Source organism: Panthera onca, chromosome B4 (assembly GCF_046562875.1).
Source record: "Panthera onca isolate mPanOnc1 chromosome B4, mPanOnc1 haplotype 2, whole genome shotgun sequence".
In the NCBI taxonomy this organism is placed as follows: Eukaryota; Metazoa; Chordata; class Mammalia; order Carnivora; family Felidae; genus Panthera; species Panthera onca.
Genome location: NC_138345.1, coordinates 44,686,827 through 44,935,968, shown reverse-complemented (window position 1 = coordinate 44,935,968; position 249,142 = coordinate 44,686,827). Strand labels below are relative to the sequence as shown.

At 38.0% G+C, this 249,142-nt stretch overlaps 4 protein-coding genes and 1 long non-coding RNA gene across 15 annotated transcripts; 4 read left to right on the top strand and 1 right to left on the bottom strand.

The window, feature by feature from the left end:
• Positions 1-53,927: 53,927 nt before the first annotated feature.
• LOC132694720 (C-type lectin domain family 7 member A-like) lies at positions 53,928-134,588 on the top strand. 6 transcript variants are annotated; one of them, XM_060658384.2, is made up of 7 exons: positions 54,143-54,256; positions 56,059-56,158; positions 56,430-56,513; positions 91,887-91,994; positions 94,250-94,407; positions 97,874-97,983; positions 100,360-100,671. In XM_060658384.2, the coding sequence occupies exons 2-7, from the start codon at positions 56,125-56,127 to the stop codon at positions 100,484-100,486; spliced, it is 621 nt and encodes a 206-aa protein (XP_060514367.2). In that variant the 5' UTR covers positions 54,143-54,256; positions 56,059-56,124; the 3' UTR covers positions 100,487-100,671. The 6 variants fall into 6 exon arrangements, with proteins under 6 accessions (XP_078306215.1, XP_078306217.1, XP_060514367.2 ...); XM_060658383.2 differs by having other exon boundaries at positions 54,154-54,256; positions 56,018-56,158; XM_078450089.1 differs by lacking the exons at positions 56,059-56,158; positions 56,430-56,513 and adding an exon at positions 87,175-87,258 and having other exon boundaries at positions 53,928-54,256.
• On the bottom strand, positions 117,530-221,604 carry LOC132694724 (C-type lectin domain family 1 member B-like). Of its 3 annotated transcripts, XR_013556866.2 has the most exons (8): positions 221,460-221,604; positions 219,499-219,590; positions 217,453-217,548; positions 207,420-207,533; positions 206,626-206,777; positions 203,491-203,597; positions 202,293-203,087; positions 117,530-117,705 (listed from the first exon to the last, which is right to left on the bottom strand). XR_013556866.2 is itself a non-coding variant. In XM_060658392.2 (7 exons), exons 2-7 carry the CDS (start codon positions 219,563-219,565, stop codon positions 202,955-202,957), a joined length of 669 nt encoding a protein of 222 aa, XP_060514375.1. In that variant the 5' UTR covers positions 219,566-219,590; positions 221,460-221,604; the 3' UTR covers positions 200,782-202,954. The 3 variants fall into 3 exon arrangements, 2 of the variants coding, with proteins under 2 accessions (XP_060514375.1, XP_060514376.1); XM_060658392.2 differs by lacking the exon at positions 117,530-117,705 and having other exon boundaries at positions 200,782-203,087; XM_060658393.2 differs by lacking the exons at positions 117,530-117,705; positions 202,293-203,087; positions 203,491-203,597 and adding an exon at positions 204,165-204,766.
• Positions 146,439-164,075, top strand: LOC144616942 (T-cell surface glycoprotein YE1/48-like). 3 transcript variants are annotated; one of them, XR_013556865.2, is made up of 6 exons: positions 148,393-148,512; positions 148,786-148,869; positions 153,927-154,034; positions 156,362-156,519; positions 161,407-161,516; positions 163,953-164,075. XR_013556865.2 is itself a non-coding variant. In XM_078450087.1 (4 exons), the coding sequence occupies exons 1-4, from the start codon at positions 146,466-146,468 to the stop codon at positions 161,449-161,451; spliced, it is 474 nt and encodes a 157-aa protein (XP_078306213.1). In that variant the 5' UTR covers positions 146,439-146,465; the 3' UTR covers positions 161,452-161,782. The 3 variants fall into 3 exon arrangements, 1 of the variants encoding a protein (XP_078306213.1); XR_013556863.2 differs by lacking the exons at positions 148,393-148,512; positions 148,786-148,869 and adding an exon at positions 146,439-146,628; XM_078450087.1 differs by lacking the exons at positions 148,393-148,512; positions 148,786-148,869; positions 163,953-164,075 and adding an exon at positions 146,439-146,628 and having other exon boundaries at positions 161,407-161,782.
• On the top strand, positions 179,914-185,825 carry LOC144616823 (uncharacterized). The gene is made up of 3 exons (XR_013556560.2): positions 179,914-180,101; positions 181,844-181,967; positions 182,248-185,825. It is a non-coding gene; the product is annotated as an uncharacterized LOC144616823 (long non-coding RNA).
• A 13,079-nt stretch (positions 221,605-234,683) lies between the features above and the next one.
• LOC132694723 (C-type lectin domain family 9 member A-like) lies at positions 234,684-246,010 on the top strand. 2 transcript variants are annotated; one of them, XM_060658390.2, is made up of 8 exons: positions 234,684-234,828; positions 235,391-235,498; positions 237,601-237,699; positions 238,543-238,662; positions 239,759-239,845; positions 240,672-240,823; positions 242,793-242,899; positions 245,623-246,010. In XM_060658390.2, exons 1-8 carry the CDS (start codon positions 234,795-234,797, stop codon positions 245,741-245,743), a joined length of 828 nt encoding a protein of 275 aa, XP_060514373.1. In that variant the 5' UTR covers positions 234,684-234,794; the 3' UTR covers positions 245,744-246,010. The 2 variants fall into 2 exon arrangements, with proteins under 2 accessions (XP_060514373.1, XP_060514374.1); XM_060658391.2 differs by lacking the exon at positions 237,601-237,699.
• The last annotated feature ends 3,132 nt before the right edge of the window (positions 246,011-249,142 follow it).

Below are 249,142 nucleotides of genomic sequence, written 5' to 3'. Positions count from 1 at the left end.
TAGAAATAAAATTGGGTGTTTTTTAGACTGAGTTTATATTATCCTATCACTTTGCTAAATTTACTTATCTCCAGTAGGATTTCTTTCTTTCTCTTCTTTTTTTTCCTTTATTATGAACTCTTATGGTTTTTCTTTTCTGTATACACAACCACGTCTTACAAAAATATAGAAAGGTTTACTTTTTCCTTTCCTTCATTTTTTTCTCTTGCTTAATTGTACTAGTTAGGACCTCTGGTACAATGTTGAAGAGAATGATGATAGTAGACTTCCTTGTCTTGTTCCCTATCTTACAAAAAAAAAATTAGTTTTTCACCCTATGTGTGAGGTCTGCTTTTGGTTTTTCGGAGATCCTCCTTATTATGTTGAGGAAATTCCCTTCTATTCGTGTTGATTGATACTTTTATCATGAATGGGAGTTGAATATTGTTATATAATTCTTTTATATCTCTTGAGATGCTTATATAGATTTTCTCTTATAGTCACAATGTGGTAAATTGCATTAATTGATTTTTCGATGTTAAACGAAACTTGTACTTCTTGGATAATTCCAACATGGTAATGCTATATTTATTATTCTTTTTTATATATTGCTAGATTTGCTTGGGTAATATACTGTTAAAAGTGTACTTTGTGTACTTATATTCATGAAGAATATTAGTCTGTTATTTTATTTTTTAAATCTCTTTTTTTGTTTATGGTATTGGAGAATTACTGGTCTTATATACTCATTTGGGATGTTTCTGAATATCCACCAATTTGGGGGCATAGGATTTGTATTTTCATTCTGTAAATGTTATTCAAATTTACTAGAGAAATAATCTGTTTCTGAAGCTTTCTTTGGGAGATGATATTTAATTGGGAATATAATTTCTTTAATAGAGGATTTTTAGACATTCTGATTCTTGTTAATTTTGATAATCTTTATCTTTCAAGAAATTTGTCCTTTTTGTCTAAATTGTCAAACGTATTATCTTATGGTTTTTCATGGTTGTATTAATTTCCTGGGGCTGTAGTAACAAAGTATGACAAATTTGCCAGCTTGAAACAATCAAAATTTATTTTTTCATTGTTCTGGAAGACAGAAGTTCAAAACCAAGGTATCAGTATGTTTTCTCTGAGACTTGAAGTGAAACCTTTCCTTGCTTCTTCTGGCTTTTGGTGGTGGCCATTGAGTCTTGGCATTACTTGTTTTGCAGCTGCATTTCTCATTTTCTGCCTCTGTTATCACATGGCATTCTTCCTGTGTGTCTCTGTCCTTACATATAGTTTCTTCTTCGTAGAAGGACACCGGCCATATTGGATTAGAGCTCACTGTAATGACCTCATCTCAACTTGACTACACTTACAGAGACCTTATTTCCAAATAAGGTCATATTAATAGGTGCAGGGGTTAAGACAAGCATATCTTTTGGAGGACACAATTCCACCCATAGCAATAATATTCCCTTATTATCTGTCTACTGTTTGTAAGATCTATAATCCTGTAATTTCTTCTTGGATATTGTTTGTGTTTCTGATATTGCATTTGTGTTTTTCTCTCTTAATCAGTCTAGCTGAAGATTTACATGAATTTTGTTGATCTTACTGATGAACCAGATTTTTGTTTCAATGACTTGTTTATGTTTGTCCACTTTCCATCTTATTCATTTCATCTTTTATCTTTATTATCTTCTCTCTTCTACATATTTTGAGCTGGACTGCTTTTATTTTCCTGGCTTCTTAAGTGAAAACTTTTATATCCTGTCATCAAACGTAGATCTTTACCTATATGAAGTCAAACGTAAACCTAAAAAGTTTTTAAAGACTTGAATAAAAGGTTCAAACATGCATCACTGGGCAGTGTGCTGGACTTGGTTTATGTTCTCAGCCGTCTTACTCACCTGGATGCTCGCCCAGCTTCCCAGTAAGCACAGCCTCAATTCTCTACCCATGGTTATAAAACTGGATCATCATAACCTGTATAGTAACTAGACTTTGGCATGGCCTCCATCGTGTCCATCTTGGCATGATCTAAAGCAGATCCAATGCCCAGATTGACCAGATCCCTCAGAGGCTATGGGTATCCAGAAGTTGTCCAAAGGGTTCAGTTAACACAATCCAGAAATGCAAGAATATAAGATCTTATATGACAAATTTCCACAGAAAAAGACAGGAGACAGGAAAGAAGCAGCTGATGAATTGCTAGCCTCTTCCACCCAATGTGAAGGACTGTTTAGAGATGCAATGTTTGTGTAAGGGCTCTTCAGAGATGTTCCATGTGCATGAGTAAAAACCTGTTTTTTTTTTGTTTTTTTTTTCCTGTGGAGCTATGGCCAGTCTGAAAGTGTACCATCGTATGATTCCATTTTCCTTTTTCCCTGACTCATTTCTCTTTCCTTTTGCCTCTCAGTCTTGCTTTCTTTGGATTTCACCCCTTCCTCCATTAGGTGTTTTCACATAATGCTTGCCTCAGGCTCTGTTTTCCAACAACCCTGGGCTAATGAAAGGCACGGTTGTAGCCATCCAGGGGAGTTCGCAATGAGGATTTGGTTCACACAAAATAAGCCTTCTCTAAATAAGTAAATATATCATTAGCCAGTGAGAAAGGCTATCATGTTTACAATGTAAGAGAGAGGAGAATTCTATATTATCTTTGATCCTTTCATTAGGATCCAAACCATACTTAGAGAGGAGATACAGGAACAGCTGGCTTCATGTTGTCTTATACCTGCTTTGGAAATGAGAATTCCAATCCCTTCCCCACAAAATTTTTAGTTGTTTGTACTGCTACCATTGAGTTATCAGGTGATTTAGGAGGGTTAATTTTAATCATGAATGATTGAAAATTAGGTACGAAAAACCTATAGAATGCAGAAATACAAAGAATATGTTGTGGGGAATAAGTTGAGGAATTCCCTGAGCTTGCACCAATGGGTTCACAAAGGCTTAGGATGAAAGCGTCCAAGATTAGGTAAACAGGGCAAAAGCACCTCCCGTATAGAACAAAGGCACAGGAATAGGAAGCCACAGGATGAAAACATCCAAGATTAGATAAGTAAGGTGGAAGTGTCCCCAACATAGTAGGAAAACAGAAAGCTGCTTTCAGAGGAAGGAAGGTCCAGAATAGGGAAACAAGTAAACAGGGTTATAGACCTCCGCAGCAGGGTGAAATTGCCCGGGGCAGAGCAATTAGCAAAAGAAAGGTGCCTTGTGGACCCTGAGGTAGCATGCTCTATCTGTCTTATCCCCTAGGCAAGCTAAGATAATCAGATGGGGCACCTGCTTGATGCTGCGATTTTGTTTTGTATTGACCCAAACCCCTAACACCGCATATCTTTGAAACCCCCTTTCTCTCACACACATGAATTAATGTTCACCATTTCATTGTCTCTTGTTGCACATCGATCATGTTTGAAAGCCTTTGGATCCTAATAAAAATGGAGCAAAGGCTCCTACAAACAGGGCTCTTGTCTCCTCCTGGACATTAGCTTCTCTCACATTTAATTCTGCCTCTGCTCTCTTGTTGGACAAGAGAGAACTCCAGACTCAAAGGCTGAGACAATATGTGATGTAGAAAATGTTGGGGTTTGGAGCCGACAGCCAAGAAGGAATTCTTGAGACGTCTTCAGTGCAAAAAGGTGGCTTAATTAAAGCAGGGGTACAGGACCATCAGCAGAAAGAGCTGCACTGAGATTGAGAGGAGGGACTGATTATATACTTGGGAGTTGGGGGCAGTAAAGATAAGGGGAAGTTTCCAAAAGGACTTTCATTTGTTAAATAAGACTCACTGGATCCTGGAGTCCTAGCTGTTGTCAAGCTAAGGTTGTTTTTACTTCTGGCAAAGCATTATCATTAAGACAGTTGGGAGTTCCTGGAAGAATGTCACACTCTGCCTGCCTCAAGTATTTGTCAGTGGGCTGCAGGATATAAGGAGATTTAATTTTATCTACATCTCTCTCTGCCTTTGCTCCCTATATCATTCTCCCTGAACAGTTTTGACCCTTAAATCTTTAGGGTTGCTGAGGGTGGAAGGTCTTCTGTAAATTCTTTCTACTGAATAGGGGTGTAGAGATGTCCCTCCTTATGAGTCAACATTGGTCAATTGGGGAACTTTATATATAGGATTTACCAAAGGCAGAGACATCCAGCCCAAGGTAGACAACATATATGAACCTCCTGGGGTAGAAAGGATCGTTTGTCAGCTGGAAGTTATGGCAGTGGAGTCTTGGCACCAGAAAATCAGACATCAGAAAAGACAACAAAGTAAGCTTAATGTTATTATGAGAAAGAGAGGTCTGAATAAAAGACCTTTGATAGATGACCAAAATTTTCCTCCCGTCCAGGCATGTAACCAATGTAACCAACCATGTAACCAACTAAAGGAAAGAGAGATCATTTAAAGTGCAGATGAGAATATTTATATCTTTTAGCAATCCTGCTACTGTTTTGTGTTATCTGCACTATATCTCCAACATTCTGTTTTTATGCTAGTGTGTTTCACCTTGTGCAGCCGTTAAAACATTGCATGCCATTTTGAGAGACATTCAAGGCCTTAATTAAATAACAAGTGGTGTTAGCTACAATATATTCTGTTTGGTTTAGCAACCAATCAGGTAATTAAGAAGAGGCACATTTATGGAAGCAAAAGAAAAATCTAGGCTAATGGTTGGAGCAAATTAGAAACCCGGTGTCTTAAGTCTCAAGTGCTTAAATCTTACCTACAAAGATGTGTCCTTGAAACATAATTTTCTCTATCATAAGCCTCATTTCTAAAGATAGCCAATCAAGATTAATTCGTTTGTAAAACAAGTCCAGTATTAACAGACTTGGCCTAATTATTTTCATAAACTCAGAAACAATAGTGACTGTTTATATAGATCTTTAAAAATTTGCTTTGCTGGAACTTTTTATAAGGAATCTTGATTGAAATTTTAGAAGTTTCTCCAGGCCAGAAGCCAAGTGCTTGCCATCAGATATGCCTGCAATACCTGTAGTTTGGGGTGAATTCCTCTTCTCAACATCCCCCAAATATCCTGAGGCTCTTGCCACCTGCCGGGAATTGACATTCTTTATTCATCTGATAAGGCTGCTGGGAACTCTGTAAGCAAGGTATCAGGCCAACATTTCCAAGGGGCTTTATTGGCTTCCTGCTTCATAAAGTCAACCTTAGTTTCTTAACACTGTCTGGGTCATATCTGTGTCTATACATATCTCTCTCAGATATGACATTCTAGTCAGAGGCTTGGTAAGATAACTGGTGTTTCCAATGGTGTCCTATTACAAGGAGAGTGGAATCTTTTTATTTTTTAAATAATTTTTTAAGTTTATTTATTTTTGAGAGAGAGAGAGACAGAGAGAGAGAGAGAGAGAGAGCACAAGCAGGGGAGGGGCAGAGAGAGACAGGGAGACAGAATCTGAAGCAGACTCCAGGCTCTGAGCTGTCAGCACGGAGCCCGACGTAGGGCTCAAACCCGTAAACCTGACCTGAGCTGAAGTTGGACACTTAACTGACTGAGCTTCCCAGGCGCCCCTAAGGAGAATGGAATCTTACTGGATTTATGCAAATAACTATGATTGTCATGGAAGAAAGAATACTTTGAGAGTTTCTGAATTTCAGAGGGTTCAGGTAGAGAGAAAAGTCAAATGCTTCAATTTGTTCACAAAGGAGTATTTTATCTTACTTCTGTATATCATGGATATCTTAAAGTTTTTTTAATCTGGAAAAGCAAACATTAGAGAACCAGCAGTATTTCAAGCAAGAGTTCCAAAAACTATAATCATCTTCAGTTCATTTAGTCCCATGTTGCTAATTTTGTTCGGTTTGTGAGGAATAAGCCCATCAACCCAATGAAAGGAGGGATGCAGAGACTTGTAGCACAGTGAAGCGAGGCTGTAATTAAAATTCTTGTAAGAGCGGGTGTCTGATGGACAGGCACACTTGGGGCAGTTACAGCAGACAATTTAGTTTCTAGCATGCAAGTCCCTCCCCTGGTTCCTCATTGGCTGAGTACTACAGAGGTTATAGCCTTACCTGGATACTGCCTATGCCCATGTAAGGCAAAAAGTAGTCTGACTGGAGCAAATGTACATTCCCTGAGGTGACCCAGAGACTTTCAGTCCCTCTTCCCCCTGTTCTTCGGTGCATGCTCATTGCAAAGCCCAGGAAAATAAGCCCGAGAAATGGAGAGGGGAAGAAGAATCAGGAAGTGAAGTGTCTGAGGGTTTGGGACTCCATTGTGGTGGGGAGTTCATACATATTTCCAATAGGTTGTAAATATACTGTTAACTAGACAGCACAGCTTTTGTTTGGTACTTCTGAAAATGAATCATCTCCCTTACTTCTCAAGAGTTTGAAAATAGCTTTTTAGTGAGTTCTGAAAATTTTTACCCATTTCAGTTTTATGATCTTAAAGATATAGTACCTGTATTTGTTCTAAATGTCCTTCTTGTAAATCTTGAAGATGAAATTCGTTTTGTAAGAGAATAAGAACAATTAGTATAAATAACAAAAGACTCAAAAGTGGACATGGTTAAAGATCTGATGAGGTTTCATTATAATGTAGCTGGCAAGGAAAATCTGGTTATTTCTGTGACACACAACACTTCAATAATCAGAATATCAAGTGATGACCTTATACCAGAACATATTAAAATGTTAGGAATTGCATAGCATATCCTTAGAATAGTTATACCATTTATCCAAATGTAAGCCTTATTATTTGTTTAACAGAGCTTCCAGAGTAATTAAAAAAAATATTTTTGAATATTTATTTTTGAGAGAGACAGAGAGAGAGCACAAGTTGGGGAGGGGCAGAGAGAGAGGGAGACACAGAATCTGAAGCTGATTCAGATCTCAGAATCTGAGCTGTCAGCACTGAGCCTGACCTGGGACTTGAACACATGAACTCTGAGATCATGACCTGAGCCAAAGTTGGATGCTTAACTGACTGAGCCACCCAGATGCCCCACCAGAGTAACTTAACATACCAAACAAACAAGCCTAATTGGTCAAAAAGATTTCATCTACAATTTAAATCTTGAGAAGTTTGTTTAAAAATCTCAGAAAGTTATAAAACACATGTCTAAATAGGATTACAGATCATTATAAAACTTAATTATTTATTTAACCAAGGTAGCAATAAGAGATTCCCAAGGTAAACATGTAAGGTTATATAGTTGTTAGCAAAACTTAGTTCCTTTAATATTGAGAAGTGTTAATTAAGTAATTAAAAACCTGATAAAGACAAAGCATAAGCTTTGGTTTTCTAGGTAGATAAAAGAGAAAAAAAAAACTTTGTTCATATTTTCTTATCAAGAACATACCAACAATTTAAGAAAACCTTTATTTTTTAAACAGAAAGAAAAGCAGAATTTCAATCTTATATCAGTATGCTTTAAAAATCCATTCATTTCAACTTTAGTCTGCCTGACCACATATAAAATTCCTTTCCAAAGATTTCCCTTCATAAACCTTCTGCAACAACTTAAAAATTTTTTAAAGCTTATTTATTTATTGAGAGAAAGAGAGAGAGAGAGAGAGAAGGGGGAGGGGCAGAGAGAGAGGGAGAAAGAGAATCCCAAGAAGCCTCCGTGCTGTCAGTGCAGAGCCTGATGTCAGGCTGGATCCCATGAATCTCGAGATCATGACCTGAGCCAAAATCAAGAGTTGAATGCTTCACAGACTGAGCCAACCAGGTGCCCCTGCAACAACTTTTTAAATTCAGCATTTCTTCTCTTATATCCATTAGTCTTAATTACATTTAGCAGAATTTTAACTCTTAGAAACCTTAGTCTCCAGTGAAAACTAAGTAGTAGCCAATTGTAAAATGTTACCCCAGAATTCTTTAGATGGTAAATTCATGTATCAGTTAAGTACAAAACATGTGCTCCAATAGACCCAAGTATTCTTAGTTTCTCTGCACTAAGAAGTCAAAGCACAAACCCACATTGAGCAATCAATTCATTAGTATTTTATCTCAGTTGAGAAAGGCTTATATGTCCAATGGATTCAATCCCATTTATCATGCAAGCAAAACTTTAAAGTTCCAGGTTACCAAAGTGAACGCTATCTTAACAGTTACCCATGAAAAGGTCGAGACAGACAAAATTAACCATCATTTTAAGTCATCTTTTGGCTGCTAAATGACAGCAGAGAGAACATGAGCTTATCTGACCTTCAGCAAACCTAGATAGAATACAAGTTTCATATTTAATGCTGATAACTCTAGAGGCGTGTCTATCTTAATTAAACCAACAAACTAACAGGGCGCTCTTTGCTTCTTGACAGCGAAGGTAGGAGGAGGACCCCATGATGCTGGAGACGCTGAGGATGGTGTATACAGGCTGCGCTCAAAGTGGCACAGAAACAGAAGGAGAGGCAGGTGGAGGCAGAAGAGGTGAGGTCCTATTGGAAGGCAGAGAAAGAAAGTTCCTGGTTCTTTTTTTAATTTTTTTTTTTTTTACCGTTTTTATTTATTTTTGAGACAGAGAGAGACAGAGCATGAACAGGGGAGGGGCAGAGAGAGAGGGAGACACAGAATCGGAAGCAGGCTCCAGGCTCTGAGCCATCAGCCCAGAGCCCGACGCAGGGCTCGAACTCACGGACCGCGAGATCGTGACCTGAGCCGAAGTCGGCCGCTTAACCGACTGAGCCACCCAGGCGCCCTGAAAGTTCCTCGTTCTAAACCTCATCAGCTGGGCTGATGAGCAGCCACCATGTTTTTGTTTTTGTTTTTGTTTTTGTTTTTGTTTTCCCCACCAAAGTGGAAATACGCAGTCTGTGTTGGGCCGGAGAAGATAGGGAATTTCCCTGAAACAAAGGGAGTTTTGGCAGCTGCTTGGGAATATTCTTTAAAGTCCCCATCCTGAGATAGATTAACCATAGTTAACTCCAATTTTAGCCATTAATCCAGGAAATGAATGAGAGAGAAACTCCCACATCTATGAGAAGAAGGAACAGTGAGAGTCAGTGTCCCCTTCATTAGGGATGGCCTATTTTTCCTATTTGTTAATAGGCTGCAGGTCATAAGGACATTTAATTTTATCTACATTATTTTCTGCCTTTGTTTCCCACATCAATATATAACCATCAGATGAACATAGAAAGCAGATCCTCTCTACTGTGAATAGACACTGGATGTCTAGAAGATGTAAACGACAATGTTTTTTATATAAGGGAAAGAGATAAAGTCAAGGTCAGGTCAAGAAGCCTGGTCACTGTTGTCTGAAGCTAAGGGGCTAAGTCTCACAAATAACCTCCTAAACTAAATCGTGAAGAAGGCATAAGATGGAGGAGTTGCACAGAGACGGGGCATCTGTGATGGGGATGTTCCTCAGTGCAGCTGAGTCCTAAATCCCTAGAGTATCTGCTATGGCAGGATTAGTTAATGGGTAATTTTATTAGTGCAATAACCCAGAGAGTCCAAGGTAAAGGAGGACATAATGGAGACAGTCCAATCAAATAAAACTTGTATGTAGAATAGGAGAGGAAGAGTTGAGAGGGGCCATTACACTAGATAAAGAATCCCAACTAGTTGAGGCATTAGCCTCATAAGGAAAATGAATGAGTGGTGGGGGTAGAAAGTGGTAACTATCAACTATGGCTTCATGACCTATTACAGAAATGAGGATGTTGGTAGCTATTTTTGTCATGCCTATGTGATAAGCAATTGTATGTTTCTTTCCTTTCCACTGCCATTTTGTATAGGAAGTGTTGATAGAATTTATCAATGGAACTCAGATTTCTGAATTATGAGGGGCCACATCTAGAGCTGATGGGGAGGACTGCATGTCATTTGGAGACACGATGTTTGAGGTGGACGCGATGTCTAATGGGGTTTTGTGTCTCTAGGGAGACTAGGGAGAGGGTGAGAGGCTCTTTATTGGCATAGCAGAGAGTCACCTCATCTTAGGTTGAAGCATGAAGTTGTTAAATAAGATTTAAATATGAATATAATGATGGCAATGACTTCTGGGCCTGTTTGCACTCAGATCTACTCTTTGCCTCTCTCCTATCAGTTTTGCACTGCAGGGGAACTAACCCCTCTGGGCTGCACGTCCCAGTGTCTTAACCAAGCAAAGCCTGGGGCAAAATTTCAGTGCTCCACTGCTTTACAGGAAATGTAAATGTAGTGGAATGTAGTGGAAATGTAGGGAAAAGAGAAGTGGGGAGAGAGAGAGGATGGGAATCATGTACAAGGGGACACTCACTGAGCTGGCCACAGTTTCATGAAGAAACAAAGCTGGCCACTTGACCATGGGGAACGCGGCTGCACAGAACATCGTATGTGTAAACAGTCCATGGAAGGGAGGAGTGGAGAGAGTATTTATGTGTCAGTTCCTTTCCATCTCATCTATCATTGATTGTAGTTCATCCCAAGCAAAAACAAGCAACCTGCACTCGTGGTACATACAGCTGCTGGTGAAGCCAGCTCTTAGATCTTGTGGTGTGGTGCTTATCAGAGCCTGGAAATGGCATTCAGAGCTAGACAGTTCAGTTGTTGACCTCAGACAGTGGAGACCTATAGGCCTCACTTATAGGTGATCATTGCAGGGGCAACCGTGTAAAAGTAGGGGCTAAGACCCTGAGAGACGTCCGAAGCTGAGGCTGAGAATCTGAGAAGGTACGTAAGATGCGCTTTGTACAACCAGGCTCCAGGATTCAAGGTGGGGTTTGTCAAGAGGGCATGTTGATAGGAACTTGGGGGATAGGAGAAAGGGAGGAGGCAGGGTGGTTTTAAGCCTTCTCTCCTTGAAGTTGCACCTCTAGCCACAGCTACATTACATTTATGTTTTTCTACCTCTGGTTGGACACCTCGTCTGTGCTGCTCGCTTCCGCCAAGTGACCCAGCCACCGCCTTCTTTTGTCCCTAGTTTACCGGTGGTAGTGGCTTCCAGGTAGTGTTAAACTCTGAGTTTCTTTATTGATTGATGGCTCGTTTCTGAGCATCTTCGCCACTGTCTCAATTCCCTGAATGAAATTACCTTCGCTTTCGATACTCAGAGATGTTTCTGTTTCCTTTGCTAACTCTTGCGGACCCACTTATATTTTCTCATTTTACCATTGTAATAATCCTGTGTCTTATTGTATTATTGTATTATTGTATTACTGTATTATTATAAAATAATACCCATTTTATAGATGGGGAAACTGAAGATTAGGAAGATTCGTCAATTAATTAATAGTTGGAATTGGGTCTTTGAACCCTGGCTGCTTGCTTCCACTCTGACAATGATATAGCTCTGATCTTCATCTTTAGCTTGGATATCTTTGCATTATCTTAATAGGCTGAGAATAATGATTGATAAAAATAATTAATGATAATAATGGATATTTTCTTGGGTACAAAGGCAGATGTGTATGTTCTCATTGGCATTTAAAAATGGTAGGTGCAATGCTTTCAGGCAAGTTATTATGCCAATTATTTAAAATAGGCCTTTCAGTGGGAATGCAAGCTGGTGCAGCCACTCTGGAAAACAGTATGGAGGTTCCTCAAAAAACTAAAAATAGAACTACCCTATGACCCAGGAATTGCACTACTAGGCATTTATCCAAGGGATACAGGTGTGCTGTTTCGAAGGGACACATGCACCCCAATGTTTATAGCAGCACTATCAACAATAGCCAAAGTATGGAAAGAGCCCAAATGTCCATCAATGGATGAATGGATAAAGAAGATGTGGTATATATATATATATATATATACACACACAATGGAGTATTATTCGGTAATCAAAAAGAATGAAATCTTGCCATTTGTAACTATGTGGATGGAACTGGAGGGTATTATGCTAAGTGAAATTAGTCAGTCAGAGAAAGACAAAAATCATATGACTTCACTCATATGAGGACTTTAAGATACGAAACATAAGGGAAGGGAAAGAAAAATAATATAAAAACAGGGAGGAGGACAAAACAGAAGAGACTCTTGAATATGGAGAACAAACAGAGGGTTACTGAAGGGGTTGTGGGGCGGTGGTGGGCTAAATGGGCAAGGGGCATTGAGGAATCTACTCCTGAAATCATTGTTGCACTGTATGCTAACTAATTTGGATGTAAATTTAACAAAATAAAAAAATAAAAAATAAATAAATAAAATAGGCCTTTCAGTCTGTGACAGTAACAGTAAGACCAAGTATAGATACAAATTGGATCTGATAAAAGAAAACAAAACAAAACATAAAAAACAAAACAAAAACAACAGTTGAACGTGATACTAAGTTCCCTTGGTAGATGCTGACTCATGATGTAAAGAGAAGAATATAGGAAATCAAGTGTGGAATAGAGCTGTTTTCAATTTTTTCCTTCTTTGATTTTATCTGCCATGTGTTTGCTAGCATCTCAAAGTAGAATCTAGATATTCTACACCAAAATCCCTAAGGTAATTCAGGTATCTTAAGTGGTTCTTGTTCTTTGTCTTTTTTTTTCCTTTTTCTTTTCTCTTTTCTTTTCTTGTCTTGTCTTCTCTTGTCTTTTCTTGTCTTTTTTTGTCTTTTCTTGTCTTTTCTTTTGAGAGTGAGAGCTGGGGAGGGGCAGAAGGTGAGGGAGAAGAAGAGAGAGATCCCAAGCAGACTTCAAGCCCAATGTGGAGCCCGATGCAGGGCTCAATCCCACAAACGGTGAGAACATGACCTAAGCCAAAATCAAGAGTTGGCTGTCCAACCGACTGAGCCACCCAGGTAGGTGCCCCTCAAGTGGTTATTGTACTTTGAATTCTCTATGCTTAATCCTGGTCGTAACACCCCTATTCGCTCTGGGCTTGAGTTTCATTTGGCCTCGTGTGCTTGTTCCCTTCCCAGTTTTCTCTCAGGAATCAGCTCAGATGGGACCTTTGTACAGTTGCTCACGTTCCAGCGCAGTCAGAATTAACTGCCACTTTTCTGCTCTAGGAAACTCTTGTCTTCTATGATGTCATTTCGGATTACATTGAGTAAATGTTCATAATTGCGTTGGGAAGGATTTTTTTTAACGTTTTGTGATTTCTATTAATTTAATCTGATTTAATTTTTAATGTTTATTTATTTCATTATTTTTTTATGTTTATTTTTTGAGAGAGACCGAGCGAAAGTGGGGGAGGGGCAGAGAGAGAGAGGGAGACACAGAATCCGAAGCAGGCTCCAGGCTCTGAGCTGTCAGCACAGAGCCCGACGCAGGGCTGGAACTCGTTGACCTCGAGATCATGACCTGAGCCGAAGTGGGAGGCTTAACCGACTAAGCCACCCAGCCGCCCCCTCTGTTAATTTTAAACAAGTTTCTTTCCTCACTTAGTAGCAGTTTGCTTTTGTCATGAAAGCAATACAAAAAACACATCAGTGGCTTTCCTAGAGATATCTTAAAAGAGAAGCAAGCATTTAAAAGAAAAGGAGAAGAAATTTCTTTGGTTGAATATGAAGAAAACTATTTTCCAGTGGCCGAAAGTATAAGCTGAGTAGTGGTATAGCTCTAACACCTCGTTTGAAAAATCTCTCACAATATTTATCATGGTAACACTGTCGGGAGAGATAAGGCTCTGGAGGACAGTGTGTACTTTAAGGGTCCAACAGGCAAAATGCACTTCAAAGCTAAATAATAAGGACGTGTTTAGAGTTCAGTTTCAGTCGAGAAATGTTAATTAAGCAAATACTGTGTATAGAAAACTGTGGTCAGTACTAGATATTCAAAGTGCATACGGGCATGGCCATTGCCTAACATCTAGGCCGATGGCAAAGTGATTATTAATTAAAAGACAAGTATCTATGGCAGAAAATAATTTATTAATGAGAAACAAATATTGTAACTAGGGAAAGATTCAGACGATAAATAACATATATTAAGTACAGGGGTGCTAAAGCCTGGGAATATAGATACTATCTGCTCTTACGTTTCCCACATTAACCCACTTGATTCCTTACGGGGTTTGCTAACGGGCAGGTGTATACACTGAGAATCAGAGGCAACTCTTCACAGAAACATGTTTAGGGACTGATGCCAACGTTACATTAATGTGCTGCACTGATTCCCATTTTGCATAATACATTGCTGACAAGGAACCGCACAGTGAACATATCAAGTAGTGTCATATTTGTGCTAGAAGCACAAATATATAACTTTGCTTATGTTTCCACACGTGGTGGTAACATATGTATAATATACGTTATATGTGTATATGTATAATATAATGTATATGTATATATATGTATAATATATATGTATAATATAATACATACCTTATAATATAATTTAAATATTTGACCATTATTCTTTTATTCTTTCCTTGGAAGAAAAGAAGGTTGTGCTGTTTTCTAGCCAACAGTTTAACAAAGTAAAACATAAGAGAAATTAGACAATGACAATATTTCATTATTTGTAATCTTTCCTCTGGCTAATTAAGAGATCACTTTTCTTCTCTCCCATTTTCCCACAGCTTGAATTTGTAGTATTTTTCTAAGCGGAGAATTCTCTTGTGTATTTTCTTCTTTTGCTCTGTCTGCCCCGATGTGGGAGGTGCTATCAGACAGAACATTCTGTATCCTCTCTTAGTTCTTTTTGGATTTCCTCTGCCATCATGCAAACATCAGGGAAAGATGAGAGCCCTGTATGGAAACTACATGCAAAATGATTACAGAGATTTAGCTAACTAGCTCACAATTTTGACCAAATTATTTCCCATTTCCCTCTCTTTTCTTTTTTTTCCCTCTCTCTCCATTCCTTCCTCCCTTCCTTTCTTTCATTAGTCATCTATGTTATTATTTTGTCCTCCACTCATCGGTCAAAAATACTTTGCAGATACTTGTTTTGGGCTCCCTCCCCTGGGTGATGAGAGGAGCAAATGTCTTTCAAGAAAAATGCAAACATATGTAAGAATTATGACCAGAACAGAAACTTTCAGAATGTGTCTGAAAGGTCAAGATCCCTTCTTCTAGTTCTGGGAATATTTTCACTTGTTCTGCCCATCAGGTCTTTTCTTTCTGTTCAGCCTGTGTTAGGGAAGGTGATCCCCTGTCACCTCTCTATCTGACCAAGCTGTAAATGGCACATTCCAGTAAGGTCAAAGATGTTATCGGCTACTGTTTCTAGATATTGTGTTAATATCCTTAATTCTGTCTGATGGAGATTGATATTTGAAATTCAAAAACAACGGGAGAATAAACTCACAACAATAAAACTTTGGGGAAGGGGGGGAGTACACCTCCTGGATTTTCAGGTAGAATTGTATTAAATTAAAAGAAGATTATTGAGTAGAAAAATTGGTATTCTGGTAACGGAACAGTGCTGGGTCCTCCAGAGTTTCTTTTGGAAGTGAATTTCAAAGACTGAGAAAAGGGGCACCTGGGTGGCTCAGTCGGTTGAGCGGCCGACTTCGGCTCAGGTCACGATCTCGCGGTCCGTGAGTTTGAGCCCCGCCTCCAGCTCTGTGCAGACAGCTCAGAGCCTGGAGCCTGTTTCGGATTCTGTGTCTCCCTCTCTCTGACCCTCCCCTGTTCATGCTCTGTCTCTCTCTGTCTCAAAAATAAATAAACGTTAAAAAAAAAAAATGAAAAAAAAAAAACAAAGACTGAGAAAAGTGAAGATAGAAGTTTACTTTCCTCCTTCTTTAGAAATACTATTTTTGTAAATTTTTTTAAATCATCTTTTTTAGTTAGCCTTAATTCTTAGTTATAAACGATAATCCAGATAGGGCATGTTGTGTTCTCTGGAGGCATGTAGACAACTATATGAGATTTCTTTTTTCCTTATACATTGAAAACTTTTTGGATATGAGCCCTTTGCGTTTTAATTGAAACAAACCCATTTGAGAGCATCAAATTATTCTTTCTTAGATACCAGAAAACAGAACCAACAGCTCCTTCTTTTTAGATTTGTTTATAATTGTCTCTCCTAAAATGGCATTCATTTGTTCCTTTATTCACTTGTTTCAAAAATTGGGGGGCACCTGGGTGGCTCAGCCGGTTAGGCATCCGACTTCGGCTCAGGTCATGATCTCACGGTTCGAGCCCCGCGTCGGGCTCTGAACTGACAGCTCAGAGCCTGGAGCCTGCTTCAGATTCTGTGTCTCCCTCTCTCTCTGACCCTCCCCCATTCATGCTCTGTCTCTGTCTCAAAAATAAACATTAAAAAAAATTTAAAAAAAATTTGACTTTTTTTTTAAATAGAGAGCGAGTGCACATGCGCACATGCGTGCAAGAAGGATAGGGCAGAGGGAGGGAGGGAGAGAGAGAGAGAGAGAGAGAGAGAGAGAATCTCAAGAAGGCACCATGCCCAGCTCAGAGTCTGAGTCAGGACCTGATCTGAGGACCATGAGATCATGACTCTAGCTGAAATCAAGAGTCGGGAGGCTTGACTTAGCCACCCCGGCACCCCCAAAAGTTGTTTAACACTGACTATGTGTAAGGCATTGTCCTTAATACTGAAATAATAATGGTAATTAAATCACAGACCTTCCCCTTAGAGTGCTGAGACCTCCTCAGGGAGAAGTCTCCACAAATAATTGAAACTCAATGTGGAAGCATGAGTAATTGGGTCATAATTAAGGTGCTCTGAGAACTCATCGGGAGGATAGAATTAACTCTGCTCAGGCACAGAGAGGACTTCTTCAAAGAAATCCATTCAATTGTTTTTACAAGGCAACTATGTATTTTGCCAGGTGGACAAGACAGGAGAATGGCATTTCACTCAGAATGATTTACAGGCCAAATGCACAGCTTTCCATGACTGTTGAACTGCTGAAAGGTAGGATATAGGACACTGCTGGAGAGAAGCTGTGAATTGGGACAAACCGGTATGGTGTTCAGCCAGAGCAGGCAAATAAGGGGCAGCTATTTATGGATGTGAGAAGGACTATTAAAGAGACATCGAAAAGTGTCTGAAGATTCCTGCTGAGGCCCAAACTGTTTCTCTTTTCTTCTTTGATGCAGGTCCCAGAAACTCATCTCTCTTTCCTTTGCATTAAAGGTTTCACTACCTATGGTATTTAGTATCACCACCAACTTGGACACATACTTCGGGGGGAAGGTTTCTAAGTCTATTGTGTTGATTTCCTCAAAGGCAATTCTTTAGATTCCTTTGCTTTTAAGATTTGTTTATTCATTCCCTTATCAGTTTGCTTATTTTCACTGATGATTTCTACAGAGAAACTAGCAGAGGATAACAATACCAAACAAGTAACACAGTACAAGATTTTTTTTTACTCACTGTAGTCTGTGGTATCTAGTTCCCGGTTCTTTTTTCTGAGAAGTAAAAATGCCCTCGTGGCTGCATTACTTCTACATTTATTTGGGGGTATAAGTAGTAACTCCTCAAAAATTTGTTGATATCTGGTTAAATCTTGTGTTAGCCTTAGCCTAGGGTGACAGAGACTGTTGGCCAACCCATGAGACATTCCAAATCACCTTTTCCCCTGCTAGTCCCACAAGTTACTCACTTTCCTGGCTCCCCATGCAGTGAGAGTGGCCATGCAGCTCACATTTGGCCATTAAAACTTAAGGCAAATTTCGCTAGAAGATTTCTGGAATGGCTTGCATTGCCTCTGTTCTCTTTTGTTTGCCAGAACACTGACAGTTACCTGGAGCCGTGGCAGCTATATTGTAGCAATGAGGCTGTCAACAAATGCAAAGACAGATTAGAAAGATTTTGAGAGCCGGTGGCATTGATGATGTTGTTGAGCTGTTGGACCAGTGCTCAGTCACTTGATCTCTAGATTTCTTTGTTATATGTGTCCAGATGTATGTCTAAGAACCACCTGTCCACGGTTGTCAATTTCAGTTGGTTCCTCATCACACAGGAGAGGGAACTCACGCTGAATTACAAATATAAACAGATGGTTTGACAAATGGGGAAAACAAGATGGAGGAATCAGAACGATTCTGTATTTGTTATTACTGTAGCAATAAGCTGTGTTCTTATCATCTGATATTACAGCACACATAGGATGTGCTGTGCTATCAAACAAGATGGTTTAAGATTAAAAACAAAACAAGGCGAAGCACATGGAAACTCCTTGTGATTCGTGGTTTAAAAATCGAAGGGCCTTATGGGGGCACCGGGGTGGCTCAGTCGGTTAAGCCTCTGACTTTAGCTCAGGTCGTGATCTCAGGGTTTGTGGGTTCGAGCCCCGCGTCGGGTTCAGTGCTGACAGCTTGGAGCCTGGAGCCTGCTTCGGTTTCTGTGTCTCCCTCTCTCTCTGCCCCTCCCCTGCTTGCACTCTGTCTCTCAAAAAAATAAACATTAAAAAAAGTTTTTGAAAATAAAAGGACCTTAATTCTCACAGGCAGTCCAAGCTGCCTTTTCTCTGACAGCTCTGCTTTTATGTATGTTATTCCCTGACCTGTTATTTTATTTTATTTTTCTGATTATAGTAAGAAGGGAGCCTCTTCAAAATGTCTTAACACCTGATAGTTTTGCCCCCCTCAGATTTAACAGTTTCTCCGTCCTTCATTCACACAGCAGCATCTCTCAAACTACAGAAGATCACAAATGGGAAAACCCAAGATAAGCTTTATTTAGAAATGCAAAGTTCAAAGGAATAGTCATAAAAAGGAAGAAAAGCTACTCATATATTATTTTTTTTGTTTATTTATTTATCTGGAGAGAGAGAGAGAGAGAGAGAAGGGGAGAGAGGGAGAGACACAGAGAGAGAGAGAGAGAGAGAGACAGAGACAGAGAATGAATCCCAAGCAGGCTCTGCACTGTCTGCACAGAGCTCAATGTGGGATTCAAACACACTACCCTGGGATCATGACCTGAGCCAAAATCAAAAGTCGGATGCTCAACGGACTGAGCCACCCAGGTGCCCCCTCATATATTATTTTTTTACTGACAACTAAATCCCATATGTCATATGGGATGTATGAATTGTACGTAACGACTTTTTTTTCTTGAACCAGGAGGATATTTACATAATGTGAAATCTCCTGACAATAGGTTTCTCTCCTCCCAGAAATGACCGAGGGGGATATTTACATAATGTGAAATCTCATGGCAAAAGGAAGAAAATACAACCTAGAACTTCTGACAGGAAATATGATTCTAGTGAGCATTTATTTTTAACAGAATCATAAAGTTTGAACAGGGTTTTTACGTCTAAAAGTCCCTGCTAAGTGGTGATCTACCATGTTCAAACACCTCCGGGGAAATCTAACTCCTTTTTCCCCAAGAGTCAATCACAGACTTTAACCGCTCCTAGAAAATTCAGGAAAGATTATCTTCTTTTATTTGACATTGGGTCAGCATATGTTTGCTATTTAAGGGTTTTTTTTTTTTAATCATTTAGGGAGATGAATACTAATATCAGAGATTTGAGTTCCAGTGAAAGGAAAAGTTAACTTACACAGCAAACTTCATTGTCTTAGTTTGAGAAGTTGCCACGGCCACCCCAGCCTTCAGCAACCACCACCCTGGTCAGTCAGCAATCATCAACATCGGGGTGAGACCCTCCACCAGCAAAAAGATGATGACTCATTGAAAGCTCACATAATGATTAACACTGTTTAGCAAGCAACAAAGTATTTTTTTTAATGTTTATTCATTTTCTTTTGAGAGAGAGAGCGCGTGCAAGCAGGGGAGGGGCAGAGAGAGAGGGAGACACAGAATCTGACGCAGGTTCCAGTCTCCGAGCTGTGAGCACAGAGCCCCACACAGGGCTTGAACTGACCTGTGAGATCATGACCTGAGCTGAAGTTGGATGCTTAACCAACTGAGCCACCCAGGCGCCCCAGCAACAAGCTATTTTTAAATTAAAGTATGCACTTTATAGGGGCACCTGGGTGGCTCAGTGGGTTAAGTGTCTGACTCTTGATTTGTGTCAGGTCACGATCTCGAGTTTCATGAGTTCTAGCCCTGTGTCAGGCTCTGCAGTGACAGTGTGGAGCCTGCCTGGGATTCTCTTTTTCCCCCTCTCTCTGCCCCTCCCTCTCTCTCTCCCTCTCTCAAAATAAGCAAATAAAATTTATTAAAAAAAAAAGTATGCACATTTTTTTTTTAAAGACATGATGCTATTAGACACTTAATAGGTTACAGTATAGTTTAAACATAACTTTTCTATGTGCTGGGAAACCAAAATATTCATTTACTTGCTTTCTTATGATCTTTACTTTCTTGAGGTGGTCTGCAACCGCACCCACAATATCTCTGAGGTATGCCTGGACATAGTGTTACACATACTATCAATAATAATATCATCATATCATATCATATCATATCATAATATCAAGGAAATGTTGGCTAAATGAGACATGAAACTTATATCATTGATAGTAAAGATTTTATAACACAGGTTGTAAAAATCCAAAACCCGTGTGAAAGGTAAGAAATTAAAATGTGCTGTTTTTGTAACACATGACGTTTATCTCTAAAACAAGAAGTAACTTAACGGTCTGTAGTTTCAGTTAGATCACAGTGGGAAAAGGAAACAGGTCCCAAACTCTGGCTAAAAATCAGTTATTTGATAAAACATTTCCTGAAATACTTTGGCTTTTATGATCTAGGGAGATTACCGTAAGACCAGGAAGGTATCAGAGGACATAGTAATGCACCTACTGGAAAGTACAATCATAGCCTTGGAAAATTAAAAAAAAATTAAAGGAATAATAAGCAAAATGAATCTTTAAAACTACTGCTATGTTTCAGGTTGAGTTTAAGAATAAGAAGAACAATAGATTTTGAAACAGTCTTATTTGAGTACGTTTGCTACGTAAGGCATTTCAGGTGTTCAGAAAGTTCGACTCTTTGCTTATTTTTATTATTTATTTATTTATTTTTTTAGAGTTAGATTCTTTAACTGCATTTTACATTTTGTATAGGACTTCAGTAACTAAATTGAAATTAATGTTTAAATGTTGAGACAGGTTTCAAATTCCCTCCATTAGTGAATTAGGTATTTCTGTATAATACATCACCCTACAACTGATCTCCCAGTTCTCCTGCACCAGCAGCGAGGCCTGGCTCACAAAGCTACCCCCAGGGTGTGGGCCACAGTGGGGGTCTCAACTGGAGGCATGATTAGGAAGGATCCTTTTCTGAGCTCATGGACATGGCTGTTGGCTGGCCTCCTTCGGACCTTCCTGGCTATTGCCTGGAGACCCCAATTTCTTGCTCCATGGGTCCCTCCGTAGGGCTACTCACAGGATAGCAGTTTGCCCTTGTGGAGGTGGGGAGGAGATGGGGGGAGAGTTATGGAAACCAGCTCACACTCCTGAGGAAAGGATTAGGCAATAGGGTGAGTACTAGGAGGTAGGGGAGGTGATTTGGAGGCCATTTTATACAATTCAAAGTATAAATATTACCTTCTGTCTGCAAATGCCTAGGATCAAGTTTGTAATGGTCAGTTTGCTTTCACGTATCCTGATTAAACTGTAAACTCTTCGAGGTCATGCATTGTGACTCATGTCTTCTTTAGCACTTGATAGAGTAGCCACCTTGTGAGCGGTGCCGCAGGCATTCAGGCTGAATTAAGGAGTATCATTTGAAACAGTTGGTAAGCTTTATTTTACTTTCTGTTTTTTTAAAATTTTTATTTAATTTAGTTTTTCGTTTACATCTACATTAATTAGCATGTAGGGCAACAACGATTTCAGGAGTTGATTCCTCAATGCCCCTTACCCGTTTAGCCCACCTCCCCTCCCACACCCCCTCCAGTAACCCTCTGTTTGTTCTCCATATTTAAGAGTCTCTTATGTTTTGTCCCCCTCCCTGTTTTTATATTATTTTTGCTTCCCTTCCCTTATGTTTTGTCTCTTAAAGTTCTCATATGAGTGAAGTCATATGATATTTGTCTTTCTCTAATTTCGTGTAAGCTTTATTTTAGATGGTTACTGATTATTTTTAAAAATCCAAATGGCAAGAATTCTTTTTGAAAACTTGTAAGACCTGTACTGTCTGCCGCCACTTTATAAATTCGATTCTGCTTGCTACAGTTTTTAAACGATCTTTTTCATTTCTGATTTTGTAATTTTGCACGATCACCACCAGATGGCATCACCACACCGACGAAGCTCTAAAATCAAGGCTCCTAAATTTGGATCTTGCTCTTAAGAATGAAGTAATGTGTATTCTCATAAACTGCTATTGGGAATGTTAGGAAACCACTACTGCAAGTAAACTGAGCAAAATATATTTGAGTGTTATAACTGGTAGTACTTTTTGACCTCGTGACTCAACTTGCAGAACTCCGTCTGCTACAAACGGCCGCACGCTTAGATTTTTTTACCTCAGCGCTATTTGAATTGCCAAATTCCAGGGAAGATCTCATGTCCGACAATAGTGGGAAGGTCGAATATATATGATGCAACCATCCAGTTGAAAGCTATGCAAACTTTAAAATGATTTTGATGAAATATTCCATGATATGATAAATACTTCTGACATAATGTTAATTGAAAACAATTGGATTGTAAAATAATGTGAGGTCCGTATCGTGTACAAGATAGAGAATGTGGAACGGAAATATATTGACATAATTTTATAAGGCAATTTTAAGGTTTTTTCCTTCATATTTTCCTTATTGCTCTGCTTTTTAACAATGACTAGCTAGAAATAGCATTGTATGTCATTAAAAAGTCAGTATGACAACAAAGCAATGGAATAGAAGTTTTTTGTATTTATCACAATTTAAGATTCTTTGTCCTCTACTATGTTAAGCCATAAACAATTCATTTATTTGGGGCACCTGAGTGGCTCAGTCAGCTAAGCCTCCGACTTTGGCTCAGGTCATGATCTTGTGGTTTGTGAGTTCGAGCCCCGCGTGGGGCTCTGGGCTGGAGCCAGGTCCGGATTCTGTGCCTCCCTCATTCTCTTTCCCTCCCCCACTCACACGCTGTCTCTTTCTGTTTCTCAAAAATGAATCAATGTTTAAAAATCTTAAAAGGTTCATTTACTCAATAATTATCTAGTGTTTTTTTATATGCCAAATATTGCACTGTGTGTAAGACACAATATCTGCCCTTAGTGAACACGTGGTCGAGAGAGAGAGAGAGAGAGAAGCAGATATTCTGAAAGCTATGTGATAGATGCAGTGTTAAAGACTAATAATGGGTTTTCTTTATCTCATCTTATAGTCCCAATTCTCTGAATTTGAACTGTCAAATATTCAATTTATGAGTGTGACATACTGAACTTTGTATAAAGTTTTCATTGTTCAAAGGTTTCCAAGAGCAGACAGGATGCATGAGTAAATAATCTTTGCAAGTATTTACCTACTGGAAGAGATATTATCTGCCTGTGAGAAATACATTATTGATACTGTCCCTCAGGTAGATTACAACATAGAACACTGTTACTTAAAAGTCTTGGTTGTTTGAGTTTACCAACATTTGGATTGTGAGACTGAAGTTAGGTTTTCTAATACAGATTTCTACAAGATTTTCCCTCTTCTCTGGAACTCGGTGTTTTAACACAACATAGTATATGTGTAAGTATTAGCTGAGGTGATTTATGCAGAACTGAAATAATAACACAAATCTCCCTAAACCTAAAAAAAAAAATGGCTGGCACAAAAATTACCTAAAAGTTCATTTTCTTCAGCTGGTAAACAATGAAATATAGATGGCAGCACACAGAATTAGCTCATTCTTACTCATGTTTGAAGAGGAACAAAAAATACCGGAACAGCAACAACAACAACAACAAGGAAAAAGCAACTTCTAGGACCAAACACTACAATTTCAAGCAGTAGCCACGTTAGTACAATATCAGATTCTCATGTGAAAGTTCGTTACAGACCATACCGGAAGGATCCATACTGAAGAGGCTAAATTTAAACCAAGCCAAGATTTCAAATGTAAATTTTGGATCAATGTTATTTTAAAAATCTACCTTTTACCTTGTTTCTAGACCTTGTATGAAAATGAGGGAAGATAGGAGGCCCTTGTTGGGGTCACCTTGTCTCACACAGTGAAATGTTCCTGCATAGCGCTTTGAGGTACACAGTGAGCTCCTTGAGTTTGAGACTTCCTGTGTGGTTTTAGCTCCAGTTGCTGGGCTAGATATGTTGGTAACCTCTCAGGAAGTGTCTGAGTCTATTTTTATGTTTTATTTTCATAGAGTATTTTATAGTATCTTTGATAATGGACTTTCAGCTATCTTCATGATGATGGATGGTGGAGTTGGCATAGAAAAGTAGGTGATCTAACACGCATTTATGTGTCACTTAACTATATTTTATATTTTACTATTGGTTTGGATACACTTTGGCAAAGCAATATCAAATGATGATATTTTCTGAGCTTTAACCAACCGGTAATTAGTGAAGGTGGATTAAGAAGGTGAGGTGCTGGTAGGAAGCTAGGTGAGCATGAAAAAACACAAGTGTAAATCCACTAAGTGGAGAAGTCTTTGAGATGTAACACTGAAAGTTGAGTTCAGAGCTATATATCTCTGTGTAGGTTTGAATTGAACCCCTGTGTGTGTGTGTGTGTATATATATATATATATTTCATTTTCTTTATCCATTCATCAGTTGATTGGCATTTGCTCTCTTTCTGTAACTCGGCTATTGTTGATAATGCTATAAACATTGGGATGCGTGTGTTCCTTCAAATCAGTATTGTATCCTTTGGGTAAACACCTAGTAGTGCACTTGCTGGGTCTTAGGGTAGTTCTAGTTTTAAGTTTTGGAGCAACCTCCAGAGTGGCTGCACAACTTTGCATTCCCACGAACAGTGTAAGAGGGCTCCTCTTTCTCTACATCCTCACAAACATCTGTTATTTCCTGTGTTGTTCATTTTAGCCATGCAGACAGGTGTGAGGTGGTATTTCCTTGTGGTTTTGATTTGTATTTCCCTGCTGATGATTGATGTGGATCATCTGTTCATGTGTCTGTCAGATCATCTGGATATCTTCTTTGGGAAAAATGCCTATTCATGTCTTCTGCCCATTTCTTAACTGGATTATTTAGGTTTTGGGTGTTGAGTTTGGTAAGTTCTTTATTGATTTTGGAAACAAACCCTTCATCAGATATGTCATTTACAAATAACTTCTCCCATTCCATAGGCTGCTTTTTAGTTTTGTTGATTGTTTCCTTCACTGTGCAGAAGCGTTTCACCTTGATGGAGTCCCAATAGTTCATTTTTTGCTTTTGTTGTCCTCGTGTCTGGAGATGTGTTTAGTAAGAAGTTGCTCTGGGTAAGGTCAGAGAGGTTGCTGCCTGTTTTCTCCTCTAAGATTTTGACGATGTCCTGTCTCACATTTAGGTCTTGCATTATTTCGGATTTAGTTTTATGTATGGTGTAAGAAAGTGGTCAGTTTCATTCTTCTGCATGTCGTTGTCCAGTTTTCCCAACACCATTTGTTGAAAAGGCTGTCTGGTTTCTATTGTATATTCTTTCCTGCTTTGTTGAAGATGAGTTGACTATATAGTTGTGGTACATTTCTGGGTTCTCTGTTCTGTTCCATTGGTGTATGTGTCTGTTTTTGTGCCAATACCATATTATCTTGATGACTACAGCATTACCTTGATTCCAAAATGAGAGAAAGACCCCACTAAAAAGAATTATAGGCCAATGGCCCAGATGAACATGGATGCAAAAATTCTCAATAAGATACTAGCAAATTGAATCCGACAGTACTTTAAAAGAATTATTCACCACAATCAAGTGGGCTGTAGGGGTGGTTTAATATCTGTAAATCAATCAGCGTGATACACCACATTAATAAAAGAAAGGATAAGAGCCATATGATCTTCTAAATAGATGCCGAAAAAGCATTTGGCAAAATACGGCATCCATTCTCGATAATAACCCTCAACAAAATAAGGGTAGAGGGAACATAACTCAATATCATAAAGGCCATATAAGAAATACCCACAGCTAATATCATCCTCAGTGGGGAAAAGCTGAGAGCTTTCCCCCTAAGGTCGGGAACACGACAGGGATGTCCACTCTCACCACTGTTGTTCAACATAGTACTGGAAGTCCTAGCCTCAGCATTCAGACAACAAAAAGAAATAAAAGGCGTACAAATTGGCAAGGACAAAGTCAAACTGTCACTATATGCAGGCGACAAGGTTCTCTGTGTAGGAAACCTGAAAGACTCCACCAAAATATTGCTAGAACTGAAACATGAATTCAGCAAAGTCACAGGATATAAAATCAACACATGGACAGCTTTTCCATATGTTGCATGTCCATACACCATTAATGAAGCAGCAGAAAGAGAAATTAAGGAGTTGATCCCATTTACAATTGCACCAAAACCATAAGATACCCAGGAATAAATCTAACCAATGAAGCAAAAAATCCGTCCTCTGAAAACTATAAAACACTTATGAAAGAAATTGAAGAAGACACAAAGAAATGGAAAAACATTTCACGCTCATGGATTGAAAGAACAAATAATGTTAAAATGTTTATACTACTCAAAGCAATCTACACATTTAATGCAACTCCTATCAAAATACCATTAGCATTTTTCACAAAGCTGGAACAAGAAATCATAGATTTTTTTATGGAACCACAAAAAATCCCTGAATAACCAAAGCAATCTTGACAAAGAAAAGCAAATCTGGAGGCATGATATTCCAGATTTCAAGCTATATCCCAAGAATGCGTTTTAAATAGTTCTCAGGTAATGCTTATGCTCTGGGTCCCAGGACCACACTTCCAGACCTTCTGATCTTGTTTATTTTTCATCATTTCACAATGAAAGCATTTATTATGTTTCCTAATACCATATGCTGAATCAGAATTTCTTCCTTGAAATTGCTTTCTCTGACAAGATAAACTGCTATTGATTTCTTCAAACATTCTCAATTAGCATTGCCATTTCAGAGCCATATTTTCTGCTTAAATGTTATCTCCCCAATAGAATCTGCTCTCAGAATGAAGGTTTACATTTTTACCTTGTTAAGGTTCACTCCTCCTTTCTGTAGCAGAAGATCTCTGCTTTGCTTGTTCTTAAGGGAATCCCATTTATGAATAAGTTCAGTTCAGTTTTATTTTGGTCAGCGGCCAAGATTATCCCTTTGTGGTTCCAACCCCCCTACCCCCACCCTCAATAGAACGTTCAAGTTTCCTACCTTCTGTTGAGGAGAGCTTGAAAGTGTCCAGAACTGTTCAGATAGTAAATCACCCAAAGATGACAGAGAGGTGGTAGAAAATGCATGATCCAGGACAACTGGGTTATTTCTTGCTTTCTGTCCCATTATGTTCAAAAGTTCTCTTGTTGGCGTCCATCTCCCCGTCATCTTGTGCTATTCTTTCTGCCTTTCCCTTCCCAAGTGCCTGTGGGAAAACATCAGGTTCAACAAGTGCACTTCTTCCTTCTCTTAGAGTACTGTCTTTGTAAATTAGTTTCAACTTTGTCCCAGGCTGGGTGAGAAAGAGTGGCTTTCAGGGTATGAGTGACAGGGAGGGAAAAACTCAGAGAACAAGAAAACAGCTAGGGGAATAGCCTTGTAATTCTGTCTGTCTGTATTTATATATTCATTCATGTATACATTAGTTCAGTCATATATTTTTTCTTCGTTCAGCAAATATGAGTTCTGTGTGACTTCACTTAATGCTAACCACCACTTTTTAAGACATTAATTCCCCTCCCCATATGTCATTTTCTAATTAATTAAAATGGCATAAATTTAAAAAATGTTAAGCATGTATATACAAATGAAACATATATTTAAATGTACACCATTTTAATATATGTCTATCAAGTGTGTTTAAAATATATGTGTCATAGACTTTATTTTTAAGCTATAATCAAATATGATACAGAATTGGTGATCTTTGGGACACATGTACAGTTCTTGTTTACCTCCTAATCATCAAGAGTTAAAATATATATATTTTTGCTATACTTAATGACTACATTTCTGTAGCTTCTTGATATTTTCCAGCTTTTGTAAATGTTTCCCTGTTGTGTCTACATGATCACAAATATGACATGTGAAATTAAAAAATTTGGCCCAACATTCTTAAATACAGGAAATTATGCAGCTAAAACATCTGGGAGGACAGAGTTAAAAGTTTTTAGAAATTGGTATACTGCATAAAATTACAAAGGAAAAATTTCACCATCAATAATCACTCAAAATTTGTTTAAACTCCCTTCTAGTCATTGTTTGTTTTCTTGTGTGGTCAACTCATAATAGTTTAATAGTTCTTTATATATATATTCTTTACTGCTGGTTTGCAGCCCTCTCTGGAATTTTCCTGGTGTGATCTGAAATTGGCACCTGTACTCAGAGGTCAGAGTGAGATCGAAGAAAGAAGCAGGCCACTCCAGATTGGTAGGTGGCAGGTTTAATAAGCAAAGGGAACTTATGAGGCTTGTCTTGGGCAGCAGCAAAGTGGATGCATTCCTGCACCCACCTGCTAAATCTTAAAAGTTTAAAAAGAGGCCTTAACTGGTATAGGTGTTCTCAATATCACATCACTAGCTCAAAGCTCAAAGCTCAAAGCTGTGGCCTTGGCACAGCCCCTGGGAGCAGGAAAGGCAAGCAGAACCCACATTCCAAGGACAAGGAATGGGGGGAAGAGCCTCTGAGTGCTTGGGTCCATCTCATGAGCCAGTGAAGTCAGGGCACATCTTTTCGTTATTCCCCAATATTCACAGACGCTTAAAATTTCACATAAGTACAAAGAAGAACGTCTTAAAAAATACAAAAATATTTTATATCACCTAGAATAATCATTGTGCGTATACACTTTGTAAACATATAACAGTAGGATATATAGGTAGATAAGTGGGTAGATGCATAGAACATACAACTGTTTTTAGTAAAATAAGATCACTCTACTTGCTTGAATTTTAAAACAGTATTACATTTTATTTTAGCAAGATCTCAGAAAATAACAGATTGAAAATTAAACTAAAGAAGTACTACTTCAAATGAATACTTCCTCAAAATAAGACATTATTTCCTAGATTTTATCTGTTATGGTTAAGAGAAAACATTATTTTAAAAGTGTGTTGAAATTGTTAGACTTTTACCCTTTTAAGGGTGTTTTAATTTATTTTAACTTTTTAAAAAATATGTCTCAGCTTTATTCAATATAACTGACAAAATTTTATATATTTAAAATGTATAATGTGATGATTTTACAGACATATAAATTGTGAAATAGTTAATTAACACATCCATTATGTCACATAGTTACTTTTTTGGCAGGCGGAGGAGGTGAGAAGGCTTAAGATGTATTCTGTTAGCAAATTTCAAATATACAATCCAGTATTAGTGTTATTTGCTGTAGCCACCACGCTCTACATTAGATGCTCAGAATGTATTCATCGTGAAACTGAAAGTTTGTACCCTTTGACCAACATCCTTATTTCCCCTACCTCCCCCAACCTATGGCAACCAGCATTGTACTTTCTGTTTCTATAAGTTTGGCTATTTTATTTATTTATTTATTTATTTATTCATTCATTCATTCATTCATCTAAAGATTCTACATGTAGGTGATACCAAATAGCATTTGTCTTTCTCTGTTTCTTATTTCTTGCCTTTTTGATGATAGCCATAATAACACATGTGAAGTGATATCTCATGGTTTTGACTGGCATTTCCAAGATGATAAATGATGACCATATTTGCAGGTACCTGTGGGTCATTTGAATATCTTCTTTTGAAAAATGTCTATTCAAGTCCTTTGCTCATGTTTGAATGGGATTATTATAATTATTATATTGACGTTGAGTTATATGAATTCCTATATATTTTGGATATTAACCCCTTAAAAGATATATGGTTTTCAATTACTTTCTCCCATTCTTAGGTTTCCTTTTCATTTTGTTGTTTCTTTTCTTTTTTTTAGCTACAAAGCTAAAGCTTTGTAGTGTGAGGTGCATTGCTTATTTTAGTTTCCTTTTTTCCCCCTGTGCTTTGTTGTCATATCTAAAAACAAACCATTGTCAAGATAATGTCATGGAGCTTTCCTCTATGTTGTCTTTGAGGAATTTTATGATTTCAGATCTTACATTTAAGTCTTTCATCCATTTCTTATTATTTAATTTCATTTACTTTATTTTGATAGAGAGAGCGTGAGTCGGGTAGGGTCAGAGAGAGAGGGAGAGAGAATCCCAAGCAGAATCCACCCTTAGAGAAGAGCCTGATGCAGGGTTGGATCTCATGACTGTGCGATTATGACCTCAACGAAAATCAAGAGTCAGATGTTTAACCGATTGAGTCACCCAGGCACCCCAAGTCTTCCACCCCTTTCAAATTAGTTTTTGTGAGTTTTGTGTGTAAGATAGGGGTTCAATTTTGTTCTTTTGCATGTGGATATCAGTTTCCCCAGCACCATTTGTTGAAGAGACTATGATTTCCCTTCTGTGTGTTTTCAGTGACTTTTCAGATTAATTGATTATATATGTGTGAGTTCGTTTCTGGGCTCTCTGTTCTCTTCCATTGATCTATGTATCTGTTTTTATGCCAACACCACACTGTTTTGATTACTACAGTTGTGTAATGTGGTTTGAAATCAGAAAGTGTGTTGCTTCCAGCTTTTTTTCTTTCCCAGGATTTCTCTGACTCTTTAGGGTCTTTTGTGGCTCTTTAAATGTTTTAAGATTGTTTATCCTATTTCTGTGAAGAGTATCATTGGAACCCTGATAGGAATTTAATTTAATCTAAATATGGATTTGGATGGGATTGGGAGTTAAGACGGTGCAGTTGTAGGAGGACCGTATGCTTGCCTCATCCCTCAAACAAAGCTAAATAATTATCAAATCATTCTGAACATCCAGAAAATTGATCTAAGGATTGAGAGAACAAACTGCACAACTAGGGGGAGAAAAGAGGCCACGTTGTGGAAGGTAGGAGGTGTGGAGACGTGATTTGGGGGGAGAAAAGAATTGCCAGTGCTGCAGAGGGGAGTGAGCCTTGATCAAGGAGAGAGAGAGAGAGAGAGAGCAGGGCACAGGGCATTGCATAAGAAAAAACACTTCTCCAAAACCATTGACAGGGAAAATGAGAGGGGCTGATAATAACAAGTTTTTACAAGCAGCAGAACGGAATGTCTGAAGTTTAGAAGTTGATGTCATCACTGGATTGCAGCATCGTGGGCATAGAGGTGCTCCTGTGGAGAAGAGGGCAGAGGCCCAGGAGCAGACAGCGTGTTCTGAGGATCCCCTGGGTCCCACTGAAGGAGACAGAGAGACAGTTGAACTGCCCTGTTCATTAGCATAAAGTAGAGACACCGGCTAAGGGCAGCTAACCTGGGTGCTGGCTTTTGGCCGCACTTCACCATAAACTCCAAGCTCCTGCATGTTGGTGCCCTTCTGGGACAAACCTGCGCCGGCCCCGACACAGCGAGACCATCCCCCAGCGTATCAGGGCAGGTCTGTGTCATGCTGGGTCCCTAAAATTTGGAGTCCTGAAACCCATCCAGTTCACCTGAAATAAAACACAGGAGCGTTGCACCGCCAGGTGGGCAGACGGCTGGGACACAGACAAGGTGAAGGCAGGGATCTGAGGGAAGCCTGAGACAAACAAAAGGAGATTGATTGTTCGCTCTTCTGTGAAGGCTTCCTGAATAGCAGTGGGCTTGAACTCCCCTCTCTGGGGATGAAAGAGCCAGATGACACCATTTTTACCCCTCCTCATCAGCACAGACAGACATCAGTGAACAAAACGGGGCCCAGAGTGGAGGCTTGCGCCACTTACGCCAAGTTCTGCCCCACTGTGTACTGCAGGTGCTTTTTTACTAGGGCAAGTGTGCCTGAGAGTCAGGGTAGAAGCAGGCCCCTCTCCCAGAAGGACCAGCACAAACCCTCCCATGCACCAAGTCCACTGACCACAGAGGGCAGCAAAGCTTCAGCTCAAGCAGATATAGGATCTAGCTTCTTCTAGCAAGCAGGTCAAAGCACATTTAGTTAAAACTCTCCACACAATAGACTAAGTCCCAACACTCCCCACCACAGGCAAGGAGAGACTCTGCAAAGGACTGATCTGAGGAAAAGAGCAGACAAAACAAAACAGCAGAGTGCACACAGGTTAGACCAGAAACACTTGCCGAAGTGCCAGGCCCTGGACGGTATATGAGTTCTTCTTAATATAACCATTACTCTCAGGAGCAGGATACATAACAGTATTCCCTAACACAGAGAAGACAGAGACCTAGACAAAATGTCAAGATGGAGGAGTTCATCTCAAAATAAGTTCATGGTTGGATATAAGTAGTATGCCTGGACCAGAATTTAAAACAACAATCATAAGGATACTAGTTGGGCCTGAGAAAAGCATAGATGATCCCCGAGAGTCCCTTACCACAGAGATAAAAGACCTAAAAACTAGTCAGGCAGAAATAAAAAGAAAAAAATGCTATAGCTGGGAAGCCAAACTGACTGAATTTACATAATGATTACAAGGATGGAAGAAACAGAGGAATGAATAAGCAATTTATAAGATAAAATTGTGGAAAATAAGGAGCTGAAAAGTAGAGGGAAAGAAAAATATTGAATCATGAATGTAGACTTGGGGAACTCAGCAGCCCATAAAGTATGATAACATTCATATTATAGGAGTATCAGAAGAAGAGAGAGGAAAAAGGGACAGAAGGTTTATTTATTTTTTGAGGTATTTAAAATAATTTTTTTTCTTTCTTCCTTCTTTTCTCTCTTTCTTTCTTTCTTTCTTTATATTTCCTTCCTTCCTTCCTTTTTCTTTATTTCTTTCTTTCTTTCTTTCCCTCTTCCTTAATTTTTAAAAAAATATAATTTATTGTCAAGTTAGCTAACATACAGTGTATACAGTGAGCTCTTGGTTTTGGGGGCAGATTCCCACAATTTATTGCTTACATACAATATCCAGCACTCATCCCAAGAAGTGTCCTCTTCAATGCCCATTACCCATTTTCCCCACTCCCCCAATCCCACACTCCCAACAGCCTTCAGCTTGTTCTCTGTACTTAAGAGTCTATTATGGGTTTGCCTCCCTCTCTGAAACTATTTTTTTCTCTTTCCTTTCCCCCATGGTCTTCTGTTAAGTTTCTCAAGTTTCACATATGAGTGAAAACATGTGATATCTGTCTTTCTCTGACTGAATTATTTCACTTAGCAAAATACCCTTAGTTCCATCCATGTTGTTGCAAACTATGGATTTCATTCTTTCTCATTGTTAAGTAGTATTCCACTGTATAACATACATATAAACCACATCTTCTTTATCCATTCATCATTTGATGGATATTTGGGGTCTTTCCATAATTTGGCTATTGTTGAAAGTGCTGCTATAAACATTGGGGTACAAGTGCACTTATGAATCAGCACTCCTGTATCCTTTATCCTTTGGATAAATTCCTAGTAGTGCTATTGCTGGGTAATAGGGTAGTTCTATTTTAAAATTTTTTGAGGAACTTTCACACTGTTTTCCAGAGCAGCTGCACCAGTTTGCATTCCCACCAACAGTGCAAGAAGGTTCCCCTTTCTCCATATTCTCACCAACATTTGTTGTTTCTTGAGTTGTTAATTTTAACCACTCTGGTGTGAGGTGGTATCTCAGTGTGGTTTTGATTTGTATTTCCCTGACGATGAGTGATGTTGAGCATCTTTTCATGTGTCTGTTGGCCAGCTGGATGTCTTCTTTGGAAAAGTGTCTATTCATGTCTTCTGCCCATTTCTTCACTGGATTATTTGTTTTTCAGGTGTTGAGTTTGGTCAGTTCTTTATAGATTTTGGATACTAACCCTTTATCAAGTATGTCATTTGCAAATAACTTCTCCCATCCCATAGGTTGCCTTTTAGTTTTGTTGATTGTTTCTTTTGCACTGCAGAAGCTTTTTATCTTGATGAGGTCCCAATAGTTTTGTTTTGTTTTGTTTTGCTTTCATTTCCCTTGCCCCTAGGGACATGTCTAGTAAGAAGTTCCTGTGGGTGAGGTCAAAGAGGTTGTTGCCTGTTCTCCTCTAGGGTTTTGATGGTTTCCTGTCTCACATTCAGGTCTTTCATCCATTTTGAGTTTATTTTTGTGTATGGTGGAAGAAAGTGGTCCAGTTTCCTTCTGCATGTTGCTGTACAGTTCTCCCAGCATCATTTGCTAAAGAGCCTGCCTTTTTTCTTTCCTGCCTTGTCAAAGATTAGTTGGCCATACATTTTTGGGTCCAGTTCTGGGTTCTCTATTCTATTCCATTAGTCTGTGTGTCTGTTTTTGTGCCAATACCATACTGTCCTGATGATTACAGCTTTTTAGTAGAGGCTAAAGTCCGGGATTGTGATGCCTCTCACTTTGGTTTTCTTTTTCAACATTACTTTGGCTATTCGGAGTCTTTTATGGTTCCATACAAATTTTAGGATTGTTTGTTCTAGCTTTGAGAAGAATGCTAGTGCAATTTTGACTGGGATTGCATTGAACATATAGATCACTTTGGGAAGTATTGACATTTTAACAATAATTGTTCTTCCAATCCATGAGCCTGGGATGTTTTTCCATTTCTTTGTGTCTTCTTCAATTTCTTTCATAAGTTTTCTCTAGTTTTCAGTATACAGATATTTTACACCTTAGGCTAGGTTTATTCCTAGGTATTTTATGGTTTTTGGTATTTGGGATCAATTTCTCGATTTCTCTTTCTGTTGCGTCATTATTTGTGTATACAACTGCAACCAATTTCTGTACATTGGTTTTGTATCCTGCAATTTTGCTGAATTTATGTATGAGTTCTAGCAGCTTTTTGGTGGAGTATTTTGGGTTTTCATGTAGAGTATCAGGTCATCTGCAAAAAATGAAAATTTGACTTCCTCTTTGCCAATTTGGATGTCTTTTATTTCATTTTGTTGTCTGATTGCTGAGACTAGTACTTCCAACACTATGTTAAACAACAGTGGTCATCCCTGTCCCTGTCAGGACACCTCTTGATCTCAGGGGGAAAGCTCTCAGTTTTCCCCCATTGAGGATATAATAGCTGTGGGCTTTTCATATGTGGCTTTTATGATGGTAAGGTATGTTCCTTCTATCCTGACTTTCTTGAGGGTTTTTATTAAGAAAAGATGCTGTATTTTGTCACATGCTTTTCCTGCTTCTATTGACAGGATCAAATGGTTCTTATCCTTTCTTCCATTAACGTGATGTATCATAGTGATTGATTTAGAAATATTAAACCATCCCTGAAGCCCAGGAATGAATCCCACTTGATCATGGTGAATAATTCTTTTAATATACTGTTGAATTTAATCTGCTAGTATCTTGAGAATTTTTGCATCCATGTTTATCAGAGATATTGGCCTATAATTCTTTTTTGTGGGGTCTCTGTCTGGTTTGGGAATCAAGGTAATGTTGCCTTCATAGAATGAGCCTGGAAGTTTTCCTTCCGTTTCAATTTTTTGGAACAGCTTGAGAAAGATAGGTATTAACTCTGCCTTAAATGTCTGATAGAATTTGGCCCAGGACTCTTATTTTTTTCTAGATATTTGATAACTGATTCAATTTCTTCGCTGGTTGTGGGTCTGTTATTCCTGTTTCAATTTTGGTAGTGTATGGGTGTCTAGGAATTTGTCCATTTCTTCTAGGTTGCCAAGTTTGTTGGCACATAATTTTTCATATCTCTCCCTTTTCTTTTTGAGACATCTGACTAAGTGTTTATGAGTTGTGTTAATTTTTTTTTAAAGAAAACCAGCTCTTAGATTCATTGATCTGTTCTACTTGCTTTTTTTTTTTTTTATTCTATATTGTATATTTATGCTTTAATCTTTATTATTTCTCTTCTGCTGGCTTTAGGATTTCTTTGCTGTTCGGATTCTAGTTCCTTTAGGGGTGCAATTAGGTTTTGAGTTTGGGATTTTTCTTGTTTCTGGAGATAGGCCTGGATTGCAATGTATTTTCCTCTTAGAACTGCCTTTGCTGCATCCCAAAGGGTTTGGACTGTCATGTTTTCATTTTCCTTTGCTTCCATATATTTTCTATTTCACTTAATCTCCCCTCTGCCTTCTCCATCCTTGCTGTCACTACACCTAGTTTATTTTGCACCTCATTTACAACATTTCTTAATTCATTGTTACTATTTCTTAGTTCCTTGATCTCTGCAGCAATAGATTCTCTCCTGTCTTCTCTGCTTTTTTCAAGCCCAGCTATTAATCTTATGACTATTATCCCAAATTCGTGTTCCGTTATATTGCTGTTATCTGTTTTGAGCAATTCTCTAGCTGTCATTTCTTCTTGGAATTTATTTTGAGGAGAATTCTTCCATTTCATCATTTTGGCTAATTTTGTGTTCCTTATGTGTTTTAATAGCTTATTATGGGTCCTGCACCTGTGAGCACTGTTATATTAAAAGGGGGTCATACACTGTCCAGGGTATGGACCTTCAGGAAGTGTTTTTGGCATGTGTTGTGTGGTCTCTGGTTGTTGTGACTCTGGTTGCTTTATTTCCTTACTCGTATTGGTGGTTTGGGCCTTCCACCAGGTGTGCTTTGATTGTTCATTGACGTAATCCTGGAAAAATTTTAAAAAAGGGGTGGTGGTGGTGGAAGAAGCCTTATCCCCTACAAAGAGAGACATGACAGGCATGAGGAAAAAGAAATGAAAAAAAATGACCAAGCAGAGAATCAGAGAAACGATATGGTTTAATCCAGACAGAGAGGAAAATGAAGACAAGGGAGATACAGAAGAGGTGTAAAAAGAATGGATTAAAAATGTCTGCTTAAACAAACCAACAACCAGGATAGCCAGAATAGAGAAGGGAAGGAATAAGCAGAAGAAAAGGAAGAAAGAAGAAGAAGAAGAAGAAGAAGAAGAAGAAGAAATATACATATATTTAATAAATATATATATTTATTAAATATATATATATTTAATAAGAATTGATGAAGAATCAAGTCAGAAAATGTAAAACTGTTGGACTGATATCTGATGGTGCTTTGGAACTGGTGGTTGTCCTGGTCTGGAGGAGGGGCTGTCTGGTTCTGCCAGTGTCTGGTAGATATGCAGATACCAAGTGTGGAGGGTCCTGGTTTGGTGTAGGCGGGTCCCGCCTCCACTCTGGGCCCGTTGACTGTTCCCTGAAGTCCCACCATGTTGGTGATGGGGAGAAAAATGGCAACACCCCAGTCTCTCCCATCCAGACCAGGTATCCCAAACCACTCTGGTCAAGCCATGCTCACAGTGCCCTGCACAATGCGAGTGCGCTGGTTTGTTTGGTTCCACAGTCCCCTGCACCTTCCAGGCTCTAGGCTGGGAGTCAAACCCTGATGTCTTAAAGGGTCCCCCTCTGTGTGCCACAGTTCTGGGGAAGTGCCACTCTGCCCAACTAGCTGACAAAGGGTCTCTGGTTCCTCACAGTGCCAAGAGGACATGAGAGGCTGGTGTGTTGGATGTCTTAAAGGATCCCACTCAGCACACCCTGGTTTTGATTCCAGGGAAGTGTCACTCCACCCAGTCAGCCAACAAAGGCCCTCTGGCTTGTCACAGTGCTGCATGGGCATGAGTGTGCTGATTTGTCCCACTCCACAGTCTTCCATGCCACCCCAATCCTTAAAGGATCCTGCTTCACATGTCTCAGTTCCGGGGTAGAATGACTCCACCAGCTAGTGGACAAAGGGCCTCTGGCTGGCAGGCGCCTGCAAAGTCTTTTGTCCTTGGAAACTATTTTTCTTCTTCCCACAGCACTCAAAGGAGAGGATTTCTCATTCTGACTGCACTTCTGAGCTGGCTACCGAGCCAGGCGCTGGCTCCCCTCCTCTCCCGGTGTGCACACAGGGAAGCCCCAGTTCAGAGAAAGCTGTACAATCCTAGAATGAGGAAGAAATTAGTTCTTTCTCCGTTTTTTTCTGTTCCCTGGTCCATGGCTTTTCTCTTGTCCAAATTCTATCCTACACTTCCACAGCCTCTCTTTCTCTTCCTTTTGTCTCTCAACAGAAGGGGATCCCCCCCTCATGCCTATGCCACCTGTTTTATTTCTCCCAGTTGACAGCCATGTACCTATGGCCTGCCAAGTTGTTCCTGTGGGCCCCTGGAGATATTTCTGTCACTCTGTAACCAAGATTCTTGGAATTCCAAGTCTTCTGGCCTCAATACTTCTGTGTTTGAGGGACAAAGGAACTTCTTGTCCCCTTATTTCTCCACCATGTTGACTCCACCCCCAGCAGAAAGTTTATTTAAGCAAATTATAGCTGTGAACATCTCTAATATTTGGAAGGAAACAGACATCCAAATCCAGGAGGCACAGAGAACTCCCATCAAAATCTACACAAACAGGCCAATACCAAGCCATATTGTAGTAAAACTTGCAAAGTACAGAGATAAAGAAAGAATCCTGGCAAGCAGCAAGGGAAAAAAGTCCTTAACCTAGGATGGAAGATAGATCAGGTTTGCAGCAGATCTGTCCACAGAAAATTGGCAGGCCAGAAGGGAGGGGCAGGATGTATTCAACATGCTGAATGGCAAAAAATATTCAGCCAAGAATCCTTTATCCAACAAGGCTGTCATTCAGAATAAAGGAGAGATGAAGAGTTTCCCAAAAAAACAAAAACTAAAGGAGTTTGTGACCACTAAACCAGCCCAGCAAGAAATATTAAAAGGGGCTTTTTGGGTGGGAAAGAAGGATCAAAGCAACAAAGACTAGACAGGAACAGAGAAAATCTCCAGAAACACCAACTTTACAGGTAATACAATGGCACTACATTCATATATATCAATAATCACTCTGGATGTAAATGGACCAGATTCTCCAATCAAAAGATATAGGATATCAGAATGGATTAAAAAAAAAAGTCCCATCTATATGCTTCCTACAAGAGACTCATTTTAGACCTAAAGACACCAGCAGATTGAAAGTGAAGGGATGGAGAACCATATATCATTCTAACAGAGGTCAAAAGAAAGAGAAGCCATACTTATATCAGACAAACTAGATTTTAAGCCAAAGACTGTAACAAGAAATGAAGAAAAGCACTATATCATACTAAAGAGGTCTATCTAACAAGAAGACATAACAAATGTAAATATTTATGCCCCCAACTTTAAAGAATCCAAACATATAAATCAATTAAAAACAAACATAAAGAAATTCATTGATAACAATACAATACTAGTAAAAGACTTTAAAACCCCACTTATGGCAATGGACAGACCATCTAAGCAGAAAGTCAACAAGAAAACAATGGTTTTGAATGACACAGTGGACCAGATAGACTTAACAAATATATTGAGAACATTTGAACCTAAATCAGGAGAATATACATTATTTTCAAGTGCACAGGGAACAGTCTCCAAAATAGATCACATACTGGGTTACAAATCAGCCCTCAACAAGTACAAAAAGACTGAGATCATATCGTTCGTATTTTCTGACCACATTGCTACGAAACCTGAAGTAAACCACAAGAAAAAATTTGGAAAGACCGCAACTACACAGAGGTTAAAGAACATTCTACTAAGAATGCCTGAATTAACCTGGAAATTAGAGAAGAAATTTAAAAAAATACATGGAAGCAAACGAAAATGAAAACATGATAGTCCAAGACTTTGGGATGCAGCAAAAGAAATTCTAAGAGGAAACTATATAGTAATACAGGTCTACAATAACAAGCAAGAAAAGTCTCAAATACTAACCTAACCTTATACCTAAAAGAACTAAACAAACAAACAAAAAAACAACAACAAAAACAACAACAAAAACCAGCCAATAAAACCCAAAGCCAGCAGAGGAAGGGAAATAATAAATATTTGAAGGGAAATATATGATATAGAAACAAACCAAAAACCCAGTATATCAATGAAATTAAGAACTGGTTCTTTGAAAGAATTAATAAAATTGATAAATTCCTAGCCAGACATATAAAAGAGAGAGAGAGAGAGAACAAAAATAAATAAAACCAGTAATAAAAGAGGATAGATCATAACCAATACTGCAGAAATACAAACAATTATAAGAGAATATTAAGAAAAATTTTATGTCAACAAATTGGGCTATCTGGAAGAAATGGGTAAGTTCCTAGAAACATATAAACTACCAAAACTAAAATAGGAAGAAATAGAAAATTTGAACTGACCCATAACTAGCAAAGAAACTGAATCAGTGGTCAAAATCTTCCAACAAACAAAAGTCCAGGGCCAGATGGCTTCCCAGGGGAATTCTACCAAACATTCAAATAGTTAATACATATTCTCAAAATGTTCCAAAAAATAGAAATGGAAGGAGAACTTTCAAACTCATTCTGAGGCTAGCATTACTTTGATTCCAAAACAAGCCAGAGTACACTAAAAAGGAGAATTACAGGCCAATATCCCCAATGAACATGGATGCAAAAATTGTCAACGAGATACTAGTAAATCGAATCCAACAGTACATTGAATTATTCACCATGATAAAGTGAGATTTATTCATGTGCTACAGGGCTGGTTCAATATCCACAAATCAAACAATGTGATACGCTACATTAATAAAAGAAAGGATAAGAACGTATGATTTTCTGAATAGATGCAGAATAAGCATTTGACAAAATACAGCATCTATTCTTGATAAAAACCCTCAATAAAGTAAGGATAGAGGGAACATACCTCAATTTCAAAAGTCCACATATGAAAGACCCACAGCTAATATTATCCTCACTGCAGAAAAACTGAGAGCTTTTCCTCTAAGGTCAGGAATAAGACAGAGATGTCCACTCTCATCATTGTTACTTAACATAGTACTGGAAGTCCTGGCCTCAGCAATCAGACAACAAAAAGAAATAAAAGACAAAAAAATTGACAAGGAAGAAGTTAAGCTTTCACTATTTGCAGACATGATACTCTATGTAGAAAACCCAAAAGACTCAACCAAAAAAAATTGCTGTAACTGAAATATGAGTTCGGCAAAGTTGTAAATATAAAATCAACATACAGAAAGATGTTGCATTTCTACACACCAATAATGAAACAGCAGAAAAAGAAATCAAGGAGTTGATCCCATTTACAATTGTACCAAAACCATAAGATACCTAGGAATAAACCTAATCAAAGAAGTAAAATTCTGTTCTCTGAAAAATATAAAACACTTATGGATGAAGTGAATATGCCACAAAGAAATGGAAAAACATTCCATGTTCATAGATTTAAATAACAAATATAGTTAAAATGTCTATCCTACCCAAAGGAATCTACACATCTAATGCAATCCCTATCAAAATACTACTAGCATTTTTCACAGAGCTATAACAAACCATCCTAACTCTGTATGGAACCACAAAAGACACTCAATAGCCAAAGCAATCCTGAAAAACAAATAAAACAGTAAAGCTGGAGGTATCACAATTCTAGACTTCAAGCTACATTACAAATCTGTAGTCATCAAGATAGTATGGTACTGGCACAAAAACAGTCACATAGACAAACTGGACAGATAGAAAACCCAGAAATGGACCCATGACTATACGGTAAACTCATCTTCAACAAAGCCAGAAAGAATATGCAATGGAAAACAGTCTTCAGCAGATGGTGTTGGGAAAACTGGACAGTGATATGCAGAACAATGAACCTGGACCACTTTGTTATACCATACATAAAAATAAATTAAAAATGGGTAAAAGAACTAAATGTTAGACAGGAAACCATCAAAATCCTAGAGGAGAAAACAGGAAGCAACCTCTCTGACTTTAGCCACAGCAACTTCTTACTACATACATTTCCAGATACAAGGGCAATAAAAGCAAAAGGAACTATTGGGACTTCATCAAGGTGAAAATCTTCCTCACAGTGAAGGAAACAACCAATAAAACTAAAAGGCAGCCCATGGAATGGGAGAAGATAATCGTAAATGACTTATCTGATAAGGGGTTTGTATCGAAAATCTATAAAAAATTTATCAAACTCAACACCAAGAAATAAATAATCCAGTTAAGAAATGGGCAGAAAACATGAACAGACATTTTCCTAAAGATATCCAAATAGCTAATAGACACATGAAAAGATGCTCAACATCACTTATATCAGGGAAATATAAACCAAAACTGCAATGAGATACCACCTCACGACTGTCTGAATGGCTAAAATGAACCACATAGGACACAACAGATGTTGGTGATGATGCAGAGAAAGGGGAACCCTTTTACACTATTGGTGGGAATGCAAACTAGTACAGCCATTGTGGAGAATAGTATGGAGGTTCCTCAAAAAGTTAAAAATAGAACTACTCTATGACCCAGCAATTGCACTAGTAGGTATTTACCCATAAGATACAAAAATACTGACTTGAAGGAAACATGCACCCCAATGTTTAAAGCAGCATTATCAACAATAGTCAAATTACAGAGATTCCAAACCATCAACTAATAAGCGGATAAAGAAAATATAGATAGATAGATAGATAGATAGACGATATCTATAGATAGTTAGATCTATAGATATATATAGACAGAAGATCTTTATATGTCATAGACTCTGGGTCTGGAGTCCTTGTCCAGCAAGAAAGAGAGACATGGGATTAAAAATGAGAGAGAGGCTAATGTCCAGGAGGAGATAAGAGCCCCGAGTAAGAGTCCTTGTTCTGTTTTTACTAGGATCAGAAGGCTTACAAATGTGATAGATGTGCACAAAGAGATGATGAAATCATGAATGTTAACTCATGGGCATGAGGGAAAGGGGGTTTTGAAGATATACGGTGTTAGGGGTTTGGGTCAATACAGAACAAAATCCTGGAACCGGGAAGAAGGTTGTTTACAGCGGACGTGAGGCACCACCTCTGTTTACCTAAACTGGTCTAGGGGACAAGAAAGACAGAGCATGCTACCTCAGGGTCAACAAGGCACCTTTCTTTTGCTAATCAGCTCTGCTCTGGGCAACTTCACCCTGCTTCAGTCTACAGCCCTATTTACCTTTCTACCTAATTTGGTTCTTCCTTCCTGTGAAAGCAGCTTTCTGCTATTGTACTAAGTTGGGGGGGGGGGCATTTCCGCCCCAAATACCCAATCTTGTTTACCTCATCTTGGATATTTTCATCCACAGATTCCCCTATTCCTACACCTTTGTCCTATACTGGGGGTCTTTGCCCCCTTTACCTAATCTTATTTACCTAATCTTGTTTACCCAAACTTGGGTATGTACATCCTGTGGCTTTCTAATTCTTTATGCCTTGTTAACCCATTGGTGCAAGCTCAGGGAATTCCTAAACTTATTCCCCACATCTATATATGGGGGATATCCATATTTAGGATGACCAAAAGACCCCAAATAAGTTGAACCTGAAAAAGGCTACACCAAGACACATTGTAATTAAATTGTCAAAAGTCAAAGATAAAGAGAGAATTTTGAAAGAAGCAAGAAAAACCAACACATCGCATATAAAGAACACCGCTTCCCCCAATAAGACTATAGGCAGATTTCTCAACAGAAACATTACAGGCCAGGAAAGAGCGGGACGATAGATTCAAAATATTGAACAAAACCCCTCAGTCCACCAAGAATACTATGCATGGCAAAGTCATCTTACAGAAATTGAGGAGAGATAAAGACAGTCTTGGACAAAGAGAAGATTAAAGACTAGCTCTGCCTTACAAGAAATGCTAAAAGGCATCTTCCAAGGGAAATAAAAAGACGCTAATTAGTATCCCAAAGATATATGAATGTATGTGTAAAACTCACTGGTAATGACTGTAACGTCAAAGTCAGTTTTCTAAAAAGCTAGTAATGGTAATTCATAATTCACTTATGACTCTAGGTTGAAGTTAAAAAACAAACGTATTAAAAATAACCATAACTCTAATAATTTTTAAATGGATAAAAGCTGTAACATCAGTAACCTAAAATGTGATGGGTGGGGAAAAATAAAAGTGCAAATTTTCTGTATGCTGTTGAAATTAAGTTGTTATCAGCCTAAAGTAGGATGTTATAAATAAATTTTATCTAAGAATAGTGGTAATTACAAAGGGAAAACCTTTAGTAGATACGCAAAAGATTATGATAAAAAAAGTCAAAGCATATCACTCTACAAAGTTATCAAATCACAAATGAGACAGTAAGATAATCTAGTAACTAAGGACCTACAAAATAGTCAGAAAACAGTGAACAAATGGCAACATTAAGCCCTTCCCTATGAATAATTGCTACAAATGTAAGTGGATGGAATTCTCCAGTCAAAAGACATAGCTTGGGTGAGTGGATGAAAAACAATTTCCAACAATATGCTGTCTACAAGAGACTCACTTTAGGTTTAAAGATACACATACACTGAGTAAAAGGATGAAAAAGTTTATTTCAAGCATATTGGAACTAAAAACCCGAAAAGTAGACATACATTTTTCAAACTAAATAGACTTTAAGTTAAGAATGGCCAAAACAGATAAAGAAGATCTTATAATGAGAAATGGGCCAACCCATCAAGATGATACAATTGTATATATTTGTGCACTCAATATTAGAACACATAACTATATAATGCAAATACTAACAGAACTAAAAGGGTAAATAATCAGCAATACAATTAAAATTGGATTCCTTAATGCCCCACTGTTAACAATTGATAGGTCGTCTCTGAAGAGAATCAATAAAGGGGTGCCCAGGTGACTCAGTTGGTTAAGTGACCAACTCCTGATTTTGGCTCAGGTCATGATCTCACGGTTTGTGAGTTCGAGTCTTGTATCAGGCTCTGTGCTGACAGTGTGGAGCTTGCTTGGGATTCTCTCTCTCTGCCCCTCCCATCGTTTCTCTCTCAAAATAAATAAATAAACTATAAAAAAAGGAAACTAGATTTGACAATATCATAGACCAAACGGACCTAATAAATATATACAAAGCATTCCGTCCAACATCATGATACACATTTCTCTCAAATGCACATAGAAAAATTTCTAGGATAGATCATATGGTAGGCCACAAACAGTTCTTAGGAAATTTGAAAAAGCTTGAAATCATACCAATTATCTTCTGACAACCATGGTAAAAAAGTGCAAACCAAAAACAGGAGGTTAACTGGAAAATCAATAAGGAAAGATATGTAGAAATCAAATATCACACTGATGAACAATCAATGGAACACAAAATCAAAAAGGAACTAAAAAAATGTATAATACAAACAAAAATGGAAATACAAAATCCTGAAAGTTACATGATACAGCAAAAGCATTTGTAAGAGGGAGGTTCATAGTGATGAAAGCATAGATCAAGAAAAACGATAGTTCCCAAATAAACAACCTGACTTTAGACCTCAAGGAACTAGAAGAGAAATAAAAAATAAGACAAAGTTAGCAGAAGGAAGGAAATAATAAAGATTAGAGCAGAAACAAATGAAATAGAGAACTGGTAAACAATAGAAAAATTAACAAAATTAAAAGTTGGTTATTTGAAAAGAGATAAAATTGACAAACCTTTAGTTAGACCAACCATGAAAGAGAGAACCCAATAAAAATATTAAAAATAAAAATGGAGACATTGCAAGTGATGTCACAGAAATACAATGGACATGAGAATACTATGAACAAGTACATGCCAACAAACTGAATGACCTAGAGAAATGGACACATTTTTTGAAATATAAAACCTACCAAGATTGAACTATAAAGAAAAAGAAATTTGAACAGACCAATAACATGTAAGGAAATCGAATCAGTGATCAAAATGAAGAAAAGTCCAGGACCAGGTGATTTCATTGGTGAATCCTGTCAAAGATTTAAAGAATTAACGTATATCCTCAAATCTTCCAAAAAAACGAAGAGGAAGAAACACTCTGAAGCTAATTTTACAAGGCCAGCATAACCCCATTACCAAAGCCACATAAAGATCCCACAAGAAAGGAAAACTACAGGTCAATATCCATGACAAATACAGATGGGAAAATTCTCCACAAAACATTAGCAAAGCAAATTCAATAGCACCTAAAAATATTATATCCCACAATCAAATGTGAGTTATATTCAAGATGTAAGGATGAGCCAACATACACAAGTCAATAAACGTGTTCATCACATGAATACGGTGAAAGGTAAAAATCACATGATCATCATAAAGATGCAAAAAAAGCATTTAATAACATACAACATTCTTTTACAGTAAAAACTCACAACATACTGGATACAGAAGGAACATATTGGAACATAATCAAGACCATATATTTACAAGCACTAGCCACCAGCATCTCAAGATAAAAGATTGAGAGGTTTTCCTCTAAGATCAGAAAGAAGACAAGAGTGTCCACTTTCACCACTCCTCATTCAACAGAATACTGGTAGCCCTAGCCAGATCAATCAGGCAAGAAAAAGAAATAACATCAGAATTGAAAAAGAAGTACTGTCTCTGTTGATTACATGGTCTTATATATGGAAAATCCTAATGAATCCACACACAAAAAACCTATGTTAGATGTAATCAACAGTTAAAGAACCGGTGGTATTTAGAAAAGAGGGCCATTGCTCAAGTGATGAAATAGTATCTGGTACAGTATTTACAATTGTAGTTACCACCCAATTAAATGTACAATAATTCTTTCCAGTCTCCAAGATCCACCCATCTTCTGCACAGGCCAAGTAAGCAAGTTGAATGAGGATGTGGTGGGAATCATCACCTCTGTATCCTTCAAGTCCTTGATGGTGGCGTTAACCTTTGCAATTCTTCCAGGGATGTAGTACTGTTTTTGTTTTACTATTTTCTTAGGTAGAGGTAGTTTTAGTGGTTTTCACTTGGTCTTTCCCACCATAGTACCCCTCACTGTATAGTTCAAGGAACCAATATGGCAATTCTACTGATGAGTGTATCTATTCCAATCATACATTCTGAAGCTGATGGGTTGAGGGGCCTTCTGGGCTCACATTGAGACAAACCTTAGCTAAAACTGTATTGATCACATGACCTCTATAAAGGCCCTAGTCTGACTTCTGGACCATCATGATATTTGGGTTCTTCTAAAATTTAAGTGTCAGTTCAGAACCAATGTCCAGTAGTTCCCAAAAGGTGTGATTATTTTCTTTTCCTCAATGCAGTTTCCCTCCTAAAAGGTGGTGTTCCAGGGTAATTCCTCAAGAGGATTTGGTCTCTTCTTTATTCAGGGACTTGGGTCTATAAACTGGCTCAAATCTGGGAATTGATTGAGCAGCCATAAGTGTCTGTTTTTATTATTCAGGTTAGACACTTGTTCACTTGACCTAGAGCTTTTCTATTTATACAAATCAAGTAAGAATGTTTTAGGCTTCCCCTCTATTTCACTTCTAGGAACACCCTAGGTCTACCAGCCAATGCCATAGATCTGCACAAGCCAGATTATTCTGACTGCTGCTTTGACTCTGCTCTCCATTATGGAAACTGCACCCACCTTGCATTTGGCCACTGATGGCCACCACTTGTCCCTTGCACCTTGGGATCCAATTACTTTCATTGCATCTAGGTTTCACAATTCAATGTCTATAGTGCCCATTGTAAGGTCTGGCCTACAAAGAACAGTTATCACAGAAGTCTGCAAGAATGCTTGGGCTCATCTCATAAATTTATTTCTCAAAGTAGTGGTAAAAGGTGTGTCTTTTCTACCCTGTCTGTGTGTTTGAGTATGTCTTCAATGACAAATCCACTCTAACATTCCAATTTCCATAGGCCTTTGAATCTCTTCCTCCACATTAAATCAAGGCAGTTGTAGCATGTCTAATCTCACTATGGGCCACCTTTTGGCTCATGCTTCAGCCAACCAACTAATCAAATTGTTAGCATTACTCCTAACTCCCTGATCAGTAACATTAAGTGAAGAATGACACTTAATTGTGATATTCTTTGTGAGCTCCTATCATTATGCAGATGGTCCCTAACTCAGAAAACTTGACTTTTGATTTTTCCACTCTGCAATGGTGCAAAAACAATGCATATTCAGTAGAAACCATACTTTAAATTTTGAACTTTGATCTTTTTCTGGGCTAATGCTTTGTGACATGATAATCTCTCAAGATGCCAGGTAGTGGCAGTGAGCTATAGGTCCCAGTGAGCCACACAATCACAAGGGTAAACAACCAATATACTTAGAGAAATCTTCTGTACCCATAAAACTACTCAGTTTTTCACTTTCAGTGCAGGGTCATCACATTACATGAAATAGCCAGCATTTATATAAAACAGGTTTTGTGTTAGATGATTTTGCGCAAGTGTAGGCTAATGAAAAGTTCTGAGCATTTTTAAATTAGGCTAGGTAAAAGGATTTGGGGGAGGTTAGGTGTATTAAATGCATTTTGGACTTGAGATATTTTCAACTTACAACGGGTTTATCAGAACATACCCCCATTATGAGTTGAAGAAGGTTTGTAATCCGCCTCATCCAACTTTATATTCCTTCCACCATTGTTCCACAATCTTAATATCCATTCTTACATACGTTTTCCGGATTTCTGTGTATACACATTTGTGTGCATATAAATACTCAGGTATTCTTTTGGAGTACAGGCTTTCTTGTCTTAATTACACCTTGAAGGGCCCACTGGGACATGAGTATAGTTATAGATGTGGAAGCAAAGGGGGGTTTTGGGGATGTGTCCTGAGGGGAATCAATCTTGTCTTGCATGGCTACTGCTTCAGGGTAGGCCATTATATTATACTGAGGTAGCACAGGGTTGATCCTCTCAGACAGGGATGGACAAGCTGTTATCAGTGAAAGTGGAGAAGGTACTACCGCGGGATCAGAGAGGACACTTCTGGAGAGGGGACGCTTCATCAGGATTTCTGTGTTCAGTGTCTTCAGCTTCATAGGGTTCTTCCTGTATGTTTCCACTCCACTCCATTCCAACCCACAGGATCTCATTCTCTTCTAATCAATGCCCTCACTTTAACACTAGATATCTCATGAGGTGGAGGGTTCAATTTGCCTTGTGACCAACTAGAAGCAGGATGAGATTCTGCATTTGGTTTTCAGCAATCTTGGTCTTGTGACTGCAGGATATTAGGGTCTCCTTCTGGGAACACAGAGACTGTCAGGTTATTTATGACCTGCATAAATAATAAAATAGCTGCACCATTACACATTTCCATCAGTAGTGCACAAAAAATGCAAATTCTTCACCTCCTTGCAAACATTTATTATTTTGTGTAGTAGGCATCCTACTGGGTACAAGGAGTGTCATTTTATTTTTATTTTATTATTTTTTTAAATGTTTATTTATTTTTGAGACAGAGAGAGACAGAGCATGAGCAGGGAGGGGGCAGAGAGAGAGGGAGACACAGAATGTGAAGCAGGCTCCAGGCTCTGAGCTGTCAACACAGAGCCCGACGCAGGCTCGACGCGGGGCTCGACGCGGGGCTCAAACTCAGAACTGTGAGATCATGACCTGAGCCGAAGTCGGACGCTCAACCGACTGAGCCACCCAGGCACCCCATGTCATTTTATTTTTTAATAGTGTTTTACTGTGGTTTTTTTTTTCAGGTTACTGATTTTTTTTTTTAAGTTTTTTTTAAATTAAATTCTAGTTAGTTAACACACAGCATAGTATTAGTTTCAGGTATACAAAATAGTGACTCAACATTTCCATACATCACCCTGTGCTCATCACAAGTGCTTTCCTTAATCCCATCACTTATATAACTCATCCTCCCTGCTCCCACCTCCCATCTGAGGTTATTGATTATTCTTAAGTCATAGAATGAATTGAGAAATGTTTTCTTTATTTTAAAATTTTCTGGAAGACTGTGTAGAACTAGTAATGTTTCTTCTTTTAATGTTTAGTAGAATTCTCTGGTGAATCTGTCTAGTCTTAGAGTGTATGTGTGTGTGTGTATGTGTGTGTGTGTGAGTGTATGTAAGAGTTTTTAAGTAGAATATCATATTTTTAAATAGACATAGAGATTATTTAGTTTATCTACTTTTTTTTGATTGACCTTTGGTGGTTTGTGACTTCTAAAGATTTTTGCCTATTTCACTTAATTGGTGAAATTTATTGGTATCAAATGGTTCATAATATTCTCTTATCTTTTAATATTGTAGAATCATTAATGAGGTAATTTCATTCTTGATTTGATAATTTGTGTCTTTTCTTTTTTTTCATATCAGTCTAGCTAAGTGTTTGTCAATATTATTGATCTTCTCAAAGATCCATTTTACCAACAGCTCTTTTAAGCCTACTTTGACAGCCAGATCTAGTTAATATTATCTTCTTATATAAATTCCATTTATATATATATATTCCATATATATATTTTTTCCATATATATATATACACTATAACCATTTATCTTATTCTTACAAAATAGGTTCAAAGAGAGTTTTCCATTCTATGTAATAAAATTTTGTACATTATGAATGGAAAATACCATTAGTGTGGATGTTCCTTCCACAAGATTTTAAACTATGGCGATCTTACTTCTGTTTAAAATCTCAAGTGATAATGAACTCAGTATCTTTCACACTTTTGGGCAACTCAAATTTTAGAAAGGTTTGTTTTGCATTGTTGCCTGTACCAAAATGGCATTAAAGATAAGTGACTTAGAAAACAAGAGAGTCTATCTTGACATTTCTATAAAAACACAATTCAACTGAATATTATTTCATAATTTCTGCTTGAGATAGGGTATATAATGGGGAAACAAGAAAAATGGAAAGCATGAGAGGAAACAACTCTTATTTTATGGTAGTTCTGTTTCTGCTCACAGATTTAGTGAATGCTGAAGTCTTTAATGAAGAGCTTTAATGACTCTTTTTGAAACTAAGGTAAGAAGAATGCAAGAGAAGTTGTGACTGGAGAGGGCAAATCAAGGCCTAAATCTTTAGCTACTAAAGGCAAAAGTGTAACAGAAATGCTCCAAATAATGTGAGATTTAATGTACCAATGTATGTTATTGAACAAAAATTACACGTGGAAATAGTCTAAGGATCACAAATAAAGCAAACTGTCTCCCTTCATCATTTTCATTCCTGTTCACATAAGCTATTTGTTTTCGAGATAAATCACATGTCCTTATTCCTCGCCTGGTAACATTACCAAGAATTTTGGACTCATAATTTCTTCACACTCACTTAACTTTTATCATTTTTATTATAAAAACAAAGAAGTGGAAAGAATATATAAGAAAAATAATATAAAAAATGAAAACCTATTTTCTAAGGACCTTTGCTTTTGGAATATTGTCACCAAATTTTATGCAGTCTGCCTGCTTTATTATGAAGTTCACAGAAATTTAGTTATAGACCCTGCTACTATTCTGCTTTGTTCTGTCCTACTATGTTATCAGGAAGATCTCTCTTTCTTATTGTATTTATTTATGATTTCATCTTGGGTATTTTTTTTAACATTTATTTATTTATTTAGAGAGACAGAGACAGAGCATGAGTGGAGGAGGGGCAGAGAGAGGGGGAGACACAGAATCCAAAGCAGGCTCCAGGCTCTGAGCTGTCAGCACAGAGCCAGACGCGGGGCTCAAACTCACAAACTGAGATCATGACCTGAGCTGAAGTCGGTTACTTAACCAACTGAGCCACCTAGGCACCCCTCATCTTGGTATTAAATCTTGGTTTCTACTACCTTATCATTCTTTTCACCTAATATCATTAGAGTTTTTACTTTTCTTTGAAACAGGCGAGACTTGGTGAATGTAAAAATAGTGAACATGAGTAATATTTTACTGGAACCTTACAGGATAGATAATGATGAAGTAGAAAAGAGGTACAGGAAATATTTTAAAAAGCACGAAAAATACATTGTTATTGGGGTACAAAAGTGTGTGAAGGTTTTAAGGACAGAGAGATCTTTGTGGATAATGTCTTTATAGTTGGCTAATTAATGATAGCTTCATTCCTCAAATAGTTAGAAAAATTAAAAGTAAATCCTAAAAAATAGTCATACACCCATAGTCTGACAATAATACTTTACATTTTTATTTATTGTAAATATTGTTGATAAAATATTAAAGCTATATAGTTTGATAGCTTTTCTAGAACCTATTTTATCTATTTTAGTTATGATAAATCTGGGATCTTATTTAAGGCCCTAAGAACTAAAATTGCTGAGGTATCTGGGTGGCTCAGTTGGTTAAGCATCTGACTTTGGCTCAGGTCATGATCTCACAGTTTGAGAGTTTGAGCCCCACTTGAGATTCTCTCTCTCTCTACCTTCCTTATGTACTCTCTCTCTCAAAATACATAAACAGACTTAAAAAAAAAGAAAGAAAGTAACAAAGAAACAAAGAAAAAAAATAAAGAAATAATAATTGCTTTCATTGGTTGTTTGCCTCAAATTTTTAGAAATACATATGTATCAATTGATCTGTTAATATTAAACAATGATAAGTAATCTATACAACTTTTAAAAACGACAGATTAATGTGGTTGATATGAAAAAACAAAACAAAATTGCTTTTGTTTCTGACTAACACTTAACTTCTAGGTCAAATAGGGCATAGAGCGGCTTACTGAATTAAACAAATAATATAGTTTTTAAAAAGATTAAAAAACAGGCAATGCATTCCTATAAACTTATGATAACTTAAACCTTAAAAAATTTTTTTTAATGTTTATTTATTTTTGAGAGAGGGAGAGAGACAGCATGAGAGGCGGAGGAGCAGAGAGAGAGGGAGACACAGAATCCCAAGCAGGCTCCAGGCTCTGAGCTAACAGCACAGAGCCAAAGGCAGGGCCGGAACCCACAAACCATGAGTCCATGACCGTGAGCCGAAGTTGGGTGCTTATGTGTCAGTCACCCAGGCACCCCCAACCTATGCTAACTTTTAGAGTCCATTTTCCACTTGGTTCCTTATATACACAAATGTTAGTCAATACTGCCTAATAAAGCCCAATCTCTTCATTTGCACTGAAGATATTCTAGATGCTGCTGAAGAGGATGGGACTTCCAAAGTCAGTCACTTCACTCAGCTGCTGCTTCAGAAGCACAAGGGGAATAAACTGCAGCGGGTCTTATCACCCCACAACCCGGAAGACAGCGCTGCCCTGAGAGTTTAGAGGTCGTACTCTTCACCCTCTAAAATACACGTCCAAAGTCCATGTGCTGGCTTAATCATTCCTTACCAGTGAGGTATATAATAGTTGGTAGCAAAAGAAACAATGAAATACATTTCTGTTAAACGACGTCGTTTGGCACTGGGGAATTTGACATAAGGCATAGATAGAGATGTCTGGCTGCTGTGCAGAGGAATTACACCCCGGGGCCTGGCAGATCACAGTCCATAGGCATGCTTGAAAACCGTGTTTGCCTTTAAGAGAGAGCCCTTTTGCATGGGAAATTTGTAGAATGCTTTCTTCATTATCTCTATTCCTGTCAGAAACCTACTTCCTGAAAGCAATGAGCTAGATCTTAAAAAGAAACAGCGTGAGCCAACGGCAAACCAGAAAAAAGAAAGCTAGAGACTTCACATGTGTTCCCACCAGTATTTACAAGAGGATGAGGCAGTTGTGCTTTGGGAGTGATGGAAAAGGGAGCTCCAACCAGGAGAAAGTGCTTTTGAAAAGACTTCCCCTGGTGTGGCTGGCATCGAGGTGGATTTATTGTTATTACTGCACATTTCTAAGAAGACGCTTGAAGCTTCACAGCATTGGGGGCCCTTCAGATGGACAGATCAATGTGGTTGATATGAAAAAACCGTACCATATGGTTCCTGCTTTTGTTCCTGCCTAACACTTACTTGTAGGGGTAAAAAGGGCATAGAGCTGCTCACTGAATTAAACACATAGTTTTAAAAATGCTTTGATAGTTTTTGCTACAAGAGGTTGAATAGATGAATTTAAAAGGAGCACAGTCAAACCTATTTAGTGTTTTAAACATGTCTCTTTCTTTCTGTCCTAATTTTTATTATGTAAAGACTCTGTTTCTTCAGGCAGTTTAAAAAGGACACAACAAGTAAGTAGTGCTATTATTCAAATAAGTATGTGCTATATTCAAATCATTTATCTCAATTTTTATGTATTTAGATTTACTATAATGTATTAAGCAATATGGCTATCCTTAGGATGTTTGTTAAAAACAGAGTCCAAAATGTATACACAATTTATAATATTTATTTATATATATAAATAGTAAAAATAAAGTAGTTGGTAATTTACCTTCATTTTGTAAAAAGAAAAAAAATCATGTCAAGTTGAATGTGGATATTTCCCTTTCTATTTTTATAAATTTTTACATTTATTGTTAAGCATTTCCTAACCTCATGAGATTTTGAGAATGCCTTTTTGTTTTTTTATGCTTCAAGGTAACTGCTGAAGCTCAGGTTTGTACCGATCCACAGAATGTCTGCAAACTTCAGCATTTGAGGTCTCTAGGACTCCTGTCTGACACAGAGTGCAGGAGTAAAGGAGACCCTGAGGCCAGTGGAAACCATGCGGGGGAGTATCTAATGTCACATGGCCATCGGCTATCTTTCTCCTGACACGGTCTCTCTGAGAGTCAGTCAAGCACGTCAACTAGTACCTTCTGGAGTCGAAGCAGAGGTGAAAGGCCCCCAGAGCCAGCACATCATCGTAGCTGTGATCCTGACCAAGCTCTTTTCCGGCTGTGAAATCCCAGGTACGATGAGGTATTGCAGCCAGTGAGGTTGGGTGACCCGTGCCTGTGCTGTCACATTGTCCAGCAGAGAGGGATGAAGAAGCATTTGCTATGGGAAAGCTGTGGACAAAGTTGGGAGGGCTTTGGACTGTTGCCCCAAGAACTGACTCCTGGATCCATGTTAATCCATATTGAATGTTAACTTTATTCTGCAAATGAGGAAAGGAGTGGATCAGAATATTTCTGATGCAGAATATGATTTTTTTTAATCCTGAGGTGTTTTAAGGAGTATGTGATTCTTTTTTAGACAGTATAAATCTGTGATTTTTCCCCTGTTACCTCTATGGGTGCTACCTAACCGGTTAGCAATGAACTATCCAAAAGTTAAATTCTCTCTTCTTTCAGTTAAGTGTAATAAAAAAGTTTGATGCTTTGACAATAGGAGTATTTTTCTAGCAAAATAAATCCAGCTTTATATTTCCAATTTAGTTTCTTATTATTTTGTTATACAGGCAGTCAATTAAAATACAACTAAATAAAAACCGGTTAGCTAGGAATACACGACCTTAAGACAAGATATATAATTTGGCACTTTTGTAGAGGGAATATTTATTGAAAAACAAATGACAGTGTGTATATACATTTTATCATTATTTGATGATTGTTCAAGTTTTCTGACACTATAATGTAATTAAATGGTGAAATATTAAGATCTTTTAAAAAACCAAAAACCATATCTATTGAGGAAAAACAGTTATCTGATTCTTTCTATAGTTACCAAAAATATTCTTTTGGGGAAAATGTCTTCTCCTCTTTAATCACTGTGTATTTTATTTCTAGGGGAGAGAGATTATTATGTATTTTTTTGTGAAAATATTTTCTATAAGCCAAGTGTAGGTGAAGGATCATATTTTTGGATAAACATAAATAAGCTATTTTTATGACATGTATACTTGAACTGAGTATATATTTCCCTTTTAAATATAACATAATATTTTGACATATATTTACTTGAACTAGACTATCATTTAATATATTTTACGCATGTTTATTTATATATATTTATAATATAAGTTTATTTTAACTAAAGAGTATCATTTACAGTCTGACATTGGGAATACTATATATATTCCTTTAAGCTCAGTTTTCCTCATCCACAAACAGAAAAGAAATCAATCACCACTGTTAGAATTATAAGTCATGCTTCCCTCATTTAATGTTACTTCCTAAACTCCCTTTCCTTGAATCTCATGATTTTCATATTTTCCTCATACTTTAAAAAGGAGTCATGATCCACTGACTCTAAAGTTCAAGGGATAATATGAATGAATGAGCAGGGTCTGACATAAGCAATGTAGCAGGCGCAGTGTTGGTCAAATTGGTGTGTGTGTGTCCTTAGTAAGAAGGGCTTACTCTATTTGGTGTCAATATAATTGCCATTTGGGCATAACACAGGCACTAAGTGATCAAACGTAATTTTCAAAAGATGATATAAGCCTAGAGTTTTAGGTGAGTATGGAATATATCAATTATTAAATTTTGGCCATGAATTCAATGATTTTGAAAGAAGTGAATGCTTAACATAACATGCCCACAAAATGGTCATGGACCATTATTTAATTGTGTAGAATCTCTGTTGTAAGGCATTACAAAGATGAAAAAAAATTTTCCCTAATATTCCCAGATATTTGCTTTAACCTGTTTATTTCAGATGATCATGCTTATCATTCATTTAGCTGTCCCTGTTACGTAATGAGAAATATTGCCATTTTAATGCCTCAGGCCACATTGCACAGGATTCGAACTGTGTTCTTTGCCTCCAGTCCTCAAAAATGAGCGAGTAGAGAGCGACGTGCACGAATCTGATATCACCCTATTCAAGGAGACAGATGGACGAAAGATGTTCAATGGATGAAAGGAGAGGTAAAGTTTTTTGTTTGCTTTATTTTGTGAAAATATGATTTCAAGTAAGAAGTGAAATCATGATAATTGGGTTTCTGTATATTTGACGTTATTTGTCCGGTTCTTCATAGATCAAGGGGTATATGTAAATGTAAAATTCAAGGATATTTGTAATCACAGTAAAAAGGGATATTCATTTTCAATTCCAGAATGAATTCCATTTTGTTCCAACTCTGAGGGCTTTCCTAAGCTCAATGCTTACTGTATATTTTTGCTTTCTGAATTTGTACAGAATTTCCACGGCGTAAGGTTGCATTAACCCTGGGAGTTACATGTTTTTTCCTCCTGCTGGCAAACACAGGCTTGAGATATATGCGTGAGTATCGGGCACACACACATTTTTTTTTTTTATGAGAACAATGAGCTAGAGTGAAAAATGAGATACCATAACTGAACTTCTGCTGAGCCTTTGTAAACTATAGAGTCCTATAGAAATGTTAGTAATCATGATGGTGTTTATAATATCGATGACGATGATTTTGCTATTTTGCCATCACTTAGCTTTTACACCACACAAAATAGTGTATGTCATGGCTGTAATGGCACAAAATTTTGCTGAAATGTAGTGAGGTTTACATATATATTCATCTTTATATTTTGTGAAGGAGGAAGTTTTCCATATGACCAGAGAATTGGAAAAATCTTTCTTTGAGTAGTACACTTCTTATCATACTGCAATACTGCTTAAATCACAGAGGAATATAAGGTTGATTTATTTTTATATCACTTTTTATATTTTTCATATCAATTGTTAAAAATTTATATACAATGCTTTTTAAATATCTTCTTCCTGATTTTTTAATCCTTTGGCTCATGAATTCAGCAACAATTTCGAGGATCTTTCTGGGTCAGGGCCTTTATATGATAGATACTAAAGGTACAGGACTTTTAAAAAATCAGCACTTAATGACCTCAGTTTAAAGGGGAAGATTTTTTTTAAATGAAACAGTTATATATTTTTTAAAGATGAGGTTAATTAATTAATTAATTAATTTATTTATTTGAAAGCGAGAGGGAGCACGCAAATGGGAGAGGGGCAGAGAGAGATGGGGAGAGAGAAAATCCCAAGCAGGCTCCTCACCACCAGTGCAAAACCCGGTGCTGAGCTCAAACTCATCAACCGTGAGATCGTGACCTGAGCAGAAGTCATATGCTTAACTGACTGAGCCACCGAGGCACTCCTATTTATTTTTAATGTTTTATTATTTTTGAGAGAGAGAGAGAGCGAGAGCATGAGCTGGGGTCAGGGGCAGAAAGAGAAGGCAGAAGATCCTAAGTGGGCTCTGTGCTGACAGCAGGGAGCCTGATGAGCAGCTGGAAATCATGAACCCTAAGATCAAGACCTGAGCCGAAGTCAGACACTCAACTGACAGCCATCCAGGTGCCCGTAAACAAAGCAGTTTTTAAAATAAAATATTATTAGTGCTGGGGTAATGGCTTCAAGATATCAGCTGAATAGAATATTTCATGCTGAGGTCCAGAAAACTTTCCTCCAGGAGATAATAATTGATATGCTATAAAGGACAGGTAGGACTTAATCAGGAAGCTTGGGGTAGAGAGACTACTTATCCAGGCATAGAAAACAAGAATCAAAGAACTGGATGTTTTAGGAGAATTAAGAAGTAGCTGTAAATAAGTTTGCCTAGGTATGCACGTTTTGATAATTTTAATATCTTAAGAAATTCTAGATCTGTTCTAAAAACAAAAGAAACCACTGAAAGGTTTTATGTGAGGGAAAAACATGACTCCTGTCCCATGAGGCGATAGGGATTTGGGAAAGGTCAATCTCAACAGATCGGCAAGTAGGTGGAGGGAGAAGATAACAGGATGTTTCAGGAATCAGGGTTAGTTAGAATGACTGAATTAGTGTTACGAAGAAGTAATGAAGGATAGGCACCATATATGAGAAATCTTCAATGAGAAGAATTGCTAGAATATGAGTGCGTGAAGGAGACAATTGAATCAGTGATACCACTTGACATGAGGCTTACACACCTTGGTGGATGTCTTCCAAATATTAAATATTACTAAATTTTAATTACTAAAATTAAATATTACTAAATATTACTAAATAATACTAAATATTACAGAGAACACAAGAAGAACACTAAGTACGGTTTGGTGTTTGCGTAGGTGTGCTAATAATGGTAAGGAGTGAGGTGCTTTTATATATCAGTGGAGATGACCAGAAAGAATGAGATTGGTCTGTGTCTGTTAGAGTGGGTTTTAACAGCAGACACAGACCATCAGCACGTACACGGTGGTATTAAAAGTCTGGAGATCAAGGAAGATGCCTGGATGAAAGATACTGGAAGATATCATAGAGGAAAGCAGAAGCTGGACCATGCTCTACCTTGTGAAACCAGGGAGAGTAGATTAGGCTAGAAGAACAAGGGTGAGGCGGGGGATCTTAGGATAAATCAACATTTAGCTGGAGGTAAAAGATGAGTAAAAACAGTGAAAAACCATGATGCTTGGTTAAACAAGTAAGTGGGAGTCCAAAACATTATGCTATCATGGAGAGAAGGCAAAGATAGTCAAGGGTTCCAAATAGTACAGGAGGATCAGGTATTATAATGGCTAGAAGTAAGCTTATTAAATTTGGCAAGAGAGAGGCCGAAATATTTTCTAGAGTAGCTCCAGTGGGATAGTGGGTATGGTCAAAGCCTGACTGTAACGGCTAAAACTCATTCACACATTAGGAAGCAGAGACAGTGAATACAGAAAAGTATTTTTTCAATTATGACTAAGTGAAACATTTACCAAGCCTTGTAAATAAGTGGATCTATACAATCTCGAACATTGTTAAAGGGAGTATAACCTGATACAAGCCCGTTGTCAGTTTGGTACTATCTTCTAAAACTCAACATGATTCAGTAATTCTCACCCTAAGTGTATATCCAACAGATATACTTGCACATACACAGAAATGAACATCTACAGAACAGTTTGTAGCAGTGCCATTCACAACATCGAACATCTCACAACCACTCAAAAGATCACTAATGGGAGAGTAAATGAGATCTCTGCAATTGATTTACCAATGGAATTTATGTGACAATCAAAACAACGACAATGTTATCCATCAATATGCATGAATTTTAGCAAAAGCATATGAAATGGAAAAAAAAGGCAAGAGCACAAACATATGTGTATGTCCTGATACATTTTTATCAGCTGAAATAGTTAAAAATGAATCAATACATAAAGAAGGAATAATACTGTATGTAAAACGTATGAAGGGAGTAATTGAAATGTGCATTAGTTACAGCATGTGAGAGAAGTAGGGAGATGAGATGAAATGACTACCAAACGAAATAAATGTAATGCTTAAGGTCCTGGCTACAATTTAGGGTAGCTAACAACTTGCTAACTAAGGAAGAAAAACCAGTTCTGACAGCAATGTGGTAAGTGTCTCATGAATGGAGGAATGTGAATAATCTTATGCTAACACCCAATCTGACAGTAAAGAAAAGAACTCTGTTACAAAAAATATGAAAAAGAAAGGACAGGAACTTTGTGGGAAAGCTGACTTGAGATGATCATATGCAAGAGAAGGGAACCATGAGAAGGAAACTGTGGAGGGTTCAAGAGAGAAAATGACAGTAGGAGATCAAGATCACCAAAGATTCGATACGGGATGAAATCCAGAGCAGGGGTGAGAGTTTCACACTTGTTCAATGCAATGCACATTTTTTTCTGGGGTAGAGTGAGAGATACCTGTGTATCTGTAGGAGGAGGTGCAGGAAGGTGAGGAGAAAGTATCCTTGCTGGTGACTGTTTCCATGCAAAGGAGCAGATGAGGCCATATTCTGAGAGGAAGGGGCAAGGAGGTGCACCAGATAATTTAGACAAAGTATAAATACTTGAAATAGCTGTTGAATTGAGAAAAGAGTGTGACTCAGTAACTATACTGAGTAATATTGAGTGGTGAAATGGTGAAGAAAATCTAAGCGTTGGTCAGCATTAGTTTGTATGTGTACAGTTTTGTGATTTTTTGTCATTTGAGTTGCAGAAACTTGTGTTTCAAAATTGGCCATTTCTGTATATTTAAAATTTTTGTTTTTATTTTTCAAGGAGACCCCACACCCATCCCCATGACCCTGAGATCAAGAGTGGCTTGCTCTATGGACTGAGCCAGCCAGGAGCCCCAGTGAAGTTGACTATTTTTAGAGGCGCATAAATACCATGTTGCAATCTTCTTAGAGGTCCTGCCAAAATTAGTTCTATACCATGTGTCCTTGGATAGACAAAAAGGAAAGGACAAGGGAATTGGTTAGTCACAAGAAATGGTAGTATTTAGGTTCTTGAGGTCTTAATCTCTCTCTTTCTCTCTTTTTGTTTTTTGTTTTTTTTGAATGTCTTTATTTTTGAGAGAGAGATAGAGAGAACACAGGAGAGTGGGGGTGGGCAGAAGGAGGGGGGGGGCAAGAGGATCCAAAGAAGGCTTCGGGCTGTCAGCACAGAGCCCGATGTGGGGCTCAAACTCATGGATCGTGAGATCATGACCTGAGCCAAAGTTGGACACTTAACCGACTAAGCCACCCAGGTGCCCCATTGACACTTCAACATATTTTAACCTAACATTTTCTCTGGTTGTACTTTCATTTAATCAGCAACATTCACTATGCCATTTAGAATTAGAGTGATTATAATAAAGTGATCTATTACAAGCATTCAAGACCTTAATTTTATAATATGAATTGAAGTTTTTCATAGGTATTCTGGTGCCACCAGGCAAGATATGAAAAAAACAGAAGAAAAAAATGCTTCCTTAGCAGAAGTTGGAGATCACTCAATTCACTGTAATCAATTCAGTACAGGTATGTACTGAATAATTACACTAGTAGTTTACAGATTTTTTTTCCATGGAATGACCCCATATGTCAAAATGATCCCATTTTGATATATAACTTTAAAACTTTACATTGAACTTAGTTAGGCTCTTTAATTTTGCTGACCTTTTTAAAAAATCAAATCCATTTTCTTTATTATAGCTAATTGAACTGTTGCCTTTCACGAAGTCATTTTGATTTGATTGAGTGATTTATGCCTGTGATGAATTTTCTCCAATATAGATCCCTTGGAATTAATACCATTCTCTTATATTCACTTTGGTGGATTTCTTCTGAAGGGAGAACTGCTTCGTATTGGAGCAGTGTATCTGTAGTTGGGAAGTCATGATTTCTCAGTGTAATCCGAGCAATGGTCTGAGGTCTGAGACATGATCTCTGGCCCCACAGTTTGGCCAAAACTATTCCCAACAGACTTTTGGGATACAGGAAAACCACCTATTTTTTTCATCATTCAGTGTGAAGTAAGGAAGAAATACAGGGAAAGGAAAGGTCTCTAAGTTGTCTCATGGTTGAGGATCATGCGGCTTTTGTTTCAAGATAAAGACCATGACGCATTCGGTTATTTTTTCTTTTTTCTTTTATTTAAATCCAAGCTAGTTAACATACAGTGTAGTAATGGTTTCAGGAACAGAATTTAGTGATTCATCATGTACATATGTAACACCCAGTGCACATCCTAAGTGCCCTCCTTAATGCCATTCACCAATTTAGCCCATCTCCCCACCCAAACCCCTCCAGTGACCCTCAGTTTGTTCTCTGCATTGAAATATCTCTTATGGTTTGCCTCCCTCTCTGTTTTTTATCTTATTTTTCTTCTCTCCCCCTATGTTCATCTGTTGTGTTTCTTAAATTCCATATTGAGTGAAATCATATGATACTTGTCTTTGATTGACTTATTTTGCTTAGCATAATACACTCTAGTTCCATCCACATTGCTGCAAATAGCAAGATTTAATTCTTTTTGATGGCTAATATTTCATTATATATGTGTGTGTGTGTATATATATGTATATATATACACACACACACACACATATCTTTACACCACATCTTTATCCATTCATCGATGGACATTTGGTCCATTTCCACAGTTTGGCTATTGTTGATAGTGCTGCTATAAACATTGGGTGCACGTTCCCCTTCAGCATTTTTGTGTCCTTCGGATAAACACCTAGTAGTGCAGTTGCAGTAGTGCAGAACTGCATAGGGTCATAGGGTAGTTCTATTTTTAATTTTTTTGAGGAACCTCCATTCTGTTCTCCAGTGGCTGCCCCAGTGTGCATTCCCACCAGCAGTGCAAAAGGGTTCCCCTTTTTCCACATTATTGCCAACATCTGTTGTTGCCTGAATTGCTCATTTTAGCCATTCTGACAGGTGTGAGGTGGTATTTCATTGTGGTTTTGATTTGTATTTCCCTGATGATGAGTGATGTGGAGCATCTTTTCATGTGACTGTCAGTCATCTGATGTCTTCTTTGGAAAAGTGTGTGTTCATATCTTTTGTCCATTTCTTCACTGGATTATTTGTTTTTTTGGGTGTTGAGTTTGATAAGTTCTTTATAGACTTTGGATACTAGCCCTTTATCTGATATGTCATTTGCCAATATCTTCTCCCATTCTGTCGGTTGCCTTTTCGTTTTGTGGATGCTTTCCTTCACTGTGCAGAATCTTTTTACCTTGATGAGGTCCCAATAGTGCATTTTTGCTTTTATTTCCCTTGCTTCTGGAGACATGTCTAGTAAGAAGTTTCTATGGCCGAAGTCCGAGAGGTTGTTGCCTGTTTTCTCCTCGAGGATTTTGATGGTTTCCTGCCTTACGCATCTCATCCATTTGAGTACATTTTTATGTATGGTGTCAAAAAGTGGTCCAGGTTCATTTGCATGTCACTGTCCAGTTTTCCCAACACCATTTGCTGATGAGACTGTCTTTTTCCACTGTAGTGTCTATGCCTGCTTTGTCCAAGATGAGTTGGTCATACATTTGTGGGTCCATTTCTGGGTTCTCTGTTCTGTTCCATGATCTATGTGTCTGTTTTTGTGTCAGTACCGTACTGTTTGATGAAAACAACTTTGTAATACAGCATGAAGTCTGGAATTATGATGCCTCCAGCTTTGGTTTTCTTTTTAAATATTCCTTTGACTATTCTGGGTCTTTTCGGGTTCCATACAAATGTTAGGATTGTTTGTTCTCTCTCTGTGAAGAATGCTGGTGTTATTTTGATAGGGATTGCATTGAATATGTAGATTGCTTTGGGTAGTATCGGCATTTTAACAATATTGTTTTCTAACCCATGATTATGGAATGAAGACAATGACACATTTCAAGGAAAATGGTACTGTTGTCGAAAAAGCTGTTACCACTTTTCAAAAGAAGAGGAAACTTGGGAGAGGAGCAAGGTGGCATGCCAGGATCTGCAGTCTAGTCTCGTGAAGATTGATACTAAAGAGGAGCAAGTACGTCTACTCTACTAAACCTGAGTAAATGCTTTCTGGGAAATTTGTATGTCTTGAGCTAGGATAATTGTTAGAATTGCCTCCGGTATAATTTGGCCACTTTGTTTGGAAGCACTTGTTAACTGGTGCAGATGTCTCTGCCGAGGAGGAGACACAGAGACCTGGTGTAACAGAGACCTGGAAGAACCATTGTTTTCAGCCAGGGAAATGGTGGACGTGAGATGTTTTTCAGTCTTTTTAGTCTAGGTGTTGCATCTTGCCATTTTAGTATACATCAGATAGTTCAGTATTTAGCTTCTCAAGGCTCATACAGGGTGAAAGAAAAAGCAGCCTGAAGGAGACAATTTCGTATTGTACTCGGTTCTGTTCCTTCATCAGTATTTGGGACTGATCACACTTCTTTTTTTTTTTTTTAAGCTTATTTATTTTGAGTGAGAGACGGTGTGAGTGGGGGAGGGGCAGAGAGAGAGAATCCCAAGCAAGCTGTCAGCGTCGGTGCAGAGCCCAAGGGGCTCAAACTCACAAGTGTGAGATTATAACCTGAGCTGAAGTCGGCTTAACCGATTGAGCCACCCAGGAGCCTTGGGACTGATCACACTTCTTAAACTTTTTTTAATGTTTATTTTTAAGAGGGGGGAGAGGGGCAGAGACAGGGACACACAGAACTTGAAGCAGGCTCCAGGCTCTGCACTGTCAGCACAGAGCCAGACGCGGGCTCGAACTCACAAAGTGAGAGAACATGACCTGAGCTGAAGTTGGACGCTAACCGATTGAGCCACCCAGGCACAGCAAGATGAGACTTTTAAGGCAAGATAAGACTCATTTTCATAGCCATGAGAAAAAAGGATGAAAAATAAAGAGACTGAATGTGGTTGCAATGATTGTTTAAAAACGTATTTTGGGGGGGGGGGGTGCTTGGATGGCTCAGTTGGTTAAGTGGCCAACTTTGGCTCAGGTCTTGATCCCACAGTTCATGAGTTCAAGCCTCACATCGGGCTCTGTGCTGACAGCTCAGAGCCTGGAGCTTGCTTCTTATTCTGTCTCCCTCATTCTCTGTTCCATCCCCCACTCACACTCCATTTCTCTCTCAAAAATAAATAAATATTTAAAAAATATATAAAAAGAAAGAAATGAGGTCAAAATTCCTGCTGTATGGATTTATTCCTAAGAATAATAATAATGGGGGAATGACTAGTCTTTACCATGGTGCAGAGTTATGCTTGGAAAGAAACCATGTCCAAGGTGCATTTCTCAGGTGCTGATAATATGGAGTGTAATAATCTGGGTGCTGGTTACAGGGTGTTGTAGTGATTCCTTGGGCTGCCATGACAACTACCACAACCTGGGTGTCTTTGAACAACGTGCATTTAGTTTTTCATTGTTGTGGAGGTGAGAAGTTTAGAATTGCAGTGGCAGGGCCAAGCTCCATTTGAGACTATTTTACTCCATTGGAGTAAATTCTTCCTCTCCTCTTCCCAGCTTTTGGTGGTTGTGGGTGATCCTTGGTGTTTCTTGGTTTGTCTCTGTGTCACCCCATCTTTCCCTTGTCATCACAGGGCATTCTTCTTCTCTGTCACTGTTCACATGTCCTCCTCCTTATAAGGAGACTCACCATATTTGATTCGCCCCCTCCCTAATGACCTCATTTTAACTTGATTACATCTCTAAAGACCTTATTTCCAAATAAGGTCATACAGGTAGTGGGAACTAGAATTTCAGCATATTTATTTTTACTTTTGTTTCTTGTGCTTTTGGTGTCCTATCTAAAAAAGTCATTACCATGACCAAGGCCAGGAGCTTTTACTATAGGTTTTCTCCATGCAGTTTTATGGTGTCATGTCTTATGTTTTGGCCTTTAATTCATTTTGAGTCAATTTTGAGTTTAAGATAGGGGTCCAGTTTCAGTGTTCTACATGTTTGTCCAGTTTTCCCAACACCATTTACTGAAGAGATTATCCTTTCCCCACTGAGTTTTCTTGGCTTACTTGTAAATATCAGTAGGGTCTATATGCATGGGTTTGTTTTGGGGCCCTTGATTCTGTTCCATTAGTCTATTTTTACGCCAGTACCATGCTATTTTGATTATTATTGCTTTGTAGTATAGTTTAAAATCAGGAATTGGGATGCCTCCAGTTTTGTTCTTCATCTCAGGAATGCTTTGTCTACTGAAGTTCTTTTGTTGTTTCAAATAAATTTTAGGATTGTCTTCTCTTTGTGAATATGCCATTAGAAATTCGATAGGGATTACACTGAATGTGTGCATGGCTTTTTGAGGTTGTTGTTGTATGTTTCCTTTGTCATAGACAAAGGTTAAGCCTCTGTCTCTTGGTATCTGCTCAGGTCATGATCTCAAGGTTTGTGGGTTCAAGCCCACCAGGCTCTGTGCTGACAGTGTGAAGTCTGCTTGGAATTCTCTCTCTCTCCCTCTTTCTCCTCTCTCTCCCACTTGTGATCTCTCACTCTAGCAAAGTAAATAAATCAACTTAAAAAAATAAAAAAAAAAAGAAATGAGACAGAGAGATAGACTTCCCCATACAAACAAAACTTAAGGGAGTTCTTCACTACTAGACTTGGCTTGCAGAGAAATCAGACAGAAGATCAGTAAAGAAAACAGAAGTCTTGAAAAACACTTCGATCCAACACACCTAGGAGTCTTGTAGACAACAGTCTACTCACAACAGAATCCATATTTTTCTCAAGTGCACATGGAACTTCTCTAAGGTAACATACAGAATATGTATGACCATCAGTAGTCAAAACAATCTTGGAAAAGAAGACAAAGGATACACATAAACTTCAGGAGCAGGTTTTCCCTATAGAAGTAGGGAAATGGGCTTGGGAAGGAGTTCAAGGACCTTCCCACTAGATCTGAATCTAAAGTACATGGAAAAATACCAGTATCTATTCCACGTTTAAAGTTTTTAAAGTTAGTACCTGTGTTTGTTATATGGCTTTTTATACCTTCTCTGTGTTAGAAATAGTTTGAAGTAACAAAATATAACCTTTATAGAATTAAAAGGAAAAATAGACACATCTATGATTATAGCTGGACACTATAATTAAAAATTAAATTTATTTTTTAAATTTTTTCAATGTTTAGTATTTTTTTTTTTTTTTTTTTTTTTGAGAGAGAGAGACAGACAGAGCTCAAGCAGAGGATGGGCAGGGAGAGAGCGACACACAGAATCCAAAGAAGCCTCCTGGCTCTGAGCTGTTAGCACAGAGCCCTATGTGGGGCAAACTCAAGAAGCAGGAGATCATGACCGGAGCCAAAGTCAGATGCTTAACCGACGGAGCCACCTAGGCGCCCCAAGACTCCTTTCTTAATACTCAATAATTACATTCACAAAACCAGTAAGGATAGTGAGGACTTGGATAGTGTTATCTACCAAACTGACCTGAATGGCATTTATGGAATTCTCCAGTCAACAGTAGAAGAATGCACATTCTGTTGAAAGCACATAGAGCATTAAAATATTTTTAAACCACGGTTAGTCCTTAATAGTAGTCTCAACAAATTAAAAAAAAAAATGAAGTCACACAGATTAGAGATCACTCAGTGGATTCATTCTAGAACCAATAACAGGAAAATATTTGAAAAGTCTCACAATGTTTGACAATTAAACAATACCTTTGGAAATAATGCATAGGTCAGACAAAATCATGAAGAAAATTTAAACAATATCTTTTCTGTTTGTTTTAGAGGAAAAATTTTGAATAGTTTGAATTGGATGAAAAGAAATCAACAAGATAGTAAAATATGTGGGATGCAGTGAAATCAATGTTTACAGGGAAATGTATAACATTCAATGCTTACATTTGAAGTAATTTTTCTAATCAATCAATAATTGCAACTTCTTTTAATTTTTACTGAGATGCTTTTATTTTATTTTCAAGATATAATTTATTGTCAAGTTGGCTAATATATAGTGTATATAGTGTGCTCTTGGTTTTGGGGGTAGATGCCCATGATTCATCCCTTGCATTCAAGACCCAGTGCTCATCCCACAAGTGCCCTCCTCAATGCCCATCACCCATTTTCTCCTCTCCTCTGCCCCTCCCATCAACACTCAGTTTGTTCTCTGGATTTAAGAGTCATTCATGGTTTTCCTCCCTCCCTCTGTTTTTAACTATTTTTTCCCCCTTCCCTTCCCCCATGGTCTTCTGTTAAGTCCCTCAAGTTCCACATATAAGTGAAAACATATATCTGTCTTTCTCTGACTGACTTATTTCACTTAGCATAATACCCTCCAGTTCCATCCTCATTGCTGCAAATATAATCACAACTTCTATGGGGCACCTGGGTGGTTCAGTGGGTTGAGCGTCCCACTTTAGCTCAGGTCTTGATCTTGTGGTTCGCAGGTTTGGGCCCCGCATCGGGCTCTGTGCTGACAGCTCAGAGCCTGGAGCCTGCTTCAGATTCTGCATCTCCCTCTCTCTGCCCCTCCCCTGCTCATGCTCTGTCTCTCAAGAATAAATAAACATTAAAAATAAATAATTGCAACTTCTGCCTTGAAAACCTAGAATAAGAAAAGGAAATAAAACCCAAATCAAGTGAAGGGAAGAAGTCATAAAATGAAGAGCAGGAATCAGTGAAGTCGGAAATAAAAGAAATAATAAAAGAAATGTACAGTAAGCTTTGAAAAGGCCCACAACATTGATAAACCCATAGCCAGGCTGATCAAGAGAAAGAACAGGCATAAATCACCAATACGAGGAATAAGAGTGACATTATTACAGACATTGAAGGATTCACCGACAATTATAGGGGAATATTATGCAGAAGTTTTTGCCAATAAATTCTAAAACCTAAAAGACATTGATTTCTTGAAAAAATTGATGTTTCAAAACACACTCAAGAAGAATTTGATAATCTGGATGTCATTTTATATCTAAAATGAGCTAGCTATTCAATTTGTAGTTAAAACATTCCAGAAAGAACCCCAGATGGCTTCTGGGTGGATTCCAGGAAATACGGAATAAAAATAAAATTTAAAAAGAAAAAAAAAAACTCTTCCAGGAAACAGACAAAATTAGAAAATATTCCAACTCATTCTGTGAGGCCAGTGTTCCTTGGATAGTGAAACCCAATAGACAAGAATCCACAGCCTGTATGCACAAAATATAGGCAAAAATCCTTAACAAATAGTTCATTGAATCTCATAGAGCAATTTATTGAAAAGATTACGCATCGTGATGGAGTCGGATTTACTCCGCATATGCAAGATTAACGAATTGGGGTGATTTACCTGATTGATAGGCTAAGGAAGGAAAACTACAGGATAACCTTAGAAGATGCAGGTAAAGCACCACAAATTCACCATCATTTCATGATACATCATCTCAGTAAACTAGGAATAAGTGAGATTTTCCTCAACATGATAATGACATTTAAGAAAACAAACCCTCCAGGTAATATTATACTTAGCAGTGAAAGATTAAGTACTTTCCTTTAACACTGGTAATGAGGCAAAGATATCTGCACTCACCACCCCTCTTCACCATCCGAAGGGAGGCCATTTCAGTTCAAAGCAAGAAATAAAAAAGGGATACAGATTGGAATGCAAAAGGACATAATTGCCAACATAGAAAACCTTAAAGTTTTGCCCATATCCCCCTAAAACTAATAAGTGGGTTTAGTCCAGTTTCAGATCAAGGACAGTATGTAAAATCAGTTTGTTTCCATAGGCTAAAATTAAGCTATTGGAAATTGAAATAAACAAAAATACCATTTACAATAGTATTGTCATATGCTAGACCCCAAGATCTGACCTTTACTGCCCATCAGCTTATACTCCCCGACCTTTGTCCCACAATTCCCCTAAGCAAATCTTCTTTCCAGTTTCTCTCTTAACTCTGGCAGGTGGAAAGCAATACCACCCCCAAGCAATAGCGACTGTCTTCACAAAACCTTCAGTCTGCCTAGATCATCTGGACCAGTTTGAGTGTAACCCGACTCACACCCGCTCAGACAGATCATGGAGTGACGTCTAGAATGATTGATAATATCTGTACCTCATAATACGAAAATCTTCCCCCAAGGAGGAGCACAAACCTTATTTACGTAACACACAGTGTGTGTGGAGGCCTGTTTTCTTAAGGTGCATGTGTGACCCCATGTGCTTCTCTACTTTTGTGTATATTAGTCTACTTTAGTGTATTCATTTTTTCAAATTCTCAAACGATTTCCTTTTTTTTTTTTGCTCTTCCCCCTTCTTTTTTTGTTTTTGTTTTGGTTTGTTTGTTTCTCTAATCTGTCAAACCAGTTTCTACACCCAGGCCAAAACAGACCTAGGATCTAGCATCATCTATTCGATTTTTGTGTGTGTCTTTTTAATTTTTAATTTTAATATTTTTTAAATTTTAATTTCTTTAATTTCAAATTTTCTACCTCACTAATTCCTTTTCTCCCTTCAAAATGACAAAATAAAGGAATTCACCCCAAAAGAAAGAACACAAAAAAATGACTGCCAGGGATTTAACCAACACAGACACAAGCAAGATGTCTGAACCAGAATTTAGAATCACGATAATAAGAATACTAGGTGGAGTCGAAAATAGATTAGAATCCCTTTCTGCAGATATAAAAGAAGTAAAAAATAGCCAGAATGAATTTAAAGATGCTACAACTGAGCTGCAATCACAGATGGATGCAGCGGCGGCAAGGATGGATGAGGCAGAACAGAGAATCAGCGATACAGAGTACAAACTTATAAGAATAACGAAGCAGAAAAAAAAGAAGGAGATTGAGGCAAAAGAACACGATTTAAGAATTAGAGAAATCAGTGACTCATTAAAAAGGAACAACATCAGAATCATAGGGGTCCCAGAGGAGGAAGAGAGAGAAATAGGGGTAGAAGGTTATGTGAGCAAATCATAGCAGAAAACTTTCCTAACCTGGGGAGAGACACAGACAAAAAATCCAGAAAGCACAGAGGACTCCCATTAGATTCAACAAAAAACTGACCATCAACAAGGCATATCATAGTCAAAATCACAAAATACTCAGCCAAGGAAAGAATCATGAAAGCAGCAAGGAAAAAAAGTCCCTAACCTACAAGGGAAGAGAAATCAGGTTAGCAGCAGACCTATCCACAGGAACTTGGCAGGCCAGAAAGGAGTGGCAGGATATATTCAATGTGCTGAATCAGAAAAATATGCAACCAAGAATTCTTTATCCAGCAAGGCTATCATTCAAAATAGAAGGAGAGATAAAAAGTTTCCCAGACAAACAAAAATTAAAGGATTTTGTGACTGCTAAACCAGCCCTGAAAGAAATTTTAAGGGGAAATCTCTTAGGGGAGAAAAGATGAAAAAAATATATATATGTATATACCAAAAGCCACAAAAGATTAGGAGGGTCCAGAGAACACCACCAGAAACTCCAACTCTACAAGCATCATAATGGCAATGAATTCATATCTTTCAGTACTCATTCTAAACATCAATGGACTCAATGCTCCAATCAAAAGACATAGGGTAACAGAATGGATAAGAAAAGAAGACCCATCTATATGCTGTTTACAAGAGACCCACTTTAGACCTAAAGACACCTACAGATTGAAAATAAGGGGATGGAGAACCATCTATCATGGTAATGGTCAACAAAAGAAAGCCAGAGTAGCCATACTTTTATCAGAGAATCTAGACTTTAAAATAAAGACTGTATCAAGAGATGCAGAAGGGAATTATATCATAATCAAGGGGTCTAGAGACCAAGAAGACCTAACAATTGTAAACATTTATGCGCCAAATGTGGCAGCACCCAAATATATAAATCAATTAATCACAAACATAAAGAAACTCATCGATAGTAATACCATAATAGTAGGAGACTTCAACACCCAACTCACAACAATGGACAGATCATCTAATCAAAAACTCAACAAGGAAACAATGGCTTTGAACAACACACTGGACCAGATGGACTTAACAGATATATTCAGAACATGTCATCCTAAAGCAGCAGAATATATATTCTTCTCTAGTGCACATGGAACGTTTTCCAGAATAGACCATATACTGGGACACAAATCAGCCCTAAGTACAAAAATGTTGAGATCATACCATGCATATTTTCAGACCACAACGCTATGAAACTTGAAATCAACCACAAGAAAAAATATTGGAAAGGTAACAAATACTTGGAGACTGAAAAACATCCTACTAAAGAATGAATGGGCTAACCAAGCAGTTAAAGGAGAAATTAAAAAGTATATGGAAGTCAATGAAAATGATCACACCACATCCCAAAACCTCTGGGATGCAGCAAAGGCAGTCATAAGAGGAAAGACAAATAGCAATCCAGGCCTTCATAAAGAAGGAAGAAAGATCTCAGATACACCACCTAACCTTACACCTTAAGGAGCTGGAAAAGGAACAGAAATAAAACCCACAACCTGCAGAAGACAGGAAATAATAAAGATTAGAGCAGAAATTAATGCTATAGAAACCAAAAAAAAAAAAAGAAAACAACAGTAGAACAGATCAATGAAACCAGAAGGTGGTTCTTTGAAAGAATTAACAAAATTGATAAACCACTAGCCAGTTTGATCAAGAAGAAAAAGGAAAGGACCCAAATAAGCAAATCAAGAATGAAAGAAGAGAAATTACAACCAACACAACAGAAATAAAAACAATAATAAGAGAATATTATGAGCAATTATATGTCAATAAAATGGGCAATGTGGAAGAAATAGACAAATTCCTCAAAACATTTACACTACCAAAACTGAAACAGGAAGAAATAGAAAATTTGAACAGACCCATAACCAGTAAGGAAATCGAATTATAATCAAAAATCTGCCAAAATACAAGAGTCCAGGGCCAGATGGCTTTCCAGGGGGAATTCTACCAAACATTTAAGGAAGAGTTAACACCTATTCTCTTGAAACTGTTCCAAAAAATAGAAATGGAAGGAAAACTTCCAAACTCTTTCTATGAAGCCAGCATTACGTTGATTCCAAAACCAGACAGAGACCCCACTAAAAAGGAGAACTATAGACCAATTTCCCTGATGTACATGGATGCAAAAATCCTCAACAAGATATTAGCCAACCGACTCCAACAATACATTAAAAAAATTATTCACCACGACCAAGTGGGATTTATACCTGGGATGCAGGGTGGTTCTATATCTACAAAATAATTAACGTGATTCATCACATCAATAAAAGAAAGGACACGAATCATATGATCCTCTCAATAGATGCAGAGAAAGCACTTGACAAAATACAGCATCCTTTCTTGATACAATCCCTCAAGAAAGTAAGGATAGAAGGATCATACCTCAGGATGATAAAAGCCATATACGAGCGACCCAATGCTAATATCATCCTCAATGGGGAAAAACGGAGAGCTCTATCCCTAAGGTAAGGAACAAGACAGGGATGTCCACTCTCACCACTGTTATTCACCATAGTATTGGAAGTCTTAGCCTCTGCAATCAGACAACACAAAGAAATAAAAGGCATCCAAATTGGCCAGGAGGAGGTCAACCTTTCACTCTTCACAGATGACATGATACTGTATATGGAAAACCCAGAAGATCCCACCAAAAAACTTCTAGAACTGATTCATGAATTCAGCAAAGTTGCAGGATATAAAATCAATATATTTTGATTGAATATATATTTGATTCAATATATATTTGATTGAAATTGGTTGCATTCCTATACACCAACAATGAAGCAACAGAAGGAGAAATGATGGAATTGATCCCATTTACAGTTGCACCAAAACCCATAAAATACCTAGGAATAAATCTAACCAAAGAGGTGCAGAATCTATACACTGAAAACTATAGAAAGCTTATGAAAGAAATTGAAGAAGACACAGAGAAATGGAAAAAGATTCCATGCTCCTGGACAGGAAGAACAAATATTGTTAAAATGTCCATACTACCCAAAGCAATCTACATATTCAATGCAATCCCTATCAAAGTAACACCTACATTCTTCACAGAGCTAGGACAAATAATCCTAAAATTTGTACAGAACCAGAAAAGACCTCGAATAGCCAAAGCAATCTAGAAAAAGAAAACCAAAGCAGGAGGCATCACAATCCCAGACTTCAAGCTATACTACAAAGCTGTAATCATCAAGACAGTATGGTACTGGCATAAGAACAGACACTCAGATCAGTGGAATAGAATAGAGAACCCAGAAATGGACCCACAAACGTATGGCCAACTAATGTTTGACAAAGCAGGAAAGAATATCCAAGGGAATAAAGACAGTCTCTTAAGCAAGTGGTACTGTGAAAACTGGACAGTGACACAAAGAAGAATGAACATGGACCACTTTCTTACACCATACACAAAAATAAACTCAAAGTGGATGAAAGAGCTCAATGTAAGACAGGAAGCCATCAAAATCCCTGAGGAGAAAGCAGGCAAAAACCTCTTTGATCTTGGCTGCAGCAACTTCTTACTCAACACATCTCCAGACGCAAGGGAAACAAAAGCAAAAATGAATTACTGGGACCTCATCAAAATAAAAACTGCACAGCGAAGGAAACAATCAGCAAAACTAAAAGGCAACCGACAGAATGGGAGAAGATATTTGCAAATGAGATATCATAAAGGGCTAGTATCCAAAGTCTACAAAGAACTTATCAAACTCAACACCCAAAAAACAAATAATCCAGTGAAGAAATGGGCAAAAGACATGAATATACACTTCTCCAAAGAAGACATCCAGATGGCCAACTGACATGAAAAAATGCCCCACATCACTCATTATCAGGGAAATACAAACCAAAACCACAATGACACAATTCACACCTGTCAGAATGGCAAACATTGACATCTCAGGCAACAACAGATGTTGGCGAAGATGAGGAGAAAGAAGATCTCTTTTGCATTGTTGGTGGGAATGAAAATTGGTGCAGCCACCCTGGAAAACAGTATGGAGGTTCCTCACAAAACTAAAATAGCACTACCCTACGACTCAGCAATTGCACTACTAGGCATTTATCCAAGGGATACAAGTGTGCTGTTTTGAAGGGACACCCGCACTCCCATGTTTATAGCAGCACTATCAGCAATAGCCAAAGTATGGAAAGAGCCCAAATGTCCATCAACTGATGAATGGATAAAGAAGATGTGGTATACACACACACACACACACACACACACACACACACACACAATGGAGTATTAGTCGGCAATCAAAAAGAATGAAATCTTGCCATTTGCAACTAAGTGGATGGAACCGGAGGGTATTATGCTAAGCGAAATTAGTCGGAGAAAGACAAATATCATATGACTTCACTCATGTGAGGACTTTAAGAGACAAAACAGATAAACATAAGGGAAGGGAAACAAAAATAATAAAAAAACAGGGAAGGGGACAAAACATAAGAGACTCTTAAATATGGAGAACAAACAGAGGGTTAGTGGAGGGGTTGTGGGAGGGGGGATGGGCTAAATGGGTAAGGGGCATTAAGGAATCTACTCTTAAAATCATTGTTTCACTGTATGCTAACTAATTTGGATGTAAATTTTAAAAAATAAAAAATAAAATTAAAAAAAATACCAACAGCATTTTTTACAGAGTTAGCTAGAAGAAACAATCCTAAAATTTGTATACAGCCATGAAACACTCCAAAGCAACTTTGGAAAAGAAAAGAAGAACTGGAGGTATCACTATTCTAGACTTCAACTTATATCACAAAGTTGAAGTAATTAAAACAGTGTGGTAACTGGCACCAAAATAGACACATCGATCAATGGAACAGCATTGATAACTCAAGAAATGATCTCAAAAAGTATGTGGTCAATGAATCTTCGACAAAGCAGGAAAGAATATCCAATGGTAAGAAGAATGTCTCTTCAATAAATGGTATTTTTTGCAAAAGAATGAAACTGGATCACTTTTTTCACACCATACAAAACAATTTCAAGATTGATTAGACTTAAATGTAAGACAGGAAACCAACAAAATCCTAGAAGAGAACACAGGTAGTAACTTCTTTGACATTGGCTATAACAACTTCTTACTAGACATGTCTCCAGAGGCAAGGAAAACAAAAGCAAAAGTGAACTATTGCGACCTCATCAAAGTAAAAGGCTTCTACACAGTGAAGGAAACCCTCAAAAAAACTAAATGGCAACATTTGGAACGGGAGGACATATTTGCAAATGACATATCTTCTAAGGGTTAGTATTAAAAATATTTAAAGAACTTATAAAATTGAACACCCAGAAAGTGAATAATCCAATCAAAAATGGGCAGGAGACATGAATAGACATTGTTCATAGAAGTCATAGATGGCCAACAGACACATGAAAGATGCTCAACATCATTCATCATCAGGGAAATACAAATCAAAACTACAGTTAGATATCACGTCCCGCCTGTCAGAATGGCTAAAATCATCAACACAAGATACAACCGGTGTCAGCGAAGATGCAGAGAAAGGGGATCTGATTTGCACTGTTGGTGTGAATGCAAACTGGTCCAGCCATCTGGAAAACAGTATGGAGGTTCCTCACAAAGTTAATAGTAGAACTCTCCTGTGATGCAGCACAAATGTCTATCAACTGATGAATTAATAAAGAAGTGGTATATATACATATAATGAGATATTACTCAGCTATAAAAAGAATGAAACCTTGCCATTTGCAATGACAAGGAGTTAGAGCATATTACACTAAGTAAAAGAAATCAGCCAGAGAAAGACAGACACTGTATGATTTCACTCCTAGTGAAATTTAGGAAGCAAAACAAGTAAACGCCGTGACAAAAAAGAGAGGCAAGCCAAGAAACAGACTCTTAGCGATAGAGAACCAACTGAAGGTTACCAGAAAAAAGGTGGCGGGGGGATGGGTCAGATAGGTGATGGGCATTGAGGAGGACACTTGTGATGAGCACTGGGTGTTGTACGTACGTGATGAATCACAAAATTGTGCTACTGAAACTAAAATTACACTATATGTTAACAGCTGGTATTTAGATAAAAACTTGAAAGGAAAACAACAACTAAGTAACTAAATAAGTAAATAAGAACTAAATAAAACAAACCTTCACATGAAAATCATCTCCCAGAGCCCGGGAAGAGAGAATAATGAAAAAAAGTATGACCTGGAAATTCTTCCAGGTGCTCATTAATTAATAGGGAATAAAACACTTGGATTACAGCATTGTGAGGCACTCTGATTATGTAACTTGAATCATCCTAAAGTTATTCCTCAACTTCCTCTGTTTGAGGTTAGACAATTGAGCTCACACAATTATAGCACAATTTCTTGTCTCACATTGCTGTGATTTGCCAGATGCAGGATTGAGAGGTAAGCTATAGTTGAATCTAGAAAAGACTAGATAAGCATCCATGATGTGTAAGATTCAGATTCCCAGAAAGTGTCATGGCTAGCGAATGTAGAGGTTTTCACCTCGAAAGACTATATTAAAATGCACATAATAGGAGTCTTCCTTGCAGAATCGTGACATAATAATCTCTGTAGAACTGCTCCTCAGTAAAACAATCATAACTAAAGAAAACCACTATTATAAAAAAAAATCAACCATTTAGAGTCTTTGGAGCTTGTCTTAAGAGCATATCTTAAATATATACTTAAGGAAATGTATTAGATCTTGATAAGCACAGTGAGAGTCTATAGCCCTTGAGCCATGGCTCTTGAGCTTATAATTATTTGGTTGGAATCAGATTATGATTCATGAAAACAGATATAAGTAGTGGAACTTTACCTTAATGCAGGAAAGAAGGCAGAACCGTTAACGGTTTCTTGGCATTTGGCCACATGATCAGAGATATATTTGCAGAAGTTGAGTTCAATTCAAATAGGAGTTTGAAAGTCTGTTGACTTCGGGACATGATTGAAATAGTACAGGAGAAAAATTATTGGTGATTGTATTAAATATTTCTGAGAATGAACGATTTAAAAACCTCATATGAGCTGCAGAATGAAGACATGGAGGTACACCCAAGAGGACAGGACAATTTATTGAAAGGAGGTGTCAGAGAACGGAGAGAAATTTACTCTGTACCCAGCATGATTGACTGTCTACAAAACCTCAAATACATCCTTTCCTGGTCCAATACATTGGACCATCCAAAACCTCAAATATGATCCTGGCTTTGTACGTAAAGGAGACATCACAAACGTCTGAGGAATTTTGTAAATGGCCAGGTAATTACATTAGTGGTGAAGGTGGCATGGTTTCCTGGGTAGAACTAGAGATCATAGCTATGGAACTAGCAGAAGAGGAAGACTAGTGAAAACAGTAATCCCTAAAGAGGGAGATATTTGTTTCAGGGCAGCTGTTAAGGAGAAAGAAAACAGAAGATTCCAAGAATCACTACAGTGAAACACCAGGCAAATGGCACTGAAAACCCTGCCCAGGGAGAAAATGAGACACGGAAGAGGTCAGCAGAGAAAACACTGAATTAAAGAGCAGAGTTTTGGGACACCTGGGTGGCTCAGTCAGTTAAGCCTCCTCCAACTCTTGGTTTTGGTTCAGGTCATGACCTCAGTGTTTGTGGGTTTGAGCCCTATGTGGTGCTCTGCACTCACCGTGTGCCTGCCTAGGATTCTCTCTGCCCCTCTCCCTCTCTTTCTCTCTCTCAAAATAAATGAATAAACTTAAAAAAAAAAGAGCCATAAAAAAATAGAGCAGTGTTTTGACCGGGACTATCCCATAAATTCAAGACGCTAACTCTTAAATGTCTTCAAACTGGGAATTATAAATTGAGAAGTACATTGATCAGTTGGAAACAACAGTGAACCCAGAGTTACATGCCTGGGTTTGACTACCTTGTCTGTTACCACGTCTTACTCTACTTACACAAAAAAATTGCTTGATTTATCTCAATAACTTAGGAATTCAAAGTGGAATATTAGATATATGGAATTGGTTTTACGAACGTAAACACGCTTCGAAAATGTATCTGTTCAAATCACTTTTCTTGACCGGCCGTCAGAAGGTATTTATTAGTTTGCAACATCACATGGTTTCATACATGGACAGACATCCACAGTTTTCTCACTGGAACCTCACTATGATTTCCGCATTAGGATAGGCACAGCTATTACACAAAAGAAATTATAACCCCAAACATGTATCAAATAATGTCAATCAAGTGTTATTCCTGGAAGCGTCACAGAATGAGTCAGTTGTACATCTGGAGGCATCCTGTTTCCGAACCAATTGAGAAGAACCGATTTCTATACTTGAATCAGTTACGAAAGTATGACGATAGCATCCAAACGACTTCAATTCTCTGGAGTATACTTACCACGGGCATTTGGATTTTAACACTGCTTTTTGTGTAGATCAAGCAACCTCACGAAACTGACTGTCTCAGTTTGGAGCCAGTGGCTTCTGTTTTAGTTACTTGACTCACGTACACACAGGGTATCCGAGGGGAGAACGGGTGACCTAGGTCCTCTATGTGAACTTCACCTTCTTCTTTAGATGATTCTGTTTTTTTGTTATCTTTGTCGGGTTGGAGGGTGCAGTGTAAGTTTTCGCTTCTGAGGAAAATGGCTGCTCTTTTGTCTCTGAGGATGACACCAGAGATGTGGTTACCGTGTCATATTCATATTGTCCTGGGAAAGCACATAAGCTATAAATATGCATGAAGAGGTTTCCCTATGGGGCAGCACTGCGGAGGCACAGGGTGTGGGGTTTGGTGTCAGGAGGTCAGCCAGCCAGCGTCACTGCTCTGCTGTTCACTGCAGGGGCTTCCCTGCTTGGGCTGAGGGGCAGGTGGATCATGGCCACCAGCTCCCCTGTCCCCAGAGAGGGGTCTCTGTGCTTGCTGCTCTCAGAGAGGCACTATAAGAAGACTGAATAATCCCCACCCCGGGGCAAGACAGTTTCAAGCTGTGTGCCTCGAGGATGTTTGCCTGTCTTTCTCTCCAGGAACAGCGCAGTGCCCTCCCGGCCCTATCCCAGCTGAGACTGCTGACTTAAAACTCTGCGCCTTAGGGACCTGGTGTGGGCAGGTGCCCAGGGTGTTCTTCAGAAGGGCAGTGGCACCAGAGCATAGTGGGGTGGGGCTAGGAGCCATCTGGCTGGGCAGTGTCTGGGTTGACTGCCTTCATCAGGTGTCTCGGCGACTGTGCTGAGGGGAACAGGAGGGAGATTGCACCTGGCTGCCCCTTTGTCCCTGGAGAGGCGACTCTGCCCATGTCACCTCTCACAGATGTGCTTCAAGAAGAGCGAACTGTCTTTCTCCGGGTGCTCCAGGAGATCCCCAGATCATGCCACCTGTGGTGGGCAGTGTCCTCTGGGCTGTATCGCAGCCAAGCCCAGTGACCTCTAGAAGTCCAGGCTTCAGGCCCCACTGGTTCCAAAGAGTCAGGAAAATCAGTCCCTCTCCTCTTCCCAGGTAATGGCTTTGGGGGAGTGTCTCCTGTGCGTTCCCCTGTGTGCTTCTCTCTTTAGCCTCTCTCTGTGCCCGGGGTACCTCCCCTCCACAGCATCCATGACTGGCTTCTGCCCCAAACCACATTTCTGCACTTCCTACCTCCGTTGATGTGGCTTCTCCTCTCCCTCTAGTGGTGGAGGGTGTTCTGTGAGTTGTCAGGTCAATTTCTTGGGAATTCAGAATGACTTTATAGTCCTCTAGTGTTTTCCAGGGACCAGACAAGCCTAGAGTCCTGGCACTGTGCTGCCATCTTTGCTCCCCTCTGGCCCCCTATCTTACTTCTGGTTAAAAATCTCAAGTGATAATGAACTCAGCCCCTCTCACATTTTTAGGTAACTCAAATTCTTAGAGAGGTCTGGTTTGCATTGCTGCCTCTACTAAAATGGCACTAAAGATAGGTGACTAGTAAACAGGGAGTTTACTTTGACCTTTCCTGTAAAAAACATAACGTAATACTATTTCATAATTGTTGGAAATAGGCTATATGACAGGAAACAGCAAAATTGGGAAGAATGAGAGTGAAACAAAGGCAGGGGTAATACAGTCGAAATTAAATTTCCTTCCAGCTAGCAGCCCATGGATAGACGCCTGAGACATGCAGAATGTGACCTTCCTTGAGGAACTCATGGCTGCCTTCCTTCATGTTTTTGTTTTTTTAAAAACTAAAACTAACCTTATCTTAACTGTGGCTAGCTCCTCATGGCCCTGAAAACCTTGCTTCCAAATTCCTCAGAGGCTTACGCTCTCCTTAATCCCCACTAACTAAAAAATATATAATCAGTCACTTCTCCCAATCCCAGGATAGCTCTCTCTGCCCACAGGTCCTGTCCCTGTGTTTAATAAAATCACCTTTTTGCATCACAGGTGTCTCAAGAATTCCTTCTTTGCCCATTGCTCCTAAACCCCATTAAGCGGAAATCATGCTTTTTTAAAATGATAATTCTGTTTCTATTGACGGTTTACTGAACTAGAGACTGTACTTGAAACTAAGGTAAGAAAAAATTTCAAGAGAAGCAGTGACTGGAGAAGGAAAAATCTTTAGCTACTAAAGGCACAAGTTTAAAAGAAATGCTCCCAAATAATTTGAGATTTAATGCACTAATGTGTGTTATTGAAAAACAATTACACATGGAAATACTCTAAGCTCAGAAATAAAGCAAACTGTCTCCCTTCATGCCTTTCATTTCTGTTCACACAAACTCCTATGCCTCTTGCCTTTACCAATTTTACTATACAAGAAGAAATAAGTGAGAATAGTATATAAGAAGTACATACTTTGAAAAATAAAAATGGAAACCTGTTTCCTCTTGCACCTTTGCTCTTGGAATATTATTTCAAAAAAAATTTTTAAATTTTTATTTATTTATTTTTGAGACAGAGAGAGACAGAGCATGAGCAGGGGAGGGGCAGAGAGAGGTGGGGACACAGAATCTGAAGCGAGCTCCAGGCTCTGAGCTGTCAGCACAGAGCCCGACGTGGGGCTCGAACTCATGGAGTGTGAGATCATGACCTGAGCTGAAGACGGACACTCAACCGACTGAGCCACCCAGGCGCCCCAAATTATTTTAAAGTTTCATGGAATCTGCCTGCTTTATCATAAATTTCACAGTAATTTAGATTCTGCTACCACACTGCTTGTTCTCTTGACTTAAGTTATCATCATCCTTTCTCTCTCTCTCTCCCTCTCATTTTACTTACTTATTATTTCATCTTGCAGTTAAATCGTGGTTTCTACTACCTTATTCTTTTTTGCTCAATGCCACTATTGTATGTACTTTTCTTTGATGCAGGCAAGGCTTGCTGACTGTAAAGACAGTGAGCATGAGTGATGTTTCAGTGAAACCTTACAGGAAAAATAAAAGTCGAAGTAGAAAAGAGGCATAAGAAACATTTTAAGAAGCACTAAAAATACTCTGACATTGGGGTAAAAAATTGTGTGGGTGTTTTAAAGACAGAAAGGCCTTTGGGGATAATGTCTTTATAATGAGGTTATTAAAAATAGCCTCATCCCTCAAAATAGAAAATTAAAATGTCAATCCTAAAAATACAGTAATATACGTATATTCTGACCATAATACTTTATCTTTTTACTTGCTGTAATATTGATAAAATATTTAAAGCTATATGGTTTGAAAGGTATTCTAGAACCTATTCTATTTTAGGTATGATAAAGCTGGCATCTTATTTAAAAAGCCCTAGGAGCTGAGGCGCCTGGGTGGCTCTGTCAGTTAAGTGACCGACTTTGGCTCAGGTCATGATCTCACTGTTTGTGGGTTCGAGCCCCATGTCGGGCTCTGTGCTGAACATTTGCATGAAGCCTGGAGCCTGCTTCAGATTCTGTGTCTCGTCTTCTGCCCCTCCCCCAATTGTGCTCTGTCTCACTCTGTCTCTCAAAAATAAATAAATGAATGAAAAAAATATATTTAAAAAAAGCCCTAAGAACAAAAATTGCTAATAATTGCTTCTCATTGGATGTTTGTTCCAAATTTTTAGGGATATAGATGTATCAGATGATTTAATATGAAACAAAAATAAATGCCATCTCTACAACTTTGTAAAAGATCAGAGGCAACACATTCCTGTAACCTGTGCTAACTTTTAGAGTCCATTTTCTGCTTGGTTCCTGACATATACACCTGTTATTCAATACCACCTAATAGATTCTGATCCTGAAGCCCAATCTCCCAGCAGACTCATTTGCATAGAAGGTCTGCTGGATGCTGCTAAAGAGCATGGGACTTCCAAAGTCAGTCACTTCACTCAGCTGCTGCTTCGGAAGCACAAGGGGAGTAAACTGCAGCGGGTCTTATCACCCCACAACCCGAAAGCCAGCGTTGCCCTGAGAGTTTAAAGTGCAAAAATAAACGTGCAAAGTCCACCCTCTAAAATAACGTGCAAAGTCCATGTGCTGGCTTAAGCATTCCTTACCAGCGAGGTATATAATAGTTGGTAGCAAAAGAAATGATGAAATAAATTTCTGTTAAATGACGTCGTTTGGCACTGGGGAATTTGACACAAGGCATAGATAGAGATGTCTGGCTGCCGTGCAGAGGAATTACACCCCGGGGCCTGGCAGATCACAGTCCATGGGCATGCTTGAAAACCGTGTCTGCCTTTAAGAGAGAGCCCTGTCGCATGGGAAATTTGTAGAAGGCTTTCTTCATTATCTCTATTCCTGTCAGAAACCTACTTCCTGAAAGCAATGAGCTAGACCTTAAAAAGAAACAGCGTGAGCCAAAGGCAAACCAGAAAAAAGAAAGCTAGAGACTTCACATGTGTTTCCACCAGTATTTACAAGAGGATGAGACAGTTGTGCTTTGGGAGTGATGGAAAAGGGAGCTCCAACCAGGAGGAAGTGCTTTTGAAAAGGCTTCTCTTGGTGTGGCTGGCATTAAGGTGGATTTATTGTTATTAGTGCACATTTCTAAGAAGACGCTTGAAGCTTCACAGCATTGGGGGCCCTTCAGATGGACCGATCAATGTGGTTGATATGACAAAACCATATCATATGGTTCCTGCTTTTGTTCCTGCCTAACACTTACTTGTAGGGTTAAACAGGGCATAGAACTGCTCAATGCATGGAAAAAATAATGTATTTTACTGTTTATTTGTTTTTGAGAGAGAGAGAGAGAGCAAGTACGGGAAGAGCAGAGAGAGAGAGAGACAGAATCTGAAGTAGGATCCAGGCTCTGAGCTGTCAGCCCAGAGCCCGATGTGCGGTTTGAACTCAGAAACTGTAAGATCATGACCTGAGCCGAAGTCAGACGCTTTACCGACTGAGCCACCCAGGCACCCCACAAATAATGTATTTTAAAACATGCTTTCAGAGAGTTTATTTTTTTCTCTAGATTCTAAATGGCTGCTTTGAGCTGCCTTCAGGCAAACAGGCTAACTCACACTGCGTAAAATATCTGCATTTTGTGTGTAACAGCATAAACAGATTATACAATCCAACAGGGATAATACAAGGTAATCCACGTTATAAAATTTAAATTACATACAATTTTTCATATATAAAACCTATTTTATAATATGCATAAATATGTACTTTTATATTATAACCATATATTTTTATATTTAAGAAACAAAATAAAAGCATTTCATAAACTATCCTGAAAAACAGCTCATTGCTCAGCTTTAGGGTATATGTCTGTGTGTGTATATTTTCCTTTATACTTAAAAATCATATAAATGTAACAAAAGGTAGATATTGCCACTGTCTTACAAGTGTTTAAGTTCGACAACATTCTTAATGTTAATCTTGTCAATTCTACCTTTATACAATAAATATAATTGCTTACACTCATTATTTAAAAAAACAAACATGCTCTGATAATATTTGCTACAAATAGTGGAACAGATGAATTTGGCTTTGATGCTTTCAAAGGAGTATGGTCAAATGTATTCAATATTGTAATCATTTGTCTTTGTTTTGTCCTAAGTTTTTTTTTTATGTAGTCTGCTTCTTCAAGCAATTTAAAGAGAACACAGAAATAAGTAGAAATGTGATATTTTTCAAATCATTCATCTCAATTTTTAGGTATTTAGGATTTGTAATATATTAAGCAATCTGGATATCCTTAGGATTCTGTTAAAAAAAAACAGGCTAACATTTATGCACACTTTGCTATTTATCTACTTTTGCCATATATATATATTTATAATTGGGAACTTATCTTCATTCTATAAAAAGAAGATGTATAAATCATGCCAGGTAGAATATGGATATTTCCCTTTTATTTTTATATTCTTTAAATTTTATTGTTAAGCATTTCCTAACCTCATGAAATTTTGAGAATGCCTTTTTGTTTTTATGCCTCAAGGTAACTGCTGAAGCTCAGGTTTGTACTGATCCACAGAATGTATGAAACTTCAGCATTTGAGGTCTCTAGGACTCCTGTCTGACACAGAGTGCAGGAATAAAGGAGACCCTGAGGCCAGTGGAAACCATGCGGGGGAGTGTCTAATGTCACATGGCCATCGGCTATCTTTCTCCTGACACGGTCTCTCTGAGAGTCAGTCAAGCACAACTAGTACCTTGTGGAGTCGAAGCAGAGGTAAAGGCCCCCAGAGCCAGCACATCATCGTAGCTGTGATCCTGACCAAGCTCTTTTCCAGTTTTGAAATTCCAGGTACGATGAGGTATTGCAGCCAGTGAGGTTGGGTGACCCGTGCCTGTGCTGTCACATTGTCCATCAGAGAGGGATAAAGTAGCATCTGCTATGGGAAAGCTGTGGACAAAGTTGGGAGGGCTTTGGACTGTTGCCCCAAGAACTGACTCCTGGATCCGTGTTAATCCATATCGAACGTTAACTTTATTCTGCAAGTGAGAAAAGGAGTGGATCAGAATGCGTTGGGTCACAATATTTCCTATGCTGATATGAATTTTTTAATCCTTAGATGTTTTAAAGAATATTTAATCCTTTTTTAGACAATATAAATCTGTGGGTTTTTTTCTCATCTCCCAAACTGATTGGCAAGTCCCTCTTCTTTCATTAAGTGTCATAAAAAAGTTTAATGCTTTGACAATATGATTATTTTTCTATCAAAATAAACCCAGATTTATATTTATAAATTTATTTTCTTGTTACTTTATTATACAGATATTTAATTAAAATATAATTAAACAAAAGTTTGTTAGCTTGGAAAATGACATTATGACAACATTTACCTTATAATTTGCCACTTTGGTAGAGAGAATGTTTTTCTGAAAAACTAATGACAATATGTTTAGACATTTTATCATTATTTGGTGATTGTTCAGGTTCACTGATATTTGAAAGTAATTAAATGGGGAAATATTAAGATATTTTCAAAACCCAAGAGTCAGATCTATTTAGGAAGAACAGTTATCTGGTTGTTTATACATGTATCAAAATATTCTTTTGGGAAAAACGCTTTCTCATAAATATTTTTCTAGGAGAAATAGATTATTAGGTATTTTTAGAAAGTATTATTTATATAAGCAAAGGGTAAGTGAAGGATCATATTTTGGGTCCATATAAATAAGTTCCATGTAATATAGATACTTGAACTAAATATATATTTATTGTATAGTTACATATAATGTATAATATGTTATTATATTTATATCTATATTTGATCTAGACTACATTTAATATATTGTATATATATTTACTTATATATATTTATTTTAACTCAAGAGTACCATTTACCATCCTTCTGACCTTGAGAATACTGTTTATGCTCCCAGAGCCTCAGTTTTCCACATCTACAAATAAGAGCATCACTGTGCAGCAATGTTGTTAGAAGGACAAGTTACGCCTCCCTCATTTAATGTAGTCCTAACCTCCCTTTCCTTGCATCTCATGGTCTCCGCATTTTCCTTACACTGTAAAAAGGAGTCAAGAACCACCGATTATGAAGTTCAAGGGATAATGTGAATGAATGAGCAGACTCGGACATAAGCAAGGTGGCAGGCACGGTTTTTGTCCAATTGTTGTGTGTGTGTCCTTACTAAGCAGTGGCTTAGTCTATTTGGTGTCAATATATTTGCCATTTGGGCATAACCCAGACACTAAGTGGTGAAAGATGAATTTTCAAATGATGATATAAATGTAGATTTTTAGGTGAAGCTGGAATATATCCTTTTTAAAAATTGGCAATGGATTCAATTATTTTAAATAGAGCAAACGCTTAACGTAACAAGCTTGTAAGCATAGTGGACTATTATTAACCATCTGTTAAAAGGTAGTACCAAGAAAAACTGAAATAAAGTTTTTCCTAATATTCGCAGATAAACATTTACTTTGTTTATGTCAGATGAACATGCTTACCATTCATGTAACTGTCCCTGTTACTTCATGATGAATACTGTCATTTTTTGTGCCTCATGGACTATTGCGTAGGAATCGAGCTGTGTTGTTTGACTGCAGCCCTCAGAAATAAGCGAGGAGAGAGCAACATACACAGAACTGAAATCAGTCCATTCAAGGCAACAGGACAAAAGGGGTCCAATGGTTAAAAGGAGAGGTAAAGGTTTTTAGTTTGTTTTCCTGATATCTGAAAACACTACGATGTCAAGTAAAAACTAGTGAAATCATGATAATGGTGTCTGTACATATTTGATACTCTCTGTCTGGTGCTCAATATGTCAATGGGTGTATTTAAATGTAATAAGCGATGAGATTTGTGACCACCCTAAATAGTGCTATTCATTTTAAATTCCAGAATGCGATTCCATTTTGTTCTAATTCCGAGGACCTTGCTGTGCTCAATGCTTACTGTATATTTTGCTCTCTGATTTTGGACAGGATTTCCATGGCATATCGTTGCATTAACCCTGGGATTTCTATGTTTGTTCCTCCTGCTGGGATTCACAGCCTTAGGATATATGTGTGAGTATCAGGCACATACATTTCACAAGAACAATGAGCCAGACTGATAAAGGATATGCTGTAACTACTGAAACTCTACGGAAACTTTAGAAACTATGGAGCCCTATAGAAATGGTAGTAATCATGATGCTGTTGATGATAATATTGGCGATGTGATTTTATTATTTTGCTATCACTTAACCTTTCTACCATGCAAACTAGTGTATGTCACAACTGTGTTGGCACAAAATTTTGTGCTTTGAGCCCACATATGTCATATATATTTTCTTCCTTATATTTTGTATAGGGGGAGTTTTTCCATGTGAACAGAGAATTGGAAAAATCTTGATTTGAATTTTATATTCCTTACCATAGTGCAACACTGCTTAAAATATAGAGGAATAAAAAGCTTATTAGTTTTCTCTATCAGATTTTATATATTACGTGTCAACTTTTAAAACAAATGTGTATGCAACACTTGTTTTTAATATCAGTTTCCTGATGGTTATTATTCTTTGTTTCATTCTGTGAGCAACAATTTTGAGTATCTTCTCTGGCGCAAGAAACAGGGATTTTAAAAAGTCAGCTCTTAATAAGCTCAGTTTAAAGGGGACATTTTTTTTACAAGAAGCAGTTTTAAAATGAAATATTATTAGTGCTGGGATACTGTCATTTTTTATACCTCATGGACTATTGCCATCAGGTGGATGGCATATTCTATGCTGAGGTCAAGAAAGATTTCCTCTAGAGATAATTGATATGAGATAAAGGATAGGTGGAGTTTACACAGGACACTCAAGGTAGAGAAGACTCATCCAGGCAGAAAACAACATGAACCACAGAACATATTGATGTCCCCGGGAATTACAGCTTCCGGACAAATAAAAGAAGTAGCTCAATCCCATTTCTAACTACTTCTTTTATTTGTCCGGAAGCTGTATAATGTTAATATGTTAAGATATATTAGATTTGTTCTCAAAACAAAAGAAACTTGGAAGATTTGGGATTTGGGAAAGGTCAATTTGAATCGACTGGAAAGTGCATGGGGGGACAAAATAGGAGAATGTTTCAGGATTAAGGGTTAGTTAGAATGACTGAATTAGTGCCATGAAAGAAGTAAAGAAGGATTAGGGACCATACATGAGAAATATTTAAAATGTAGAATTGCTAAAATGTACATTTGTTTGAGGGAGTGTGGGAAAAAAGTGAATCAGTGATACCATTTGACATGATGTTCATACATCTTGGCAAATATATGCCATTAAATGTTATAGAAAAATACAAGAACAGAAGGCTGTGATTTGGGATGTGTATGTGTGTGTGTGTGTGTGCATGCAAATAATGGTGAAGAGTGAGGTGCTTGTGACATATCAGTGGAGATGACCAGAAAAAATGAGATTGGTCAGTGTCTGTTAGAGTGAGCTTTGGCGGAAGACACAGATCATCAGCATGTACAGGGTAGAATTAAAGGTCTGGAGATCAAGAGAGACGCCTAGATTAGAGACATGAATTGTGGATTCACCGATTAATGTAAAAGTCTGGGAAAAGATAGCAGAGGAAAGCAGAAGCTATACCACGCTCTATCTTGTGAAACCAGGGAGAGTAGATTATGCTAGAATAACAAGGGTGAGGTGGGGGATCTCCGGGTAAATCAACATTTAGAAGTAGGTAGAAGATGAGTCAACAGTGGCAAGGAATGATGCTTAGTTAAACAAGTAGGAGGGGATCCAAAACATTATGGTATCATGGAGAGAAGGCAAAGGTAGCCAAGGGTTCCAACTAGTACTGGAGGATCAGGTATTAATGTCTAGAGATATGCTTATTAAATTTGGCAAGAGAGAGGCCGAAATGATATTTTCTAGAGTACCTCCAGTGGGATAGTGGGTATGGTCAAAGCCTGACTGTAATGGCTAAAACTCATTCAAACATTAGGAAGCAGAGACAGAGAATACAGTGAATACAGATCAGTGAATTCAGAGATCAGTGAATACAGAAAAGTATTTATTTTCATTGCGGCTAAGGGAAACATTTACCAAGCCTTGAAAGTATGTGGATCTATATGATCTCGAGCGTTGTTAAAGGCAGTATAACCTGATACAAACACTTAGCGAGTTTGGTACTGTCTTCTACAGCTCAACATGATTCAGTAATTCTCACCCTAAGTGTATATCCAACAGATATACTTGCACATACACAGAAATGAACTTCTACAGGACAGTTTGTAGCAGTGCCATTCACAATGTCGAACATGTCAGAACTACTCAAAAGATCATTAATGGGAGAGTAAATGAGATCTCTGCAATTGATTTGCCAATGGAATTTATGTAACAGTGAAGACAATGACAATGGTATCCAACAATATGCATGAATTTTAGCAAGAGCATATGAAATGGAAAAACAAAGCAAGAGCACAAAAGTTTGTGCGTGTCACGATACACTTTTATAAGATGAAACAGTGCAAAAAAATACAATAAATAGTAATATTTCAGGAAATACACAAAGAGGCAATAACACTATATATAAAATGTACGAAGTGAGTAATTGAAATGTGCATTAGTTTCAGCATGTGAGAGAAGTAGGGAGATGAGATGAAATGTCTACCAAAGTAAATAAATGTAATGTTGAAGGTCCTGGCTACAATTTGGGGTAGCTAACAACTTGCTAAGGAAGAACAGCCAGTTCTGAGAGCCATGTTGTGTCTCATGAATGTGAACAATCTTATGTTAGCACCCAATCTAAGAGTAAAGAAAAGAACTCTGTTACAAATAATATGTAAAGAAAAGACAGGAACTTTGTGGGAAAGCTGACTTGAGATGATCATATGCAAGAGAAGGGAACCATGAGAAGGAAACTTCGGAGGGTTCAAGAGAGAAAATGACAGTAGGAGATGAAGACCACCAAAAATTTAATAGGGGATGAAATCCAGACCAGAGGTGAGAGTTTCACACTTGTTCGATGCGAAGCACATTTTTTTTTCTGGGGTAGAGTGAGAGGTACTGTGTATCTATAGGAGGAGGTGCAGGAAGGTGAGGAGAAGGTATCCTTGCTGGTGACTGTTTCCATGTGAAGGAGCAGATGAGCCCATCTGGTCAGAGAGAGGGATAGTCAAGGAGGTGCTCCAGATAATTTAGGCAAAGTATAAATACTTGAAAGAGCTGTTGAATTGAGAAAAGAGTGTGATTCAAGAACTATACTGTGTTATAATAGGTGAAATGGTGAAGAAAGTCTAAGCGTTGTCAGCATTAGTTTGTATGTGTATAATTTTGTGATTTTTTTGTCATTTGAGTTTCAGAACCTTGAGGGAGATGAGATGGTGAATGTCAAGTGTGTTCCAAAATTGGCTATTTTATGTATTAAAAAAATATTTTTTAAAAAATTTTTCGAGGAGTCTCCCCACTCAATTTGGGCCTGACTTCATAACCCTGAGATCAAGAGTGGCTTGCTCAATGCATTGTTAGCCAAGAGCCCCAGTGAAGCTGGCTATTTTTAGATGTGCATAAAGACTATGCTGCAAGCTTCTTGGAGGTCCTGCGAAAATTAGTTCTGTACTACGTGTCCTTGGATTGACAAAAAGGGAAGGACAAGGGAATTGATTGGTCCCAAGAAATTGTAGTATTTAGGTACAGGAGGTCTTAATGTGGGAGGCGGGGAGGGTTAAATGGTTTTTATTTATGGTTGAGAGAAAGAGATAGAGAGAGCACAAGAGAGGTGGGGGGTGGACCCAGGGAGAGGGGGACAGAGGATCTGAAGTGGCCTCTGTGCCAACAACAGTGAGCCAGACACGGGGCCGAACTCATGAACTGTGAGATCATGACTTGAGCCCAGGTCAGATGCTTAACCACCTGAGCCTTCCCAGGGGGCCCTTAAGGTGTCTTTTCAATTCAGATCCAGTATATGAACTCTGGAATGGATGACTGAGTTGCACAGGGGTTATATTTATTGCAATGGAGTACATCAGGAGACTGTGCAATTGATGGAGTTTTACAAGTAGACGTTGCATTTCTTCAATGATGGGTGGTAGAGAGCTGGAAATGATGAATCCTAGCTGCCTAACAAATCCTTAAGGGACATTTTTTTTCGTGTTTGTACACTTAAAGAGCCATACACTGCGTGATTTTACACTTTTTTATTTGTGAGTTTGGAGAAGATACTGCCAATTTGCTCAGAGATTTTTCACTTACTTTTTGCATGTTAGAAGTCGCCATGTGTGCTCTTCCTCTATGTATATTCAGTGAATTAATTATAAGCTTGTACTAGAGGAGAGTCAAATCCTTGGTGTTTAGCTTCCTGTGCAAATACTACATGCTAAATAAAATACTGGCTACTAATTTCACTAACTTTGTAATCATTATTTGAAGAGTAGGTGGTATAGAAACCAAAAGTATATTTCATTTCCTATTTACATTTCTGTTTTATAAAAGTTGATTCCTCTCACATACTTCCAAAATAATGTATAGCAAGTTATCATTTTATTTAAAAATCTGTTTTATGTTCTGACACTTCAACATATTGTAACCTGGCATTTTCTCTGATCGTACTTTCATTTAGTCAGCACCACTCACTGTGCCATTTAGAATTAGAGTAAGTGATTATAATAAAATGATCTATTGCAAGCATTCAAGAACTTAATTTTGTAATATGAATTGAAGTTTCTCACAGGTGTTCTGGAGAAATCGGGCAAGATATGAAAGAACCAGAAGACAAGAATGTTTCCTTAGCAGAGGTTGAAGATCGCTTAATTTTACTACCCACTACAGGTATGTACTGAATGATTATACTGAGAGTTTACGGTTGTTTCCTCCATGAAATTATCTCATTCTGTTCCATTTTAATATATCATTTTAAAACTTTACATTGTATTTTGTCAAGTCCTTTAATTTTTCTCACTTTTAAAAATTAAATCCATTTTCTTTCTTCTAACTAATTGAACTCTTGACTTTCACAAAGTCATGTTGATTTGATTGAGTAATTTCTGCTTGTGGATGAATTTTCTCCAGTCTAGATCTCTTGGAATTAATACCACCCTCTTACATTCACTGAGGTGAATTTCTCCCGAAGGGAGAACTGCTTCCTATTGGAGCAGTGTATCTGTACTTGGGAAGTCAGGATTTCTCAGTGTCATGTTAATGATGGTCTGACGTCTGTCAGTTTCTGGCTCCACAATTTGACCCCAAAGCTATTCTCAACATGAGACTTTTGGGACACAGGAAAACCACCCATTTTTTAGTCATCCAGTCTGATGTAAGGAAGATATGTAGAGAGAAAGCGTTGGTCTCTAAGCGTTGTTGTGGTTGAGGATCATGTGGCTTTTGTTTTCAAGAAAAAGATCATGACACATTACTTTTTCAAAACAAATTATTAAATCCCAGCTGGTTAACATATAGTCTGGTAATTCATTCAGGAGTAGAATTTAGGAATTCATCACTTACATACAACACCAGTGCTCATCCCAACAAGTGCCCTCCTTAATGCCCATCACCCATTTGGCCCTCCCCTTGCCCAACACCCCTCCAAGAACCCTCAGTTTGTTCTCTATATTGAAGAGTCTCCTATGGTGCGTCCCTTTATGTTTTTAGCTTATTTTTCCTTATCTTCCCCTGTTTATCTGTTTGGTTTCTTAAATTCCACATATGAATGAAATCTTATATTTCTCTTTCTCTGACTGACTGATTTTGCTTAGCACGATACACTCTACTTGCACCCACATTGTTACAAATGCAAGACTTCATTCCTTCTGATGGCTGAGTGATATTCCATTGTAGAATATACCTTTACCCATTCATCGGTGATGGCCATTTGGGCTCTTTCCATGATTTAGCTATTATTGAAACTGGTGCAAAACATTGGGGTGCATGTGACACTTCATATTAGCATTTGTGTGTCCTTTGGCCAAATACCTAGTAGTGCCATTATTGTTTCTAATTATAGGGTAGCTCTATGTTTCATTTTTTGAGAAATAGCCATGTTATTTTCCAGAGTGACTCCACCAGCTTGCAATCCCACCAGCAGTGCAAAAATGTTCCCTTTTTCCACATCCTTGCCAACATCTGTTCTTGCCTGAATTGTTCACTTTAGCCATTCTGGCAGGTGTGAGGTGGTATCTCACTGTGGTTTTGATTTATTTCCCTGATGATGAGTGATGTGGAGCATCTTTTCATGTGTCTGTAAGCCATGTGGATGTCTCCTTTGGAAAAGTGTCTGTTCATGTCTTTTGTCCCTTTCTTCATTGGATTATTTGCCTTTTGAGTGTTGAGTTCCATAAGTTCTTTATAGATTTTGGATACTAATCCTTTATCTGATATGTCATTTGCAAATATTTTCTTCCATTCTGTCGGTTACATTTTAGTTTTGCTGATGGTTTCCTTCGCGGTGCAGAAGCTTTTTATCTTGATGAGGTCCCAATAGTTCGTTTTTGCTTTTGTTTCTCTTGCCCCTGAAGACATGTCTTCATTTAAGTAAGAAGTTCCTGTGGATGAGGGCCAAGAGATGCTGTCTGTTTTCTACTCTAGGATTTAGATGGTTTTGACATTTAGATCTGTCATCCATTTTGAGTTGTTTTTGTGTATGGCATAAGAATGTGGTCCAGGTTCATTCTTCTACATGTTGCTGTCCAGTTTTCCCAACACCATTTGCTGAAGAGACTGTCTTCTTTCCATTGGATATTGTTTCCTGCTTGGTCAAAGATTAGCTGGCTGTACATTTGTGGGTCCATTTCTGGGTTCTCTGTTCTGTTCCCTTGATCTATGTGTCTACTTTTGTGCCAGTACCATACTGTTTTGGTGAAAACAGCTTTGTAAAACAGCTTGATCCAGGATTGTAATGTGTCCAGCTTTGGTTTTCTTTTTTAACATTCATTTGGCTATTCAGTGTCTTTTGTGGTTCCGTACAAATTTTGGGTTTGTTTTAGCTCTTTGAAGAATGCTGGTGTTATTTTGATAGAAATTGCATCGAATGTGTAGATTGCTTTGGGTAGTGTCAGGATTTTAACAATGTTTGTTTTCCAATCCATGAGCATGGAATGAAGACGATGACGCATTTCAAGGAAACTGGTACTGCCGTGGAAAAAGCTGTTACCACTTTTCAAAAGAGGAGAAACCTTGGGAGAGGAGCATGGTGTCATGCCAAGATCTGCAGTCTAGTCTCCTGAAGATTGATACTAAAGAAGAGCAAGTATGTCTACTTTCCTAAACCTGATGTAAATGATTTGAGTATGCAAAACATGTCTGGGGTTCAGATAATTGTTTCAACTTCCTCCAATATTATTTGGCATGTTGTTTTGAAGCACTTTGTTAACTGGCGCAGATTTCTCTGTGGAAGAGATATAGGTGTAACAGTGAACACGAAGAACCATTGACTTAAATCAAGAAGAACAGCTCTTCTGGGCATGCCATGGAATGATTTTCAGTCTTTAGTATTGTATATATTGCATCTTAACACTTAGTATGCTTCAGACAGCTCAGCATTATCTTCTCAGGGCTAATACACAGCAAAAGAACAACTGCTTCAAGGGTATGAGCTCATTGTACTGAGTCCTATTGTTCCTTCATCAGTATATGGGAGGGATTCAACTTCAAAGGAAAGATGAGTCTCTCCCTTCATGGCCATGGGAAAAGAGGTTGAAAAATGAAGAGGTTGAATGTAGCTAGAATGATTCTTTTTTTTTTTTTATTTTTTTTAACATTTATTCACTTTAAGAGACAGAGAGAGACAGAGTGCGAGTGGGATTGGGGCAGAGAGAGAGGAAGACAGAATCTGAAGCAGGCTCCAGGCTCTTACCTGTCCGCACAGAGCCCGATGTGGGGCTCAAACTCACATACCGTGTGATCATGACCTGAGCCAAAATCAGACACTCAACCTATGGAGTCACCCAGGCACCCTGGAATGATTCTTTGGAAATGATTTTTTTCCTTTTGCTTATAATCCAGAATGACAAAGAAAGCCTCTCTTTTTTTAGAAGAGAAAATGTAGATCACATTTGCCATTACTTTTAATGTTTGGCAATATGAAGTCAGTAGAATGGATTCTGTGGGGTTCCTTCTAATGATTCCATAAATAGTCCATGTAGGCACTGAGTTCTAGTTAAACGATCTAGTTCTAGCAGTGATATTTCTATTAGTGTCTTCTGAAGGATGAGTTAAAAGCCCTATGTTTTCAAAAAACAAAACAAAATAAAACCCAAACCAGGCCAATACTCAGGGGCATGTGGTTGGCCCAGTTGTTGGGCCATGTGCCTCTTGCTCTGTGAGTTCAATCCCACGTTGCATGTAAAGTTTATCTAAAAAAAAAAAAACAAAAACAAAGAAACAAACAAACAAAAAGAGCCCTGTGTTTCTTGTTTATAAAATTCTTATTAAAATAATGATATGAATATGAATGATTCACTCATAAGTATGAGAAACAAATGAAGTACACATTATCACATTGGTTCAAGCAAATTTTAAAAATCAAGGACCAATAATCCAGGACCTAATAATCCAGGACCTAAAAAGTACCTAGATTAATTTCAACCTCAGCTGTTATCAATCAACTTCCAAATGGTTGGAGTTTTCTTCTTTCACACATTAAGTTTATTTTTAATCCGTATTTCCCCTGTCATTTCCAATTCAGTGTTCTTCAGTTTCAGTCCTGCCATTGAAGTTTATGGACTTCAGAGTTTCAATGAACCTTCTTATACTTATCCCTGTTTTTCCAGGAACTATCTAGAGCCTTTGACGTTCCCTGAGACTTTTGCCATTGTTTAGAGCAAAATCTGAGTTTCATAGTCTAGCACCTCATTTGATGAGAGCTTGGCTGTCAGTATCTGAACTGGGCTGTTGATACACTCTCTGAACTGGAGATCAGCTTTGCTACAGAACAGCATTACTCTTACACTGATGGTTTAGGATTTCCCATGTTTTGCTGCTTTACCAACCCAGGAGTGTAATGACAGCAGGGGCTTAAGTCCATTGGTACTGAAAACTAAAATTGGCTTTGATACCTATGCATACCCCTAGCATCTAGCAAAATTATGTGAGTGAAAGAATCAAGGACATTTAACATCAGTGTTGATTTGGAGACTTAGAAATGATGACATCTATTTGGGCGCAATTCTATAATTCCCATTCGTTTTCCTTAGGCACTAACTATACGCTCCTCAAATTTTTCTGATACAATGTAATTACTGTGAAGAGATATTGATGCATGTGTGTGTTTTTGGGTGCCTTTGTGTTAGAGAGAGAGAGAGAGGCTGAGAGAGATTCAATTACATTGCTTATAGCAAAGGATATTAACTTACTTTCCATTCATTATGCCAATTGGAATAATGATTACAAAGAACTTACAGAATTTTTATGGTAGAGATACTTTAGACACTGCATGCATTATTCAGTGCCCACAATGTTAACACAGACTGTATGATATCCACTGCATACAGAAGGAAAATTCTCATGGAAGTTTTATTTCCTTAGGTGTGTAGAGCAAATTAATGGGATACAGAGTTTGACCGCTTGTAGCTATAGTCTCTTCATTTTCACTGCTGTATAATATTCCCCAGTGTGGCTAAGAATCTCTAGAAGATGGAAGTTTGGGTTGTTTCCACCTTTTGTGGCTAGGAAGAGTCCTTCATGAATCATTCTTAGACGTGTCTCAGTGCAAAACTCTCTTGTGTGTCCTCACTTCTCTTGATCACAAATCATCGTAGGAGTGAAATCATTGGGGACAAGGTTCCTAAAGTTCCATTTTCATGCGATAATTTAAAATTACATTTCAAAATGATTTTAGCAACATTTTGAAAGATGGATTTGATATCAACCATCCCACAAACTTGGTGCTGTTATTTTTAATTTCTGCCAATTCAATACTAGTAAAATATACCCTGGTGGCTTTGATTTGAATTTTCATGATCTCTAGTGAGCTTGGCATCTTTATTTCTTGGCTATACTCCCCATTTATTTGAAATATGTTCTCGTTTGTTGTGCCTTTTTTTCTTATTGTGTAATCTTTTCCCTTGTTTATTTCTAAAAATAAGTATTTGTTCTGCAAATTATTGCATATATCTCCAGACGAGGCTTGTCTTTTCACATGCTTTTTTTTTTTTCTTAATTTTTTTAACGTTTATTTATTTTTGAGACAGAGCGAGACAGAGCATGAACGGGGGAGCGGCAGAGAGAGAGGGAGACACACAATCGGAAGCAGGCTCCAGGCTCGGAGCCATCAGCCCAGAGCCCGACGCGGGGCTCGAACTCACGGAGCGCCAGATCGTGACCTGAGCTGAAGTCGGACGCTTAACCGACTGAGCCACCCAGGCGCCCTGTCTTTTCACATGCTTTAAGGTGTCTTAGGATGAGGAAAAGTTGTTGATTTTGCCATCATATTTATCTATCTACTTTATCGTATGGGAAGATTTGTTTTTTTCTAAGTCCATCCTTCCTCTTTGCTGATATCTTGGATCCAGTCACAGAGACTTGAGTGATTCCTTCATTGAAGCATTTCCAATCCTGTGTCTTCTCTACCCCATGGAGAAATGAGCCTGCCACTTCCATTTATCATAAAAGTGTTTGAAGATAAAAGTGCCCAGTATTTTATTGATGAGTCCTCTGTGGGTAAGATGTTTTCACTGATGCTGTGAATAATACTAATAATTCCAATTTTCTCACAGGTCCTTATTCAATCAAAAATAAAACACAATCATTGGATTGGATTAAGTAGGGTTCAAGAAGGCAGGTATCCCTGGCAATGGCTGGATGGCTCACCCCTATCTCAGAAGCTGTAATTTTTCATTTCATGGCCTTTCTCCCTTTTCTGCTCAGTAACGGAGTGGTAGGTTATTGGTGAAGAAGAGGAACAGATCCTTGGGGACTTAGGGAATATCGTTCATTCCATTTGATCTCGCTTCTTAGATCGGCAACCGAATGCAAATCTGAGACCTCAAGAGACCCAAAGAGCATGGTGTATTCCATTTTCTTTAATGGAAAGTCCTGCCAAACCTAGTGAAATGGCATTTTGTTTTTGTATCTTGTATGTCCTATGATACAAGCATGTCCACAGATATGGTTGCAGGAAATGGTAAAAAGGTAATGAGGAGAGGAAAGTGGCTACAGCCAGCCTCCTCTGTACATGAAATATGTACCTGTTTGCTTGATATCATTCGAGAACACAACAACAAAAGAGCTTTTTCCAAAGGAGTCATTTAGTAATCTTGCAACAATTCCCCAAGAATTATTGCTAGCCCTGTTTCATTAATAAATCACATGGATTTGTCATTTGATGCTACGAAAGTAGTTTAGAAAATGAAGAAAAGTGATCCGTTGTAAATAAATCCAGATAACTGGCGGACAGTATGGGAAACATGGGGTATTTAACATGCTGTTTATTGATGGCCCACAATGTTCCAGGCACCCTTCTAGGCACTGAAGCTATAGTGGTGAATGAAACACACTACAGTCTTCTGCCGTTGTGGATAGTACATTCCCATGCAGGCTTGATGGAGCTCTTGGAGATGAGCGACGACAATCTCAACGTGCCAAGTGAATTACATGGCTCATTAGGGGGTGATATATGCTATGGAGTGATGTGAAATCTTTCCTTTTTGCTACAGTGCAAAGTGTCATTTGTGTATGAAGGTAAGAGGGAGAGATTTCACTGCTTTCAGTGGAGTGGTCAGGACAGACTCCATGAGAAATGAAGTTCGTACAGCATGTTGAATGAGCAGGGCATGTGGATTAGCTGATACAAATGCATCCCAGCAGTAGGAGTGTCCTTAGCATCCCTGAGGAAATAGCAAGAGGGCCTGGGACTGGAGCAAGGGGAACGAGGTGGGAGAAAAGTAGGTCAGAGAGGGAATGACGGTGAGAGCATGTGGGGATTAGAAAAATGTAAGAGGTTCATGAGGGTCATGAGAAGATATTAGAGGGCTTTAAGTGGAGGAGGGACAAAGTCTGGGTCCTGCTTTGGAGATGCACTCTGGACAGTCTGTTGAGCTGAGATGGCCAAGTGGCCAGATTCTACACTTGTTCCAAAGATGTGTGTGAGACAGACAAGTCAGGGATGGTGTCAGGTTTTTGGTCCAGGAGTGGTAAGAATGACGTTCCCATTAACGTTAATAGGGCATATTTGGAATTCAGTTTTAGATACAATGGTAGTAAAACTGTTAAGCATTTAGGTATGAACGTGGGTGTCACATGGGCCTTGTGATAGATAATCATGCCGATCAGGTGAGAGGTCTGTGCCTGGGATGCAAATGTTGTGTGCAGCAGTGGATAGACAGTGTGACAAGTGCGAGGCTGGGATGATTCTCGGGAATCTAAGGGCTGAACCCTCGGACGCCCTCATGTGGAAGGTCATGTGAAGATAAGTGGACAAGAGGATAACCAGAAAATATCACCGAAAAAAGTGCTTCAAGAGACAGGAGGAAATCCATGAAGGGGCAGGGAAGGCAATGGAACCCCCTACAAAGAAGTTCTACTGAAATAACAGCTGAATGTAAAAAGTTGGGGACACCCCCATTTTATTTCTTGAAATGGTTACTTCCCATCAGATTCCTGAGGATTTGGGTGAAAATTAAAACTAAGAAACATTTTTTTTCTGGACAGTGTAGCCCAGCCTTCACATTTAAAATCCAGGTACCTCATTCTCATTGCCCAATTTCACCGAAGTCTAATGCTTCGTTTGGTGTGGAAGACATTAGGCTCAGTGGAGAAAAAGTGCACTCTATTTTAAGTGCAAATCAGCACCTTTTTTGCTCAAAGTGAGGCTAGCAGTGGAATTGCTTGCTCTGGGCACATCAGTCTCAATTACAGGCACTTGGAAATATGTTTATATGTAATTTCAGTGTATCACTTCCTACACATTCTTTATTTGATCACTTCCCAGACGTGTCAGGAGTCTTAGGAGCATATTTCAAGTGTATATGTATAAATTCCTAGACCTCCCAGTCTACACTACCCTTTGTACTTCTTCACTAGTTCCAGTGGTCCATTGGTAACATTTCATTAGGTTTAGATACAATTACGCTTCCTAATCTTATCGCTCTATGACCCTCTCAATATTTTTAAGGACTTTGAAGTAAGTGCACATATGTTTTCAATTTGTGATAAATTTTGCCTGAGAAATATCTTTCTAAAATAAATTTATTTTCTGGTGCAGGAATCTCCAACAGAGTTTATCTCCTGTGAAATGTGGACACATGAGACCATCGACAATTTATACTCCTGCCTGTAGTAACCGTTTCCGTTACATATGTGAAAAGGAGTTCTCTGGCCCTGATAATTAAAGAAGTGCTGTGATCAAATATTCACTATTTTCATTCTTTAACAGTTGTCAGGAAAAATACAGGGTATTCGCTCAAATTAGTCAACTATGCATGGCATATGAAGGATTATGATCTTTCAAACATGCCTCAGGATGGATAAAAGAGTAAGTTTTAGAGTAAAATCATCCATCCAAAAATGAAGCTTTTTTTTTGAAATTTCAAGAACCATTCCACTGGAGAATGTGAAAAAGTTTGAGTGTAAGATTTTACATTTAAAATATAACTAAATGTTCTTGATTTAAATAGGTAGTGAATACATTTGCAGGGTTCACAGTATAAGAGGTCCTAAACGATGAACACATGCTCCCAACCACCTTGTCCTCTATTCATCTAGTTGCCACCTCAGAGGCACACATGTAACTGGTTTATATAGTATTCCCGAGGTATTCTAGTAAAGTACAAGTACACACAGGCCGTCTGCTAAACAAAATGGTATGTGGCTAAAAACGACAGTAACGATCCTTTATGTTTCTGTTGAAAATGTACCATGTGTGTGTTCCATATCAGTACATAGGTAGCTGCATTACTTTGTATAAATTTCTGCAAATGTCACACTGATAAATGTTTTATTTCCAGTGGATGTTTAGGTTTCTCCCAGAATTTTAGAATTGTGTGAATGAAAGCACTTAGTACTGTATTACTTGCCATAGAGCATATACATAGGGTGTCTAGCAGTGTCATTTCTATGTCAAAATGTGTCCACATGAAATTTGCATAGACGTTTAATTTACAATAGATGCTCTACCTCTCTATCTGCAGTCAGCAGCATTCAATTCCTGCTTCCTCACTTGGTTACCACCGCAACGTGTTATCAGTCTGTTTGATTTTGCCAATAAAGTCTTCACCACTTAAAAAAAAATGTTTATTTGATTCACTTCAATTTACTATGTCCTGTTATTTGTGTCTCTGAGCATGTGTTTATGGTATTTCTTCTCATTTAAAGTGTCTGTCTTGTCTTTGTGGATTAATATCACAAACGTCAGTTTGAGCAAAGAAAACCCAGACACAAAATCGCTCCTCCTGTAACGTTCCAGTTATTTATAAGGTTCTACACCAGGTAAGTCTAACCTATGCTATTAGAAATGAGGACAAAAATTCCTGCCGTAGGGATTTATTCCTAAAACGAATAATAATGGGAAATGACTAGTCTTTACCATGGTGCAACGTTATGCTTGGAAAGAAACCACGTCCAAGGTGCATTTCTCAGGTGCTGATAATAGGGAGTTTAATAATCTGGGTGCCGGTTACAAGGTGTTGTAGTGATCCCTTGGGCTGCCATGACAACTACCACAACCTGGGTGTCTTTGAACAACATACATTTATTTTTTCATTATTTTGGAGGCGAGAAGTTTAAACGTGAGGTGGCAAGGTCAAGCTCCATTTGAAACTCTTTAGTTTACTCTGTTGGACTAAATTCTTCCTCGCCTCAAAGTCATGAAGAAAAATTAAAAAAATGTTTTTGCCATTGTTTGTTTTTTAACGCTTATTTATTTTTGAGACAGAGAGAGACAGAGCATGAACGGGGGAGGGTCAGAGAGAGTGGGAGACACAGAATGTGAAACAGGTTCCAGGCTCTGAGCAGTCAGCACAGAGCCCTACGCGGGGCTCGAACTCACAGACCGCAAGATCGTGACCTGAGCCGAAGTCGGACGCTCAACCGACTGAGCCACCCAGGTGTCCCTGCAGTTGTTTGTTTTAAAGGATAAATTTGGCATAGTTTGAACTGGATGAAAGCAAATCACCAAGAGTTCCAAGTATGTGGAGGCAGTTCAATCAGCGTTTACAGGGAGAATGCTTACATAGGAAGCACCTTTTCAATCAAGAATCACCACTTCTGCCTTGAGAAAGTAGAATGAGGAAAAGAAATAAAACCCAAATCAAATAAAGGTGGAAAATCATAAAATGAAGAGCAGAAATCAATGAAGTTGGAAATATAAGAAATAATAAAATAAATGTAACAGTGAGTTTTGAAAAGGCTGACAACAGTGATAAACCCCCAGCTGGACCGATCAAGAATAGGCCTAAATGACCAATTTGAAGCATGAATGAGCAGGATTATTACAGACATTGAAGGATTTACTGATGATTATAAGGGAACATGAAGAATTTTTTGCCAATGAATTCTAAAACCTGAAAGACATTGATTTCTTGAAAGAATTGATCTTTCAAAACACACTTAAGAAGAATTTGATACCTTGAACTCGTTGTATATGTAAAATGAGTTATTCAATTTGTAGTTCAAATCCTCCCAAGAGAACCCCAGATGGGTTCGCTGGTGAATTCTGGTAAATATTTACTGAATAAATAGTCAAATTTAAAAGGGAAAAAACGTGATCCAGGAAACAGAAGAAAATTGAAAATGTTCCAACTTATTCTGTGAGGCCAGTGTTACTTGGATAGTGAAAACAGATAGCCAAGAATCCACAGCCCATGTGCACAAAACAAGCAAAAAATCCTAACAATTATTTGCACATTGAATTGCATGGAGCAATTTATTGAGAAGAGTATACATCACGATAGAGTGGGTTTATTCCACATGTGCAAGATTAATGAATTGGGGTGATATACTTGATTGATAGGCTGAGGAAGGAAAGCCGCATGATAGCCTTAGTAGATGCAGATAAATCACCTCAAAGTCGCCATCTTTTCATGATAAACCGTCTCTGTAAACTAGGAATAAGTAGGAATAAGTGAGATTTTCCTCCATATGATAATGAAGGAAATAACAATAAAAAATGGAGAAAATAACAATAAACAAATCCTCCAGTTAGTAATCTACTGAGCATCGAAAGATTGAGTGCTTTCCCTTAACACCGGTAAAGAAGCAAAGATATCTGGACTCATCACCCCTCTTCCCCATCCCAAGGGAGGCCATTTCAGTTCAATAAGCAAGAAATAAAAAAGGGATACAGATTGGAATGCAAAAAGGAACGACACCCATTTGCAAAGGACATAATTGCCAACATAGAAATCTCAGCGTTTTCCCTCATTCCTCCTAACACTAATATGTGAGTTTATTTTAGTTCCAGATATAAGACAGTATGTGAAATTCAGTAATGTGTCTATGTGCTAAAAATAAGCTATTGGAAATTGAATTAAACAAAAATACCATTTACGTTAGTATTGTCACTTGCTAGACCCCAAGATTTGACCTTTACTGCCCACCAGCTTATACTCACCCACCTTTGTCCCACATTTTTCTTTAGGCAAATCCTCTTACCAGTGTCTCTCTTAACTCTGGCAAGTGGAAAGCAATACCAACCCTCAAACAATAGTGACTCTCTTGACAAAATCTTCAGCCTGCCCAGATCCCCCGGGGACAGTTTGAGTGTCATCCTGACTCACACCTGCTCAGATGGACCATGGAGTGAGCTCTAGAGTGATTGATGATACCTTTCCCTCATTATAATCCTAAAATCTCTACCCAAGGAGGAACACGCGCCTTGTCACAAGACTTATTTACACAACACACGGTGTGCGTGGAGGCCTGTTTCCTTGAGGTGCATGTGTGACCTCATGCCCTCCTCTACCTATGGTGACGTGGATCCTCTTTTTCATCCTAATTCAAAACAAAAGGAGGGGCTCCCGGGTGGCTCAGTCTGTTGAGCGACCCACTTCGGCTCCGGTCATGATCTCATGGTTTGTGAGTTCGATCTCCAAGTCGGGATCTCTGCTGACAGCTCGGAGCCTAGAGCCCGCTTTGAGTTCTGTGTCTCCCTCTCTCTCTGCCCCTCCCGCCCCTGCTCACACTCTCCTTTCTCTCTCTCTCAAAATAAATAATATTAAAAATTTTTTTTCACATGAAAAAAAGAACCTATTTACCGTTGCTTCGGGAGTCATGACTTTGGAAGTTACTCCCCACGATCTCCTCATTTGCTGCAAATAAAGTTTCCTTTTTGTGACAACTCACATGGTGTAGTTCCTTTCTGTGACTCACCAAGGAGCAAACTCATGTTGATTTGTTTACAGTATCACAGTAAGTTAATAGTGTATATGTGCCAAAATATATGTACCATCTGTGTGCTGAAAATTATGAAATACTCATAAGAGAAATTAAGACAAGTAAGTTGATAACTCTACTATGGTCCTAGATGGGAAGCTTCAAAATGGTTATGATTTCTCCAAGTTGATCTAAGATTAAGTCAATTCAAACCCGAAACCAAGTAAGATTTTTTCTTTTTGGTCGTCACCTACATGCTTTTACTTTTTTAAATACAGGTTATTTTTAGGACAATTTTAAATGTACAGAAAGAAAATGCAAAGATAGTACAGAGTTCCCAAATACACTGTACTCTTATATCAACATGCTATCTTAATAGTGTATATTTGTTACAATTCAGAAACGAAAGTGATATATCTTTTTATGATTTAATATGCATAATTTACTCAGATTTTCTATTCCAGGATCCCATCCGTATTACCAAGCACAGTTAGCTGTCACATGTTCTTAATTTCCCCCTGGGTGTTACAGATTTTCCTTGTTCTTGATGATGTGGGTAGTTTTGAGGAGGACTTTCTAGGTACTTAAAAAATATATCCTTCAGTTGAGATTGGTCTGATATTTTTCTCATGCGTAGGCCGGGGTTATAAATTTGGGGAGGAAGCCCACAGAGGCCCAGAGTCACCTTTATCACATAATATCAAGAGGGCATGCTATGAATATGGCCTGTCACTGTTGATGATAACTTTCTTCAGTCCGGTACTATTTGCCAGGTGTTCCATTGTAAAGTTATTCTTTGTTTTCCCTTCCATATGATTCTGTAATGAGGTTTTGGAAGGAAATCATTATGTGCAGTGCGTACTTAGCGAGGAGTTATACCCGTCTCCTTGAAGCAGGAGTAGAATGATACCTGGAGCTGTATTTGGAATTCTGCATGCAAATTTTGTCTCATTGCCCCCATGTATTTATTTGATCAATTCTTTTATCCTGGTATGGACTTATGGATATTTATTTTTTATTTTGGTTTACAGTACAATGGTATTTATTTTTTTTGCTATTTATTTTGTTGCTTAAATTGCTGTTGCTTTAGCCATTGGGAATTCGTTCATCTGGTCTCTCGATCTGTTTGACCACCCCACATTATGTTAAGTAGTCACCTCTTTTCTAGCAGTACACATGTTCCAGGCTCACCTTGCATGTGTCCTACCTCTGACTTATAATCAACAATTTCTGCAAGGAGTCCAGATTCCTTTAACTGGGTATTCTAATTCTAATAAAAATATGGCAACTACCTGAAATTTTCTTTTAAAAAAAATTGTCAATGGAAATTCAGAAAGAACAAAGTAGGAGAACACAAATTACCATACTTGAAGACTAGCACAAGGACACAATAATCAAGTTATTTGTAGTACACCTGGGTAGCTCAGTGGGTTAAGTGTCTGACTCTTGATCTCAGCTCAGGTCATATCTCAGGTTCATGAGTTCAAGCCCCACACTTGGCTCCACGCTGAGCATGAACCCTACTTAAGATAAAAGATACTGATGAAAGAAAATAGTTACTCAGATCAATGGAACAAGATAGAGAGTTTAGAAATAGATTCACAAATAAATGGTCAATTGACTTTTGGCAAAAGCGCCAATGATATTTCAATAGGATAATGTTGCTTTCGGCAAGTGATACGGGAATCATTAGACACTTATATGCAAAAACTTAAAGGAAGGAATTCAAGCCATCTAAAAAAGATTAACTTGCCTTGGAGTGTAGAATTCAATGTAAACTTACAGGTTTTAGAAGAATGCATGGGAGAAAAAAACTCAACCTCAGGTTAATTAAGAGTTTCTTAGGACAGAAGATGGCAGAACAGCATCGAAGTTTTTTGTGTGTCTCGTGTCCATGAAATACAGCCAGACCAACACTGAACCATCCCACACACCTAGAAAACTGACTGGAGGATTAACACAACAATCTGCACAACCTGCACCCAGAATTCAGCAGGTACATGGCATAGAGAGGTGAACTTGGGGAGTGAGAAGCCATGGGAAGGGAGGTGTTTTGTGGGTGGAGAGAGGACAGAGACGGGGCGGGGGGTGGGGAGTAAAATACAGGAAAAGCACTCCTCCCCCAAAGCAGCTGGAGAGAAAGTGGAAAATTGGAAACAGCCTCAGGGACTAAACTAAAAAAAGAGAAAGGAGAGGGTTTAAATTCCATTAAGACTGTAAACAAGGGAAGCACAAAGTCTGCAACTCTGCAGCTCCATACCTGGTGGTGCTCTGATGGGAAAAGCGAATCCCCAGGAGCAGAGTGGGGTCTGGAAGGTCCACGTGCCACATGGGGAAAAGCAATTCCACTGCTGGAAGGACATTTGGTAGAGACTGTTGAAGCCACCTGGTCCCAGCAGACCCCAGAAGGCAGCCACGTTCACTGGTAGTGGCGCAAGGTCGTTGAGGACGAAGCCTGGTGCCAGATGTGTTGTGATTTTCCATAATCCCTGAAAATCTGCTGAAACACTATCTCGATAACTTTTTATTATTATCTTTTTTAATATGAAATTTATTGTCAAACTGGTTTCCATACAATACCCAGTGCTTATCCCAAGAGGTTCTCTCCTCAATACCCATCACCCACTCTCCCCTCCCTGCCACCCCCCATCAAACTTCAGTTTTTTGTTCTCAGTTTTTAAGAGTCTCACATGATTTGCCTCATTCCCTGTCTGTAACCTTTTTTCCCCCCTCCCTTCCCCCATGGTCTTCTGTTAAGTTTCTCAATATCCATATAAGAGTGAAAACATATGGTATCTGCCTTTCTATGACTTATTTCACTTAGCATCACACTCTCCATTTCCATCCACGTTGCTACAAAAGGCCGTATTTCATCCTTTCTCATTGTCACGTAGTATTCCATTGTGTATATAAACCACAATAGCTTTAACCTTTCAACAGTTGATGGAGGTTTAGGGTCTTTCCATAATTTGGCTATTGTTGAAAGTGTTGTTATAAACATTGGGGTACAAGTGCCCCTATGCATCAGCACTCCCGTATCCCTTGGGTAAATTCCTAGCGGTGCTATTGCTTGGTCATAGCGTAATTCTATTTTTAATTTTCTGAGGAACCTCCACACTGTTTTCCAGAGCGGCTACACCAGTTTGCATTCCCCCCAGCAGTGCAAGGGGTTCCTGTTTCTCCACACCCTCGCCAGCATCTATAGTCTCCTGATTTGTTCATTTTAGCCACTCTGACTGGCGTGAGGTCATATCTGAGTGTGGTTTTGATTTGAATTTCCATGATGAGGAGCGACGTTGAGCATCTTTTCACGTGCCAGTTGGCCACCTGGATGTCTTCTTTAGAGAAGTGTTTATTCATGCTTTCTGTCCATTTCTTCATTGGATTATTTGTTGTTTGGGTGTGGAGTTTGGTGAGCTCTTTATAGATTTTGGATACTAGCCCTTTGTCCAATATGTCATTTGCCAATCTCTTTTCCCATTCCGTTGGTTGCCTTTAAGTTTGGTTGATTGTTTCCTTGGCAGTGCAGAAGCTTTTTATCTTCATGAGTTCCCAATAGTTCTTTTTTGCTTTTAATTCCCTTGCCTTTGGCGATGTGTCAAGTAAAAAATTGCTGTGGCTGAGGTCAGAGAGGTTTTTTCCTGCATTCTCCTCTAGGGTTTTGATGGTTTCCTGTCTCACATTCAGGTCCTTTATCCATTTTGAGTTTGTTCTTGTGAATGGTGTAAGAAAGTGGTTTAGTTTCATCTTTCTACATGTTGCTGTCCAGTTCTCCCAGCACCATTTGTTAATGACACTCTCTTTTTTACTTTGGATATTCTTTCTTGCTTTGTCAAAGATGAGTTGGCCATCCTTTTGTGGGTCTAATTCTGGGGTTCTATTCTAATCCTTTGGTCTATGGGTCTGTTTTTGTGCCAGTACCATGCAGTCATGATGATTACAGCTTTGTAGTAGAGGCTAAAGTCTGGGATTGTGATGCCTCCCGCTTTGGTCTTCTTCTTAAAAATTACTTTGGCTATTCGGTGTCTTTTGTGGGTCCATACAAATTTTAGGATTGGTTGTTGCAGCTTCGAGAAGAATGCTGGTGCAATTTTGACTGGGGTTGTATGGAATGTGTACATAGCTTTGGGTAGTATTAACATTTTAACAATATTTATTCTTCCAATCCATGAGCATGGAATGTTTTTCAATGTCTTTATGTCTTCAATGTCCTTCAGAAGGTATAGATTTCAGCAAACACATCTTTTACATCTTTGGTTAGATTTATTCCTAGGTATTTTATGCTTCTTGGTGCAATTGTGAATGGGATCAGTTTCTTTATTTGTCTTTCTGTTGTTTCATTATTAGTGTATAAGAATGCAACTGATGTCTGTACATTGATTTTGTATCCTGCGACTTTGCTGAATTCATGTATCACTTCTAGCATACTTTTGGTGGAGTCTATTGGGTTTTCCACCTATATCATGTCATCTGCAAAAAGTGAATGCTTGACATCATTGCCAATTTTGATGCCTTTGATTTCCTTTTGTTGTCTGATTGCTGATGCTAGCACTTACAACAGTATGTTACAGAGCAGTGAGGAGAGTGGACGTCCCTGTCGTGTTCCTGGTCTCAGGGGAAAGCTCTCAGTTTTACCCTATTGAGGATGATATTAGCTGTGGGCTTTTCATAAATGGCTTTGATGATCTTTAAGTATGTTCCTTCTGTCCCAACTTTCTCGAGGGTTTTTATTAAGAAAGTCTGCTGAATTTTGTCGAATACTTTTTCTCCATCGATAGACAGGATCATATGGTTGTTATCTTTTCTGTTATTAATGAGATGTATCACATTGATTGATTTGAGAATGTTGAACCAGCCCTGCAGTCCAAGAATGAATCCCACTTGATCATGGTGTATAATCCTTTTTATTTGCTGTTGAAATCGGTTTGCTAGTATCTTATTGAGGATTTTTGCATCCATATTCATCAGGGATATTGGCCTGTAGGGTTTTTTTTGTTTTTTTTTGGTTTTTTTTTTTTTTTGGCTGGGCCTCTGTCTGGTTTAGGAATCAAAGTAATGCTGGCTTCATAGAATGAGTCTGGAAGTTTTCCTTACCTTTCAATTATTTTGGAACAGCTTGAGAAGGATTGGCATTATTTCTGCTTTAAATGTCTGGTACAGTTCCCCTGGGAAGCCATCTGGTCCTGGACTCTTAGTTTTTGGGAGATGTTTGTTAACTGATTCAATTTCATCGCTGGTTATGTGTCTGTTCAAGCTTTCTATTTCTTCCTGGTTGAGTTTTGGAAGTGTGTGGGTGTTTAGGAATTTGTCTATTTCTTCCAGGTTGTCCAGTTTTTTAGCATATAAGGCTTCATAGTATTCCCTGATAATTGCTTGTATTTCTGAGGGATTTTTTGCAATAATTCCACTTTCATTCATGATTTTATCTATTTGGTCATCTCCCTTTTCTTTTTGAAAAGCCTGGCTAGAGGTTTATCAGTGTATTCAGAACATTTCATCCTAAAGCAGCAGAATATACATTCTTCGCCAGTGTACATGGAACATTCTCCAGAATAGACCAAATACTGGGACACAAATCAGCCCTCAACAAGTGCAAAAAGATGGAGATCATACCAAGCATATTTTCAGACCACAACGTTATGAAACTTGAAATCAACCATAGAAATGAATTTGGAAAGGTAACAAATACTTGAAACCTAAAGTACATCCTATTAATGAATGAATGGGCTAAACAAGAGCTTAAAGAAGAAATTAAAAAGTGTATGGAAGTAAATGAAAATGATAGCACCACATCCCAAAGGCTCTGAGACACAGCAAAGGCAGTCATAAGAAGAAAATATATAGCAATCCAGGCATTCCTAAAGAAGGAAGAAAAATCTCAGGTACACAACTTTACGACTAAGAAGCTGGGAAAAGAACAGCAAATAACATCCCAAACCAGCAGAAGACAGGAAGTAATACAGATTAGAGCAGAAATTAACAAAATTGATAAACTACTAGCCAGTTTGATCAAGAAGAAAAAGGAAAGGACCCAAACAAGTAAAATCAAGAATGAAAGAGGAGAGGTCACAACCAACACAACAGAAATAAAATCAATCATAAGAGAATATTCTGAGCAATTATTTGTCAATAAAATGGGAAATCTGGAAGAAATGGGCAAATTCCTCGAAACCTATACCCTACCAAAACTGACACAGGAAGAAATAGAAAATTTGAACAGACCCATAACCAGCAAGGAAATCGAATTAGTAATCAAAAATCTGCCAAAAAACAAGAGTCCAGGGCCAGATGGCTTTCCAGGGGAATTCTACCAACATTTAAGGAAGAGTCAACACCCATTCTCTTGAAACTGTTCCAAAAAATAGAAATGGAAGGAAAACTTCCAAACGCTTTCTATGAAGCCAGCATTACGTGGATTCCAAAACCAGACAGAGACCCCACTGAAAAGAATTATAGACCAATTTCCCTGATGTACATGGATGTAAAAATCCTCAATAAGATATTAGCCAACCGGCTCCAACAATACATTAAAAAAATTATTCACCACGACCGAGTGGGGTTTATACCTGGGATATAGGGATGGTTCAATATCTGCCAAACAATAAATATCATTCATCACATCAATAAAAGAAAGGACAAGAACCATAAGATCCTCTCAATAGATGCAGAGAAAGCATTTGACAATATACAGCATCCTTTCTTGAGAAAAACCCTCAAGAAAGTAGGGATAGAAGGATCAAACCACAAGATTAAAAAGCCATATGTGAATGACCCAAGGCTAATATCCTCAATGGGGAAAAACGGAGAGCTTTCCCTCTAAGGTCAGGAACAAGACAGGGATGTCCACTCTCACCACTGCTATTCAACATAGTATTGGAAGAGTTAACCTCAGCAATCAGATAACACAAAGAAATAAAAGCATGAAAATTGGCCAGGAGGAGGTCAAACTTTTACTCTTCGCAGATGACATGATACTCCTTACGGAAAACCCAAATGGTTCCACCAAAAAACTGCTAGGTGTGATTCATGAATTCAGCAAAGTTGCAGGAGAGAAAAGCAATGCACAGAAATAGGTTGCATTCCTATAAACCAACAATGAAGCGACAGAAAGGGAAATCAAGGAATCAATCCCATTTACAGTTGCACCAAAACCCATAAAATTCCTAGGAATAAATCTAACCAAAGAGGTGCAGAATCTATACACTGAAAACTATAGAAAGCTTATGAAAGAAATTGAAGAAGACACAAAAAAATAGAAAAAGATTCCATGCTCCTGGATAGGAAGAAGAAATATTGTTAAAATGATACTACCCAAAGAAATCTACATATTCAATGCAATCTCTATCAAAATAACAACAGCATTCTCACAGAGCTAGAACAAATAATCCTAAAATTTGTATGGAAACAGGAAAGACCCCAAAGAGTCAAAGAAATCTTGAAAAAGAACACCAAAGCAGGAGGCATCACAATCCCAGACTTCAAGCTATACTACAAGGCAGTATGGCACAAAAACAGTACTGGCACAAGAACAGACGCTCAGATCAATGGAACAGAATAGAGAAACCAGAAATGGACCCATAAGTGGATGGTCAAATAATCTTTGACAGAGCAGGAAGGAATATCCAATGGAATAAAGACAATCTCTTCAGCAAGTGGTGCTGGGAAAACTGGAGAGCGACATGCAGGAGAATGAACTGGACCACTTTCTTACACCATCCACAAAAATAAACTCAAAGTGGATGAAAGACCTCAACGTAAGACAGGAAGCCATCAAAATCCTCGAGGAGAAAGCAGGCAGAAACCTCTTTGATCTTGGCCGCAGCAACGTCTTACTCAACACGTCTCTGGAGGCAAGGGAAACAAAAGCAAAAATGAATTACTGGGACCTCATCAAAATAAAAAACTTCTGGACAGAGAAGGAAACAATCACCAAAACTAAAAGGCAACCGACAGAATGGGAGAACATATTTGCAAATGACATATCAGACAAAGTGTTAGTATCCAAAATCTATAAAGAACTTATCTAACTCTACACCCAGAAAACAAATAATCCAGTGAAGAAATGGGAAAGACACATGAATAGACACTCCTCCAAAGAAGACATCCAGATGGCCAACCGACATATGAAAAGATGCTCCTCATCACTCATCATCAGAATACAAACCCAAACCACGATGAGAAACCACCTCACACCTGTCAGAATGGCAAATATTAACATCTCAGGCAACAACAGATGTTGGCGAGGATGAGGAGAAAGAGGATCTCTTTTGCACTGCTGGTGGGAATGCAAAGTGGTGCAGTCACTCTGGAATATAGTAATGGAGGTTCCTCAAAAAATTAAAAATAGAACTACCCTATGACCCAGGAATTGCACTATTAGGTATTAATCCAAGGGATGCAGGTGTGCTGTTTTGAAAGGACACATGCACCCCAATGTTTATAGCAGCACTATCAACAATAGCCAAAGTGTGGAAAGAGCCCAAATTTCCTTTGATGGATGAATGGATCAAGAAGATGTGTTACACACACACATACACACACACACACACACACACAATGGAGTATTACTCGGCAATCCAAAAGAATGAACTCTTGGCAAGTGCAACTATGTGGATGGAGCCAGATAATATTGTCCAAAGCAAAATTAATCCGTCGGAGGAAGGCAAATATCATATGACTTCACTCATATGAAGACTTTAAGACACAGAACCGATGAACAGAAGGGAAGGGAAGCAAAATAGAAAAAGACGGCGGGGGACAAAACTTAAGAGACTCTTGAATATGGAGAACAAACAGAGGGTTACTGGAGGGGTTGTGGAAGGGGTTTGGGCTAAATGGCTAAGGGGCATTAAGGAATCTACTCCTGAAATCAGTGTTGCACCATATGCTAATTTAGATGTAAATAAAATAAAATAAAATAAAATAACTACAGATAACCTTATCTTAAGTGTGGCTAGCTCCTCATGGCCCTGAAAACCTTGCTTCCAAATTCCTTAGAGGTTTAAGCTGTCCTTAATCCCCACTAACTAAACAGTAATCAGTCACTTCTTACAATCCCAGGATAGCTCTCTCTGTCCACAGCTCCTGTCCCCGTGCTTTAAAAAAAATCACCTTTTTGCACCAAAGATGTCTCAAGAGTTCTTTCTTAGCCCTGTGCTCACAAACCCCATTAAGAGGAAACGATCCTTTGTGTTTTAAACGATAGTGCTGTTTCTACTGACTGCTTTACAGAACTAAAGACTGTTCTTGAAACTAAGGTAAGAAAAAATTTCAAGAGAAGCAGTGATTGCAGAAGGAAAAATCTTTACTAAAGGCACAAGTATAAAAGAAGTGCTCCAAATAATTTGAGATGTCATGCACTAATGTGTGTTTTTGACAATTACACATGGAAAGACTCTAAGTTCAGAAATAAAGCACACTCATTCATGACTTTCATTTCTTTTCGCACAAGCTCCTGTTTATTTTCAAAGTACATCACTTGTCCCAATTTTTTGCCTTGTAGCATTGCCAAGAATTCAGCAGTCATGGTTTCTTCATACCCTCTCACCTTTTCCCAATTTTAGTAGACAAGAAGAAATTCGTGAGCATAGTAGATAAGAAATACATAATATGAAAAATTCAAACGAAAACCTATTTCCTCTGGCAACTTTGCCCTTGGAATATTATTTCAAAATTTTATGCAGTCTGCCTGCTTTGTTGTAAAGGTCACATGAATTTAGTTCGATTCTGCTACGACACTGCTTGTTCTCTTGGCTTATCATCATCCGTTCTCTCTCTCCCCCTCTCACGTTACTTACTGATTATTTCATCTTGGGGTTAAATCGTGGTTTCCACCACCTTATGCTTTTATGCTCGATGTCATGATTGTACGTACTTTTCTTCGATGCAGACGAGGCTTGGAGAATGTTAAGACAGTGAGCGAGTGATGTTTCAGTGAAACCTTATAGGATAAATAAAAGTTGAAGTAGAAAAAAGGTATAAGAATCATTTTAAGAAGCACTAAAAATACATTGATATCGGGGTAAAAAAGTGTGTGGGTGTTTTAAAGACACAGAGGTCTTTGGGGATAACGTTTTTATCATAAACTAATTAAAAGTAACCTCATTCATCAAAATAGAAAATTTAACAAGTCAATCTTAAAAGTATTGTAATATGTGTATATTCTAACCATAATACTCTATCTTTTTTTACTTGCTGTAAATACTATCGAGAAAATATTTAAAGCTATATAGTTTGAAAGGTTTTCTAGAACCTATTCTATTTTAGGTATGATAAAGACGGCATCTTATTTAAAGAGCCCCAAGGATGAAATTGCTAATAATTCCTTTTCATTGGTGGTTTGTTCCAAATTTGTGGGGATAGATATGTATCAGATGATTTGTTAGTATTAAACAAACAAACAAACAGCTTTGTAAAAGATCAGAGGCAACACATTCCTGGAACCTGGGCTAACTTTTAGAGTCCATTTTCTGCTTGGTTCCTGACATACACACCTGTTTTTCAATACCACCTAATAGCTTCTGATCCTGAAGCCCAATCTCCCAGCAGACTCATTTGCATAGAAGGTCTGCTGGATGCTGCTGAAGAGCATGGGACTTCCAAATCAGTCACTTCACTCAGCTGCTGCTGCGGAAGCACAAGGGGAGTAAACTGCAGCGGGTCTTATCACCCATAACCCGGAAGACAGCCCTGCCTTGAGAGTTTAGAGGTCGTACTCTTCACCCTCTAAAATACACGTCCAAAGTCCATGTGCTGGCTTAATCTTTCCTTACCAGTGAGGTATATAATAGTTGGTAGCAAAAGAAATGATGAAATACATTTCTTTTAAATGATATCGTTTGGCACTGGGGAATTTGACATAAGGCATAGATAGACATGTCTGGCTGCCGTGCAGAAGAATTACACCCCGGGGCCTGGCAGATCACAGTCCATAGGCATGCTTGAAAACCATGTTTGCCTTTAAGAGAGAGCCCTGTCGCATGGGAAATTTGTAGAAGGCTTTCTTATCTCTATTTATGTCAAAAACCTACTTCCTGAAAGCGATGAGCTAGATCTTAAAAAGAAACAGCATGAGCCAAAGGCAAAAGAGAAAAAAGAAAGCTAGAGGCTTGACATGTCTTCAGAAGAGGATACTTGACCAGTATTTAGAAGAGGATGAGACCTTTGTGGTTTGGGAGTGATGGAAAAGGGAGCTCCAACCAGGAGGAAGTGCTTTTGAAAAGACTTCCCCTGGTGTGGCTGGCATCGAGGTGGATTTATTGTTATTAGTGCACATTTCTAAGAAGACGCTTGAAGCTTCACAGCATTGGGGGCCTTTCAGATGGACAGATCAATATGGTTGATATGACAAAACCATATCATATGGTTCCTGCTTTTGTTCCTGCCTAACACTTACTTGTAGGGTTAAACAGGGCATAGAGCTGCTCACTGCATTGAACAAATAATGTCTTTTACTGTTTATTTTTGAGAGAGAGAGAGAGAGATCAAGTAGGGGTAGAGCAGAGAGAGAGAGAGAGAGAGACAGAATGTGAAGTAGGATCCAGGCTCTGAGCTGTCAGCCCAGAGCGCGACGTACGGTTTAAACTCAGAAACTGTGAGATCATGACCTGAGCCGAAGTCAGACGCTTTACCGACTGAGCCACCCAGGCACCCCACAATGTATTTTAAAAAATGCTTTCAGAGAGTTTATTTTTTTCTCTAGATTCTAAATGGCTGCTTTGAGCTGCCTCAAGCAAACAGGCTAAATCACACTGGGTAAAATATCTGCATTTCGTGTGTAACAGCATAAACAGATTATACAATCCAACAGGGATAATACAAGGTAATCCACGTTATAAAATTTAAATTACATATAATTTTTCATATATAAAACCTATTTTATTATATGCCTAAGTATGTACTTTTATATTATAACAATATATTTTTATATTTAAGAAACAAAATAAAAGCATTTCATAAACTATCCTGAAAACAGCTCATTGCTCAGCTTTAGGGCATGTCTGTGTGTGTATATTTACTTTTGTACTTAAAAATCATATAAATGTAACAAAAGGTAGATATTGCCACTGTCTTACAAGTGTTTAAGTTCGACAACGTTCTTAATGTTAATCTTGTCAAGTCTACCTTTATACAATAAATATAATTGCTTACACTCATTATTTAAAAAAACAAACATGCTCTGATAATATTTGCAACAAATAGTGGAACAGATGAAATTGGCTTTGATGCTTTCAAAGGAGTACGGTCAAATGTATTCAATATTGTAATCATGTGTCTTTGTTTTGTCCTAAGTTTTTTTTTTTATGTAAAGAGTCTGCTTCTTCAAGCAATTTAAAGAGAACACAGAAATAAGTAGAAATGTGATATTTTTCAAATCATTGATCTCAAATTTAGGTACTTAGGGTTTGTAATATATTAAGCAATCTGGATATCCTTAGGATTTTGTTAAAAAAAAAGGCTAACATTTATGCACACTTTGCTATTTATCTACTTTTGCCGTATATACATATGTATATATATGTATATAATATATATGTATATATATATTTATAATTGGAACTTATCTTCATTCTATAAAAAGAAGACGTATAAATCATGCCAGGTAGAATATGGATATTTCCCTTTCATTTTTAATAATGTTTAAATTTTATTGTTAAGCATTACCTAACCTCATGAGATTTTAGAATGACTTTTTGTTTTTATGCTTCAAGGTAACTGCTAAAGCTCAGGTTTGTACTGATCCACAGAATGTCTGAAAACTTCAGCATTTGAGGTCTCTAGGACTCCTGTCTGACACAGAGTGCAGGAATAAAGGAGACCCTGAGGCCAGTGGAAACCATGCGGGGGAGTATCTAATGTCACATGGCCATCGGCTTTCTCCTGACACGGTCTCTCTGAGAGTCAGTCAAGCACATCAACTAGTACCTTGTGGAGTCGAAGCAGAGGTGAAAGGCCCCCAGAGCCAGCACATCATCGTAGCTGTGATCCTGACCAAGCTCTTTTCCAGTTTTCTCAAAGTTTTTTTTTTTTTTTTTTTTTTTATTTTTGGGACAGAGAGAGACAGAGCATGAACGGGGGAGGGGCAGAGAGAGAGGGAGACACAGAATCGGAAACAGGCTCCAGGCTCCGAGCCATCAGCCCAGAGCCTGACGCGGGACTCGAACTCACCGACCGGACCGCGAGATCGTGACCTGGCTGAAGTCGGACGCTTAACCGACTGCACCACCCAGGCGCCCCAGCTCTTTTCCAGTTTTGAAATCCCAGGTACGATGAGGTATTGCAGCCAGTGAGGTTGGGTGACCCGTTCCTGTGCTGTCACATTATCCATCAGAGAGGGATAAAGTAGCATCTGCTATGGGAAAGCTGTGGACAAAGTTGGGAGGGCTTTGGACTGTTGCCCCAAGAACTGACTCCTGGATCCGTGTTAATCCATATTGAACGTTAACTTTATTCTGCAAGTGAGAAAAGGAGTGGATCAGAATGCGTTGGGTCAAAATATTTCCTATGCTGATATGTATTTTTTAATCCTTAGATGTTTTAAAGAATATTTAATCCTTTTTTAGACAATATAAATCTGTGGGTTTTTTTCTCCTCTCCCAAACTGATTGGCAAGTCCCTCTTCTTTCATTAAGTGTCGTAAAAAAGTTTAATGCTTGGACAGTATGATTACTTTTCTATCAAATTAAACCCAGGTTTCTACTTATAAATTTTTTTTATTATTTTATTATACAGATATTTAATTAAAATACAATTAAACAAAAGTTTGTTAGCTTGGAAAACGACCTTATGACAGGATTTACCTTATAATTTTCCACTTTGGTCGAGAGAATCTTTTTCTGAAAAACTAATGACAATATGTTTACACATTTTATCATTATTGATGATTGTTCAGGTTTACTGACATCTGAAAGTAATTAAATGGGGAAATAAGATATTTTCAAAACCCGAGTCAGATCTACTTAGGAAGAACAGTTATAAACAGTTGTTTATACATATATCAAAATATTCTTTTGGGAAAAACGCTTTCTCACTTGTAATCCCTATGTATATAATTTTCTAGGAGAAAGAGATTATTAGGTATTTTTTAGAAAGTATTAGTTATATAAACAAAGGTTAAGTGAAGGATCATACTTTGGGTCCATATAAATAAGTTACATGTAATATAGATACTTGAACTAAATATATATTTTTGTATAGTTAAATATAACGTATATGTTATATTTTTATCTATATTTGATCTAGACTACATTTAATATATTGTATATGTATTTACTTACATATATTTATTTTAACTCAAGAGTACCTTTTACTAGCCTTCTGACCTTGAGAATACTGTTTATGCTCCCAGAGCCTCAGTTTTCCGCACCTACAAATAAGAGCGTCACTGGGCAACACTGTTGTTAGAAGGACAAGTTATGCCTCCCTCATTTAATGTAGTCCTAACCTCCTTTTCCTTGAATCTTATGGTCTTTGCCTTTTCCTTACACTGTAAAAAGGAGTCAAGAACCACCAATTATGAAATTCAAGATTTAATGTGAATGAATGAGCAGACTCGGACAGAAGCAAGGTGGCAGGCATGGTTTTTGCCCAATTGGTGTTTTTGTGTCCTTACTAAGCAGTGGCTTAGTCTGTATTTGCCATTTGGTCATAACCCAGACACTAAGTGGTGAAACATGAATTTTCAAATGATGATATAAATGTAGATTTTTAGGTGAGGCTGGAATATATCCTTTTTAAAAATTTGGCAATGAATTCAGTTATTTTAAACACAGCAAGAGCTTAACATAACATGCTTGTAAGCATAGTGGACCATTATTAACCATCTGTTAAAAGGTAGTACAAAGAAAAACTGAAATAAATTTTTCCTAATATTCGAAGATAATCATTTACGTTGCTTATGTCAGATGAACATGCTTACCATTCATGTAGCTGTCCCTGTCACTTCATGAATACTGTCATTTTTTGTGCCTCATGAACTATTGCGTAGGAATCGAGCCGTGTTGTTTGACTGCAGCCCTCAGAAATGAGTGAGGAGAGAGTAACATACACAGAGCTGCAATCAGTGCATTCAAGGCAACAGGACAAAAGACGTCCAATGGTTAAAAGGAGAGGTAAAGGTTTTTAGTTTGTTTTCCTGATATCTGAAAACACCACGATGTCAAGTAAAAACTAGTGAAATCGTGATAATGGTGTCTGTACATATTTGATGCTCTCTGTCTGGTGCTCAATATGTCAATGGGTGTATTTAAATGTAATAGCTATGAGATTTGTGACCACCGTAAATCGCTCTATTCATTTTAAATTCCAGAATGCGATTCCATTTTGTTCTAATTCCGAGGACCTTGCTGTGCTCAATGCTTACTGTATATTTTGCTCTCTGATTTTGGACAGGGTTTCCATGGCATATCGTTGCAGTAACCCTAGGATTTCTATGTTTATGCCTCCTGCTGGCAATCACAGGCTTAGGATATATATGTGAGTATCAAGCACACACATTTTACAAGAACAATGAGCCAGACTGATAAAGGAAATGCTGTAACTACTGAAACTCTACGGAAACTTTAGAAACTATGGAGCCCTATAGAAATGGTAGTAATCATGATGCTGTTGATGATAATATTGGTGATGTGATTTTATTATTTTGCTATCACTTAACCTTTCTACCACGCAAACTGGTGTATGTCATAGCTGTGTTGGCACAAAATTTTGTACTTTGAAGCCTACATATGTTATATGTATTTTCCTCCTTATATTTTGTGTAGGGGGAGCTTTTCCATGCGAACAGAGAATTGGAAAAATCTTAATTGGAATTTTATATTCCTTATCGTATTACAACACTGCTTAAAATATAGAGGAATAAAAAGCTGATTAGTTTTCTCTATCAGTTTTTATATATTCCATGTCAAATTTGTATGCAACACTTGTTTTTAATATCAGTTTCCTGATGGTTATTATTCTTTGTTTCATTCTGTGAGCAACAATTTTGAGTATCTTCTCTGGTGCAAAAAACAGGGATTTTAAAAAGTCAGCTCTTTATAAGCTCAGTTAAAAGGGGACCTTTTTTTTATAAGAAGCAGTTTTAAAATGAAATATTATTAGTGCTGGGATACTGGCGTGAAGGTATCAGGTGGATGGCATATTCTATGCTGAGGTCAAGAAAGCTTTCCTGTAGGAGATAATAATTGATATGAGGTAAAGGATAGGTGGAGTTTAAACAGGACACTCAGACTGATGCATAGGGGCACCTGTACCCCAATGTTTATAGCGGCACTCTCAACAATAGCCAAATTATGGAAAGAGCCTAAATGTCCATCAACTGATGAATGGATAAAGAAATTGTGGTTTACATACACAATGGAATACTACGTGGCAATGAGAAAAAATGAAATATGGCCTTTTGTAGCAACATGGATGGAACTGGAGAGTGTGATGCTAAGTGAAATAAGCCATACAGAGAAAGACAGATACCATATGGTTTCACTCTTATGTGGATCCTGAGAAACATAACAGAAACCCATGGGGGAGGGGAAGGAAAAAAAAAAAAAAAAGAGGTTAGAGTGGGAGAGAGCCAAAGCATTAGAGACTGTTAAAAACTGAGAACAAACTGAGGGTTGGTGGGGGGTGGGAGGGAGGGCAGGGTGGGTGATGGGTATTGAGGAGGGCACCTTTTGGGATGAGCACTGGGTGTTGTATGGAAACCAATTTGACAGTAAATTTCATATATTAAAAAAGAAAAAAAACAAAAAAAAAAATAAAAGATATATACTGAAAAAAAAAAATAAAATAAACAGGACACTCAGGGTAGAGAAGTCTCATCCAGGCAGAACACAACATGAACCACAGAACATATGGATGTCCCAGGGAATTACAGCTTCCGGACAAATAAAAGAAGTAGCTCAAACCCATTTCTAACTACTTCTTTTATTTGTCCGGAAGCTGTATAATGTTAATATGTTAAGATATATTAGATTTGTTCTCAAAACAAAAGAAACTTGGAAGATTTGGGATTTGGGAAAGGTCAATCTGAATCTACTGGAAAGTGCATGGACGGACAAAATAGGAGAATATTTCAGGATTAAGGGTTAGTTAGAATGACTGAATTAGTGTTATGAAAGAAGTAATGAAGGGTTAGGGACCACACTTGAGAAATATTTAAAATGTAGAATTGCTAAGATGTACATTTTATTGAGTGTGTGAGGAAACAAGTGAATAAGTGATTCCTTTGAAATGAAGTTTATACATCTAGGCAAATATATTCCATTAAATGTTATAGAAAAACACAAGAACAGAAGGCTGTGATTTGGGATGTGTATGCGTGTGTGTGTGTGTGGGTGCGCGTGTGACTGTGTGGGTGTGTGTGTGTGTGAATAATGAAGAGTGAGGTGCTTGTGACATATCAGTGGAGATGACCAGAAAGAATGAGATTGGTCAGTGTCTGCTAGAGTGAGCTTTGGCGGAAGACACAGATCATCAGCATGTACAGGGTAGAATTAAAGGTCTGGAGATCAAGAGAGACGCCTAGATTAGAGACATGAATTGTGGATTCACCGATTAATGTAAAAGTCTGGGAAAAGATAGCAGAGGAAAGCAGAAGCTATACCACGCTCTACCTTGTGAAACCAGGGAGAGTAGATTATGCTAGAATAACAAGGGTGAGGTGGGGGATCTCAGGGTAAATCAACATTTACAAGTAGGTAGAAGATGAGTCAACTGTGGCAAGGAATGATGCTTAGTTAAACAAGTAGGAGGGGATCCAAAACATTATGGTATCATGGAGAGACGGCAAAGGTAGTCAAGGGTTCCAACTAGTACTGGAGGATCAGGTATTATAATGGCTAGAGATATGCTTATTAAATTTGGCAAGAGAGAGGCCGAAATGATATTTTCTAGTGTAGCTCCAGTGGGATAGTGGGTATGGTCAAAGCCTGACTGTAATGGCTAAAACTCTTTCAAACATTAGGAAGCAGAGAGAGAGAATACAGTGAATACAGATCAGTGAATTCAGAGATCAGTGAATACAGAAAAGTATTTTCATTGCGGCTAAGCGAAACATTTACCAAGACTTGAAAGTATGTGGATCTATATGATCTCGAGCGTTGTTAAAGGCAGTATAACCTGATACAAACCCTTAGCGAGTTTGGTACTGTCTTCTACAGCTCAACATGATTCAGTAATTCTCACCCTAAGTGTATATCCAACAGATATACTTGCACATACACAGAAATGAACTTCTACAGGACAGTTTGTAGCAGTGCCATTCACAATGTCGAAAGTCTCACAACTACTCAAAAGATCATTAATGGGAGAGTAAATGAGATCTCTGCAATTGATTTGCCAATGGAATTTATGTGACAGTCAAAACAATGACAATGGTATCCAACAATATGCGTGAATTTTAGCAAGAGTGTATGAAATGGAAAAACAAAGCAAGAGCACAAAAGTTTGTGCATGACACGATACACTGTTATAAGATGACACCGTGCAAAACCGTGCAATTTGGGGTAGCTAACAACTTGCTAACTAAGGAAGACAAACCAGTTCTGAGAGCAATGTGGTAAGTGTCTCATGAATGAAAGAATGTGTACAATCTTATGTTAGCACCCAATCTGAGAGTAAAGAAAAGAACTCTGTTACAAACAATATGTAAAGAAAAGAGAGGAACTTTGTGGGAAAGCTGACGTGAGATGATCATGACGTGAGATGCAAGAGAAGGGAACCATGAGAAGGAAACTGTGGAGGGTTCAAGAGAGAAAATGACAGTAGGAGATGAAGACCACCAAAAATTTAATAGGGGATGAAATCCAGACCAGGGGTGAGAGTTTCACACTTGTTCGATGCGAAGCACATTTTTTTCTGGGGTAGAGTGACAGGTACCTGTGTATCTATAGGAGGAGGTGCAGGAAGGTCTCCTTGCTGGTGACTGTTTCCATGTGAAGGAACAGATGAGGCCATCTGGTCAGAGAGACGGAGAGTCAAGGAGGTGCTCCAGATAATTTAGGCAAAGTATAAATACTTGAAAGAGCTGTTGGATTGAGAAAAGAGTGTGATTCAAGAACTATACTGTGTTATAATAGTTGAAATGGTGAAGAAAGTCTAAGCGTTGGTCAGCATTAGTTTGTATGTGTACAATTTTGTGATTTTTTTTGTCATTTGAGTTTCAGAACCTTGAGGGAGATGAGATGGTGAATGTCAAGTGTGCTCCAAAATTGGCTATTTTATGTATTAAAAAAATATTTTTTAAAAAATTTTTCGAGGAGTCTCCCCACCCAATTTGGGCCTGACCTCATAACCCTGAGAACAAGAGTGGCTTGCTCAATGCAGTGTTAGCCAAGAGCTCCAGTGAAAGCTGGCTATTTTTAGATGTGCATAAAGACTGTGCTGCAAGCTTCTTGGAGGTCCTGCCAAAATTGGTTCTGTACTACGTGTCCTTGGATTGACAAAAAGGGAAGGACAAGGGAATTGATTGGTCCCAAGAAATTGTAGTATTTAGGTATAGGAGGTCTTAATGTGGGAGGTGGGGGGGTTAAATGGTTTTTATTTATGGTTGAGAGAAAGAGATAGAGAGAGCACAGGAGAGGTGGGGGGGTGGACACAGGGAGAGGGGGACAGAGGATCTGAAGTGGCCTCTGTGCCGACAACAGTGTGCCAGACACGGGGCCGAACTCATGATCTGTGAGATCATGACTTGAGCCCAGGTCAGATGCTTAACCACCTGAGCCATCCAGGGGCCCCTTAAGGTGTCATTTCAATTCAGATCCAGTATATGAAGACTGGAATGGATGACTGAGTTGAACAGGGGTTATATTTATTGCCATGGAGTACATCAGGAGACTGTACAATTGATGTTGGAGTTTTACAAGTAGACGTTGCATTTGGTTCAGTGATGGGTGGTAGAGAGCTGGAAATGATTCCTAGCTGCCTAACAAATTCTTTTTTTTTTTTTTTTTTTTATATATGAAATTTACTGTCAAACTGGTTTCCATACAACACCCAGTGCTCATCCCAAAAGGTGCCCTCCTCAATACCCAGCACCCACACTGCCCTCCCTCCCACCCTGCCCTCCCTAACAAATTCTTAAGAGACCTTTCTTTTCGTCTTGTACACTTAAAGAGCCATATACTGCGTGATTTTACACCTTTTTATGTGTGAGTTTGGAGAAGATACTGCCAATTTGCTCAGAGATTTTTCACTTACTTTTTGCATGTTAGAAGTCGCCATGTGTGCTCTTCCTCTATGTATATTCAGTGTATTAATTATAAGCTTGTACTAGAGGAGAGTCAAATCCCCGGTGTTTAGCTTCCTGTGCAAATACTACATGCTAAATAAAATACTGGCTACTTCATTTCACCAACTTTGTAATCATTATTTGAAGAGTAAGTGGCGTAGAACCCAAAAGTATATTTCACTTCCTGTTTACATTTCTGTTTTATAGAAGTTGATTCCTCTCTCACGTACTTCCAAAATAATGTATAGCAAGTTATCATTTTATTTAAAAATCTGTTTTATGTTCTGACACTTCAACATATTGTAAACTGGCATTTTCTCTGATCCTACTTTCATTTAGTCAGTGCCACTCACTGTGCCATTTAGAATTAGAGTAAGAGATTATAATAAAATTATCTCTTGCAAGCATTCAAGACCTTAATTTTATAAAATGAATTGAAGTTTTTCACAGGTGTTCTGGAGAAATCAGGCAAGATATGAAAGAACCAGAAGACAAGAATGCTTCCTTAGCAGAAGTTGAAGATCACTTAATTTTACTACCCACTACAGGTATGTACTGAATGATTATACTGATAGTTTAAAGTTTTTTCCTCCATGGGATTATCTCATTTTGTTCAATTTTAATGTATCAATTTAAAACTTCACACTGTATTTTGTCAAGTCCTTTAATTTTTCTCACTTTTTAAAATTAAATCCATTTTCTTTCTTCTAGCTAATTGAATTTCTGACTTTCACAAACACATGTTGATTTGATTGAGTAATTTCTGCTTGTGGATGAATTTTCTCCAGTCTAGATCTCTTGGAATTAATACCACCCTCTTATATTCACTGAGGTGAATTTCTCCCGAAGGGAGAACTGCTTCCTATTGGAGCAGTGTATCTGTACTTGGGAAGTCAGGATTTCTCAGTGTCATCTTAACAATGGTCTGACATCTATCAGTCTCTGGCTCCACAATTTGACTCCAAAGCTATTCTCAACGTGAGGCTTTAGGGGTACAGGAAAACCACCTATTTTTCAGTCATTCAGTCTGATGTAAGCAAGATGTATGCATACATGTATGTATATATATAGATATCTATATCTATATCTACATATATCTATATATATATGTATACATAAAGAAAGCATAGGTCTCTAAGTGGTCTTGTGGTTGAGGACCATGTGGCTTTGTTTTCAAGATAAAGACCATGACACATTACTTTTTCAAAACAAATTATTTAACTTCCAGCTGGGTAACATAGAGTCGGGTAATTCATTCAGGAGTAGAATTTAGGAATTCATCACTTACATACAACACCCAGTGCTCATCCCAACAAGAGCCCTCCTTAATGCCCATCACCCATTTGGCCCTCACCTTGCCCAACACCCCTCCAGGAACCCACAGTTTGTTCTCTGTATTGCAGAGTCTCTTAGGGTTTGCCTCCCTTTATGTTTTTAAATTATTTTTCCTTACCTTCCCCTATGTTTATCTATTTTGTTTCTTAAATTCCACATATGAGTGAAATCTTGTATTTCTCTTTCTCTGACTGACTGACTTTGCTTACCACGATACACTCTACTTGCACCCACATTGTTGCAAATGCAAGATTTCATTCCTTTTGATGGCTGAGTGATATTCCATTGTATAATATACTGTCTTTGCCCATTCATCGGTGATGGCCATTTGGGCTTTTTCCATGATTTAGCTATTATTGGTACTGGTGCAATAAACATTGGGGTGCAGGTGAGACTTCAAGTTAGCATTTGTGTGTCCTTTGGCCAAATGCCTAGTAGTGCCATTATTGTTTCTAATTATAGGGTTTAATTTTTTGAGAAACAGCCATGCTGTTTTCCAGAGTGACTGCACCAGCTTGCATTCCCACCAGCAGTGCATAAATGCTCCCTTTTTTCCACATCCTTGCCAACATCTGTTCTTGCCCGAATTGTTCACTTTAGCCATTCTGGTAGGTGTGAGGTGGTATCTCACTGTGGTTTTGATTTGTATTTCCCTGATGAGTGATGTGGAGCATCTTTTCATGTGACTGTAGGCCATCTGGATGTCTCCTTTGGAAAAGTGTCTGTTCATGTCTTCTGTCCCTTTCTTCACTGGATTATTTGTCTTCTGATTGTTGAGTTCCATAACTTCTTTATAGATTTTGTGTACTAATCCTTTATCTGATATGTCATTTGCAAATATTTTCTTCCATTCTGTCGATTACCTTTTAGTTTTGCTGATTGTTTCCTTTGCGGTGCAGAAGCTTTTTATCTTGATGAGGTCCAAATAGTTCGTTTTTGCTTTTGTTTCTCTTGCCCCTGAAGACACGTCTTCATGTAAGTAAGAAGTTACTGTGGGTGAGGTCAAAGAGATTGTTGCCTGTTTTCTACTGTGGGATTTTGATGGTTTTGACATTTAGATCTGTCATCCATTTTGAGTTGTTTTTGTGTATGGCATAAGAATGTGGTCCAGGTTCATTCTTCTACATGTTGCTGTCCCGTTTTCCCAACACCAATTGCTGAAGAGACTGTCTTCTTTCCATTGGATATTGTTTCCTGCTTGGTCAAAGATTAGCTGGCTGTACATTTGTGGGTCCATTTCTGGGTTCTCCATTCTGTTCGTTGATCTATGTGTCTACTTTTGTGCCAGTACCATACTGGTTTGGTGAAAACAGCTTTGTAAAACAGCTTGATCCAGGACTGTGATGTGTCCAGCTTTGATTTTCTTTTTTAACATTCCTTTGGCTACTCAGTGTATTTTGTGGTTCCGTACAAATTTTGGGTTTGTTCTAGCTCTGTGAAGAACGCTGGTGTTATTTTGATAGAAATTGCATCGAATGTGTAGATTGCTTTGGGTAGTGTCAGGATTTTAACAATGTTTGTTTTCCAATCCATGAGCATGGAATGAAGACGATGACACATTTCAAGGAAACTGGTACTGCTGTGGAAAAAGCTGTTACCACTTTTCAAAAGAGGAGAAAACTTGGGAGAGGAGCATGGTGTCATGCCAAGATCTGCAGGCTAGTCTCCTGAAGATTGATACTAAAGAGGAGCAAGTATGTCTACTTTCCTAAACCTGATGTAAATGCTATGAGTATGCAAAGCATGTTTGGAGTTCAGATAATTGTTTCGACTTTCTTCCAATATTATTTGGCGTGTTGTTTGAAGCACTTTGTTAACCGGCGCAGATTTCTCTGTGGAAGAGATATAGGTGTAACAGTGACCAAGAAGAACCATTGTTTTAAATCAAGAAGAACTGCTCTTCTGGGCATGCCATGGAATGATTTTCAGTCTTTAGTATTGTATATATTGCATCTTAACACTTAGTATGCTTCAAACGGCTCAGCATTTCGCTTCTCAGGGCTAATACAGGGCAAAAGAACAACTGCTTCAAGGGTATGAGCACTCTAAAGAGATAATTTCTCATTGTACTGAGTTCTATTGTTCCTTCATCAGTATATGGGAGGGATTCAACTTCAAAGGGAATATCAGTCTCTCCCTTCATGGCCATGGGAAAAGAGGTTGAAAAATGAAGAGGTTGAATGTAGCTAGAATGATTTTTTATTTATTTATTTATTTTAACATTTATTCACTTTGTAAGAGACAGAGAGAAACAGAGTGCGATGGGATTGGGGCAGAGAGAGGAAAACAAAATCTGAAGCAGGCTCCAGGCTCTTACCTGTCCGCACAGAGCCCGACGTAGGGCTCAAACTCACATACCGTGTGATCATGACCTGAGCCAAAGTCAGACACTCAACCGATGGAGTCACCCAGGCACCCTGGAATGATTCTTTGGAAACGATTTTTTTCCTTTTGCTTATAATTCAGAATGACAGAGAAAGCATCTCTTTTCTAGAAGAGAAAATGTAGATCACATTTGCCATTACTTTTAATGTTTGGCAATATGAAGTCAGTAGAATGGATTCTGTGGGGTTCCTTCTAATGATTCCATAAATAGTCCATGTAGGCACTGAGTTCTAGTTACACGATCTAGTTCTAGCAGTGATATTTCTATTAGTGTCTTGTGAAGGATGAGTTAAAAGCCCTATGTTTTCAAAAAGGAAAACAAAATAAAACCCAAACCAGGCCAATACTCAGGGGCATGTGGTTGGCCTAGTTGGTGGGCCATGTGCCTCTTGATCTGTGAGTTCAACCCCACGTTGCATGTAAAGTTTATCTAAAAAAAACCCAAAGAAACAAACAAAAAGAGCCCTGTGTTTCTTGTTTATAAAATTCTTATTAAAATACTGATATGAATATGAATGATTCACTCATAAGTATGAGAAACAAATGAAGTACACATTAGCACATTGGTTCAAGCAAATTTTAAAAATCAAGGACCAATAATCCAGGACCTAATAATCCAGGACCTAAAAATCCAGGACCTAATAAGTACCTCGATTATTTTCAACCTCAGCTGTTATCAATCAACTTCCAAATGGTTGGAGTTTTCTTCTTTCACACATTAAGTTTATTTTTAATCCGTATTTCCCCTGTCATTTCCAATTCAGTGTTCTTCAGTTTCAGTCCTGCCATTGAAGTTTATGGACTTCAGAGTTTCAATGAAGCTTCTTATACTTGTTATCCCTGTGTTTCCAGGAACTATCTAGAGCCTTTGACGTTCCCTGAGACTTTTGCCATTGTTTAGAGCAAAATCTGAGTTTCATAGTCTAGCACCTCATTTGATGAGAACTTGGCTGTCAGTATCTGAACTGGGCTGTTGATACACTCTCTGAACTGGAGATTAGCTTTGCTACAGAAAAGCATTACTCTTACACTGATGGTTTAGGATTTCCCATGTTTTGCTGCTTTACCAACCCAGGAGTGTAATGACAGCAGGGGCTTAAGTCCATTGGTACTGAAATCTGAAATTGGCTTTGATACCTATGCATACCCCTAGCATCTAGCAAAATTATGTGAGTGAAAGAATCAAGGGACATTTAACATCAGTGTTGATTTGGAGACTTAGAAATGATAACATCTATTTGGTCGCAATTCTATAATTCCCATTCGTTTTCCTTAGGCACTAACTATACACTCCTCAAATTTTTCTGATACAATGTAATTACTGTGAAGAGATATTGTTGCATGTGTGTGTTTTTGGGTTCCTTTGTGTGTGTGTGTGAGACAGAGAGAGAGAGAGATAGAGGGAGAGGCTGAGAGAGATTCAAATACATTGCTTATAGCAAAGGACATTAATTTGTTACTTTCCATTCAATATGCCAAGTGGAATAATGATTACAAATAATTTACAGAATTTTTATGGTAGAGATATTTTAGACCCTGCATGCATTATTCAGTGCACACACTGATAAAACAGACTGTATGATATCCACTGGATACAGAAGGAAAATTCTCAAGGAAGTTTTATTTCCTTAGGTGTGTATAGCAAATTAATGGGATACAGCATTTTACCTCTAGTAGCTATAGCCTCTTCATTTTCACTACCGTATAATATTCCCCAGAGTGGCTAAGGATCTGTACAAGATGGAAGTTTTGGTTGTTTCCACCTTTTGTGGTTAGGAATAGTCCTTCATGAATCATTCTTAGACGTGTCTCAGTGCAAAACTCTCTTGTGTGTCCTCACTTCTCTTGATAACAAATCATCCTAGGAGTGAAATCATTGGGGACAAGGTTCCTAAAGGTCCAATTTCATGTGATAATGTAATAATACATTTCAAAATGATATTAGCAACATTTTTAAAGATGGATTTGATATCTACCATCCCACAAACTTGGTGTTCTTATTTTTAATTTCTGCCAATTCATAGTAGTAAAATATATCCTGGTGGCTTTGATTTGAATTTTCCTGATCTCTAGTGAGCTTGGCATCTTTCTCTATTTCTTGGCTATACTCCCCATTTATTTGAGATATGTTCTCATTTGTTGTCCATTTTTTTCTTATTGGATAATTTTTTTCCTTGTTCATTTCTAGAAATACGTATTTGTTCTTTAAATTATTGCATAAATCTCCAGACTTGAGGCTTGTCTGGTCACATGCTTTAGGCATCTTAGGATGAGGAAAAGTTCCTGATTTAGTGCCATCACATTTATCTCTCTACTTTATCATATGGGGAGATTTTTTTTTTTCTAAGTCCATCCTGCCCCTTTGCTGATATCTTGGATCCAGTCACAAAGACTTGAGTGAGTCCTTCACTGAAGAATTTCCATTCCTGTGTCTTCTCTACCCCATGCAGAAATGAACCTGCCTGTTCCATTTATCATAAAAGTGTTTGAAGATAAATGTGCCCAGTATTTTATTTATGAGTCTTCTGTGGGTAAAATGTTTTCACTGACGCTATGAATAATACTAATGATTCCAATTTTGTCACAGGTCCTTATTCAATCAAAAATAAAATATAATCATTGGATTGGATTAATTAGGGTTCAAGAAGGCAGGTATCCCTGGCAATGGCTGGATGGCTCACCCCTATCTCAGAAGCTGTAAGTTTTCATTGCATGGCCTTGCTCCCTTTCCTGCTCAGTAACGGATTGGTAGAGATTATTGGTGAAGAAGAGGAACAGATCCTTGGGGACATAGGGTATATCGTTCATTCCATTTGATCTCGCTTCTTAGATCGGCAACCGAGTGCAAATCTGAGACCTCAAGAGACCCAAAGAGCATGATTTATTCCATGTTCTTTAATGGAAGGTCCTGCCAAACCCAGTGGAATGACATTTTGCTTTTGTATCTTGTATGTTATGATACAAGCATGTCCACAGATATGGTTGCAGGAAATGGTAAAAAGATAATGAGGAGAGAAAAGAGGCTACAGCCAGCCTCCTCTTTATGTGAAATTTGTACCTGTTTGCTTGGTATCATTCGAGAACAACAACAAAAGAGCTTTTTCCAAAGGAGTCATTTAGTAATCTTGCAGCTCTAATATGGTGTTTAATATCATACATGTTATTGTCCAGCACAAGTCCACAAGAATTTCCGGTAGCCCTGTTTCATTAATAAATCACATGGGTTTCTCAGTTGATGTCTACGAAATGAGTTTAGAAAATGAAGAAAAGTGATCCGTTGTAACTAAATCTAGGTAACATGAGGGACCGTAGAGAAACATGGGCTACTTAACTGGCTGTTTATTGATGGCCCACAATGTGCCAGGCACCCTTCTAGCCACTGAAGCTATAGTGGTGAATGAAACACGCTACAGTCTTCTGCCGTTGTGGATACTACATTCCAATGCAGGCTTGATGGGGCTCCTGGTGATGAGCGACGACAATCTCAACGTGCCAAGTGAATTACATGGCACATTAGGGGGTGATACATGTTATGGAGTGATGTGAAATCTCTTCCTTTTTGCTACAGTGCAAAGTGTCATTTGTGTATGAAGGTAAGAGGGAGAGATTTCACTGCTTTCAGTGGAGTGGTCAGGACAGACTCCTTGAGAAATGAAGTTCGTACAGCATCTTGAATAAGTTTGGCATGCGGGTTAGCTAATACAAATGCAACCCAGCAGTAACAACAGCTGTGCTCAAGTCACAGAGGTAGGAGTGTCCTTAGCATTCCTGAGGAAATAGCAAGAGGGCCTGGGATGCTGGAGCAAGGGGAACGAGGTGGGAGAGAAGTAGGTCAGAGAGGGAATGACGGTGAGAGCATGTGGGGATCAGAAAAATGTAAGATCTTGGATTGGTTCATGAGGGTCGTGAGAAGATATTAGAGGGTTTAAGCGGAGGAGGGACAAAAGCTGGATCCTGCTTTGGAGATGCTCTCTGGACAGTGTGTAGAGCTGAGATGGCCAAGTGGCCAGATTCTACACCTGTTCCAAAGATCACACATCTTTGTGAGACGGATAAATCAGGGATGGTGTCAAGGTTTTTGGTCCAAGAGTGGTAAGAATGACGTTCCCATTAATGCTAATAGGGCATATTTGGAATTCAGTTTTAGATACAATGCTAGTAAAACTGTTAAGCATTTAGGTATATGCGGGGGTGTCGCATGGGCCTTGTGATAGATGATCATGCCGATCAGGTGATAGGTCTGTGCCTGGGATGCAAATGTTGCGTGCAGCAGTGAATAGACAGTGTGACAAGTGCGAGGCTGGATTGATTCTTGGGAATCTAAGGGCTGAGCCCTCGGACACCCTCATGTTTAAGGTCATGTTAAGATAAGGGGACAAGAGGATAACCAGAAAACATCACCGAGAAAAGTGCTTGAAGAGACAGAAGGAAACCCATGAAGGGGCAGCGAGGGCATGGAAACCCCTACAAAAAGTTCTACTGAAACAACAGCTGAATGTAAAAAGTTGGGGACACCTCCATTTTATTTCTTGAAATGGTTACTTCCCATCAGATTCCTGAAGACTTGGGTGAAAATTAAAACTAAGAAACTTTTTTTTTTTCTGGACAGTGTAGTCCAGCCTTTACATTTAAAATCCAGGTACCTTAGGCTCATGGCCAAATTTCATCAAAGTCTAATGCTTCGTTTGGTGTGGAAGACATTAGGCTCAGTGGAGAAAAAATGCACTCTATTTTAAATGCAAATCAGCACCCTTTTTGCTCAAAGTGAGGCTAGCAGTGGAGAAGCTTGCTCTGGGCACATCACTCTGAATTATAGACACTTAGAAATATGTTTATATGTAATTGCAGTGTATAATTTCATACACATTCTTTATTTGATCACTTCCCAGATGGGACAGGAGTCATAGGAGCATATTTCAGGTGTATATGTATAACTCCCTAGACCTCCCAGTCTACACTACCCTTTGTACTACTTCACTAGTTCCAATGGTCCATTGGTAACATTTCATTAGGTTTAGAGACAATTATGCTTCCTGATCTTAACGCTCTATGTCCCTCTCAACATTTGTATGGCCATAGAAATAAGTGCACAAATGTTTTCAATTTGCGATAAATTTTGCCTGAGAAATGTCTTTCTAAATGAATTTATTTTCTGGTGCAGAAATTTCCTACAGAGTTTATCTGATGTGAAATGTGGACACCTGAGACCATCAGCTATTTATAGCGCTGATTGTAGTAAAAGCTTCCGTTACATTTGTGAAAAGGAGTTCTCTGGCCCTGATAAAGAAGTGCTGTGATCAAATGTTCACTATTTTCATTCTTTAACAGCTGTAAGGAAAAACACAGGGTATTCACTCAAATTAGTCAACTATGCTTGGCGTATGAAGGATTATGATCTTTCAAACATCCCTCAGCATGGATAAGAGAGTAAGTTTTAGAAATAGTAAAATCATCCATCCAAAAATGAACCCCCTTTTTTTTTGAAATTTCAAGAACACATCCATCAGAGAATGTGAAAAAAGTTTGAGTGTAAGACTTTACATTTAAAATATAACTAAAAGATCTTGATTTAAATACGTAGTGAATACATTTGCAATGTTCACAGTGTAAGAGGTCCTAAACGATGAACTTATCCTCTCAACCAATTTTGTACTCTATTCACCTAGTTGCCACCTCAGAGGCAAACATGTAACTCGTTTATATAGTATTCCTGAGGTATTCTAGTAAAGTACAAGTATACACAGGCCGTCTGCTAAACAAAATGTTCCATGGCTACAAACGACAGTAACGATCCTTTATGTTTCTGTTGAAAATGTACCATGCATGTGTTCCATATCAGTACATAGGTAGCTGCATTACCTTGTATAAATTTCTACAAATGTCACACTGATAAATGTTTTATTTCCAATGGATGTTTAGGTTTGTCCCAGAATTTTAGAATTGTGTGAATGAAAGCACTTAATACTGTATTACTTGCCATAGAGCATATACATAGGGTAACTGTCTAGCAGTGTCATTTCTATGTCAAAATGTGTCCACATGAAATTTGCATAGACGTTGAATATTACAATAGATGCTCTACATCTCTATCTGCAGTCAGCAGCATTCAAGAATTCCTGCTTCCTCTCTTTGTTATCACTGCAACGTGTTATCAGTCTGTGATTTTGCCAATAAAATCTTCACCAATTAAAAAAAATGTTTATTTGATTCACTTCAGTTTACGATGTCCTGTTATTTGTGTCTCTGAGCATCTGTTTATGGTATTTCTTTTCATTTAAAGTGTTTGTCTGTGTCTTTGTGGATTAATATCACGAACTTACGTTTGAGAAAAAAAAAAAAAAACCCAGACACAAAATCGCTCCTCCTATAACGTTCCAGTTATTTATAAGGTTTTACACCAGGTAAGTCTAACCTATGCTATTAGAAATGAGGACAAAATTTCCTGCCATATGGATTATTCCTAAAACGAATAATAATGGGAAATGACTAGTCTTTACCATGGTGCAACATTATGGTTGGAAAGAAACCATGTCCAAGGTGCATCTCAGGTGCTGATAATATGGGGTGTAATAATCTGGGTGCTGGTTACAGGGTGTTGTAGTGATCCCTTGGGCTGCCATGACAACTACCACAACCTGGGTGTTTTTGAACAACATACATTCATTTTTTCATTGTTGTGGAGGCGAGAAGTTTAAAAGTGAGGTGGCAAGGTCAAGCTCCATTTATTCCGTTGGAATAAATTCTTCCTCGCCTCAGATTAAGTCATGAAGAAAATTAAAAAAATGTTTTTGCCGTTGTTTGTTTTAAAGGATAAATATTGCATAGTTTGAACTGGATGAAAGCAAATCATCAAGAGATCAAAATATGTGGAGGCAGTTCGTTCAGTGTTCACAGGGAAAATGCTTACATTGGAAGCAGCTTTTCCAATCAAGAATCACAACTTCTGCCTTGAGAAAGTCGAATAAGGAAAAGACATAAAACCCAAATCAAATAAAGGTGGAAATCACAAAATGAAGAGCAGAAATAAGTGAAGTTGGAAATAAAAGAAATAATAAAACAAATATAACAGTGAGTTTTGCAAACACTGACAACAGTGATAAACCTCCAGTTGGACTGATCAAGAATAGACATAAATGGCCAATTTGAAACATGAATGAGCAGCATTACTACAGACATTGAAGGATTTACTGATGATTATAAGGGAACATGATGAAGAATTTTTTGCCAATGAATTCTAAAACCTGAAAGACATTGATTTTTGGAAAAAGTTGATCTTTCAAAGCACACTTAAGAAGAATTTGCAAACTTGAACTCGTTGTATATCTAAAATGAGTTATTCAATTTGTAGTTAAAACATTCCAGAGAGAACCCCAGATGGGTTCGCTGGTGATTTCTAGTAAATATTTACTGAATAAAGAGTAAAATTTAAAGGGGAAAAAAAAGTGATCCAGGAGACAGAAGAAAATTGAAAATATTCCAACTTATTCTGTGAGGCCAGTGTTACTTGGATAGTGAAACCAGATAGCCAAGAATCCACAGCCCATGTGCACAAAACAAGCAAAAATTCCTAACAAATAGTTGCACATCGAATTGCATGGAGCAATTTATTGAGAAGATTATATATCACGATGGAGTGGGTTTATTCCACATGTGAAAGATTAATGAATTGGGGTGATTTACTTGATTGATAGGCTGAGGAAGGAAAGCCACATGATAGCCTTAGTAGATGCAGATAAAGCACCTCAAAGTCGCCATCATTTCATGACAAATGGTCTCAGTAAACTAGGAATAAGTAAAGTCGGAGTAAGTGAGGTTTTCCTCCATATGATAATGACATTAGAAAGAAAAAAACCCTCCAGTTAGTAATCTACTGAGCAGAGAAAGATTGAGTGCTTTCCCTTAACACCGGTAAAAAAGGAAAGATACCTGGACTCATCACACCTCTTCACCATCCCAAGGGAGGCCTTTTCAGTTCGATACGCAAGAAATAAAAAAGGGATACAGATTGGAATGCAAAAAGGAACGACACCCATTTGCAAAGGACATAATTGCCAACATAGAAAATCCCTGCGTTTCGCCTCATTCCTCCTAACACTAATATGTGAGTTTAATTTGGTTCCACATCAAGGACAGTATGTTAAAATTCAGGATTGTGTCTATGTGCTGAAAATAAGCTATTGGAAATTGAAATAAACAAAAATACCATTTAATTTAGTATTGTCACCTGCTAGACCCCAAGATGTGACCTTTACTGCCCACCAGCTTACACTCACCCACCTTTGTCCCACATTTTTCCTTAAGCAAATCCTCTTACCAGTGTCTCTCTTAATTCTGGCAAGTGGAAAGCAATACCATCCCTCAAACAATAGTGACTGTCTTGACCAAACCTTCAGCCTGCCCAGATCCCCTGGGGACAGTTTGAGTGTCATCCTCACACCTGCTCAGATGGACCATGGAGTGACCTCTAGAGTGATTGATGATATCTTTACCTCATTATAGTTCTGAAATCTCGAACCAAGGAGGAGCAGGAGCCTTATCACAAGCCTTATTTACACAGCACACAGTGTGCGTGGAGGCCTGTTTGCTTAAGGTGCATGTGTCTACCTATGGCGAGGTGGATCCTCTTTTTCATCCTAATTCAAAAAAAAAAAAAAAAAAAAAAGGAGGGGCACCCGGGTGGCTCAGTCTGCTGAGCGTCCCACTTTGGCTAAGGTCATGATCTCATGAATTGTGAGTTCGAGCTCCGAGTAGGGCTCTCTGCTGACAGCTCGGAGACTAGTGTCCGCTTCGAGTTCTGTGTCTCCCTCTCTCTGCCCCTCCCGCCCCTGGTTACATTCTGCTTTCTCTCTCTTTCAAAAATAAAAAACATTGAACATTTTTTTTTTTCATATGAAAAAAGGAACCTATTCACCTTTGCTTCGGGAATCATGACTTTGGAAGTCACTCACCACGATCTCCTCATTTGCTGCAAATAAAGTTTCCTTTTTGTGACAACTCACATGGTATAGTTCCTCTCTGTGACTCATCAAGGAGCAAACAAATGATGTGGTTACAGTATCACAGTAAATTAATAGTGTATATGTGGCAAAATGTATGTACCATCTATGTGCTGAAAATTATGAAATACTCATAAGAGAAATTAAGACAAGTAAGTTGATAACTACACTATCTATGGTCCTAGATGGGAGGCTTCAAAATGGTTACGATTTCTCCAAGTTGATCTAAGATTAAGTCAATTCAAATCCGAAACCAAGTAAGATGTTTTTCTTTTTGGTCGTCACTTACATGCTTTTACTTTTTAAAATACAGGTTATTTTTAGGACAATTTTAAATGTACAGAAAGAAAATGCAAAGATAGTACAGAGTTCCCAAATACACTGTACTCTTATATTGACATGCTATCTTAATAGTGTATATTTGTTACCATTCAGAAACAAAAGTGATATATCTTTTTATGATTTAACATGCATAATTTACTCAGATTTTCTATTCCAGGATCCCATCCGTGTTACCACAGCAGAGTTAGCTGTCATGTGTTCTTAAGTTCCCCCTGGGTGTTACAGATTTTCCTTGTTTTTGATGATGTGGATAGTTTTGAGGAGGACTTTCTAGGTACTTAAAAAATATGTCCTTCAGTTGAGATTTGTCTGATATTTTTCTCATGCGTAGACCGGGGTCATATATTTGGGGAGGAAGCCCACACAGGTCCAGAGTCACTTTTATCACATTATTATATCAAGAGCGCATGCTATGAATATGGCCTGTCACTGTTGATGATAACTTTCTTCAGTCCGGTACTATTTGCCAGGTGTTCCATTGTAAAGTTATTCTTTGTTTTCCCTTCCTTATGATTCTGTAATGAGGTTTTGGAAGGAAATCATGTGCAGTGCGTACTTAGCGAGGAGTTATACCGGTCTCCTTGAAGCAGGAGTAGAATGATACCTGGAGCTGTATTTGGAATTCTGCATGCAAATTTTGTCTCATTGCCCCCATTTATTTATTTGATCAATTCTTTTATAGTGTTATGTGCTGATGGATATTTATTTTTTATTTTGGTTTATAGTACAATGGTACTTTATTTATTTTGCTATTTATTTTGTTGCTTAAATTGCTGTTGCTTTAGCCATTGGGAATTCGTTCATCTGGTCTCTTGATCCCTTTGACCATCCCACATTATGTTAAGTTGTCCCCTCTTTTCTAGCAGTACACATGTTCCAGGCTCACCTTGCATGTGTCCTACCTCTGACTTATAATCAACCATTTCTGCAAGGAGCCCAGATTCCTTTAACTGGGTATTCTAATTCTAATAAAAATATGGCCACTACCTGAACTTTTCTTTTAAAAAAAAATTGTCAATGGAAATTCAGAAAGAACAAAGTAAGAGAACACAAATTACCATACTTGAAGACTAGCACAAGGACACAATAATCAAGATATTTGTAGGACACCTGGGTAGCTCAGTGGGTTAAGTGTCTGACTCTTGATCTCAGCTCAGATCATATCTCAGGTTCATGAGTTCAAGCCCCACACTTGGCTCCACGCTGAGCATGAACCCTACTTAGGATAAAAGATACTGATGAAAGAAGACAGTTACTCAGATGTACCTTTATGTTTTCTTCAATGCCCTCATAAGCTATAGTTCCCAGCAAACACATCTTTTACATCTGTGGTTAAGTTTATTCCTAGGTATTTTATGCTTCTTGGTGCAATTGTGAATGGGATCAGTTTCTTTATTTGTCTTTCTGTTGCTTCATTATTAGTGTATAAGAATGCAACTGATTTCTGTACATTGATTTTGTATCCTGCGACTGGGCTGAATTCACGTAACAGTTCTATCAGACTTTTGGTGGAGTCTATCGGGTTTTCCACCTATAATATCATGTCATCTGCAAACAGTGAATGCTTGACACCATCATTGCCAATTTTGATGCCTATGATTTCCTTTTGTTGTCTGATTGCTGATGCTAGCACTTTCAACACTATGTTAAACAACAGTGAGGAGAGTGGACGTCCCTGTCGTGTTCCTGGTCTCAGGGGGAAAGCTCTCAGTTTTTTTTTCCATTGATGATGATATTAGCTGTGGGCTTTTCATAAATGGCTTTTATGATCTTTAAGTGTGTTCCTTCTATCCTGACCTTCTCAAGGGTTTTTATTAAGCAAGGATGCTGAATTTTGTTGAATGCTTTTTCTGCATCAATAGACAGGATCATATGGTTCTTTTCTTTTATTAATGTATCACATTTATTAATGTATCACATTGATTTTCGAATGTTGAACCAGCCCTGCAGTCCAGGAATGAATCCCACTTGATCATTGTGTATAATTCTTTTTATATGCTGTCTAAATCAATTTGCTAGCATCTTATTGAGGATTTTTGCATCCATATTCATCAGGGATATTGGTCTGTAGGTTTTTTTTTTTTTTTTTTTTTTTTTCCTGGGCCTCTGTCTGGTTTAGGAATCAAAGTAATGCTGGCTTCATAGAATGAGTCTGGAAGTTTTCCTTACCTTTCTATTTTTTGGAACAGCTTGAGAAGGTTAGGTATTATCTCTGCTTTAAATGTCTGGTAGAGTTCCCCTGGGAAGCCATCTGGTCCTGGACTCTTATTTGTTGGGAGATGTTTGTTAACGGATTCAATTTCATCGCTGGTTATGTGTCTGTTCAAGCTTTCTATTTCTTCCTGGTTGAGTTTTGGAAGTGTGTGGGTGTTTAGGAATTTGTCTATTTCTTCCAGGTTGTCCAGTTTTTTAGCATATAAGGCTTCATAGTATTCCCTGATAATTGCTTGTATTTCTGAGGGATTTGTTGCAATAATTCCACTTTCATTCATGATTTTATCTACTTGGGTCATCTCCCTTTTCTTTTTGAAAGGTCTGGCTAGAGGTTTATCAGTGTATTCAGAACATTTCATCCTAAAGCAGAAGAATATACATTCTTCGCCAGTGCACATGGAAAATTCTCCAGAATAGACCACATACTGGGACACAAATCAGCCCTCAACAAGTGCAAAAAGATCGAGATAATACCATGCATATTTTCACACCACAACGTTATGAAACTTGAAATCAACCACAGGAAAAAATTTGGAAAGGTAACAAATTCTTGGAACCAAAAGTACATCCTACTAAGGAATGAATGGGCTAGCCAAGAGGTTAAAGAGGAAATTAAAAAGTGTATGGAAGTAAATGAAAATGATAGCACCACATCCCCAAAACTCTGAGACGCAGCAAAGGCGGTCATAAGAGGAAAGTATATAGCAATCCAGGCATTCCTAAATAAGGAAGAAAGATCTCAGGTACACAACCTTACGCCTTAAGGAGCTGGGAAAAGAACAGCAAATAACATCCCAAACCAGCAGAAGACAGGAAGTAATACAGATTAGAGCAGAAATTAACAAAACTGATAAACCACTAGCCAGTTTGATCAAGAAGAAAAAGGAAAGGACCCAAATAAGTAAAATCAAGAATGAAAGAGGAGAGGTCACAACCAACACAACAGAAATAAAATCAATCATAAGAGAATATTCTGAGCAATTATTTGTCAATAAAATAGGCAATCTGGAAGAAGTGGATAATTCTTCAAATCATATACACTACCAAAACTGAAACAGGAAGAAATAGAAAATTTGAACAGATCCATAACCAGTAAGGAAATCGAATTAGTAATCAAAAATCTGCCAAAAAACAAGAGTCCAGGGCCAGATGGCTTTCCAGGGGGAATTCTACCAAACATTTAAGGAAGAGTTAACACCCATTCTCTTGAAACTGTTCCAAAAAATAGAAATGGAAGAAAAACTTCCAAACGCTTTCTATGAAGCTAGCATTACGTTGATTCCAAAACCAGACAGAGACCCCACTGAAAAGGAGAACTATAGACCAACTTCCCTGATGTACATGGATGCAAAAATCCTCAACAAGATATTAGCCAACCGACTCCAACAATACATTAAAAAATTTATTCACCACGACCAAGTGGGGTTTATACCTGGGTTATACCAACAATGAAGCGACAGAAAGGGAAATCAAGGAATCGATCCCATTTACAGTTGCACCAAAACCCATAAAATACCTAGGTATAAATCTAACCAAAGAGGTGCAGAATCTATACACTGAAAACTATAGAAAGCTTATGAAAGAAATTGAAGAAGACACAAAAAAATAGAAAAAGATTCCATGCTCCTGGATAGGAAGAAGAAATATTGTTAAAATGATACTACCCAAAGAAATCTACATATTCAATGCAATCTCTATCAAAATAACAACAGCATTCTCACAGAGCTAGAACAAATAATCCTAAAATTTGTATGGAACCAGGAAAGACCCCAAAGAGTCAAAGAAATCTTGAAAAAGAACACCAAAGCAGGAGGCATCACAATCCCAGACTTCAAGCTATACTACAAGGCAGTATGGCACAAAAACAGTACTGGCACAAGAACAGACGCTCAGATCAATGGAACAGAACAGAGAAACCAGAAATGGACCCATAAGTGGATGGCCAAATAATCTTTGACAGAGCAGGAAGGAATATCCAATGGAATAAAGACAATCTCTTCAGCAAGTGGTGCTGGGAAAACTGGAGAGCGACATGCAGGAGAATGAACCTGGACCACTTTCTTACACCATCCACAAAAATAAACTCAAAGTGGATGAAAGACCTCAACGTAAGACAGGAAGCCATCAAAATCCTCGAGGAGAAAGCAGGCAGAAACCTCTTTGATCTTGGCCGCAGCAACGTCTTACTCAACACGTCTCTGGAGGCAAGGGAAACAAAAGCAAAAATGAATTACTGGGACCTCATCAAAATGAAAAACTTCTGGACAGCGAAGGAAACAATCACCAAAACTAAAAGGCAACCGACAGAATGGGAGAACATATTTGCAAATGATATATCAGACAAAGGGTTAGTATCCAAAATCTATAAAGAACTTATCTAACTCTACACCCAGAAAACAAATAATCCAGTGAAGAAACGGGCAAAACACATGAATAGACACTCCTCCAAAGAAGACATCCAGATGGCCAACCGACACATGAAAAGATACTCCTCATCACTCATCATCAGGAGAATATAAACCCAAACCACGATGAGAAACCACCTCACACCTGTCAGAATGGCAACCATTAACATCTCAGCCAACAACAGATGTTGGCGAGGATGAGGAGAAAGAGAATCTTTTTTGCACTGCTGGTGGGAATGCAAAGTGGTACAGTCACCCTGGAATATAGTAATGGAGGTCCCTCAAAAATTAAAAATAGATCTACCCTAAGACCCAGCAATTGCACTACTAGGCATTAATCCAAGGGATACAGGTGTGCTGTTTTGAAAGGACACATGCACCCCAATGCTTATAGCAGCACTATCAACAATAGCCAAAGTGTGGAAAGAGCCCAAATTTCCTTTGATGGATGAATGGATCAAGAAGATGTGTTACACACACACATACACACACACACACACACACACACACACACACAATGGAGTATTACTCGCCAATCCAAAAGAATGAAATCTTGGCAAGTGCAACTATGTGGATGGAGCCAGAGAATATTGTCTTAAGCAAATTAGTCAGTCAGAGAAAGGCAAATATCATATGACTTCACTCATATGAGAACTTTAAGACACAGAACCGATGAACAGAAGGGAAGGGAAGCAAAATAATAGGAAAAGAGGGAGGGGGGACAAAAGAGACTCTTGAATATAGAGCACAAAGAGAGGGTTACTGGAGGGGTTGTGGGAGGGGGTTGGGTTAAGTGCGTGAGGGGCATTAAGGAATCTACTCCTGAAATCATTGCTGCACTATATGCTGACTAATTTAGATGTAAATTAAAAAAAAATTAAAAAAAACTAAAAATAACCTTATCTTAAGTGTGGCTAGCTCCTCATGGCCCTGAAAACCTTGATTCCAAATTCCTTAGAGGCTTAAGCTGTCCTTAATCCCCACTAACTAAACAATATATAATCAGTCACTTCTCACAATCCCAGGATAGCTCTGTCCACAGGTCCTGTCACTGGGCTTTAATAAAATCACCTTTTTTGCACCAAAGATGTCTCAAGAATTCTTTCTTAGCCCTTTGCTCACAAACCCCATTAAGAGGAAATGATCCTTTGTGCTTTAAACGATAGTGCTGTTTCTACTGACAGCTTTACTGAACTAAAGATTGTTCTTGAAACTAAGGTAAGAAAAAATTTCAAGAGAAGCAGTGATTGCAGAAGGAAAAATCGTTACCTACTAAAGGCACAAGTATAAAAGAAGTGCTCCCAAATAATTTGAGATGTAATGCACTAATGTGTGTTATTGACTAACAAATACACATGGAAAGACTCAAAGTTCAGAAATAAAGCAAACTGTCTCCATTCATGCCTTTCATTTCTTTTCGCACAAGCTCCTATTTATTTTCAAAGTACATCACTTGTCCCAATTTTTTGCCTTGTAACATTGCCAAGAATTCTGGAGTCATGATTTCTTCATACCCTCTTGCCTTTTTCCAATTTTAGTAGACAAGAAGAAATAAGTGAGAATAGTACATAAGAAAAACATAATATGAAAAATACAAACGAAAACCTACTTCCTCTTGCACCTTTGCTCTTGGAATATTATTTCAAAATTTTATGCAGTCTGCCTGCTTTGTTATAAATTTCACATGAGTTTAGTTAGATTCTGCTACCACACTGCTTGTTCTCTTGACATGTTATCATCATCCCTTCTCTCTCTCTCCCTCTCACTTTACTTACTCATTATTTCATCTTGGGGTTAAATCATGATTTCCACCACCTTAAGCTTTTTTGCTCGATGTCATTATTGTATGCCTTTTGATGCAGGCGAGGCTTGGTGAATGTAAAGACAGTGAGCATGAGTGATGTTTTAGTGAAACCTTACAGGAAAAATAAAAGTCGAAGTAGAAAAGAGGTATAAGAATCATTTTAAGAAGCACTAAAAATACATTGATGTTGGGGTAAAAAAGTGTGTGGGTGTTTTAAAGACACAGAGATCTTTGGGGTTAACGTTTTTATCATAAACTAATTAAAAGTAGCCTCATTCCCAAAATAGAAAATTTAACAAGTCAATCCTAAAAGTATCGTAATATGCGTATATTCTAACCATAATACTCTTTTTACTTGCTGTAAATACTATTGATAAAATATTTAAAGCTATATAGTTTGAAAGGTTTTCTAGAACCTAGTCTATTTTAGGTATGATAAAGCCGGCATCTTATTTAAAGAACCCCAAGGATGAAATTGCTAATAATTGCTTTTCATTGGTGCTTTGTTCCAAATTTGTAGGGATAGATATGTATCAGATGATTTGTTAATATTAAACAAACAAACAAACAAACAAACAACAACTTTGTAAAAGATTGGAGGCAACATATTCCTGGAACCTGGGCTAACTTTTAGAGTCCATTTTCTGCTTGGTTCCTGACATACACACCTGTTTTTCAATACCACCTAATAGCTTCTGATCCTGAAGCCCAATCTCCCAGCAGACTCATTTGCATAGAAGGTCTGCTGGATGCTGCTGAAGAGCATGGGACTTCCAAAGTCAGTCACTTCACTCAGCTGCTGCTTCGGAAGCACAAGGGGAATAAACTGCAGCGGGTTTTATCACCCATAACCCGGAAGACAACGTTGCCCTGAGAGTTTAGAGGTCTGAAACTCTTGGGTACTTCAGGGCCATGAAGGGTACTCTTCACCCTCTAAAATACACGTCCAAAGTCCATGTGCTGGCTTAATCATTCCTTACCAGTGAGGTATATAATGGTAGCAAAAGAAACGATGAAATACATTTCTGTTAAATGAGGTCGTTTGGCACTGGGGAATTTGACATAAGGCATAGAGATGTCTGGCTGCCGTGCAGAGGAATTACACCCCGGGGCCTGGCAGATCACAGTCCATAGGCATGCTTGAAAACCGTGTTTGCCTTTAAGAGAGAGCCCTTTTGCATGGGAAATTTGTAGAAGGCTTTCTTTATTATCTCTATTCGTGTCAGAAACTTACTTCCTGAAAGCAATGAGCTAGAGCTTAAAAAGAAACAGCGTGAGCCAAAGGCAAACCAGAAAAAAGAAAGCTAGAGACTTCACATGTGTTCCCACCAGTATTTAGAAGAGGATGAGACAGTTGTGCTTTGGGAGTCATGGAAAAGGGAGCTCCAACCAGGAGAAAGTGCTTTTGAAAAGACTTCCCCTGGTGTGGCTGGCATCGAGGTGGATTTGTTGTTATTACTGCACATTTCTAAGAAGAGTTTTGAAGCATCTCATCATTGGGGCCCTTCAGATGGACAGATCAATGTGGTTGATATGAAAAAAAAAAAAACACAACTGTTTTTGTTCCTTCCTAGCATTTACTTGTAGGGGTAAATAGGGCATAGAGCTGCTCATTGAATTAAACACATAATATAGTCTTAAAAATGCTTTGATAGTTTTTGCTACAAGAGGTTGAATAGATGAATTTGACTTTAATGCTTTAAAAGGAGCACAGTCAAACCTATTTAAGTGTTTAAACATGTCTCTTTCTTTCTGTCCTAATTTTTATTATGTAAAGGCTCTGTTTCTTCAGGCAGTTAAAGAGGACACAAGAAGTAAGTAGGAATGTGCTATTATTCAAATCATTTTTCTCAATTTTTATGTATTTAGATTTTCTGTAATATCCTAAGCAATATGGCTATCCTCAGGATGTTTGTTAAAAATAGTCCAAAATTTGTACACATTTTATAATATTTATACATATAAATAGTAAAAATAAAGCTATTGGTAACTTAACTTCATTCTATAAAAAGAAAAAGTAAGAATCATGTCAGGTTGAATGTGGATATTTCCCTTTTTATTTTGATAAATTTTTACATTTATTGTTAAGCATTTCCTAACCTCATGAGATTTTGAGAATGCCTTTTTGTTTTTTTATGCTTCAAGGTAACTGCTGAAGCTCAGGTTTGTACCGATCCACAGAATGTCTGCAAACTTCAGCATTTGAGGTCTCTAGGACTCCTGTCTGACACAGAGTGCAGGAGAAAGGAGACCCTGAGGCCAGTGGAAACCATGCGGGGGAGTATCTAATGTCACATGGCCATCGGCTATCTTTCTCCTGACACGGTCTCTCTGAGAGTCAGTCAAGCACGTCAACTAGTACCTTGTGGAGTCAGGGCAGAGGCGAAAAGCCCGCAGAGCCAGCACATCATCGTAGCTGTGATCCTGACCAAGCTCTTTTCCTGCTGTGAAATCCCAGGTACGATGAGGTATTGCAGCCAGTGAGGTTGGGTGACCCGTGCCTGTGCTGTCACATTGTCCAGCAGAGAGGGATAAAGTAGCATTTGCTATGGGAAAGCTGTGGACAAAATTGGGAGGGCTTTGGACTGTTGCCCCAAGAACTGACTCCTGGATCTGTGTTAATCCATATCGAACGTTAACTTTATTCTGCAAATGAGGAAAGGAGTGGATCAGAATATTTCTGATGCAGAATATGATTTTTTTAATCCTGACGTGTTTTAAGGAGTATGTGATTCTTTTTCAGACGGTATAAATCTGTGATTTTTTCCCCTCTTATCTCTATGGGTGCTACCTAACTGGTTAGCAGTGAACTATCCAAAGGTTAAATTCTCTCTTCTTTCAGTTAAGTGTAATACAAAAGTTGGAAGATTTGACAATAGGAGTATTTTTCTAGCAAAATAAATCCAGCTTTATATTTCCAAGTTTAGTTTCTTATTATTTTGTTTCTTATTGTTTTGTTCAATTCCAATACCACTAAACAAAAACCAGTTAGCTAGGAATACACGACCTTAAGACAAGATTTATAATTTGGCACTTTTGTAGAGAGAATATTTATTGAAAAAAAAAAATGACACTGTGTATATACATTTTATCATTATTTGATGATTGTTCAAGTTTCCCAACAGTATAATGTAATTAAATGGTGAAATATTAAGATCTTTTAAAAATCCAAAATCCATATCTATTGAGGAAAACCAGTTATCTGATTCTTTCTACACTTACCAAAACTATTCTTTTAGGGAAAATATTTTCTCCTCTTTAATCACTGTGCATTTTATTTCTAGGGGAGAGAGATTATTATGTATTTTTTGTGAAAATATTATTTCTATAAACCAAGTGTAGGTGAAGGATCATATTTTTGGATAAATATGAATAAACTATTTTTATGACATATATACTTGAACTAAGTATATATTTATATTTCCCATTAAAATATAACTTAATATTTTGACATATATTTACTTGAACTAGACTATCATTTAACATATTTATGCATGTTTATTTATATATATTTATAATATATGTTATTTTAACTAAAGTGTATCATTTACAGTCTGACATTGGGAATACTATATATATTCCTTAAGGCTCAGTTTTCCTCATCCACAAACAGAAAAGAAACCAATCACCACCCTCATTTAATGTTACTTCCTAAACTCCCTCCCTTGAACCTCATGAGTTTCATATTTTCCTCATACTTTACAAAGGAGTCATGATCCACTGACTCTAAAGTTCAAGGGATAATATGAATGAATGAGCGGGGTCTGACATAAGCAATGTAGCAGGCGCAGTGTTGGTCAAAATGGTGTGTGTGTGTCCTTAGTAAGAAGGGCTTAGTCTATTTGGTGTCAATATAATTGCCATTTGGGCATAACACATGCACTAAGTGATCAAACGTAATTTTCAAAAGATGATATAAGCCTAGAGGTTTAGGTGAGTATGGTGTATATCAATTATTAAATTTTGGCCATGAATTCAATGATTTTGAAAGAAGTGAATGCTTAACATAACAAGCCCATAAATGGTCGTGGACCATTAATTAATTGTGTAGAATCTCTGTTGTAAGGCATTATAAAGATGAAAAAAAATTTCCCTAATATTCCCAGATACTTGCTTTAACCTGTTTATTTCAGATGATCATGCTTATTCATTTAGCTGTCCCTGTTACGTAATGATAAATATTGCCATTTTAATGCCTCAGGCCACATTGCACAGGATTCGAACTGTGTTCTTTGCCTACTGTCCTCAAAAATGAGCGAGTAGAGAGCGATGTGCACGACTCTGATATCACCCTGTTCAAGGAGACAGATGGACGAAAGATATTCAAAGGATGAAAGGAGAGGTAAAGTTTTTTGTTTGCTTTCTTATTTTGTGAAAATATGATTTCAAGTAAGAAGTGAAATCATGATAATTAGGTTTCTGTATATTTGACGTTATTTGTCCGGTTCTTCATAGATCAAGGGGTATATGTAAATGTAAAATTCAAGGATATTTGTAATCACAGTAAAAAGGGATATTCATTTCCAATTCCAGAATGAATTCCATTTTGTTCCAACTCTGAGGGCTTTCCTAAGCTCAATGCTTACTATATATTTTGCTTTCTGAATCTGTACAGAATTTCCACGGCGTAAGGTTGCATTAACCCTGGGAGTTACATGTATTTTCCTCCTGCTGGCAAGCACAGGCTTAAGATATATGCGTGAGTATCGGGCACACACACATTTTTTTTTTTTTATGAGAACAAGGAGCAGCGTGAAAAATGAGATACCATAACTGAATTTCTGCTGAGCCTTTGTAAACTATAGAGTCCTATAGAAATGTTAGTAATCATGATGGTGTTTATAATGTTGATGACAATGATTTTGCTATTTTGCCATCACTTAGCTTTTACGCCACACGAAATAGTGTATGTCATGGCTGTAATGACACAAAATTTTCCTGAAATGTACAGTGAGGTTTACATATATATTCATCTTTATATTTTGTGAAGGAGGAAGTTTTCCATATGACCAGAGAATTGGAAAAATCTTCCTTGAGTAGTACACTCCTTATCATACTGCAATACTGATTAAATCACAGAGGAATATAAGGTTGATCTATTTTTATATCATTTTTATATTTTTCACATCGATTGTTAAAAATGTATAGAAAACACTTGTTTTTAATATCTTCTTCCTGAATTTTTAATCCTTCGGTTCATTTATTCCACAATTTTGAGTATCTTCTCTGGGTCAGGGAGTATGTATAATAGATACTAAAGATACAGGAATTTTAAACAGTCAGCACTTAATGAGCTCAGTATAAAGGGGATTTTTTTCAAAATGAAAGTTATTCTTTTTTCAAGATGAGGTTTGTTTGTTTGTTTACTTTTGAGAGAGAGACAGAGGGTATGCAAATGGAAGGGGGGGAGAGAGAGAGAGGGAGAGAGAGAGAATTCCAAGTAGTCTCCTCACCACAGATGCAGAGCCTGGTGCTGAGCTCAAACTCATCAACTGCGAGATCACGACCTGAGCAGAAGTCAGATGCTTAACTGATTGAGCCACCCAGGCGCTCCTATGTATTTTTAATGTCTTAGTTATGTTTGAGAGAGAAAGAGAGAGAGAGAGAGCATGAGCTGGGGTCGGGGGCAGAAAGAGAGGAAGGCAGAAGATCCTAAGTGGGCTCTGTGCTGACAGCAGGGAACCTGATGAGCAGCTGGAAATCATGAACCCTAAGATCAAGACCTGAGCCGAAGTCAGACACTCGGCTGACAGCCTCCCAGGTGCCCTGTAAACAGTTTTTAAAATAAAATATTATTAGTGCTGGGGTAATGGCTTCAAGATATCAGCTGAATAGAATACTTCATGCTGAGGGCCAGAAAACTTTCCTCCAGGAGATAATAATTGATATGATGTAAAGGATAGGTAGGACTTAATCAGGAAGCTTGGGGTAGAGAGACTACTTATCCAGGCATAGAAAACAAGAACCAAAGAACTGGATGCTTTAGGAGAATTAAGAAGTAGCTATAAATAGGTTTGCCTAGGTATGCACGTTTTGATAATTTTAATATCTTAAGAAATTTTAGATTTGTTCGAAAAACAAAAGAAACCACCGAAAGGTTTTATGTGAGGGAAAAACATGACTCCTGTTCCATGAGGCGATAGGGATTTGGGAAAGGTCAATCTCAACATCCGGCAAGTGGGTGGAAGGAGAAGATAACAGGATGTTTCAGGAATCAGGGTTAGTTAGAATGACTGAATTAGTGTTATGAAGAAGAAATGAAGGGTAGGCACCATTTATGAGAAATCTTCAATAAGAATTGCTAGAATATGAGTGCGTGAGGGAGACATTTGAATCAGTGATACCATTTGACATGAGGCTTACACACCTTGGTGAATGTATTCCAATAAATATTACAGAGAACACAAGAAGAACACTAAGTATGGTTTGGTGTTTGCGTAGGTGTGCTAATAACAGTAAGGAGTGAGGTGCTTGGACATATCAGTGGAGATGACCAGAAAGAATGAGGTTGGTCTTGTCTGTTAGAGTGGGTTTTAACAGCAGACACAGACCATCAGCACGTACACGGTGGTATTAAAAGTCTGGAGATCAAGGAAGATGCCTGGATGAAAGATACTGGAAGATATCATAGAGGAAAGCAGAAGCTGGACCAAGCTCTGCCTTGTGAAACCAGGGAGAGTAGATTATGCTAGAAGAACAAGGGTGAGGCGAAGGATTCTTAGGATAAATCAACATTTAGCTGGAGGTAAAAGATGAGTAAAAACAGTGAAAAACCATGATGCTTGGTTAAACAAGTAGGTGGGAGTCCAAAAACATTATGGTATCATGGGGAGAAGGCAAAGGTAGTCCAGAGTTCCAAATTGTACAGGAGGATCAGGTATTATAATGGCTAGAGATATGCTTATTAAATTTGGCAAGAGAGAGACCGAAATGATATTTTCTAGAGTAGCTCCAGTGGGATAGTGGGTATGGTCAAAGCCTGACTGTAATGGCTAAAACTCTTTCACACATTAGGAAGCAGATACAGAGAATACAGTGAATACAGATCAGTGAATTCCGAGATCAGTGAATACAGAAAAGCATTTATTTTAATTATGGATAAGCGAAACATTTACCAAGCCTTGAAAATATGTGGATCTATATGATCTCGAGCGTTGTTAAAGGCAGTATTACCTGATACAAACACTTAGCGAGTTTGGTACTGTCTTCTACAGCTCGACACGATTCAGTAATTCTCACCCTAAGTATATATCCAACAGACATACTTGCACATACACAGAAATGAACTTCTACAGGACAGTTCGTAGCAGTGCTATTCACAATGTCGAACATATCACAACTACTCAAAAGATCATTAATGGGAGAGTAAATGAGATCTCTGCAATTGATTTGCCAATGGAATGTATGTGACAGTCAAGACAATGACAATGGTATTCAACAATATGCATGAAATTTAGCAAGAGCATATGAAATGGAAAAACAAAGCAAGAGCACAAAAGTTTGTGCATGTCACGATACATTTTTATAAGATGCAACAGTGCAAAACAAATACAATAAATAGTAATATTTCAGGAAATCCACAAAGAGGCAATAACACTATATATAAAATGTATGAAGGGAGTAATTGAATGTGCATTAGTTACAGCATGTGAGAGAAGTAGGGAGATGAGATGAAATGACTAGCAAAGTAAATAAATGTAATGCTTAAGGTCCTGGCTACAATTTGGGGTAGCTAACAACTTGCTAACTAAGGAAGAAAAACCAGTTCTGCGAGCAATGTGGTAAGTGTCTCATGAATGAAGGAATGTGAACAATCTTATGTTAGCACCCAATCTGAGAGTAAAGAAAAGAACTCTGTTACAAAAAAATATGAAAAAGGAGGACAGGAACTTTGTGGGAAAGCTGACTTGATCATATGCAAGAGAAGGGAACCATGAGAAGGAAACTGTGGAGGGTTCAAGAGAGAAATTGACAGTAGGAGATCAAGATCACCAAAGATTCGATACGGGATGAAATCCAGAGCAGGGGTGAGAGTTTCACACTTGTTCAATGCAAAGCTCATTTTTTCCTGGGGTAGAGTGAGAGATACCTGTGTTATCTATAGGAGGAGGTGCAGGAAGGTGAGGAGAAGGTATCCTTGCTGGTGACTGTTTCCATGCAAAGGAGCAGCTGAGGCCATGTTCTGAGAGGAAGGGGCAAGGAGGTGCACCAGATAATTTAGACAAAGTATAAATACTTGAAATAGCTGTTGAATTGAGAAAAGAGTGTGCTTTAAGAACGATACTGTGTTATATTGAGGGGTGAAATGGTGAAGAAAATCTAAGCGTTGGTCAGCATTAGTTTGTATGTGTACAATTTTGTGATCTTTTTTTGTCACTTGAGTTTCAGAACCTTGAGGGGAGATGAGATGGTGAATGACAAATGTGCTCCAAAATTGGCTATTTTATACATTAAAAAAAAAATTTTTTTTTAAATTTTTCAAGGAGGCTCCCCACCCAACTTGGGCCTGACCTCACGACCCTGAGATCAAGAGTGGCTTGCTCAATGGAGTGTTAGCCAAGAGCCCCCAGTGAAGCTGGCTATTTTTAGATGTGCATAAAGACTATGCTGCAAGCTTCTTGGAGGTCCTGCCAAAATTGGTTCTGTACTACGTGTCCTTGGATGGACAAAAAGGAAAGGAGAAGGGAATTGATTGGTGCCAAGAAATGGTAGTATTTAGGTACAGGAGGTCTTAATGTGGGTGGTTTTTTTTTTTTAAATGGTTTTTATTTATGGTTGAGAGAAAGAGATAGAGAGAGCACAGGAGGGGTGGGGGGTGGACCCAGGGAGAGTGGGACAGAGGATCCGAAGTGGCCTCTGTGCCGATAACAGTGAGCCAGATGCGGGGCCCAACTCATGAACTGTGAGATCATGACTTGAGCCCAGGTCAGACGCTTAACCAACTGAGCCATCCAGGGGCCCTTTAAGGTGTCTTTTCAATTCAGATCCAGTATATGAACACTGGAATGGATGACTGAGTTGAAGCAGTAGTTATATTTATTGCCACGGAGTACATCAGGAGACTGTGCAATTGATGTTGGAGTTTTACAAGTAGACGTTGCATTTGGTTCAGTGATGGGTGGTAGAGAGCTGGAAATGACGATTCCTAGCTGCGTAACAAATCCTTAAGGGACCTTTCTTTCCGTCTTTGTACACTTAAAGAGCCATATACTGCGTGATTTTACACTTTTTTATGTGTGAGTTTGGAGAAGATACTGCCAATTTGCTCAGAGATTTTTCACTTACTTTTTGCATGTTAGAAGTCGCCATGTGTGCTCTTCCTCTATGTATATTCAGTGTATTAATTATAAGCTTGTACTAGAGGAGAGTCAAATCCCTGGTGTTTAGCTTCCTGTGCAAATACTACATGCTAAATAAAATACTGGCTACTTCATTTCACCAACTGTGTAATCATTATTTGAAGAGTAAGTGGCGTAGAAACTAAAAGTATATTTCACTTCCTGTTTACATTTCTGTTTTATAGAAGTTGATTCCTGTCTCACGTACTTCCAAAATAATGTATAGCAAGTTATCATTTTATTTAAAAATCTGTTTTATGTTCTGACACTTCAACATATTGTAACCTGGCAGTTTCTCTGATCGTACTTTCATTTAGTCAGCGCCACTCACTGTGCCATTTAGAAGTAGAGTAAGTGATTATAATAAAATGATCTATTACAAGCATTCAAGACCTTAGTTTTATAAAATGAATTGAAGTTTTTCACAGGTGTTCTGGAGAAATCAGGCAAGATATGAAAGAACCAGAAGACAAGAATGCTTCCTTAGCAGAAGTTGAAGATCACTTAATTTTACTAACCACTACAGGTATGTACTGAATGATTATACTGATAGTTTACAGTTTTTTTCCTCCATGGGATTATCTCATTCTGTTCAATTTTAATGTATCATTTTAAAACTTCACATTGAATTTGTCAAGTCCTTTAATTTTTCTCACTTTTTAAAATTAAATCCATTTTCTTTCTTCTAGCTAATTGAATTCTTGACTTTCACAAAGTCATGTTGATTTGAGTATTTTCTGCTTGTGGATGAATTTTCTCCAGTCTAGATCTCTTGGAATTAATACCACCCTCTTATGTTCACTTAGGTGAATTTCTCCCGAAGGGAGAACTGCTTCCTATTGGAGCAGTGTATCTGTCCTTGGGAAGTCAGGATTTCTCAGTGTCATTTTAACAATGGTCTGACGTCTGTCAGTCTCTGGCTCCACAATTTGACCCCAAAGCTATTCTCAACATGAGACGTTTGGGATACAGGAAAACCACCTATTTTTCAGTCATTCAGTCTGATGTAAGCAAGATGTATGCATACACGTATGTATATATGTGTATATATATATGTATGTATATATATATATGTATACATAAAGAAAGCATAGGTCTCTAAGTGCTCTTGTGGTTGAGGATCATGTGGCTTTGTTTTCAAGATAAAGATCATGACACATTACTTTTTCAAAAGAAATTATTAAATCCCAGCTGGTTAACATATATGTAGTCTGGTAATTCATTCAGGAGTAGAATTTAGGAAATCGTCACTTATATACAACACCTAGTGCTCATCCCAACAGGTGTCCCCCTTAATGCCCATCACCCATTTGGCCCTCCTCTCAGCCAACAGCCCTCCAGCAACCCTCAGTTTTTTCTCTGTATTGAAGAGTTTCTTCTGGTTTGCCTCTTACGGTTTTCCTCCCTTTATGTTTTTAGCTTGTTTTTCCTTATCTTCCCCTATGTTTATCTATTTTGTTTCTTAAATTCCACATATGAGTGAAATCTTATATTTCTCTTTCTCTGACTCATTTTGCTTACCACGATACACTCTACTTGCACCCACATTGTTACAAATGCAAGACTTCATTCCTTCTGATGGCTGAGTGATATTCCATTGTAGAATATACCGTCTTTACCCATTCATCGGTGATGGCCATTTGGGCTCTTTCCATGATTTAGCTATTATTGAAACTGGTGCAAAACATTGGGGTGCATGTGACACTTCATATTAGCATTTGTGTGTCCTTTGGGCAAATGCCTAGTAGTGCCATTATTGTTTCTAATTATAGGGTAGCTCTATGTTTCATTTTTTAAGAAACAGCCATGATGTTTTCCAGAGTGACTGCACCTGCTTGCATTCCCACCAGCAGTGCAAAAATGTTCCCCTTTATCCACATCCTTGCCAACATCTGTTCTTGCCCAAATTGTTCACTTTAGCCATTCTGGCAGGTGTGAGGTGGTATCTCATTGTGGTTTTGATTTGTATTTCCCTGATGATGAGTGATGTGGAGCATCTTTTCATGTGTCTGTAGGCCATCTGGATGTCTTCTTTGGAAAAGTGTCTGTTCATGTCTTTGGCCCATTTCTTCACTGGATTATTTGCCTTTTGAGTGTTGAGTTCCGTAAGTTCTTTATAGATTTTGGATACTAATCCTTTGTCTGATATTTCATTTGCAAATATTTTCTTCCATTCTGTCCGTTGCCTTTTAGTTTTGCTGATTGTTTCCTTCGTGGGGCAGAAGGTTTTTATCTTGATGAGGTCCCAATAGTTCGTTTTTGCTTTTGTTTCCCTTGCCCCTGGAGACATGTCGAGTAAGAAGGTCTTGCAGGTGAGGTCAAAGAGGTTGTTTCCTGTTTTCTACTCTAGGATTTTGATGGTTTTGACATTTAGGTCTGTCATGCATCTTGAGTTGTTTTTGTGTATGGTGTAAGAATGTGGTCCAGGTTCATTCTTCTACATGTTGCTGTCCCGTTTTCCCAACACCAATTGCTGAAGAGACTGTCTTCTTTCCATTGGATATTGTTTCCTGCTTGGTCAAAGATTAGCTGGCTGCACATTTGTGGGTCCATTTCTGGGTTCTCCGTTCTGTTCCGTTGATCTGTGTGTTTACTTTTGTACCAATACCATACTGTTTTGATGAAAACCGTTTTGTAAAATAGCTTGATCCAGGATTGTGATGTGTCCAGCTTTGGTTTTCTTTTTTAACATTCGTTTGGCTATTCAGTGTCTTTTGTGGTTCCGTACAAATTTTGGGTTTGTTCTAGCTCTGTGAAGAACGCTGGTGTTATTTTGATAGAAATTGCATCGAATGTGTAGATTGCTTTGGGTAGTGTCAGGATTTTAACAATGTTTGTTTTCCAATCCATGAGCATGGAATGAAGACGATGACACATTTCAAGGAAACTGGTACTGCTGTGGAAAAAGCTGTTACCACTTTTCAAAAGAGGAGAAAACTTGGGAGAGGAGCATGGTGTCATGCCAAGATCTGCAGGCTAGTCTCCTGAAGATTGATACTAAAGAAGAGCAAGTATGTCTACTTTCCTAAACCTGAGTAAATGCTTTGAGTATGCAATGTATGTCTGGAGTTCAGATAATTGTTTCGACTTTCCTCCAATTGAAGCACTTTGTTAACTGGTGCAGATTTCTCTGTGGAAGAGACATAGGTGTAACAAGTGACCAAGAAGAACCATTGATTTAAATCAAGAAGAAAAGCTCTTCTGGGCATGCCATGGAATGATTTTCAGTCTTTAGTATTGTATATTTTGCATCTTAACACTTAGTATGCTTCAAACGGCTCAGCATTTCGCTTCTCAGGGCTAATACAGGGCGAAAGAACTGCTTCAAGGGTATGAGCATTCTGAAGAGATAATTTCTCATTGTACTGAGTTCTGTTGTTCCTTCATCAGTATATGGGAGGGATTCAACTTCAAAGGAAAGATGAGTCTCTCCCTTCATGGCCATGGGAAAAGAGGTTGAAAAATGAAGAGGTTGAATGTAGCTAGAATGCTTCTTTTTTTTTTTAATTATTTTTTAACATTTATTCACTTTTCAAGAGACAGAGAGACAGAGTGCGAGTGGGATAGGGGCAGAGAGAGAGGAAGACAGAATGTGAAGCAGACTCCAGGCTCCAAGCTGTCAGCACAGAGCCCGACGCAGGCTCGAACTCACATACCGTGTGATCATGACCTGAGCCAAAGTCAGACACTCAACCGACGGAGTTACTCAGGCACCCTGGAATGATTCTTTGGAAATGATTTTTTTCCTTTTGCTTATAATCCAGAATGACAGAGAGAGCATCTCTTTTCTAGAAGAGAAAATGTAGATCACATTTGCCATTACTTTTAATGTTTGGCAATATAAAGTCAGTAGAATGGATTCTGTGGGGTTCCTTCTAATGATTCCATAAATAGTCCGTGTAGGCACTGAGTTCTAGTTACACGATCTAGTTCTAGCATTGATATTTCTATAAGTGTCTTGTGAAGGATGAGTTAAAAGCCCTATGTTTTCAAAAAACAAAACAAAATAAAACAACATCCAGGCCAATAACCACTGGGCATGTGGTTGGCCCAGTTGGTGGGCCATGTGCCTCCTGATATTGGGGTTGTGAGTTCAATCCCATGTTGCATGTAAAGCCTACCTTAAAAAAAAGAACGCTGCAATGAGAAAAAATGAAATATGGCCTTTTGTAGCAACATGGATGGAACTGGAGAGTGTGATGCTAAGTGAAATAAGCCATACAGAGAAAGACAGATACCATATGGTTTCACTCTTATGTGGATCCTGAGAAACATAACAGAAACCCATGGGGGAGGGGAAGGAAAAAAAAAAAAAAAAAAAAAAGGTTAGAGTGGGAGAGAGCCAAAGCATTAGAGACTTTTAAAAACTGAGAACAAACTGAGGGTTGATGGGGGGTGGGAGGGAGGGCAGGGTGGGTGATGGGTATTGAGGAGGGCACCTTTTGGGATGAGCACTGGGTGTTGTATGGAAACCAATTTGACAGTAAATTTCATATATTAAAAAAAAAAAAAAAGAACGCTGTGTTTCTTGTTTATAAAATTCTTATTAAAATAATGATATGATTATGAATGATTCACTCGTAAATATGAGAAATAAATGAAGTACAAACTAGCACATTGGTTCAAACAAATTTTAAAAATTCAAGACCGCTTATAAGTACCTTCATTAATTTCAACCTGGATTGCAATGTATTTTCCTCTCAGGACTGCCTTCGCTGCTTCCCAAAGCGTTTGGATTGTTGTATTTTCATTTTCATTTGTTTCCATATATTTTTTAATTTCTTCCCTAATTGCCTGGTTGACCCATTCATTCTTTAGTAGGGTGTTCTTTAACCTCCATGCTTTTGGAGGTTTTTCCAGACTTTTTCCTGCGGTTGATTTCAAGCTTCATAGCACTGTGGTCTGAAAGTATGCATGGTATGATTTCAATTCTTGTATACTTATGAAGGGCTGTTTTGTCACCCAGTATGTGACCTATCTTGGAGAATATTCCATGTGCACTCGAGAAGAAAGTATATTCTGTTCCTTTGGGATGCAGAGTTCTAAATATATCTGTCAAGTCCATCTGATCCAATGTATCATTCAGGGACCTTGTTTGTTTATTGACCGTGTGTCTAGATGATCTATCCATTTCTGTAAGTGGAGTGTTAATGTCCCCTGCAATTTCCACATTCTTATCAATAAAGTTGCTTATGGTTGTAATTGTTTTATATATTTGGGGGCTCCTGTACTCGGCACATAGACATTTATAATTGTTAGCCCTTCCTGATGAGTAGGCCCTGTGATTGTTATACAATGCCCTTCTTCATCTCTTGTTCCCGCCTTTAATTTAAAGTCTAGTTTGTCTGATATAAGTATGGCTACTCCAGCTTTCTTTTGGCTTCCAGTGGCATGATAAATAGTTCTCCATCCCTTCACTCTCAATCTGAAGGTGTCCTCAGGTCTAAAATGAGTCTCTTGTAGATAGCAAATAGATGGGTCTTGTTTTTTTATCCATTCTGATACCCTATGTCTTTTGGTTGGCGCATTTAGTCCATTTACATTCAGTGTTATTATAGAAAGATATGGGTTTAGAGTCATTGTGATGTCCGTAGGTTTCATGCTTGTAGCGATGTCTCTGGTACTTTGTCTCACAGGATCCCCCTTAGGATCTCTTGTAGGGCTGGTGTAGTGGTGACGAATTCCTTCAGTTTTTGTTTGTTTGGGAAGACCTTTATCTCTCCTTCTATTCTAAATGACAGACTTGCTGGATAAAGGATTCTCGGCTGCATATTTTTTCTGTTCATCACATGGAAGATCTCCTGCCATTCCTTTCTGGCCTGCCAAGTTTCAGTAGAGAGATCAGTCACGAGTCTTATAGGTCTCCCTTTATATGTTAGAGCATGTTTATCTCTAGCTGCTTTCAGAATTTTCTCTTTATCCTTGTATTTTGCCAGTTTCACCATGATATGTCGTGCAGAAGATCGATTCAAGTTCCGTCTGAAGGGAGTTCTCTGTGCCTCTTGGATTTCAATGCCTTTTTCCTTCCCCAGATCCGGGAAGTTCTCAGCTATTATTTCTTCAAGTACACCTTCAGCACCTTTCCCTGTCTTTTCCTCCTCTGGAATACCAATTGTGCGTATGTTATTTCTCTTTAGTCCATCACTTAGTTCTCTAATTTTCCCCTCATCCTCCTGGATTTTTTTTATCTCTCTTTTTCTCAGCTTCTTTTTCCATAATTTTATCTTCTAGTTCACCTATGCTCTCCTCTGCCTCTTCAATCCGAGCCATAGTTGTCTCCATTTGATTTCTCAGCTCGTTGATAGCCTTTTTTAGCTCCTCCTGGCTGTTCCTTAGTACCTTGATCTCTGTAGCAAGAGATTCTCTGCTGTCCTTATACTGTTTTCAAGCCCAGCGATTAATTTTATGACTATTATTGTAAATTCACTTTCTGTTATATTGTTTAAGTCATTTTTGATCAGTTGGTTAGCTGTTGTTATTTCCTGGACGTTTTTCTGAGGGGAATTCTTGTGTTTCGTCATTTTGGATAGTCCCTGGAGTGGTGCGGGACTACGGGGCACTTCCCCTGTGCTGTCTTGAATAACTTGCGTTGGTGGGCGGGGCCGCAGTCAGACATGATGTCTGCACCCAGCTCACCGCTGGGGCCACAGTCAGACTGGTGTGTACCTTCTCTTCCCCTCTCCTAGGGGCGGGACTCACTGTGGGGTGGCGTGGCCTGTCTGGGCTACTTGCACACTGCCAGGCTTGTGGTGCTGGGGATCTGGTGTATTAGCTGGAGTGGATCGGCAAGGTGCACGGGGGCAGGAGGGGTAGGCTCAACTCGCCTTTCCTTCAGAGATCTGCTTCGGGAGGGGCCCTGCGGCACCAGGAGGGTGTCAGACCCGCCCGAGGGATGAGGGACGGATCTGCAGAAGCACAGCTTTGGGTCTTTGCGCAGTGCAAGCAAGTTCCCTGGCAGGAACCGGTTCCCTTTGGGATTTTGGCTGCGGGATGGGCCAGGGAGATGGCGCTGGTGAGTGCCTTTGTTCCCCGCCACGACGAGCTCTGTCGTCTGGGGCTCAACACCTCTCCCTCCCGTTGTCCTCTAGGCCTCCCGTTTTCCGAGCAGAGCTGTTAGCTTATAACCTTCCAGATGTCAAGTCCCGCTTGCTGTCGGAACACACTCCGTCAGGCCCCTCTGTTTTGCCAGCCAGACTCGGGGGCTCTGCTTGGCCTGCGGGCCGCCCCTCCACCCCGGCTCCCTCCCACCAGTCCGTGGAACGCGCACCGCCTCGCCGCCCTTCCTACCCTCTTCCGTGGGCCTGTCGTCTGCGCTTGGCTCCGGAGACTCCGTTCTGCTAGTCTTCTGGCGGTTTTCTGGGTTATTTAGGCAGGTGTAGGTGGAATCTAAGTGATCAGCAGGACGCGCGTGAGCCCAGCGTCCTCCTATGCCGCCATCTTCCCAGGATCCCCCTGTCCATTTTTTTTCTTATTGGGTAGTTCTTTCCTTGTTTATTTCTAGAAATACATATTTATTCTGTAAATTATTGCATATATCGCCAGACTTGAGGCTTGTCTTTTACATGCTTTAAGGCGACTTATGATGAAGAAAGTTCCTGATTTAGTGCCATCATATTTATCTCTCTACTTGATGGTATGGGGAGATTTGTTTTTTCTAAGTCCATCCTGCCCCTTTGCTGATATCTTGGACCCAGTCACAAAGACTTGGGTGAGTCTTTCACTGAAGCATTTCCATTCCTGTGTCTTCTCTACCCCATGCAGAAATGAACCTGCTTGTTCCATTTATCATAAAAGTGTTTGAAGATAAAAGTGCCCGGTATTTTATTTGTGAGTCCTCTGTGGGTATGATGTTTTCACTGACGCTATGAATAATACTCATAATTCCAATATTCTCACAGGTCCTTATTCAATCAAAAATAAAATACAATCATTGGATTGGATGAATTAAGGTTCAAGAAGGCAGGTATCCCTGGCAATGGCTGGATGGCTCACCCTTATCTCAGAAGCTGTAAGTTTTCATTTCATGGCTTTGCTCCCTTTCCTGCTCAGTAACGGATTGGTAGATTATTGGTGAAGAAGAGGAACAGATCCTTGGGGACTTAGGGAATATCGTTCATTCCATTTGATCTCGCTTCTTAGATCGGCAACCGAATGCAAATCTGAGACCTCAAGAGACCCAAAGAGCATGATTTATTCCATGTTCTTTAATGAAGGTCCTGCCAAACCCAGTGAAATGACATTTTGCTTTTGTATCTTGTATTTTATGATACAAGCACATCCACAGATATGGTTGCAGGAAATGGTAAAAAGGTAATGAGGAAAGAAACGTGGCTACAGCCAGCCTCCTCTGTACATGAAATTTGTACCTGTTTGTTTGGTATCATTCGAGAACAACAACAACAAAAGAGCTTTTCCAAAGGAGTCATTTAGTAATCTTGCAGCTTTAATGTGGTGTTTAATATCCTACATGTTATTGTCTAGCACAAGTCCACAAGAATTTCTGGTAGCCCTGTTTCATTAATAAATCACATGGGTTTGTCAGTTGATGTCTACGAAATAAATGAGTTTAGAAAATGAAGAAAAGTGATCCGTTGTAACTAAATCTAGGTAACATGGGGGCCAGTATGAGAAACATGGGCTACTTAGCAGGCTGTTTATTGATGGCCCACAATGTGCCAGGCACCCTTCTAGCCACTGAAGCTATAGTGGTGAATGAAACACGCTACAGTCCTCTGCCATTGTGGATAGTACATTCCAATGCAGGCTTGATGGAGCTCTTGGTGATGAGCGACGACAATCTCAACGTGCCAAGTGAATTACATGGCACATTAGGGGGTGATACATGCTATGGAGTGATGTGAAATCTCTTCCTTTTTGCTACAGTGCAAAGTATCTTTTGTGTATGAAGGAAAGAGGGAGAGATTCCACTGCTTTCAGTGGAGTGGTCAGGACAGACTCCTTGAGAAATGAAGTTCGTACAGCATGTTGAGTGAGCAGGGCATGTGGATTAGCTGATACAAATGCATCCCAGCAGTAGTAGTGTCCTTAGCATCCCTGAGGAAATAGCAAGAAGGCCTGGGATGCTGGAGCAAGGGGAATGAGGTGGGAGAGAAGTAGGTCAGAGAGGGAATGACGATGAGAGCATGTAGGGATCAGAAAAATGTAAGATCTTGGATTGGTTCATGAGGGTCATGAGAAGATATTAGAGGGTTTTAAGCGGAGGAGGGACAAAAGCTGGCTCCCTGCTTTGGAGACGCACTCTGGACAGTCTGTTGAGCTGAGATGGCCAAGTGGCCAGATTCTACACTTGTTCCAAAGATGTGTGTGAGACGGACAAATCAGGGATGGTGTCAAGGGTTTTGGTCCAAGAGTGGGAAGAATGACGTTCCCATGCACGCTAATAAGGCATATTTGGAATTCAGTTTTAGATAAAATATTAGTAAAACTGTTAAGCATTTAGGTATGTACAGGGGTGTCGCATGGGCCTTGTGATAGATGATCATGCCGATCAGGTGAGAGGTCTGTGCCTGGGTTGCAAATGTTGTGTGCAGCAGTGAATAGACAGTGTGACAAGTGCGAGGTTGGGTTGATTCTCGGGAATCTAAGGGCTGAACCCTCGGACACCCTCATGTTTAAGGTCATGTTAAGATAAGGGGACAAGAGGATAACCAGAAAACATCACCGAGAAAAGTGCTTGAAGAGACAGAAGGAAACCCATGAAGGGGCAGGGAGGGCAATGGAACCCCCTACAAAGAAGTTCTACTGAAACAACAGCTGAATGTAAAAAGTTGGGGACACCTCCATTTTATTTCTTGAAATGGTTACTTCCCATCAGATTCATGAAGATTTGGGTGAAAATTAAAACTAAGAAACGTTTTTTTTTCTGGACAGTGTAGCCCAGACTTCATATTTAAAATCCAGGTTCCTTATTCTCATTGCCCAATTTCACCGACGTCTAATGCTTCGTTTGGTGTGGAAGACATTAGGCTCAGTGGAGAAAAAGTGCACACTATCTTAAAGGCAAATCAGCACCCTTTTTGCTCAAAGTGAGGCTAGCAGTGGAATTGCTTGCTCTGGGCACATCAATCTGAAGTATAGGCACTTGGAAATATGTTTATATGTAATTTCAGTGTATCACTTCATACACATTCTTTATATGATCACTTCCCAGACGTGTCAGGAGTCTTAGGAGCATATTTCAAGTGTATATGTATAACTCCCTCTACCTCACAGTCTACACTACCCTTTGTACTTCTTCACTAGTTCCAGTGGTCCATTGGCAACATTTCATTAGGTTTAGAGACAATTATGCTTCCTGATCTTAACGCTCTATGTCCCTCTCAACATCTGTAAGGCCATTGAAATAACTGCACAAATGTTTTCAATTTGTGATAAATTTTGCCTGAGAAATGTCTTTCTAAAATGAATTTATTTTCTGGTGCAGGAATTTCCAACAGAGTTTATCTCATGTGAAATGTGGACACCTGAAACCATCAAATATTTACAGTGCTGACTGTAGTAAAAGCTTCCGTTACATTTGTGAAAAGGAGTTCTCTGGCCCTGATAATTAAAGAAGCGCTGTGATCAAATGTTCACTATTTTCATTCTTTTAACAGCTGTGAGGAAAAACAGGGTGTTCACTCAAATTAGTCAACTATGCATGGCGTATGAAGGATTATGATCTTTCACACATCCCTCAACATGGATAAAAGAGTACATTTTAGAAATAGTAAAATCAACCATCCAGGAATGAAGCTTCTTTTTTTTTTTTTTTTTTTTTTTGAAATTTCAAGAACCATTGCATCAGAGAATGTGAAAAAATTTTAGTGTAAGACTTTACATTTAAAATATAACTAAAAGATCTTGATTCAAATAGGTAGTGAATACATTTGCAATGTTCACAGTATAAGAGGTCCTAAACGATGAACACAAGCTCCCAACCATCTTGTCCTCTATTCACCTGGTTGCCACCTCAGAGGCACACGTGTAACTGGTTTATATAGTATTCCAGAGGTATTCTAGTAAAGTACAAGTATACACAGGCCGTCTGCTAAACAAAATGTTATGTGGCTACAAACGACAGTAACGATCCTTTATGTTTCTGTTGAAAATATACCACGCGTGTGTTCCATATCAGTACATAGGTAGCTGCATTACTTGTATAAATTTCTGCAAATGTTACACTGATAAATGTTTTATTTCCAATGGATGTTTAGGTTTGTCCCAGAATTTTAGAATTGTGTGGATGAAAGCACTTTGTACTGTTTTACTTGCCATAGAGCGTATATATAGGGTAACTGTCTAGCAGTGTCATTTCTGTGTCAAAATGTGTCTACATTAAATTTGCATAGACGTTGAATATTACAATAGATGCTCTACCTCTCTATCTGCAGTCAGCAGCATTCAAGAATTCCTGCTTCCTCTCTTGGTTACCACTGCAACGTGTTATCAGTCTGTTTGGTTTCGCCAATAAAATCTTCACCAGTTAAAAAAAATGTTTATTTGATTCACTTCAATTTATGATGTCCTGTTATTTGTGTCTCTGAGCACCTGTTTATGGTATTTCTTTTCATTCTGTCCGTGTCTTTGTGGATTAAAAGCACAAACTTAAGTTGAGCAAGAAAAAAACCCAGACACAAAATCACTCCTCCTATAACATTCCAGTTATTTATAAGGTTCTACACCAGGTAACTCTAACCTATGCTATTAGAAATGAGGACAAAATTTCCTGCCATATGGATTATTCCTAAAACGAATAGTAATGGGAAATGACTAGTCTTTACCATGGTGCAACGTTATGCTTGGAAAGAAACCATGTCCAAGGTGCAACTCAGGCGCTGATAATATGGGGTGTAGTAATCTGGGTGCTGGTTACAGGGTGTTGTAGTGATCCCTTGGGCTGCCATGACAACTACCACAACCTGGGTGTCTTTGAACAACATACATTGATTTTTTCATTGTTGTGGAGGCAAGAAGTTTAAAAGTGAGGTGGCAAGGTCAAGCTCCATTTGAAACTCTTTAGTTTACTCCGTTGGAGTAAATTCTTCCTCCCCTCAGATTAAGTCATGAAGAAAATTAAAAAAATGTTTTTGCCATTGTTTGTTCTAAAGGATAAATTTGGCATAGTTTGAACTGGATGAGAGCAAATCATCAAGAGATCAAAATATGTGGAGGCAGTTCGTTTGGTGTTCACAGGGAAAATGCTTACATTGGAAGCAGCTTTTCCAATCAAGAATCACAACTTCTGCCTTGAGAAAGTCGAATAAGGAAAAGACATAAAACCCAAATCAAATAAAGGTGGAAATCACAAAATGAAGAGCAGAAATAAGTGAAGTTGGAAATAAAAGAAATAATAAAACAAATATAACAGTGAGTTTTGCAAAAGCCGACAACAGTGATAAACCTCCAGCTGGACCGATCAAGAATAGGCTTAAATGACCAATTTGAAGCGTGAATGGACAGATATTGAAGGATTTACTGATGATTATAAGGGAACATGATGAAGAATTTTTTGCCAATGAATTCTAAAACCTAAAAGACATTGATTTCTAGAAAAAATTGATCTTTCAAAACACACTTAAGAAGAATTTGATAATTTGAACTCATTGTATGTCAAGATAGAGTTATTCAATTTGTAGTTAAAACAATCCAGAGAGGACCCCAGATGGGTTCGCTGGTGAATTCTAGTAAATACTGAATAAAGAGTCAAAATTAAAAGGGGAAATAAACGTGATCCAGAAGACAGAAAAAAAATGAAAATGTTCCATCTTTTTCTGTGAGGCCAGTGTTACTTGGATAGTGAAACCAGATAGCCAAGAATCCACAGCCCATGTGCACAAAACAAGCAAAAATTCCTAGCAAATAGTTGCACATCGAATTGCATGGAACAATTTATTGAGAAGATTATACATCATGATGGAGTGGGGCTTATTCCACATGTGCAAGATTAATGAATTGGGGTGATTTACCTGAATGATAGGCTGAGGAAGGAAAACCACGTGATAGCCTTAGTAGATGCAGGTAAAGCACCCCAAAGTCGCCATCATTTCATGATAAATCATCTCAGTAAACTAGGAATAAGTAAAGTAGGAATAAGTGAGATTTTCCTCAATATGATAATGATATTAGAAAGAAACAAACCCTCCAGTTAGTAATCTACTGAGCAGAGAAAGATTGAGTGCTTTCCTTTAACACCGGTAAAGAAGCAAAGATATCTGGACTCATCACCCCTCTTCACCATCCCAAGGGAGGCCATTTCAGTTCAATAAGCAAGAAATAAAAAAGGGATACAGATTGGAATGCAAAAAGGAACGACACCCATTTGCAAAGGACATAATTGCCAACATAGAAAATCCCAGCGTTTCGCCTCATTCCTCCTAACACTAATATGTGAGTTTAATTTGGTTCCAGATCAAGGACAGTATGTGAAATTCAGTAATGTGTCTATGTGCTAAAAATAAGCTATTGGAAATTGAATTAAACAAAAATACCATTTACTTTAGTATTGTCACTTGCTAGACCCCAAGATGTGACCTTTACTGCCCACCAGCTTATACTCACCCACCTTTTTCCCAAATTTTTCCTTAAGCAAATCCTCTTACCGGTGTCTCTCTTAACTCTGGCAAGTGGAAAGCAATACCATCCCTCAAACATAGTGACTGTCTTGACAAAACCTTCAGCCTGCCCAGATCCCCCGGGGACAGTTTGAGTGTCATCCTGACTCACACCTGCTCAGATGGACCATGGAGTGACCTCTAGAGTGATTGGTGATACCTTTACCCCATTATAATTCTAAAATCTCTACCCAAGGAGGAGCACGCGCCTTGTCACAAGACTTATTTAGACAACACACGGTGTGCGTGGAGGCCTGTTTCCTTGAGGTGCATGTGTGACCTCATGCCCTCCTCTACCTATGGTGACGTGGATCCTCTTTTTCATCCTAATTCAAAACAAAAGGAGGGGCTCCCGGGTGGCTCAGTCTGTTGAGCGTCCCGCTTCGGCTCAGGTCATGATCTCATGGTTTGTGAGTTTGAGCTCCGAGTCAGGCTCTCTGCTGACAGCTCGGAGCCTAGAGTCTGCTTCGAGTTCTGTGTCTCCCTCTCTCTCTCTGCCCCTCCCCGCCCCTGCTCACACTCTCCTTTCTCTCTCTCTCAAACATAAATAAACATTAAAATTTTTTTTTTCATATGAAAAAAGGAACCTATTCACCGTTGCTTCGGGAGTCATGACTTTGGAAGTTACTCCCCATGATCTCCTCATTTGCTGCAAATAAAGTTTCCTTTTTGTGACAACTCACATGGTGTAGTTCCTTTCTGTGACTCACCAAGGAGCAAACTCATGTTAATTTGGTTACAGTATCACAGTAAATTAGTGTATATGTGCGAAAATATATGTGCCATCTATGTGCTGAAAATTATGAAATACTTATAAGAGAAATTAAGACAAGTAAGTTGATAACTACACTATCTATGGTCCTAAGATGGGAAGCTTCAAAATGGTTATGATTTCTCCAAGTTGATCTAAGATTAAGTCAATTCAAATCCGAAACCAAGTAAGATTTTTTCTTTTTGGTCGTCACCTACATGCTGATTTTACTTTTTTAAATACAGGTTATTTTTAGGACAATTTTAAATGTACAGAAAGAAAATGCAAAGATAGTACAGAGTTCCCAAATACACTGTACTCTTACATTAACATGCTATCTTAATAGTGTATATTTGTTACCATTCAGAAACAAAAGTGATATATCTTTTTATGATTTAACATGCATAATTTACTCAGATTTTCTATTCCAGGATCCCATCCATGTTAACCACAGCACAGTTAGCTGTCATGTGTTCTTAAGTTCCCCCTGGGTGTTACAGATTTTCCTTGTTTTTGATGATGTGGATAGTTTTGAGGAGGACTTTCTAGGTACTTAAAAAATATGTCCTTCAGTTGAGATTTGTCTGATATTTTTCTCAGGCGTAGACCGGTGTCATATATTTGGGGAGGAAGCCCACACAGGTCCAGAGTCACTTTTACCACATTGTATCAAGAGCGCATGCTATGAATATGGCCTGTCACTGTTGATGATAACTTTCTTCAGTCCGGTACTATTTGCCGTAGAGTTATTCTTTGTTTTCCCTTCCATATGATTCTGTAATGAGTTTTTGGAAGGAAATCATTATGTGCAGTGCGTACTTAGAGAGCGAGGAGTTATACCCGTCTCCTTGAAGCAGGAGTAGAATGATACCTGGAGCTGTATTTGGAATTCTGCATGCAAATTTTGTCTCATGTATTTATTTGATCAATTCTTTTATCCTGGTATGGGCTGATGGATACTTATTTTTTATTTTGGTTTATAGTACAATGGTACTTTATTTATTTTGCCATTTATTTTGTTGCTTAAATTGCTGTTGCTTTAGCCATTGGGAATTCGTTCGTCTGGTCTCTCGATCCCTTTGACCACCCAACATTATGTTAAGTGCTCCCCTCTTTTCCAGCAGCACATATGCTCCAGACTCACCTTGTATAACTCCTACCTCTGACTAATAATCAACCATTTCTTCAAGGAGCCCAGATTCCATTAACTGGGTATTGGAATTCTAATAAAACTATGGCCACTACCTGAGCTTTTCTTTTTAAAAAAGATTTTCACCGCAAATTCGAGAAAGAACAAGGTAGGAGCACTCATATTCCCATGCTTGAAGACTAGCACAAGGACACAATAATCAAGATATTTGTAGGACACCTGGGTAGCTCAGCAGGTTAAGTGTCTGACTCTTGATCTCAGCTCAGGCAGTATCTCAGGTTCATGAGTTCAAGCCCCACACTGGGCTCCACGCTGAGCATGAACCCTACTTAAAAGATACTGATGAAAGAAGATAGATACTCAGATCAATGGAACAGGATAGAGAGTTTAGAAATAGATTCAGAAATAAGTGGTCAGTTGGCTTTTGGCAGAAGCACCAATGATATTTCAATAGGACAATGTTGCTTTCAGCAAGTGATACGGGAATCATTAGACACTTATATGCAAAAACTTAAAGAAAGGAATTCACGCCATCACAAAAAAATTAACTGGACGTGGAGTGTAGAATTCAATGTAAACTTACAGGTTTTAGAAGACTGCATGGGAGAAAAAAATTCAACCTCAGGTTAATTAAAAGTTTCTTAGGACAGAAGATGGCAGAACAGCATGGAAGTTTTTTGTGTGTCTCGTGTCCATGAAATAGAGCCAGACCAACACTAAACCATCCCACACACCTAGAAAATTGACTGGAGGTCAATTTTGTGGGTGGAGAGAGGATGGAGACTGGGCAGGGGGGGATGAATGCAGGAAAAGCACCCCTCCCCCAAAGCAGCTGGAGAGAAAGTGGAAAATTGGAAATAGCCACGGGGACTAAACTAAAAAGGGAGAAAGGAGAGGGTTTATATTCCATTAAGACTGTAACCAAGGGAAGCACAAAGTCTGCAACTCTGCAGCTCGATACCTGGTGGTGCTCTGGTGGGAAGGGCGAATCCCCGGGAACAGAGTAGGGTCCGGGAGGTCCTTGGGCTACACGGAGAAAAGCAGTTCCACTGCTGGAAGGACATTTGGTAGAGACTGTTGAAGCCACTTGGTCCCAGTGGACCCCAGAAAACGGCCACATTCGCTGGTGCTGGAACAAGGTCGTTCAGGGTGAAGCCTGGTGCCAGATGTGTTGTGAATTTCCATAATCCCTGAAAAGCTGCTGCTACACTATCTCACGAACTTTTTATTATTATTATCTTTTTTAATATGAAATTTATTGTCAAATTGGTTTCCATACAACACCCAGTGCTCATTGCAACAGGTGCCCTCCTCAATGCCCATCACCCACTTTCCCCTGCCTCCCACCCCCATCAACCCTCAGTTTATTCTCAGTTTTTAAGAGTCTCTTATGGCTTGGCTCCCTCCCTCTCTAACTTTTTTTTTCCTTCGCCTCCCCCATGGCCTTCTGTTAAGTTTCTCAGGATCCACATAAGAGTGAAAACATATGGTATCTGTCTTTCTCTCTATGACTTATTTCACTTAGCATCACACTCTCCAGTTCCATCCACGTTGCTATCAAAGGCCAGATTTCATTCTTTCTCATTGCCACGTAGTACTCCATTGTGTATATAAACTACAATTTCTTTACCCTTTCCTCAGTTGATGGATATTTAGGCTCTTTCCATAATTTGGCTATTGTTGAAAGTGCTGCTCTAAACATTGGGGTACAAGTGGCCCTATGCATCAGCACTCCCGTATCCCTTGGGTAAATTCCCAGCAGTGCTATTGCTGGGTCATAGGGTAGATCTATTTTTAATTTTGAGGAACCTCCACACTGTTTTCCAGAGCGGCTACACCAGTTTGCATTCCCCCCAACAGTGCCAGAGGGTTCCCGTTTCTCCATAACCTCGCCAGCATCTAAAGTCTCCTGGTTTGTTCATTTTAGCCACTCTGATTGGCGTGAGGTGATATCTGAGTGTGGTTTTGATTTGTATTTCCCTGATGAGGAGCGACATCGAGCATCTTTTCACGTGCCTGTTGGCCATCTGGATGTCTTCTTTAGAGAAGTGTCTATTCATGCTTTCTGCCCATTTCTTCATTGGATTATTTGTTTTTCGGGTGTGGAGTTTGGTGAGCTCTTTATAGATTTTGGATACTAGCCCTCTGTTCGATGTCATTTGCCAATCTCTTTTCCCATTCCCTTGGTTGCCTTTTAGTTTTTTGATTGTTTCCTTTGCTGTGCAGAAGGTTTTTGTCTTCATAAGGTCCCAGTAGGTCATTTTTGCTTTTAATTCCCTTGCCTTTGGCGATGTGTCAAGTAAAAAATTGCTGTGGCTGAGGTCAGAGAGGTTTTTTTCCTGCATTCTCCTCTAGGATTTTGATGGTTTCCTGTCTCACATTCAGGTCCTTTATCCATTTTGAGTTTGTTCTTGTGAATGGTGTAAGAAAGTGGTCTAGTTCCAACCTTCTGCATGTTGCTGTCCAGTTCTCCCAGCACCATTTGTTAAAGAGACTGTCTTTTTTCCATTGGATATTCTTTCCTGCTTTGTCAAAGATGAGTTGGCCATACGTTTGTGGGTCTAGTTCTGGGGTTTCTATTCTATTCCTTTGGTCTATGTGTCTGTTTTGGTGCCAATACCATGCAGTCATGATGATTACAGCTTTGTAGTAGAGGCTAAAGACTGGGGCTGTGGTGTCTCCCGCTTTAGTCTTCTTCAAAATTACTTTGGCTATTCGGGGTCTTTTGTGGTTCCATACAAATTTTGGGATTGCTTGTTCTAGCTTCGAGAAGAATGCTGGTGCAATTTTGATTGGGATTGTATGGAATGTGTACATAGCTTTGGGTAGTATTAACATTTTAACAATATTTATTCTTCCAATCCATGAGCATGGAATGTTTTTACCATTTCTTTATGTCTTTTTCAAAATCCTTCATAAGCTTTGTATAGTTTTCAGCATACACATCTTTTACATCCTTGGTTAGGTTTATTCCTAGGTATTTTATGCGTCTAGGTGCAATTGTGAATGGGATCAATTTCTTTATTTGTCTTTCTGTTGCTTCATTATTAGTGTATAAGAATGCAACTGATGTCTGTACATTGATTTTGTATCCTGCGACTTTGCTGAATTCATGTATCAGTTCTAGCATAATTTTGGTGGAGTCTATCGGGTTTTCCACCTATAATATCATGTCATCTGCAAACAGTGAATGCTTGACACCATCATTGCCAATTTTGATGCCTATGATTTCCTTTTGTTGTCTGATTGCTGATGCTAGCACTTTCAACACTATGTTAAACAACAGTGAGGAGAGTGGACGTCCCTGTCGTGTTCCTGGTCTCAGGGGAAAGCTCTCAGTTTTTCCCCATTGAGGATGATATTAGCTGTGGGCTTTTCATAAATGGCTTTGATGATCTTTAAGTATGTTCCTTCTGTCCCAACTTTCTCGAGGGTTTTTATTAAGAAAGTCTGCTGAATTTTGTCGAATACTTTTTCTCCATCGATAGACAGGATCATATGGTTGTTATATTTTCTGTGATTAATGTGATGTATCACATTGATTGATTTGTGAATGTTGAACCAGCCCTGCAGTCCAGGAATGAATCCCACTTGATCATGGTGTATAATTCTTTTTTTATGCTGTCGAATTCGATTTGAAAGTATCTTATTGAGGATTTTTGCATCCATATTCATCAGGGATATTGGCCTTTTTTTTTTTTTTTGCTGGGTCTCTGTCTGGTTTAGGAATCAAAGGAATGCTGGCTTCATAGAATGAGTCTGGAAGTGTTCCTTACCTTTCTATTATTTTGGAACAGCTTGAGAAGGATAGGTATATTTCTGCTTTAAATGTCTGGTAGAGTTCCCCTGGGAAGCCATCTGGTCCTGGACTCTTATTTGTTGGGAGATGTTTGTTAACGGATTCAATTTCATCGCTGGTTATGTGTCTGTTCAAGCTTTCTATTTCTTCCTGGTTGAGTTTTGGAAGTGTGTGGGTGTTTAGGAATTTGTTCATTTCTTCCAGGTTGTCCAGTTTGTTGGCATATGATTCTTCATAGTATTCCTGATACTTGCTTGTATTTTGAGGGATTTTTTGCAATATTTCCACTTTCATTCATGATTTTATCTACTTGGGTCATCTCCCTTTTCTTTTTGAAAGGCCTGGCTAGAGGTTTATCAGTGTATTCAGAACATTTCATCCTAAAGCAGAAGAATATACATTCTTCGCCAGTCCACATGGAACATTCTCCAGAATAGACCACATACTGGGACACAAATCAGCCCTCAACAAGTGCAAAAAGATGGAGATCGCTCCACATCCCAAAGGCTGTGAGATGCAGCAAAGGCGGTCATAAGAGCAAAATATATAGCAATCCAGGCATTCCTAAAGCAGGAAGAAAGATCTCAGGTACACAACCTTACGCCTTAAGAAGCTGGGAAAAGAACAGCAAATAACACCCCAAACCAGCAGAAGATAGGAAGTAATACAGATTAGAGCAGAAATTAACAAAATTGATAAACCACTAGCCACTTTGATCGAGAAGAAAAAGGAAAGGACCCAAAGAAGTAAAATCAAGAATGAAAGAGGAGAGGTCACAACCAAAACAACAGAAATAAAATCAATCGTAAGAGAATATTATGAGCAATTATATGTCAATAAAATGGGAAATCTGGAAGAAATGGGCAAATTCCTCGAAACTTATACCCTACCAAAACTGACACAGGAAGAAATAGAAAATTTGAACAGACCCATAACCAGTAAGGAAATCGAATTAGTAATCAAAAATCTGCCAGAAAACAAGAGTCCAGGGCCAGATGGCTTTCCAGGGGAATTCTACCAACATTTAAGGAAGAGTCAACACCCATTCTCTTGAAACTGTTCCAAAAAATAGAAATGGAAGGAAAACTTCCAAACGCTTTCTATGAAGCCAGCATTACGTGGATTCCAAAACCAGACAGAGACCCCACTGAAAAGGAGAACTATAGACCAATTTCCCTGATGTACATGGATGCAAAAATCCTCAACAAGATATTAGCCAACCGACTCCAACAATACATTAAAAAATTTATTCACCACGACCAAGTGGGGTTTATACCTGGGTTATACCAACAATGAAGCGACAGAAAGGGAAATCAAGGAATCGATCCCATTTACAGTTGCACCAAAACCCATAAAATACCTAGGAATAAATCTAACCAAAGAGGTGCAGAATCTATACACTGAAAACTATAGAAAGCTTATGAAAGAAATTGAAGAAGACACAAAAAAATAGAAAAAGATTCCATGCTCCTGGATAGGAAGAAGAAATATTGTTAAAATGATACTACCCAAAGAAATCTACATATTCAATGCAATCTCTATCAAAATAACAACAGCATTCTCACAGAGCTAGAACAAATAATCCTAAAATTTGTATGGAACCAGGAAAGACCCCAAAGAGTCAAAGAAATCTTGAAAAAGAACACCAAAGCAGGAGGCATCACAATCCCAGACTTCAAGCTATACTACAAGGCAGTATGGCACAAAAACAGTACTGGCACAAGAACAGACGCTCAGATCAATGGAACAGAACAGAGAAACCAGAAATGGACCCATAAGTGGATGGCCAAATAATCTTTGACAGAGCAGGAAGGAATATCCAATGGAATAAAGACAATCTCTTCAGCAAGTGGTGCTGGGAAAACTGGAGAGCGACATGCAGGAGAATGAACCTGGACCACTTTCTTACACCATCCACAAAAATAAACTCAAAGTGGATGAAAGACCTCAACGTAAGACAGGAAGCCATCAAAATCCTCGAGGAGAAAGCAGGCAGAAACCTCTTTGATCTTGGCCGCAGCAACGTCTTACTCAACACGTCTCTGGAGGCAAGGGAAACAAAAGCAAAAATGAATTACTGGGACCTCATCAAAATGAAAAACTTCTGGACAGCGAAGGAAACAATCACCAAAACTAAAAGGCAACCGACAGAATGGGAGAACATATTTGCAAATGATATATCAGACAAAGGGTTAGTATCCAAAATCTATAAAGAACTTATCTAACTCTACACCCAGAAAACAAATAATCCAGTGAAGAAACGGGCAAAACACATGAATAGACACTCCTCCAAAGAAGACATCCAGATGGCCAACCGACACATGAAAAGATGCTCCTTATCACTCATCATCAGGAGAATACAAACCCAAACCACGATGAGAAACCACCTCACACCTGTCAGAATGGCAACCATTAACATCTCAAGCAACAACAGATGTTGGCGAGGATGAGGAGAAAGAGGATCTCTTTTGCACTGCTGGTGGGAATGCAAAGTGGTACAGTCACTCTGGAATATAGGAATGGAGTTTCCTCAAAAAATTAAAAGCAGAACTACCTTATGACCCAGCAGTTGCACTACTAGGCATTAATCCAAGGGATACAGGTGTGCTGTTTTGAAAGGACACATGCACCCCAATGTTTATAGGAGCACTATCAACAAGAGCCAAAGTGTGGAAAGAGCACAAATGTCCTTTGATGGATGAATGAATGGTTCAAGAAGATGTGGTACACACACACACACACACACACAATGGAGTATTACTCGGCAATCCAAAAGAATGAACTCTTGGCAAGTGCAACTATGTGGACGGACCCAGAGAATATTGTCTAAGCAAAATTAGTCAGTCAGAGAAAGGCAAATATCATATGACTTCACTCATATGAAGACTTTAAGACACAGAACCGATGAACAGAAGGGAAGGGAAGCAAAATAATAGAAAAAGAGGGAGGGGGACAAAACATAAGAGACTCTTGAATATGGAGAACAAACAGAGGGTTACTGGAGGGGTTGTGGAAGGGGTTTGGGCTAAATGGCTAAGGGACATTAAGGAATCTATTCCTGAAATCATCGTTGCACCATATGCTGACTAATTTAGATGTAAATAAAATAAAATAAAATAAAATAAAATAACTACAAATAACCTTATGTTAAGTGTGGCTAGCTCCTCATGGCCCTGAAAACCTTGCTTCCAAATTCCTTAGAGGCTTAAGCGCTCCTTAATCCCCACTAACTAAACAGTATATAATCAGTCACTTCTTACAATCCCAGGAGAGCTCTCTCTGTCCACAGCTCCTGTCCCCGTGCTTTAATAAAATCACCTTTTTTGCACTAAAGATGTCTCAAGAGTTCTTTCTTAGCCCTTTGCTCACAAACCCCTTTAAGAGGAAACGATCCTTTGTGTTTTAAACGATAGTGCTGTTTCTACTGACAGCTTTACTGAACTAAAGACTGTTCTTGAAACTAAGGTAAGAAAAAATTTCAAGAGAAGCAGTGATTGCAGAAGGAAAAATCATTAACTACTAAAGGCACAAGTGTAAAAGAAGTGCTCCAAATAATTTGAGATGTCATGCACTAATGTGTGTTTTTGACAATTACACATGGAAAGACTCTAAGTTCAGAAATAAAGCACACTCATTCATGCCTTTCATTTCTTTTCGCACAAGCTCCTGTTTATTTTCAAAGTACATCACTTGTCCCAATTTTTTGCCTCGTAACATTGTCAAGAATTCTGCAGTCATGGTTTCTTCATACCCTCTCACCTTTTCCCAATTTTAGTAGACAAGAGGAAATACGTGAGCATAGTAGATAAGAAATACATAATACGAAAAATACAAACGAAAACCTATTTCCTCTTGCACCTTTGCTCTTGGAATATTATTTCAAAATTTTATGCAGTCTGCCTGCTTTGTTATAAAGGTCACATGAATTTAGCTAGATTCTGCTACCACACTGCTTGTTCTCTTGACTTATGTTATCATCATCCGTTCTCTCTCTCTCCCTCTCACTTTACTTACTCATTATTTCATCTTGGGGTTAAATCGTGGTTTCCACCACCTTATGCTTTTTTGCTCGATGTCATGATTGTATGTACTTTTCTTCGATGCAGGTGAGGCTTGGAGAATGTAAAGACAGTGAGCATGAGTGATGTTTCAGTGAAACCTTATAGGATAAATAAAAGTTGAAGTAGAAAGAGGTATAAGAATCATTTTAAGAAGCACTAAAAATACATTGATGTCGGGGTAAAAAAGTGTGTGGGTGTTTTAAAGACACAGAGGTCTTTGGGGATAACGTTTTTATCATAAACTAATTAAAAGTAGCCTCATTCCTCAAAATAGAAAATTTAACAAGTCAATGTTAAAATTATCATAATATGCGTATATTCTAACCATAATACTCTATCTTTTTTTACTTGCTGTAAATACTATCGATAAAATATTTAAAGCTATATAGTTTGAAAGGTTTTCTAGAACCTATTCTCTCTATTTTAGGTATGATAAAGCCGGCATCTTATTTAAAGAACCCCAAGGATGAAATTGCTAATAATTGCTTTTCATTGGTGGTTTGTTCCAAATTTGTAGGGATAGATATGTATCAGATGATTTGTTAATATTAAACAAACAAACAAACAAACAACAGCTTTGTAAAAGATCAGAGACAATACATTCTTGGAACCTGGGCTAACTTTTAGAGTCCATTTTCTGCCTGGTTCCTGACATACACACCTGTTTTTCAATACCACCTAATAGATTCTGATCCTGAAGCCCAATCTCCCAGCAGACTCATTTGCATAGAAGGTCTGCTGGATGCTGCTGAAGAGCATGGGACTTCCAAAGTCAGTCACTTCACTCAGCTGCTGCTTCGGAAGCACAAGGGGAATAAACCGCAGCGGGTCTTATCACCCATAACCCGGAAGACAGCGCTGCCCTGAGAGTTTAGAGGTCGTACTCTTCACCCTCTAAAATACACGTCCAAAGTCCATGTGCTGGCTTAATCTTTCCTTACCAGTGAGGTATATAATAGTTGGTAGCAAAAGAAATGATGAAATACATTTCTCTTAAATGATATCGTTTGGCACTGGGGAATTTGACATAAGGCGTAGATAGAGATGTCTGGCTGCCGTGCAGAGGAATTACACCCTGGGCCTGGCAGATCACTGTCCATAGGCATGCTTGAAAACCGTGTTTGCCTTTAAGAGAGAGCCCTGTCGCATGGGAAATTTGTAGAAGGCTTTCTTATCTCTATTTATGTCAGAAACCTACTTCCTGAAAGCGATGAGCTAGATCTTAAAAAGAAACAGCATGAGCCAAAGGCAAACGAGAAAAAAGAAAGCTAGAGGCTTGACCTGTCTTTAGAAGAGGATACTTGACCAGTATTTAGAAGAGGATGAGACAGTTGTGGTTTGGGAGTGATGGAAAAGGGAGCTCCAACCAGGAGGAAGTGCTTTTGAAAAGACTTCCCCTGGTGTGGCTGGCATCGAGGTGGATTTATTGTTATTAGTGCACATTTCTAAGAAGGCGCTTGAAGCTTCACAGCATTGGGGGCCTTTCAGATGGACAGATCAATATGGTTGATATGACAAAACCATATCATATGGTTCCTGCTTTTGTTCCTGCCTAACACTTACTTGTAGGGTTAAACAGGGCATAGAGCTGCTCACTGCATTGAACAAATAATGTCTTTTACTGTTTATTTATTTTTGAGAGTGAGAGAGAAAGTAGGGGAAGAGCAGAGAGAGAGAGAGAGAGAGAGAGAGAGAGAGAGAGAGACAGATTGTGGAGCAGTATCCAGGCTCTGAGCTGTCAGCCCAGAGCCTGACGTGCGGTTTGAACTCAGAAACTGTGAGATCATGACCCGAGCCGAAGTCAGATGCTTTACCGACTGAGCCACCCAGGCACCCCACAAATAATGTATTTTAAAACATGCTTTCAGAGAGTTGATTTTTTTCTCTAGAAAGATTCTAAATGGCTGCTTTGAGATGCCTCAAGCAAACAGGTAACTCACACTGGGTAAAATATCTGCATTTCGTGTGTAACAGCATAAACAGATTATACAATCCAACAGGGATAATACAAGGTAATCCATGTTATAAAATTTAAATTACATACAATTTTTCATATATAAAACCTATTTTATAATATGCATAAGTATGTACTTTTATATTATAACCATATATTTTTATATTTAAGAAACAAAATAAAAGCATTTCATAAACTATCCTGAAAACAGCTCATTGCTCAGCTTTAGGGCATGTCTGTGTGTGTATATTTACTTTTGTACTTAAAAATCATATAAATGTAACAAAAGGTAGATATTGCCACTGTCTTACAAGTGTTTAAGTTCGACAACGTTCTTAATGTTAATCTTGTCAAGTCTACCTTTATACAATAAATATAATTGCTTACACTCATTATTTAAAAAAACAAACATGCTCTGATAATATTTGCTACAAATAGTGGAACAGATGAATTTGGCTTTGATGCTTTCAAAGGAGTACGGTCAAATGTATTCAATATTTTAATCATGTGTCTTTGTTTTGTCCTAAGTTTTTTTTTTTTATGTAAAGAGTCTGCTTCTTCAAGCAATTTAAAGAGAACACAGAAATAAGTAGAAATGTGATATTTTTCAAATCATTGATCTCAATTTTTAGGTATTTAGGGTTTGTAATATATTAAGCAATCTGGATATCCTTAGGATTTTGTTAAAAATAAAAACAGGCTAACATTTATGCACACTTTGCTATTTATCTACTTTTGCCATATATATCCATATGTATATACATATGGATATATGTATATATATATTTAAAATTGGGAACTTATCTTCATTCTATAAAAAGAAGACGTATAAATCATGCCAGGTAGAATATGGATATTGCCCTTTTATTTTTTTACTCTTTAAATTTTATTGTTAAGCATTTCCTAATCTCATGATATTTTGCGAATGCCTTTTTGTTTTTATGCTTCAAGGTAACTGCTGAAGCTCAGGTTTGTACCGATCCACAGAATGTCTGAAAACTTCAGCATTTGAGGTCTCTAGAACTCCTGTCTGACACAGAGTGCAGGAGTAAAGGAGACCCTGAGGCCAGTGGAAACCATGCGGGGGAGTGTCTAATGTCACATGGCCATCGACTATCTTTCTCCTGACAAGGTCTCTCTGAGAGTCAGTCAAGCACGTCAACTAGTACCTTGTGGAGTCAGGGCAGAGGCGAAAAGCCCGCAGAGCCAGCACATCATCGTAGCTGTGATCCTGACCAAGCTCTTTTCCGGCTGTGAAATCCCAGGTACGATGAGGTATTGCAGCCAGTGAGGTTGGGTGACCCGTGCCTGTGCTGTCACATTGTCCAGCAGAGAGGGATAAAGTAGCATTTGCTATGGGAAAGCTGTGGACAAAGTTGGGAGGCCTTTGGACTGTTGCCCCAAGAACTGACTCCTGGATCCGTGTTAATCCATATCGAACGTTAACTTTATTCTGCAAGTGAGAAAACGAGTATGAGAATGAGTTGGGTCAAAATATTTCCTATGCTGATATGATTTTTTTAATGCTTAGATGTTTTAAAGAATATTTAATCCTTTTTCAGACAATATAAATCTGTGGGGTTTTTTCTCTTATCTCCTAAACTGATTGGCAAGTCCCTCTTCTTCATTAGGTGTCGTAAAAAAGTTTAACGCTTTGACAGTATGATTACTTTTCTATCAAAATAAACCCAGGTTTCTACTTATAAATTTATTTTTTTATTATTTTATTATACAGATATTTAATTAAAATACAATTAAACAAAAGTCTGTTAGCTTGGAAAACGACCTTATGACAAGATTTACCTTATAATTTGCCACTTTGGTAGAGAGAATGTTTTTCTGAAAAACTAATGACAATATGTTTATGCATTTTATCATTATTTGATGATTGTTCAGGTTCACTGACATCTGAAAGTAATTAAATGGGGAAATATTAAGATATTTTCAAAACCCAAGAGTCCGATCTATTTAGGAAGAACAGTTATCTGGTTGTTTATACATGTATCAAAATATTCTTTTGGGAAAAACGCTTTCTCACTTGTAATCCCTATGTATATAAATATTTTTCTAGGAGAAATAGATTATTAGGTATTTTTTAGAAAGTATTATTTATATAAACAAAGGGTAAGTGAAGGATCATATTTTGGGTCCATATAAGTTACATGTAATATAGATACTTGAACTAAATATGTATTTATTGTATAGTTAAATATAACGTATAATATGTTATATCTATATTTGATCTAGACTACATTTAATGTATTGTATATATATTTACTTATATATATTTATTTTAACTCAAGAGTACCATTTACTAGGCTTCTGACCTTGAGAATACTGTTTATGCTCCCAGAGCCTCAGTTTTCCGCATCTACAAATAAGAGAGCATCACTGTGCAGCACTGTTGTTAGAAGGACAAATTATGCCTCCCTCATTTAATGTAGTCCTAACCTCGCTTTCCTTGAATCTTACGGTCTCCGCCTTTTCGTTACACTGTAAAAAGGAGTCAAGAACCACCGATTATGATTTTCAAGGGATAATGTGAATGAATGAGCAGACTCGGACATAAGCAATGTGGCAGGCACGGTTTTTGTCCAGTTGGTGTGTGTGTGTCCTTACTAAGCAGTGGCTTAGTCTATTTGGTGTCAATATATTTGCCATTTGGGCATAACCCAGACACTAAGTAGTGAAACATGAATTTTCAAATGATGATATAAATGTAGATTTTTAGGTGAGGCTGGAATATATCCTTTTTAAAAATTTGGCAATGAATTCAGTTATTTTAAACACAGCAAGAGCTTAACATAACATGCTTGTAAGCATAGTGGACCATTATTAACCATCTGTTAAAAGGTAGTACAAAGAAAAACTGAAATAAATTTTTCCTAATATTCGAAGATAATCATTTACGTTGCTTATGTCAGATGAACATGCTTACCATTCATGTAGCTGTCCCTGTCACTTCATGAATACTGTCATTTTTTGTGCCTCATGAACTATTGCGTAGGAATCGAGCCGTGTTGTTTGACTGCAGCCCTCAGAAATGAGTGAGGAGAGAGTAACATACACAGAGCTGCAATCAGTCCATTCAAGGCAACAGGACAAAAGATGTCCAATGGTTAAAAGGAGAGGTAAAGGTTTTTAGTTTGTTTTCCTGATATCTGAAAACACCACGATGTCAAGTAAAAACTAGTGAAATCGTGATAATGGTGTCTGTACATATTTGATGCTCTCTGTCTGGTGCTCAATATGTCAATGGGTGTATTTAAATGTAATAGCTATGAGATTTGTGACCACCGTAAATCGCGCTATTCATTTTAAATTCCAGAATGCGATTCCATTTTGTTCTAATTCCGAGGACCTTGCTGTGCTCAATGCTTACTGTATATTTTGCTCTCTGATTTTGGACAGGATTTCCATGGCATATCGTTGCATTAACCCTGGGATTTTTATGTTTATGCCTCCTGCTGGGGATCACAGGCCTAGGATATATGTGTGAGTATCAGGCACACGCATTTCACAAGAATAATGAGCCAGACTGATAAAGGAAATGCTGTAACTACTGAAACTCTACGGAAACTTTAGAAACTATGGAACCCTATAGAAATGGTAGTAATCATGATGCTGTTGATGATAATATTGGTGATGTGATTTTATTATTTTGCTATCACTTAACCTTTCTACCACGCAAACTAGTGTATGTCATAGCTGTGTTGGCACAAAATTTTGTACCTTGAGACCTACATATATTATTTATATTTTCCTCCTTATATTTTGTATTGGGGGAGTTTTTCTTTTTTTTTTTTTTTTTTTTTTTTTAAATTTTTTTTTTTAACATTTATTTATTTTTGAGACAGAGAGAGACAGAGCATGAACAGGGGAGGAGCAGAGAGAGAGGGAGACACAGAATCCGAAACAGGCTCCAGGCTCTGAGCTGTCGGCACAGAGCCCGACGCGGGGCTCGAACTCACGGACCGCGAGATCGTGACCTGAGCCGAAGTCGGAAGCTTAACCGACCGAGCCACCCAGGCGCCCCTGGGGGAGTTTTTCCATGTGAACAGAGAATAGGAAAAATCTTGATTTGAATTTTATATTCCTTACCATAGTGCAACACTGCTTAAAATATAGAGGAATAAAAAGGTTATTTGTTTTCTCTATCAGTTTTTATATATTCCCTGTCAACTTTTAAAACAAATGTGTATGCAACACTTGTTTTTAATATGAGTTTCCTGATGGTTATTATTCTTTGTTTTATTCTGTGAGCAACAATTTTGAGTATCTTCTCTGGCGCAAGAAACAGGGATTTTAAAAAGTCAGCTCTTAATAAGCTCAGTTTAAAGGGGACATTTTTTTTATAAGAAGCAGTTTTAAAATGAAATATTATTAGTGCTGGGATACTGTCATTTTTTATACCTCATGGACTATTGCCATCAGGTGGATGGCACATTCTATGCTGTCAAGAAAGCTTTCCTCTAGAGATAATAATTGATATGAGATAAAGGATAGGTGGAGTTTACACAGGGCACTCTAGGTAGAGAAGACTCATCCAGGCAGAAAACAACATGAACCATGGAAAATATGATGTCCCAGGGAATTACAGCTTCCGGACAAATAAAAGAAGAAGCTAGAAATGGGTTTGACTGTCAAACCCATTTCTAGCTACTTCTTTTATTAGTCCGGAAGCTGTATAATATTAATCTCAGGTTAAGATATATTAGATTTGTTCTCAAAACAAAAGAAACTTGGAAGATTTTCTGTGAGGGAACCACATGACTCATGTCCCATGAGCAGAAAGGGATTTGGGAAAGGTCAATCTGAATCGACTGGAAAGTGCATGGGGGGACAAAATAGGAGAATGTTTCAGGATTAAGTGTTAGTTAGAATGACTGAATTAGTGCCATGAAAGAAGTAAAGAAGGATTAGGGATCACACATGAGAAATATTTAAAATGTAGAATTGCTGAAATGTACATTTGTTGGAGTGTGTGAGGGAAACAAGTGAATCAGTGATAACATTTGACATGAAGTTTATACATCTTGGCAAATATATGCCATTAAATGTTATAGAAAAACACAAGAACAGAAGGCTGTGATTTGGGATGTGTGTGTGTGTGTGTGTGTGTGGGTGCGTGCGAATAATGGTGAAGAGTGAGGTGCTTGTGACATATCAGTGGAGATGACCAGAAAGAATGAGATTGGTCTGTGTCTGCTAGAGTGAGCTTTGGCGGAAGACACAGATGATCAGCATGTACAGGGTGGAATTAAAGGTCTGGAGATCAAGAGAGAAGCCTAGATTAGAGACATGAATTGTGGATTCACCGATTAATGTACAAGTCTGGGAAAAGATAGCAGAGGAAAGCAGAAGCTATACCACGCTCTACCTTGTGAAACCAGGGAGAGTAGATTATGCTAGAAGAACAAGGGTGAGGCGGGGGATCTCCGGGTAAACCAACATTTAGAAGTAGGTAGAAGATGAGTCAACAGTGGCAAGCAATGATGTTTAGTTATACAAGTAGGAGGGGATCCAAAACATTATGGTATCATGGAGAGAAGGCAAAGGTAGTCAAGGGTTCCAACTAGTACTGGAGGATCAGGTATTATAATGGCTAGAGATATGCTTATTAAATTTGGCAAGAGAGAGGCCGAAATGATATTTTCTAGAGTAGCTCCAGTGGGATAGTGGGTATGGTCAAAGCCTGACTGTAATGGCTAAAACTCTTTCAAACATTAGGAAGCAGAGATAGTGAATACAGTGGATACAGATCAGTGAATTCAGAGATCAGTGAATACAGAAAAGTATTTATTTTAATTGTGGCTAAGCGAAACATTTACCAAGCCTTGAAAGTATGTGGATCTATATGATCTCGAGCGTTGTTAAAGGCAGTATAACCTGATACAAACACTTAGCGAGTTTGGTACTGTCTTCTACAGCTCAACATGATTCAGTAATTCTCACCCTAAGTGTATATCCAACAGATATACTTGCACATACACAGAAATGAATGTCTACAGAACAGTTTGTAGCAGTGCTATTCACAATGTCGAACATGTCGCAACTACTCAAAAGATCATTAATGGGAGAGTAAATGAGATCTCTGCAATTGATTTGCCAATGGAATTTATGTGACAGTCAAAACAATGACAATGGTATCCAACAATATGCGTGAATTTTAGCAAGAGAATATGAAATGGAAAAACAAAGCAAGAGCACAAAAGTTTGTGCATGTCACGATACACTTTTATAAGATGCAACAGTGCAAAAAAAATACAATAAATAGTAATATTTCAGGAAATACACAAAGAGACAATAACACTATATGTAAAATACACCAAGGGAGTAATTGAAATGTGCATTAGTTACATCGTGTGAGAGAATTAGGGAGATGAGATGAAATGACTATCAAAGTAAATAAATGTAATGCTTAAGGTCCTGGCTACAATTTGGGGTAGCTAACAACTTGCTAACTAAAGAAGACAAACCAGTTCTGAGAGCAATGTGGTAAGTGTCTCATGAATGAAGGAATGTGTACAATCTTATGTTAGCACCCAACCTGAGAGTAAAGAAAAGAACTCTGTTACAAACAATATGTAAAGAAAGGACAGGAACTTTGTGGGAAAGCTGACTTGAGATGATCATATGCAAGAGAAGGGAACCATGAGAAGGAAACTTTGGAGGGTTCAAGAGAGAAAATGACAGTAGGAGATGAAGACCACCAAAGATTTAATAGGGGATGAAATCCAGACCAGGGGTGAGAGTTTCACACTTGTTCGATGCGAAGCACATTTTTTTTCTGGGGTAGAGTGAGAGGTACCTGTGTATCTATAGGAGGAGGTGCAGGAAGGTGAGGAGAAGGTATCCTTGCTGGTGACTGTTTCCATGTGAAGGAACAGATGAGGCCATCTGGTCAGAGAGAGGGAGAGTCAAGGAGCTGCTCCAGATAATTTAGGCAAAGTATAAATACTTGAAAGAGCTGGTGAATTGAGAAAAGAGTGTGATTCAAGAACTATTCTGTGTTATAGAGTTGAAATGGTGAAGAAAGTCTAAGCGTTGGTCAGCATTAGTTTGTATGTGTACAATTTTGTGATTTTTTTGTCATTTGAGTTTCAGAACCTTGAGGGAGATGAGATGGTGAATGTCAAATGTGCTCCAAAATTGGCTATTTTATGTATTAAAAAAATATTTTTTCAAAAATTTTTCGAGGAGTCTCCCCACCCAATTTGGGCCTGACCTCATAACCCTGAGATCAAGAGTGGCTTGCTCAATGCAGTGTTAGCCAAGAGCTCCAGTGAAAGCTGGCTATTTTTAGATGTGCATAAAGACTATGCTGCAAGCTTCTTGGAGGTCCTCCCAAAATTGGTTCTGTACTACGTGTCCTTGGATTGACAAAAAGGGAAGGACAAGGGAATTGATTGGTCCCAAGAAATTGTAGTATTTAGGTATAGGAGGTCTTAATGTGGGAGGTGGGGGGGTTAAATGGTTTTTATTTATGGTTGAGAGAAAGAGATAGAGAGAGCACAGGAGAGGTAGGGGGTGGACACAGGGAGAGGGGGACAGAGGATCTGAAGTGGCCTCTGTGCCGACAACAGTGTGCCAGACACAGGGCCGAACTCATGATCTGTGAGATCATGACTTGAGCCCAGGTCAGATGCTTAACCACCTGAGCCATCCAGGGGCCCCTTAAGGTGTCATTTCAATTCAGATCCAGTATATGAAGACTGGAATGGACGACTGAGTTGAACAGGGGTTATATTTATTGCAATGGAGTACATCAGGAGACTGTGCAATTGATGTTGGAGTTTTACAAGTAGACGTTGCATTTGGTTCAGTGATGGGTGGTAGAGAGCTGGAAATGACGATTCCTAGCTGCCTAACAAATCCTTAAGGGACCTTTCTTTTCGTGTTTGTACACTTAAAGAGCCGTATACTGCGTGATTTTACACTTTTTTATTTGTGAGTTGGAGAAGATACTGCCAATTTGCTCAGAGAATTTTCACTTACTTTTTGCATGTTAGAAGTCGCCATGTGTGCTCTTCCTTTATGTATAATCAGTGAATTAATTATAAGCTTGTACTAGAGGAGAGTCAGATCCCTGGTGTTTAGCTTCCTGTGCAAATACTACATGCTAAATAAAATACTGGCTACTAATTTCACCAACTTTGTAATCATTATTTGAAGAGTAGGTGGTATAGAAACCAAAAGTATATTTCATTTCCTGTTTACATTTCTGTTTTATAAAAGTTGATTCCTCTCTCACGTACTTCCAAAATAATGTATAGCAAGTTATCATTTTATTTAAAAATCTGTTTTATGTTCTGACACTTCAACATATTGTAACCTGGCATTTTCTCTGATCGTACTTTCATTTAGTCAGCGCCACTCACTGTGCCATTTAGAAGTAGAGTAAGTGATTATAATAAAATGATCTATTGCAAGCATTCAAGACCTTAATTTTATAATATGAATTGAAGTTTCTCACAGGTGTTCTGGAGAAATCGGGCAAGGTATGAAAGCACCAGAAGACAAGAATACTTCCTTAGCAGAGGTTGAAGATCGCTTAATTTTACTACCCACTACAGGTATGTACTGAATGATTATACTGATAGTTTACAGTTGTTTCCTCCATGAAATTATCTCATTCTGTTCCATTTTAATATATCATTTTAAAACTTCACATTGTATTTTGTCAAGTCCTTTAATTTTTGTCACTTTTAAAAATTAAATCCATTTTCTTTCTTGTAGCTAAATGAACTCTTGACTTCCACAAAGTCATGCTGATTTGATTAATTTCTGCTTGTGGATGAATTTTCCCCAGTCTAGGTCTCTTGGAATTAATACCATCCTCTTATATTCACTGAGGTGGATTTCTCCCGAAGGGAGAACTGCTTCCTATTGGAGCTGTGTGTCCGTACTTGGGAAGTCAAGATTTCTCAGTGTAATGTTAACGATGGTCTGACGTCTGTCAGTCTCTGGCTCCACAATTTGGCCCCAAAGCTATTCTCAACATGAGGCTTTTGGGATACAGGAAAACCACCTATTTTTTAGTCATCCAGTCTGATGTAAGGAAGATATGTAGAGAGAAAGCGTTGGTCTCTAAGCGGTGTTGTGGTTGAGGATCATGTGGCTTTGGTTTCAAGATAAAGATCATGACACATTACTTTTTCAAAACAAATTATTAAATCCCAGCTGGTTAACATATAGTCTGGTAATTCATTCAGGAGTAGAATTTAGGAATTCATCACTTACATACAACACCAGTGCTCATCCCAACAAGTGCCCTCCTTAATGCCCATCACCCATTTGGCCCTCCCCTTGCCCAACACCCCTCCAGGAACCCTCAGTTTGTTCTCTATATTGAAGAGTCTCTTATGGTGCATCCCTTTATGTTTTTAGCTTATTTTTCCTTATCCTTCCCTGTTTATCTGTTTGGTTTCTTAAATTCCACATATGAATGAAATCTTATATTTCTCTTTCTCTGACTGACTGATTTTGCTTAGCACGATACACTCTACTTGCACCCACATTGTTGCAAATGCAAGACTTCATTCCTTTTGATGGCTGAGTGATATTCCATTGTATAATATACCATCTTTACCCGTTCATCGGTGATGGCCATTTGGGCTCTTTCCATGATTTAGCTATTATTGATACTGGTGCAATAAACATTGGGGTGCATGTGACACTTCAAATTAGCATTTGTGTGTCCTTTGGCCAAATGCCTAGTAGAGCCAGTATTGTTTCTAATTATAGGGTAGCTCTATGTTTCATTTTTTGAAAAATAGCCATGCTATTTTCCAGAGTGACTGCACCAGCTTGCATTCCCACCAGCAGTGCAAAAATGTTTCCTTTTTTCCACATCCTTGCCAACATCTGTTCTTGCCTGAATTGTTCACTTTAGCCATTCTGGCAGGTGTGAGGTGGTATCTCACTGTGGTTTTGATTTATTTCCCTGATGATGAGTGATGTGGAGCATCTTTTCATGTGTCTGTAAGCCATGTGGATGTCTCCTTTGGAAAAGTGTCTGTTCATGTCTTTTGTCTCTTTCTTCATTGGATTATTTGCCTTTTGAGTGTTGAGTTCCATAAGCTCTTTATAGATTTTGGATACTAATCCTTTATCTGATATGTCATTTGCAAATATTTTCTTCCATTCTGTCGGTTACCTTTTAGTTTTGCTGATTGTTTCCTTCGCGGTGCAGAAGGTTTTTATCTTGATGAGGTCCCAATAGTTCGTTTTTGCTTTTGTTTCTCTTGCCCCTGAAGACATGTCTTCATTTAAGTAAGAAGTTCCTGTGGGTGAGGGTCAAGAGATGCTGTCTGTTTTCTACTCTAGGATTTAGATGGTTTTGACATTTAGATCTGTCATCCATTTTGAGTTGTTTTTGTGTATGGCATAAGAATGTGGTCCAGGTTCATTCTTCTACATGTTGCTGTCCCGTTTTCCCAACACCATTTGCTGAAGAGACTGTCTTCTTTCCATTGGATATTGTTTCCTGCTTGGTCAAAGATTAGCTGGCCGTACATTTGTGGGTCCATTTCTGGGTTCTCCGTTCTGTTCCGTTGATCTACGTGTCTACTTTTGTGCCAGTACCATACTGTTTTGGTGAAAACAGCTTTGTAGAACAACTTGATCCAGGATTGTGATGTGTCCAGCTTTGGTTTTCTTTTTTAACATTCGTTTGGCTATTCAGTGTCTTTTGTGGTTCTGTACAAATTTTGGGTTTGTTCTAGCTCTGTGAAGAACGCTGGTGTTATTTTTTTTTTTTTTATTTTTTTTTTTAACGTTTATTTATTTTTGAGACACAGAGAGACAGAGCATGAACGAGGGAGGGTCAGAGAGAGGGTGACACAGAATCGGAAACAGGCTCCAGGCTCTGAGCTGTCAGCACAGAGCCCGATGCGGGGCTCGAACCCACGGACCGTGAGATCGTGACCTGAGCCGAAGTCGGACGCTTAACCGACTGAGCCACCCAGGCGCCCCATTGATAGAAATTGCATCGAATGTGTAGATTGCTTTGGGTAGTGTCAGGATTTTAACAATGTTTGTTTTCCAATCCATGAGCATAGAATGAAGACGATGACATATTTCAAGGAAACTGGTACTGCTGTGGAAAAAGTTGTTACCACTTTTCAAAAGAGGAGAAAACTTGGGAGAGGAGCATGGTGTCATGCCAAGATCTGCAGGCTAGTCTCCTGAAGATTGATACTAAAGAGGAGCAAGTATGTCTACTTTCCTAAACCTGATGTAAATGCTATGAGTATGCAAAGCATGTCTGGGGTTCAGACAATTGTTTCGACTTCCTCCGGTATTATTTGGCATGTTGTTTTGAAGCACTTTGTTAACTGGCGCAGATTTCTCTGTGGAAGAGACATAGGTGTAACAGTGACCAAGAAGAACCATTGTTTTAAATCAAGAAGAACTGCTCTTCTGGGCATGCCATGGAATGATTTTCAGTCTTTAGTATTGTATATATTGCATCTTAACACTTAGTATGCTTCAGACGGCTCAGCATTACCTTCTCAGGGCTAATACAGGGCAAAAGAACAACTGCTTCAAGGGTATGAGCACTCTAAAGAGATAATTTCTCATTGTACTGAGTTCTATTGTTCCTTCATCAGTATATGGGAGGGATTCAACTTCAAAGGGAATATCAGTCTCTCCCTTCATGGCCATGGGAAAAGAGGTTGAAAAATGAAGAGGTTGAATGTAGCTAGAATGATTCTTTTTATTTATTTATTTATTTTTAACATTTATTCACTTTGTAAGAGACAGAGAGAGACAGAGTGCGAGTGGGATTGGGGCAGAGAGAGAGGAAGACAGAATGTGAAGCAGGCTCCAGGCTCTTACCTGTCAGCACAGAGTCCGACGTGGGGCTCAAACTCACATACCGTGTGATCATGACCTGAGCCAAAATCAGACACTCAACCGATGGAGTCACCCAGGCACCCTGGAATGATTCTTTGGAAATTATTTTTTTCCTTTTGCTTATAATCCAGAATGACAGAGAGAGCATCTCTTTTCTAGAAGAGAAAATGTAGATCACATTTGCCATTACTTTTAATGTTTGGCAATATGAAGTCAGTAGAATGGATTCTGTGGGGTTCCTTCTAATGATTCCATAAATAGTCCATGTAGGCACTGAGTTCTAGTTACACGATCTAGTTCTAGCAGTGATATTTCTATTAGTGTCTTGTGAAGGATGAGTTAAAAGCCCTATGTTTTCAAAAAGGAAAACAAAATAAAACCCAAACCAGGCCAATACTCAGGGGCATGTGGTTGGCCTAGTTGGTGGGCCATGTGCCTCTTGATCTGTGAGTTCAACCCCACGTTGCATGTAAAGTTTATCTAAAAAAAACCCAAAGAAACAAACAAAAAGAGCCCTGTGTTTCTTGTTTATAAAATTCTTATTAAAATACTGATATGAATATGAATGATTCACTCATAAGTATGAGAAACAAATGAAGTACACATTAGCACATTGGTTCAAGCAAATTTTAAAAATCAAGGACCAATAATCCAGGACCTAATAATCCAGGACCTAAAAATCCAGGACCTAATAAGTACCTCGATTATTTTCAACCTCAGCTGTTATCAATCAACTTCCAAATGGTTGGAGTTTTCTTCTTTCACACATTAAGTTTATTTTTAATCCGTATTTCCCCTGTCATTTCCAATTCAGTGTTCTTCAGTTTCAGTCCTGCCATTGAAGTTTATGGACTTCAGAGTTTCAATGAAGCTTCTTATACTTGTTATCCCTGTGTTTCCAGGAACTATCTAGAGCCTTTGACGTTCCCTGAGACTTTTGCCATTGTTTAGAGCAAAATCTGAGTTTCATAGTCTAGCACCTCATTTGATGAGAACTTGGCTGTCAGTATCTGAACTGGGCTGTTGATACACTCTCTGAACTGGAGATTAGCTTTGCTACAGAAAAGCATTACTCTTACACTGATGGTTTAGGATTTCCCATGTTTTGCTGCTTTACCAACCCAGGAGTGTAATGACAGCAGGGGCTTAAGTCCATTGGTACTGAAATCTGAAATTGGCTTTGATACCTATGCATACCCCTAGCATCTAGCAAAATTATGTGAGTGAAAGAATCAAGGGACATTTAACATCAGTGTTGATTTGGAGACTTAGAAATGATGACATCTATTTGGTCGCAATTCTATAATTCCCATTCGTTTTCCTTAGGCACTAACTATACACTCCTCAAATTTTTCTGATACAATGTAATTACTGTGAAGAGATATTGATGCATGTGTGTGTTTTTGGGTGCCTTTGTGTTAGAGAGAGAGAGAGAGGCTGAGAGAGATTCAATTACATTGCTTATAGCAAAGGATATTAACTTGTTACTTTCCATTCAATATGCCAATTGGAATAATGATTACAAAGAACTTACAGAATTTTTATGGTAGAGATATTTTAGACCCTGCATGCATTATTCAGTGCCCACACTGTTAACACAGACTGTATGATATCCACTGCATACAGAAGGAAAATTCTCACGGCAGTTTTATTTCCTTAGGTGTGTAGAGCAAATTAATGGGATACAGAGTTTGACCGCTTGTAGCTATAGTCTCTTCATTTTCACTGCTGTATAATATTCCCCAGCGTGGCTAAGAATCTCTAGAAGATGGAAGTTTGGGTTGTTTCCACCTTTTGTGGTTAGGAATAGTCCTTCATGAATCATTCTTAGACGTGTCTCAGTGGAAAACTCTCTCGTGTGTCCTCACTTCTCTTGATCACAAATCATCGTAGGAGTGAAATCATTGGGGACAGGGTTCCTAAAGGTCCATTTTCATGCGATAATTTAAAATTACATTTCAAAATGATATTAGCAACATTTTGAAAGATGGATTTGATATCAACCATCCCACAAACTTGGTGCTGTTATTTTTAATTTCTGCCAATTCAATACTAGTAAAATATATCCTGGTGGCTTTGATTTGAATTTTCATGATCTCTACTGAGCTTGGCATCTCTCTCTCTATTTCTTGGCTATACTCCCCATTTATTTGAAATATGTTCTCATTTGTTGTCCATTTTTTTTCTTATTGGATAATTGTTTTTCTTTGTTTATATCTAGAAATATGTATTTGTTCTGTAAATTATTGCATATAACTCCAGACTTGAGGCTTGTCTTTTCACATGCTTTAAGGCATCTTATGAAGAGGAAAAGTTCCTGATTTAGTGGCATCATATTTATCTCTCTACTTGATTGTATGGGGAGATTTGTTTTTTCTAAGTCCTTCCTGCCCCTTTGCTGATATCTTGGATCCAGTCACAAAGACTTGAGTGAGTCCTTCACTGAAGCATTTCCATTCCTGTGTCTTCTTTACCCCATGGAGAAATGAGCCTGCCTGTTCCATTTACCATAAAAGTGTTTGAAGATAAAAGTGCCCAGTGTTTTATTTATGAGTCCTCTGTGGGTAAGATGTTTTCACTGACACTGTGAATAATACTAATGATTCCAATTTTGTCACAGGTCCTTATTCAATAAAAATAAAATACAATCATTGGATTGGATTAAGTAGAGTTCAAGAAAGCGGGTATCACTGGAAATGGCTGGATGGCTCACCCCTATCTCAGCAGCTATAAGTTTTCATTTCATGGCCTTGCTCCCTTTCCTGCTCAGTAACGGATTGGTAGATTATTGGTGAAGAAGAGGAACAGATCCTTGATGACTTAGGGAATGTCTTTCAATCCATTTGATTTCATTTCTTAGATAGGCAACTGAATGCAAATCTGAGACCTCAAGAGACTCAAAGAGCATGATTTATTCCATGTTCTTTAATGGAAAGTCCTTCCAAACTTAGTGAAATGGCATTTTGCTTTTGTATCTTGTATGTCCTATGGTACAAGCATGTCCACAGATATGGTTGCAGGAAATGGTAAAAAGATAATGAGGAAAGAATAGTGGCTAAGGCAGCCTCCTCTGTATGTGAAATTTGTCCCGTTTGCTTGGTATCATTCGAGAACAAGAACAAAAGAGCTTTTTCCAAAGAGGTCATTTAGTAATCTTACAGCTCTAATGTGGTGTTTAATATCATACATATTATTGTTAACACATGTCCACAAGAATTTCTGCTAGCCATGTTTCATTAATAAATCACATGGGTTTGTCAGTTGATGTCTACGAAATGAGCTTAGAAAATGAAGTAAAATGATCCGTTGTAACTAAATCTAGCTAACATGGGGGACAGTACGGGAAACATGGGCTACTTAACAGGCTGTTTATTGATGGCCCACAATGTGCCAGGCATGCTTCTAGCCACTGAAGCTATAGTGGTGAATGAAACACGCTACAGTCTTCTGCCGTTGTGGATACTACATTCCAATGCAGGCTTGATGGAGCTCTTGGTGATGAGCGACGACAATGTCAACGTGCCAAGTGAATTACATGGCACACTAGGGGGTGATATATGCTATGGAGTGATGTGAAATCTTTCCTTTTTGCTACAGTGCAAAGGTCTTTTGTGTATGAAGGTAAGAGGGAGAGATTTCACTGCTTTCAGTGGAGTGGTCAGGACAGACTCCTTGAGAAATGAAGTTCGTACAGTATGTTGAATGAGCAGGGCATGTGGATTAGCTGATACAAATGCATCCCAGCAGTAGGATTGTCCTTAGCATTCCTGAGGAAATAGCAAGAGGGCCTGGGATGCTGGAACAAGGGGAACGAGGTGGGAGAGAAGTAGGTCAGAGAGGGAATGACGGTGAGAGCATGTGGGGATCAGAAAAATGTAAGACCTTGGATTGGTTCATGAGGGTCATGAGAAGATATTAGAGGGCTTTAAGTGGAGGAGGGACAAAGTCTGGCTCCTGCTTTGGAGACGCACTCTGGACAGTCTGTTGAGCTGAGATGGCCAAGTGGCCAGATTCTACACTTGTTCCAAAGATGTGTGTGAGACGGACAAGTCAGGGATGGTGTCAGGTTTTTGGTCCAAGAGTGGTAAGAATGACGTTCCCATTAATGTTAATAGGGCATATTTGGAATTCAGTTTTAGATACAATGGTAGTAAAGCTTTAGAGCATTTATGTATGTACGGAGGTGTTGCATGGGCCTTGTGATAGATGATCATGCCGATCAGGTGATAGGTCTGTGCCTGGGATGCAAATGTTGTGTGCAGCAGTGAATAGACAGTGCGACAAGTGCGAGGCTGGGTTGATTCTCGGGAATCTAAGGGCTGAGCCTCGGACACCCTCATGTGTAAGGTCATGTTAAGATAAGGGGACAAGAGGATAACCAGAAAACATCACCGAAAAAAGGGCTTCAAGAGACAGAAGGAAAAACATGAAGGGGCAGGGAGGGCAATGGAACCCCCTACAAAGAAGTTCTACTGAAACAACAGCTGAATGTAAAAAGTTGGGGACACCCCCATTTTATTTCTTGAATGGTTACTTCCCATCAGATTCCTGAGGATTTGTGTGAAAATTAAAACTAAGAAACATTTTTTTTTCTGGACAGTGTAGCCCAGCCTTCACATTTAAAATCCAGGTACCTCCTTCTCATTGCCCAATTTCACCGAAGTCTAATGCTTTGTTTGGTGTGGAAGACATTAGGCTCAGTGGAGAAAAAGTGCACTCTATTTTAAGTGCAAATCAGCACCTTTTTTGCTCAAAGTGAGGCTAGCAGTGGAATTGCTTGCTCTGGGCACATCAATCTGAATTATAGGCACTTGGAATTATGTTTATATGTAATTTCAGTGTATCACTTCCTACACATTCTTTATTTGATCACTTCCCAGACGTGTCAGGAGTCTTAGGAGCATATTTCAAGTGTATATGTATAACTCCCTAGACCTCGCAGTCTACACTACCCTTTGTACTTCTTCACTAGTTCCAATGGTCTATTGGCAACATTTCATTAGGTTTAGAGACAATTACACTTCCTAATCTTAATGCGATATGACCTTCTCAACATTTGTAAGGGCATTTAAATAAGTGCACATGTGTTTTCAATTTGTGATAAATTTTGCCTGAGAAATGTCTTTCTAAAATGAATTTATTTTCTGGTGCAGGAGTTTCCGACGGAGATTATCTCATGTGAAATGTGGACACCTGAGACCATCAGCTATTTATAGTGCTGATTGTAGTAAAAGCTTCCGTTACATTTGTGAAAAGGAGTTCTCTGGCCCTGATAATTAAAGAAGCGCTGTGATCAAATGTTCACTATTTTCATTCTTTAACAGCTGTAAGGAAAAACACAGGGTTCACTCAAATTAGTCAACTATGCATGGCATATGAAGAATTATGATCTTTCAAACATCCCTCAGCATGGATAAAAGAGTAAATTTTAGAAATAGTAAAATCAACCAGCCAGAAATGAAGTTTCTTTTTTTTTTGTTTTGAAATTTCAAGAATCATTCCACCAGAGAATGTGAAAAAAGTTTGAGTGTAAGACTTTACATTTAAAATATAACTAAATGACCTTGATTTAAATAGGTAGTGAATACCTTTGCAGTGTTCACAGTGTAAGAGGTCCTAAACGATGAACACATCCTCTCAACCCATCTTGTGCTCTATTCACCTAGTTGCCACCTCAGAGGCACACGTGTAACTGGTTTATATAGTATTCCAGAGGTATTCTAGTAAAGTACAAGTATACACAGGCCGTCTGCTAAACAAAATGTTATGTGGCTACAAACGACAGTAACGATCCTTTATGTTTCTGTTGAAAATGTACCACGCGTGTGTTCCATATCAGTACATAGGTAGCTGCATTACTTGTATAAATTTCTGCAGATGTTACACTGATAAATGTTTTATTTCCAGTGGACGTTTAGGTTTGTCCCAGAATTTTAGAATTGTGTGAATGAAAGCACTTAATACTGTATTACTTGCCATAGAGCGTATACATAGGGTAAATGTCTAGCAGTGTCATTTCTATGTCAAAATGTGTCCACATGAAATTTGCATAGACGTTGAATATTACAGTAGATGCTCTACATCTCTATCTGCATTCAACAGCATTCAAGAATTCCTGCTTCCTCACTTGGTTACCACCGCAACGTGTTATCAGTCTGTTTGATTTTGCCAATAAAATCTTCACCAATTAAAAAAAATGTTTATTTGATTCACTTCAATTTACGATGTCTGTTATTTGTGTCTCTGAGCATCTGTTTATGGTATTTCTTTTCATTTAAAGTGTCTGTCCGTGTCTTTGTGGATTAATATCACAAACGTAAGTTTGAGCAAAATTAGACCCAGACACAAAATCGCTCCTCCTGTAACGTTCCAGTTATTTATAAGGTTCTACACCAGGTAAGTCTCACCCATGCTATTAGAAATGAGGACAAAATTTCCTGCCATATGGATTATTCCTAAAACAAATAGTAATGGGAAATGACTAGTCTTTACCATGGTGCAATGTTATGCTTGGAAAGAAACCATGTCCGAGGTGCATTTCTCAGGTGCTGATGATATGGAGTGTAATAATCTGGGTGCTGGTTACAGGGTGTTGTAGTGATCCCTTGGGCTGCCATGACAACTACCACAACCTGGGTTTCTTTGAACGACATACATTCATTTTTTCACTGTTGTGGAGGCGAGAAGTTTAAAAGTGAGGTGGCAAGGTCACGCTCCGTTTGAAACTCTTTAGTTTACTCCGTTGGAATAAATTCTTCCTGGCCTCAGATTAAGTCATGAAGAAAATTAAAAAAAAATGTTTTTGCTGTTGTTTGTTTTAAAGGATAAATTTGGCATAGTTTGAACTGGATGAAAGCAAATCATCAAGAGATCAAAATATGTGGAGGCAGTTCGTTCAGTGTTCACAGGGAAAATGCTTACATTGGAAGCAGCTTTTCCAATCAAGAATCACAACTTCTGCCTTGAGAAAGTCGAATAAGGAAAAGACACAAAACCCAAATCAAATAAAGGTGGAAATCACAAAATGAAGAGCAGAAATAAGTGAAGTTGGAAATAAAAGAAATAATAAAACAAATATAACAGTGAGTTTTGCAAAGGCCGACAACAGTGATAAACCTCCAGCTGGACTGATCAGGAATAGGCATAAATGGCCAATTTGAAGCATGAATGAGCAGCATTATTACAGACATTGAAGGATTTACTGATGATTATAAGGGAACATGATGAAGAATTTTTTGCCAATGAATTCTAAAACCTAAAAGACATTGATTTCTGGAAAAAATTGATCTTCCAAAACACATTTAAGAAGAATTTGATAACCTGAACTCGTTGTATATCTAAGATGAGCTATTCAATTTGTAGTTAAAACATTCCAGAGAGAACCTCAGATGGGTTCTCTGGTGAATTCTAGTAAATATTTACTGAATAAAGAATAAAATTTTAAAAGAAAAAAAAACGTGTTTTAGGAGACAGAAGAAAATTGAAAATGTTCCAACTTATTCTGTAAGGCCAGTGTTACTTGGATAGTGAAACCAGATAGCCAAGAATCCACAGCTCATGTGCACAAAACAAGCAAAAATTCCTAACAAATAGTTGCACATCAAATTGCAGGGAGCAATTTATTGAGAAGATTATACATCATGATGGAGTGGGGTTTATTCCACAAGTGCAAGATTAATGAATTGGGGTGATTTACCTGAATGATAGGCTGAGGAAGGAAAACCACATGATAGCCTTAGTAGATGCAGGTAAAGCACCCGAAAGTCACCATCATTTCATGATAAATCATCTCAGTAAACTAGGAATAAGTAAAGTAAGAATGAGATTTTCCTCCATATGATAATGACATTAGAAAGAAACAAACCCTCCAGTTAGTAATCTACTGAGCAGCAAAAGATTGAGTGCTTTCCCTTAACACCGGTAAAGAAGCAAAGATATCTGGACTCATCACCCCTCTTCACCAAGCCAAGGGAGGCCATTTTAGTTCGATACGCAAGAAATAAAAAAGGGATACAGATTGGAATGCAAAAAGGAACGACACCCATTTGCAAAGGACATAATTGCCAACATAGAAAATCCCAGCGTTTCGCCTCATTCCTCCTAACACTAATATGTGAGTTTATTTTGGTTCCAGATATAGGACAGTATGTGAAATTCAGTAATGTGTCTATATGCTAAAAATAAGCTATTGGAAATTGAAATAAAAATACCATTTACAGTGGTATTGTCACATGCTAGACCCTAAGACCTGACCTTTACAGCCCACCAGCTTATACTCCGCGAACTTTGTCCCACATTTTCCCTTAAGGGCATCTTCTTTCCAGTTTCTCTCTTCACTCTGGCAGGTGGAAAGCAATACCACCCCCCCAAGCAACAATGACTGTTCTGACAAAAGCTTCAGCCTGCTAGATCCCTCGAACCAGTTTGAGTGTCACCCTGACTCACACCTGCTCAGATGGACCATGGAGTGACCTCTAGAATGATTGATAATATCTGTACTTCATAATACTAAAATCTCCCCCCAGTGAAGAGCACAAGCCTTATTTACACAACACACAGTGTGCGTGGAGGCCTGTTTCCTTAAGGTGCATGTGTGACCTCATGCCCTCCTCTACATATGGTGATGTGGATCCTCTTTTTCATCCTAAGTCCAGAAAAAAAAAGAAAGAAAGAAAAAGAAAGAAAAAGAAAAAAGAAAAGCAACCTATTCACCCTTGTTTGGGGAGTCACGACTTTGGAAGTTACTCCCCATGATCTCCTTATTTGCTGCAAACAAAGTTTCCTTTATGTGACTACTCAGTGTAATTTCCTTTTGTGACTCACCAAGGAGCAAACTCACATTGATTTGGTTACAGTATCCCATTAAATTAATAGTGTATATGTGCCAAAATGTATGTACCATGTATATGCTGAAAATTAAAAAAAAAACACTTATAAGAGAAATTAAGACAAGTAAATTGATAACTATACTATCTATGGCCCTGGATGGGAAGCTTGAAAATGGTTATGATTTCTCTTCTCTCCAAATTGATCTAAGATTTAAGGCATTCCAAATCAGAAATCCAGTAAGATTTTTTTTTTTTTTTTGTCGTCACTTACATTCTGATTTTACTTTTTTAAATACACTTTATTTTTAGGACAATTTTAAATGCACAGAAAGAAGATGCAAAGATAGTACAGAGTTCCCAAATATTCTGCACTCAATCCCCTATATTAACATGCCATATTAGTATTGCATATTTGTTATAATTAAGAAGGCAAAACTGATATATTTTTTGTTATTTAAAATGCATAATTTACTCAGATTTTCTATTCCAGGATCTCATCCATGTTACCACATCAGAGTTAGCTGTCATCTGTTCTTAAGTTCTCCCTTGGTGTTACAGATTTTCCTTGTTCTTGGTGATCTTGATAGTTTTGAGGAGTACTTTCTAGGTATTTAAAAATATATCCTTCAGTTGAGATTTGTCTGATATTATTCTCATGCGTAGACTGAGGTCGTAAGTTTGGGGAGGAAGCCCACACAGGTACAGAGGAAGTTTTATCATATTATATCAAGAGTGCATGGTATGGGGGCACCTGGGTGGCTCAGTGGGTTGGGCGTCTGACTTGGGCTCAGATCCGACTTTGGCTCAGGTCACTCTCAGTGTTCGTGAGTTCAGGCCCCGTGTTGGGCTCTGTGCTGACAACTCAGAGCCTGGAGCCTGCTTCAGATTCTGTGTCTCTCTCTCTCTGCCTCTCCTCCACTAATGCTCTGTCTCTTTCAGTCTCTCAAAAGTGAGAGAAAAAAATGAGTTAAATAAAAAAATAAAAAGAGTGCATGCTATGAATATGGCCTGTCACTGTTGATGATAATTTTGTTCAGTCCGGTAATATTTGTCAGGTTTTCCATTGTAAAGTTTTTCTTTGTTTCCCCTTCCATATGATTCTGTAATGAGTTTTTGGAAGGAAATCATGATGTGCAGTGCGTACTTACACAGAGAGGAGTTATGCCCCTCTCGTTGAAGCGGGAGTAAAATTATACTTGGAATTGTATTTGGGATTCTTCATGCAAATTTTGTCTCATTGCCCCCATGTATTTATTTGATCAATTCTTTTATACTGTTATGGACTGATGGATATTTGTTTTGTATTTTGGTTTATAGTCCAATAGTACTTTATTTTGTTGCTTAAATTGCAGTTGCTTTAGCCATTGGGAATTTGTTCGTCTGGTCTCTCGATCCCTTTGACACACCCCGTTGTTTGAAGCACTCCCCTGTTTTCTAGTAATACACATGCTCCAGGCTCATATTGTATATCCCTACCCCTCACTTAAAAGCAACCATTTCTGCAAGGAGCCCAGATTCCTTTAACTGTGTATTGGAATTATAATAAAATTATGGCCACTAACTGACCTTTTTTTTTTTTTTAATGTCAAAGAGAAAGACAGATACCATATGTTTTCACTCTTATGTGAATCCTGAGAAACTTAACAGAAACCCATGGGGGAGGGGAAGGAAAAAAAAAAAGAGGTTAGAGTGGGAGAGAGCCAAAGCAAAAGAGACTCTTAAAAACTGAGAACAAACTGAGGGTTGATGGGGGGTGAGAGGGAGGGGAGGGTAGGTGATGGGCATGGAAGAGGGCATCTTTTGGGATGAGCACTGGGTGTTGTATGGAAACCAATTTGACAATAAATTTCATATATTAGAAAAAAACAATTTTGAGAAAGGACAAAGTAGGAGAACTCATATTACCATACTTGAAGACTTCTACAAGGCACAATAATTAAGATATTGGTAGGGCACCTGGGTGGCTCAGTGGGTTAAGTGTCCGACTCCTGATCTCAGTTCAGGTTTTATCTCAGGGTCGTGAGTTCAAGTCCCACATTGGGCTCCACGCTGAGCATGGACCCCTACTTAAGAAAAAAAAAATGATACTGATGAAAGAAGATACATACTCAGATCAATGGAACAGGATAGAGAGTTTCGAAATAGATTCACAAATATATGGTTGACTGATTTTTGACAAAAGCTCCAATGATATTTCAGTAGGAGAACACTGTTTTCAACAAGTGATACTAGAATAATTAGACATTTATATGCAAAAGTTTAAAGAAAGGAAACATGTCATATACAAAAATTAATTTGAAGTAGAGTGTAGAATTCACTGTAAACTTACAGCTTTTAGAGACCACATAGGAGAAAAAAATTCAACCTCAGGTAAATTGAAATTTTCATAGGACCAAAAACCCCTCAGAAGTCATGACTTAAAAAAAAATGATTACACTTTATCAAACTAAAACTCTGCCCTTCTTTTCTTCTAAAACTTCTAAGGACAATGTTAAGAGAATAAAAGGTAAGAATGAGAGACTGGAAACAATATTCATAAAACACATGTCTGATAAAATATCAGTATCAAACATATAATGAACTTTCATTACTCATCAACAAGAAAACAATGAAATAACAGTAGGCAAAAATTTGAATCAATACTTTACCACAAAAGATACATGATTAACAAAAAAACACATGAAAATATGGCTAGAATTATTCATTAGAAAAATACAAATTAAAACCACAATTATGCTGTACCCTTACGAAACTGGTTTTAAAAACTGGCAGCATTAAATGTTGGAGGGATTCAAACAAATGGAATTTCATACCCTGCTGATACGAATGCAAAATGGTACAGCCACTTTGCAAATGCAGTTTGTAGTTACCCACTGATGAGGAAATTATGACCCAGAAGTTTCAAGTTGCCAGAGGGCACATAGCTAACTGAGACTCCAATCTGATTCGAGATCCTATTGCTTTCTAGGATACAACACAGTCTTCCTCTTAAAAAGGAAGGAATCAAATAGAAATGCATACACATTCATAGAGAATAATCCTTGTAATGACTGGTGGCATTGATTTCCAGACAAAACGTGCATGCTGGTGACTGAAGTTTGCGGGATTCCTTCCTAAATCCGTGTGAGTTGTAGAAACAGTATGGAGAAGTTTCCTTCTTAATCCTCATCAGGAAAGCTGATACTCTTACTCCACCAACCTGTGCTCATAACGTGGCTGTCTCCACGTGAAAGGGCAGAGGTGAGGGGTCTGATGTCGCTCACGCTGGTGCACCCAATATTCCAGCATCATCTCTGCGAGAGGCTGGCATATTGGTACAGCCCATAAAAAAGCAAGGACATTCTGAAATGAGAGAGGAAGACTCTAGGACTTTAAGAAGTCTGGTTCTTTACAAGAAAAAATATCGTCCTTGTCTTTTGTTGTTCCTATTATGAGGTAGCCACACAGGGAATTCTCTTCTCACAAGTAAAGGGCAGTAGTTTGTAACAGTCAGAAGCAATCATCCTCATTTTTGTCATACTTGCACAGTTTCCACCTTTTGTCTCTTTCCAGTCACTTATCCTGAAATAGGAACATATAAATGATGTGAAATATACGCGGATGTAGACAGAATAGAAAATATTGGTCCAAAATTAAGGTGATGTGTCTTTTCTTTCCTTGTAGAAACTGTCCCTTTACACCCTAGGCTATCCCAGAGTAACTGATAAAGAAGAAAGCATAAAGTTGGAAAGCCTCTCTCTCTCTCCACATACTCATTGCCTGAACATAAGTCCTTTGGAAGTGTGTGTGTGTGTGTGTGTGTGTGTGTGTGAGATCTCTGTGTGTGTGTGAGCACACATATATGTGTATATGTATGTATGCCTATATATTTATGTGTGCATGTTTTTCCTATATACTTTCAGAAATGTAAATGCACATCTGTGATTATAGAACCTACTAGTTAGTATCTATTCTAGAAACTTACACTTGGAGAAAGGGATTTGAGTTATCTTCCCATTTCCATGACCTGTTGCTTCCTTTACGGGAGAGCCCAATCCAAGTGTACAAGTGCATCTGACTTCGAATGAAGTTCTGTAATAAAAGGAACATATTTTATGAGCAAAAATCTTTTTATGTTCCTGAATATAAGTAACAATCCTGTTATTATTATTATTTTATTATTGTGTATAACATAAAACAGAAAATTAACTTCATCCCGATTCTATTTAAATTGTAAAATAATGAAATCTCAGTTATTGATATTTTATTAAATACCGAGGCATGAATGAGTCATTAAAGAAGACTCCCTTCTTTTCACTATGTTTATTTTTTAATTTCTTTTCATAACTTATTCCTGTAGCTCAAAGATGAGTTCTGAACAAAGTCTGATTTTTACCTTGGGGTGCAGGTGTGATAGATATGAGATTTTTTTTTTTTTACCAATGTTGTCTTATATTTTTGTTACACAAACACCACATTTATTTCTTGCAAAATGGGCATCTTGAGGAAGGAGTCCTTACCCCATCAGATGAGCATTTCTATAGCTGGCTGGAAACTACTTAGTAAGTATTAAATAATCGATATTCACCTTGTACTTTAATTTTTACAAAGCATTTGCACATGTAAATGTTGCAATTGTACTTGTTCCTTGCAAATGCAAATGCAAATGTTCCTTGCATTGTACTGTAAGGAAAATGCAGTCTTTCACAGGGGGGTTATAATAGGTCACTCATTTCTTTTTTATTTATTTGAAAACAGTAGACACACAATTATTGATTTAAGGGGTACAGTAAGTATAGCAGTTCAACTTTCCACACGTTATGCTCTGCTCACTCCAGTTGTAGTTACCATGACAGCCAGTTTCATTGCCTACTCTCCACCTTTTCCAAGTGAAGAGACTGATGCTCCAGTTGATTTAGTCACACAAGACAACAAGTGAAAGGGGGTTAAATTGAGGGTTTCTGGCCGTACTTTCTATTTTTCTCCATTCTGCTTTAATTTTCACCCTCTGTTTTTATTTTTCTGTTTGTCTTCTACTCCTTTGGGAAGATGATGAAAGCTTAGTCACTCTACCCAGAGATGTGTGCATCTAAATACAAAGCTTTGGCATCAATTTCAGGGTTTGCGTATACATGGCATTAATTCTCAATGAAGATAACCTGTAGGAAAGATACAGTTTCTAGATCCTGAAACTCATACTTGGACCCTCTGTATAACTGTGAACCCCAAGTTGAGATTTCTTTTGTCAACAGATGCATCGCCTATGGGTAAGTCAAGAGAGGATTAATGAATACATCTTTTACAACATTCTGAAATTTCTGTAAGCCTATGGAAAGGCTGAAGATGTACTCAGTTATGGAATACACACTCATAGTTAAAGCCAGAGTTACACAGGCTAACACATCTCACATGTTTTCCAGTGCTTCTATAATAATTCGGGTTAGGATGAGTATAGCTATATAATATTTGTGAAAATGTGGTCACTATTCATGTGTATTCTATAGTTCTCATCTAAGAAGATGATAATGTATTTTGCCACTTAATGTGCTTATTAATTTATGCTGAACAGATTTCACATTCACTCTTTTATCACTCTAACATCTTTTCAATATATTATATTTTTATATAAATTCTTTACCATCTCTGTAATCAAATTAGGATTTAAAAATTTATCCTATTGGGGTGTCTGGGTGGCTCAGCCGGTTGGGTGGCTGACTTTGGCTCAGGTCATGATCTCACAGTTCATGAGTTCAAGTCCCGTGTCAGGCTTTGTGCTGACAGCTCGGAGTCTGAACCCTGCTTTGGATTCTGTGTCTCCCTCTCCTTCTGCCCTTCCCTTGCTCACGCTGTCTCTCTCTCAAAAATAAATAAACATAAAAACATAAAATAAAAATAAAAATTTATCCTATTAATATTACAATTATAATTGTCTTTTTTTAAATCTGAGATATAATGGACATATAAGATTATATTAGTTTCAAGTGTACAACACAATGATTCACTATTTGCTTGTATTGAGAAATGATCACAGTAAATCTAGTAAACACCCTTACCATACATACAATTTTGTATTGGAGTAAAAAGGAGATTAATTCAAACTTTACAAATGTCTTCTTTCTGGATTCCACATTTGCTTGGTTTTGTTGATGATTTTAAAGTTCTTTATATTTTTATAGCTATTTTAAAGCAGTTGAAAGCCAAGTATATGGACAGTTGGACTAGTACCAAAAACCGAGTGATTTTTACAGTCAATCTATATTTGAGAGGATATTAAATGATTACCCTTAACTTAGAATGTTAATATATACTAGCTCTTTGGTAGAAATAATAGTAAATCATTTCAATATTCAAAGCAAGGCATAATGATAAGGATTATGAAACATTTAGTTAGGTTCTTTGGAAGCTAATATGAGTTAATGTAATATGAGTTGGAATGAGCTGATCTTCAATTTTAAATTTATATAGAGGTTTTCTTTTACATCAAGCTCAGTGACAATGCTATATTTCTTGATTTTGTTAGAGGTATAATGATTTTTCTCAGAGAGGATGAAAATAAATTTCTATGAAATTGTTGATATGGGATATAGAGTTATCTGTGATAAAGCAATATGCTTTAAAGGTAAATAATTTTTTTTAAAGTTTATTTATAAATTTTTAGACACACACACACACACACACACAGCATGAGTGGGGGAGGAGCAGAGAAAGAAGGAGACAGAGAATCCCAGTCAGGCTCCCCACCTTCAGCACAGAGCCTGATGCAGGGCTTCAACTCACTAACTGTGAGATCATGACCTGAGAGAAATCAAGAGTCGGGTGCTTAACCGACTGAGCCACCCAGGCGCCCCAAAGATAAATATTTTCTCATTGCTTCATGTGTGACTTTACATTTGCTATACTGTGGAAATTCTAACTGTGGATGAATCAGTTGAGTTACATGAACTTTTAACCTCATTTCAATTGGTATGTCTCACTTTAATGTGACCACTGTCTGGATCCGAGTTAGCTGATGACTGTAAACTCTTCAAATCACTCGAATATTATTGAGTGCTAAGATTTAACCTACAACTAAGGGCTAGACAAATACAGTGTGGGGTAGAAAACAGAACATATACATCACCAGTTCTTCTTCATCTTCTATCTTAACAAGTGTGGCGCCCATATTCTTGCAGATATTCTTACTGTCTTGAAAAGTGTTGAAATCACGTGAAAAATGGTAACATTTATCTCCACAGCATGACCATTGAGTTTTACATATGTTCCTCTTGTGTCCTTGAAAACAAAAGATATCGCCCGGAGACCACTCGGTAAGTACCCTCATAGGCACCCCTGGGCTGAGAGATTGAGTCCTAGTTATTCTAGGAACATTTATTCTATGAAACTGATGGGCTTTATTTCTGCTTTCTGAAAAGAGCCATGACTTGGGAAGAAGGTCACATATCTTACAAACATCCAAAAATCTCTAGGAAAACCTTCTAAAAAGATTGGCATTTTCCCTCACAACTGCTGCCAAAAGGACTTCACAGTGGAAAGTAACCTCTGTATTTTTCAGACAAGGAAAATCTGTAGGTACAAAGCTCATCTTAACATAGCACCTGACTACGTACCAGTATTAAGGGGTGTGATAATGATCAGAGAATATGATAAGGGAGATCTACAGGGGTTTTTTTGTAGAAAAAAAATACCATTTTGAGAGATGGTGATATAGTACATACTGAAAAATCTAAGCTCTGGGAAAGACTGAGTTTTTTCAGTTGAATAAGATTGAAAATGGGGCTCTAGTTCGTTTAATCTGTGAGAAAATCTAAATGAGCAGAAAAGAAGAAGATTGAGGGAAATAGAGAAGAAACCTGTTGGTCTTATTCTTCAATCCATTCAGATTCATACCTGTGTTAAGTGGAAACACATTCATACCTGTGTTAAGTGGAAACTCTATGATAGTCGTGTTTTTAAATGTGGACTCGTCTTGCTGGGTCCTATTGTCCAGTGGAAGCTTCTGCGTTTCATTTGTCGTATGACCCTGGAAAACTTTATTTTATATCATTAGCTTGAGGGAAACCATATGGGACTGAATAAGAGACAACATTATAATTTTAATATGTTAGTTAACGTTCAGGACTAAGGACCATTTTTATTATTGTGCTTTTTTTTGGCAACTCTTCTCTGCATATGATTTACAGACTTACACCTCATTTAGTGAAAATACATTAATTGATGACAAGACATCTTACCACACCATAATAAGTGAGAACAACAGCAACAGTGAGAAATGAAAAGTTTCTGCCTTCAAGGAACTCACTCACTATAATGGAGATAGTATGAGATTAGAGGACTTTATATGGTGGGTGATAGAGCAAAGAGCTACTCTTAGAATTCAGAAAAGGGTTGACTGGCTAAAGGTAGGTTCTAGAATAGTGTGACAGGTCAGCCAGACCTCACATATTAGTGTTAATCTTAAAGTTGCTTTTTGTCTATGGATCATACAGAGATAGTAGAGTGAAAAAGGTAGACAATAAAATTCTAGATCTGTGCACTCAATTTTCTAAAGTAGACAAATGGTGACAAAATGACGCATTAACTTGGTTCAATTAGTACATCCAGAAGATATGCTGTGTACAAGGGATTTTAGGAGTATAAGGCTGTAAAGGAAAACAGAAAGCACATCATAAAAACCCCTTATATGGATATTAAGTTATTAATATAAGAACTGCAGTCTAAATGTTTTTTTTTTCTCTTTTTTTTAAAATTTATTTTTTTTAACGTTTATTTATTTTTGAGACAGAGAGAGATAGAGCATGAATGGGGGAGGGTCAGAGAGAGAGGGAGACACAGAATCTGAAACAGGCTCCAGCCTCTGAGCTGTCAGCACAGAGCCCGATGCGGGGCTCGAACCCATGAACTGTGAGATCGTGACCTGAGCTGAAGTCGGACGCTTAGCCGACTGAGCCACCCAGGCGCCCCTAATGTTTTTAAGTTCCACAATTCACTTGCAAAATATCAGTAATGTTCAATATTCTGCTAGTTATGTTAATGGCCTTAATCGTTATAAAGACTGCTTCACTACCCCAGAACTTGTTACTCCTTGAGTGTCATTGATATGGGGGTTGTTTAGCTTTTGAGAGCCAGTTAAAAGGAAAGCCAAATAATCAGATTTTAAAACATCACTTGATTGCTAAGTAAAGGATGAGTACAAGTGCAAAGATATGGGAATCATGAAGAATAATTCAGAGGCACAACTTCTTTCCCAATTTTTCTTATGCTGCAATCCTACAACTATAACATTACTAACTCCATACTTGGCTGTTAGTCACTTTGAACTCAAAAATTCTTATACAGCTCAATGTTTCTCATACAGAATCATTTTCTGAACTGTTCACTTCTGATTCTATCTAAGGAATATCCTTACTATGCTACTATGATAAAAACTTCCCTGAATGGTTATGTGGTTTAGTTTTCATTATTTTTGTGTTTTGATTATAAAAGGATAAAAGCAATATTTGATTGTTTACAATGCTACACAAACTGTTTGTAATACTTTATTATATGAATTCTTTGATATTTGCAACAACATAGAATGTTGGTCCTGGCTACGTGATAAAAGTATCTTGACGAATTTATTAATTTTGTTCAATAATATTTTTGGTTGTGGTTAGCCCTACATGTCCCACTTACTGTGGTATGCAAAGGGTGATTTTCTACTAGAACCTTTAAAAATATTCATGGTGAATGCTTACATTTTAATTTTTTAAATTTTTTAAATTTTTTAAAACTGTTATTGAAATATTGTCGACACATAATTTCACGTTACTTTCAGATGTTGACAATTTTATCTATTATGCTATGTTTACACAAGTGTAGTTACCACCTGGCACTTTGCAAAGCTAATATGATACCACTAACAACATTCTTTATGGTACACCTTTCATCCCCGTGATTTACTCACTCCATAACTGGAAGCCTGTACCTTCCACTCCTCTTCACCCATTTTGCTCTCCACCTACCACCTTCCCCTTTGGGAACCGTGAGTTTGTTCTCTGTATTTATGGGTCTGTTTCTGTTTTTTGGTTGTGTGTACTTCTTTAAAAAATTCCACATATAAGTGAAATCATTTGGTATTTATTTTTCTCCGACCGGTTTATTCCACTTAGCATAATACCCTCTAGGTCCAACTGTACTGTCATGAAGGACAAGATCTTTTTCTCTTTTATGGCTGAATAACATTCAGGGGAATTCTTATGCACTGTTGCAGGGAATGGAAATTGGTAAATTACTGTGGAAAACAGTAGGCTCCTCAAGAGATAAACAATAGAAATACCATACATTCCAGTAATTCAAATACTGTATATTTATCCAAAGAAAATGAAAACACTAATTCAGAAAGATATATGCACCCTTATCATTATAGCAGAATTATTTACAGTAGCTGAGAAATGGAATCAACCTCAGTGTCCACTGACAGATGAATGGATAAAAATATGGTGTGCATATGTAAAATGGAATATATATTTAAATTAACATATATCAGAATGTCTTTTATTTTTATTTATCATTTATTTATTTATTTATTTTTAATGTTTATTTTTATTTTTGAGAGACAGAGTGCATGTGCACATGTGAGTGAGGGAGAGGCAGAGAGAAAGACCGAGAATCTGAATCAGTCTCTGCACTGTCAGCGCAAAACCCGATGTGGGGCTGGAACCCACAAACTGTGAGATCATGACCTGAGCCTAAGTCAGATGCTCAACCGACTGGAGACACCCAGGTGCCCCAGAACGTGTCTTTTAAAGAGAACAGTTTAATGCTTACACATCATATTTGACTTATTTTTAAGGAGAAATAAGTATATTTCAAAAGGTATATGTTATTTTTAAAATAAAAAATACTCCTTTTAAAAACTCAAACTCTTATTAAGAACTGCTTTTTAAACCCAATCGTTCATTTCTTTTCTTTTTTTATTGAAGTGTAATTAACATACAGTGTTACTTTAGTCTCAGATGCACAATATAATAATTCAACAACTCTACATTAATCAGTGCTCATCAAGATAAGTTACTCTAAGTCTTTTTTTTTTTTTTACTATTTGACCCATCTCCCAACCCACATCTTCTCTGGCAACCACCAGCTTGTTCTTTTTTATTTAAGGGTCTTTTTGTTCATCTCTTTTTTCTTCTGTTTGTTCATTTGTTTTGTTTCTTTAATTCCACATATGAGTGGAGCCATATGGTACTTGCCTTTCTCTGAACATTATACTCTCTAAGCCCTTCTATGTCATTGCAAATGATAAGGGTTCATTATTTTTTTTTAATTTTTTGTTTTACATTTTTTAAAATTTATTTTTGAGAGAGAGAGAGAGACAGAGCACAAGTGGAGGAGAGGCAGAGAGAGAGAGAGGGAGACACAGAATCTGAAGCAGGCTCCAGGCTCCAAGCTGTCAGCACAGAGCTCGATGTGGGGCTCGAACCCACAAACTGGGAGATCATGACCTGAGCCAGAGTCAGACGCCCAATGGACCGAGCCACCCAGGTGCCCCAAGGGTTCATTATTTTTAATGGCTAGATAATATTTCCTTGTGTGTGTGTGTGTGTGTGTGTGTGGGTGTGTGTGTGTGTACCATCTTTTCTTTATCCATTCCTCAGTTGATGGATATGTGAGCTGTTTCCATTTCTTGGTTATTGCTAATAATACTGCTCTTACAAATATAGGGGTAGGCACACCTGGTTGCCTCAGTTGGTTAAGCACCTGACTTCGGCTCAGGTCATGATCTCATGGTTCATGAGTTCTGGTCTTGTGTCAGGCTCTGTACTGACAGCTCAGAGCCAGGAGCCTGCTTTGGATTCTGTGTCTCCCTCTCTCTCAAAAAAGAAATAAATAAATAAACATAAATATAGGGGCACCTGTATTCATTTGAATTAGTGTTTTGTATTTGTTATAAACCCCAGTCATTTATATACTACATGAAAATTTTTGCCATATTTTTACTCAATCCATATAATTATATAAACAGTATTTTGTGTTGACTATTTTTCAACTTAAGTAAATTTACTTTAAAGGAAAAATTAATACCACCACCATAAATGGAGTCCTACATTTTTCACCACAATGAATTTCAAGTAACCTGTAACTAGTAAAAAATAAATTATATCCATTGATCTTCAAATCGTTTCAAGTTAAGGATGCATGCACTATATTTTACTTATTTTATTTAAAAAAAATGTGTATTTATTTATTTTGAGAGAGAAGAAGTGCCGGTGCATGTGAGTGGGGGAGGGCCATAGAGAGAGGGAGAGAGAGACTCCCATGCAGCCTCCATGCTGTCAGTGTGCAGAGCCTGATGTGGGGCTCAATGTAATGAATTGCGAGATGAGGACTGGAGCCGAAATCAAGAGTTGAATGATTAACTGACTTGAGCCACTCAGGCACCCCTATGCACTACATTAAAAAAATTTTTTTTAATGTTTATTTTTATTTTTGACAGAGAGAGAGACAGAGCATGAGCGGGGGACGGGCAGAGAGAGAGGGAGACACAGAATCTGAAGCAGGCTCCAGGCTCTGAGGTGTCAGCACAGAGCCCGACGCGGGGCTCGAACTCAGACTGTGAGATCATGACCCGAGCCGAAGTCCGACTGAGCCCCCCAGGCGCCCTGTCTATGCACTACATTTTAAAATGATCATACTATGATGTATTTACTAAACTGAATTTGTGAAAAAACAATAAAATAAAAATAATGTTTGCATGAAACTCATCTCTCAGAGCTTGAAGAAAGAAAACAGTGGAAAAAAATGTAGCTTGGAAATTCTTCTAGGTGTTCATTAATGAATAAGGAATAAAAAACTTGCATCATGGTATCGTGAGGCACTCTGATTATATCAGTTGAATCATGCTGAGGTTGTTTTTCACCCTTCTTTCTTTGTTCTTCACCCTTCTCTCTTTGCTGTATTTGTGTGAGTTTTTTTGGATCTCTATTTCAATCCAGAAGATACTAGATAAGCATCCATTATGTGTAAGTTGTCATGAAAGGGGTTGTGTCTAAGGAATATAGAGGTTTTCAAAACTTCTAAAGAGTACATTAAAAATACACATAGAGGAGTGTTTCTGCCAGAATGGTGGCATGATTAGTTCCGTGGGACTGCTCCTTAGCAGAACCATAATGAATGAAAGCAATCATTAAAAAAATCAACCACTTGGGGTGCCTGGGTGGCTTACTTGGTCAAGTGTCTGACTTTGGCTCAGGTAGTGATCTCGTGGACCATGGGTTCGAGCCCTGTGTCAGGCTCTATGCTGACAGCTCAGAGCCTAGAGCCTGCTTTGGATTCTGCGTCTCCTTCTCTGTCTGCTTCTCCCGCTTATACTCTGTCTCTTTCTCAAAAATAAATATACCTTTCAAAAATCAACCACTTAAGGTCTTTGAAACTTGTGTTAAATATTTATTTAAGAAAATGTACTAAATCTTGATAAGAGCAGTGAGAGTCTATGGCACTTGAGCTATGAACTGTGAAGCTTAAAATTATTTGGTTGAGGGGCGCCTGGGTGGCTCAGTCGGTTGAGCAGATGACTTCGGCTCAGGTCATGATCTTGCAGTTCGTGAGTTCGAGTCCCACATCAGGCTTTGTGCTGACAGCTCAGAGCCTGCGGTCTGCTTCTGATTCTGTGTCTCCCTCTCTCTCTGCCCCTCCCCCGCTCATGCTCTGTCTCTGTCTCTCAAAAATGAATAAACGTTAAAAAAATTTTTTTAAATTATTTGGTTGAAATAAGATTATGATTCGTGGAAACAAAGGTAAGTAAGGAGGGAAATTTTAACATAAATCAGGAGCGAATAAAAAAACTGTTAATGGTTTCTTGGCACTTGGATGACATGATCTGAAATTTATTTGGCAGTTTCACTAGGAATTTGAAAGTTTATTAATTAGCCGGTGATTGGAATAGTACAGGAGACATGTATTAATGATTGTATGAAACATTTATGAGAATAAACAATTTAAAAAGTAAATTTTCTCATAAAAACATTTATGAGAATAAACAATTTAAAAAGTAAATTTGAGCTGCCAACCGGAGACATGGAGGTAAAGCCAACAGGACTGGAGAGTTCATCGAGAGGAGGTGTCATAGAGGAGAGAGAAATTTTCTCTACACCCAGCACGATTGATCATAAACGAAACCTCAAAGGCAACCTTCCCTGGAAACATCCTGAATGCGATCCAGGCTTTAAGAGTAAAGCTTAGAGCATTTTTACTTTTGGCCTGGCTAGATTTTAATTCTTTTATCAACACAGAAAGGGATTTTCTGGTGTCTTCTATGCTTTTGTCAACCCCAGCTAGTATTCTTATAATCGTGGTTTCAAATTCTAGTTCAGACATCCTACTTATATCCGTGTTGATTAAATCCTTGGCCATCATTTCTTCCTGTCCTTTCTTTTGTGGTGAGTTCCTCCATCTTGTCATTTTGGAGGATGAAAATAAAAAAAAAAAATTAAAATTGAAAAAGTAAGAACAAAACACATACATAAAAGCAAATGAAGGAAGCTAGTTCCTAGGTATGCTTTGGTCTGCTTGTTGAAAAAGGCTATATAGAATAGAGAAAAAGAGAAAGAAAAAATAAGTTAAAAAAATTAAAAAATTAAATGATGAAATAGAATAAAATAAAAAAATAAAAGTCAATTAAAAAATAAAATAAAAATAAAGAATTTGCTCTTTCTGTATCCAAGAAAGAGAAAGGAAAAAAAAAAACAAATAAAAAAGAAAACAAAAACAAAAACAGAAACAAAAAAAATGAGCAGATAAATGAACCAATAAACAGAATGACCACTCGATTGAAGTCATGTCCAGTTTCCTTTAGTTCAGTTTCCAGAACTGAAACTGCAGCACACTGTAGTCTGTAGACTATAAGCAGGTGGAAGGGATTTTTGCTGGTCTTGTGGGGGATGTGCCTAAAGGGCACAGGTGGGCAGGGCTTGGTGTTATGACTCAGTTCTCCACTTCGTGGCTCTGCTTTACTTACTGGGGTCCATCTGTGCGCACACCATTTCACTAGACGTGAAAATGGCTTCACCAAGCTTCATAATCTCTGGTGCAGGAACCACATGCCCTCACCGACCTGCAATCAAGCACACCTCCCCTTTGACTCAGGCCTCTGTCTGATCCTTGCATCTATTCTGTTCACGTCCAAGTTGTCCACTTGCCAGCCAGCACCTCCCTCCAGAGTTTTATCTCAAAGGAGGCTATGTTTCAAAACCCTGAACTTCAGAGACCCCTGTGGCTTGGACCCAAGCCAACTCTCTAGGGGAGTGTCTCACCAAGCAATGGCCGGGCACCGGCTTGTCCCAGAAAAATGCTCCCGTGATCACACAGTGGCAGAGTCCCAGAGTTTATGGCAAATCACAACACGCAGCCCACACCAGGTTTTGCTGCCCTCCAGTGTCTTTGTTCCAATATCAGTAAATGCGGCTACTCTCCACAGGGTCTGCCTGGACTTTTGCCTGTAGGGAGAGCACATGGCCTCTACCAAATGAAGTCCAATCAGGGGAACCACTTTTCCCCCTGTGGAACATGGATCCCTCAGATAGTGCTGCCTGCTCCTAGGGATTTGTCCTACTTCCTCATCAGACACTGCCAGGCACTGAGATCAAGACTTCAGACTTATACTCCACTGTTTATAGGATCCTGGCAGTGGTTTGGGGGGACAGATTTTTTGTCCAGTCCCCTACAAGTGTTTTCACCTTTTCACTCACTCTCTCTTTCTCTCCAACTACTTTTTGGGGGAGTGCTTTTCTTGCATGATCCTGATGTGCTGCATTCTCTCCCTTTCTCTTTCTCTCTCTCTGTCCTCTCTCCTTGAAAACGGCTCCTTATCCTTGGCTCCATGGCTTTTCACTCCCCCAGTTCACCTCTCTGCACCACATACCTGCCAAGTTCTCTGGCTCCAATTACTCAGATTTTTGCATTCATTAATCCTCAAATCAGTTTCCTAGGTGTTCAAAATGATTTGATGCTGTATGACAAAGCTTTAATAATCATCAAGACAGTATGGTACTGGCACAAGAACAGACACTCAGATCAATGGAACAAAATAGGAACAGAAATGGACCCACAAACGTATGGTCAACTAATCTTTGACCAAGCAGGAAAGAATATCCGATGGAAAAAAGGCAGTCTCTTCAGCAAATGGTGTTGGGAAAACTGGACAGCGACGTGCAGAAAAATGAACCTGGGCCACTTCCTTACACCATACACAAAAATAAACTCAAAATCGATATAAGACTTAAATGTAAGACAGGAGACCATCAAAATCCTAGAGGAGAAAACAGGCAGCAACCTCTTTGACCTCAGCCACAGGAACTTCTTACTAGACATTATTCCAGATGCAAGGGGAACAAAAGCAAAAATGAACTAGTGGGACCTCATCAAAATAAAAAGCTTCTGCACAGCAAAGGAAACAATCAGCAAAACGAAAAGGCAAGTGACAGAATGGGAGAAGATATTTGCAAATGACATGTCAGATAAAGGGTTAGTATCCAAAAGCTATAAAGAACTTAACAAATTCAACACTCAAAAAGCAAATAATCCAGTGAAGAAATGGGCAAGAGACATGAACAGACACTTTTCCAAAGAAGACATCCAGATGGCCTACACACACATGAAAAGATGCTCCGTATCACTCATCATCAGGGAAATACAAACCAAAACCACAATGAGATACCACCTCACACCTGTCAGAATGGCTTACATTAACAACTCAGGCAACAACAGATGTTGGCGAGGATGCAGAGAAAGAGGATCACTTTTACACTGCTGGTGGGAATGCAAACTGGAGCAGCCACTCTGGAGAACAGTATGGAGGTTCCTCAAAAAATTAGAAATAGAACTACCTTATGACCCAGCAATTGTACTACTAGCTATTTATCCAAAGGATACAAAAATGCTGATTCAAAGGCGCACATGTACTCCAAAGTTTATAGCAATACTATCAACAATACCTACATTATGGAAGGACTCCAAATGTCCACCAACTGACACATGGGTAAAGGAGAGGTGGTATATATATACAACAGAATATTACTCAGCCATCAAAAAGAATGATATCTTGCCATTTGCAACAATGTGGATGGAAGTACAATGTAGGACGCTCAGTGAAATCAGTCAGGCAGAGAAAGATAAATATCATAAGATTTCACTCATATGTGGAATTTAAGAAACAAAACAGATGAACATAGGGGAAGGGAAAGAAAAATAAGGTAAAAACAGAGAGGGAGACAAACTATAAGAGACTTGTAAATACAAAGACCAAACTGAGGGTTGCTGGGCAGGTGTTGAGTGAGGGGATGGGCTAAATGGGTGATGGGCATGAAGGCGGGCACTTGTTGGGATGAGCACTGGGTGTTATTTATACATACGAGATGAATCACTAAATTCTACTCCTGAAACCATTATTACACTATGTGTTAACTAACTTGGATTTAAATAAAATTAAAACAACAACAACAATGACAGAAAAAAGAGTAAAGGATACATCAGAAGCTTCTGAGGAATTTTGTAAATGGCCAAGTAATTACATTAGTGGTGAAGGTGGCATGGTTTCCTGGGTAGAACTAGAGATCATAGCTATGGAACCCCCAGAAGAAGAAAAGCAGTAAAAATAGTAATTCCTGGGGTATTGCTAAGAATGGCTAGTGGTTCAGTCAGTTGAGTGTCTGACTCTAGATATAGGCTCAGGTCATGATCTCACAGTTTGTGGGATCGAGCCCCACTTCAGGATCTGTGCTCAGAGCACAGAGCCTGCTTGGGATTCTCTCTCTCCCTCTCTCTCACTCTGCCCCTCCTCTGCACGCTCTCTTCTCTCTCTCTCTCTCTCTCTCTCTCAAAATAAATGAATATTTAAAAAATTCTGTAAAAGAAATAGTAATTCTTAAAGCAGGAGATATTCGGTTCAGGGCACAGATCCTGATTAACTTACCAATGGATCCCAAGACTGCAGTTGTTACAAGGAGAAGGAAACAGAGGATTCCAAGAATCACTACAGCGAGACACCAGACAAATGGCACTGAAGGCCCTGGCCAGAGAGAAAGTGAGACACTGAGGAGGTCAGCATAAAAAAAAACGACTGAATTAAAGACCAGGATTTTGAGGGAGACTTTCCCGTAAATTAAAGGCCCTAACTCTTGAATGTCCTCAAACTGGGATTTATAAGTTGAGAAGAACCTTGATCAGTTGGAAACAATAGTGAACCAAGAGTAACACGTCTGTGTTCTCCTCCCTACTCTGTTACCAAGTATTTCTTAGGGAAGTCACTTATTCTCACGTTATTAAAAAAAATCCCCCGGGGCGCCTGGGTGGCTCGGTCGGTTAAGCATCCGACTTCGGCTCAGGTCATGATCTCACGGTCTGTGAGTTCGAGCCCCGCATCAGGCTCTGTGCTGACCGCTCAGAGCCTGGAGCCTGTTTCAGATTCTGTGTCTCCCTCTCTCTCTGCCCCTCCCCTGTTCATGCTCTGTCTGTCTCAAAAATAAATAAACATTAAAAAAAAAAAAAAATCCCCTGATTCATCTCAATGGTTTAGGGATTCAAAGTGGAATATTAGATCTATACACTTGTTTTAAAAATGTAAAAATGCTTCTAAAATATATCACTTTCATACATAAAAGTAGAAATCCCTTTTATTGACCCACAATCAGAAGATATTTATTAGTTTGTAATATCATATGTTTTCATACATACATAAACATCCGCAGTTTCCTCACTGGAGTCTCACTACTGTTCTCATCATTAGGAACAGCCATTGCCATTACATAGAAGAAATCGTAGGGGGCGCCTGGGTGGCTTAGTTTGTTAAGCCTCCGGCTTCAACTCAAGTCATGATCTTACAGTTTGTGAGTTACAGCCGCACGTGGGGCTCCTGAAGCCTGGAGCCTGCCTCGGATTCTGTGTCTCCCTCTCTCTCTGCCCCTCCCCTGCTTGCTCTCTCTCTCTCTCCCTCTCAAAAATAAATAAACATTAAAAAAAGAAGAAACTATAATCACAGACATGAATCAAATAATGTTAATCAAGTATTATTTCTTGAAACATCATAGAATGAGTCAGTAGTGACATCAGGAGATTCAGATGTTTCCAAACAAACTGAAAAATAATTTCCATCCTTGCCTCAGTAATGAATGTATGGCTATGGCACCCACATGACTTTAATTCTCTGGAATATACTAACCACGGGTATCGGTTTTTCAACACGGCTTTTTCTTTAGAGTATAAGACACAGTTGAAGCAATATTGTGAAAGTGGGTAAGCTGACTCTTGGCACAGTGGCTTTTGTTTTATGTTACTTGAATCACATACACATAGGCTAAGCAATGGGAAGCTAGGTCCTCTACGGGCACTTCACCTTTTTCTATAGAAGATTCCATTCTCATTACCTTTGTCTGATTGGAACTTGAAGTGTAAGTTTTCACTTTTGAGTAAACAGGGATGTGGTCACCGCTTCATGTTCTTATTATTTCTGAGAAAGCATGTAAGTTATGAATGCATGAAGAGAGTTGGCAGGATAGGGTGTTTCCCAAATAAAGGAGATCAATGGAATTGTTTTCTGCTTACGAGGTAAAGTCCATCAGGTAAGTCTTTTAAAGGACAGAATCTTGAAAATAAGTTAGACATAATGTGTCATATGCTAAATTATAATGAACTTCTTTAGAAGAAATGCTTAACAAGGAACAGAAAATAATATCAGAATTCAGTAAGGGGGGGGACTGGATGGCTCAGTCGGTTGAGCACCCAACTCTCAGTTTCGACTCAGGTCATACTCTCACAGTTTTGTGAGTTCGAGCCCCACGTTGGACTCAACAGTGATGGTGTGGATCCTGCTCGGGATTCTCTCTCTCCCTTTCTCTATCCCTCCTTCACTCCCATTGTCTCTGCCTCTCTCAAAATAAATATAAACTTTAAATTTTTTTTTTTAAATCCAAAAGGATTTATATTAAAAAAAAAGAATTCAGTAAGGATTGGGGAAAAATACTTTTTTTGGGCATCTGCTTCTTAGGAGGATGTTTGATATCCATATATGTTGTATGTGTTTCATTCATCTCTGAGAAATTTTAGGATACAATTCTAAAAGACACAAAAATTGGCAGTTTTTTTTAAAAGTAAGTTTTGAGGTTCTGCCCATGGGTTTTCTCTAGACCACTGAAATTAGTGTTTCGTGCCATTTAACTGCTAATGCATGATTTTACCTTTGCAATTTTCTTCCAAGAAAGCTTTTTGCCTCAGATTATTTTTTTATCAGCTATCAGCATCTCTCTTTGTTCATATTTATTTATTTATTTATTTGCATCTATCTTTAGATGCTTAGGTAATTGTCATTTTGCTTGCCACTTGTAATTTTCCGAATGTGGTGTTAAATTAATTTTAAAAGATCAACACTGTCAACGATCCTTGAAATATTTACACTACACTTAAAAATTGTCCCTACCCAGAATAATACACAGAAAATTTGTATGCATCATTTGTATTGTAAAGATAATGTTACATAATAGGTTATTCTAAAATTTCTCCCTCATGATCTTTCCTGATATGTATTTTTTTCAATTTATCTTTACTCTTTCTGTTTTATGGCTCAAAGGCAATTCACTTCCAGCAGTCTCCTAAAGGCTTATTGTCACCTCTTCTAACGTGATGTTGGAAATGAGTGTCCTACAATTAGGACAATTTGGTTTAGTCGTCATCCAGTGGGTGTGTTGTGTTATTTCCATAATATTTGAAAGCATAAGCTAAAAGCAACCAGTTTTCCTTGCAAATTTTTGAAGAATTAATGAATTTGTTTCAAGTATTTTTTTTTTTTTATGTCTATTTATTTTGGAGAGAGAGACAGAGTGCAAGCGAGGGAGGGACAGAGAGAGAGGGAGACAAAATCCAAAGCAGGCTCCAGGCTCTGAGCTGTTAGCACAGAGCCCGATGTGGGGCTCAAACCCACGAACCACAAGATCGTGACCTGAGCTGAAGCCGGAGGCTTAACCAACTGAGCCACCCAGGCACTCCTGTTTCAAGTATTTTAAAATCAAACAAAGAAATTTATATGAACTAAACTCCTGATTCCATAAAAAACTTAAAATTTCTTATCATGACCGGTTTGCCAGCGTACCATCAAATTAAACACTTTATACGCATTTTAATTTTTCAGAGAATTATGCTTCATTGTTATCTTTTACAACATAATTAGATATATATAGGTGTCTGGATGTTCATAGTATTCAGTTGATGATATTTAATAATTTCCAACATGATAACTTCTCCCAGAAACTTATGATCATAGAGAAAAGTATTTATAATGCTTTACATATGTTTGCCAAGTCTGGAGTATATCAGAATGTGGAAGCCCTATCACATAAATAAGCAAAGACAAGACGTGGATATGAAAGAGAGAAACATTGATTAAATAATTAATTATTCGTATCCTACCTTCATCGATGTGCTCTTTTGCTCCATTAACTCACGTGGTTAATCCAAGAGATAAATTGAAATATTTGCCTGGAAAACTATAGTTGTATTCGATGGTAAACCATGAAAAATTACAGGAGATACTCCCCTTGAAAAGCAATTGTAAAATCTGAACTGGTTGGCTCATGTGCTGCAAGGCTAGATTTACTGGACTGCTTTTTAAAATTTCTATTCTTTGTGGGGCGCCTGGGTGGCTCAGTCAGTTAAGCGTCGGTCTCCGGCTCAGGTTATGATCTCACGGTTCATGAGTTTGAGCCCTGTGTCTGGCTCTGTGCTGACAGCTTGGAGCCTGGAGTCTGCTTCAGATTCTGTGTCTCCCTCTCTCTCTATTCCTCCCCTGCTCGCTCTCTCTCTCTCTCTCTCTCTCTCAAATATAAAATAAAAAAAAAATTCTATTCTTTGTAATCTCTATACACAATCAAGTGGCCCTAGTAACAGTGAGATGTGCTGAGAGCAACAGCTATAGATAAGAGTTGGTGATACCTGTGTTAGTGCGGTGAGCTTCTGCTGGCACTGGAGTCCGATCCAAACAGAAGAGGTGAGCCCCAATAGGCAAATGGAATAGATTCTTCTGGGCTCTACATACCCTCTGCTCTGGTGACCCAATAGGCTTCGGTGTTTGTCAGCTACATGTAACATGTCAGAACACAGTTCATATTTGAACTTCTGGCTTCTCATTTGCATCTTTGATTACGGAAATAGGCGGTTGTTTTTTTTTTTTCAGCAGAGAAGATAAAAGGACAAAATAATTTAAAGGGCCCTGCCCATTTTGCACAAAATCCAAACACATCATTGTTAAAAAAAACAAAAGGCCACCATCACCACTAGACCATCACTAACAAATACTAAGCTTCTAAACCTATCTCTATTACAGACACAAACCTTTGGGGTTGTATTTAAAATTTTTTTTTAACGTTTATTTATTTTTGAGACAGAGAGAGACAGAGCATGAACGGCGGAGGGTCAGAGAGAGGGAGACACAGAATCTGAAACAGGCTCCAGGCTCTGAGCTCTCAGCACAGAGCCTGACACAGGGCTCAAACTCACGAACTGTGAGATCGTGACCTGAGCCGAAGTCGGATGCTTAACCGACTGAGCCACCCAAGCGCCCCAAACCTTTGGGGTTCTAAATAGAAACTCTGCTTAACAAGACATGGAAATCTACCTTCTAAACTAGCATAGTATCAATTACGTGAAATTTCATGAACACTAATAGTCCATTATTCCTCACATTTATCTGGAAGATATTTTGAATAATAAATTCTCAAGTCTTAAGGCAGATTGAGAGCCATTCAATCCCTGGTTCCTTTAAAAGACATCTCAATTCAATTGCTTTATGTTTTCAAACTCCACCCCCCCCCCCCCCCCCCACATCATGGTATCTTTGCAGTCTGCTTTTCAGTTGTTCCAGCATAAATACAGAACATACTTGCACTAATTTTCAAGTCTTAATGATTTTTGGTGCCCTTCCCCTCGAGTCTGTAATTATAAAGAACAGAAATATGTTAGCTTCCTCCTTTGTAGTCTGAGGCAACATTCCCTACGATATTAAAAACAAGCGTTTACAGAAGTGTTCAAACAGAATGAGTGCAGTCAAAGGATAAATGGGGCAGCCTGGGAAAGAGTAATCCTATTTCTAGTCTGTCTATGTGTTCCTTTTGTTTTCTAACAGCCATTTCTTATGTTTGTCCTGCTCTCCCCAACCTCTAAAGATGTCACCACAATAGCCATCATGCAAGCTCAGCACTCAACACCATTGTGATTGCAATATTAGACCCTGAAGCTATTTGCTTAAGGCTTTAGTTGCCCACATTTGTAAATCCATCAAATGTTTCCATTCTTCTTAGTTACTCCTCCTCTTAATCAAAAAGTCAATTCTCTGTCCCACTTGTTGATCATTGTCTTTTCATTACTACACCTTTTTATAGCATTTTATCTTTTTTCAACCAATAATATACAGTCATAATTATTTTCATCACACAGCACATGTACCCCATTACTTCCAAAAATTTCACCGATTCTTTTTTTTACTTTTATTTATTTATTTTGAGAGAGAGAGAGAGAGAGAGAGAGAGAGCATGAGCAGGGGAGGGGCAGAGAGAGGGACTGAGAGTTCCAAATAGGCTCCGTGCTGTCAGCACGGATCCCGAGGTGGGCCTCGAACTCAAGAACTGTGAGATCACCCATGAGCCAAAATCAAGAGCTGATACTTCACTGACTGAGCCACCACTATTTCTTTAAACTTTCACATCCAACATAGTTCTCTTAGTCTTTCCTATGATTATGCTTTACCTTACAAATTGCTTTCTCAAAGTTTTAAGTATCAATTCACCCAGGTTACTGAACACTTTATAAGAAGTCAGCACTGTGCTAAGCACTTTGCGGGTGTTATCACAATCCTGAAATAGTTTGAAGTTTCTAAAAAACAAATCACATTTGCTATTACTAGGTAATAATAAAAGTAATAGGCATTGTTAGCTTTTTGTTGGTTTTCTTTTTTGTCTTCATTTCAAGAATATACACAAGTAGAGAAACACAAAACAATCCTAAACTTAGAGTCCACTCAAGAACCTGTTACTTCATATAAGCCTCAGGTAGCTGTTGAATAGCATTAAGAACCAAAAAACAAGCTCAAAGAAATCGACGTTTAAAATATGGAAAAGAGGAGACTCTTAAGAAAATATTAACATTGGAACACAATATTTGTCACCTCCAAAGCATACTTATTCTTAAAATTAATCAGTGGTATTACGTTTTTCAAAATCTTTATGCTTTATTTCTCTGATTATAAAAATTAAGACTCAGTTTCATATTTTCTGACTTCCCTTATACACTAAATACGGTGCAAGCTTTTTTACTTTTGTGTTATTTAGTATTTGAATAACATGAGCTAATTGGTTATAGCCATTAGTAGTAAATATTTTGCTTTTTGAAGAAAGAAGTATTTCTTACTATGTAAGTAGAGTACAAACAAAATTTTAACAATAACCACTCAATAAAACATTTAATTATTAAGCAAACAGAAAGACCTTTATTATAACCTTTTGCAAAATTATTGATAGTTTTTATATCTTCTATTTTCTTCCAATGACTAGCAGGCTAAGTGTTACACCCTGTTGTACAAGAGTATTCCTTAAGTGTTTTTTTTTAATCAGTTGTTTATTTTATAATAATTTTAGATTTACAGAAAGGTTACATAGTGCAGTTTCCTTACAGTCCCCACCCAGTTTCCATAATGTAATCCTTTGTTACCACAATCAAAACCCAAAGTACTCAACCTTGATACATCGCTAATGAAGAATCTCCAGACTGTGTTAGAATTTCATCACTTCTTCCATTAATATTCTTTTTGTTTTTAAAGATTCATTTGAGGCTACAACATGACATTTAGTCACCATGTCTACTTTGAACTGTGACACTTGCCATCTTTTCTTGTCATTAGGTTGTACATAAATGTCTCTCACTTTTGTTTTTCTGATATTTTTTCACATGTTCAGACTGGAGTTATGGGTTTCTAGAATGGCAGTTCCAAAGGTGAAATCAAATCTCACCACAGATAGATGTTATCCACATGATATCACTGTGGATATTAACCTTATTGCTTGAGTAATTTAGTGTTTGCCAGGTGTTCCCACTGTAAAGTTACCGTTGTCTGCCTTTCCTTTGTAAAAGGTCATCAAGTTTTGTCCACTCCGGGTGGGGTTAAACATGTTGAAGAGGAGTATTTGAAACGTTTCCCTGAAGATTTGTCTTTCTCCCCTTTATTCCTCTTTCCTTTATTAAATCATTTATAATAGCATAGGCTCATGGATATTAATTTTCTACTTCAGTTATGATTGAATGCTGCTTTATTTATTTTGTGGCTTACATTGTTCCAGTTTTGGCCATTGGGAAGTTTTTCAGGTTGGCTCCTTTGTGCATTCCTTTGACATGCCCCAAACTTTTTTTTTTTTTTTTTTTTAAGAGAGAAGAGAGAGAGAGAGAGAGAGAGAGAGAGAGAGAGTCTCAAGCAGGCTACACAACCTTGATCTCACCACCCTGAGATCATGACCTGACCTGAAATCAAGAGTCAGATGCTTGGGGCACCTGGGTGGCTCAGTCGCTGAAGCATCCGACTTCGGCTCAGGTCACGATCTCTCGGCTTGTGAGTTTAAGCCCTGCATCAGGCTTTTTGCTGACAGCTCAGCCTGGAGCCTGCTTTGGATTCAGTGTCTCCCTCTCTCTCTGTCCCTCCCCCACTTGAGCCTGTGTCTCTCTTTCCAAAAAATAAATAAACATGAAAAAAAAAAAAAAAAAAAAGAGTAAGATGCTTAACTGACTGAGCCACCCAGGCACTCCATGACCCAATCTTTACATATACATATATATATACACATACATATATATATATATATATATATATATATATATATATATGTCTTTTAAGTCTTTTAAGAATATAATATGAGAGGAAAATAGCTGGGCAAGGTAGTCTATCAATTAGTTGTTTGAGAATAATTTTCTAAGCAGTGAAACTTGAATAATAATCTCAAAAATTTGTTCAGGGTTGTTTTGCTATGTATGTACGTACATGTGAGTAGGAGGAATTTATGTTAATAGCAGCTCCAGTGTGTTAGATGTAACCTTAATGATACGGATTTGTTTGCAGTCTTTGTTTAACAAATTATACTTTTTAAGTTTGAGTGAAACCAACAAAAAGGATATGAGTTATATCTATAAGATTTTGAGATTAAATTTAGTGTTAAAATGCAAATAATAAGTGAAAAGTGTCCTCAGAGACTGTGTCACTTGTATTATATTGATCTTATATATGTACGTTGCTTTCTCGAGGTCGCAAGATCAGAATTATTATGTTTTTCACTGCATACATATCTAGTTAGTATCCTATTTTGTATATGTTTTATGAATTAAAACGTTGCAGGGCATTTCAGAGAATGATTTACCAAATCAATTTAGTTTCTTCTCTTCAGAAAGAGGTATCCACAAATTGTTATAAATTTGTTTTCACCGGAAATATCATTTTGAAGTTAAAAGTTCGTGTATGTGTTTCTTCACCAAAGTGATGTGATGCTCTACTATTTTTCTCTTCAACACTGATGTACTACTTTACTAAGGGTACTGTCTTCTTATGGTGTCCCTGGAGAAAATGGCAATGTGGTCTGGCAAAATCTCTTTTAATTTTGGAAAGCTGAATCATCTGTCTCATACTTTACCTCAATAGAAGCAAACCAAAAATATGACAAAGTACCTAATTGGATGTTTAAATATTTTGCTGATAAAGACAAAAATTGGCCTTAGGTACATGTTAAAGCATTTTAGCTATTTTCATAGTACTATAAGGACTAATTTCAAACATAGCCTTGACATGTTTTTGTCTCCCTCATTCAAAGTTGAAGGTTTGAACTGCCTTTTCCTGGTCATACCACAACAAAGTCAGTGACAGTGGTCTAAGTCTGTTAATTTCAACATGTTTAGTCTACTTACCATTATTAAATATTTTTAAGTGTCTTCAAATGACACATAGAGAGGATAAACATGCACATTAAGAGTGCATTTGTAATTTATGAAGGTAGATTTGAAGTGAAGCATTACCTCGAAATGCATTCTACTTTTAAAATTTTAAACGGTTGAAGGAGTTTCAGTTGAATTGACTTAATACTGTATAAAAATGGCTATTTTACCTGATGGATTAAAATATCCCATGTCCTGTCCTACATGGGAGCTAGTAACCGTTTGGACAGAATTGAATTATCTCTATATTGGTCGGCTGAGAATCTGAGTCTTGTGATCCCATCTCTTCTTTCTCCATGTCCAATACTATAGCCCTAGGTTTTCTTTCTCTAAGGATACGTTCTACGAATTGGTCTATAATCCCCCCTTCTCCTTTTGCTTTTGTTTTATGGACCTCTGCAAAGTCTGCATGCCTATTAGCTAATTTACAGAACAGGATCCATTTTGCATGGAACTATCAAGATGTAGATGGCAGTCTAAGTCAGACACGTTGGCTGATCATAGGAGCATGTTGATGTAGAACCACTCTTAACTATAGTAACGTCTAAGACAAAACAATTTTGAGGCTATTTCCCCTTTGTTTACTTCGTGAAATGATGAAGGTTTTAAGATAGTGTGATATTAGCCTTCCAATAAACTGTAAAATTACCTTAGCAGTTTGCTTAAAACCTAGGATAATTGTAGTAATAAGAGATTACAAGGACAACAACAACAAAATAGTTCTAAATATCCTGAAGAAAAAGTAACATTTATCTGATATTTATTAGTAATTTCTTTAATATTTTCAGCTAAACTATCCCTAGATATTAACTTTAGTATTAAAATCTTAAGAAAGATTTTATAATCTTTTTAATTAGATGTATAATAAATAGATATTAGATATAAATAGATATAAAATAGATATAAATAGATATAAAAAAGATTTTATAAATCTTTTAAATTAGATGTATAAATAAATAGAGATTAACCTTAGTATTAAAATCTTTAAAAATATTTTATAAATCTTTTTCATTAGATGTATAAATAGATATTAAATAGATATAAATAGATATAGATATAAGTAGATATAAAAATATTTTATAAATCTTTTTAATTAGATGTATAAATACATCTTCTCTGATGGATTTATAGGAGAATTTGACTGGCTTCCTGGTCACTTCATGGACAATGGAAAATTATACCTTCCTTTCCTTCATAATGACATTAAATAAAACCTAAAGGCCAAATGTCCTTTCCTTACAGTGAGTGTGAAATATCTACTAAAGTGTGATGTGAAACATTGGATATACTTTTACTGCTTTCCCACATATTTTTTTTTTTTTTTTTTGAATGCAAACTTTTTCTTTTAGAATTAACCTTAGGTCTGTTTCATAGCCCACATTCTCTGTGGTAAGACATGAATAAATGATTTAAACACAACAGTCGGGTAGAAAAACAGTAAGAAAACATTGGCATTGGAATTGTCCCCAGGAAGAGAGCTTGACCTTGGGTGAGAGGATTCTCCTCAGAGGAGCCCAATTCCGGATAGGACCACACCCGTGTGCGTCTACCTCTCAGATTGCTTTACCTACAGCGTCCTGAGTAACGTCTTCTGTCCTGAAGGGGAGATCTAGATGGTTCAGTACAACATTTGTGGCAGGTAGCAAGCCTATCCTTCCATCACCATTTAATCAACACTTAGTGTGTCTACATTTCCCTGAATTTTATGGTTAACTGTTGAAGGTGAATAAAGCTGTTTCCTCAAGAATCTGAAAATCTAGTAGGAAAAACCCAATGAGAAAACATAATGGCCTGTAATGTAATGAGCGTCATTGTCTGTATTTATCCGCATATCATATAGATTTACTACTTGTGAAAGTAATGTGGTCTGAATTCCCTTTGATATTTCATCTTTTATAGATTATCATCACAAGGACCGGATTGTCCCATGAAATAGGGGGAGGTTGCTGTACTTGGCAATTTTATTAACTGCATTTGGGGAAAAATATGCACAGAATCTTGCTGGCTTTCTGATTTAGACAGAGAAATAACTGACGGTGTAACTGAACTGAGTTTGCTCTTCAGTGAGTCGCAGGGAAAGACTACACCAAGTGGAGGTGTCTCATAGAGGAAACTTTATTTGCAGCAAAGGAGATCACAGGGACTTACCTTCCAAAAGGGTGACTCCCCACGTAGGAGTCAGTGGGTTTCTTTTGTTTAGAGTTAAGATGAATATTCAAACAGGGGAGTTGTGTCATCAGCCATATGAAGGCAGGCATAAGATTGCCCAGGGGTACAGAGAGAACAGGCCTATACATGCATTCTATGTTGTGTTAATGAAGCTTGTGTTCCTTTTTGGGGGGAGCTTTTTAACGTTATAACGAGGCAGAAGTAACTGTGGACAGACACCCTGTGGTCTATCTACACTGTGCAGGTGTGAGTTGGTGGTCAGGCTCAAACTGGTTTAGGCCAGAGCTCTGGTTGTTTGCCTCTAAAAGCTGAGGTTAACAGTCCCATAAGAAGGGGGTCAGTGGGCAGCTTGCTGGTGACACTTTTAACCTCATTGACTCTATGGCTCATGGTGGTAGGTGAGGGTGGAGGTTAGGAGATAGGCAAGCGAAACAGTATTTATTCCAAAATGACATCTTTTGTAAAACATATGCCCCATAGTTTTATGTGCTCAGGAGCAACAGATTTTATTAAGGAAAGCATCTCAAAATTCCTCTTGTGTTAACTTCTTCATTTATACATTCCTAAACTATCTCTAAAGCATTTGCTTTATAGATATATTGCTGTATTTTATTGAGCCTCATAGAAAGACAATGTAAATTAGAAGAGAGATAATTATACATTTTATGACCTCTTAGAGTTTTAGACATCACTAATAGATAATATAGTGGATTTTTTTCGTGTGTTTTCCACAAAATTGAAAGTATTCTTTTCATTCCAGAGAGGTTTTCCAGATGGATTGGAGGATGTGTAAGATACGGTCACATAGTGAAACACATTGGTGGAGATTTCAAGTAAATGTGATAGCATTTCTTAAGTTTACGGTGAAAATAAGGCTAAAATTCTTCCTATTTTTATTCAGTTGTACTATAATTTCACATTTCGTATATCCTAAGCAATTACAGAACACTGGCAAATGAGTCTTGCATCAAAAGGGGATGCAACTCATTGGAAAGAAGCAGTAATTTCAATTCATTTGTTCCGTTTTTCTCAGCATTAAATAGTACCTTTTAAGCATCCTATTGAGGTTAGAGTAGGAATACCAGATAAAACGCAGGAGGCCCCGTTACATTTGTATTTTCAGATAAACAATGAAAATTTTTATAGTGTAAATATTCCTCTGAAAATTTTTTTATTTATCTGAAATTAAAGTATTCTGTATTTTTATTTGCTAAATTCAAAAACCCTATAGTGACGCTATACTACAGAGATTAAGGGGAAACGTTACAACCTTTGCCCTTAAGAGGTGTATTTACAACATAGTCACATATGACAAGTGTTATATAAAGATATGTGGGAAATTATCGTCTTTGTCCTCTCCTGGTTTATAATTCAGAATATTTACTGATGAAAAAGAACTTTAAAATATTATATATAGAAAATTCCTTTTGGGGCATGTAGGTGGCTCAGTTCGTTAAGCATCTGACTCTTGATTCTGTCCCAGGTCATGATCTCACAGTTCCTGAGATCGATCCCTGCCTAAGGCTCTGTGCTCACGGCTCAGAGCCTGCTTGGCATTCTCTGTCTTCCTGTCTCACTGCCATTCCCCTGCTCACTTGGGCATACTCTTTCTCTCAAAATAAATAAATAAACTTAAAAAAAAGAAAATTCCTTTAACATCTAGTAGATATTGCAAAAACAAACAAAGAAATCTTACCTTAATATTATGTTACTAGCATTTTGTTCTGTGAAGAATAATGAAATGGTGTAATTCCAATGTCAAGACAAGTTTTGCTGAAAGAGTTGCTCTGATTACTAAAGTTAGCCAGCAAATACATCACAATAAAAAAAAAAATGGGATATCTAGTCATCCTAGAAACTTTTAAGAGAAATAATTCATAATTATTCAAATTCAGAGTTCACTGTAGGTCTGGCTGGAACAAAAATTAATTTAAAGTTAAGTGGCTTCAGAAGGACCACATATGCTTAACTTCAAGAGTATGTTAAGGATCACTTATTCTTTTTTTGGCAAGTTTTTATTTAAATTCAAGTTAGTTAATATACAGTGTAGTATTGGTTTAAGGAGTAGAATTTAATGATTCGTCACTTACATATAGCACCCAGTGCTCATCCCAACAAGTGCCCTCCTTAATACCCATCACTCATTTAGCCCAACCCTTACCCACCACCCCTCCAGCAACCCTTAGTTTGTTCTCTATATTTAAGAGTCTCTCATGGTTTGCCTCCCTCTCTTTTTATCTTTTTGTTTGTTTGTTTGTTTGTTTGTTTGTTTGTTTTTAGGTGCAGGGCAGTGGAGCAATGGATAATGTATCTGACTATGGATCAGAAGGATTATTCATTCTAATTTATTATATTCTAGATGGAGAAGCGTGCTAAATGGTAATTGACTAAAACACTGATATTTCAAAGCTACAAAACTTGGACGAGAATTTAACTATGTTGACTCCAGTACCTATTTTAGGACTCTACTCAAAGTTTTTTCTATTATATTATACATTTATCAATTCAGTTCAATTTGGTCAGGTATACCTTAGATTTTCAATCAGAAGGTGAAGCAATTGTACTGTACGATTTAGGACTGCGTATAATTAGAACAAATGGGTTCTTACAGATGACATCCTTAACTGAATTTAGGTAGCAATTATTAAATATGAAAAGGTAAACAGGGAATAAAAACAAATTTGTTATCCATCTATGATTTTGGAATGAAAAGAGAAAAAAATGTACTAACAGAAGAAAAATTGGATAATGATGCCTGTGCTGAGATGAAAATGAAGGATGATGAAGAAATGATATACTGATTTGTATTTTATTTAACAATTTAAATAGTTTTGTTGTTATATGTTCTTACAAATGTAGAGCATGTTTCTTATAGAAAATTAAAAAAAAAATGATTAGACCGCAGAGAAAATAAGCACCAGGCATGATCTACTGCCTAGTGGCATCTACTATCAACATTTTCAAGTATATTCCTCCATTCCTTTCTATCCTTGTATGCTTTTGTTTCCCATCTTTTATTTTCAGCTTTATCGAAACAATCGTTGGGGGGGGGGGCGTGAAAACATTTAAGTCCCATCTTTGCAAATTTCAATTATATAGTACACTGTTATCAACTATAGCCTCTGTATTACCAGATTAGTTCCTCCGACCTTATTCGTCTTATAGCTGAAAGTTTGTATCCTTTTAACAAGCTCTCCCTGTTTCCTCTACCCCCCAACCCTTGACAACCCATCTTCTACTTTCTGTTTTTATGCGTTTGATCTTCTTTTTTAGATTCTACATAAATGATGCCATGCAGTATTTGTCTTTGTCTGTCTGGCTTACTTCACTTAGCACAATGCCCCCATGGCCCTTCCATGTTGTGGCAAATGGCAGGATTTCTTTCTTTCTCATGGTTGAATAATATTTGTGCATGTGTGTATGTGTGTGTATCAAATCTTCTTTATCCATTTGTTGGCAGACACTGAGGGTGTTTCCATATCTTGGCTGTTGTTAATAATGCTGCAATGAACATGGGGAGGGCAGGTGTCTCTTTGAGATCTTGTTTTCATTTCCTTTGGATATATCTCTAGAAGTGGAATTGCTTGATCATAGGATAGTTCTATTAATTATTATATATTTAATTATATATCAATATCAACAATATATCTATTATTATTTATTATTTATATATTATGTAATAATTATTAATTATATACAGAGAGAGAGAGAGAGAGAGAGAGAGGCAGAGAGAGAGAGAGATACTTAAGGCAGTTCCATGCTCTGCGTGAAGCTTGATGCAGGTCATGATTTCATGACCCTAGGATCATGACCTAGTCCCACTTGCCTATGATCACCGGTGTAAATCATTATTTATGCTCCTATGAATTAAATAAGTATATTTACGTATATTATTTCTTCTTTTTTTTTTTTCATCCTCTCCTTTCTTCCTCTTGTTGCTCATTTTTCTTCCACTTTTCCTTTTCCTATGCCATGTAACTGCCCCGTAGTCTGCAACTTGATTTTTGTTTTTAAACAACAGAACATGTAGAACCTTCTTCTGGTTTATTCTTTAAAGAATTCTTTCTTTTATTAAAAAAAATTAATGTTTATCTATTTTTGAGAGAGAGAGAGACAGACAGACAGATTATAAGCAGGGGTGGGGCAGAGAGAGAGAGAGGGAGACACAGAATCTGAAGTAGGCTCCAGGCTCTAGCTGTCAGCGCAGAGCCTGACGCGGGGCTTGAACTCATGAACCCCGAGATCATGACCTGACCTAAAGTCAGATACTTAACTGGTTGAGCCACCCAGGTGCCCCAAGAATACTTTCTTAAAAATTCATGGTTATAGGGGCATCTGGGTGGCTCAGTCTGTTAAGCGTCCAACTTCAGCTCAGGTCATGATCTCACAGTCCAGGAGTTCGAGCCCCACGTCGGGTTCTGTGCTAACAGCTTAGAGCCTGGAGCCTGCTTCAGATTCTGTGTCTCCCTCCCTTTCTGCCCCTCTCCTGCTCATGCTCTGTCTCTCTCTGTCTCAAAAATAAATAAAAACATTAAAAAAATTTAAAAAAATGCATGGTTATATAACTACTCATGTGGAGAGGTGATTAATCATATCAAAAGGCTATAGTATAGTCAACTTTATTTCGTTCTAAATAGAATGAATATGGGGCGCCTGGGTGGCTCAGTCGGTTAAGCGGCTGACTTTGGCTCAGGTCATGATCTCGCGGTCCGTGAGTTCGAGCCCCGCGTCGGGCTCTGTGCTGACAGCTCAGAGCCTGGAGCCTGTTTCAGATTCTGTGTCTCCCTCTTTCTGACCCTCCCCTGTTCATGCTCTGTCTCTCCCTGTCTCAAAAATAAATAAAACGTTAAAAAAAAATTAAAAAAAAAATAGAATGAATAGATCCATGAATGGAATATTATATATGCCCACATGATATTTTTCATATTTGCTTATTATAAGTGATATTCAAACATTAATGATTAATACTTTCTCTTTTTTCCCACTTATATTTATCTGAATCCTGATCTAATGGAATACAATGAGAGTTTCATATTTAGAGTCAGAGAGTAAACAAAATAAAAATGAATCACAATATAGGCAGAAAGTTAATGTATGATATCTTTTGATTAAGTCTCAACTCTCTCCATCCTGAGATTTACTGAGATCTTTGAGCAAACAATAATGTTATAATATTCTCATTAGCCAACCTTGTATTTCATATACTAAAAGATAAAATGCAATATATTTTTAAGATTACTTGTAAGGCCATTTTGAACTGGACATAGAAGAATGGAAAGCATGACAACCGCCTGTGTCTAAGGTATCTTGTGTGGTTTCAACCAGACTGGCCTAAATATATATTCGTTTCTGTGAGGTTATAACACCAATGATGAGAAAGAGTCTTATGCCTATTTTTATTTATGTACAATATCGATTTCTACGCACTCCAGATATTTATTTTTTTCATCTGAGTTCAATAAATAGCACATGGTAGATTGTTAGTGGTTACCCAATTTTATTTCTATGAATAGAACTTGTTTTTACTTGAAAAAAAAGTGGCAGAGGGGCTTGGTACCAAAAAACCTTAAGCCAACCTGTCAATATCTTGATCTATAGATTTTATTATGTGGTCTAATTCTTCAATAGACATTTACTATAGGGTGTCATTTAAATCTCTCTTTAACAGATATCCGTTATTTCCAATATTTCCTTCTTATCCCTCTAGCTGGCTCGACCCTTAGTTCCATGTACCTATGTCTTCCTTTAGTACATACCCAATTCTCATGAAAATTTTCACTGGGGACTACTTATTTACAATTTTTTGTTATGACAGTGACTTTTCCTAATTTATTTTCAGACCATTACTTGCACAAACCAGATGCTATTAAAAGGCTTGTACATAATTTAATGAAGTAGGAACAGTTTTTATGTTTGCAAAACTGTTAGAAATATATCCAGTTGCTTTCACATTTCCTTTGTGGTTTTTACCAAAGTAAGTTAGTATCTTACACTGTAAGTAGCCTCCCATTTAGGGTAGGTCCGTACTTTTCATCAACTCTAGGGTAGTGGCAGAACAAATCTCTTCATTCACTTACCACCATCTTTGTGGATTTCTTTTCAGCACGGGGCTCAAGGAATTATCCAGAAGGCTTGATCATGTCCAATGCTCCAGACTCTCAGCAGCCTCCAGGTATTTTTTTTTTCATTCAAAATCCTATACCATTTTAATGAAAATAAAATTTTCATCATCTTTGTCTATCATCATTGATGGTTATGATTATAACAGGGGCATAAAGGCCTTATATTTTCTTTAATATTTTTCAGATATACTGAAAGGATGCTTTTAAATAAAATTAACAGAAATAATGATGTAGTTCCCGGCTCAACCAAAAGCATAACCAATCATTTAAATAGTTTTAGCTGAGTGGGCTGTTCGATTGAAATGTGATTTGACTGCTTCTAATTTCAGTACTACTATAATCATTTTTCTAACAATTTTTGAAAGTAGTCATGAATCTCTACATTAAGTTCTAATCTTATTTGCTTTACAAGAATATAAATTAATGGTGGATGGGAGATAGGCTAGATGGGTGATGCGTATTAATGAGGGCACCTGTTGTGATGAGCCCTGGGTGTTGTGTAAGTGACGGACCTCTTAATTCTACTCCTGAAACCAATATTGCATTGTATGTTGACTAACTAAAATTTAAATACATTAAAAACAACTAATTATGTATTTTCTATGCTAAAAGAAATCACAGAGCAGACAGAGACAATTGTGGACTTGAACCTTCCTCTTCCTCCTCCTCCTGCTCCAGAGGATGAATGGGGCCCAAATCCTGAGCCTACTCACATGAGTGGTACAGTATATATACCAGATTTTATGGATCTGTGTTTTCTCTTTCTTATCTTAAGGTACTTCTTCACCTGATTTTACTTTTCTCTGGCTGTTACTATTTTGGAATTTTACAATTTAGAGAAAATATAGAGATTAAAAGTTTTTCAAAATGTATATAGTAATTAATCAAAAGCATATTTTCTCACAAAGACATTTGAAAATTTCATACATTAAGGAGAATATTCAAATACAAAAGAAGCCATTTGTCCAAATTTTGAATTGTTTCCTGGCATGAAACGGAGAGACTTAAACATGATCAAGGTGCAAATTTGAAATGTGATCATGATTTAAAATTCAGCAGATTTATAAAACGACGAGAAAGGTAGAACCCTACTATATGATTGCATCCTTTTGATCATAATGAAACATTAGTAGAGCACGATCTCTCAGCTTCAGCACCACTGACATTTTGGGCTAAATGTTGTGGGGGATGGTCCAGTAATTGTAGGATGGTTAGTAGCATCTCTGGCTTCTAATCACTAGATACCAGTCACACTGCTCCTCAGTAGCCCTTGCCCCTCAGTTATGACACCAAGAATGTCTCCAGACAGTTACAAATGCCTCTGGTCGATAACCGCCATTACATTATTCAGAAAGTTAAAGAAGTGATTTGGACAGTAGTTATTAACATAACCATTTTCTTTATGGCAGCGTTTCACCTCATTTCAGAAGTGCAATTCTTCAGAAGTATAATCGTTTTTTTTTTTTTTTTTTTTTTTTTTTTTTTAATTTTTTTTTTTCAACGTTTTTTATTTATTTTTGGGACAGAGAGAGACAGAGCATGAACGGGGGAGGGGCAGAGAGAGAGGGAGACACAGAATCGGAAACAGGCTCCAGGCTCCGAGCCATCAGCCCAGAGCCTGACGCGGGGCTCGAACTCACGGACCGCGAGATCGTGACCTGGCTGAAGTCGGACGCTTAACCGACTGCGCCACCCAGGCGCCCCAATCGTTTTTTTTTTTTAAAAACTAGAGTCTATAAGTTTATTTCAGAAGAAATAAACATACCAAGAAAAGACTATAAACCACGATGGCTAAAAGTTTGGTTTCTAAAATGTGGCGATGTAGCATCTTATTGTTGTGAAACTGAAGAAATTATAGATATTTGGCCTAAATCCAAAATAGTCCCCAAGACTTATTATAAAGTAATTCTTTCTAAGAAGAATGTACCACTAGTGAGAACGATCACAGAAAGAATTCTATTTGAATAACAGAAGATATTTAAAATAATTAACCATTTCTCCCATCTGATTATATTAATGAGAATAAGGTAATCTGAGCTGAAATTTTATACCCGTTATTTAAGGGTATTTAATACCTGTACATAAATTTTTCATCTGACCATGACTAAACCAAGATCATGCTCAGGTTTGATGGTTGACTGGGAGAACTCACAGAGATACTCATAGTTATAGCTAAGATTCATGACAATGGAAGGATACCAAGCCCAAACAGCAAAGGGAAAAGGTAGATGGAATGAAGAACGGGGGACACTAGACTCAAGCTTGCAAGGGTCTTTTCTCAGTAGAGTCACACAGGCCACGCAAATTCCCCCCGCACGTTGTGACAATGTGTGTCAAATGTTGCCATCCCAGGAAACTCATTAGACTTCATTAGACTTTTGGTGTTCAGGGTCGTTATTGGGGCTGATTACACAGGCAACCTCTGGCTGGCATGTAACAAAACTCCAGACTTTCAGAAGGAAAGCAGGAGATTATCATGAACTACATGGTGTGCATAAACAGTTCAGGAATAGTGAGCCACTCTTATCAATGACTGTTGTGGAAACCCTCTTGAAATCTAGGTTTCCAGAAGCAAGCCAAGGCCAACCTTACAAGCAGACCTTTCAAAGGATGGTAGTCAGGTCTGCTATGTTAATTCGTTTCTGCACATCCTCTTAAGTAGCTTTTGTTCCCTTCTCATTCAGCCTAAAAGTTCATTGGACAATATGTTTCAGAAAATTTGGGATATTTTAAGAGCAATAGCCAATGGCTAATAGTGGTGTTAATCTTTCAAACAATAGGAGCTCAGAATATCTCTGATTATCACTCACTCTGTTTCTTAGCTTCTTCTATTCCCTTTTTTCTGTATGGAATCATTCCTGTGGTCCTGGGAATCTTCAGCTTGCTGCTCTTGGCATTATGTGGATTCTTTGGTTATCAGTGTAAGTCTGATTTATTAGGGGAAAAGATTTCTCAGATTATCATATTGTTTTAAACCGTTTTCAGATAATAGTTTTTGGTGAATGTTTTAATGCCATAAGTAAAAAAAGAACAGATAAAAAATGACATGCAATTATCACAATTTTTACCATATGAAATAACTTAACTCTGTGAGCTCTCAGTAACTGCACCTGTTTTTCCAGGGAGGTGATATTATTGCAATTGCTGTAGAGATAGTAATAGCAATGATTATTATTGTTATTTGAAAACTACAACTAGCTAAGAAATAAGTTCAATGAATTTACAACTGTATTTACTTTGAAAACAGAAAGTAATTTCTTCTGTAATTTGCTTAAATTGTCAGTGTCTCCAGCAGCCTAAATTAGATTGGCAGAATGTTTTTATCGCTACTAAAATTATTCACAACTGGTGATTTGAAAATAAGTGTTCCTCTTTGATAACATCAGCTTGAAACTCAAAATTCTGTAATTTTGATCAGGAAGTGAAATTCTACACATTAAATCAACCATTCATGATGCCAAAAGATTTATTCAAGACTATGTTTATTGTTTTCGTTGTCTGTTTTGAATTGTACCATTTTTCTATTAATAGAAACGTGCATTCAAACTTCTAAGGAAATTAGGTTGATATTTTAGGTGAGACTTTAGAAATGATAGTGGATAAATGAAAGTGTATTTAGCCATAGATCTTTTTGAAGTCTTGGAAAATATTTATGGAGACCTTTATTAGGGAGGAAACTATAAAAATTATACCTTATAATTGAACACACTGCTACATCATAATTAAGAATGTGGTTTATATGTATTGGGAATTCTTGTTCTTAGACTTTCATACTGTTGAGGCATCAGCGACCAAGATGAAGAGCCTTAACGCATTGATTGAGTCTTTTCAAAGCAAAGCAGACAAATTTCTTCATGTCCAAAATGTTCTTGACCAAAATAAAGGTAATATGAAAGCTAGAACAAACTCTTTTTACAGAATGCTAGATTGTTCTTCTTGTTGCGGTCCCGAAATGGTTGGTTGCATCATGTAACAGGAGCCTTCTGACACAACAGCATGGCTGTTTTGACGACTTCTTGCCTCTTAGTTCCTCACATAATCTTCTGAAACTGAGTGAGTCACATATTTATGAGACAAGACTTCCTATATTAATTAATTAGCTCATTCACTCATTTATTCATCCACATTTGTTCAATGCACACCAAATGCCAGCCACTAGGCTAGTGATCAGTATGAACCCTACCATTGGGAGGCTCAGGAGAAAGCATATAAACCAAAAATAAATCAAAATGTCCAGGTGTGCATAGAGGTGTGCAAGATGTTCGTGGAGCATAGAAATGGAAGAATTTAAATACCTGAAAAGTCATGGTGTTTTCATAGTTTCAAACTCCTAAGAATAAGAGTTGAAAATACTAGAGTCGTCATAAAGCGTCTTTTATGTTAAGTAATTGTAACATAAAATAGTCCATATTTACAATAAATAAGTATTTTACAAAGGCCATGCATTAGAATGTTAGTTTGTTTCCTGTGAGGTACCAAATCTATCTTGAATACTTAAATCAACCATGTGGGAGTCCTTTAGTGACAGGCTGTGATAAAGGACTGGTTTCTATCTTTTTCTTTTTTTTTATTGAGATATGCTTAACATCTAACACTGTGTCTGTTTGAGATGTATGAAATGTTGGTTTAATGCATTTGTATATTGCAGTATGATTACTACAGTAGCATATCATGTTGCATAATTACCATTTCAATTCTGTATTGAGAACAATGAAGATTCAGTGCCTTAGGAGCTTTGAATTTCTAATACAGTATTGTTGATTACGATCGCTAAGTTGTGCATTTTAAAAGGCTGGTTTCTAAGCGATTGATTATTTCAGCTAAAGGTAAAAGTAATTCAGAAGAGAGGGGAATGGTCCAAAATTATTTATGTATTTTGCCGCGTGGTAATTTCATTATTGTGACTTGGTAGTTTTCATTATTATAATTTCCCTATTGTGACTATATCTGATGTAATGTGTCTTCTCGTCTATTACGAAGCCTTATTGTCCTATGTGGAAACCCTAGAGTGGCTGCAAAGCCAGGAATATCTCCTTGAGGCTTTACATGAACTAAATCAGAAACAAGGTAATTTGGAAGTGAAAAAATTCTGAGTTGATAATAATTCTTAATAACAGTCTTATTTATCTGAAAAGGGAAAGGTATGAAGCAATAAGGCCTTGTTTGTGGGTTCTGAGGGTCTGTGGGCTCTGAGTTGTAAATATTTTCTTTCCTGGGCACATACACCCCAATGTTTATAGCAGTGCTATTAACAAGGCCAAATTATGGAAAGAGCCCAAATGTCCATTGACTGATGAATGAGTAAAGAAGATATGAGGTATGTGTATGTATGTGTGTATGTGTATATTCATACATGTGTGTGTGTGTGTATAAATATATACACGTGTATATATATACACAGGCGCACACACACGTATGTATATATGTGTGTGTGTGTGTATATATATATATATATATATATACATATATACTTCACAATGAAAACGAATGAAATATTGTCATTTGCAAAAATGTGGGTGGAACTAGAGGGTATGATGCTAGGCAAAATAAATCAGGCAGAGAGAGACAGGTATTGTATGATTTCACTCATGTGTGGAATTTGAGAAACTGAACAGATGAACATAGGGGAAGGGAAGGAAAAATAAGAGAAAACCAGAGAGGGAGGCAAACCATAAGAGACTCTTAAACACAGAGAACAAACTGAGGGCTGCTGGAGGGGAGGTGATGGGTGGGGGATGGGTTAAACGGTGATGGGCATTAAGGAGAGAACTCTTTGGGATGAATGCTGGGTGTCCTAGGTAAGAGACGGATCACTGGGTTCTCCTCCTGAAGTCAAGACTACTCTGTATGTTAACCGACTTGAATTTTTAATAAAAAATATTTTCTTTCCTAGGAGTCAGGTGTGGACATCCTCTGAAACACTGGGTTCAATCCAATGACCACTGCTACCACCAAACCATGGAAATGGTTTCTTGGTTAAACTGTTCCGATCTTTGTGTCTCTTTGAATGCTACATTTTTAAAGACAGAAGGGAGTAGGTTAAAGGTGAGATTGTATTTTCTTCTTTACTTCTGGGATATGAATATATAGTAGGCACCAGTCACAGGAAGTGTTCACCTGTGGCTCTAAAAACAGAGAAAGGAGTACTCTCTTGCTTCGTTTTTCACTCATCTTTTCCTGGCCTGCTCCACTTCAGCAAGCCGTTCTTTTCGGTTTCCTGTAGAAACGTTGCATTTGCTGCTCCCTCTGCATGCAATGTTCTTTTCTCATGTAACCATGGACTATTTCACCTCCTTCAAGTATGCATTCATTCAGTTACCACCTTCTCAATGACCTGCCCTGACACCCCCATTTAAATTTGCAACTTGTACATCAGTGTCCACCCCCAGTCTCCCACAGATGCCCTTCTCTGTACTCCTAGTCTAACCTGCTTTAATTTTTTTCCTTTCCTTTCCTTTCCTTTCCTTTCCTTTCCTTTCCTTCCCTTCCCCCTTCTCTTCCCTTCCCTTCCCTTCCCTTCCCTTCCCTTCCCTTCCCTTCCCTTCCTTCCCCTCCCCTCCCCTCCCCTCTCCTCCTCTCCTCTCCTTCCCTTTCCTTTCTTCTTTCCTTGCCTTGCCTTGCCTTTCCACTTCTTATTTTAATTGCAGTATAGTTAACATACGGTGTTACAGTAGTTTCAGGTGCACAGCATAGTGATTCAACAATTTTATGTATTACCCAATGCTCATTATGATAAATGTACTCTTTTTTTTTTTTTCAAATTAACCTTATTCTATTGAATCCAGGGGCTAAAATAAGGAAATCATTCTTTATCTTTTGATAAGCATACCTCTTGAATCCCCATCACCCATTTCACCTCTCACCCCATCCCCCACTTCTCCTCTAGTAACCGTCAGTTTGCTCCTTATAGTGAAGAGTCCATTTTTTGGTGTGTCTGTTTTTATTCTTTGTTCATTTGTTTTGTTTCGTACATTTCATATATGTTGGAAATAATATGGTGGCTGTCTTTCTCTTGCGGACTTATTTTACTTAGCATTACACCCTCTAGATCCATCCATGCTGCAAATGTCAAGATTTTATTCTTTTATGGCTGAGTAACATCACGTGATTCATACCTACCACATCTTCTCTATGTATTCATCTATTAATGGACACTTGGACTGCTTCCATAGTTTGGCTATTGTAAATACTGCTGCAATAAAAATAGGGGTGCACATATCTTTTCAAATTAGTGTTTTTGTATTCTTTGGGTAACCCAGTAGCGCAACTACTGGATCATAGGGTAGTTCTATTTTTAATGTTTTGAGGAACCTCCACCCTGTCCTCTACCGTGGCGGCACCACTTGCATTCCCCACTAACAGTGAAGGCAAGTTCCTTTTTCTCCACATCCTTCCTAACACCGTTTCTCGTGGTTTTGATTTTAACCATTCTGAAAGGTCTGAGATGATATCTCACTGTGGTCCTCTGCTCTAGTTTCTTTTATAGCTGGTGTCACCTTATGTATCACTTGTATGTATGTTTACCTCTGTCTGTACCCAATCACCCAAAGCAGGAAGCGTTCTCATTTTTGTTCAATGATATGTCTCCTGTGGAAGAGTAGACACAGAGTTGGATTAAACAATAGAATGGGTAAATAGAAGAAATTCATTTTTGCTGTGTGGTGTCCTCTTGAATATAAGATTTTCTATTAGCAGTCTTTCTTTTTTTCTTTGTATATAATTCCTGGTTTGAGAAAAGCACGGGCACTGCAGAACTGAAATATATTTTTTTATGTTTCTTTTATCATTGGATATATATATATATATATACACACACACACACACATATATATATACACACATATATATACGTATATATATACATATATATATATATATATATATATATATATACGTATGTATATATATATTTTCTTTTTGTGATTCTTTACTTCTCACCTGACCCAAATTCCATATTTTTGGTCTGTAATGTGCTTTTAGTATTAATAGCTTTATATTTTTTGCTTCCATGCAGAATGTCATGGAATTAATTGCAGTAGGTCCTACTTGGCTTGGCCTGTCTTACAAGAAGGAGGACAATGAATGGAAGTGGGAGGATGGCTCCTCTCCTTCTCCTGGGCTGTAAGTTTCCAATATATAATTTAGTTCTCTTTTCCTTTCTCAATGGCTTTTGCTGAAAGAGCTTGAGGAAATAGAGATGACTGGGGACAAAATTTAGACTTTTTTTTCCCCTTGCCTTTGTTATTTCACATTATACCGTCAGCAATATTATAAACCATAAAGTCACGTAAGTATTTTATAATTAATGTAAATATGCCTCTCTAATTATAGAATCTGATTATTTACAATTTTAGATAAGAAAAGTAATATGGACAAGAATATGATTATATGTAAATTTTAGGACCTCTATGTTGCTCTTTTGGGAAGAAGTATAGAATTGTCATTCCCTGGCCAAAGAATTTGAGTCCTTTTTATGGTTTTATTTTCTTTTTTCTTTTTATTTATTTATTTATTTTCCTTTTTATGGTTTTAAGCACATACTGGTCAATTGTGATCCAGAAACGTTACATTCAATAGCTATTGAAAAAATATGTATATAAATCTACTTCAACACTGTATGACAAATGTAATATTTCAAAGTTTTGATAATTTTGATAGCTGACTATTTTTATTTTGTCCTTTTATGTTATAGTCTTCTGATATTTAGTGAGACCATTTTCCTACAACCTATAATAACACTTTTGACCATTTTATCATATTTATTTACTTATTTTTTATTTTTGGAATGGTTATATATTAAGTGTCTAACCTCTCTTTCAGACATCTTACCAGATTTTCCCTTTAGTAATTTGCCCTTTAAGTAATTTGCCTTTATTACATGAATGGGAAGTTAACATTTAGGTATACAGAGATTGTCTTTATTCATTTGAAATTTGTTTTGACATATAATGGAGAAAGCTGAAGCAGGTACATGTGTGTTTATGTATAATTATAATTATATCTGTTCTTAATATGTATATTTCAGTTAGGTAACTAATTGTCAGAGTACTGTTTAAATGATTATTTTTTCATCACTGAATTTAATGTCACATTTTTGATACACTAAAATGTAATATTTAAATAATTTAACTCATTTAATATGTCATTTAAATATTTCATAGTAAATGTTTTAATGTGTAAAAAACCACGAATATTTTTCTGGTCTTGCTTGTGCTATTGTTTCAAATTATGAGTCTATGCTTATTTTCATGGTTGACAATTTTATTTATTACTTTTTTAAATGTTTAGTTTTAAGAGAGAGAGGGAGAAAGAGTGTGAGCGGGAGAGGGGCAGAGAGAGAAGGAGACAGAATCTGAAGCAGGCTCCAGGCTCTTACCTGTCACCACAGACCCTGACGCAGGGGTTCGAACTCAAGAACCATGAGATCATGACCTGAGCCCAGGTCAAGAGTTGGATTCTTAACCGACTTAGCCACCCAGGCGCCCCAGTTTTTATTACTTTTCCTGACTTTAAATATGAATTTTATTCTTCTTCCTTTGCCAAATGAAACATCATATTTGTTTTGAAATAACATTCTTTCATTTCGAACTATTCAGAAAGGCAAGATATATCTCTGGCATATTTTTATTCTAAGTGGCCAGATAATTTTGCCTTATAAGCAATGTCATTTTCAGGTTAAAAATTATAAAAGATAAAGGGCTTTACTATTTCCATCTCAAAGTTGGCTTAAGTATGCTGTTTTTTTATGAAGGCTTTGATATTATTATATCAGGTTTCTTATGTGATCATGATCTCTTTATATAGTTAAATCACAGTCCCCCAATCACAATAAATTTCATCAGTCTTCTGGAGAACGATGAATGTTGTAAACATTATGACAACAAAAACATGTTTTAATAATTTTAGTAACCAGACTCAGGCTGACATGGGATGGCTTTGGTTGATCTTTATAGTTATTAGAATTTTGGGACTTGAATGTTTTCCTCTACTTCAAGCCTTGTACAATGTTTGGCACATAGAATACTCAGTATGTATGTGATTAATGACTGGAAGAAAGAATAAAATATTTCAGCAATTTATTTTTCCTACACAGTTCAGAATTCTTTTTTTTTTCTAATTTCATTGGCAATATACATCTAATGTTTCAGTAGACAGACTTTACCTTTTTCCAGACAATATTAGACAACCAATTTTGCTGTAGAGTTGATGAGAAGTAGTTTTATTGACAATGACCTAAAATGCTCTAGAACTTTAGTTAGGGACTAAACTCAACCCGAGTATTAGATAGCATCTACTGTATGGCATTAAAGTCAGTGGTGATTTTGTAAATTGAAGTACACATTAGAGCAGAGAGAAGCATCCTGTAATATCACACACACAGACGCACACACACGTATATATACGTATATATACATTCTAAATTTTATTACTAATATCGGCTGACTATCTAATGTAATGCATTTACAAGCAAAATATCTCTCCTCCAATTGCAGCTGTACACGCATAGCTGAATGGTTTCCATCATACCAATCTGTATTAAACCATAATTTTATATCCCAGGTCATATGTCCTTTCATGCTATTGCCATAGTTTTCCAGCCAGAGCATTCTCTTTCTTTTTACACTGGTGTGTATTTTCCCACTTGTTAATAATTGTCACATCATGCCTATCTTATCTCTTCTGTAAATGCATGAGGTCTTTATGCAAGAGGGAGAGTGTCTTTACTGCCTTGAGTTCTTGACAGTGCTAAGTGTGGTGAATTTCACGTAGTAGTTCTTAAGTAATGCTATTTTGTATACACATAATGAGTATGGCCAGTGACCTGTGTTTTCTAAATTTCTCAGGGGTTTACCAGAGCCAAGTCTGGATTTCCAGGGAAAATGTGTGTATGTAAATGCACACACTCTTGGTACTGATAACTGCACCATACCCTCTTCATGCCTGTGTGAGAAGGCTGTCCACTAAAAATCAGAAGAAGAAAGTTATGAGAAAAGCTATGAGGGTCACATCTCAATAACATTCCAGACGCAAGACCTGCTTGTCTTTGTTCTATTGTTTTTTTCATGTTATTTGTAACCCTTTTATCTCATAGCAGAAACTGTCAAATGACTTTATGATAGACGAAGGCAAAGCCTAGAGCTTTAGCAGAAATATCAGAGTAGCACCAAAAAGTTACAAATTCAGAACCTGTTTGATTTCATGAGAATTGTATAAATGAACTAATAAACATTATTTGTCATGACTACTTAGTCTTTTTGGCTGTCTTTTACATTTCAGAGTCTATTTATTCATTTATAGTTGTGACCCTATGGAAATAAACCTTTAGAACAAATACAGTGGGAAATATAAGTATTAAATAATTTAACACATAGCATACAAAGGATGTGAAAACTACGGAGGAGTATCAATAGTAACAAAAACATAAAATTAAAAAAAAATAAAATAAATTTCTGAAGTCACCTATTTTCCCAAATTGCTTACAGAAGCCTTACTAGCAGATTTAAATATCAATTTCACTATTATCTTCAATTCCTTGCTTCTCTTCTCGGTGAAAAGAGTATTTTCTGTTAAAGATTACTTTTGGGGGTGACCGGGTGATTCAGTCGGTTGTGTCTGACTCTTGATTTCAGTTCAGGGTCGTGGGATCGAGCCTGGCATTGCGCTCTGTGCTGAGGGTGGAGACTGCTTAAGATTCTCTCTTTTTCTTCCTCTGCCTCTTCCCTCACTCACTCTCTTTCTCTCTCTCTCAAATTAATAATAATAATAATAATAAAAAAATTTAAAGAAAGGAATTGCAGGACAAATTTGGGTAAGATGAAAAGATCCACGTGGCCCTGAATATCTTAACACCTAAAAAAACCCCAGTTATTTCAAATCCTGCTTGTGCACATGCTGTTCTCTCTCACTCTAAATAAATACATACATAAATGAATAAATAAATAAATGAATAAATAAATAAATAAATAAATAAATATTACTCTTGAGAAGACTTTGGATCAACTCCTGACTACTCCTCAAACTGTTTCAAGTTTTTATGCTATTAATTCTCATCACATACAGGTAACCACTTCCATTTAAAATATGTTATCCAAATGTCTATCGACAGATGAATGGATAAAGAAGATGTGGTGTATATATACAATGGAGGATTACTCAGCAGTCAAAAAGAATGAAATCTTGCCACTTGTAACAACGTGGACGGAACTAGAGTGTATTATGCTAAGTGAAATAAGTCAGTCAAAGAAAGACAAATATATGATACCACTCATATGTGAAATCTAAGATACAAACAAATGAACATAAGGGAAAGGAAGCAAAAATAATATAAAAACAGGGACGGGGACAAAGCATAAGTGACTCTTAAATATAGAGAACAAAGTGAGGATTGCTGGAGGGGTTGTGGGTGGGGGGGATGGGCTAAATGGGCAAAGGGCATTAAGGAGGACACTTGTTGGGATGAACACTGGGTGTTACATGTAGGGGATGAATCACTGGATTCTACTCCTGAAATAATTACTGCACTAATGCTAACTAACTTGGATGTGAACTTTTAAAAAAATGAAACAAATATATTACTTTCCAGGAGCACCTGCGTAGCTCTGTTGGTGAAGCATCCGACTCTTGATTTTGTCTCAGGTCATGATCTCATGGTTCTTGGGTTTGAGCCTTGCATTAGGTTCTGTGCTGACCGTGCGGTGTGGAACCTGCTTGGGAGTCTGTCCCCGTCTCTCTCTGCTCCTCCCCTGCTGGCTTTCTATCTCTTTCTTTCAAAATGGACATGAACATACCTGTGCATCTCTTCCCATCTGCTTCTATTCATGTACCCTTTCAATTCACACCTTATATAGGTTTCTTTTCAAAGTAAATGTACTTGAGGGAAGAATCTATATGGATTATGTACTTTCTCACATTCCAATACTCACTCAGAACATTGTTGTTTGCCTTTTCTTTTTCTCCTCTTTATCAAGACTGCTTTTGTTTAAAACACTAATGGTCTATTTGTCATTCATTGACTTTGATTTTTTTTTTATATATGTTTCTGTGTTAGGCAGTCTGTTTAATGCATAAATCCAGTTTACTTCAATATTTATATGATTTGTCCTATGGACAGAATTTTTCTATGTTACTTATTTCCTGCTTCTTGACACTTTGCTGTCGTCGTCGTCGTCACCATCATCATCATCTTTGGATGTAGTATTATTTACTTTGAATGGCCCTGCTCTCTCGGTTTTCTTCCTACCACCCAGGTCCTGTAGTTTTAGTCTCCTTTATGGATCTCTAATTTCTCCCTCATCTTTTTCAGCTTTAAATTTTCATTAAAGAGCATTCATTCCATTTAAGACGACATTTGATATATTGACATAGGTGTGTTTTGTCTCAGTTGGTGGCTGTATCCTCACTGGTTCTCCAACTCCCTTAACGCCTGCCTCATCCATCTTTGCTTTTGTATAAAATAAATGAAAACATCTGAGAATCGCTTATATGTTCATATGTAAATATATAGCTATTAGAGCTCATTCATTCTTGTGATGGGTGTAAGATCTGTGTTTAAAGTCTTTTTTTTTTTTTGTCTTTGTCTTTGTTTTTGTTTTTGTTTTGTTTTGTTTGCGCGTGGATGTCCAGTTGGTTTAGCATTATGTGGTGGGAAGACTACCCCTTCTCCTTCGAATTGCCTTTTTTCCTTTCTCAAAGATCAGTCAGCTGTACTTACGTGGACCTACTTCTGGGCTCTCTGTTTTGTCTGTTCCCTCACCCATACCACATTGTCTTGAGTATTAGCGTTTTCGTAAGTCTCGAAGTCAGAGAGTCTTGGTCCTCCACCTTTGTTCTCCTTCAGTAATGTGTTGGCTATTCTGAATCTACCTTTTGGGAGTTTTGTCTGTTTGTTCCATTAGTTCTTGAGAGAACTGGGTTGAAATCTTGCAGTGTTTTGTATACATCAGTTAAAACTTGGGCGTGTTATGTTTTTCAAATCTTATATATATCCTTACTAAATACTTTTTTTTTTTTTTTTATCTGTGGTAAAGAAACCTTTTGCTGTAAGATAGATAGGAGGCCTGGGCTCAAATATCTTCTGTTACACTCTTTATATATTTGCCATCTGGCATGTTTTTCATCTGTAAGTCTCAGTTTCCTGATTCATAAGATTGGGATGATAATAGCTGTAGCTCCTAGCTGTTTAAGGATTAAACAGGATCGTATGTTTGAAGCATTTAGAAGAATGGCTAGATCAGAGTAAGTGTTCCATTGGGGTTAGCTATTGTTACAGACGAGAAGAAAAATCTTAAGCTTCTTGTAAACAGTGGAACATTATATGACTTAAAAGTAGTCTTATTACAAATAATGATGATACGATGTAGAAAT

What these genes read in the sequence shown, in the direction of transcription:
- LOC132694720 (XM_078450089.1), top strand. Translation starts at nt 54,094, where the DNA reads ATGGCCATCGGCTATCTTTCTCCTGACACGGTCTCTCTGAGAGTCAGT. An exon ending in TTCCGGCTGTGAAATCCCAG is followed by an intron (nt 54,257 to 87,174) that starts GTACGATGAGGT and finishes GATTTTGGACAG; the next exon opens with GATTTCCATGGCATATCGTT. An exon ending in CACAGCCTTAGGATATATGT is followed by an intron (nt 87,259 to 91,886) that starts GTGAGTATCAGG and finishes TATGAATTGAAG; the next exon opens with TTTCTCACAGGTGTTCTGGA.
- LOC144616942 (XM_078450087.1), top strand. Translation starts at nt 146,466, where the DNA reads ATGGCCATCGGCTATCTTTCTCCTGACACGGTCTCTCTGAGAGTCAGT. An exon ending in TTCCTGCTGTGAAATCCCAG is followed by an intron (nt 146,629 to 153,926) that starts GTACGATGAGGT and finishes AATGAATTGAAG; the next exon opens with TTTTTCACAGGTGTTCTGGA. An exon ending in TTGATACTAAAGAAGAGCAA is followed by an intron (nt 156,520 to 161,406) that starts GTATGTCTACTT and finishes ATATTCTCACAG; the next exon opens with GTCCTTATTCAATCAAAAAT.
- LOC132694724 (XM_060658392.2), bottom strand. Translation starts at nt 219,565, where the DNA reads ATGAATGAAACACATACAACATATATGGATATCAAACATCCTCCTAAG. An exon ending in GAAGCAGATGCCCAAAAAAA is followed by an intron (nt 217,549 to 219,498) that starts GTATTTTTCCCC and finishes CTCTCTGGCCAG; the next exon opens with GGCCTTCAGTGCCATTTGTC. An exon ending in TGCAGTCTTGGGATCCATTG is followed by an intron (nt 207,534 to 217,452) that starts GTAAGTTAATCA and finishes TATAAAATAAAG; the next exon opens with TTTTCCAGGGTCATACGACA.
- LOC132694723 (XM_060658390.2), top strand. Translation starts at nt 234,795, where the DNA reads ATGTCCAATGCTCCAGACTCTCAGCAGCCTCCAG. An exon ending in AGACTCTCAGCAGCCTCCAG is followed by an intron (nt 234,829 to 235,390) that starts GTATTTTTTTTT and finishes CTATGCTAAAAG; the next exon opens with AAATCACAGAGCAGACAGAG. An exon ending in CAGAAGGGAGTAGGTTAAAG is followed by an intron (nt 240,824 to 242,792) that starts GTGAGATTGTAT and finishes GCTTCCATGCAG; the next exon opens with AATGTCATGGAATTAATTGC.